Source organism: Pantherophis guttatus, chromosome 1, assembly GCF_059756535.1.
Source record: "Pantherophis guttatus breed Tessera chromosome 1, ASM5975653v1, whole genome shotgun sequence".
Lineage (NCBI taxonomy): Eukaryota > Metazoa > Chordata > Lepidosauria > Squamata > Colubridae > Pantherophis > Pantherophis guttatus.
Genome location: NC_142063.1, coordinates 137,456,107 through 137,699,899, shown reverse-complemented (window position 1 = coordinate 137,699,899; position 243,793 = coordinate 137,456,107). Strand labels below are relative to the sequence as shown.

The window sequence follows — 243,793 nt, the reverse complement described above, 5'->3', positions numbered from 1 at the left end:
GAGCCCCGCCCCTGCACATGCGTGCGCAACCCCCCTGCTCCCCCTGCTTCTGGCACATGATAGACCGGTAGGCCCGTTTTTCTCTCTCACCTGGCTCCAGAGCCTCTCTAGGAGTCTGGGGAGGGTGAAAATGGCCTCCCCCCCCCGGAGGCCCTCCAGAGGCCAGAAATGGCCCATTTGCCAATTTCCAGTGGGACCAGAAGGCCCATTTTTTGCTGTCCCCAGCCTCCAGAGCCTCTCTAGGAGTCTGGGGAAGGCGAAAAGAGCCTCCCCCCCAAGGCCCTCCAGAGGCCAGAAACAGCCTGTTTGCCAACTTCCGTTCCCACTGGAAGTGGGGAAGGCCCTTTTCGCCCTCCCCAGACTCCTAGAAAGGCTCTGGAGCAAGGTGAGAGAGAAAAACTGGCCTTCCTCACCACTGAGGCCCTTTGGAGGCAGGAAACAACCTGTTTTCCTACTTCTGGAGGGTCCAGAAAGCCCAAAAATCAGCTGGCCAGTGCGCACATGTGCGCTGGAGATGAGCTCGAGTGCCCACTGATATGGCTACACTTGCCACCTGTGGCATAGGTTAGCCATCACGGTCTTAGGCCGTCAGTTCCACCCCTATGGAAAGTCACAAACTCTCCTTTGTTCAGCAAAACCATTGAGAGATGCCAGTTTTGAAGGCTTCTGTGTATAGACAGCAATGCAAAATAAAAGTCACAAGTAGGCTGAGAGTTCAAGAACTGGAGAGCATCTATCTTAGTCCCCTCTCACTGCAAAAGCTGCAGAGCATTCTTGAACCAAAGCTGTCCAGACTATGCTCCAATTGTTACAATAAATGTTAACACCTATTGCAGTGTTGAACAAGAAACATTTTTGCTACTATTTCACTGACTTCTGCTTCCTTGTAATTTCCTTCCATTGGTTCTAATTTGCTCCGCCTACCGAAGGATGAAACCCACATCCTGACTGCAGTGTCCACAATGCAACAGAAAATATGCTATTATGACATTTGATTTTGGACTTGAGGGTGAAGTGGCGTGTACCTTTTATATTTGTTGTTTTAACATTTGATGAGAGAAGAATTTTTTCAGTTTAAGAACCCTTCCCTTTGGATTAGAAATTCTTGTGTTGTTGTGCTACCTTCATTTCTTGCTAATATGTGCTGAGGCTGTTTAAAAATAAATGTTTTAAAAAGAACAATAAGAAAAAGAGGAAGCCAGACATGGGAAAAGAAAACTGTTACCTCTTTCATGCAGCTGGTCCAGATGTTGATGGTATAAAAGCAGCTGAGAAGCCCAGGCAGGCCAGAATGGTTGCTCTACCCTCCACCCCGAACCTTCCAAAGTTCATCAACAAGTGTGCCTGATGCTTTTTCAGTGTTTTGCCCTGGCCTGTGCCCATACTGAAAAGGGTTAGGGTAATCTCATCCAGGATCCTTTGTAGCTCTGCACCACCTTCCCTAAAAATGGAAGACTGGAGAATGGACAAAAGTTGTCCTATACTGTGGGGCTCAAGAATGACCTCTTGGGAAGGGAGTGCAGTATTATTTACATCAGGGCAGATGCCCACTCCTGCAAAGAGACATTAATCACTGCTTGGATCCAACCACATGCCACCTCAGGAGGTCAGCCAGGCATGGAGCCAAAACATAGGTGCTCATCGCTCCAAAGATGCTGTCTATTTCTTCAAGAGCAACTGGTTCAAATTCCTCCCAGATAACAAGCCTCAGACATGTTTCGGTCACCCCCGAAGGGTCCACACAGCCACAGTAGATGAACAACTTTATCAGTGTCAGGGCATTTATTAATCCCATGTTTGGTTCTGGGACTAATTACCCTGGTTTAGAGGAGATGAATCGAGGCTTATTCCAAGTTGCAATATTCTGAAAAAGAAACGCGAGGAAAGGTTTCTAATAAAACTCATTTATTTGTTATAAAGAAAATAAAACACCTCACTAACTAAGAAAAGTTAATTGTTACATTTTGGCAAGCGAGGTCTCCTGCCGGTCCAAGCCGGACCTTGCTGGCAGGAGAACAAAGGAAGAGTGTGAAGCAAGGAATGTGGGTGGATGGACATGCGTAGTAGCTTACTGATAAGGAACTTGGCAAACTACAGTAAGTCTATTAGTCCAAAAATAATGAAGCTCAGCTGGGAAATAAAATAACGCAGTGACAATCAGATGCCAAGAATGTTCCTCATAGTGAGCAGCAAAGATCTCTTACCCAGAAGAGATCTGGTTATCCAAAACAAGGCTTCTGGACAGCTACCAGCATATTCAATAAGAACAGAGGGGTAATTGCACTGCACTGTACTGTACTGCCCTTATTGCTACAAGGTAAGTCATAATATGGGCTGTTACCAGTGCTCAGTTGGCCTTGATAATAAAGTGTGGAAGGGTGAGAACTAGGACAATAAGAACTGGTCACTCCTAACCTTCAAAGCTAGTCCAGAAAGACTTCATGATTGATACTATTGGAAGCTGCTGAAAATTCAAGGAAAGAATGGATGCACCTTCCCCATCCTGTTCTTGCCAGAGGTGATTTACAAGTGACATCAAATGTGTGCTCTTGCTGTATTTAAAACAAAGTGAACTTTTGATTTAGGCTAGATTGGAATCTCATATCAACAGGCTATAATTTCCCCTTGCTCTCCAAAAGTGAAGGGAGTGAGGCAGGATGGTTTTTCATATCACAGATTCTGTTCAGTTGTATTTCACTAGAAATGTCCTTGTGCTGGGTAAATATTTTGCATTTGGGGTTTTTATAAAAAATAAAAAACCCATGTTTTTTTTTTTAAAAAAACCAACCCTAATTACATAATGAATCAAATAGTTAAATGTTCCTTATCTGTGTCAGTTACTGGAATGTCGGTTAATGCATTTTTATGGTGGTAACCTATAAGCCTGTAATTTCTTTTAAAAAGAACTTTGTACCCCCCCATACCTAGATCAAGAATGACAAAAGAGTGGTCACATTAATGGCTATTCCTCTTTGATATCACTTCTTAGAAGATTAGTTGAGATATATACATGGTTTTGCCCAACTCACTGATTTTGCCATTTATATAGCAATAGCACTTAGACTTATATACCGCTTCATAGTGCTTTACAGCCCTCTCTAAGCGGTTTACAGAGTCAAGCATATTGCCCCCAACAATCTGGGTCCTCATTTTACCCACCTCAGAAGGATGGAAGGATGAGTCAACCTTGAACCTGGTGAAATTCGATCTGCCAAACTGCTGGCAGCGGTGATCAGCAGAAGTAGCCTGCAGTACTGCACTCTAACCACTGCGCCACTGCGGCTCTATATGGGTGTACTGTAATGAGTAAAATAAAATATGCTTTTTCCTCATTTAAGTGATTGTATGCATGTATTGTATCACTCAATCATATTACTTCGTTTAAACCTCTGAAACCCACATTCTGAATGCATGATCCACTGCTTAGGGTTGTTTTTTTTTTTTGTACATATTAAAAACTTTCATAATATTTGATTAATGGCTCAGAAATGAATACAGTGATAAAGGGGACTTTGAAATTCATACCTTGGAGTATTAAAATGTATTTTTGATTACATGTAAATGTCAGAGAGAAGAAAAATCTGATGAACTGTTTATTGGTAAAATAGAGCTCCACAGCTGTATTGAATTTAAAACATACTTTTTGAGTACATGCAGCATTCAATTTCAGCTTTAAAACAATCACTAAGATTTACTGACTATATGAATTTTCCTTTTCTATTTATAAGGTCTTGGCTTAAGATCTTTGCAAGTCTCTCTGAAAGTTGCAGAAACTGTTGTTCAGGAGACATTTATTAGATCCCACCAGAAAGGATTATAAATAGCCATCAAAACATTTTCCTTTCAGGGAAATTACAGCATCGCAAGATTTTGTTTTCCTAATGTCTTCTCTGCCATACTAATGGCTTCGGAATTTAAGTTATTTGCTTTTATTGTGACTTCAGCGCTTAAAAAATACAAATTGAATGAGGCAGTTCAACTGTCATTATTCAAATAAGAAGTAATTATGATGAAATAAAGATAAAATTCCATAGAGAAATGCCCCAATCAATTTTCACTTATATTTAACAGGCAACATAAAATGATGCATAGAAGAGTACATTAAAGTAATAAAAATGGTACCCAAACTGGAATTACTGATCCGTATCATGTTCAAATTATAAGTGTCGGAGGCATATAAATTTATTTCTCAACTCTTGAAATATATTCAAAAGTTTAGCCTTGTAGACAGCAATTCGCATTCACTTTGTTCATTTGTGTTCATTTCTTCAAAGTACTGCTGTGAAAGGCAGCTATTCTAGAAATCTCATCTCTAAATCACACAGTAGTTTTAAGATCTAAGTGGCAGATTCCTATGAATATTTGTTTAAAACAAATACTTTCCCTCTATTGTTATATAGGAAAATAGATATATTAAGATATGTATATCTCTGTTTAAAATGGCTGTCTTTTTAGAACAATGCAAACAAACATTTTAATAAACTTCAACTCCATATCATAACAAAACACATTAAACTTTTTGTTGTTGTTGGATCCCAATGGACCACAACACGCCAGGCCCCTCTGTCCTGCACTGTCTCCCAAAGCTTCTCCAAGTTCATCTTCATTGAGTCAATGACGCTATCTTACCATCTCATCCTCTGCCATCCCCTTCTCCTTTTGCCTTCAATCTTTCTCAACATGAGGGACTTTTCCAATGAATATTAAATTTTACCAAGCAGCAAATGTTATCTAGTTTCTGTCTTAGGCCCAGTACTATTCAACATTTTCATAAATGATCTTGAAGGGACAGATGGGGAACTCATCAGATTTGCAAGCATCAAGCTGGGGGAAATAGGAGAGACTTTAGATGATAGACCCAAGATTCAGAAAGACCTTGACAAATGTGAACACTGGGCCCTAACCAGCAAAATGCAATTCAGTAGTGAGAAAAGTAAGGTCTTACCCTTAGGCAATAAAATAAAAACCCAAAAGCACAGGTATAGAAATTCTATTCTATTCTATTCTGTTCTGTTTTCCATTCCATTCCATTCTTTAGAGAAAGTATATCAGGTGTACAAATTTCCTGACAATGAGAACAATTAATCAGTGGAACAGTTTGCCCCCAGAAATTGTGTGCGCTCCAAGTTTTTATGAAAAGATTGAACAACAATTTGACCAGAGTGGTATAAAATCATCTGCTCGAGTAGGGAATGGACTAAAGTCCTCCAAGGTCTCTTCCAACCCTGTTATTCTATATTCTAAGTAATTTTTCAAAGGCTGAAAAGAAATATGTGTTGAGCTATTTGCTAAATTGACTGTACTTCAAGATTCCACTTTGACCAGAATAGAATAGAATCTTTATTATAGTCAATGATCAGGAGATAGTAAAATTTAATACCATAAACATATTGGTTGAGTGTAGGAAAGTAGTAATCATAAATCTAATTAGATGTATCAATTAATGGGCTATGTGTTTTACACATATATAACACAGTAGACTACCGTGTTTCCCTGAAAATAAGACCTTATCTTATATTTTTTTGAACCCTGAAATAAGCGTTTGGTCTTATTGCTATGCGCTCAAAAGCCCGATTGGACTTATTATCAAGGGGTATCTTTGGGGAAAACAGGGTATACTTAAAGTAGTACAATCAAATGTAGGTAAAAACAAAGTTGTAAATGATCTTTGGATAACAGGAAATATTAAACATGGATTATAAATTCTAAGTACATATCAGCAGAAAATAGGCAATATAATAACAAGTGATTTAAGATTTTAGTGGTCCCACTCTGAAATGGCAAACAATGTAGCTTGCGTAGCAGAGGTGTAATATGCTGTTCTAGGACCACACCTGACTGCCTGCACTGCTATATTCTGTACCGGTTGAAGCTTCCATATACTTTTTCAAGGGCAACTCACGTAGAGCACATTGCGGTAGTGTGATCTGGAAGTGACTAGGGCATGGATGACCATAAGCAGGGCCTGCTGATCCAGGAATAGCTGGTTCTGCAAAGATTCACCTGGCCACAACTGCCACCTGCTTATTGAGCAGGAGTCTGTTGTGGCTCCGTTACCTGAGCCTGTGTCATCGGCAGGAGAGGACTCCGAGAGTGAAGGAGAGGAGTTGGCAAGGCCTCCCTCTCCAGAACCCTCCTCTTTGGCAATGCCTTCAGTGTCTGCCGAAGGGCAAGAGATAGGGCCGGGGCCAAGCACGTCTACGCAGCCACAGGTGGACAGTGATGAGAGTAATGAGTCTTGGCTGGATCCTCGACAGCGTCGCAGAGATAAGCGCGCACAACAGAAGAAAAGGTGTGCCAGAGATTAGGCTGAGTCACTGGACCACACCCCACAGGGTATAAAAGGGAGCGTGGTGGCCAGTCAAACCTTGTGACGAACAAAGCTGAAAGCTTCCACGCCATTCTGCATTGCCGGACTTTTGCTATAGACTTTGCTGGATTATATTTGGACTTAAGTTACTCTGTAATTATTGAACATTTTACTTTGATGTACCAGAAGCGGAGAGACATTATCTCTTCCCTTCGTGAATAATAAACTCTTGGCAGGCAGCCACTAGATTGGTGCCAAATTCCATTATCATAAGGATAAGGATTTTGTCGGCTGGTTTGGTTTTTAACTCTTGGACGTCTGTTGGTGTGTGTGCATGTGGGACGGGGACAGAACAGAATCATGAGTCTAGGAAGATCTTCAGGTTTCACACTGAGTCTGTCTAGGGTAGTGCTACTTCATTCAGCACCAAAAATCCTTGAATCCTCCCCTTCCGAAATCAAAGCTACTCAGTCTTGCCAGAATTCAGCTGAAGCTTGTTGTCTCCATTCAGGGCCCATCCTGCCCCCTCCAGGGGACAGAATAAGATGGTCATGACAACACTTAATTTCCCAGAAGTAGAAATGTACAATATCATGAACATACTGATGATATCCCACTCCATGGTGATGGAATACCTCACCCAGCAGTCTCCTGTTGATGTTAAAAAAGTAACCAAACATATTATTATTATTTTATTATTTATTAAACTTTTTATACCACCCTTCTCCCGAAGGACTCAGGGCGGTGCACAGCCAAAAAATAAAACCAACAAATATATAAAAGTTAAAAAACAGTTTAAAAAAACATATTAAATAATCTGGCCGCCATGTGTTAAAAACAGAAACAACCTGTTAACAGTTAGTATTGATGAAATAATAGGGTCTTGAGGGCCCGGCGAAAGGTGCATAGATCAGGGATCATAGGTATCTCTGGGGGCAATTCATTCCAGAGGGCAGGTGCCCCCACAGAGAAGGCTTTCCCCCTGGGGGTCGCCAGTCGGCATTGTTTGACCGAAGGCACCCTGAGGAGTCACTCTCTGTGGGAGCGTATTGGCCGGTGGGAGGCTATCGGTGGCAGAAGGTGATGTCGTAAGTACCCAGGTCCTAAGCCATGGAGCGCTTTAAAGATGGTAACCAGCACCTTGAATCGCACCGGGAAGACCACCGGGAGCCAGTGCAGCTCGCGCAGGAGAGGTGTTACATGGGTGCGCCATGTCACTCCCATAATCACCTGCGCGGCCGCATTCTGGACCAGCTGGAACCTCCGAGTGTTCTTCAAGGGGAGCCCCATGTAGAGAGCATTACAGTAGTCCAGACGGGAAATGACGAGGGCATGAGTGACCGTGCGCAAGGCTTCCCGGTCCAGAAAGGGACGCAACTGGTAAATCAGGCGAACCTGATAGAAAGCCCCCCTGGCCCCAGCCGTCACATGATCTTCTAAGGAAAGCTGCATATGGTTGGCAGTCCTTTCTACTACAATCCAGTAAGTCATTCATGACTAGCTTCTATTGAGTTTGGTTTAGACCAGAGCTGTCTAACTGCCAGTCCATGGGCTGGATGCATCATGCGCTGGCTGTGCCCACGTCCAGTTTAGCGAAGGGGAAAAAAGTCGTGATACATCACATAACAACGTAAATTTGACATCCCTGGTTTACACCAATAAGTACAAGTTTTATGTTGTTAGATGGTTCCATTGATGAGAGGGCCACTTTCCAATTCTCTCTTCACTTTGTTTGTACTTGGGTTTTTTATTACATTTATTATGGTTTTCGTATTTGTATTCCTTTTAAAATTTATTTTTATTTATTGTCAGTACCGCCACAATTGCTTTCAGTGAGGTGGGTAGCTATATATATAAGCAAGTAAGTTTCCTTTACTTGCAAAAATACTGAGCTCTGAAATGGGACCTTGCAAGAAAGGACATGGGATGTAGATTGTAACTGTGTAAAATAAACTCCAGTACTTCCACAACTGTCTGCATGGCCCACACCTCTAGCTGCAAATCTTTTCCAGCACTGTGATGAACGTAGCCTTGAATGAAAACAGAGCCTCACTCAAAGAAAGGTTTTTGGACAGAATGGATGAGGCCAAGCAATGCATCTTGGTCATCAGTCATTCTTTTTTTATTATTTCTACATTTCTGGCAGGCACAGCAGGCTTCCTTTACATATCTTTCTGTTGCTTTTCTCCTTTTTGCTCTTCATGTGTTGTGTTAGCCAAAAAAAGATCCTTCCAAAACATTACAAAATTAAGTACAATACGGATCTTTATTTAAAATGTTGATGTTACATTGTGTTTCGTATGGAAAGAGCTAAGCACTCGAGAAACATGGTGTGTTTTATTTTTATTTCAGAGATGTTAATTGACAGCTGTAGAAATGAAAGTTTGAAACTTTCATCGTTTTGCTGCAGCTTTCCGGTAGTTTAGTTCTCATGAAATAATATGTAAAATGCTGACACCTAATGTTAACTTTGAGTATTATCGTAAGATGCATTCTGTAAAAAAGTTAATCATAAAATCATTATGCTACAACTGTTAGAAAAATACCCAGAATAGCCCATTGCTAATATTACAATATCAAGGAAATTAATTGAAATAGGATATTATTTTGTCAAAACATCTTCTCAAAGCTAGCAATAGCTAAACAAGTCAGTAAACTATAACAGAATGTTTCATGTGTTAATCACCATTCAATGGTGCTTTGCAATCCAAGAACAGTTATGTTTCTTTATGCCCCACTACTGAAAAATGCTTTAATTTTAGAACCTGAGAACCACTACTATACATAAAACACTAGTTTCACTTGCTAATATTCAGCAGCATGATGAGACATGACAATAACATTGGCCAAAACCTAACATAGTCTGATATTCACCTCTCAGTTTTTGTCACACTGGGGAAAGCAGTTTCTAATATAGGTCCTAACAGATTTCTAATATAGGTCCTAACACAAGATAAAGCACAGAACAGCTTCCAGGTTAAACGAGGAAACCCAACACATGCTGAAGTATGCATTAAATCTCTCAAATATCAGTGCCCACCAAGTCCAGAAAAATGCTCTAGAAACTCTATTCATTAATAATGCCTCAACATGATCAGAAATGTGTAGAACAATCCAATGCAAAGTCTGTGTAGACAAGGACTAGTGAGTTGAACTTAAAAGAAAGGATAACAAGGCTTAATATTAAGAATAATGTTTTGATGAAGGAGTTTTTAAGCAGTGAAACAATCTCTCCAAAACAATGGTTGACTCTCCTCATTGGAGGTTTGCAATTGATTAGATACCAACGGGTTGATTCCTACATTGAAGGAATCCAGACTTGTCAGGCACAAGGAATCAGAACAATTCCATGCGTAGGCCAAAGCAGTTTATGTTGATCAGCCATTCATTTACAAGAATCTTACCAGACTGATTGCATTCCCTTGGGAAATAGCAGATAAAGGCATAAATAGTCTGACCTCTTTCATTTCCACCCATTGAGCGATTCCATGCTGGAATGCCTTTTGATTCCTCATTTTCCTTTAGTTGGTGATTCTAGCACAAGACCCTTCCAACTTATACATTCTATAAGTCTACAAATCCTTTGTGAATTCTTACATAGTGAAGAATATGAAACATTTAAGATATTAATTTATTCTGACAATTAATATTCTCTTTAAAATAAATCACAGATCAAACATAAAATACATCGTACCTAAAAGGTTATCAATAGCACTATTTGGATAACACCTTTAAAAACAGATCTCAGTCCTTGAAAAAGAGTTATGGTTCCTTTTGTATTTGAGTCAACAATATGAAGTCAATGAATTGCTAGCCATTCATGGTGACAGCACAAAGTGTCAAGAAGTTTCTACTCTTTATGTGCAGGCTATAAAGGTCCCTCCCAAGCAATGGAGAGAGAAAGGTGGCTGCTTGCCACTTAATGTGGAATGCAGTTTACACAGAAAAGTATCACACAAACAGGAATGATCGAAAGTCCTGTTCTGCATAATGATGTCACACAAAACTCTCAGTGTGTGAAACCATGAGTTTTAATAAAAAGCACATTACAATCCAATATGAAAGTGAATTAATCTTTGGAAGTAAAGCAGTAGAATATGGCCAAATCTGGAAGAAATCCCACCCACACTCCCAAACTTGTTCAAAATCTCCGATGCATTTGGTCAGGAGAAGAGGATAAAGATACAGTTATGTCATCAATAAGATCAGGAAACCAACTTTGAATTTGCTGTCTACTTCGCAGCTGCAATTGCAGATCCTAGGATTTCAACGAAGTTGTGCACATCCTGGAAAGTATTGTAGAGAGGAACTGGGGCAACCCGGAGAGCATCAGGTTCCCGCATGTCGCACTGCAAAACACCCAGATAAATATTCCACAAATTGAACACCTTTGTGTTGGCTTGTCAAAGTGAAAATACAAAAAAACCCACATGTGTAACATTTGTGTACTTTTGTTAGAATACTAATCAGCCCGCATACTTTCCTACAAACCTTTTGCCCTGTAATCTGGAAGAACAAAATGACAAATCATTCCCATACTGTTTTTAAGACAATTACATGAATTGCAATAGGACTTCAAAAAGTCTTCAAACCCCCCCCCCATTTTTAGAGTGTCTTTCCAATCATTACTTTGTTCTTGGGTGAAATGATAATCCCAATGACCATCTCATCTTTTTCTTTAGTCACAAAACTGGAAACATAATACTCTAACAAGTCTCATAATTTTAAGGTATTAGAACCAGACTTGTCTTTCATTGGTGGAAGGAACCAAAATCCACCAGACCATAATTTTCCTTTCATACAAGGTTCACAAAAGCTGCATTATAAAATTATACAGCGTAATTTTCCGGGGACATTTTCTTTGGGCAGTGGTTTGAAGGAATTGTTAAAAAAAGAAAGTATTTTTAAGAAGAAACAAAGGAAATCAACCAACCAACCTTTAGACCAGGAGTGTTCAATGTTGGCAACTTTGCAGACCTGTGGACTTCAACTCCCAGCATTGCTGGCTCCTGCTTTACACTATTTAATGCTATTGTATATCCACCTCCAACTTTATGCTATCCAGTTCCAATTTTCCAAAAATTGTTGCATATTTATTACAGGGTTCTGTAGCTTAGCCTTGGTCATAATTTTATGACTTGTGTATGAAAACTCTCAAGTGATTCTTGCGATGATCCAGAAATGCTACTGCATCTCACCTATCCTACTTCCTGTTCCCTGAAACCACGAGGCCAACACTCAATATTTATTAACTGTGGAAATGCTACTTTAAACTTTATTTTGTTTTGATTATTCTATCCTGCATATTATAATGCCAATGCTATTCTAGAATTAACATGGCACTCCCATAAAATAAAAGCATTTTGAAGTTTCCAACATAAACCTAGGTTACTTACACAGACTCCTCGTTTTTCTAGTTCTTTAAAAACATCTTTGATTGGAATAGAGAAAAGTAAGGTAAGCTGGCATCCTCTTTTTTCAGGGTGGGATGGTGTGATCATTTTTATAAGGGGCTTTTCAGGGTCATTTCTATCTTTGTCATAATAGTGCCTTATCAAATACTCCAAGTAACCAGTAAGAAGCATGGATTTCCTTCTCAGGCACTTCATTGTAGTTTGAGCAAAGATCTAATTAAAACAAACAAGCAAACAAAAACACAATCGCTGCATAAAAGAACATTCCTTTCTCTACAAAGACAGCCTAAAATGAACCATTTCAACCACACAATACTCTATTTTGATTTATTTGAGCACTAGCAATATCATGTTAGTAGGAAAACCCAAAAGTCAAAGTTTCCCAAATTTACAGCTAACCCATTTCTTTTATAGTGTCCCCATAATGTAATGACATTTCAGACATATTAAGCAATCATTTCCCTAAGATCCCTTCCATTCTCTGCAAACACCATGTATTGTAGCAAATACACTTGAAAATTATCTCTTGCTAGATTAATTACATGCGCGTTATCTTCTAAGTACTGTTCTTCTCTGCTTCTGTATGTTGTGTTTCAAGGATGATCAGACATTCCCAAGAAGGGAACAGCATAAAGTTACAACTGCTTCCCAGGGATAGTAGGTCTTGTAGGAAACATGTGGATTGAGAGCATGAGGCTCCCTTTGTTATCATGATGGCATTGGGAACAAATATTCCACAACTTTAATGAACTAGGACTTGGGGAGAGAAAGGGATTTAAAAAATACTACTTGACAGCATGAGGAAGGCCACAGAAGTCATCTCATATTGCAGAAACTTTTAGGAAATGACTTGCTGTAGATCCTTCCCAGCTGGAGTTACACTTATAAAGATTTTGTAGAGGAAATATACGAATGAAGAACAATGTTTCCATCACAAATGTTCTTTCCCTGTACAAGGAAAACTGCCTTTGTTGTGCGTTAACCCTTGCCTTGTTCAGCTGTTTCTTTATAAACTGTACCTTCTGCTTAATGTACCCCTGTGCAAGATGGCAGACCATTTCGTAAGTGTCATCTTTTGCCAGAGACTGTCTATTTCACTGTACTACAGCAATTAGCGCAAGGGAATCCTGACTGTGCCAAAAGTGAAATGCATACACAAAAAGGGAAGTTCGTAGAAACTGATGTGCTCTTCCTGCCTTTGACCCCCTGCAGTGGGCTAAATGACAGATCCCCCCACCCTCATTTGTAAGCACCATCTGGGTCAGAGCAGAGTATCATCTCTAAGGTCATATAAAGTTTACAAAATACAAAAGATGTTTTAAGGGTAAACCAAATTAATTGCTAAACAGAACGAATGAACGAATAAATAAATGAATAAATAAATGCACACTCTCACTCACACCCTCTCGCATACAATACACTGCCATATCCCCTTGGCATTTCTTAATGCAGAATTTTAAATCTTAATGTTTTCAAATAAAACTCTCTAGGTTATTAGTAATTCTGTGATTGATTTTGTTTTGTTTTGTTTTACTGGCAATGCAATTTAGGAGGGAAAAAAATAGCTTGGTTTTCACTTCCAAAATGTCCCCAAGTGAGACTTCGGCAGCCTGAGATGAATAAAAATATGTGTGAATATCAAAGGATATGGATGGCTGTCAAATAACATTTTTCAAAGATATACACACTACATTAGCTTCTGATAGAAATCAGTATGTAAGTAGCAAATTATGAATCAACACCCATTATATTAGGTTTCCCCAAAGATTGCTAATTGTTTTCTACAAAGCAACTAAGTGAAGACATGCGAGGTACATTAGATCTTCTGTTCACAGAAACAAGACTTGATATATTAAATTCTATGTTATTCTTTTCTTTGAAAAAATCACTGATGTGTAACTCAGAAATGAATAATATTCCAGGATATATTGCTTCCCAGTATTCGTATGAAATTTGGAGATTTTACTTGAGGTTAAAACTCTGGTTCCTTTATGTGATGCTTGCTTCAGCATTCTGTGCAACAATTCACAGGATTGACTGATAAAAACTTCATAACAATGAAGCCTTCTGCTGACAGACATTTAGTTTTCCCTAGCTTCAACTGATAAATTAAGAAAGAAATTAAAATTTGAAAACTTATAGTGGAATATATTTATTTACTCCTTTAATTTAGAATCCCTTGACTCCTATTGACTCCAGGAAACTTTCAGTTTAAAACAAATAATAAGAAGAAGAAACAAATCATGGAAGTGCAGATGAGAAAAAGCATACAAACCAACAAGAATATGCTCTTAGTCCAGAAAGTCTATCCATATTTTCCGAAGAAAAGATTCTGTCCCTATAATATTATACCACGATGTAGCTTTGTTCTAAGAAACAGAATTACCAATAAGAGCAATTTTTACATTTAAAATGGTGGTAAAATCTGGCTCTTCTGTAGAGTAGTTTCATAGCATAATCTTTTTTGGTATGTATGCTTTTTCTTATCTGGACATACATCCATGATTTCTTTCTTACGTTTTCTGATTACTTGCTTTTAAAGTGAAAGCCTCTTAAGAGTCAATAGGAGCCAGGGGGCTCTAGATTGAATAAAAGAACTAAATAAGTAAATACATTCCCATATAGGCTTGCAAATTTTAATTTCTTTCTTAATTTATCAATTGATGCTAGGGAAAAATAAATGTGGATAAGCAAAAGGCTTCATTGTTATAAAGTTTTTCTTAGTTAGTTTGATGGGTTGGCTCAGCTCAATGTTACACCGTGCCTATTCGGTCTTCTTGATTTTTGCACCAAAATATAAATTTAGAGGAACAATGTTCATATTTTAGTTACACAATTTATTAATTCAATTAATTAATTTATTGCACATTTCCAGCTTCAAAGCCTTCCTGTCTTCTGTCTGATTCAAGCACTTAGCTATGGATCTGTTCATGTCCCCGCTGAAAGGGCAACGTGGGACTGCAATGGAACCAATGCAGTGGGCAAAGAAAAGTGTGCAATGTCACGAGAGAAAGAAAGTACAGTGGTACCTTGGTACTCAACTGCTCTGAAACTCATCAAATTTGGTACTCAACTCATTTTGATGCAAAAATTTTGTCCTGGTACTCACTGTTTGTTTGGTTGGCAGTTCAGCAGTTCGAATCCCTAGTGCCATGTAACGGGGTGAGCTCCCATTACTTGTCCCAGCTTCTGCCAACCTAGCAGTTCGAAAGCACGTAAAAAATGCAAGTAGAAAAATAGGGACCACCTTTGGTGGGAAAGTAACAGTGTTCCGTGCTACTTTGGCGTTTAGTCATGATGGCCACATGACCACGGAGATGTCTTCGGACAGCGCTGGCTCTTTGGCTTTGAAACGGAGATGAGCACCATCCCCTAGAGTTGGGAACGACTAGCACATATGTACGAGGAGAACCTTTACTTTTACCGAGGTACCACTATAACAGATTATCCACAGCATTCATCTTTGGAGAGATTTTTCATTTTACTGCCATCAAGAAGGAATATTGTCTAATGAAACAATTTTTTTTCTTTGTTTGACTGTCTTCTGTTGGCAGAAAATAATTACTCACCTCTAAGCTAGCGTGAAGAGCACAGACCAATAAAATGGAAGGATTGGATAAACGAAATCCATTGATTCCAGGGGTGAGTTGCAATTCTGTAACAATAATAAGTTGTGTGAGGAATCTGGGTATATATAGTTGGAGAGGTATTAGGCTGCATTCAATATTATAGGAATGTCCTCTCTTGCAGAGAACTTCCTCCAGGCCCCCCAAATCCAGTTTGATGCTACTCTATCAGCTAATCAAAATAATTGGATGTCAACCATTTTCAATATTTTTAATGCAAAAAGTAGAAATTTAGTAATAAAATCATTTCAACATAATACCAAATAATCCCCATAAATTTGATTAAATACTATTAAAGTTGCACAAGCATTCACACTTTTATGAAAGAAGTAAACAGGCCTTTTTTTTTTTTAACTTTGATGCTAATCCCTGAAGAAATGGTCATTTTCAATAATAATCAAGGACTAAAAACTTAAAAAAAATTTTTTTTTCATATTATTTTGAGGACAGCACAATTGAATGGGAGCACTTATAAAAAGCAATAAAGCATCAGTAGTATTATTAGCTAGTGTACTGCCTCAAACCAACTCTTCTTATGTGGTATAGCAAATCCAAGACTCTCGAGTACATTTTAAATGCATAAAAAAAGAGCATAAACAAAATGTTAATGTTACAACACTAATCAAAATTAAACAGAAACAGGTTGCTAAATGACAGGGACATAATGATGCCAAATGAATAATATCAAAATTTGGAATTTCCACACAGCAACCAAAGTTTTCTTCCTGTTAAGGCTAGAATGGTAGAAGCCACTAATTTATTTTATCTTTGTATTAAAAATGCTGGGTTTTTTTTTTTTTTTGATATTTTGGTGTTTGTTTGCTTTTTAAATTCCCAGGCAATGTTCCCCTACATGCTTTCTCTCTCCTGCTCTCTTTCTTTTTCTATCTATTGTTGAGACATTAGACCAACAGAAGAAAGATGATGCCAAATGAGGCCTTTACAAATCGTCCGTATAAAGTTGGACATTTCTTTTTGTCTTCTGACTCTTTTGAGTCTTTAATTTCAGGTTGGAATGAAAACATTTCCCTGTACTGAAAGAATCTTTGCTATTCCTTTTGCAGGAATTTTATTACTTTTGATGCCGTTTATAAACCTTCAACACACACACACCAAATTTAAAACAGAAGGAGAAATATACATACTGTTTTCCATGAGAAACCTGGTTTTGTAGTCATGACCCCACCATCCTATTAAACTGGAGAGGTGGTGATGGTAAAGGACCAGGGAAAAAGAAATGGCAAGGATTAGTGACACAATTAAAAAAAAATTCACATTAATAAATAATTATGCCCACAACACAGAATAAAGTAAATAATCCCCAAATATGGTTTTTCATACAATTATCTTTCAATCTAGGTAAGTATCTCTCTCCTCATATTGACTTAGACCCTCACTTCATCTCAATCCTTTTATTCAACCACCGATACCAACTGTCCCAACTTTAAAAAAATTAAGAATCCTCTTTTTCTTTCAACCTATACGTCATTCTGTCCGCTTCAGCGCACTCTAATACTTTATTTATAATTTGGGCACTAGCCGGTATCTCTTTTTCTTTCCACTGTTGGGTGAACACTATTCTAGCTGTGACTAAAATGTGTAGAGTGAGATACCATTTTTTCTTAGTTAGCCCCTCTGGGCGAATACCTAGTAAATATATCTCAGGTTTCCATTTGAGGTCCACATTAGTAATTTCCTTAATCCAATTCCTAATCCTTCTCCAATACCTTTTTGCCATTATACAAGTCCACCATTGATGGAAATACATACCTCTGGTTTTCCCACATTTCCAACATAACTCTGATGCACCGGGAAACATTTTAGCAATTCTTGCTGGTGGGAGGTGCCACCTATACAACATTTTATATGCATTTTCCTTGAAAGACGTTGCCGTAGTCATTTTAATATTTCCCCCCCACATTTGTTGCCATTTTTCTAAAGGAATCGAGTACCCAAAATTCTTCCCCCAGGCAATCATAGTGTCTTTTACAACTTCTTCTCCTATCATTCGCTCAAGCAATTGTGCATACATTTTGGTTATGTATTTATGGTCCTCTCCCATTAATATTTTATCAAAACTCTGTTCCATCACATGTATCCCGTAATTATCTCTATCCTTCCTGTAACGAGATTGAACTGTAGCATAGGTCCACCAATCTAGCCTAATTCCTTTATCGGCCATTTATTAACGAGGGCAGGAATATTATCTGCCGGGATAGATGTGTTTGTATGTTTAGTGTTATGAATGGGGGAGGGAGGGAGGGGAATGTATGGTTTTGTTTTTATGTATAATCAATGTTTTTGTCTTATGTTGATTTTAACTTGGAAAATTTAATAAAATTTATTTTTTAAAAAAAAAAAATTCACAGACATTTTCGAGCAAGATGTATGAAGAATAAATGAATGGTATGAAAGGTCCATAGTGGAGTCTTTTTGATTTTGAGTACTCCTGTAGATGTCGAAGATAAAATAGTTTTTCAGAATATTTGCACAATATAAAATATAGACATATCATAAACTAATCACAAATCTATAAAGCATTGATTGGGAGGAACTGATGCTGCTTTTTTAGACTCTTGAGATTCATAGGCCTTAGTACTATGTCCATAATAATCAATGGATACAGGAAGTCCTTGACTTGCAACCACAATTGAGACTAGAATTCCAGTTGCTAAGTGATATGGTCATTAACCAAGTCATCACCCTATTTTAGAAACATTTTTACTGTGATTGTTAAACAAATCACCATGGTCATTAAGCAAATATGTCTTGTTAAGTTGGCTGGGAAAGTCACACACTGCAATCCAATGACCACAAGATGATGCAGTATTATAAATGTGAGCTGGTCGCCAAGCCCCTATATTGTGATCATGTGACTTCAGAGGTGGTGTGACAGTTATAATGTCACGGACAGGTCCTAAATCACTTTTTTCCAAGACCACAGTAATTTCTAACTATTGTTAAAAAAACAGGTGTACGTTGAGAACTACCTGTAATGCTACCTGAACTCATGGGATGTAGATCTTTTCTACAGAAGGATGACCATTCCACCAAATATTCAAATGGCAGCTTACTAAATCCAAGAGAAGCATTCCAAGCCAACGACTAAACCAGGGAAAGAAGAATAGGATAGGATAGGATAGGATAGGATAGGATAGGATAGGATAGGATAGGATAGGGTAGGATAGGATAGAATAGAACAGAACAGATCTTCTGTCCGCGGATGCAATCAAGAACAGAAAAATCCCACAAGAACCTTCAGCACTTGAAGAGGCTGGGAAGAAAGCAAGTTGTGTGGGTTTGGTTTCAACAAGATTTTTCTTACGTTAAAATATAAAATGCTAAGATTTCTGCAATTACGCTTTCAAAAAATTGTATATATAGGCAGTTTTGTCTGTACAAATGGGCTCCATTAGTGGTAGCAGAAAAACTAATACATGTTTAGTGACTGCAGTTGGTTCTGCTGAAAAGGTTGCTAAGCAAACCACATGAACAAGAGACGGAGCAAGATTGCTGGTTGTGAAGATTGCTAGTTATTACTATCACATTCAGGTAAAAGTCTGTGTACAGTGTCATATGTCTAACTTTCCACCACCCCCCATTTGTTTTTGCTGATGGTGATTTTTTTATGCTCAGTTTATGCTTTGTTTTCTTTATTTCATATTATGCATTTTATTTGTGTTTTAACCATTTTATTGTAAGGTGCACGGAACCACATACGTGAGCTGAACAGTCATATAAATCAAATAACTAAATGGATGCTGTTGACATTTCTACTGAAAACGCTAACAAAATAATTATATGTGGTTACCATAGTCAGAATAAATATATAAAAACAATAAATTAAATGTCTTTGAAATTTGGATTCTGATGCTCTGAATCACATGCAAAACTTTTAACAACTTCCATCCAATTTTAAGGTATGCTATATGTTGCAATTAAACATCAAGTAAAGGTTGTGACCCTGGCATTATTTTCCAAGGCTTTACTCTATAGCTGTAAGCTATAAATGGCTATTGTGGCCCGATGCTATACAGGTAGTCCTCAACTTACAACTGGTCACTTAGAAACAGATCAAAATTGTGACAGACCTCCCCAGGGCTACTTAAGACCCAGGTTTGAACTTTCCATGCCCCTCCACAGAATCACAAAAATACATTTTGGGCTCTCGACAACCACCCCGCATTTACGACTATTTACAGCATCCTTTAGTTAACAGGACCAGAATTTATGTCACTTTTTTGTTGGAAACTGGTATTTACTTCTGGTTTCCAGGAAAAAAAAAAAGCCCATTGTGGATAATGGATTTGCTTAACGATTGCAACATTTGCTTAATGACTGTTGCAAAAAGGTTGTAAAATTGGTCACGGTCACGTGATGACCTGCTTAACTACTGGTATGACTAACAACTATAATTATGGGCTCAGTTGCTATTGAGTATTAAGATGAGGATTAACTGTAGTAACAAACTGTGTTTTATGTTTTGGAATAAAAACACATCTCGAAGCATTTATATTGTGGACAGACAAGACAGTATTGATTCTAGGGCAAAGATAACATTAATTTTGCAGAGAGAACACTTTAGATAAATTTCACACTTTCCTGGGTTTACTTATGTGGATTCCCATTCGCTTTCATTATTTTTATAAACAACTCAAGGTGGTGAACATATTTAACACTCCTTCCTTTCCCTGTTTTCCCTGCAACAACAACTCTGTGAAGTGGGTTGGGCTGGCCCGAAGTCATCCTACTGGCAGTCCTACCTAAAGTGGGACTAGAACTCTAGTCTCTTGGCAATTGGCCAAAAGTCATCCTGGCAGTCATGCCTAAGGCAAAACTGTAACATTAAACAGGGATTAATGCACCAGGCTAGGGATAAGAAAACGGTGAGTTCTAATCCTGCCTTAGGCATGAGTAGAACTCAGAGTCTCCTGGTTCCTAGCCTGGTACATTAACCATTAGACTAAACTGGCTCAAACTAGTAGGAGGCTCAGTTTGGCTGATATCTTGGTCCCACTTCCTGGGAGAATAACTGAGAAGAGCTTTGCAAGCCTTGGCACTGTCAATCTAAGCTTCCTGTGCCCTGCTTGGAATGTTGGATTCTACCTCATTGTGTCTCTTGCCTTTACCTTTTCCTTTGTTGCTTGTTGCTTAGATTCCTGGTCTTGACCTGAATCAAGCCAGAGATTATGCTAACAGTTATTATTTTAAGATATTGATAAAAAGGGACTTCTTTCCTCTAAAGGTTTATGGAGATTCTCAGTCATCCAGGTCATGGTCATCCCAAATGTGTTTTTTCAAGGGGCAACTGGACTTTCTGGTTGTTCTTTTGAAGACGTTTCACTTCTCATCCAAGAAGATTCTGCAGCCAAGCAGCTGAAGAAGTTTCTTGGATGAGAAGCGAAACATTTTCAAAAGAAAAACCAGAAAGTTCAGTTGCCTCTTGAAAAAGCACCTTTGGAACTTTCCTCTAAAAATTCTGCCTGTGTTTGCATATCATTGGACTGAGACAGGTATCCAGCTTGCTATCCTTGTTGAAAGAAAAAAAAAAAAAGGCAGGTAATAGATCGTTTTTTTCACATTTTCTTCCATAAAGAGCATAGGGCATGAATACATTATCCTGGTGAGTTTTCTCAAAAACAATCTAGTAGCAGTCTTCAGGAAACTTGAAAACTAAACTATAAACAGCAAGTTTTAGGAGTTATATTTTATGGCAACCCTTATTATCCTTCATGGTAATTCTGTCCCTAATTTGGTCTAAATATGGAAAGTGCTGCATTTGATCTTCTTAGATATAACTTCCGATGTTATAGCCAGTTATGCTTAGTTGTTCACCTGGGGTCTATTTACCTCCATCCTAATGGCCTGTATAAATATTGATGACTTAGGAAAGGGCTGCAAAATTTGAACTCTTTTTAAAAGAGTATTGGTTTTGCATGGGGTAAGGGAAACATAAAATTAGCTTTGATACTGCTTCTCACAAATGACAAGCCTGTTAAGAATCAAAATAGCCGAGGTGTTAAAGACTACTTGCTATAGGGTTTTATAAATATATAAAACAAGAAGTATTAAAATTATACAGGACAATGCTACAGTAAAGTTTACTGGAAAATTTGTGAGCAACTGGTGTGGTGAGAATTCAACATCGGCTTGAATGGGGGGATATGACCAGGTACTTGTTGCTTTGGAAAAGAGATAAACCACCGAAGCTCTCACGTCTCTTATTGGACATTCAGAATTTACTCTGATTGTTACAAAATTCAACGATGTAATTTCCTAACAGAAAATAAACAAAGAACTAAAACTAGAGGGGTATAAGCCCTAAAGAAAATTAGGTGTATCTTTAAAAAAAGGGGGGGAAAGTCTTTCCCCAACCTGGAAATATGGTCCTGCCCATGAATGCAATAGTCTCACTCTTGTGTACTACAATTGGTAGGTGGCCCACATTAAATGTGCTCCTGGATACCAGATAATTTTCCACTCCTGAAATTCTGCATTTTCATAACTTCCTTTTATGCCAGACACAGCATGTGGGGCCTAATAGTTAGTAAACTGCATTATGCATACAGTACTTGCAAGTCTCAAAAAAAAAAAAGAAAAGAAAAGAAAAAAAGAGTAATGCACCAGGACATAGAAAAAAGGCTAAGAAGAAAGTTACTTTCCATTTTTTCTCTGTGTATCTACTTTTGCTATTATTTCATGCAAATATATAGATTCAGAAAGTTATGAAGGAATTTAGGGACTGCAGTGATGAGTTGAAGGAAAGCCAGGTTCATTTTTGGCTCAAGGTTGTAAAGCTGAACTTTCTTTTGAGTCAGGTCTGTATTCCTAAACATAAGTTTACAAATTTTGCCAGATTTATAATAGCCATTGATGTTGACTGATGAATTAACTCAGAGAGAGAGAGAAAGAGACAGACAGACAGACAGACAGACACAGAGAGAGAGACAGAGAGAGACATCTTAAATATAATTCTGATAGATAATTTCAATGGGGTTCTGAATTATGGCATTAAGGGCTTGCAGATTTTCAGATACTGGGTAATTTAAGACTGATAGATGACCTATGAGCAAGTAACTTGATGTACACAGTACATTAAATATTACTATCAAAACATCAAACTTCTAGCATCCTGCATTTCTTCCTCAGTCTTCTGTATAATTAGCTTGGTGTGGCTTTGTTTGTTCTTTCAACATACCAATTTTATATTATCTTTTATTCTAGGTAATTTAAATATGTTTGTTTTAATTTGACTAATTGTAATTTCAACTTTTAAGGAGCTGCCCTATTAAAATGCAAAGAGGTTTAAGGGCCATTATTATATAAGAAAAAAAGAAAGCCCTATCCTATACCTTTGCCAGAAAGGCAGGATATAAATAATAAAAATGAGATGATTATAGGTAGCCCCTGAGGATAGTTACACGATTCCTTGTCCAACATCAAGGCAGAGGAGACACAAACACAGAAATTGTGAAACATATTTCAGAGGCCCGGTTTTTACCTTCTGAGTATGCTCCCTTTTGCAAATCAAGAGATGAGCAAACGAAAGATTTTGAAGAATCTCAAGCTTATGCCCACAAGGGCAATCTCTCTCTCCCTTTGCTTTCAAGCAGAGTTACTCTAAGGAGTAACCCCATCCAGAAGTATTTTTATTTTTATACTTAGTTCAGTTTTCCCTTCACATCTGTGTGATTAGAATAAAACATCGGGTATTCAAAACTTGACTTGTTTCGTTTGTAGTTGCATTAATGATGCTGGAGCGTGGGATGCAATGATTGCTGTGTATAAGTGGTATAGACATCAAAGGAGATCCGGTTTAAAGAACAGAAAAGGAGACCCCCGCCCCCTGCATCCTTTGGCCCAGGCTGCTGAATAACAGATGAGCACACTGTGCATTTATAATTTATAACCTGAAAAATCATGGGGTAAAGTTATGTTCTACAGAGGGAAGAAGGCACATCCTTTCCACACTCAGTCCTCATTTATATCTCTTTTTTAAAAAAAAAAAAAAGTGAAAAGACAGAGGGATTTGCATGATATTTTCCAAGTCAGACAGATCTTCTGTAAAAGGTACCACCATAAGATTTTAAGTGGCTCGCCATTTCTTACCATCTTTCCATTTCAATTGTAGTGTATATATTTGGATTTTTTTTCCTCTTCTCCCTTTTAACACAATCTGTTTCCTAATTTTAATTCACACTGCACAACTATTCCAACAATATAAGGAGAAAAATATCCAGTGAAAATATCTGTGTCGTACATACCCTTTGAATGGAGTATTTAGTGTTAAAATATTAGATGCTGTTAGGCATCTTGTGGCTAATGATTAGTTATGTGGTTATAAGGACTATGTATCTGTAAGAATTTAAATGTCAAGTTTCATTTCATTTCTTATTGTAAGGTACAAAATCCACACTATATTCTTCCTTTGCCCTTTTCAGCTACGTGCAAATGTTGTCTAATTATCAATCCTATACTATTTAAGGATGGAATTGCTAGCAGATTTTTATCATAATACATATCAAACAGTCCTATGAAAAGTTCCAAGTTTATTATTTGTCTGATTTTGTGAAAAACTTAAAAAATAATGGAAATGCAAATAGAAAGACCTGCTATGGTCATTTTTTTTTAATGCTATTGAACATGGCTGGTAAAGTTAAGACTTCTTTTTGTAGGCTGTTTCATTTTGGCCAATCTATCCTATAAGCCAAAGAGCACAAGTTAAGGAGGAAGGAAGATACATAGAGTAACATTAAAACATTACATTACATTATAATGCAATGACAAGCATAACTAGGCTACCTTGGCTGTGTTATATGGAAATGTCACAATTTTGAGTAGGATTTTTTCCCCTTATCCTAGCTTTATTATTTTTATAAATAACTCAAGGCAGTGAATATATTTAATACTCCTTCCTCCTCCCATTTTCCCTACCACAACAAACCTGTGGCATGGTTTGGGCTAAGAGAGAGCTTCTGGCTCAAGGTTACCCGGCCGGCTTTCATGTCTGAAGTAGAACTCTCTCTAGCCTAGTGCCTTAACCATTAGACCAACCTTATCTTATATGAAAGTATCACAATTTAGGTAGTTATTTTCCCCCCACCAAATTCTCTTTTCCCTTCCATTTCATCTTTTTTATATATATTAATTGTTGTTCCCATTCAGTTAATTAAACAGTTTTGGTAACTCACATTGTAGTTATGAAACAAAAAGCAAAAAAACAAACTTAAGCCATTTTGCCGGCCAAGGTAATTTAGCACTGGTAGAGTTCTGAAGACAAGGCCTCTGCTCGTGTCTCCTTTAAAGATTGATTTTTTTTCCTTGTTAGTCTTTTATTTTTTATTCCATTCAGTTGGGAATTCACCAATCTCTGAACATGTCCCTCTGTATTACCCCTCCAGGTCAAAACAAAAGGAGATTGAGTTCACTTTTATAACAAGATACAAGTTTTTTGTGCTCAGAGTATGTGAAAGAAAAATGGCTATTATGCTGAGAATCCAATCAGGGCTTGTTGAATTCTTGGAAGCCTCTGGCATTTGTGAAGAGAGTGGTAATTTCATTCACCGAGAACCGGTGGAGGAAAAGCACGAGCTGCCCACAAAAAGAGTTGAAGTCTAAATTAAATCTGAAGAAGAGCTCTTACCAAAGCTCCTCCCGCAAGGCTAATGAAGTTGAATTAAGGCTGTTAAATCAACTTGTGATTGCCTATCATTGCAGAGGACCCATATATTATTTCTATCAGCTGGATTTATGAGGTTCATTTCCATTAGAAGGGACGAAAGAGGAAGACAGCCAAAAATACTTAGGAGTAAATAACAGTTCAATCTTTCTGTTTTCCTTGGGAAATTTAACTGGGAACCAATGTATGCATGTTTAGATGATATCCTTCATGCTTATTATTCTAAATATATTTGAACAGGGCCATCATGGTGAAAAATAGTAACATAATACCTTGCTGGTGGGTATTTGAACACTTTGAAAAGTGTTCAAATGGATTTAAGACAATGCATAGGCTCTTAATGTCCTTTCTAGGATACAGTTTCTGCTTTCAAGCAGATCTTAGCACTTCCTTATTTTATCTTCCTTCATTTGTTGAATGAGCCTTGAAGGAGTGTATCTTCTGGCAAACCCCTGGTGAAGGAACAATACTAAATAACCTTCAATTGCAGAAGCAACAAACCAACACATCTTTCTATCCAGGTAAGCAGCTAAAATTTCAGAAAACAAGACTGACTGGTTTACTTTCTTACAAATATCATCTTTGGGTTTAGAGCTTAGTAACTCTTGGAAAAAGATCCATACACATGCAACAGGAAGCAACAAAATGAGTTTCCAAATCATATTCAGCATTCAAATTATTTCTCATTGCGGAAAAATATGCTAAGTGGAAATAGTCCAATCAGTGAGTGTTTTTAAGAAGAGATTGGACAGCCATTTGTCTGGAATTGTATAGGGTCGCCTGCTTCGGCAGGGGGTTGGACTAGAAGTCCTCCAAGGTCCTTCCAACTCTGTTATTCTGTTATTTCCATTTGCAAGACCAAACCTTTCTGGCCCTCCATCAATCTACATAGTGCCAGATTTTCCATTGGATGAGGAAGAAGAGAAAACAACCACAGTTTATTTGCCTATCTGATCATTATAAGATAAGATTAGAATGGGTGTTGTATTTATTTATTTATTTTCCTTCAGTAAAAGATCTAGGGAATATGCTCCAATCCTAAAGTGCCTTTTTGTCTTTAACTCCAAAATACTTCTAGCAGTATTAAAATTGTTTCCAATCTTATTTGAAGGTTTCCTCTCAAATTATCAGTGAGGAAAGCACTCTGACTCTAAATATAATTATTTATGGTGCAAACCATTATAATTCCTTTATGTATGTATGGGGAGGTCCTAAATAAACAAACAAACCATTTCAATTGAAATACAAAACTTCCAACATAAAATCCACTTTCGTAACAGAAACCTAGAAAAACTGAATTTTATACAGACCCAATTGTAAAGTACTGTTATAGCACAAAAGGTGGTCACTTTTATGGAAACTTTAGAATGTGTTATGCATTAAGGAAAATGCAGTTGCCTGTTGGGACTAACCCAAGTGATTTATGGAGAATGATATATGGGGCAATTTATTTCTTTAGTACAAACTACTTTGAAAATTATGCTTTGTGCTATAGACATCACTCAATCTTGGGATTAATGAACTGGTTTCACAAAGTTCATGAAACTTACAAGTTTAAGAAATTATCCACAACACCCCATTTCCAAGTCAAATAGGTACAATTCTAAGAGCCTTTCCACACAGCTGAGTTATAATATTTCTATCCATCTTTAAGTCAAGATAAAATGACCAAATGTGAAGAACGTGATATTTTCTTGCCTCTATTTCCAGTCACTACTAGTCACCTGATTTCCCTTCAAGGTAATGGGTGACAAGTCTAAAATATTTTTATACACTGTCTTTGGTTGGTGTTGGAATGGGGAAGAAATATGGCTGAACAGTTAGGTGCACCTAGAAAAGCCTCAAAGGTTGTAGAAGGAAGAAAGCCTAAAACTCAGCAAGCACATCTCAGAAATTTGTGCACAATGATGCAGCAGTACGTCACTAATTGCTTATTAACAATTTGACTCTTACAGTTATTGTCTGCCGAATATGTAAATTTACCCATTTTGTCTTTGATATGTAATCACATAGCTAGCCATACTTTTTAAACTATCCTGAAAAAGACCACAACAGTTTAAAAATAGATGTTTTAAAACGATCTTGCCTTCCTGCTTTAGTGTGCTTTAGAGCGTTACACTAACCCATTCAATTCTCTAGATAATTTGCTGCTTCCTTTAAACACTTTCCCTGTCATACATTCTTACATATTCTGTAATAACTTCACAAAAGGGTTATGCGCTCTCAGAGTTATTGCCTATGCATTTAATAAAAAGAGGAGCTATTGCTCAGTGGTTATACTGAACAGAAGCGGATGGAAAATTTACACGTTGGGGACATAAAGAGGTTTATTCGCTTCTATTAGTGGTTAATTGTCTCCAGCATAAAAACGATTTGTTTGATGACTCATTGCATGATTAAACATCCTGTGTTAACCTTAGAGGAAAGCAGATAGGTACTTAAGAAAGGGCCCTTATAGAGAGTCTACTTTAACAAGTAAACAATCAACACTCTACTTTAAGGCATTTCTTCACTTTTTTCTTATCCTTCCCCAAAGAAAGCAGAAACATAAAATGACATTGAGGAAAAATACCCCAACGAGGAATCAATGTCCAAAGATATTTCAGCTCCACATGAAAGTAAGAGTATACTAATTTTTGGAAGTGTGGTATGTTATATCTCTTTTCTATAAGGAAAATGTTCAAACCTCTCAGAAAACAATCCCAAAGTTGTATAGATTCCATGTGCCATTTTAAAAAATCTTTAAATAGTATTTGATACGGCAAGATATGAAATATATAATCCACTACAACTATTCTCCTGATTAGTGTAACAGACTTTTAAGAAAACATCTTACCCAAACATTTGAAAAAAAAAAAAGCAAGAGGGTCAACCTTCACAAAGAAAGTCTATGTTATATGAAAAGAAATATGATGATGAAACTTGATGGTAATGGTGAAAATAGTGTGTTCGTGGTTTAATGTAACAAAAGGATGTATTTGTATTCCTTTCTCCCCATGTCTTCACTCAATATCTCAATCTCCTAAGTATGCTTCTCAGGTCCAAACCTTTACAGACCTGTGAGTGTAACGTGTAGTTTGTCCTTCATTCTCTTAATGATCCTTAATGATATATTCTAAAAACTGCTTGGACATTTGCCATTCAGTTAGAGAATGCACAAACTGAACCCTGCAGGCCTATTGTGTGCCTAGACTGGCCTAATAAATCACATCTCCCAAGACAATGTCCCATTAAACCTAATTAGCCAAAGGGTTTATTCCTAAACTGCCTCTTCTCAGGGGAAGTTTTAACTTTTGGTTTTGAAATGAGCTAGAGGCACTTAAAATGCTTTCCCTTCTTTATTTGGCAGCAAAAATTAGCTTATTCTGGAATGTAGTCAAGGGTGCTTTAAGAAGCTAGAGTAAAATGTGAAAAAAGAACAACTGATGAGCATTTTAACATTATTTTACCACAATGCATAAGAAATGGCTAGCCTATCAGCAGGCAAATTTGCTTTCTTTATGCAAAATCTTACTATAGCTGCAGTCCAAAATAAGCTCTGCCTCTTGTTAGCCGAGTTGTAAATGTGGTTAGAATTCGGTTGTCTATGCTAGCTTTATATCTGCCCCACCCCTCTAGAAATAATTGCTGTTTGCTAGTGATAAGAAGAAATCTGAAAAAAAGTTATTTTGCTATATACTCTGAAATAAAACTTTTCATCTCATTTTTGTTTACTTTACGGATGTTACATGCAGAATTCTTTGTTACAGTTTTGAAAAGAAGCCAGGCGTTTCAACTCTGGCTTGTCTTTTAAGTGGAGGCAAAAAGAGAAATTGTTGTATTTATCAAAAACGGTGTTAGGAATATGCTTCCTAATCCATATAAAAGTCAGCGATTCTATCCTGAATCAAATCCTCCTTCAATTTTCCTTAATGTACTGAAATGGTGGACTTGAGTGGTTTTGTTACTTGGGTATGTGGGAGAAATTACTGTACATAATTCATGATTGTGTTTGTGGGGAATAATATAAGAAGTTGCAATTTTCCGTTATGTAGATTAGCATTTAGTTTATGAACTATATAACTAAGGTACAGCCATGTTTAAATTTGCTTTTCAATTGTATTGCTGATAATTTCCCATAAGCCTTAACTTTCAAGAAAAGGCCTCTCTTTTGGAGACCAGGACTGGCAGGAGAGCATTTAATACATTGTAGCATTTTCAACTGTCCTCAAGCCTCCATGAACAAAGAAATTAGTCAATCCAATCTTGGGAAAGGCTGAGAATGTATCTAACCCAAACCTACGTTGATGTTTTTCTCTCTGAAATGTTTCTTTCACTTAATCAATGTTCTTTTCTATGGCTGTGTTGCAATTCTTGTGAAACAAGGGAATCGATAGGGCAGGGGTGTGAAATTATTTCATTGAGGGCCGCATCAGGGTTGTGTTTCACGCCAGGGGGCCAGGGGGGCGTGGCCAGGGTGGGTGTGGCCAGCTCGACGTCACTCGTGTCAGAGGTGCCTGTGGTGGCCCGAGCACTCTGCCAGTGAAAATGCTCTGTTTTCGCTGTCAGAGTCATCATGGGCCGGTCCTTCATTGTTTCCAGGGCAGCCCCACAGGCCAGATCTAAGCACCCCGCGGGCCAAATCTGGCCCATGGGCCTTGAGTTTGATACCCATGCAATAGGAGACTATCAAAGAAGTGAGACACAAGGGGGGTGAATGCTTAGCAAGTTTGGGTGACTATAAGGGCTTAACTAACTTTGTAGGTATGATATTAGATTTTATGCGGTCGGAAAGCATGTGACCAGACTGGGCCTATCAACTGGGCCTGGAAAGGAATGATGTGGCATGAACAGACGGGTGTAGAATAATTATAAAACTATGCTTTTATGTTATTTGGGTGTGGTCTGTGTGTGTATTGAGAGCCACCAGCCTTTGCAAATGCTTCAATAAAATTGTTTTGTATTCCAACAACTCTGAGTTGGAGTTTTACTCCTCACATGTTGATGAAAACTTCAGAGGCTTAGTCCCATGAAATGAACACAGAGGGCAAATATATATATTACTATAGATTTATTTGATTCACAGGTAGTCCTCAACTTAAAAACATTTAGTGACCATTCAAAGTTACAATGGCACTGAAAAAAGTGACTTATGACCGTTTTTCACTCAACCATTGCTGTATCCATGTGGTCATTGATCAAAATTTGTATACTTGGCAACTGGCATGCATTTATGATGGTTGCAGTGTCCCGGGATCTTGTGACCACTTTTTGCAACAATGTTACTAACTTATCAAAAGAGCAATTAAGAGCAGAAGGATATAGTTATAGGTAATGGTTTTCCCCATTTACAGTTATCAGAAAGATTCAAAATGGACAAAAAGATTTATGGTATGGTACAAACTTAGAAAGAATGTAATTTGCTCCGTATCAGTGTGCTGATAGTGAACACATGATTCTTAAAATGTATAAACATTTGTTGAAATTTGAAAAGGAGGAAGAACAGGTTAAAGAATATGCTATATAGTAGGCTAAGAATTTTGGTTATAATATACAGATGGACCAATGGATAAACAGATGGTTAGTTGAAATTTACATTGTGTTGATCATAAAGAGAATTTTTATAAAATGATAACTTGTTTATATGACATCAGAGAAATTCTATAGAATGTATAATGGTACTTCAAATGTATGTTGGAAATGCAAACAATATGAGTGAATATTTTATCATTCTTGGTGGACATGTAAAAAAAGCTAAAACATTTTGGATTCAAATACATATTTTGATACTAAGGATTTTAGACGTTAATATTCAACTGAAGCCAGCACTCGTTTTATTAGGGCTAATGGATAAAGAGATTAAAAAAAGCCATGGAATATTATTTCAATAAATTATTACTGCAGCAAGATTATTATGTGCACAGAGATGGAAAGATTCAAACTACTCACTATAGTTGATGGAATTGACAGATCTTGTTGAGATGGAGAATTCATCTCTTTGATTAGAGAAATTTTCTACACTTATTGGTGACTAGAAACCTCTAATGGATTTTTGCACGACATGAAAAAATGAACTTGTAATCTATGGTTTTGATGATTAGACAGGATGGATTATGGGACAAAGAGTACTATGAGGTAACTCTAGAGAGGGAAGTTAAAATATAATTGTAGTCATAAATTTGTGAAGAATTTTCGGAAATTATTATTTTTCTTCAATATTTTTCTTTTCTTGCACGTTTTGCTTTTTCTTTGTTTTCCTTCTTTTTCTTTACTTTATGTCAGTTTATTATCAGTCTTTATCTTTTTTTTACAAAAAATTCAGTAAGAAGCCTATAAGAACAATTTTTATTAGAAATTCTAGGTGAAAATATATTAAGAAAAATAATAGAAAACAAAAAAGAAGTGCAAGAGAAAAAGAAGAGAAAGATATATAAAGAAGTGACTTTTGATCTTCTTTATACCAATTTATATAAGAGCCTTGATAGTACAGTGGTTTAGTGCACCCTGTCATTAACATAGCTGCCTGCAATTTCTGCTGGTTTGAATCTCTCCAAGGCTCAAGGTTGACTCAGCCTTCCATCCTTTCTAAGGTAGGTGAAATGAGGACCCAGTTTGTGGGGGCAATAAGCTGACTTTGTATAAAATATACAAAAGAATGAAGGCTATTGCTTAACGCATTGTAAGCCGCCCTGAGTCTCCGGAGAAGGGCGGCATATAAATCAAATTTAAAAAAAAAAATTAAAAATTTATCATCCCTCCCTCCCTTTTAAGATTATATTACACAGTTCCCTTCTTCCCATAGTCAACCCTTTTCCATCAGCAAATCCATAAATCACCAATTCATTTTTTCCATTTTCAGCAAGGAGTCCACATGAGATTTCCAGTCTTTTATATAAAGTTACCTATTGTTTTGTTTATGATCGGGTACTATCCAATTTTCAAATATTCAAAGCAATGCAGGTATTTATGCTTTTTTCCCCCTTTACCTATTTGTTAAGTATGTACTTAATTGATGGGAAGCGATCTAAAATTAGACAGGAAGGAAGCCCAACTAATAATGAAGACACCGGGGTCTCAAAAGGTAATCAGCAACTTGTAACACTACTCGAGTTTTATCAGCTCATTAAATTCCCTGCTTAACAGAAGCTCTTCTGGGATGTCAGGACTAACACTACTTTGGGCTTCATTCATTTTCCCGCATTAAGCCCTTCAGAGTGGTCAGCCACAGGCCCGTTCTCTCTCTTATCCTAATGGCATGGGTGGATTCTCCTCACGCAATGTGTCAAGCTCCAAAAACCAAGGAAGACACTTTGGGATTCTTCTAAGTGGTTTCTTTTATGGTTCTTTGCCTATAATTGGAAATCCTGCCAAATTAAAACAGACTACTTGCACTATAAAATGTACGGTATCGGAACTACTACGGTAGGAAAGAGACATTGTCAGTCTGCAATGTGCTCCCTCCATTCCCTCACATTACAGGTAGTCCTTGACTTATGACAATTCCTTTAGTGACTGTTCGAAGTTACAGCGGCAGTGAAAAAAACGTGACTTGTGACTGTTTTTCACACTTACAACTGTTGCAGCATTCCCATGTGATCAAAACTCAGACACTTGGCAACTGACTCATATTTACTATGACGGTCGCAGTGTTCCGAGGTCAAGTAATTACCTTTTGCGACCTTCTGGCAAGAAAAGTCAATGGGGAAGGCAGATTCAATTAATTGTGTTACTCACTTAACAACTACAATGATTCACTTAAAAACTGTGGCAAGAAAGGTCGTAAAATGGGGCAAAACTCACTTAACAACTGTGGTGTTTTGGTTTTTTTTAAATTTGATTTATATGCCGCCCTTCTCCGGAGACTCAGGGTGGCTTACAATGTGCTCAGCAATAGCCTTCATCCTTTTGTATATTTATACAAAGTCAGCTTATAGCCCCCACAAACTGGGTCCTCAATTTACCTACCTTAGAAAGGATGGAAGGCTGAGTCAACCTTGAGCCTTGGCGAGATTCGAACCTGCAGTAATTGCAGGCAGCTGGTCTCAATAACCAGCTTAATAACAGGGTGCCTTAGACCACTGTACTACCAAGGCTCTTTTCCTGTTGCTTAGTGTTGCTTAGCAACAGAAATTTTGGGATCAATTATGGTCATTGGTCGAGGCGTACCTTTATGGGAGTTCAGCTCTCAGCACCCCAAATACGGATACAAGGCTTATTAATACAATAATATGCAGTCTGGAGTGAAAGCTTACTTTTGATCTCTGCATAATTATGACAAATAGAAGCCTCTTGACATATGGGCAAATTTGTCTTAATAATAGTTGGGTGGCAAAGTTTCAAATGCCACTTTCTCTATGCTGCCCTCTTTTTCCGTCAGCTTATCTTTATGACCCTGAATCCCACTGCACCAGGCTACTTCTCCTAACACAGTCAACTGTTAGAAAGCCAACACTCTCTACATCCATGTCCATAAGAGATAAGATTCACTTATACGCCTTGTCCAAGATTGATATTCTATCAAAGTTGGTTACAAATAGACATGGGGCTGCAATGATTAGAATGCAATATTACTGGCTAACTCTGCCCACAGCTAGGAGTTTGATCCTGCCCGGCTCAAGGTTGACTCAGCCTTCCATCCTTCCGAGGTTGGTAAAATGAGGACCCAGATTGTTGGGGGCAATATGCTGACTGTCAGCCCCTCAAGCTGCACTTCGTTCAGGGCTGACATAGAGAAGAAGGGGAAGCATCTGGCAAGAGACCGTTTGACACTTCACCCAGTTAATTCCCTGGAGAGATTATTCCCTAGGAGATGAGATGGGAGGGGGGGGGGAATTCCTGTGAGCTTAGTTAGTAGATAGGAGTAGAATGACTTGGAAGATGGCCAATCAGAACAGGAGAGCAAGCCAGGAAGGGAAGGGTTTTGGAGCAGGAACTCATTGCTGGCTGCAATGAGTTTTGGAACAGAATGTCGTGCTAATAAATGAATGGGTTTTCATAAAGAACTTGGCTGAAATGCGATTTATTTTGAGACGACTTCGAACCTTGACACTGACTCTATAAACCACTTAGAGAGGGCTGTAAAGCACTATGAAGTGGTATATAAGTCTAAGTGCTATTGCTTCACAGAAAAAGCTCAAGCTTGCCAATACTCCAAGTGTGACACAAGTGACTCAGTTGCAGCATAGCTACACAATTCCTCAAGGGAAAGTCAAGGGTACTTCTTCAAGTCTGCTGAGAGGGATCTAGGCTTTGCCAATGTGCTCTACCTGGCCTGGCATCCTAGTCAAGGGAGACAGGGGTGATCATCCTTGGGAAGGACCACCTTTGCCAAATAGTGTTGCCAGTGCTCTCGACACCCACCTGATCATGGCAACAAAGCTTTGTGTCCCCAAGGGTGAGTGAGTGACTATGTTTCAATGTCATGCCAAGTCTGTTTCCCAGAAAGGCAAATAGATAATTTAGGACTTTTAAAACTCTGAGAAATGTTTATTTTGAGGTTGGGATACAACAACTGGTTTAGCACATCTACACTGTTTTTTCCTCATCTCTGCTTGAAAAAAATGTATCTCAGTGAGAATTAACCAGATGAAACTTAGCAGGGTTAATGTCCTTTAAAACAATTATCTCTGCTGTTTTCATCCCATTCTGCCAAAAATGAAACAGCTGCAGGCTTTTGGATGCTTTCACATTATAGCCTATGGACATATTTTTAAAAACTGAGCTTGAATTAAATCAGATTGGTGTTGAATTTCAAACTCAACTCAACTCAAATCAAATCAGGACTGATTTGCAGAGGCCTCTTATCTAGAGCCACCCTACACATTACATCAATGTTGTCTCATCTATGCCTCTTCTTGATAAGCTAGAGCTAAGTTTCTATAATAAAATATTGCATGTTAAATTCTAAGATGAGTGTTACTTTGTTTTAATCTTCTACCAAAATAGTCCCAAAGGTACTTTTCCAAAAGGCAACTGGACTTGTTTGGGTTTTTTTTTTCCTTTGAAAACATTTTGCTTCTCATCCAAGAAGCTTCTTCAATTCTAACCGCTAAAGCACTTTTGGGACAGCCATGACTTGGATAATTGAGATTCTCTGTAGACATTCTACCAAAAAAGTTTGGTTAATGTTTTGGTGGCTTTACATATATTTATAATCCTTTCTTGGGACTCTGTAAAACTACCTTCCTGTAGGAGCATTGCCTTCTGGAATGAGTTTTCCTCCAAAATTTGAACAGCTCCTGCACTACTGAGATTTCAAAGGGTCTTAAAAACTTGTCTTTGTCCATACTTTTGAAGAGGATGATTGATACCCCTTGTTTCCTTTCTCTTCCTCTCTGTCATTCTTGTCCTTTTTAAAATATTTTAACAATTGTAAGTCCTCAGGAATCAGATAGCATAATTTTAATAAAATATTAACTTGATTGTTCATACAGTCAACCAGATGTTTAGACTGTATTTGGCACTTTTATCTACCTATTGAGTCTTTCCCAAGGACCTGTTGTTGTTGTTGTTGTTGTTGTTGTTAGTTTTGATATATCCTGATAAGTAGCCACTATACATAACAACATGTTCTAGATAGTACATGTGATACCACCATGCGTAAGCAATTCTTATCATTTTACATTTTGTTCCAAGTACTCTGGAAGGTCCGGAAAGACAGGGATTTGTAGCAAGATGCCCTAAAGATTTTCTTTGATCTTGGGAAAGAGAAGTGAATGTTAAAAGAACAAAACAAAACAAAACTCAGATTATTTGGACGGTTGTCCCTTAACTGGTAAATGATTAGCTACCTCTCCCAATCATCAAATGGTGGATACCAAGAGAATATAAAAAGCTTTATCTTAGAGAATGAGATAAACAAAGTTCTAAAAGTGAATGCATGGAATTGTTGAGATTGATAAAACACACTATCTTTTCCTCTCAACAATGAATGAAGAAACCCCTTTAAGAACCTTGCCATTGGGTTGCAATATGTTGTCATAAATGTGATGCCTTCACTACAACTGTTGTATTTCCCTCTGACTTGCATTTTCATTATTCTGACACTTCCTTCTCCATCCATGAGTATACTTATAACATTCCCTATATCCAATTGTGTGGACTGTAATCCACAAAAGTTCATACCAGTTTGCTAATCACCTAAACAGAGGCAACTTCCAAAAGACAAAGAACCATAATATTGTTGAAATCTCCAGGAATTTAACAAGTATATGTAAGAATATCTCTCTCTTTGTGTATGTGTATGTGTATGTGTATGTGTATGTGTATGTGTAGTGTGTGTGCGTTATGGATGTGCTTTCCCATCCAGGCTTTGTTTAAGATTGCATTATGGTGATCAGAGCCTTGCTGAGCCGAAGCTTACAATCACAATTATTTCAATAGCCTGCAGATTATAGAACTGTAGAATGTATCTGGTGTGTTATATTAGAATGGTGAAAGCAATATTGATCACAGATTTCTCTATTGCCTTACATTTCCTATCTTATGGCCTTTGTCTTGTCTCATGCTATTTACACCCACCAACTGAAATTCACATTCCTATGTAGAAGCACAATATCGCTCATTATCTCCAGAGATGTTGGATTCAAAGAGTTGTAAAACAAATTCAAAGTTTTAAATATATTAATTTTTAGAACATTAACATTCTTCTATCCTTCTGAGGTCGATAAAATGGGGACCCAGATTGTTGCGGGGCAATATGCTGATGTTATAAGCTGCTTAGAGAGGGCTGTAAAGCACTGTGAAGTGGTATCTAAGTCTACAGTAGTGGCCAAAATTGTGGAAACCTTTTGGGAAAAGTGTATTTTCTAAAACTAGCTAATAACACCATTAACTCCATTTTTTTTAGAGTAGTACCATAAAATTATATATCAATGGAAAGATAATTTAATCAAGGATGTAATGCAATAACTTTTATGAAGGATTTGCTATTAAAATAGCAGTTACAGTATAAAGAAGAAAACTGAAACACATAGAAAAAATGAGATATACAAAAATTATCACATCAGTTAATACTTAGTTGGGTAACCTTTAGCATAAATTACGGCCTTACAATGTCTTCCCATGGAGTGAACCAAGTTTTTTAGTTCTGCAGCTGTTATAATGTGAAACCAAGATTGAATGATTGCTTCTATTAACTGGATTTTATTGCTGGATCGCTTCTGACTAACAAGTTTCTTTAGTCGGCTCCATAGATTTTCAAATTGGGTTAAGATCTGGGCTATTCCCAGGTCATTCCAGCAGTGGAATATGATTATCTTGAAACTCCGCAAAAAAGTGGTGTTATTAGCTATCAAATCTTAAAAATACACTTTCCCCAAAAGGTTTCCACAATTTTGGGCACTACTGTAAGTGCTCTTGCTATTTATGGTTTTACCTTTTTAATGATGTGAAACTAGTGTAACAATTTTCAAAAGCACGACAAATGTTATTAGGGACTGATAATGCATCCTAATTTATCTTGATAAAATTTAGTAAGTTTTAGTGCCCTTTATTAGTGAGAAGAGTAGGGATTCATATGTCTACACTGATTGCACTTGTAATTTAATAAATTCCAGATGAATTACTTTTCTGAAATATCAATAATATGAAAGAGGGATTTTCAAAAAAAATCTCTATGGGCAATGGGAAATGTTACCCTCATGTGAGCCACAATGTAAAAAAAAAGTGATTAAACAATTTAAATGACAATAGAGAGTTCATGAGGAAGAGATATTTAATTATTTCTCGAAGAGATCACTAAAAGAAAAAGAAATGAAATCATGTTCCCCATTTATACATTGGAATGAACCTGTGTGGCCACTGGGTGTCATCCTTGATTCAAATGAGGATTAAAGACTTTCCAGAAGCAGCATATCACTAACAGCTTCCACAGCAGTTAAATTCTACTCTATTTGATTGTATGGCATAGAGCAAAATGTTCTGCATTTAAATCAGCTACAAAATGGAATACTATGACATAGACAAATTCAGTTTTGTCTCAATGCCTTACTGGGTGACCCGGTGATACTCAGTGGAAAATAAAAAGAAGCAGATGACAAAGATCTTGAACATTAGGAACTAATATGCCAAATCTCAAGACTAATCCATAAATAAACACTAAACAGGCTAATTTGGAAGACTGCAACTATAAACCATTTTAACTTCATTTGCTTCCCCCCACCCTTTTTTTTGTACTGTAATTCTCTGTGATATATTGAGACTGCCTAATGCAGGTTATAGAACGTTGATGGCACCATAACACTGTTCTGTATGTGAACAATCGTACTTTATTGGTTGAATTCTGTCTGCCATAAGAATGGATGAAAGGTTATTCCCCATTGTAAACTAGAACCAAAACAAAAAATTCTTTATGCTGAAAGAGCAGAGTATTGACTAATGCTGCAGATCCCAGGATTATATCTCTCCCGATTCTAAAGCATTCCTTCAATTTGCTATTAAACAGCATAAGGAACTTGGAATCTGCAAAAAAAAAAAAAAAGATCCTCACACTTCTTTCTCTACCATTCTCAGCATCCTACTGAGCATTAAATCTGGATTCAGCCCTTTGTATTTCATTACATTTTGTTTTCTCTATGGATGACCTAGTTTTGTTTGTTAAAGACTGCACATGCTATATCTGCAATCCCGTGACTGGCATTACTGTACTTTTAGAAAATATGAGGGGCGGGTGGGAGAACCTTGTTTCTCTAGCTGAAAGCTAGTTTCCTATATATAGCGACAAACTTTTACTTCTTCTGCCAAATTCTCTTGGGATTATACAACCAGAAGGACTACCTCTTACAACCTATTCTCCACGGAGTATTATAAGTATCATAACCGCAGGACTGAATAGCTGCTCTCATATTAAGGCTATGAGGAGAATTTATCATGCAAAATAATAGATTTCACAGGGAGAGGGAATGTGCAAATTTCAGAGGTTATCCTATAAATTATGTTTCAATATGATTCATGCCATGAAAGTTTAGACTACCATGTAAATAGTACAACCCTACATCACAAGTTGGTGAGCAAAAGAAATTCTGTTTTCCCCACCCACCCACCCCCCTTGATATCAGAGGATTATATTTCAGGTACAAGCAGGACAAATACTGGAACACTCTAACCCTTTCTGTCATTCTACTGTTTATCTCTGTCTCACTCCCAGTGACTTTGCTACCCTTTTTACTCTCTCACATTCACACAGACACTAGGAGTGAAGGAAAATAATAGGATATGTTATCTTGTAACAAGGCTTTAGAGAAGCAGGAAATGCTAGCACATCTTTTACTATAGCTATAATTTCCTTGTTGTGTGCAGATTTACCACATCAAGTGTGCGACTTTTTAAATTCCATTATACTAGATCACAACAACCCCAAGGCAGCAGGCCGTCTTTCTACCTTGTGTTCTACAAAACAAAGAATCACTGTGGCTTTTGCCCATTGTCTTTTCTTCCCATACCCATTTCACCACTTCAATTTGAAATATGAACCATATACCACACTTCTATCAGGCACATTTGGGAAATTATTCATTTATTTAGCGTATGGCACACGTTAGCCAGGAAATAAGCAATCCGGGGAGGTTTCTTTCCTGTCCCTACATGGTTTATTCGCTCACGGGAATCAAACACTGAGCTGCCGACCTCAGCGGAGCACAAGCTCAGCATCTTACCACGTGAGCCACCGTGGCCCCCACACATTTGGGAAAGGGGGGCTTCTGACTTTCAATTCCAGGAACACAAACATAATAGGGAAAAGCTAAAATTCTTGTTACATTGGAGTTTTGTTATCATAGCTGTAATCTTCACAAATCAGGTCCCATTAAACAAAGAGTTATTTAAAGAAAAAATGGAAGACAATATTAACTGGTAAATCTTCCTGCCTCCTCCACAAAGTCTATATAGAATAGAGGAAGTAGTCTTCTTGATCAAGTACTTCTGCAACAATTGGCATCTACTGCCCTTTTGTTCAAGCCAGATGAATAAAGAGCTTGATTCTTCATGGTAAGTAAGAAAACAACACACTGATTAGCAACGTACGGTACACAGGCAGTCCTCACTTAATGACCTCTCGTTCAGTGACTGTTCAATGTTGATGGTGCTAGGAACGAGTGGAACTTATGATTGGTCCTTGGAGATCCAGCCTTCGCAGCATACCCATGTGATCACAATTCAGGTACTTGGCAACCAGATCAAATTTACAATGGTTGCAGTGTCCTGCAGTTACATGATATTCTTTGCAACCTTCCCTGCTCACTTCCCAGGAAAAAAGTCAACTGGGAAGCGGGCAGGGAAAGTCACAAATCACTCTGGTTAAGTTTCCCACCCCCACCCCCCCTGTTCTTCCTGAGCACTGCCCTACACCCTCCTTTTCATAGCTTCCCTACACTCTCATGGATCCATGCCCTCCTTTCCTCAACCTTCCCATGCTGGCACTGATCCCTCCTTCCTTTGGCCTTCCTCTGCTAGTGCATGCCTATGCTCTTGCCTCCTTGGTTTTCCTGTGCTTGAGCTGCATGGCAGTAATTCACATGCTGCTTGCATCAGGCTTCCTCCATGTTCGTGTGGCAACGCCACACTCCTTACCTGAGACTCTTCACTGCTTTCCACTTAATGACCCACACGTATCTTGGGGTTACAATGGCAATCTGACTGCCTCGATTGCTGTTGTTAAGCAATGCGGTCAAGTGATGTTGTGCTTTACAATACCCTGAGCAATGGCAATCACTGTGATCCCAATTGCCATTCTAACCTGAAGATGTGCAAAAGAGAAGAGCTGAATTTATATTAAGCATATGGAGTTATGTGTCTCTGACTCTCTGTATTAAAATGCTCAAAATGGTATGATCTTCCTGCAACTGAAAAGTGATCTGAATTTATCTGAATGCTTGAGCATCACCTAATACTGTGTAATCACAGGATCATTCCCTTACAGTGATTTTGCAGGGTAGGAAGCTTAGATCTTCACTCAGATCTTTCTTCTCTGTGCAAATTTCTTAGAACAATACTGTACTTGTGTAATATTTCATGATTGCTTGACTATTTCACAAAATGCTTGTTTTCAACTTGTGCAAAGACAGTCTTTTACTACTGCGAACATGTGCAAGATATACTAAGTGTGTGTGTGTGTGTTTGTGTGTGTGTGAGAGAGAGACAGACAGACAGATCTTGGCACTTCATGACATACAAATTCTATTACAACTTTAAAAATGCAGTTTTTGAAGAAACAAAAAGTTGTGATTTGATGTTAATGCCTTATTTTACTGCAGTAGAGAGAGTCAGAAGTCAATGTTTCCTTTTCTTTTTTTCCCCTTACCCTTCCTCACTTCTCTTCCTCCCCACCGTTCTCCTATTTACTTTTGTAATTTGTATCTTATTTAATCTTATAAGTAAAAAAAAAAAAGTTAAACCTAAAAATGCAGTTTTTAAAGAAATGCTTCCATTCTTCATCCAAAAGGCAGAAAAATATGTCCCCTTCATAGGACCACATCATAACCCATGCAAACATGTGGTTTATATTTATCAACACTTTTATAAGTAGAGACCAATGAATTCAGCAAAGGTTAATATTACAACATATTGTCTAGAATGATACTTACGCTGGTTTCATAGTCTTGGAATGTTTCTCATGAATGTAAGCACCAGCTAGACCCCCAGCTCCAGAATTCAGGTACTGTAAGATGGAATTCCTCATTTAAACATCCTCTTGATTTCATCATGCACAGAAAGCAAAACAAGGTGTTTTTTTTCTTTTTTGGAGAGTACTGTCATACTGTGATGTAAATGTGATCCAAATAACTATGAACGGAGGACCCTTAAAAATAGGTTGTTGCTGTTCAGTTGCTATGTTGTGTCCGACTCCTTGCCACCCCATGGACCACAGCACACCAGGCTCCCACTGTCCTACACTGTCTCCTGGGGTCCACTCAAGTCCATGCCGACTGCGCTGATGATATTATCTAACCATCTCATCCTCTGGAGCTACTTATAATTGTCCTTCACTCTTTCCCAGTAGCATATTGGCACTTTCCGACCTGAGGTGTCCTATCTTTTAGTCTTTTGATACTGTCCATGGGTTTTTCTTGGCAAGGATACTAGAGAGGGTTGCCATTTCCTTCTCTAGTGGACCATGTCTTATCAGAGAGCTCACCACAATGACTGGTCTTGGCTGGTCCTGCATGGCATAGCTCATAGCTTCTTTGAGCTGCGCAAGCCCCTTCACCATGACAAGGCAGTGATCCATGAAGGGACTATCTATTCAGTTTCTAGCCTTTCTTTAGATTGAGAAAGAACATTTAAAATGTATCCTTCAAGTTCTGCTGTGCATCAGTAGAATTTTTGTTTCATACTAATTTATGGAAAGTTCTCTCACTCTCATTTTTGGACTCGTACTGCTATTTTTTATCCATGTTTACTGATAAATCATTTTATTTAAGTGCACTATTCATTATCCTACTCAACATGTAAAATATATCGAAAGTTGTGTGAAATAAATAAAGGGTTATCCTCTCTGACATTTAACCAACTGTTCCATATTGGCTCTGAGTTTGTGCAAGAGCAACCGAAATTAATTACTGCTAATTATTTTGACTGATAAATATATGCTCACCTTGTAAGAACACCAGCAAGCGAAGTCAACTCCCCACTCATGTAAATGTAGTTCTACGTTGCCAACAGCATGGGCCAGGTCAAATCCAACAAAGCAGCCCTTTTAGACAAATAGATGTCATCATGTTTCTTTACATTTTTACTGAACTTTTAAAAAATATACTTTTTTTTTTACAACTTTTACACAATTGTTAAGAACTTAAATATTTAAAAACAGACATATTAGCCTTGATGACTTGAACTTAGAAACAGATGAGGTAATGTTCCAAAAGTGCTTTTTCCAAATGGCAACAACATTTAGCTTCTCTGAAGCTAATGCATGTTATTTTATTGGCTTGGAAGTCCATGTTGAAAGAAAAATCTTTTTTTAGATAAAAGTCATATTTTCCCATCCAAAACTATACAGGTAACTTATCTTTACGTCTGCCTAATTTTCATGGATCCTAAGAACCCCCTTTTCATTTATTTTGAAATATTTCTAGCATTTCCATATTGTGAAAACATGTTCACCCCAAATTGGAAATAAATTAAGAGAAGTGTTTAAAAAGTGCTAAAAATTCAGCTTAATATGTTTTTTCCCCATGACTTCTATACACATTTCACTTCTGAAACTGAAAGACCGTGTAAAATACAAGCTATGGTTTATTTATACAAATTGCCACTTGATGGCAGTATGTTTAAATAAAAAAATAGCAGCAGAAAAATAAAATGTTGAAAAATACAGTACATTTTTTGTATGGACTGCACACTGAAGAATATTTTACATATTCTTTAAAAGCCTTTATAAGTATGGTGGGAGGATGAACAGCAAGGGCATAAATTCTGAAATCTTTTCTCAAATAAGAACACAAAGACTTAGGAAATGTTGGCTTCTGTCTTTTTCGCCATCTAAATTATTAAAGCCGTATTTCAATATATTAACTCTACTTGGCTGTATCTCCCTCTCTGAAAATAATTGCATTTATAAGTGCAACATGCTAATTCTAATGAAGCCACTAATGAGGCTGCCAGCACAGAAAAGTCCTTTCAGGGTGAAAGGACAAACTTGCAGACTGTGTAAGTTTCAAAATAAAGCTGAAAATGATAGATTAAAAAAAAAATAATACAAGTGGGAAAATTAAACACTGCTGTGTGCTATTAATGGATATTTTTTTAGCCAGAATTAATTGCCATCAAACTGGAATGGTGGTTTTTTTTCCAGGTTAGAGGTATCTCAAAGAGATGGATTCCAGTGGTTTTTCAACCTCTTTTTATTTTTTGGGGTGGGTCGGAACTTTGTGGCTATTAAAGGTAAAGAACATTGAGTGCTGAATGTCCCAAATGCTTAATATTGCTGTTGTCATCCTTATATTTACAAACCTTGATGCTGAAATGCCAGCAGCATTTTGGTTGCTTTAGTGATGGTGGTTGAACTTCTGTTGGTTCTATCCTTAAATTTGCCTTAGTATTAATTGAGACATTAACTACTGAAGTAAAAGACACTTAAATCTATCTATCTATCTATCTATCTATCTATCTATCTATCTATCTATCTATCTATCTATCTAACCTTGCATTAAAACAGAAGTCTTTAGAATGTATCACAAGAATGTTTAACAATAGAGGAAACCTCAGAATTAATAATAATATTTACCAATATACCAATAGCTCATATGGAATAGATTTGCTAGTCACTAGGCAAAGAAATTCATACAAAATTTAGCATACTTCACGTCAGGATTAAATTGAGCAGGGCTATTTGTTATATACTGTCAGGAAAGGGGAACAACCCAAAATTTCTATCCTATGATAATAAATCCATTTGGATTAAGTAAGTAAAGTAGTTCTGACAGAACAGAATATCTGTAGCTGTGGGTTGAACTAAATAAAGTAGTTGTTCATCTCTACATCTATAAATTGTTTACAATAACTATTCCTGAGAAATGAGGAAGGAAGGAAGGAAGGAAGGAAGGAAGGAAGGAAGGAAGGAAGGAAGGAAGGAAGGAAGGAAAGAAAGAAAATAAATGGTTATAAAGAATAAGAATAAATCAGAAAGAAGACAAGATCTGAATCTGTACTATAGCATGCCTCTTAAGCAGTACTACACAATTTACAGGGAAAACAGTACCCATAACAAAAGCCGGACAATTGGATGGTGATGGGATGTGTTTGGAATTAAACCAGCCGCATAGTAAATTCATGTCATGTCATGTCTAGAGAATAAGATCTGACTAGAAAATATTGACTGAGTTGTATAATAAAGATGGAGAAATAAGTTTGAGATGATTTTTCAAGCTTATTTAGTTCATTTAACATTTTACAATGAAATGTCTACATGTATGCATCATCACTCTGGAAAGAAACTCAAGAAATTGATTTGAAAAAAATAAAAATAAAATAACTTAATTAGCAAATATCTGTCAATGAGTGACAATGATATTCCTTAATTCCCTCAGTGTAAGAGAAGCCTCTATATATTACATGTCTTTGTTGATCTCCTCCTCTTCCTCCTCCCACCCCCCACTCCCAGGTTCAGAATCAGGGCTAATACAAAACAAAAATACTGCATATTCCAGCTCTCATTTGGAGGTATACGAGAGATGTTTATTTCTTCAAGGCTGGACACTTGATTTTCATAATGCTAGATGCTTCTAGAATATATAATGCACAGGGACATGCATAAAGCAAAAGGAAAATGAACAAAACACTGTGTTCCAAGCATGGGGTAGGCCAGCCTTAGCCAGAACATTCTGCAAAAACATTTTAAGTTGGTTGTGTTCTGACTGAAAATACAAACACGCCTATCATTCTATCCCTTGGTATTATGCAAAGCACAGAAAACAAATAAGAAATATTAAACCAAAGAGATTACAACCATGAAATACATAAATAGAAAACAATCTAGTCTGTATCGTCACTATCCATTCTTCTCCATGAGATACTATCTTTGCAAACCATCATATCTTCCACCAGGTCCATACACTTCTCATTTCTCTTTTTTGGTGATGTTATTAAACCACGATTTTCTTGGTTTTCCCCTACTCTTCATTCCTTCTTCCTTCATGTATTTCTTTTGAGATTTAATCTTTGTTTATCACATATTTTCTCTAAATCAAAACATTGGAATTCTCCTTAACAAAGTTAACAACCAATTCCTCTGTAGTAACAGTAACAAAGTTGGAAGGGACCTTGGAGGTCGTCTAGTCCTACTCCTTGCTCATGCAGGAGACCTATACTAGGGATTCGAACTACCGAACTGCCGACCTTTCTGATCGACAAGCTCAGTGTCTTAGCCACTGAGCCACCTTAGCATTCACTCTTGCTACATTTCCCTTTGCACAGAAGAACAATAATCATATTCTTCTGTTAAGGTGCTTGACCTTCTTTCAAATACCTTAAAACAAGTCACACAACCATTCAACAAGCAGACCACTTCCATATTTTAATAATTCTGACCTTGGCTATAATAAATGAGTTAATCATTCCTCAGTTATCTATCTCCAACTTCACCTTTTAATGTTTTTACATTTATGATATCCTTTTTATTATTATTTTTCTTCTTTTGTTGTTGTTGTTCAGTCATGTCTGACTCTTTGTGACCTCATGGACTAGAGCACACCAGCTCCTCCCCCATCCTCTACTGGAGTTTGCCTAAAATCTTGTTCATTGCCTCAATGACATTATCTAACCATCTCATCCAATCCCCTTCTCCTTTTGCCTTCAATCTTTCCTAACATCAGAGTCTTTTCCAATGAGTTCTCCCTTCTCATTAGGTGGCCAAAGTATTTGAGCTTCAGCTTCAGTATCTGTCCTTCCAAAGAACAGTTAGGGTTGATTTCTTTTACAATTGACTGATTTGATCTCCTTGCAGACCAAGAGATTCTCAAGAATCTTCTCCAGAACCACAATTCAAAAGCATCAATTCTTTGGCATTCAGCCTTTCTTATGGTCCAACTCTCACAGCCATGCATTACTACTGGGAAAAACATATAGTTTTGACTACACGGACCTTTGTTGGCAAGGTGATGTCTCTGTTTTTTAATATGCTGTCTGGGTTTGCCATAGCTTTCCTCCAAAGGAGCAAGCATCTTTTAATTTAAGGTTGTTTTTTTTTCTTCTACACTAACATTTATAGCATTTATTTCAATTCCACTCTTCAATATATCACTATTATTCTCATACAAATCTCTGTATGATATTCCTTCCAGTCCAATTTATTTCATCGTATTTACTTTCAGTTCTGTTCACTCAACTGGAGGCTCCTTGATCAGACCTCTTTATCTACTTTTAAAGTATTTTTTTAAAGTTTCCACCAAATACACTTTCAGTTTTCAATGCCTCTTTTAATCTTAACAATTTTCCTTGCTCTCTTTGACTTCGACTAACTTTCTTCCGCTCTACACATTATGAAATAACTCTCTTACCCTCTGTTTTGCATTTTATAGGCGTTTTGTCCAAGAATCTTTTGTTTGTTTCTTATTTCCTATTAGCATTAACTCCACATGCTTCTATTGCATAGTGGAACATGAGATTTTCATCTGTTCCAAGCAGCTTCCATATCCTCTTGCTTTGCATCTATTTTCCATTCATTCCACTGCAAGAGCAAGTAACCTTCTAATATATTTTCCTGCTGAAGAAATATTTTCTTATTGCTGTTATTCAAATTTCAACCTAATTTCTTTCATGGCTTTTGTTGGAAACGTAGCCAAACTAAAATAATAATGAAGTAGACTTTTTCAATGAAATCTTTTAAGTGTCCACATAACTGAGCCCAACAATGAACTGACAAAAAAGAACCTATTTCAATGCAGCTCATGAAAATATAAACAGTAAAAAACATATTTTTTCTGGCTACTGCTCAAGACTTTTTTTAAAAAAGATTGGACAACTATTTATCTGACATAGTACAGGGTCACTTGCTGAAGCCGGGGGTTGGACTGGAAGACCTCCAAGTTCCATTCCAACTCTATTATTCTATTCTAAAGAAAATTCACATTGAGAATGCACTCTTCTTTCACCTGGCAATCTGTCTGCAAAGCACAATAAGTAAAACAAAGCAACCTAGTTTTTGCATTTGGCAGCAGATAGCAACACTATCTGCAACACATATGTAGTACATACATATTTTTGTATTGTACTGCATTGAATGCCAACAAAGCAACAAAATGGCCAATTTCCAATGCCATTTTTGGCAAAATTAGAAGTGGGTATAGAAATAGAAGATCTGTCAGAAATAAACTGTTTCCATTCCTATCTTGGAAACAGAATCCTATCATCAGAAAACTATCAGAATTGTTCTTTCAAAATTCAGCATTTTGAGCATTGCGTACTTGGTATGATTTGTGCAGAGTTATCTGCAGGATCCCGAGATTGCATCCAAATGCACCATAATCTCCATTCTATCCATACAGACTGTTTGCATTGTCACAGCACACAAACAAAAAGGACAGAGCTTATGGTATGACACAACAGCTGGCCTTGACTTCCCTTTTTTTTTCATTTTAGAAAATTTAGGGATTCTAAAGATATAGAAGTGATATGCCTTTCAGAGGCCTACCACAGCCTTTTCCACTATTTAATCACCTAAACATTTGGAAAAAAAAAACATTCCAACGCTTCAGCCTTAACTCTTCCTATGATATCATTTGTTATTTATTTATTGGATTTATTTATTGTATAATAACTAAGCCTTTAAGCACTGGACAGCTCTCAAAACATAAAACAAGATAATACTAAGATCTAATTATGCAATTTAATAAGGATGAAATCATTCTGATGTCAATGGTTCCACAATAATAAATCTCCAAAGAACTTGGGGAAAATAATCCAGAAAGCCATGAGACTGCCACTTCAGGGGCCAAAGAAGCAATCTGCAGAAAACCAGAAGGCTAAGATGTGGCTCCCATCCCTTCAAATACGCTAGAACCCACATACTAGCTAATATTGTGTTGCAAAGTGTGAAATTGTTAAAGGTTTCTAAACTATTGGAGGATACTGTACACAAAGCTCAGAATTACAGTGAGAGGATTTTTATGTTCGTTCTGCTTGTTTTTCTTACAAGTGTTTTATTTTCTAATTAAGTAATGTTATCAGTGCAGTGAGAAGTTGGAGTGGGGTTTTCTGGCTTTTTAATGCAGCTCTATCCAAAGTGTCTTGATCAAGATTGTTGTAGATAATGTTTTTGATTGGCCTATCTGGCTTGCTTGGTTGTACTGTTTTATATTTGCTTCATTGTCCTCCTTTTTACTTTTAATGAGCTAAATCTTCAGTTCGTTCAAATAATGTCCTAGAACTTGATTGCTTTTCTTTTTCTTTTCTTTGTCCCTTCTCACAACATTTTTCAAAGCTTTAACAACCCTCTTTTTGTAAAGCCAGTCTAGGAAAGTTACTCAGGTCACCCTGTTTAGTTTGTTATATGCAAATCCTTTTTTCATCTTAATCAGACAGTCTCTTTTGCATACATAGTAATACAGCATCTTTTTTCCATGTTATTCTTATAGAAATCCACTTTCAACTGTCTCCTTACCAGATACAACCTGCTCCTCTTCCTTAGATACAGCAATCTACATATAGAGGCAGAGACTCTTAAAATTAACTTCTGCGTCAATTGTTCAAAAATATCCTTCAATATGTTGAATATTAAAATACTTTGCTCTATTCTGTTTCAATAAGTCAAATTTAAATGTTCTTTTCTTTTAATTACAGCCTTTAGTTCTTTCTGGTTCTCTCTCATCTCCAACTTTCAAAGTCTCATCCTACATTTTTTAAAAAGAGAATTAAAAACAAAAGCATTTTCTCATGGGATGGAGTCTTATAATTAAAATCTTATTTCAAATCCACCTGAACCCTTAGTTCATTTACAACTTACTAGAATCAAAGTTTTAACCAACCTTTTGCTGTTTATTCCAAAATTATTTTATGTCCTTAAACTTATAGTTAAAACTTCTTTTACAAAGGATTGAAGGAAACTCACCCAGTGCTGTAAAACATGTTGATCCAAAGGTTTTAAAAGCTAAAAAGCAGTTAACAAGCAATTTCTGAAAGCAATTAGAAAATGAAGGAGGCGAATACAATCGCTTTTTGAAAGACCCCAACCATGGTTTCAGCAAAGATAGTGTCAGGGTTCCAAGTAACACCCCCAACGAAAGAAGTCTCCGAGGCTTGAAGTTCCTCAAAATTCCATTTTATTAGAGATATCATATTGGCACATCTGGGAAAAGCCGAATCTGAAAGCTTCCAAGTTTTCCCCACCCAAAGAAAAGTCCAAGTCCCTGCCCAGCACCCATATGGCCAATCAAAGTAGTGTGCCAACTGGAGATGCCTCCCAACTCTAGCCCTCCAGGTGCAGGGCAAGTTATTCTTGAATCTCTGAGAAAGGAATATTATTATGACTATATATCACCCATACTCCATACAATCCCCCCTCCCAGTTTCCCACAATAGTAAATGTGGCAGGCCTGAAGGCCCAATGGAAAAAATGGCTTCCAGGCCTGACAGATAGCTTTCTTTCATCTCCCAGAGAAGGAAACGTGCCACTATCTTGTGGGTAAACCCTCAATGATATAGTCAAGAGAGAACAAATTATGGAAGAAGAGCTATGCTATGTGAAAAGCTGAGGACTCATCCTCCCACATTTTTATGGAGAACCAAAAATACAAAAACCAGGCATACCACTCTGTCTGATTGGTCTGCTATCAATGACCACACAACACGAAGAACCAGTGGTGAAATGTAAAATTTGTTACTACCGGTTCTGTGAGCGTGGCTTGGTGGTGGGAGTGGGGGTGGGGGTAATGTGACAGGGTGGGCATGGCCAACTTTTTTTTTTAATTTTTAAAACCATTTTTTCTACAACTTCTTCAGCTGAAAAGGTTATAAAAAATGATTTTAAAAGCCTCTGATGATCCCAGATGAGTTGCCTGATCATCAGAGGCTTTTTTTTTTACTTTTAAAAGCATTTTTTCGCCCGAAGAGGTTGTAAAAAAATGCTTTTAATTTTTTTTTTAAAAAAGCCTCTGACGATTGTGTGGCTAAACTGGGCATGGGGGGAGAGGGGGCAGGGATTTTTGCTACCGGTTCTCCAAACCACCCACCGCCATTGCTGCCAGATCGGGCGATCCGGTCCGAACCGGAAGCATTTCACCCCTGCAAAGAACCTACCAAAATCTCTTGAAATCTCATTGATGGGAGGGAACATGTTACTAATCCATCTTTACAGTGCCTTAAGAAAATCAAAGGCTTACTAACTAAGGAAGATATGCTTTCTAAATAAATTTGATGTAATTTTTAAAGTGTCTTTTTAATGAAAGGGACCAACCATCTATGTGCAAATTTTCCTAATCAATGCAACAATAGATTTGTCATTGTATTTAGAATGTGTCCTTCCCTTTCTCCACATGCTTTTTTTTTATAGTGTATGCACAGAGATAAAGCAAGTATTTACAGTACCTTCTGAAATTCTGCTGACCTCGTGATAAGGAAACTTAATTGACTATTGTTCTTTCTGATCCCTGAGGTTAAAACAAATCCCAGAAATGTGTCCACAGAGCCTGTCTTTTTAGTAAATTCCCCAAGGCTGGGTCACTGAAAATGAGTTACCTCATGGAGGTGATATAGTCAGTAATCTGCCTGCTTCCTGTTCAACTGCTGAGCTGAATACGGATGGTGTCAGCATCACCAGAAATTCACACATCAGTCTGGGCGAAGAAAAATGCAGCAAATTTTACCAAGCTGAGGAAAAAACAACTACTGGATCACTTGCTGAGGAAACATACCATGGTTCTTTTCTTACAGGGACAGTTAAAAGATTATTTCTAAAACATTAAAATAAATCCATGTCAATGGTTTAAATTATGCTGAGGAGGTTTTGCATCAATATGTATGCAGGTGGTCTCGACTTATAACCACAACTGAGCCCAAAATTTATGTTGCTAAGTGAGACAGTTGTTAAGTGAATTTTACCCCATTTTATGACCTTTCTTGCCACAGTTGTTAAACAGAATCACTGTACTTCCTAAATTAGTAAAATGGTTGTTAAGTGAATCTGACTTTCCCATTGATTTTGGGAAAGGTCGCAAAAGGTGATCATATGACCCTGGGACACTGCAACCATCATAAATATAAGTCAGTTCCCATCTGAATTTTGAACACACGACCATGGGGATTCTGCAAATGTGAAAAACAGTTTTAAGTCACTTTTTTTCACTGCCATTGTAACTTGGAATGGTCACTAAATAAACTGTTGTAACTTGAGGACTACATGTACTGGCTGCTCTGGTATGTACACTATCACCATTTTTAAAAAGCAACAGATCTGTTTTCATGTGAAATATTGTAGTGAACATCACCAAAGGATTTGTTGTGATATGGTTCCCAAAAAGTAACAGTTACTCCTAGCATCTGTATGCTCTGCTGAAATTTACAAAACTCAATCACCCTGAAAGATAAGGCTAAAAGGAAAGTGTGTTTCCAATAATTTCACAGAAAGCTTAAAAACAAAGAATTTACAGAAAGGAATTTGTGTAGGAAGAACAATATCATACAAATTAATTTTAAAAAGGACTTATTTGGAAGAAATTAAATTTAAACTGTATAAATCAGGGGACTAAAGAGTCTATTCTTTTGTAAAAATGGGGGTTTAAGTGGGGTGGCAGAAGTTATTTGTTATTGGATACCCTTCTGTGATTCTAGATTTATTTTTGAATCAAGGGCCAGAAATCAATATACATTCTCTTAGGAGCTATAGAATTGTAACTTTGGTGCACTTTGTATATGCCTACATTTCTAAGTACAGTGATGGCTAACCGTTTCTGGACTGAGTGCCGAAAGCGCCCCCCCCACATATGCGTACAGCCCCCATGCACGTGCCCCCCCATGCATGGCCCCCTGCATGCGCACATATCCCCCTGCACGCGCTCCACTCCCCACACATGCGCAGAAGAGACCTGAAGACCAGCTGGCCAGCGGGAGGCACACGCGCATACATGGTGGAGCTGAACTGGGGTGACAGCTTGCATGCCCACAGAGAGGGCGCTGTGTGCCACCTCTGGCACATGTGCCATAGATTCACCATCTCGGTCCTAGTACTTCCAGGAAGTGATGCAAAAGATTGTTGAGTGGAATCTTGTAGAATGGGTTTTGCATATCCCTAAGCCTAGCCAATGATATGAAATCACAGAAGGAAAACATACAGAAATATGTATTTGGAGCATGTGATTACTGAATGTATTTCTTGAATACATTCTACAAACCACTAGTTAGAATTGGTTCAGTACTGAAGAGCAATGTGGTGTATTTCCAAAATATAGTCCAAAATTTTATGTTAGAATTAGGAAAATAACATCTGCAGAGTGCAAAAGTTGGGCCTCTATCAAGTATGTAATTTTTAGAAATTAATTACAGAACTGAATTTAACAAATAGATAGGTAGTCCTTAATTTACAACCACAATTGAGCCCAGAATTTTGATCGTTAAATCGTTGTGATCATTAAGCAGGTTAATGACATTTTCATTTTTCACCTTGATTCTTTTCTATTTCTATTGCAAAGTTTGATATTGCCAAAACAACTAGAGATATGGGCAGTCCCCCCCACCCCCCGCCATGCTATCACTCTGCTAAACAACACTGTCTTATGCCCTGGGATGTCAAACCACCAAGTAGGGCTGTATTACTATTATCCTTCTCATCTTTCCTGTTACCTATTTCCTTTGCTTCTTATGATAATAACTTGGTTGTTTCTATGATTTATGCTTATTGCTTTTATTAGTATCCTATTATGATTTATGTTGATTGCTTATGTAGTATCTTATGGCTATCACTGAGTGTTGTATCTCATGATTTATCATGATTGTATTTTATTATGATCATGATTTATCACTTGCTGCTTGTATGTACACTGAGAGCTTATGCACCAGAGACAAATTCCTTCTCACACTTGGCCAATAAAGAATTCTATTATATTCTATTTGTAACTTAGTCTTTTCAGAGGATAGGGAAAAGGTTTATCCAGAGTTTTTAAACTGAAAATTTAGATATAGATCAAAATAATGGAGTACATAAAAAAATTAAATGTGGTTGCACAGTGATATATATTTTCAATTTATCTGCTTGTAACTAAAGACTTCTAGGTGTAATAGCTGAAAGACCACAGATAGGAAATGGAAAAGAATTAAAGAGACCAGATACTTTCCCATTCTACCTTACCTCCTGAGTTTGTACAGTATAAGAATACTGATTTTCTTATTATTTGCAAAATTTCCATTGTTCACATGAAAATATTGTAGCTATATTAATCTTACTGTTTACATTATAGTCTCTCTTCTAGGTAGAATAAATGCATTTTAACTTCATCACAAATGTAAACAGGCATTCCAATATTATGTAATACAAGGGTGTCAAACTTGCATCATCACAGCATCGTCACATGACATATCGCAACTTTTTCCCCCTTCGCTAAACTGGGCATGGCCAGCGCATGACACATCCGGCCTGCGGGCCATGAGGTGTAATATATAATGCACAGATTGTCTAGGCATTAAATAAGCCAATCAGTAGAAAGCACATCTAATCCACAGTGCAGTAAGTAGTTTTAAACAAACAAAAATGTTCAGGTTAGGGACCGGAAGTTGGCGTCGCGGCGAGACGCGTGGGGTTTTTGGACGCTCCAGAACCCCCACTGAAAACTCTGCCACTGGACGGTCCGAACTGGACCACACAGACTCAATTTGACTGTGGTAGTGGAGGGCACATCCTGAGAATCCCCGGGACATCGCCAAGTCCCTGGTTGAGTGAGGAAAGCCCTCTCTCCAGCGGCGGAGCAGCAGCCATTAGGCTGCGGAGGCTGTGACAACTTCAGGAAGGAAGATCGGAACGACAGTGATCAGAGCGGTAAGAAACTTTCACTTTTCTTTAAATATTACTAAGAACACCCTTATCGATGTATGAGATTGTGATGGAGAGTAAATGAAGAGAAGCAGCGAACCTACTTTGGACTAATTCTATTTTTCCCAAGTATACATTTTAAAAGACTTGAAACTGCTTAATTGTTTTATTTCTTTTTTGGAAAACCGGACTGGACTGAAAGTAGGAAAAACGACACAAACAATCTTACAAACACTTCAAAGAATGGAAAAACAACAACAAAGAATGGAACAGCAACAACAAAGGATGGAGCAACAGTTACTTAAAACAGACGAAAAGGTGGTCAGCATACAACAACAATGATGAAATATGAAGAGAGATTGGTTAAACTAGAGGAAAAAGATGGCCAAAAAGAAGAAAAAATGAAGGAAATCGAGAATAGACTTAGAGAGGTCGAACAAGGAACATATGGTTTAATTGGATGGGAAATAAACAAAGCAGAATTCTACCTAAGATTCCAGAATGTCGTAGAAGAAAAAGGGGAGGATCTAGCTGAGATTATGAATACGATTCTAGCTGAGGCTTTAGAAGTAACTAAAGGGAAATGATGGAAGGAATTGATGAAATTTATCGAGTTTATACTGGATATGCGATGCGTAATAAGCTTACAAGAGAACTACACATAAGATTTACTAAGAAATCAATTAAGACACAGATTCTTCTGGCTGCTTGTGACAAGGCTTTGGAATACAAAGGGAAAGAAGTTGCAGTTTTGAGACAAATTCCAAGGAAAGTGAGAGAGATAAGAAGAAAATACCAATTCTTGACCAAAGTTTTGTTGCAAAAAGGGATTAACTACAAATGGCTGTTTCCAGAAGGAGTAGGCTTAACATGGCAATTCCAAAGATATAGGCTTAATACAATTGATAAGGCAAGAGCCTTCTATGAGGAAGTTCTTAAGAAGAATGGAAAGGCACCAGGTCCAGATGGACTGCCAGCTGAATATTATAGGACGTTACAAGAATTGTTATCGATCCCAATGCTGGAGGTTATGAATGAAGTAATGATAAAAATAGAAATACCCAAAACATGGACTGAGGCATATATCACTTTGATTCATAAAGAAGAAACAGACTCACAACAAATCAAAAACTATAGGCCTATATCCCTGTTAAATGCAGACTATAAAATCTTTGCAACGATATTGGCAGAAAGACTTAAGAGATATTTGAATAACTTTATACATTCTGACCAAAATGGATTCCTGCCAAAAAGACAAATTCAAGACAATATAAGAATAATTTTAGATACTTTAGACTACTATGAAGCGCATCCTGAAAAGCAGATGGCTTTGATATTTTTATATGCACAAAAAGCCTTTGATAATGTCAACTGGCAGTTTATGATGTTACAAATGGAGGAGATGAGCTTTGGGAAAAAATTTCTTCAGGCAATTGAAGCTATATATACAAAACAAAAGGCCAAGGTAATGATAAATGGAGAACTGTCCGAATTTATTGAAATAGAAAAAGGCACTAGGTAAGGATGTCCACTGTCCCCACTATTGTTTATATTGACATTGGAAGTCTTAAATAGAAATATTAGAGAAGAAAAGGAGATAAAAGGTATGAAAATTCAAAAAGAAGAATATAAACTGCAAGCCTCTGCAGATGACCTGGTTTTTATTTTATAAGAACCATTAACATCAATAAATAAACTGTTAGAAAGCTTTGGAGAGTTTGGAGAAGTAGCTGGTTTAAAAATTAATAAAGAAAAGACAAAGATAATGACTAAAAATATGCTGAAAAAGCAAAAAGAAGAATTGATGGAGATTTCAAATATGCAGGTTACGAATAAGGTAAATATCTGGGAATACAATTGACAGCAAGGTGTAGTTCTCTCAAGGAAAATAATTACAATAAGCGACAGACAGGGCAAGATTTGGAAAAATGGGGAAATTTGCAACTATCTTTAATTGGGAGAATTGCAACTATTAAAATGAATATTTTGCCTAGAATTTTATATTTATTCCAAATGATTCCGATAAAGTTGGACAAGGATTTTTTTATAGATTTGAATAAAATGATATTGAAATATATTTGGCAGGGGAAAAAGGCAAAAATAAAAATGAAGTTGTTACAAGATGCTAAAATGAGGGATGGTTTTGGTTTACCTAACTTTAAACTTTATTATCAAGCAGCTAGTTTAATGTGGACTAAAGAATGGATATTATTAAAAAATACTAGATTGTTAAATTTGGAGGGACATGATTTGTTGTTGGGATGGCATGCTTTTCTGTGGTATAAAGGAACTAAAATACGGGGGTATTTTAGAAGACATAAAATATGTGAAGCCTTATGGTTGAATTGGGAGAAGACAAAAAAAAATCACTACTTGAAGATACCAGTCTGGGTATCTACAATTGAAGCATTTTCATATCCAGTGGCGTTTAAAGGGAAACAAATTATAAAATATAAGGAATTATTGGATGAAAAGGGTGAACTTAAATCAAAGCAAGATATAGAAGATCAAGGGTATAAAATAGATTGGTTTTCATACACGCAAATACTCTCTAGATATTGAGAAGATCTTAAACAAGAAGGTTTTTATAATGTATTGACTAACTTAGACAAGATTTTGATGGGTTCAGATGATCATGTAATTAAAAAGCTATATGGTTATTTACTAGAGGTTAAATTGGAAGAAGAACAAGTTAAAGAATCAATGATAGCATGGGGGAAGAATTTTGGCTATGGTATTGATTTAGAGAAAGGGCAAAAATTGTGGTCACATAATTATAAAATGACAATGTCTACAGCATATAAGGAGAATTTGTATAAGATGTTTTACAGGTGGCATCTATCCCTGTCGAGAATAGACAGAATGTCCCAGAATAAATCAGAAGAATGTTGGAAATGTCATCAGACCCTAGGATCCTATTACCACATGTGGTGGACATGCGCAGAAGGAGATATTGGACTAAGATACACACGTGGTTGGAAAAAATGATAAAGAGACATATTGACTTTAAACCAGAGATATTTTTATTAGGGATTATACCGGAGACATATAATAAAGAACTGCAATATTTAATTGTGAATCTCTTGACAGCAGCTAGAATTGTATTTGCTAAAAACTGGAAAGGAGAAAAGTTACCTAATGATGAAGAAATTATTAAGAAAATGATGGAATGTGCTGAAATTAGTAAATTGACATTTGAAATAAGAGAGCAGGAAGATAGACAATACTATTTGATACGGGATTTATTTTACCAATGGATAGAGAATAAGAATTGGAAATAATTATGATATAAATGGATGTTGAAATTTTTGGAAATAAGTTAGCATGTTTAGTGATAAATTGAAGAGAGGAGGAGCACAAAAATGCCACTGACTGATACACTGTCTATAATTGTATGGAATGATAATGTTTTTATGTTTTGTTTTGTTTGTGTTTTTGAAAAACAAAAAAAAAATTAAAAAAATGTTCAGGTTAGAACTGTATAACTTTAAGACTGTTGCATAATATATTCATGGTAATTGTTTAACTCTCTAGCTTAATGTCAGTAGAATTTTTTTTTCTTTAATTTAATTAAATTTACCTTCAGTGCTATGCCTTGGATTGTAATGTTGGAGAACTGGCATTTTAAAATGCTTTGCAGAAATATCAGTATTATTTATCAATTTCAATATATGTCAAAATCTGAGAAGGACTGACTGATCAACATTAGCAATACATGATTTGGTTTCTATTATCACCGTATTGAGTGATATTTTTCTTCAATTACTACTCCACGAAAAGAAGTCTAGTAAAGCATAGGGAAAATTCAAATCTAGAAGTACTAGTAACTTCAACTCCCAGACCTGGCCAACTAAATTATGGAACTGGCACTTCTGACTCATCTACACATTGTCAGGTTTTGGGAAGACTGATCTAAAGAACATGTTATTAACTATACCTTGGCTTGACCAGCTTTTGTTATCCTTGGTATGTCAAACAGCTGCCCAGTGTAGTACTGCACCCCACTGAAAAGAATTACAGCAATCGAGTCTCCTTCCTTCTCAATTATATCAAGGATATCTTCAGTCCTCAAGGTTTCTTCTCCCTGAAATAAAGTTAGAACATATTTTATATCAGCCCTGGAAGTAATGGAATTGTCATTATTTCATAATGTATATTTTTTTTTATGATATGACTTGCTGACTGCAGGAAGCCATCAGACAAATCCTTAAAATTGCAGTGAGATACAAAACTAGGAACCCTGGAGAAGCTTTTAAATACGTAAGTAATCATTATTTTAAGCTTTTGAATGGTGTTTTTTTTTTAATTAGTTCACTTTGCTTCCTTATATACTTCAGTTACCTGAATACTTCAAGGTGGAATTAATCGGTTGGATTTTTTAAAAAAAGATACAAAGGTGTGGACAAATCTATAGCTCCTAAAACTGTTCATGGAGGAGTTGTATCAGTGAGAATTATTCATGATAAGTATAAGGAATTTCTGCAATAGAGGAATAGTTGCAGAAGACAACTATATTTTTAAGTCTCTAATGGGAGCTCAATAGAGAGAAAGAGAAGGGGGAGGAGAAGGGGAAGGGGAGAGACGTTCCCTGCCCCCAAGGAAGATAGACTGGCCCACTGTATAACTTCAATAGCATAAATCAAAGAAATGTATATTACACACATTCCTAAGTTTCAACTTTATATTAAGGTTTTGCTTCTGATACACTGTATTTGGAATCATTTTTGAAGGCTGATCTTTTTTCTCTAATACGTGACTTTGCAAGAGGTTCCTGGACTTCTCTGTGCTTGTTTAATTAGTTTTCAAGTTAGCTTGTGGGGAAGTCAAGTTCAGCCCCCTTGATTCTTGTAACATTCATTTGGAGTCTTCCTTTCCATGCTTGAAATCCATTCCTCAATGCCCTGCTCTTTGGAGTGTTAAGGAACAGCTTTTGACTTTCTTCCATGTGAAATTCTTTCAGTGATTAAAATGTGCTCTCCTATGCCTCTTGAGTTTTCTGTCCTCAAGGTCCAGCTCCTTTGACTTCCTTCATAAAGATTATTCTCTGCATCTCTGAAACTTTTCTTAATTTTTTCCAGTTTCTCTGAATTGTTAAAATGTAATGCTCAGAAGTTGACCTAATAGTAAAGTTATGTCAGCCCAAAACTTAATCTTTAAACTTTTTGTAAGAACTTCCAAGAATCGGTGTAAAACATTTAGAGCACTTAAAAAGTGCTATAAAAATACCAAATATAATTTTACCAGAATATGAAGATAAATCATTGGGATTATTGGTGAATAGGATTTTGCAGAAAAACAACTATTGTTAGGGGATTGAAAAGAAGAAATGCTGAAATAGTTAATAAAAGAACCAAGGAGTAAATTGAATGAATGAATATATCTTATGCTTTTTTCAGTCACATAAAGGTTTTATTTGGCAACCTTAGGGTTTAAAATATTTTGCCAAATTCAGCATGCAAACAAGATTAAAAGATTATTAACTGCACTCCTTCTAAGACTGAAGCTAACTCATACATTCCTCTTGATACTTTCAGAAACAGCCCATATACCACAGAAAGCTATTAAATGTTTTACTCAATGGTATTTGTATTTCAGAACAATAAGATTCAAATAATCCAAAGATGAAAAAAAAAACTCTGAAGTTATTAACTAAAGAAAAACATTCAATGAAGAAAAAACCCCCCAAGATCTTTTGATGCTTTAAAGCCAAAATCATTCCATCCCTTCTTTAGTTCCTCACTGCAAGGGATGATATAAAACATATCACCACCAAGGGATCAATTAAGCAGTGCAAACTCCAAATTAAGTTAAATACATCACTGCAAAAAAAAATTGGCATAAGATTTACTAATTTGAAAGTAATTTCTATTATTATAATTCTCTTTGAACATCTATAAAAGAACTTGAGAGAATTTCTTTGCTGAAAAAGTTTTCTTCTGGAATCAAAAGGTCATCAGCCGTTCTACTGAAAAGTAATAAAAGTTCTTTATGTCAAAGAACTGGAATGCATTTTTTTAATATAAATTTGAAAATCACTTCTGTCCTAACCAGAAACTTTACTATGACTACTGCAATAATATGATGACAATATTTCAGTTATAACAAGTTTTAGTTAAGAACTGTAGCATGTGGATATACTGAGGTAGGGAATATGTTTATTCACTATTTTATTGTTTAGTGCTCTGGAATGTTCCAACCTATAGAATATGTGACCTTTACTAAAACTTATTTATATATAAAAATAAACCTCTTCTATATATTTGTTAAATAACTATCAGTTCCCAAACTAGGCCTCATTTTCTGGTAACTATGTAGACTAATGTTCAGCTTCTTGATCTATCTACCTAATAATTCAAATTTCTTTCCAAAACATTCCAGTAACTCTTTCATCCTTTCCATCAAGCTTATCTATTGTCTTCCCCTGCTTCTGTTTCCTTAACCATATCAAGCATGTACCCCCCCCCCGCCCCCAGTGCAGTTTTGTCGACCTTAGCCACTTTTAAGATGTGTGGACTTCAACTCCCAGAATTCCTCAACCAGCCATGCTAGCTGGGGAATTCTGGGCATTGAAGTCCACACATCTTAAAGTAGCCAAGGTTGAGAAACAGTGTCCAGTGCATGAATGTCTTATACCCAAAACACATGGTTTCTGCCTTCTGGTTATTGCCTCAAGTGAAACTATCCTGAGGCCATCTCTTAAGAAAAGCAGTTTAGGCAGAGAAAACTAGAGGAATAGTACTCTAACATTAACTTTTCTTTCAAAAAGAAGTTAATAGTAAATTTATTTACCATTGCTATAAAAGTATGTAAGCTACTGGTTAACAAGCTGCTGGGAGTCACAATCATCCTAATATCCATATTAAGGAATGAATGTGAAATATATTAATATAAAATACATTTATGTAAAACCCTGAAAAAAAGGAAATTTGGGAGCTGTTTTCCTAGGGTTTAAGGAAGAGGATGGGAACAATTATCCCCCAAGACTTCCTATTCCAATTTCTGATCACAATCTGAGAAAAACCAAAAAGGACCACAATTGGACTGAAAAACTGCAACCATGGGACATTGAGTAGGAGTTTCAGGAGGATCAACAATGGCTTTTTGTTGAAGAAAAATAGTCTCTGTGAAATTTGGCCACTTTGCTGCCAAAATATAATGGCACCATTTTTTATGTTTTAAGTGATGTGCTGAGGGCTTCATGCATGCTGAAGGCCGTGAGTTGTCTAGTATGATGCAAACCATGTTCCACAAACCTTTCGTGGTTGAATCATAAGCATACTCTTCTCCCTATCAAGCCCATGAAACTGGAGCTGAGACTCAACAGCATACTGTGAACAAAATATATAACTTTAAAAAAGCGAACAGATGTAAAAGCAAAACAAAAATCATTTTGTTACAAACAACAAAAATTAATTAATACATTAGGCTCAGGATATGCAAAAGTCTGCATGAAAGAGTTTTACAGTAGATTAAATGACTGGCATTTGTCAAAGGATGAAATAGTAGGCAGGGTGAAATGCCTGTCATTGTGAATCAGAGTAGATAATACTGAGTAAGACATATAATTTCTGCTGGTATCAACCAGTTCCTTAGGTTCTAAAGATAGGAATAGTGCTAAGTAATTGTCCTGATAAATTATTGTGTTATGACCTAGCATTGTTTACAATGACATATTTAAGGGCTACTAGACCCGGGCCAAAATATGCTCACTTTGGGATTATCTATATTTTTATAACACTGATTAGGGAGCCACCCCATATGTGAATCTAGATAACTTGATATATAATCCCAGCAAGTGACAGCACTTGTCCAACCATGCCTGTGGAGATTCTCAGTTATCCAGGTCATGGTTGTCCCAAAGGTGCCTTTTCAAAAGACAACTGGATTTTGTTTTTCCTTGAAGACGTTTCACTTCTCATCCAAGAAGCTTCTTCAATTCATAAAGAAGATTTAGTTGAAGGAAAAATAAAGTTCAGATGCCTTTTGAAAAAGCACCTTTGGGATGTCCAACCTTGCCTGTGGTTCTGCTATTGAGCAAGGTTAGGTTTCCTAGGACTTGGTTGGGAGACTATTGGGAAATATCAGACCATAAAGGAGACTGGACAAAAATCATTGGCCATCCTCTTGGACAATATGGAAAGTTTAGGCAATGTCAAAAATGGTGGATACTTCTGATGAGGAACAGCGTCAGTGACAGCATTGCGCAACCGTCTGGGTTGCTCATTTCTCTCTCATTATGATTGGGCTATGGAAGGTCAATTACTTCAGATGTAATCTGCTTGCCTATCTGCTTCATTCTCAAAGAGCCACTAGCAAAGCTGGGTCAAAGCACAGAAAAGGTTCAATGGGAAGGTCTCCTTTTTTCTTCTAATTTTTCCTACTTTGGGAAGAACAAAGCACTATTATGATTTCCTTTTGCAGACAGAGTTTCAAGGAAGAATTAGGACTGGATGTCTGCAGTTGGTAGCCCATGTTATCATCAGCAACTTTTTTTCAGCTTTACAACTGCATTCCATATAGCCCTTTCAATTTAATGGCGCTGTCACTGTTTGAATGCTGAGTATATGTAATAATATTTTCCCAAAACATATTACCTTGAAAAATGGAAGCTGTATTATATGCAACTTATGAGTGACAATTAAGGTATTGGTTTTTTTAAAAAAAAAATCCAATTGATGCAGTTGTATTATCCTGTATAATAAGTCTAAAGGAGGGAATGTTATAATGTTTAATTGAACAAATTTCTCATTGATTTCCAAGCATTTTGTTAAATTTGAGATATCAGTGGTGACTCACAAACGTGGAGATTAATGTGTTTAAATCTGTGATGCATTGGCTATTGTCCTACTTTGTATCACACAAATGATGTTTGACTTAGTAATCTAAAGCACCCTCGACAAGGATTTCTCTATCTGTCTAGAGATATAAAACTGTTAATGGTGTGAGCTTTGTATTGATTTGGTTTCATAAAGTAAAACAGCAACAAGAATTAATAAAACATTTACAACCTGTTTTTGATTTAGGTCAATAGCTTGCTCAGTATCTTTAAAAGACTAATCAATCAGTGTGGCAATTCAATTTTTTTACTCCCATACAATTTTTATTTGAACAGCAACAACAAAAGAGGCCAATCAGTATATGTGTATGTGTATGTGTGTATGTATGTATGTATGTATGTATATATGTATGTATGTATGTATGTATGTATGTATGTATGTATATATATATATATGTGTGTGTGTGTGTGTGTGTGTGTGTGTGTGTGTGTGTATATATATATGTGTGTGTGTGTGTGTGTGTGTGTGTGTGTGTGTGTGTGTATATTCGGGTCTTCTCCCACGTAAAATTGGAAGTGTCTTGGCGACGTTTCGACGAAGTCTCATTCGTCATCTTCAGGCTGGTGTTCTCGGCTTCGTGCTTCCAGGAGCAATGTGAGATCGCAGCTGTCTCTTCCTTTTAACTGCTAGTGGGGGTGTGAGCTGATTGGGTGGGAACTTGGCTGTGTTTTGATTGGGTGGAGGTGTGTTCTAATTGGTTAGGGGCTTGGCTGTGCTCTGATTGGATGGGGGGTTGGTTGTGCTCTGATTGGTTGGGGGGGTGTTCTGTTTGGGTGGGGGCTTGGTTGTGCTCAGCTTAGTCTGAGTTGCAGGGGGATTTGAGCTGGTGAGCTGCGTTGTTGTTGTTTGGCTTCGTGTTTGTGGCCGTGCGAGCTCTTCATGGTGGGTGTCAGTCTGCTTCATGTATGGATTGGAGGGGTTTAAAGTGGCTAATGATGCAGCTGCGGTTTGGCTTCTGGTCCTTGGTCGTGGCTCATTATCAGTGTGGGTTTGAGTCTGCTTTCTGCGTGGATGTGTGGTGGTGACATCCTGTGTGGCTCTCGTGAGTGTGGGTCTGGTGTCATTCGTCGTGTTAGGGACTCGTTTGTCAATAAGGGCGGGTTTCCAAATGGCTGGTAGGCGGGAGGTATCGTCTCGTTTGTTCATGCTGTGTGGGCGTTTTTCTATCTCGATGGCTTCTCTGATTATTCTGTTGTTAAAGTGTTCAGTTTTGGCGATAGTTCTGGTCTTTTTAAAGTCAATATCATGTCCTGTGGCTTTAAGGTGTTGGACCAGGGAAGAAGTTGGTTCCTCTTTTCTGACTGAGTTCTTGTGTTCTTCTATGCGTGCACTTATTCGTCTGTTGGTTTGTCCAATGTATGTGGTATATATATATATATAGTGTCAATCTCAAAAGTATTGTTTCTAACTGGGATTTTTAAGGTTTACTAAAAAAATAATAATAACAGCATCTAATAAATAATCAGGTAAGATTACCAAATTTTTTTGCAACATGCAAAATTGTATAGCATAAATATGTTGAAATATTAATTGCTTACATGATCAGAAGGAAACGCTTTGGCTTCTAAAAGGATTTTATGGCGATAGAACGTAGGCTTAAAAAATGTCAACTGTAAAAATAAAACAGATTTATATTATCTGAAATGAAACATTTCTTAACCCACTGAAAAGATAGCAACAGCAAATAGACTTATATACCGCTTCACAGTGCTTTTCAGCCCTCTCTAAGCAGTTTACAAAGTCAGAATATTGCCCCCAACAATCTGATTCCATATTTTATTGACATGGAGAGGATGGAAGGCTCAGTCAACCTTGAGCTGGTGAGAATCTAACTACTGCATTCTAAACCCTGCACCACCATGGCTCTTACAAAACAATTGATATATAGAAGTTTCTCTTTATATCACACAATCAGATATCCAGATGTTCTACATATTTTCTTATGGGCAGTGAAAACGAGTAGCATATTTGTTCATAAAGATTTTTTTTTACTGCAATAGGAAATCAAATGACTTAAAGATGTTATAGGAATTCAAATGCAAAACATCATTTTTCTCACTTTGCTTGCTCTATTGCAAATTTGTAAATTCTGTCCTAAAATGGGAATAGGCACCTGATGGCATCTCAAATGTTACAAAATTCCATCTACTTTAACTAGCATTAACAAAAAAAGAGAGTTTATGAGTATTACAGTATAACAACCTCTGTTTATATATTGCCTGATCTTTCTGTCTAATAAAAAAACTGTAAAAATAACCCTCTTACAAAATATAACATGGAATAAAATCTAGTATATTTCAGAATATTACTTGGGGAATACATTAGAACAAGCTATTCTAAGATATCACGTGCTATATATAAATACAGCTTATATAAAAAATTTCAGAAAGCTTTTATGAAAAGATGAGGTACAAATAGAAATGTCACTATATTATTCTGTTGTGATCAATTTCTATTCAAAGTCTACACAGAAAGTGCTATATAGTGTTCCACCGAAGGTGCAGAAAGGTAGTTCTACTCTTTGTATCCCTAAAGTTTTGTGTTCCTTTCACTTCTGGAAATTTGAAAGAAATAACTCCTATAATTTCCTGGCAAGAAACTATAGAAGTTTCTTTACAATGCAAGTTACTCTGCATTGTAATAGCTTCTGAAGAATTTCAGGGTAACAATCAAAATGTCACTTTGGAGAGGCACATGGAAGCAAGAGTTGTGCATACTTTTAAATTCTGCTTTTAAGCACCTGATAAGAATCTGTTGATGTTATTTAAAAACCAACATTTTCTATTGTATACCTTTAAAAAAATAAACATATGCACTATCCACAGATATCCATCTGGCCTGATCTAATGCCATGGTACACAGCCAGATTTAACTTCAATCATATCCAAGGCTGGGCACTGCACTTTGGACCAGAATCAAAAGATGGTTCTAGAAAAAATTAGTTTCCCATTTTTCTCTAAATAATATGAGAAACTGACATGCCAAAATATCAAACAGAAAACAATAAAACGTGTGGAGGGGAAATGCTGAGGGCTATAAATCACAGAGAAATAAGATTCCGTGAGTTTGGGCAAAATTTTCAAAAACAAAAAATGCATATAACCTATTTTTGAGCAGATGATTTTTAACATGATATTTAAGGTATACTTGCTCTTTCTGCAAAGTTTAAGCCTATCCTATTATAGATTTATATCAGCAGGAAGTCTACTAGTTTCCTCTATTATCTGATAATTAATATCTACCAAACCCTCAGACACTGTTTTCATGTTCTCTGATACCAAATATGCCTAGGAAGAGGATGTACATAGGAGTTGGGTAGCTATCTTCTATTTCTTCTTTGTAAGTACATGCTTGCATATCTTGTTTTAGGACAGCTTGCGTGACATTTGAAAGCTAAATGTTGATTAGCTCCATGTCAAAGTGCTGTCATTAGACAGCACAAAATATTATTGCTGTGATTTGAAGACAAGCAATGAGTCACTTCATTCCATCGCTACTGTACTATACTATCACTCATGTCAATTCTCACCTTTGTTTGTTTGTTTGTTTTGGCGTGTTTGTAAACCCAGGATAGTTATTTTAGTATACTATTCAGAATTCCTAAACCCAAATACCAAGGGACAAATTTTAATCCAACTAGATACCACATTGTATTGATGTCTCAACAGATGCACAAACAAATTCTGGACTATCTATTGCATAGTTTCATGTAGCTAGATACTATGTAGGTTATTATGACTTACCATTAGGAGATGTAGATTAACTGTCAAACCATTCATTAATGCTACCTCCTCATTACGAGCCCCTGAAAAGCAATTACACAGATGTTTCCTTATTTTTTTCCTTTTGTCCTACGCAAGGTCTGTTCCAATGATGTTCAAACCCCCATGATATTAGCTTGCTGTCAAAGCCTCTCTAATGACTGAAAGGTAAATATGTCTTTGATGTGTCACAATGGACCAATGAAATGAAAATGTTTCCCTGACCGGCTCAATACGCTACTTTAGCAGGAAAATATTTATTTTTTACCAGTCTAGTGTGGCAAATGAAGTAGATAATGAGGCAGCAACATTTCCTTCCTTAAAATCCATCTGTTGATTAGCTTTCATCATGAACACTTTGTTCAAATTCAGCAGGACTGTGCTTTGGTCTAAAAATATATATTTTCTATATAAATAATTAAACATAGCCCTCAACCTACAACCATTTAAAGATACAATGATGCTGAGTGAATGTCTGTTATGATCCGTCTTCAGAGTTCTGGCCATCCAAGAAACCTGCAGCCATAAAATCACAATCTGGGTCCTTGGCAATCAATTCACGCTTTTGACTGGTTGTTACACACTGTGATCATGTTATCACCATTTACAACTTTTCCTACCAGCTTCCCCAAAAATTCTATTGGGAAGCTGGCAAAAAAAGTAGCAACTCACTGGGGTCAATCTTCCCCCACCCATGGATCTTCCCACAACTCTTTTGCACTTGTATCACACTGGCCACTTGTATACTCCTGTGCACCCTCCCCAAATCTATGCTTCTAATGCAACCTCCCCAACCTATACCCCTTGCACATCCCCTTGCATACTCCCCAACCTATGCCATGCCTCTTGTGTACTCCATCACATCCTCCCTAACCAGGGGTGAAATGCTCCCGGTTCCGACCGGATTGCCCGATCTGGTAGCGGCGGGTGGTTCAGAGAACTGGTAGCAAAAATCCCCCCCCCATGCCCAGCTGAACAGCACGATTATCAGAGGCTTTTTTTTTTTTTTTAACTTTTAGAAGCATTTTTTCTACAACCTCTTCGGCCGAAAAAATGCTTTTAAAAGTTAAAAAAAATAGCCTCTGGTGATCCCAGCTGAGTTGCCTGATCGTCAAAGGCTTTTAAAAACATTTTTTTCTGCAACCTCTTAAGGTTGTAGAAAAAATGCTTTTAAAAGTAAAAAAAAAAAGTTGGCCATGCCCACCCAGTCACATTACCCCCACCACCACCACCAAGCCACACCCATAGAACCGGTAGTAACAAATTTTACATTTCATCACTGTCCCTAACTCACATCTCTTGTGCACCCTTCCCAACTCCCACATTTTTCACATACCCTCCCCACAAATCCTCGCATATATTTGTTGACCTTCTCCTGCACTTTTCTGGCAGCAGCCACTTGCCTGCCAGCCTGGGACTAAAACTTTCTGCTGGCTTTCTCACTGGCTTTGGTTGTGGGAAGCTGACAGAAAGTTGCCTTGCCTGTCAATATATGATTTGCTTAACAACAGGACCTGGAACTGCAGGAATTGTTGTTACTAAATGATGCAGTCACAATTTATGGCCACAGCACTTAGTGATGTCAATTCAGGCCTCAATTGCTGTCATAAGTTGAGGACTCTAAAATGTGCTAGAGCAATAATCTTTTACTGAAGTGATCACTGCAAAACACATGCCAATAAAAATGAAGACTTTGCTTAAAGCTTACTCAAAAGTTTATTACAGCATATATAACACTGATTTATAACTGGTTCTTAGCCTGGAATCCAGAATGTTGATGTTATTAAAAACACAGCTAAATGGACATTGCAGCCACTACTAATTTATTTTCCCAACACACTATGAACAGCAGCATCCATTCCAATTTCTATCAGTTGATCTGGTAAGAGAAAAGGACCAGTGAATTCATATTAAAAAAGAAAAGAGCAATTATCCCTCACAATCTAGATGAAAATATACTTGCTAATCAGAAAGCCCTTTTAAGAACCTTCTCATTTTAGTCTGACTTGTTAAACACATTTTTAAGGTGTGTCTGTCAAGAGAGAAAAGAGCAGGAAAACCTGAGGGCTGATGATAAAGGTGGGATGTTGAAAGGGAAGAAACCGCAGATACTTTTAATGGGAAAAAAAGTGGAGAATTTAAACAATACTATAGCTTCTCTAACATTCAGCAGTGGAGTTTCCACATAGCTCCCTCAAATGCAACAACTGCATACCATTCAAAAGAGACCCTTAAAAAGTTAAAAGACCACAACACCCCCTTGCCAGCAATCCACATAGAGATAAGCAGAGATTAACACCAAGATTAATACTCCACCAACAATCAAACAGTAACCAACAGCCCAATCAAGGAATGATCAAAGACCACTTCCACCAATATTGACAGAAGAAGCCACTAGTATATAAACAGAAAGCAAACCCCACCCCCTTCTAGCACTGATGACATTACCTATTTGGGTAATGAAACATCTGCAAGAAAACAACCAAGCTCAGAAAGTTCAATCCTGAGATATATAAAGTATTCTACTGAACATTTTAACAGCCTTGTTAAGAAATAAGAATGGCACCAATGGAGATATGTGATAAACTGTTATACAGGGCTAATCCAGACATATGTTCTGAAGCAAACCTGTAAACTTGTATTTCAGCCCGATTACAATGAATAACTGATATTATGCAACCTAGAGTTGCTCTGGGATCTTATGTGTGAACTTTGGACCCCATGGCAATGATTTCTCCCTCTGATTTGCGAAAGTAAAAATAACAATTACATGACCCTGGAACATCTTTATTAAGCCAATTTGAATTTAAGAAGCCAAGCAGTTTCAGAACTACATTCTGTATTGTATTGTCAATGAAATAACTCTTAGAGGGATTATAACTCTTTTGATTTCCCTTTTGTTCATTCCTAAATACTTTTCGTTGGCACTCTATTACCTAGCGATTGAACTTTTGCTGGTAAATAATGCTAGTTTCCGGGCTAGAAAGCAACTTGCTCTGCAATGTATTTGTTGTTCTCTTTACACATTGTCCTTCAGTATTTGTGTTCCATAAGACTATATTCTAATTCAATGCATGCACAGAACTAGTTTCAAGATATCTGCTTTATCCTTATCACAGTTTCTCTCCAGGTGACTTACAAAATAAAAATGATGTACAGCAAAGCGTAGCAAAACATTTTAAAAACCTAAGTTAAAATAATTACACAATCTTCCTCAAGCACTTTCAAAATAATAGAATTAATCTGGCTTCCAAATACAAAAAAACTTGGTCCAAGGAAATCATAAGCAAATAAATGGGTCTTCAGGGCTTTTTATAAAAGTAATAATTAGTAGTAATTAATGATACAGCATTCCATAAGATCTGCAAAAAAGACCTTGCAGAAATAATATCTCCTGTCAGTTTGGTAACAAATGTCATCTTCCTTTTTTGTTGTATGTTCTTGTTCCATCAAGGGTCGTGTTTAGTACATTCTACAAATGAAAGTCAAAAATCTTGAGATATTTGCTACAAATTTATGAACCCAGTATAGATAAATAGTAGAACAAGACCTGGTCCTTTTATAGCCTGATTTTCTTTCGAAGTGTGTCTGAAAAATAAATAGAACTACTTTCTGTCATTTACAGAATAAAGCACAGCTGAGAAAGAAATGGTTAATCTGAAGTTCACCTTCAGAAGTCCGCCAATATCCTATATTGAATATGACATCACATTTTTCATGTGGGCTTCTTTACAATGATATATTTATTAAAAGCTTTTTTTATCAGATTTCCATGACAACAAAACAGTTTATGTATGCCCTAGGAAAATGGTGATGCCTCACAGTCCGCACCACATTTTGGAAGTAATATTTCTATGATCCAATTAAGCTATTACAATATTCAATAACAAGTGTCCAGTAGACAAAATAAAGTTTGTTCCCTTGGTCTCATTATTCATCCACAAAAAAATTCATGGACAGCCTAAATACCCAGATGTCCTTCTTATAAATCTTCTTTGTGAAGGAAAACGCAGACACACAGATACACACCAGCCTTTGGTCATTACTTCTATGTAACTTTGGAAAGTATTCATTATAGTCACTGAATACAAGTGTAGGAAATGAGAAATGGGATAATTTCATCCCATCAGAAGATAATACTGGCGAGGTTATAGTACATTAATAAAATGCAGAAGGAAGAGGGGAGGGGGAGCCCCACAAAATGCTATTTCCTCCTTACATTGCTCAGCATATTAACTAGAGGTGGAAAATGGACTAAGAGGGCCCGGGCCTTCAACGACCTTGAGTTTGTATTTCACAATGCATTTAACAATTGCAGCCTTCGTTTAAAAGAAAATGTGTGCTCATTTAAAAAGCCAGGTACTACAGAGCCATAAACCTTTAAATGGCAAAAAGAAATGCTATTTACAGCCTTTATTCTGTTCCTGAATAAATCCCATGAGAGACAATATTCACTGTTTTGTGGAACCAGCCCCAGCCGTTCCTTCTCCTCCTCCTCTGTAAAATGTTAAGTATCAACAACAAAACTACTTAAATTAGTTTATTTTTATATGACAAGTGCATTAAAGAAACCAAACACCCTCCTTTCAGGTAAATATGTTGCATCCTATTAAATGAAAATGAACATTTATTGAAAAATACCACAGTGAGCAGAGAATATTCTAATCAAGTTTTATCCTGTGCTTGCTTTTTTTTTTTTTTTTAATTTTTGCCTAAAGGCAAAATATCTGGTAATTATCCAGTTGAGATGGTTGGTATAATGGCATCACAATTTGGAATTCTTGAAAAGATAATTTGTTCCCATTGTGAAAATGGGGAGAAATGAGAGAGAGTTTATTAATCTGCTGTAAAATCAGTAAAGTGAAATTTGCCACAATAAGTTTGGAAGATGAATGCCAAACCACTCTTTGGAATTTAGATGTAAAAAACCACTGGGGGCAGGATAATGGAAAATAACCACCCTGTGGAAGGGTGTGGGGAGATGGTACATGGTAGCACTAAGAGATCAGCAAATTTAATGGTATTGTGTCTGCAAATCTGGGTTAAGAAATAAAGCCCCAAATTAAAATATGATTCTCAAACCAAGAAATTACAAATGGTTGAAAAGACACTATTCAATTCACAATCTGTGCTGAGGCGGAAAATGGACTCAAGTGCTGTTTTGAAAACAAACACAATAAATAAAAATATAACCACCATCAATGATAATGATAACGATAAGAAATAGAATGACAGTGGCAAAAGAAAGCAAAGGTAGTACCAATAGTACTGGTTTTGGGTGCAATCCCAAAATATCTGAAACACCACTGGAAAACCAGCAGCATTGGGAAGGGCTTGATAGGTGGACAGAAACGCCAAATTCAGCCTGAACATATGGCTGATTGTGCCATAAACAATGAAATAATAAACTATTACAACAATAATATACATGCCACTCCAAATTATAGAAGTCCACTCATATTCAAAGAAATGTGCGCTGGAAAAATATATGAAAGCTGTATCTAGTATTGCATGAGGAAACTTTTTTTTACTCCTTTTGCTTCAGAAGTGACATTATGTTTCACTGCAAAACTCGGATAAAAAAAAACAGATTTCTTTTCTTTCTTTCTTTTTTTTTTTTTTTTTTGTCTGACCAAAGGAACAAGCAATGTGTAAAAAACAGATTTATTGGCTGTCTGGCAGATTTTACATTACATTTTCTCCTGCTACATTCACAGCCAGTAATTGCTTTGTTTGTTGCTATGCTGCTCTCTGTGCTTTGATTTCCTCCCAGGCAGCACTGCTGTTTTGTGGACCCTGATTTGTCCTTATTTGCAAAATGGACAGTGGCAACAAAAGCCTTTCTGAAGACCTTATTGTACTGCAGGAGTGAACTGTGTGCAGGACATAACTCCATAGAGATGGAGCAGATCTGATTCTCTAGGTAAAACCAGCAGCCCAAGAAAGGTTGGGACACTCAGCTATGCATAATACAGCAGCCATAAACATAAGACAAACTAGGTTATGTTGTGACTTGGACGATGAGGAGGTTCGGGAGGAACTTGGGCCAGTGCTTGAGTCTGGGGAAGGCTTTCATGGATGCTCTACGTCACAAGCAGAGATAGAGTCAGGGCCGTCCGACATTTCCCATTCACCGGAGAGGCAGCTGCCTTTGGAGGCTGATATGAGTGAGGAGGAAGAACAGCTGGTGCCTGTTCCAGATGCACGTATGCGCAGAACAGTTAGAAGAGGTGAGCAACGGAGAACAAGGAGTCGACTCGGGAAACAAAGCACACGTGGACACTGAATGGCCCCTCCCTGGCTGGGGAATAAATAGAAGGAAAGAGGAGTGGTTGTCGCAGGAGACAACAGTTCATATTTCTGAAGATTTTGCTCATTGTCTTTCATGCCACAGAACTCAATTTGCAGCCTTTTGGCTGAGAGTTCACGGCCTTGCAATTATCACAAGGAACTGATAAGGTCTGTAACTGCAGTTAACTCCTTGAAGGACTATTCCCTGGACTTTTCGGTGGGTAAATGCAATTAATTCACATGAGGTAAATTAAGAGGGTTTTTTCGTGACAAGGAGTCTGTCTCTTGCTTCTGCTAAGGCTGGGTCAGCACAGGTTAAATTAGATGTGATGTAAGAGACAGTACTACAATGACCGGGGATTCTCATGGTTATCCATTATTGTATAAGGGGATATGATGATAGGACTGGATGTAAGGATTGCCTTCCCTGTGACCATATCGTTTATTCAGAGCTTTACTTATGTATTCCATTTCTAGCCCATCACAATCTAAGACACTGTCAGTGGCTTACATGATATACTATAGGAATATAAAAAAAACATCCATAGGAAGTCTTAAAATACGGGGAACAATTTACTAAAACAAAATGACATAAAATATAAAGTCCAGCCAAACCAAGATAAAATAATAATAACGTAAAAATAAAGATAGAAACCTGTTTGATCTCTTCTGGGATTAAGTTATATATTTTAGCCAAACCAGATCTTCCAAAATAAAACTAACATGTCTTCAAAGTGCACAGCACCTTTCCTCTTGCCTTAAATGCCCAATGCTAAGTCATGATTCATAAGTCAGGGACCAACAAGCATTCAAAGAACCCTCTCTTTGTGAACCAGGTAGATCCTTGGTTAACTTGGGATCTCCAGGTGACAAAATGGTGGAAGCACTGCCTGGAGTGTGAGTGTAGAAAGACAAAAAGTAAATCTGACTAAGCACAGAGTACAAACTCATGTTCAGATCTATATTGTATCATATATAGGTAGTCCTCAACTTACAACCACAATTGAGCCCAAAATTTATGTTGCTAAGTGAGACAATTGTTAAGTGGGTTTTATTTATTTATTTATTTATTTGTTTGTTTATTTGTTTGTTTGTTTCCATTTCTATACCACCCTTCTCCAAATAGGACTCAGGGCGGTGAACAGCCAAAGTAAAAAATAGAACATACAAAATTTAAAAACAGTTTAAAATATTTTGGCCGTAAATTAAAACAACCCAATTTAAAATCAATTTAAAATGTAACTCAAGCCAACTTTTGGCCCATTTTATGACTTTTCTTGCCACATTTCTTAAGTGAATCATTGCAGTTGTTAAATTAGTAATGTTGTTAAGTAAATCTGGCTTCCCCATTGACTTTGCTTGTCAGAAGGTCACAAAAGATAATCAGATGACACCCAGACATTGCAACCGTCATAAATATGAAGCAGCTGCTAAGCATTTGAATTATGATCAAGAGGCCAAAAGGATGTTGCAATGGTCATAAATGTGAAAACGGTCATAAGTCACTTTTTTCAATGTCGTCGTAACTTTTAATGGTCACTAAATGAACTGTTGTAAGTCAAGGACTACTTGTATATTAAAATTTATATGAAGTATATTAAGATGCTTGTACTTCTTCAATCTTCGTGTACAGGCGGAATGTCATCCAAACACTTTGTTTAAAGTTTTCCATCTCCCCATTATGACAGGATGGACAGGAAGACCTTCTGCCTGACCACTATGATTTGTTTCATATTACATTGACAGAATCTGATAAAGTCCCTGAAATGTCTTCTTTTTAGGCCGTGGACTCCAATAGAGTGGAGAAGATACACTGTAGGAAGAACTCTATTATCTTGATCTATAACTCTCCTGGTGCCTTGAGAAATATGATGGGCTGGGGCTAGGAGACGGCCAACACTTCTGAGACAAAAATTACTGCATTCCAGTTTAAATGAGACAGTGATACTGTGCCTTCTCTCAAAAAGCCTTCCCTGGACCAACCACTGCTATTTTAAGAAATGATGAGAAGGTGGTGGAGCCCCATTTATAAATTATCCCCAAAATGAATTGTGAACCACTTTCAGTCAGAATGAGCATGGGATGTATATATAGTATTACGGGCTCAGAATCAGAGGTAGGTTGCTGCCAGTTTGGACTGGTTCGCCCAAACCGGTTGCTCTGATTTTGCGCTGTTCAGAGAACTGGCAGATTGGACCACCAGCTGGCCCTGCCCCGCCTGTTTTTTGGCCCGTTTTTCCAGCCAAAATCGGACTGAAAATCAACCTGAAAATGGCCTAAAAAAGGGGGTGGCGTTTCTGTATGCTTCTGTTTCTGTGTGGCATTCTCCTCTCAATGCTAGCAGCTACCGCTGACCCCTTCTCCCTCTCCCTCTCCGCTGCTGGGCAATCCCATGTGAAGAAGGGGGCTAGCAGAGAGGGAAGAGTGCAAGGTTGCTGCTTTTGGGATGAGGGGACCCGGGAAGTGTGTGGGTCCAGCTTACCCAGTCTAGCTTGATGCAGTCTCTCCCTCCCTCCCTCCCTCCCTCCCTCCCTCTCTCTCTCTCTCTCACACACACACACACACACACACACACACACACACACACACACGTTGGATCTTTCTTTCCTCTCACCCCCCTCACCAGAGCCTCCTGTATTCCCTCCCCAACCCTGCCTGTCCCATACAGGTACCACCCACACAAGTGACGTACAGTTGGCCATGCCCACTCAGTCACATGACCCACCCATCCAGCCACGCCCACCCAGCCAGTCATTAGAGCAGAGAACTAGTGGTTAAAAAAATTGGAGCCCACCATTGCTCAGGATGATTATTTTCATTGGGGCCTGGAGGAGGAATACATTCCTCCTGATCCCAACAGGCACCTCATTAATATTTGATACCATTGATCATGGTATCCTCTTGCACTTCCTGCAATCAATGGGAATTGGGACATTGGGCTTCAGTGGTTTCACTTCTTCCTGAATGGGCAGTTCCATCTAGTAGCATTATAGGAAGAGAAATCAGGCTGGCTGTGTGCTCACTTGATTTTTTAACATCTACACGAAACTACTGAGAGGTTATTCATTGGTTCAGAGTGAGATCTCATTTATTTCAAATTTCTACATAGGTTGGGCCAGAGATGCTGTGATAGTCCTGACTCAGTGCTTGAAGATGGTTGAGGTCTCTGAGACAAAATAGGCTGAAGCCTATTACTTTCTAATTCCAGTAAGGCCAAGTTGCTGTATGGGCAGGATTATCTGCCACTCTGGTGATAACTCTTCATGGAGTGGTATTCTAGTCCAGCTGTTCCTAGGTAGCCAGGTAAAGGCCTTGGCCAAGGGCATCTTTGCCCAAATCTGTCTAGTGGACTTGAAGAGAGTGGTCTAGCAACACTGCTCGTCTGGTGACTATTATATGTTTGGATCACGTCAGTGTGCTCTATCTAGGACAATCTTTCAAGAAAAATCAGATGTCGCAAAATTTAATACTTCATATGATAGAGAATGAGGGCTGCCACAAATATGTAACACCTGTTCTGTGTTATCTGCATCGATGCTAATAAATTTCTGGGTGGAATTAAAAATGCTAGTTTTAATATGGCTTGGTACTTAGCTAGTTATAGGACTAAAAAAATGACAAATCTGATTCACCCAGCATGTAATATTTACCAACATTTTCTGTCAGTTCCCTAATTATGTGAGATCAACAGAGAAAGGACTTATAAGCAAAGCTTTCCATAAACTTTGGAAGAGCCTCTTTTTTGGGTCTAATTAGCATGCCGATTAATGGTTTTGCAGAAATTAGTAAACAACTTTGTTCCAGAGGATATTCAAGGATTGAAAAGTGCCTGATATCTGTACCTTTTTTATTTTTCATTTGTTCTTGTTTTAATATTTTATTTTTGTTGCTGTATTTTTTTGTGCTGCTCTGTGTAACAAGCGAAAGGTCCAATGCAAATTACAATAATATATGAATACACAAAATAAATGCATCCATCCATTACATATATATTATTTGCTCTTTAGGAAAGGGTCTGAATTAATTAATTCTACAGCAATTATAATATATATGAATCTATTGATAAATGGAAAGCTTATTAGGAAGACTATTAATAGGTGCATATTAAATACAGATTGAAGGAATGTGGTAGGCAACCAAAATTAATCAAGGATGTTTCCATGATGCATTTGGAATTAGGTATTTTCTTCTGTTTCTTAACTCTCTAAATTATTGCTATATGACAGCCAGTGACTTCAAACGACTACCAAGAGAAAAAAAAAACCTAAAATAAAGAAAAGGACATGGTGCTCTTTCTTTTATTATAGGCATTTTTTCCAACACTCTTGAATAATTCTCTGTGTTACTATTTTACTGCAAATATGTAAATTATAGCTAAACCACACTCATGGTACTGCTTACAGTTTAACTGGCCAATCATGAAACAAAACGGAACCAGATTCTTTTTCTATTTGTTCAGGTATGTCCATTTTACAATGTGTATAAAAGCATACTTATGGAAAGGAATAGAAAAAACATTCAGCTGTTATTTTCGAAAATGTGCCCTTCAGTTTATCCATTTTATAACTAGGGCTTTCCCAGGTAAACCCAAAAAAGAAGATGAGTTTTGGAAGTTCAGCGCTTAACTCAGTAAAGCAGACATATTCTGCTGATACAGAGCAAGGATGATTTAAGAAATATCTCCGCATCTCTTGAAAGGAGAATATTTCCTTTAATTTAAATATGATAGACAACTAACACCTTCATACAAAATTTAATTGACAAAACAATAGACTTTACAATCAGTATAATTATTATCCACATTCACAATAATATACATTTGTAGAGATCATGCATTTTCATGTCACTCACAGTACAATAATTTATGCTAGAACTGTCCAGTGCAATTCCACATAGATACCTTGGAGAGGATATCTATTGCTTTTGTGACTAATGTTAAGAATTGATTGCGTATCTCCTAGAGAAATACTGACTTCTGCAAAAGGTCTATGAAGATTCTCAGTCATCCAGGCCGTGGTTGTCTCAAAGGTGCTTTTTTCAAGAGGCAAAAGACTTTCTGGTTTTTCCTTGAAGACATTTCACTTTTCATCCAAGAAGCTTCTTCAGCTCTGACTGGATGATGGGGAATGGAAGGATTTATACTCCTTGCAGACAGCTGGTCATTTGCATTCTTTAGCGAGTTATTAAGGTCGCCTCCAAGAAGGCTCTATTATATACTGAAGGTAGCCTCCAGGTGGTATAAATCCTTCCATTCCCCACCATCCAGTCAAAGCTGAAGAAGCTTCTTGGATGAGAAGCTAAATGTCTTTAAAGAAAATCAGAAAGTCCAGTTGCCTCTTGAAAAAGCACTTTGGGACTGACTTCTGCAAGTAACAATTTACACTGCCCAGATCCCTTCTTTGCCTCTAAGTGATCTCTGAATCATTTAAAGATCATATTCTGCCCTATTAAGCATTTGGTTCTCTTGAAGCAATGAAAGACATTATCATGTAACAGGCAACCATTGCTTTGTAAACAAAAGGAATGATAATTGATTCACTGTGACATGAATATATATTTGTAGGGATGCCAAGTTTCCTTTAGAGCAAGTACTTCATGGCGATTCCACCACCCAGACTCAATTAGTGTAGTGACATACATTTGCTCATATAGCGTTGCCTGCATTAAATCTTTGCACCTCACCATTTTAAAATACAGTGTTAACTTCACATGCTTAGTGAGAAGCAATCAGAGCAGAAAAAAAGGCCAGAAACATCTACAAAGAAAAGTTCTATAATATAAAGTTGGAGAAAAAGCATTTAAAGTGGTCTTTTCTTACCCAAAATCTCAGCCATAAGCTCAACAATGCACTCATCTCCCAAGGCCCAAGGACGTTTACCATTGAAATGACCATGGACACCTCTGTTAAGAAAAAGAAAACAGATGAAATATATACACAGTCTTTCGGCAAGGAGAATATAATACACATTGTACACATGGAAAGGTACATGGAAAGGTAATTCTCCAGATTACCTGAGAAACTGGAATTGCCTCGCCCCATCTGTGCCAACAGAAGGGGCATGTGGTGGACCCCGTTGATCAAGAAGGTTCAGCTGGTGGGGTCCAGAATATCCTTTTCTGCTGCAGCATGCCTTATGGGACATCATGCCCCTTGAGGTGCAATCCACACCCACCCTTTTCCATAAGGGCCTGAAGACTTGGCTCTGCCAAGTGGCCTGAGGCCCTGATAGAGTCATTTTATACTGGAGGTGGATGATGGAGTGAGATAAGACTCTATCTCTGTCCATGAGTATTTTGCTCTGCATCTTGCCATCTTTGTTCACCTTGGTTATAAACCATCTAGAGTTGCCTCTGATCAGATGGGTGGCAAGCAAACAAACAAACAAAATTCTTACTACTACTATTGTTGTTTGAAATGCAATAAGTACTGTATCAACTGTTATCTAATATTGTTTTGTGCTGCATTGTATGTGGATTGTTTAATGCCATCTTCCAGTGCTACAAACGGAGTAGAAGTAACCACGATAATGAAGAAGCAAGAGCAAATATAGAAATTAAGCCATAGAAAAAGGAAGGGAAGAGAATGGAAGGTGCCTTTTTAATTTCCAGGCATTCTTATGTCCCTCTTTGTCTCAAGCTCACATAAGGCTGTGAATGAAAGGGAGTTTTGTCTGTAAAATTATCAGCTGCCCATGTTACCTGGCCACAAGGTATAGCCCCAAAGTATAATAAAATTAGCATCATTTATTCTCTCCAACTCATGGGCAAAATGAACCATCTAAAGGGGTTTGGGACTCTGCCTATCAGTAGGGTACCTCTCCTCAAGAAAAGTTCAAATTTGCCAGGAGAAGCAAGCCAAATGAACACTAAATTTAAAAATGAGCCAATGAGAAAGCTCTTGGACTGCCACTCAGAATGCTGCCAACTGCTCCATTTTAAATCTTCCCTCCCTCGTCGATCATGTGACCGAAAGACCACCTGCTGGTTGTCCATCTTTCCCAGGATACACACAGAAACATGAGATGGAAGCAGAAATACACATGAATGGTAACATATTCACCCATCTGGTTACACTCTTTTTCACACATGCAGAAGCAACATATAAGTGCTTACACAACACACAGCAATATACATATAAACACACATAGACAAGATTAATGTATATTGGCACAGATGCAACACATTCCTTCATGAAACAGAGGAAAATACAGATGTCTCTTAGGACCACAACTAGTAAGGCAACTAGAAACAATTCCAAAAATCATACTTTCTCGACCATTGTGATTCAGAATGGTCAAAAGCTTCTCAGTTAGGAAACAAAATCTTTGAACAGCTCGTCTCCTGTAGAAATACTCAGAATCGGAGTAAATAGTAAATGTTTCAAAAAATATGGAATTCCTAATACTTAGCATGTTGGACCCTGGAACCTGGGCATATAAATTGAAATGTATATAGTGAAGTCTTACACTACAAACAGGACCAGGTTTGTTCAGGTAAAAATTGGAGAAGTCAACTTAATGAACCTTTTATTTTTGGTTTGGTGCTACCCCTTTTTCTGGTCTGAGAATAGTATTTGATTTTCAAAAAGTGAGCTGGATTCAAAAAAGAATAGTGTAGTGCATCATGACAAAACTGAGCATTATTTTATTTTCATTATATTTAATTTAATTAAAAATAATCATTGCCTTTCACTTTTATATATAGTATTTCAACCTTCAGGCCTTGAATTCAGGATACTAATTTTGTACAAAGCATTACAATGCCTCAAATCTCCACTGGCAAAATCCAGAGATTATTTATAAAACACAAAGGAATTGGGATATCTTTTTTCTTCACTTAGGGCAGCACTCTGGCAAGAATAATGGAAGAACAAGCACCCAAAAAGATGAATAAAATAATTTTTTATTAAGGTCCATTTGAGCCCTAAAGAATTCAGACTTTAAAACAGACAGTAGAAATCTCAGTCAGTCATATTCCCCCAACTTTTACATTGATTTTTTTTTCTTGATAAAACTACTGGTCTCAATGCCAGAAACATGCATAGAAGTCATACTTTCTCTGAAGTATCAGTGCAGGAGATTGACAGCCAAATCACACAGTACAATAGGCAATTTTGAGCTACGTTCCGCAATAGAATTAGCTACAGCTATTTCACACGAAGAACTCCGTAATTAAATCAACCTATACTTCAGAAAGAGAGTCCAATCCCTCTGTTAAAATGTCTAAATCTACGGAAATCAATAAGTTCACCCATGTGTAATTCTGCATAGGATTAAACAGCTATTAGTATTATCAATAGTTAGAAGAGCATCCTTTAGAACAGTGGTTCTCAACCTTCCTAATGCCGCGACCCTTTAATACAGTTCCTCATGTTGTGGTGACCCCCAACCAGGGGTGGGTTCTAATTTTTTTTACTACCGGTTCTGTGGGCGTGGCTTATTTTGTGGGTGTGGCTTGGAGGTCATGTGACCGGGTGGCCATGGCTATATGTATAGAGACTACTCAGAGGGCTGAAAAAAGTCATTTCTGACAGGTCCTCGCACTTTTGACTGGTCCTCACACTTATGACCATCCTCACATTTATGCCTGTGCAGCATTCTTAACAACCATGTCACTCATTTCACAACTGCTTCTCTTCAACATGGTATAAGATAGGGCAAAAAACGTAAAATGTGAGGACAGTCGTAAATTCGAGGACTGGTCAAAAGTGCGAGGACCAGTCAAAAATAACTTTTTCAGCCCTTTGAGTAGTCCATATGCATAAAAGGATACAGCAATAGAGAGGGATGAAGGAAGGGAAGGGAAATTAGAGTAGGAGTGAGGGTAAGAGAGGGAGGAAGAGAGGAGGAGAAGGAGAAAGGAAGAGGAAGTAGGGAGGAGAAGAAGAAGGGGAGGAAGAGAAAGTAAGAAGAAAAGAAAAGAGAGAGGTGGTAGGTTTGAGGAGAAAGATTGCTGTACAATAAAAAAGATGAAAGGGAAGAAAGCCAACCCCAAACAAATATTAAGATATTAAGATAAAGAATGAATTGTTAAACTTTAAAGAATAAAAGAGAACAAATAGCAATAAATAGCAATAATTAGAAACACACATACAAACATACAACGTATTTTCTTTGAACAGAGTATTTGGCCGGTTCACAAATTTAAACAGTTGTAGGAGGTTAGCATCCACCCCTTTCCTAGAAGAATGAAATATTTTGGGAAATATTAAAAAGGCAGAATATTATATTTCCCTACCTGGATGAGAAATGGAGAAGCATATTTTACAGACAAAGCAACTCCCACCTTCCTGCCCCCCACCCTTTGTTAATGGGCCAGAGGCAGAAAGTCAATCCTTTGTCAAAGGACATTTGCAACACAATAGCAACAGAAACTAACACACTGGGCCCCATCAAGCCATGTGATCCTGTCCACCATTAAACCATCTTTCCAAGCAGTCTCCATGTTTCCAGTGTCTTTTTCCCCACTTGGAGCAGAACCCAGAAGGATATTTCTTCCAACACAGTATTTAGTCATTTCAATTAAATTTACAATTTTTATATTTCCTTTTTATCATATTTATTCCTCATCTATTTTTTAAAAAACCAATATTACCCTTCATCCTCATCTCTAATCTTAATCAAATTCAATTTTTCCCTTCTAGTCTATATTATACCCCTTCCCATTGTCATCTATTTTTATATCCATCCTCACATTGGTTAATTATGTAATACAGTTGTTTAATACAAATTCAACATTTTAATATAAATCAATTAGTTATATAGCTACCTTTTTTGTATATTAATCAATATGAACATGAATATTCCAATTATTTCCATGCAATCCAATTTCTTACAAATCAATTAATTATATTTACCAATAATAATAAACCAAATAATTTCCCCATATATTCCTCCAAACCACAACTTAACCATTTCTGCTTTCAACACAATATACAATTAATAGTATCTCAATTATTACAATTCCCTAGTTAAACAGAACTTTTTTTCTTCTGTGTTTTAAAATCTTGAACCTCCTCTTGCCCTAAATTTCCCATTGTTTGCAGTTTGCATCTACCTTTTTTGGTGAGGAAAAAGAAATCTCTCTGCCTCATTTTGTCACGTTGCAACCAAGACCCTGCTTACTTTCAATTTCCCTTTCTCAGCATAGCTAGGGGGGGAAAAATCTGCTCCAGGAATTTACCTCTTTGCAGCTAGCTAGCAACAGAGCCCTCCGCAAAACAGCTGAGAGTAGGGCGGCTCTTTGAAGCCCCGCGGCAAGAATTTAAAGTTTTTTTCCCCTCTAGCCATTAGCTGGGACTCCGGAGGCAGCAATAGATTGGGAGTGGGCGGGGTAAACGAACGGCGACCAGGCGATCCAGCAAAGGGTGAGGGTGAGTGAAGGCGTGGGGGGGGGCGAGAGAGGGCTTTGGCGACCCCTGGGAAATGGCCGTTCGACCCCCAAAGGGGTCGCGACCCCCAGGTTGAGAACCGCTGCTTTAGAACATGATGAAATACCCTTGGTGTCAAAAATGTATCTGGTCAGATGGATAAGTATAGAAGTACCACCAAGAAAAAGCTAGCCTAAAAAAAGTTTGGGCAGTTGAGAGAACACAAAAGGCTAGAAATTCTGTGTGTGGGGGGGAAATGAAAATGATAAAATTATATGCAAAAGAGTAAACGGATTTGGGAGACATGGGCATACATGCTGCCCAATCCTTCTACGTAACAGTTTGTTACAAATATTTTTCAAAGTTTAGTATAAAGAGCTCAAAAGATAAGACAATGAGACTGGTTTCTGTTAGTGCAGACACCCTTACAACTGCCTTTCAAATCTCTGCAATAAACAATTTTTTTTGCAAAGTGTCATTAATTCGAAGACACCGGGTATAGGATGTCTAAATGTTTAGTTGGGATTGGTTAATATTGTGGAAATGATGTTAGAAATTATCTTTTCCCTAAAATATTGTCATATTAAGCTTTTCCATAAACCTACACATGGCCAAATGATTGTTTCAGGAAGAAAAGCATATATTGGGGGGGGAGGGGGGGAGATCCTGGAGTTTTCTTTTCTGGGTTGTTTTGTTTCCTTGAACATGCAAAATATTTTCCAGAAAAAGAAATATGCAAGTACCCAGATTTCTCACACATTTAACAAAAATAAGCACAGTTCTAAATAATTTCACAAATTTGTGTCTGGGAAGATATTGGATCAGAATTCCTCCCCCAAGTGTGGACAAGTAGTTGAAACAAATATATCCTAACCATCTATTAGTAGTCCCTATTTCTCCTTTACAAAATTCTGGGCATAGGTTCATTCCAAAATATTGTCAACAAGGTTGATCAATGCTTGAGGTAGCATTTTCTCCAGAAAATGACCAGAATTGAGTTTTCAGTGCCATCCCCAAAGTTGCTACAGAAGAGAGGGTGGGTGGGTGGACAGATAGATAAGATAGACAGAGAGATAGTGGTTGCTACCTGATTTTAATATTGCTATTAAGATAGTGGTTGTGACACAACTGCAATTTTCATGGCTTTTGATGGCTCATCATATATGCATGTAGCCATCAATGAAGAGACTCAAACCAAAGTTTGATGCTGATTTCTGTTAGCTTTTGCTGGTAGGAAAAACAGACACAAAATATAATTGTTAAGGTAAACAGTAGAGATACTTTAGTTTCCATAGCAGAAAAAGGAGGGGGCAGCAAATAGGGTTTTAAAGGTAGGGCCTTGGGAGAAAAATCATTAGAAAAGACTCTTGGAAGTAGATAGAAGGAGATTTGGAATAGAAGCAATAATTAGCAACTAAACTGTAATAAATAGGTAAAAATCTATGGTTTTAATAAGAATAGTACTGATTGGTAAAGGTGAATTAAATTGGAAAATGTTTATACTGCTGAAGAGATATTGGTTGGAGGTCAATAATGAGAGGTTTGCTGAAGAGTGGTGTTGGACATGATCCAGAGGAATATGCTAAAGGCAGAAGAGGAGAAGATACTTTAAAGATTTGTTTATCCAGCATGTAAAGTTCTTGGCGATGCTGAAGGTAGAAGATCAGGTGTTTAACTAGTCATCTGCTAGCCTGGCTGAGAAAAAAGAATGAAAATCCTTCAGTTTTTCAATTTCAAATTTAGAAAGTAAGTAGAGTTAGATATGGATCTGTGCACACACAAATTAAGGTCAAATTATTACCTAAAAATCTATATATCTACGGTTATACACTGAGTATAGAAGAAAAATGCTCTCACTTTGCAATCTAAATGGCCCAAAATGTGGTAGTGTTGAGGACAAACAAAACATCCCCCTTCTAATTACCTTCCCAGGGATTTAAGAAACAGTAATCCCTCGGTCATAAAATATTTAGAAATTCTAAATATTCAAAAATATTTAGAAATCTCGGAAAAGGTTCTAGAAGGCAAGCACAGACTTGCAAGGCCAATCCATAAATTTAATTTTGTAGAAAGAAAGCATACTCACAGAATAATCTCTTTGTTCTCTCAATAAGCCATTGTTTTCATAGTTCTACCCAATTGCCTCTTATAATTCACCCCACATCTGACCCCACTAATCATATGTGCTGCTATATCCAATGAATTACTTTGCTGCATCTAAGCATATCCATGGGGTGGAATTCAGATGGAGTGGAATGTAATCCATTCACTTGTTATTCAAGAAGTACTCCAGCTTTTCACTTTAATGCTTTTTAATATAAGGGAAAAATATGAAGCAGTGTCTTACAATGAATTTCTGTCAGATCTTTTAAAAACCCACAGGCCAATCCAGTCAGGGTAGTCAAGAAAAGAGAAAAGAGAATAGAAAACCATGGGAAAATACTCCTCCAAAAGAAGACAGGGAATTTTTTTATACTTAAAAGAGCGCTTGGACTGATTTTCTCAATTTGCTTGCCGGGAAAAGTTGGTAACGTGAGCAGGGAGTTAAATTGAGCCAGACTTTAAATTTTACAGAAAAAGCAACATTCTCTGACAGCAGTTAATACTTAATATTGGTGTGATTGCTCTTTAAGCTAATTTTAGTCCTCTTTTTTGCCACAGAAAATTTCCGCCTACATCCACTATTAAACTTTCCTGATATTTTGTGGTCTTCCCAACAAAATCCCCCTGCTTAGTTACAATGCTCTTTCCAGCACCATTCCCTAAATTTCAAACTTTTTTAAAAGAAGAAAACTGAATGTATTCTTAGCAAAGCTACTATAGATTCATTTTCCAAATGATCATCCTACACAGAAGTGGCGGGGGGGGGGGAGGTTATTTTACAGCACTTTTGCAAACTGTATCAAGTTATAATGTCACTGTAATAGAAATCAATCTAAAAATCAAAGGGAAGGAAGTTTGAGTTATTATACTTATTTGTATCCAGAATATGTAAAAGCATCTTTTCAGAGACCACATTCAAACAGTATTTGGGCCTGCAAAAATCAATATTATTGAGTTCAGTGGAATTTTAGTCAAAGCAGTGATTCTTAACCTTGGCAATTTTAAGACGTGTGGACTTCCCAAAACTGAAGTTGTAACATGGCTGGCTGGGAAATTCTGGGAGATGAAGTCCACAGATCTTAAAGTTGCAAGGTTGTGAAACACTGCTCTAGAAATTTTAAAAAGAATTAAATAAGCTGGTTGTAAAAACAGACCCTTCAGTTCAATGCAGGAGATCCTTCTCCATATTGCTTTGTGCAATTTTCTTCCAAATCTACATCACTGCTAATAACATCTAAAAATTCCCAGGGGTCAGACCAAATTGTATTAGTTTTTTATATCTGATGGTGGCAAATCATAGACCTGGATTTTCAGATGTTTTGGCTATGGCACAAAAAGAAGATCAAGGAAAGCATCTCTGTCAGGAATAGGCATATTTTGGGTAACTAAAAGCCATGTAAATGTTTTATGGATGTATAAAATAATATGTTTTTATGTGTTTTCAGCATCAAATGGCAGGAAGCTATATGATAGAAATGTTCCCCAGCTCTTCTCTATATCCAGTATGGCATTAATACACTGAGAATAACTTAAAAGACAGGGGGAACAAGATCTTTAGAATAACTTTTTATGTTAAATTCTTTGTTTTCTTGTTAGCTTGTATAGTTATCCTCAAATAAATGCAAATAACTGAAAGGAAACGTAAGGAATTTCTCAGTACCAAATACTTCAAACATTCTAAGAGAATTTATGAGTTAAAACAGTGGAAAAATAATAGAATGAAATGGCAATTAAAGGCTATTCTTCATATTTTCCCCTCCTTTTTGTATTTGCTTTGAATTTAGCTGGTGAAATCCATTTCCACCCACTTGAAATTGTACTTCACAATTTCAAAACTATTTTTTCCAAGTTATCATGACAATGTGGTATGAGCCAAGGACAACAGAATTTTCTATTTTTGAAAGAACAAAATATGAATATTCAAAGCATAACACAAAATGATAAAAAAGTATTAATTATTTATATATATATTTAAATGATGCAACCTTCAGTTTTCATTTGTATGTGTTTATGTGAGAGAGGGGGGAGGGAGGGGGGAGAGAGGGAGAGGAAAAGGAAGAGCAAGAGAATACTAATACATGGCATTTAAGGCATAATCTTGGAATCTTTTATTGAAATCACAAACTAGCTCAAGGTTTTTGCTGATAGCACAATGTATTTTACATTTTGACTGTAAAAACATGGTTTTGTGCAAAAGAGAATTTATATCTCCACATACTATGTCACCTAAGTCTTAATAAGCACTGGTGGTAATAATTTCTAAGGGTAATTTTCTTCTTGACATTCCACTTTTAGAATTTCAGAAAATAATATATAATTTTCTGATGTAATTACTACAATTATTCTGATTTAATTATAAGAGTGGACCATTAAATTAGTATTAGTTGCACCAAGGTACATTAAATAGAATTAATACAGTTGCTTGAATGGGAGATAAAGAAATGGAACAACTTGCCTCTAGAAGTTGTGAATGTTCCAACACTGGAAATTTTTAAGAAGATATTGGATAATCATTTGTCTGAAGTGGTGTAGGGTTTCTTGCCTGGGCAGGGGGTTGGGCTAGAAGACCTCCAAGGTCCCTTCCAACTCTGTTATTCTATTCTATTCTAAGTTCAAGTCCTCCAGCTGCTATTGAACTACAACTCCCAGCATTCCACTCCATTGGCCATGTTGGCTAGAGATGCTGGAAAATGTTTTAGCATCATCTGGAGGACCAAAGATTCCTGATCCCCAAATGTAGATTATTGGTCATTTGTGGTCAAATATCTTATTTCTATTTCTGAAGCATACCCATGTGGCTTATATTGAGTCATATGGAGACCCATAGCTCAATACTGGATTTCATAAGTCTCAGATTTATTTCATATCCATATTTATTCAGCTGTATAACCTTTATAACCAAAACTGAAATGAGGCTCCCCTGAAAACAAAGAGTCCTGAATAAATATGAATTTATTCATACTATTACAACTCATATATGCTTGCTTTTTTATCATTCGGTTGGGCAAAACTATACATCATAGAGAAACAATTTTTGAATCAATCTATCTCAGATGAACTAACTGGAAGAATTTATCCCAAATCCCATGACCTATAACTCCTGTGGGATTTGGCAAAGTTGTGGCTGTTTCAGTACTGCTGCCCTGCTACAGTCAGTCACAATTATGTGATTATCATTTCCAATGCTCCCTACAAGAAAAGTCAATGGAGAAGCCAGTAAGAAGGCAGAAGTCTCTCCCATTCCCACTGTTTTTATGCCCACCTGTGGTCATTTTCTTTCTCTGTTTAAGTAAGGAAATATCTCTAGAATGATGACCCAGTGGGTTATGGGTATGCTAGTATACTACTAAACATCTCTTTCCTGTAAGCTTTAACTGGTCAAAACAGTACACCATAGTACAAAACATTTTGAACCAAGGTACATCAAATAGGCTAACTTGCAGAATGCATCCAGAATCCAGGACCTATAGTTCTTGTAGAGTTAAAATTTGGCAAATCATATAAAGCATAACATAAAATTATCATAAACCAGTTTATGTCATAACAGAAATATCATAAAACATTTCCTATGCTGATGTTTGACAGTGGTACATGGGCTATTTTCAAGGAAGATACATCTCTGGAGGTATCCCAACTTTTCCGGTGAATGCAGTACTCTAGAAGGTGTTAAGGAATCTGGTAGAGAAATATCTCTGAAAGGATGACCCAAAGCTTCAAGGGTTGTCTGGTTTCCCATAAGAGACAGTCACAGATAGTAAAAAAAAGGCTGAATTTTCTGAGCCAACATGATGACTGGTGTTACAAAAGGACAATTTTGTTTTTATTAAATATTTATATTTATATATTAGGCTGTAATTATACTCAAAGTTATGGTTTTCCCAGTAGTAATGTATGGCTGTGAGAGTTGGACCATAAGGAAACCTGAGCACCAAAGAGTTGATGTTTTTGAACTGTGGTGCTGGAGAAAACTCTTGAAAGTCCCTTAGACTGCCAAGAGATACAAATCAGTCAATCCTAAGGATATTAAATATGACTGTTTTCTGGAAGGACAGATATTGAAGCTGAAGCTCAAATATCTTGGCCACCTAATGTGAAGAGAGGACTCATTGGAAAAGAACATGATGTTCCCTGTGCATGCACTAGATGGCGGACCTCCAAGGGGCTCGCTGGTGAGGCCGATGAGGGAACGAGGACTTTGGGAACATTGGAGGCCGATTTAACGATCTTGGGCCCCACGTTCAGCATGCCGAAGGTCTGGCGGTTCGGATGAGCCATCCCCTGGTGGGATTGGCTCATGGATGGCAGAGCTGCGATGAGGATTGCGATCGGAGCGCCATGAGGAGGGCGGCGGCGGCGGCGGCCTCCAGGATGACTCAGTAGCCGCGATGCCCCGGAGATCGGGCGATTACTCTGCGGCCCGGAGGCTTTCAGGCCGCATCAAACGGACATTTAGTCCAGACCTGAGGATTGGGGGGTGTATGGCACAGCTGCTGCTGAGGCTTAAAATCCCCCCCAAACGGACCTGGATCTGGGAAGGGCATGGCAGAGTCTGCCTGAGAAGACGGGTAGAACTTCCGGGGGGAAAAGCTAAAGGAGGTGAGGTGATAAAGGGAGATTGATGAATAGCCAGCTGGTTTCCCCCTTGGATTCACTCCTCCCCCCGTGTGAAACGACCTTCCCCTGTTACTGCCCTGACTCTGTTTGTGGTCGGGTCATTTTTTCCATCACCTCTGATTCTGGGACTTTACTACCACCCTCTTTGTCGTTTGATCTCTATCTCCTCGTTGCTGCTGTTTATTTCAGCCCTGCTTCCCGATTACCACCTTCTGGCCTGGGCGTGGGGGAAGGGAGATTGCAGGTTTGGAAGGGGAAACTGAGAGTCCTGGACAATGGCTGCTGCTCCATCTGCAGGAAAAGAGTTGCACTCTGCTGGCCTTATGTCATCCAGCCGCTGTGAGAGAACGGCTGTGGCCATTTGCTTGCATTGCAGCTATCTGACCTGGATGCCCCATCGCTGTGAGAGAGTGAGAGGCTCCAGTTTTGCCCAGATCCAACCATATTGCTATCTCGCACCTCTAGGACCATCGCTGACACCCAGAGTTACTCTCCCTTACCTCGTCATACTTATATGGCTTACACCTCGGCGGATCTGCTCACGCTGCGAGATGCCCCCCTCTCGCGGCGATGGCCTTCCACTTTATCGAAGGCCTACCTTAAGGACGGGCTTTGGAGCCCCAAGAGGTGGCATGTTTTAAAGCGGGGATTGAGGGGTTTTTTAATTAGGTCTTTTAATAATTTTTTATGGGGAACTGGGAGGGCGACCAAGGGGGATGGGGGGGTAATCCACCAAGGTTGGGGCCGAGCCCGGCACGGGGTACTGGTTTGGAGGGTGCAGGACGAGGGATTGGGGAGGGGAAGGCGGGCTATCTTAATGAGGGATGTACCATCAGCACGATGGATGGGAGGGGCAGATATGGTGGAAGTAGGGGACCATATCATGTGTCGGGGGTGCGCACTCGCTACTTGAGAGCAATTGTGCGCCCCGGTCCCCAAGGCTCCTCTCAGATACTAGGTGGCACAGTTACTCAGGACCTGGGCCTCCGGCTGATGCTGTGCAACGCCAGGTCCGGGGTAAATAAGCCCCCCCTCATTTACGATCTTATTCAAGAGGGGGAAGTGGACCTGGTGGGTATTACGGAGACCTGGTTGGGCCCGGAGGGGTCCCTCTGGTTGAGATGTGCCCACCAGGCTTCAGAGCATTCCATCAGCTGAGGGCCTAGGGGAGGGGCGGGGGGTGGCGGTTATTATTAAAGAAGGTCTTGGTCCGAGGGAGACCACTGTGTCACAGATTGGCGGATGTGAGTCCCTCTTTGTGAGATGGAGTCATGGGGTTCAGATAGGCTTGCTGCTTACATACCTGGCTCCCTGCTGCATGGCAATGGCCCTGCACGAGCTACTCGACGTGATAGCCACGGTGGCAGTTGATACACCCAGGCTTATGGTCATGGGTGATTTCAACTTGCCGTCCGTTGGTGAAACGTCGGAGATGGCTTGGGAGTTCATGGCTTCCATGACGTCCCTGGGCCTGACCCAGTTAGTTCATGGCCCCACTCACAGGGGGGGACACACTCTGGACTTGATTTTTGTCTCTGGCCAGTGGTTGAGTGGTCTTATTATAGGGGATATAGACATGAAACCCTTGTCATGGTCAGATCACTCACTCCTTCGTCTGGACCTTCAAACCTCTACACCCCACCGCAGGGAGGCAGAGCCAATTAGGTGGGTCCGCCCTAGGCGCCTGATGGATCCTGATAGGTTCCAGATGGAGCTTGGGCCATTTCCTGAAGATCTGGCACACGACTCGGCCGAGGACCTGGTGGCTGCCTGGGATCAGGCGGCTGGTGGGGCCTTGGATCGAGTTGTGCCTTTGCGGCCTCTGACCCGGTGTCGATCCCTTGCGGCTCCTTGGTTCACCGAGGAGCTGAGGGAGATGAAACACCAGAAAAGACGCCTAGAGAGCGGTTGGAGGGCCAGTCTCGCTGAATCTGACCGAACACTGGTAAGGTCGTATATTAAGACCTACTTAGTGGTGATAGAAGCAGCAAAGTTTAATTACTTTTCCGCTCTTATTGCGTCATCAAAGAATCGTCCGGCCGCCCTGTTCAGGGTGACTCGCTCCCTGCTCCACCCGGGAGCATGGGAGGACCCCTTGGAAGGCAGGGCCGAGGATTTCGGACAATATCTGTATGACAAATTCGCTCAGATCCGGGGGGGATTTGGACTCTGACTGGGTAGATTCGGGCAGGGTGGCGAGGAATAGTCTTGAGAACGTTATCTGGGAAAAGTTTGACTCTGTGACCCCTGATGACGTGGACAGGATTCTGGGGAGACTTAGTGCGGCCACATGTTTACTGGATCCGTGTCCCTCCTGGTTAGTACTGGCGTCGCGGGAGGTTACACGAGGCTGGCTCCAGGGAATTATTAACGCTTCATTGAGTGAGGGTTACTTCCCCACAGCCTTGAAAGAGGTGGTGGTGAGGCCTCTCATCAAGAAGCCTTCCCTGGACCTGGCAGTATTAGCCAACTATCGTCCTGTCTCCAACCTTCGCTTTGTGGCGAAGGTTGTCGAGAGTGTGGTCACATGACAGTTTCCACAGTACCTGGAGGAAATGTCTTATCTACATCCGTTCCAGTCGGGTTTCAGGCCCGGGTACAGCACGGAAACGGCATTGGTCACGTTGGTAGATGATCTCTGGAGGGCTCAGGACAGGGGTTGCTCCTCTGTTCTGGCCCTGTTAGACCTCTCAGCGGCTTTTGATACCATCGACCATGGTATCATGCTGCACCGGTTGGAAGAGTTGGGGATGGGGGGCACCGTGTTACGGTGGTTCTTCTCCTTTCTCTCAGACCGGTCGCAGTTCGTGTTGGCAGGGGGGCAGAGGTCGACCGCGAGGCCTCTTATATGTGGAGTCCCTCAGGGGTCAGTCCTCTTGCCCCTTCTGTTCAACATTTATGTGAAGCCGCTGGGTGAGATCATCCGTGGCTTTGGGGTGAAGTACCACCAGTACGCTGATGACACCCAGCTGTATATCTCCACCCCAGGCCACCCCAACAATGCCCTTGAAGTGATGTTCTAGTGTCTGGAGGCTGTGCGGATCTGGATGGGGAGGAACAGGCTCAAGCTCAACCTTTCCAAGACTGAGTGGCTGTGGTTCCCGGCATCCCGATATAGTCAGTTGACTCCATCACTGACTATCGGGGGCGAGTCTTTGGCCCCCGCAGAGAGGGCGCGCAATCTGGGAGTCCTCCTGGATACGCAGCTGTCCTTGGAGGAACATCTGACAGCTGTAGCCAGGGGGACCTTCTGTCAGGTTCGCCTGATTCGCCAGTTGCGGCCCTTTCTTGATCGGGATTCCCTGTGCACAGTCACTCATGCCCTCATCACCTCTCGCCTGGACTACTGCAACGCTCTCTACATGGGGCTCCCCTTGAAGAGCACCCGGAGGCTCCAACTGGTCCAGAATGCGGCTGCGCGGGTAGTCACGGGAGCCACATGGCGCTCCCATACAACACCTCTCCTGCGTGAGCTGCACTGGCTCCCAGGTGTTGGTTATCACCTTTAAAGCGCTCCATGGCATAGGACCTAGTTATCTTCGAGACCGTCTGCTACCGATGGCCTCCCATTGACCTGTGCGCTCCCACAGAGAGGGCCTCCTCGGGGTGCCATCAGCCAAACAATGTAGGCTGGTGACCCCCAGGAGGAGGGCCTTCTCTGTGGGGGCGCCTACCCTCTGGAATCAGCTGCCCCCAGAGATAAGGAGAATCCAAGACCTCGGTGCCTTCCGCCGTGCCCTTAAAACCTTCTTTTTCCAGCAAGCCGGGCTGGCCTAACACTTTTTAAAATGTTTTTAATTGTTTGTTATTGTTTTTAATCATGGGGCCAAATTTATATATATCTTTTTAATTGTATTTTAATGTTTGTAGTTTATGCTTTTACTTGGCTGTTCACCGCCCTGAGTCCTCAGGGAGAAGGGCGGTATACAAATTTAAAAATAAATAAATAAATAAATAAATAAATAAATAAATAAATAAATGCTGGGAAAGACGGAAGGCAAAAGAGAAGGGGGTAGCAGAGGATGAGATGGTTAGATAGATAGTTTAAACTGAGAACAAACCCCCAGTCCTCACAAGCACTGATGATATTACCTAGTTTGGGTAATAAAATATCTATGAGAAAACAACCAAGCTCAGACAGCACCAAGGACCCCTTTTTGGAAGATATGTTCCGATTATACTTTAGTCTGCTAAGAAAAACTAAATTCATCCTAATATTCAGCATCCCTGGGACACAATCCACCCAAAAAGTATTTTTGATGCTTGGCTCCTGTTTGGCTGAAGTCACAATCTATTAAAACGTGAAGCAAAGAGTTGTAAGAGTTCCTTCACTACAGTTCTCAGACAAGCATAACATGAATCAGTATTATTTTTGCCTACCTGCCTCTTGCTTGCTAATTCAGTTGTTTCTTTTCCTGGCTGGGCAAAGCTAACAATATGTCATGCAGTTAGAGCCTTGTGATAGAAATAAGCTGTGGCACTTCTGCCTCAAATAAATGGTTTTATGGCTGTTAGTTTTCTTCTAAGTTAGCACAGAATGCTGCGACTGGGGATAGCAAGCTAAGAAACAGGAAAGGGCACCAAGGGCACTTCAATAATAACACCTGGCAACTATTTTTTTGGGGGGGGGAGAACCACAGTGTTTTCTGTTTGTTTGTTTGTTTGTTTTCTTAACTTTGGCTATAGTTAATCAGTTGGATTCATACAAAGCAAGGCCGCCCTGTTAAAAAAGGAAGCTGAGGTGGATGCTCAAATGGCCCAAGTGGTAGCTTGGTGACCTTTAAGAAGCGTTTTTTCCGCCCTCTTGTCCTCCGGCCGAAGAGAGTCTTCTGTCGGGCCAGTGGGATGAGCCGAATCCGTTAAGGCCACTATGGGAGGAACCACCTTGGGGACCTGTAAGAGATCCACAAGAGGGGCGGCGGAATTGTAGAGACGCTTGTCCAACCCGTTTGGGCTGGGACCCGCCCCAGGAAGACTCCATTGACGTTGCAAGACGTCCGTGAATAGTTTGGGCGCCAGGATGGTCTCCGGATCAATGGTGGGTTCAGCAAACATGGCCGTTGTCGGATCGTCTGAAGCAGAAGTAGCAGCAGCGGAAGGAGGAACCCCCAAGCGGGTTATGGCAATAGCCTTATAAAGCAGGGAACGGAAGACCTGCGGTTTGAAAAGCTCAATAAACGAGGGTTGATCGGGCCCCAGACCCTCGTCATCAGACCAAGCCTGGTCCTGATAATCGTCAGCCTCCGAGACCGAAGCCTGATCAGTAGATTCATAAAGATACTCTCAAAATTAGAATGATGCCAAATGAAAACACTTTACACTGTGTCCAAATGTAAGGCCATTGCATCATCCCCCAGTCAAATGATGAAAATTGGGGCAATTAGCAGTCCGCTTATTCTTATGCCCATAGAGATATTGCAACTGTCCCCAGTTCTGAGCCTTTCCGGGCCCAATGGGCCAGGTAGCAGATGCAGGCCTCCTGGGCTACAGAAGGTTTGCACACACTGATGGGCAGTAGGCTGAGGTCTTCCAAGCCAATACCTCCTAGATCATAGCAGTTTTGCACCATACTGCAGCACATGCCCCCAACTCACATGAGACTGTGTCAGGCCTCTCAGAGCCTCCCCCATCCCTCTGAGGTACCCCCGCACTTCTGATGGGGTCACAGAGACAAGACCAAAAAAAAAAAAAAAGGAAAAAGAAAGGATAGTAAGGACAGATTATGTGAACCACTCACATAGTTCAAATTCAGTTGAAAAGTGAAAGTATCTCCATTTTTATGCACAAGTCATCCAATCCCCTCAAACTGACAATCTAAATCCTCATTTGTTCCTGAATCTCAAGCAGAGATTTTTAATGAATTCTGTTGAGTTTTTTTTTTTTAACTTTTTTGTTGCACTGTTTTTGTGTTTAATCTTGTATGCTGTCCAGAGTCATCTATGTGAGATGAGCAGCTACACTGATTAACCAAATTAATAAATCATATCAAAACTCAGCCTACATCATCATCACATATATAGGTTAGGGTTAGTCCCCACACACTCCATGCTCGCCAAATACAGCTGAAAGCTATGCCACATTCAGAATAATAGAGCCAGGGTGGCACAGTGGTTGGAGTGCAGTACTGAAGGCTACTTCAGCTGACTGGTAGCTGCAGTTCAGTAGATCGAATCTCAGCAGCTAAGGTTGACTCAGTCTTCCATCCTTCCGAGGTGGGTAAAATGAGGACCCAGATTGTTGGGGGCAATATGCTTACTCTGTAAACCTTAGAGAGGGCTGTAAAAGCACTATGAAGTGGTATATAAGTCTAAGTGGTATTGCTGTTGCTATAAACTGAGTTGCAAGAGATGTCAAAACAAAAATAAAGATTTGGGGAAAGTATTTTAAAATGAAAGGAAAGCTAAAGGAAAGTAGAGCTCTAGTAAGATAGCTCCGTCTATCTTTTCTCAGAGAGAAAATGGAACCCTGGTATAGCAAGCCATTCCTCACTGGGGGAATAAGATTTGTAGCTTAGGATAGATAAGGAAACACTAAGAGATAATTAAGCTAATTTAAATATATTCAAGGCTTCAGGGTCATATAAGCCAGGGCACTGAAGGAATTAGTGGACATAATTACAAAAACACTCTTGATAATCTTTGAGAGAGCCAGTTTGGTGTAGTGATTAAGGCATTAGGCTAGAAATCAGAAGACCATGAATTCTAGTCCTGCGTTTGGCACAAAGCTATCTGAGTGATTTTGGACCAATCATTTTATCTCAGCCTAGGAAGGAGGCAATGGCAAACAACTTCTGAAAAACCTTGGCAAGAACTTGGGCAGACAGTCTCTGAGAATCTGACATGATTGAATGCAAAGGGGGGGGGAGCTTTGGGGACCAGTAAGTCTCAGAAGACTGGAGGAGAGCAAATGTCACCATCATCAAAATGGGGAAGAAGGAGATCCCAGGAAAATACCAATCTGCCTACTTGATGTTTACACCGGGCAAAGTCTTCAGTCAGTTTATTGAATTGGAGCATACTGAGAGGAGAGCTTCTAGGATGTTGAAAGGTCTAAAAGCCAAATTCTATGAGAAAAGCTTAAAAGATCTGACTAGATTTAGCCTGTGGAAAAGAACAATGGAAGATACACTAGGAATCTTCAAATACCAGTATCTAAAGGGTTATCACACAGAAAACAGAATGGAGTTACTCTCCATTGCCTAGAAGGCATGATCACTGCCAATGAGTTAAAAATTACAAGGAAGCAAGTTCCGGCTGGATATCAGGAAGAATTTTTTGACTATACAAGCTGCCAGGAAGTGGAACACACTATCCCACAAAGTGGTAACTTCTCTTTTGTTAAAAGGCATTCAGACAAAGGCTGAATGGTCATGTCAGCAATAATTTAGTGGATCCTGAACTGATTTTTTTTTTTTTTAAAGAATTTTTTATTTTTTTTTCCAACATAAACATAAAAAATAAGTTTTTTTTCAAGAACGAAGTCTTGGTCCGGTCACAAATGGGTACAGTAATTTAACAAATGAAAAACAAACAATTTTAACATAAATTCCAACATCTTAATAAATTTTTCTATTATCTCATCATATATCCTAATCTCCTATGAAGGCAAAACTCCTTTTTATATTCAATTATAAATTCAATTATAAATCAAAATTCAATACCGCTTTATCTAAATTTTTTATCCCTTGCTCCTTTTAGCATCAACATTAAACACAAAGACAAAATCCTGAACTGATTTCTAAGGTCCTTTCCAAATCTATTATTCCACTTATAAAATTCCAGTTGTCTGTCAGAACATTCCCAGCATTAGAAAAAAAATGAAATAAATGAAATAAACAATATCATACAACAACATTCATTAAAGGTAGATACAATTTATAAAGAGATCCAAAATGTGATAAACATTTATTTGCTTCTGTGGCTTATCCTCACAACAGCAGTTTTTCTGCTTCAAATTGTAAAACAACAAACCACAATTTATTCAAAAGAAGATGAAGAACCAACAATTTTAAACTTTTATTACTGTTTGTTAGCTCAGAAGCAAAATATTCCCAATACATTTTTCTCTGGCCTTTAGGCCTCCACTTCTTGGATTTGTGCTGGATTTGTATGGTAACATTTCTAAATATAACTTGCTTTTCTCTAACTGTCCTCTTTTGGCTTGGCCTGATTTTGACATTTACTTTTCTTTAGGCTCTGTAAAATAATACTATCTGGCACACTCCTGTTATTTTCATACAAGGTTCTTCCTCTTTTCACACAACATTCTCCTTCTGAATTTGTACATTTGACAAGATATATTTGAAACGGAATTGTGCTTATATGACTTCAATGTTTATCTGCTATAGTATCTATAAGTGCAAATTTGGGATGGGTACAGATTTTGAAGTTGATTCAACCATTCAGAAAACTGTCCATCATCTCCAACTAATTTGGAGGCACAACTGGAGTCTGAATCTTCTAGCTCCTTCAGGCTGTAACTGGAAATCAACAAATGGGTGCTTTTCTGCTGGATCCATTTTTTTTTCCAGTGGATAGTACCACCTTTTAGACAAATAGCTGCCCATGTTTTTATAACTAGGTAAAAGTGCAATGTTTTCTTAAACAGAAATAAATTGCCACTAATTCTGGCTATTGCAAATAATTTTTATAGCCTTACATTCCTAAAAGAGTAAGACATAACCTGTAGGACTGGAGATCTGGCTGAATTTTTTTTTAACTTTCCATATATATTTTTTCTCCCAGACAATGAAAAAATGTAAAGGCTGGCACAACTTGACAGAGGGAAAGGGCCACATTGAGAAATTAAAAATTATTATGGGCTATAAGGAATTACTTAGATCAGTGAGGGTGAACCTTTTCGGCATTGAATGCCCAAACTGGAATGTGCGCATGCACACACCAGAAACACAAAGACCATACGCCTGGCCAGCTGGTCTTCGGGGCACTCCAGCACTCACGAAGACCAGCTGGCACGCTGGAAACCAGAAGAGCAGCTGGTGACGGTGCGTTTGCTCACAGAGAGGGCTCTGTGTATCACCTCTGGTATATGTACCATAGGTTCACCATCACGGACTTAAGATTGCTGAAGAGCTGTTCTGTGATTGGCAGAACAGCAAAAGTGCTAGAGATGGTGACAAGGCCTGAGATGCCTGACACTGTGTCTTTTGGGGCAATAGTGGTAGCAGCAATGGCTCTAAATTTACTTTAAAAAAAAAAGATTGCCAAGGGTGCTTGGCAAACTGCAAACAGTCCTTGGGTTATATTTTGTACTAGTTGTGTAGAGAGTAATCTTTTTTAAAGTGTAGAGGCATCGTTCTTTGTGTATTTGTTTTAATGATTTTCATTTTCTGAAGAAAAAAATGACTTATATTTCATACCTTCCTCCATTCTGAAGGGCCAAAGAGCAACAACAACACAGCAGTGCAGCTATATTCAAAGCAAACAAAAGATAGATGTAGAGTCCCAAAGGTGTTTTTCAAAAGGTAACTGGACTTTGTTTTTCCCTAAAGTTGTTTTGTTGCTCAACCAAGAAGCTTCTTCAGCAAAACGTTTTCAAGGAAAAACAAAGTCCAGTTGCTTTAAACAAACAAAAAAAAAACACCTTTGGGACAACCATGATGTAGATGACAGAGAATCTCTACAGATAGATAGAAGTAGAGTCTGGAATTCTAATAAATGAAGAAATGGATATGATGCTCATCATCCTGACTGCTAACACTGGAAGTTTTTAAGAAGAGATTGGACAGCCATTTGTCTGAAATGGTGTAGGGTTTCCTGCCTGAGCAGGGGATTGGACTAGAAGACCTCCAAGGTCCCTTTCAACTCTTGTTATTCTGTTCTGTTATATTTAACGGAGTACTATTGCTGAGAATGCCCATAAATTTAGGCATTAACAAGTTGTCATTTTTCTTCTTGTCATATTTTCTTATTAATCCACTGCTACCGGAAATGCAGGTATCAAGTTACTGGAGAAGAAAGAATTAAAAGTTTCACTTATCTCCAATGCAGGGGTGAAATCCAGCAGGTTCTAACAGGTTCTGGAGAACCGGTAGCGGAAATTTTGAGTAGTTCGGAGAACCGGTAAATACCACCTCTGGCTGGCCCCAGAGTGGGGTGGGAATGGAGATTTTGCAATATCCTTCCCCCAGGAGGGGAGGGAATGGAGATTTTGCAATATCCTTCCCCCAGGAGGGGAGGGAATGGGGATTTTGCAGTATCCTTCCCCTGGAGTGGGGTGGGAATGGAGATTTTGCAATATTCTTCCCCTCCCATGCCCCCAGAACCGGTAGGGAAAAAATTTGGATTTCACCCCTGCTCCAATGCCTAAAAATGCATGACTTTGCTTTCATTCTGAATCCTCCTGACTTTTGATATCTTAGCCTACTTTGAGTGTTTTTGTTCGGAATTCCATGTGTACAATACTGTTCTTCCCATCTGTTCTTCTTCTTCCTATTTCCTCTGTTTTCCAAATATACTCCTTTTTTATATCTTGTCAGATTTTGATATTCTTATTCAAAACCTCACAAGATTTCATAGAAGGATTTCAAAAGCTATGAGATTTGCCAATAAGAAACTAATATAGGGCGTTCAACAAAGGTACCTGGGCCTGCCATATGAATCATGCCAATGGTAAAGAACCCTTGATTATTTGATTTGTAAATTTTTGATTAACACCTTTCTTACAGGCAGAATTGCATGGTTACAAAATAGTCCTCCATATTCTACAAAGTATTCTACAAAGTCTTGAGCCACAGGTGATGGTTGCCACATCCTTCACTGCTTCTGACATAAATACCAAATGCGATTGTGAATCGCATTTGGACAACTGCTCTAAGATAGCTATCTCCAACAAAGGTTAAATATGTTTCTCTTCATCCTCACATCCTTTTGTTGTCACAACTCATGCATGGAAAAATCAACTAATGAAATAGCAAGTTATGGAAGATTAAATATTACTTCTGTGGGTCTCGTATGAATGGAGGAAAGAGCTATTTAACTTTTACCTCTTCGATGAAGTCAGCAATTGCTTTGATCTGCTATGATAATCATAGAAAAATAGATAAGACTGCATTTTTTAAGTGGCTGGCAAAGTGCAGTGTTACGCTAGATGAACACAGAGAAGAATATGACTTAAAAAGTTAAAATGTTCTCGTTTGCCCTTTCTTTGCCTCACAGTGATTTTAAATGGAGCCATGACACTTTTATTGACTTTGATTTTCTGTTTTTAAGAAAAACTGCATAAGCATTATTTTTCAGACTTATACTACTCAGTCAATCATTTTATTTCGGTCATTGACCAGCAAACTTCTACCAAAATAGTTGAGTTCCACTGAATTCAATAAGAATTATTTTCCTATGTGTACAGGATAGTAGCCTTAATATAATTTAATAATTAAGAGCTTGATTAATGGATTAAAAACTAAGCCAACAAAGTTCCTCTATTCAAAATAAAAGGCAGAAATAAAATCTCTGGAATTATGATGACTGAAGAAATGGATATGGATTATTTCCTCAGCATTATATTTACCAAGAACAATGTAAAATAACATATTTTGATATTAGTATATTCATCTTTTTTCCCTCTAACATTTATGTTTTTCAGCCCTAATTTGGCTTCTTCTGGTATGACCATGATTTTTTGTTCCTTTTCTTTTTAAGTATAGACAGAAATTATGACTTTAAACATGAACAGAAACGTGCTTATTTGTTTAGACATTTTTGGAACATATTCACTTTGCAAGAACTTTTCCTTATTTATTTATTTTTTTATTTCCACAATGTATAGATTTTTATATGCATTTTTAAACAGAGAACTCCATCTTCAAATTTAGAAATGTGTAAAGACTGAAGAATGTTTTCATGTATGTGAATTTCATAAAATGGTAATAAGAAAATCAAACCAAGCAAAAATAATTCTCATCTCTTTTTGTTCCCGTTTGATTTTGAACTGCTACACTTCTATATAGCACGTTTATAAATGGTTTCTTGAGAATCAACACATACATGATTTTTAAATTTAAATATATTCAACTTGAACATATTTTTATTTTAATGTTGAAGATACATTAACGTTCTGGTAATTTTACTGTCATGTGAAAACAGTCTTACAATTTTAAACGATCAAGAAAAGTGACTTTTAGAACATTGAAAAATGTAACGATATAATGCACTTGATGATAATGCAAAATAATTACTGCTGGTTTTGAGATGTTTCGTAAACATAGAATAAGCAAATTAAGTTGGGCAAGTCGGGACAGAAAAAAGATCTTACCAAATCATAGCAGCATTTCAAATATTAATATATACCGCAAAAATTCAGATCTAATCTGGTTCATGTTTTAAAACTTGAATTTTAAGATTTCAGAATCAGAAGTTACATGCCTTGGCAAAAGCCTGCAGCTGCAAAGATTTTGTCCTAGTCAAGTTGGTCTAGGATTAAGAAAGCAAATGCCAAGATACACAGTCCAGAAACAAACATCATACAGTTTGTATGGATAGCTCTTTCAAAAAGAAAACATTATTTGAAGAAAACATATGATAAAGACTGGAGACTTAAATACAGGTATATAACATGAGGATTTGAATCACACAACTAAGATAAAGGTTCAACAATGCAGTCCTAACTTCTATAATAAAACAGATTAAGGTCCTATACTCACTCACATAACTATAATTCCAATTGAACACTGTCAGAACTACTAGTGGGTAAAAATATATAGGACCTCATTATTTAAATTGCAGTCATTAAAATCTTGATTGTACTCTTCAAATAATCTAACCAAATGGAACTGTGTAAAAAAAACTTATTGTAATTGTTTCATTTTCCCATATTATAGTAGCGAAGGTACCAGGCTAGAAACTAGGAGGCAGTGGATTCTAGTCCCACCTCAGGCATGAAAAACCAGCTGGGTGACTTTGAACTAGTCAATCTCTCTCAGCCTAATTCACCTCACAGGGTTGTTGTTGTGGGGAAAATAGGAGGAGGAAGGAGTATTGTGTGTGCTCGCTGTCTTGTTATTTGGAATAATAAAAAGGGAGGGAGAAATAAATAAATAAATAAATAAATAAATAAATAAATAAATAAATAAATAAAATAAGTCAGATCTTTTAAAGTAATATTCTTTTAGAAGGATAAGTTCTAATGTGGTATTAAGTCTTCCTAGAAAAGGGGATATTCTCCTATTCATCTTCAACACATTGCTCTCAAACATACATATTCAGTGTATTGTACCTGAGAGAACTACTCACACTTTAGCCCACTTGTCAAGTTCTTCATCCAAGTAAGTTTTAATTTTCTTTGGTTGAAGACCAAGAGAGTGTCCAGCAAAGTAGATGCAGTTTTCATCCTCCTTCACTAAAGTTGGACTGGCTGAAGGGGAAACAATCCAAGAAAGCCATTAAAAGACTGACGCTGTTCTTATCTGTTTGAAATAAATATGAAAAATGACAGATTTATTTATAACCGAACACATTAACATATATTTACCAAAAGATTATTCTCCTGTTATGGGCCTTTGGTACGCAGAGCAAAAAGCATTTGTGAAATTGCCAAAATTCTCTTCATTAAAAGACGCAAAGATGTCCGTCAGTTCTAAGTTATATATTTACCAAAGATATATGCGTTAACGTTGATTATACTATAGTATCATGCTGCACAAATATTAAAACCATGCTACTTGTATCAAAGTATAGCAAAAGCATGTTAATCCACTTCTCTTTCAACCCAAAGAAGGTAAGCTGTATATATGATTAAGGAAGTTGTTTATAGTCTTGGGCTCATTCTAGATATGTTTGTACTATAACAATCCATAAAAAAGATTGGTGAGGAATCCTAGAGCCATAGTTCCAGGTTTTTTGAAGGAGAGTAGTAGCTTTTGATCAAAAAGGCTGATACCTACTGACAGAGGGCTACCAAGGATCAGAGGCTACCAAGAACACAAGAGACTAAAAACCAAGCCTAATGAAGAAAAGTTGAAGGAATGGCATATGAGCCACAGTGGTTAGAATCCAGTACTGCAGGCTATTTCTGCTGACTACCAGCTGCCTGCATCGAATCTCACCAGACTCAAGATTGACTCAGCCTTCCATCCTTCTGAGGTCGGTAAAATGAGGACCCAGATTGTTAGGGGCAATAGGCTGACTCTGTAAACTGCTTAGAGAGGGCTGCAAAGTCTAAATTCTATTGCTATATGTTTAGCTGGACAGACAAGAAGATTGAGGAGCAATGATAGCAGTCTTCAGATTTCTAAAGCTACCGGTATTTCAATTCTGTTGTCCAACAAGATAGGACCAGAATCAGCAGGCTAATATTATGGGGAATTAGATTCAAGATCTATATTAGAATTCTTGCAGATTGCCTCATAAAGTGTTATGTTCCCTTTTCTTAGCAGGTTCCACACCGAGTACAATATTGAATTGAATGAGTTCTGATGTCCTTTCCAATTCTATGATTCCATGAAGGAGTTCCATTTGTGAAACAGATTTCTTCTGTTACTAATCATTATGCAAGAATTTTCATCTCCATCAACAACATACTAGACATAAAGTATTGTCCATGCTTCAAAAATTATTTATAAGACATGCTTTGGAGATTGGAGAACAACTCCGTCCAATATTCATTTAAGTGTGTCTGTGTTTTTTCAGCCTTGAAGAACAGTTTTGTTGCCATAATGAACAATGATGTATTTCCTTTTCTTTTAAATAATTTTCAAAATATGAATAACATAGAAGATAAGGTCCCTAAATTTGAATACACAGCTATGTAAAACACGCTATACAATAGAGAAAACAAATATGTTAGAGATTCATATGAAAATGTCAAGAGTTTTGGATAAATGACATGTTATTTCATTTTTTATAATAACTACGTAGTCTTGGAAAATAATTCTAGCATCCCTCTTTTCTCTCTGATTCCCCTTTCATGCCAGCATGAATTTTCAACACCTATAAAATATAAACATCATGGACAATAGATACATAGAAGGCTTTTTAGGATCTAAGGTATAAGTATGACATTAAAAGTGCTGTAATATAGGCAACAGGATATATAGTTTTGTTACAAACTGCCTGATAAGCCATTCATGTTAGTGACAAATATAAAGCAATTAGCAATATGGCATGCCCATGAACTCCCCATGTCTGACTTTGTATTATTTATTTTATTTTATTTATTTATTTCCTGCTTTTATTTTTTTCACAAATAAATCAAGGCAGCAAATTTATCTTCTTCCTATTTTCCCCACAACAACCCTGTGAGTTGAATTGGGCTGAGAGCAGAGGTGGGTTTCAGCAGGTTCTGACCAGTTCGGGAGAACCGGTAGTGGAAATTTTGAGTAGTTCGAGAACCGGTAGTAAAAATTCTGACTGGCCCCGCCCCCATCTATTCTGTGCCTCCCAGTTGATCGGGAGGAAATGGGGATTTTGCAGTAAACTTCCCCTGTAGTGGGATGGGAATGGAGATTTTACAGTATCCTTCCCCTGCCACGCCCACCAAGTCACGCCCACCAAGCCATGCCACACCCACCAAGCCACACCCACAGAACCGGTAGTAAAAAATTTGAAAAAAAATGTTGAAAAAAAATTGAAACAAAGAGAGCAAGCCATGTTTCTATCTTCCTCTTAAGGATATGGGCAACAGAGCTAACCAATCAGGACACAGTGTGATGCAATACAGCAGTCTTAAAGCTATACAATATATTTTCACTACAAACATACATTGATGGTTTATATATTGCCAACCCAACCAGTTCGGTAATAATCATATTCCTATAATAACATGATGCTCTTTTCATCCTCAACAGTCTGTTATCTAAACAGTAGGGGTTTAATATTTTTCAGTCATTACTGTACAAACATCATTGTATCTAAAATATAATCTATTATGATTACAGCAACATTTACAAAACAATATAAAAAAGTTACATGATGCTCCATGTTCAGCCAACAGTGTCTTCCCATAAACAAGCTCCCCAAAATATGGATAACTAAGTCAGCTACCCTACCTACAATAAAATGTCAGCTCTGGTCTTTTATTCCTGAAAGGAGCTATGAGCAGCCATGTATTTTGGTTATTATAAATAGAAATATAATCTAATAAGCATTTTTTTTTAAAAAAAAAGAGAGATCCAATTTGGTCTAGTAGTGGTTAAGGCATCAGGCTAGAAACTGAGAGGAGACCTTGAATTCAGGTCCTACTTTAGCCATGAAAGCCTGGTGGGTGACTTTGTGCCAGTCACTCTCTCTCAGCCCAACCCACCTCACAGGGTTGCTGTTGTGAGGAAAATAGGAGGAGGAAGGAGTATTAGATATATTTGCCACCTTGTGTTGTTTATAAAAATAATAAAAGAGGGATATAAATTAAATAGATAAATAGATAAGATTCAGGTTTCCATAAATGTAACACAGTTTCTACAACTTTTGATGAGTTCTAGAAGATATCAGAACTCTCCTTACTAAAAAAAAATATTAAAATGAAATATATATGTTTACTTTCTTCTTCTTGCCATGATATTACATCAATAAGGTGATAGGCTGTAAAGAATTTTCACTCACTAGGAGGGAAAAAATGGTGGGGGCATAAAACTTATCTAACATGGGACTGGAATCCCATGTTAGATAAGTAGATTTCCATTCACACAAGTTTTTACTCCCTCATTCTCTTTGTATGCACTTTTCAAATCTATTCCAGAAGGTTTCTCAGGAATAAATTAGTTGAGAAGCTGTGAGGAAGGAGAAATGCAATTGCTAGCTCACTCCATTCTGCTATGGGAAGGAACGCCTGAAGCTATAACGTCATGTCCCTTAATTAAACATGAGAAGAGGCGATTAGCCTGTTTCATCTCATTTCATTCCTTACTCTACTATTTTCTATATCAGGGTCATGAGGAACAATACTCCATTTACTGGAAGCTCATGTTTTCGCATGTATCTGCTACTGATAGCTTGTATCCGAATATGTAGAAGTAGACAGCTTGAAAAAAAGTCTATTAAAATTTACATAAAAACCTTATTATATAAATACAACAGAATACTAAAGCAATTTCATTTTAGGGCTGTAGGAAAACAGATTAAATAATTGCAAAGCATTTCGAAGTACCGGTAGGTTTTTGCGATACTGCTTTTAACTCAACCGCTAATGCATCTGCCACATACAAGAGACTACTAAGTTCTTAATTAAAGCTTTAAAGGCTTTTAGAAAATTTAGAAGACATAAACATTTCAATCTAATCTATAATACCAGCTTTTTCTGTTGTTTTTTTAAAATCAACATCCTTGTAAAAATAAAAAAAATCATAGAGAGGTAAATATTATTCACACTTCTAAATTGGTTATGTCCACAGTCCTTTGTTATTTTAGAGGATAATAATGAAGTCTATAGAGATCATAAGTAGCAAATATTTTATTTGAGATTCAGAACAATAAATTTCATCAGGACTCTGTAAATCTCAGTCAAACATTAGAGTTGGTAGTGAGTTAAAAGCTGATTTTTTAAAAATTTGCTCAATCTCATAGCATAAAATACCAGTTGAGTATTAAAACATATACAATATAAAATACCAAGAATGTTTTTTCCTTTCTTATTTTTGAGTAAAAAAATTGACAGATCCAACTTGGAACAATATCTCTTCATATAAATCAACTTATTGCCCTTTTCTCAGAAACTTGAATAACTTATACTGAACCATCTTCATAACCTATGCCAATTCTCATTCCATTCATTTTTAATTAATTTGTTGTCTTCTGTTTCTCTACAACAAAGATGTTTAGAAGACATCACAGTGCATCAGTCACTGTTACAAACCATGAGTCACTTAAATTAACCAGCTCATTGTTTTCTAAGTATTTTTAAAAGATTCACAGGTAGAACAATACAATAGGCATCGTAGATTTAAGTCAAAATACAAACTTCAAATATTTTTTCCAGGCAATTGATGTCCAACTTCCCCAATTTTCAGAAAGAATATAAACATAAATATATCTACAAGTAGTCCTCAATTCACAACCACAAAGGAGCCCAAAATTTATGTTACTAAGCAAGACAGGTGTTAAGTGAGTTGTGCCCCATTTTATGACCTTTTTGCCACAGTTGTTAAGTAGCTCACTGCAGTTGTTAAGTGAATCATGTGCTTGTTAAATGAATCTGGCTTTCTCCGTTGACCTTTGCTTGTTGGAAGCCAACTGGAAAGGTTACAAATAACAGTCACATGACCCCTGTCAGATTTGGTTCACGTGACAGTGGGGTACTGCAACGGTTATAAGGGTGGAACCAATCATAAGTGCCTGTTTTCAGTGCTGTTACAACTTTGAACAGTTACTAAATGAATGTCTTTAAGTCAAGGACTACCTGCATTAGATAAGGATTTTTTTTAAATAAGAATCTAGAAATGTGGGTATCTGAGACATATCAATCTGCTAAATTAATACCCAGTTGGGCCACACAGATATCTGACAGAAATTTGATAAAATTGTTCAGTCATTCTCAGAAATTGACATTCACCGATCTATATGTGGTACAGAAGGGATATGTGTGCATGCATTCTGGCTACTGGTTTCTGTATTTTACCTTGGGCTACCAGAAGAATATCTTTGAATATTTAGCTTTACAATTTATCAGGATACTGTTCTGTATTCTGATGCCTGGCCCAACAGCAGTACTATCCTGATGCCTGGAGGCTTCAAGGGTCTGGATAGGAAGGAACAGATTAGGCTCAATCCTAAAAAGATTTAGTGGATTTGGTTCTAAGGATGCCTTAATGACAACCGGGTGGCACTCCTCTAGGTACAACTGATACATAGGCCCAGTAGTGGGTTCCACTTACCTTCACTACCGGTTTGGAACCGGGAGCATGTGCATGTGCAGAGCATCCGTGATGATGTCCAGGCGCGTAGGCGGAGCCTCCCGCCGCCGTCACTATTGGTTTGCTGGGGCGAAACCAGCAAACTGCATAGGCCCTCAGCTCCTGCTCAAATGACCACTTGGCAGCAATGGTCAGGACAATCTTTATAGAACTCCATCTTGCAAGTTAATTGCATCCTTATCTGGACCTGAATGCTCTTCTCACAGTAACACAATAAACACGTCCTATGATCTTCCATTTGGACCACTCCAAACTCCACACTATGTGTGACTGCATTGAAAACCACTTGGAAACTACAATCTGTCCAGGACACAACTTGCCAAATATCTAGGGTGCTTTTCATTTCACCCATATAACACCATTAATCCTTGAACTACATTGTTACCAGTCAGCTTCCAGATGCAATTCAAGGTGTTTGGTGTAGAAGAGTTTGGGTGAACATGCGTACAGCTACTGCTACCAACATCAACCGTAATCAAGGCTGAGCTTAAACTCAAATCTAATTAGCATTAAAACATTGTGTACGAATCAGAGTTCATTGCCCTGGCCATTGGGATAATTCTAAATAAAGCATCTTCAATAGATGTTTAACTACTGACCCACTGAAGCAGGAACAACACCCACCTGTTCGAATACCTGGTTCTACCATCAAACTGCTCTTGCTCTTGTGAAGTCCCCCCTAATATAGTGATGGATTCTTATAACTTAAAACATTAATTTGTGTTCACAACTCTGGAATGACAGAGAAAACATACCCTGACCTTATTCTGGGTAATATCACATTCATAATATTTCTGTCTCTTTCAACTGTTCCCCGGAACAATACAAAAAAAGAGTTTATAACTGAGTTTAAACTGTTCCTGGTCATGAATAGGGCTGTTAAAACGATTTCCCTTCAACTTCCAATTTGCATCTTCCAAACTGACATGGAAAAACCTTTTGCGGTTCGTGCACTGAGAGTGGTGCTTGTGTAAATGCATCTATCCCACAACCCTTGGATTCCTAGGTATAGGTAGCAAATGTTTCAATAAGGCTATTAGATTCTCACTTCCATAACACCACTGGCTTTTTCATTTTTTTATCCTGAAGAAGGGACCACAGATTTAATAATTGCATACAATTAAATTATGGAATCCATACGTTATAAAGGTTAGGACTCATTACTGCATAATCAGGATGCAGAATGATGTCATGACACATACTGTATGTCATCAATCTGACATTCTTGTAGTTTGTTTCAGACACTGCTAACCAGACCCAAAGCCCGTGGGTCATTTTCAGACAGCACTAATAACTATTAGAGCAATCAAGAAGTTCCTCTATTGAATTTGCGGAGATGATGAAACAGTATATAGAGCCATGAAGCCAACATGAGCCACATATGGAAAAGAGATAATTCCAATTAATAATTCCAGGTACACTGTGTAGATCAGGGGTGTCAAACTCGATTTCATTGAGGGCTGCATCAGGGTTGTGTTTGACCTCGAGGGGGGGCGCGGGCTGGGTGTGGCCAGGGGCGGCGTGGTCAGCTCAACATCACTCGTGTCACGGGTGCCTGTGGCAGCCCAAGCACTCTGTCAAAAAACAGTCTCCCAAGCTCCGTTTTCGGCTGCGACGGCCTCCTGCAGCTCTGTTTTTGCTGGCAGAGGCAATGTGGACCAATCTTTCACTGTTTCCAGGTTGGCCCCGTGGGCTAGATCTAAGCACAGATTCGGCCCATGGGCCTTGAGTTTGACACCCCTGGTGTAGATAATTGTTACTGGAAGTACAGAGAGGAAGTGGGAATTAGAGGAGGACTATTGTCTCTGGAACTTAATTTCGCAGTTTTCCTTAATTTGAGATTTAGGTTGTTATCCAGCTTTATCTTGCAGTTGGACTCTTTTGAATAACAAGGACCACAAATACAAGCCAACGGATGCATACATTAGTAATTGCAAGCTTTGGAAGCACCAATTGGAACCAGAGGTCTCAATCTCTTCCCCAACCCAATTTTAAAAATATGCTTCATTCCTTCTGCCTCCTACTTGTCTAGGTCAGCCTTACTCAGCCATTAGACAAAATAAAGCCATCTCCCTAGGCACTTAATCTATGGGAGGATGGTATCTTTACTTTCAGATAAAAGAAGAGACATTTATTTTCCCCAAGATTTAACTTGGCTATTACTTGTCAAAAGCGAAGTTTAGAACAAATATAATTTGCTCTCTACTTTAATCCCTTCTGCTACAAATAAATTTTGGGATGGGAGGGGCCTTGAGAAAGAAATCAACATATATATTATATATATGGAAAACACGAGACTCTTTGTAGAATGAATAACAATACGTATGTTGATTCAGTCTAAATTCCAAAGTATTTTTCATGGCATGGAATCTTGGAAGAGAATCATAAAATAAATAGTTTTGCAAATTTTAATAGTTAGATTAGTTAACCGGTTTATACTATGGCAAATCGACAAAGTTCACTTCTCTCTTCATTTCACCTCTGAAATCTTCACCGTTTCTTTCCTATCTTAAATATATTTCCTATTCCTTTAAGTATCTAAGCCTTATTAATTAGGTTTCTGGATAATGCATCTATTATCTTTCATTAATATACATTGTCCTTTCCTGTATTAATCTGAGCTTCATGAGAATAATAAATAACTGGGACCCTTACATTGGGATTTAGTTAAATGCCAAAAAGTAAACCAACACAAAACCATACTGTATGAGATTTTCAGTCAGTCAAATTGTGTAATTTCTTTTGGACTAATAGCAACTGTCTTGCCATTCTATTGGTTTCCTTTAAATGACTGACTCATTTTAATCACTTTAAAGATATAAGAATAATATAGAAATGGCTTGGTATTGCCTTTTTTGGAGATTTTTTTTTTAAAAGAATCAATCTAGCTTACAACCTTCTCGATTTACTGGTGCTCAGTTATTATTGTTAGCTATGGTGCTACTCATCTTAACAATGAGATTCTCATTTCTCAGTTCCACTTTAGAGAAGAGAGCAGAAGGACAAATCATAGAAAAAGAAAAAAAAGAGCAGACAGAAGTAGCAGGCATGCCTGGAAGAAGTCATCCATATCAATCAACTAGCAGAAACATCTTCTTTTGGCATAGTAGACCAGCGGCTCTAAAACTTTTGGGCACCAGGGACCGGTTCTGTGGAGAAAGGATTTTTCGTAGACTGCAGGGAGTGTGGCTTTGCATTCTGAGGATAGGGCTTCACTTGTTTGCGCGGACTGGTTACTAGCATGCTGCGGATCAGTGCCAGTCCATGGACCAGGGGTTGAGAACCCCTGCAGTAGACCATAAGAAAATAATGCAGGTGTGTTAGGTAGAATAATTTGCAATTATATGCAATGGCATTCTATGACACTCTTAATTTTTTCCTCATTAGATTCTTTTGTATTAACAAATTGCAAAGCTTCAGTATTATAGCCCTCAAGCTAATGAGCCAGGCTTATGGCACCTGCAAGTATATTTTTGAGACTCGCAATATAAGCAATCCCAGAACCACAGAAGAACTATGGCATTATCTACATTTTTTTAAAAAAATACTTTTTTTCTTACCATGCAAGTATTGTTAGTGCTCTATATCCATGTTACATATACTGTGTTCATGCAAGCAAATATGAGCAATTTCTGCAATTTTCCTTTGCTTGTGCAAAGTAATGCTGAATTTTAGGGAAAAATTTCATTCATTCATTCATTTATTCATTTATTATTTATTGATTTATATGCCGCCCTTCTCCGGAGACTCAGGGCAGCTTACAATGCGTTAAGCAATAGCCTTCATACTTTTGTATATACCTGCTTAGTAGGGCTTACGGCCCCCACTAAGCGGTGTTCTTTTTTATACAAAGTCAGCTTATTGCCCCCACAATCCGGGTCCTCATTTTACCTACCTCGGAAGGATGGAAGGCTGAGTCAACCTTGAGCCTGGTGAGATTTGAACTCGCAGTAATTGCAGGCAGCTGGCAGCTAAGTGCTACTTAACAGCACTTTAGTCCGCTGCACCACCAAGGCCTTTGCTCTGAAACTTTCACCATAACAGCACTATATGTATGCTGAGCAGAGAAGGGCTGTACATGCAACCCAGAAGCAACTATGTTTGCTCTTGCCATTTTCCAGAACGCTGCTACTACACTCCAGCACTGGGAAAATCCTCATCTCTCACAGCAACTGAGAGAACTTATATTTAAATTAACTCCCACTCTGTGCTCTTACCACGCCCCCTTTTGCACTCGAATCCCCAGTCTTTCTCTCAGTTGCTGACAGACTGGGAGGATTTTCTCTGTGCTCTAGTGTTTGCGTGAGGGTTTTTTACTTATTTCCTTTCTTTCGGAGGTGTTTGGAGTCCCTTTCACTGTTTTTTTGCTGTTACCATTTCGCACTGATCAGCTGCTCATCGGTTTCGTGCCCGGGGAGCAGGGCCGTGCCGACCCTAGCGCGAGGGGCGCTTACAGCCGCCGGCGTCTGTCCCTTCAGGGCGGTGCCGGCTGTGTTTCTCGGCCACAGGAGCATCTGGGGCAGGGCGGTTTTACTGTCGCTCCCCAAACGCGGCTAATTTGAGTGCGAGGAGACGGCGGATCGAGAGAGCAGCGCTTTTGGAAACGGTTGCAGCCGCGGCTCCTTTCCGGCGTCCGTCCCGTCAGCTTCTGCGGGTGGCGCCGCGTAGTTGGGCCTGCTAGTCGCCCGAAGCCTCCGGAGTAAGTGGCCATAAAGGGGGGGGCGCGGTGTGGTTTACAGTGGCTCGCCGCCCCTCCGAACTACAGCTGGAGCGTTAAGAGCCGTCCCCGCGTGGCACCCGGGGCAAAGGCATCAGGGGGAGGCTGCGGCGACGGTACTATCGGCCTGGTTGGGCGTTTATTATTGCACAATCATAGCGGGCCGCCATTTTGTTCCTTGGGCGGCCGCCATTTTGTTGGGCCTAGTCTGGGCCAACACCTCTTTCCCTTTGGTCTGAAAGCGGGATCAGACGAGGCTTCCCTCCAGTGGTACTGTGCCACTTTGGGCACCAAAGAAAGAAGGGGGGGGGCCTCCAGAGACTGTCATTGGCCATTTAATATCCCTCCAGGCAGGGCGTGGCCTAGGTGCCCTTGCGTGATACCTGCCTAGTCCTTGGGGCAGAGCGCAGAATTGTAATTCGTGGGCTACCAGTGGGTGTGGCCATTGCATATATATATCCTCGTTTTCTTCTGACGTTGAGCCGGAGGCCAGCCCAGTACGGCCCTCTAAGTCTCGCAAGAAAAAGTCGGGCAAAAAGTCTCGCTCAAGCAGTCATGGGGCACACTCATCTAAGAGCTCGTCCGCGGCTGACAGAGACGCTCTTAGACGCCACAACGCCTTGGAACGACAGTGGGAGAAGGCCAAACAGGCAACGGCTTTGTCACCCTGTCGGGAGGCGGGCCCAAGCCTTCAGTCTTCTTCTGCGGCAGGTGGGTCTGAGCCAGGAATGGTGGAGCCCGCTTCTTCGAACCTCTGTAGAGGTGTGTCACAATCCATGCCAGATGTGTCGATTGCGGGGCTCGACGTTTCAGCTCCTTCTAGGCGACGCCCATCTGCCACGTTCACACCCACGGCTGCGGGACTATGAGCAGTGGACCCCCCTCTGCCCTCTTCGCAGATGGACTTCCAAGCCATGCTCTCTACGGCCTTGGCCTCGATTATGGCGGCGAGTGCTCAGACTGCTGCCCAAACCTCTGCGGCCGGGACTTCTTCGGGGGTGCTGTCTTCCTCGCCCTCGCGTCAAACCCGGCCTTCTCCTCACAGAGAGTCCGGTTCGTCTGAGAGTTCTGACCACGAGGAGGAATGTGCTGATGACATGGAATTTTCTGAGGACGAGGGCTTGCTGCCCGACACTCCCGCCTTTACAGGCTTATTTCATCCGGCCTTGTTTAAATCTCTTCTGCACAAGGCTAGGTTGACCATGAACCTGGGATCAGTTGGGGCCCAGCCTCCTACAGCACAGTCAGAGACTAGTCCGCATGATGCATTGTTCAAACAAGTAAAGCAGGAAAAGGACTTTATCCCGTGACCTCAACTGTTCACGGAGGTGTTGCAGGCTCCTTGGGCCCAACCTGGGTCGTCCACCGCTCCCAGTAATTTGGATAAAAAGCTTTTTTGTCTGGCTCCTGAGTTGGAGAAGCTATTGGACTTGCCCACAGTGGATGCTCCAGTGGCAAGCCTTACCTCTCATTCGATGGTTTCGTCTGATCCTCTTGAAGGTCTTAAGTCTGAGGACAGACGTACGGAGTTTGCCTTCCGGAGGTCCCATCAAGCAGGGGCCTGGGCTATCAAGACTGCCACTGCCACTTCCTTCTTCAATCGCGCTTCGCTAATCTGGCTGCGTCAGCTTCAAGAGCGTCTGCCTCCGGAGGAAACCAGGCTACGCCACAATATTAATAAGATCATCGCAGCCACTGAATACTCGGCGGACGCCTCGTTGAATTCCGTCAAATTTGCATCGCGAGCGCTGGCGGCTACCATCACGTCAAGGCGCCTCTTCTGGCTGCGTCCATGGAAAACTGATGTTAAAGCGAAATGGAAGCTGGCGGCGGCTCCGTATAAAGCATCTAATTTGTTTGGTGATGCCCTGGATCCAGTTTTGGTGGAGGATAAAGATAAGAGGAAAGTCTTGCCTTCTTCCTTTCGCAAACAAGAGAGACGTTATGTGCCGTACACTCAACGCCAGCCCTTTCGATCCTATTCTGGGTCAGGAGGCAGCTCCTCCTACAGGCAATCGTTCCAGCCGTCTGACTGTTTCACGGACAGACAACGGTTCCAAGACCGTGGCAGACCTCAGACCACGTCGAAACGTTCCTTTCGCGGACCCAACCCCAAGCCCTTCCGGAGAGGCAAATGACTCACCGACGCCGAGTCCGGTGGGCGGCCGTCTTCAAGCGTTTCATCGCCGGTGGGAGATGTCCACGCCGGACATGTGGGTGCATTGCACGATTTCAGAGGGCCTTTCGATCGAGTTCACGGACCTTCCTCCTCGACGTTTCGTCAGGTGTCCAGTTCCGTTGGCTGCAGATCTTCGAGGCGATAGAACCGGTTCCGTTAAATCAACAGGGGACCGGATTCTACTCGGTCCTGTTTCTGGTGCCAAAAAGTTCGGGAGGTGTCAGGGGGATTCTCAACCTCAAGCAATTGAATCTGGTGGTGCGTTATCGTCGTTTCAAGATGCACTCCTTTCATTCGATTCTGGCTTCGGTCTGCAAAGGGGACTTCTTACAGTCGGTGGACTTACGAGAGGCCTACCTTCATGTTCCGGTTCTTCATTCTCATCGACAATTTCTACGCTTCAAATATGCGGGCAGGCATTACCAGTACTGTGCAATGCCGTTCGGACTTTCTTCAGCTCCCCGGACATTCACCAAGTTGGTGGCGGTGGTGGCGGCAACACTCAGTACGGTTCCGGTGAGAGTGTTATGTTACCTGGACGACATTCTAGTCCTCTCATCGTCCCAGGCATCTGCAGCACGCGACATGGTGCACATACTCTCTACCTTTCGAGAGCACGGCTTCACTGTCAATCTAGAAAAGAGCCAACTCGTCCCTTCTACTTCGATTCTGCACCTCGGCACCGTGATAGACTCTGTGAAAGGGCAGGTGTTCCTGTCTTCAGAGAGGGTGAGGAGCATCCGGATGTTGCTGAACCAGGTCCTGAGCAGGAGGTCGGTGTCCATGCTGGTTCTGTCGCAGTTGTTGGGAAAGATGGTCTCGTGTTTCCGGGTGGTGCCGTGGGCTCGCAGACACTCTCGCCAGTTGCAATGGCTGCTCCTCCCTTTCCAGCGGATGGGCTGTTCCAACTCTGCAAGGAAAGTACTTGTGTCTCCCCAGGTCAAGCTGTCTCTCCGATGGTGGAAGTCGTCAGCTCTACTGAAGGGCTGCAGCTTTTTGGAGCCGGACCGTACAGTGGTTACCACTGATGCCAGTCTCCATGGGTGGGGGGCCCATCTGGGGGCCCGAGTGACCCAGGGACAGTGGACCCCGGAGGAACGTGCGCTCAGCATCAATCTCCTCGAGCTTCGAGCGATCCATCTTGCCCTACTCCACTTTGGGCCGCTGATTCAGGGTCGACACGTCTTAGTCCTCACGGACAACACGTCCACCAAAGCACACATGAACCGAGAAGGGGGGACAAAGTCACGGGTGTTGATGCTGGAGTCAGGGAAGTTGTTCAACTGGGTGGAGCGCCACCTGTTGTCGTTACGAGCGGACCACATTTCGGGAGCGGCCAACACGCGTGCGGACTGGCTCAGCAGGACGGTGATCGATCAAGCAGAATGGCAGCTACTTCCAAGGCTGTTCCAGGAGGCCTCTCTTCGTTTCGGAAAGCCGGTGGTGGATCTTTTCGCCAGTCCCGCCAACGCACAACTGCCCCGGTTCATCTCCCGTTACCCGACTCCGTTGGCAGAAGACATAGACGCGCTGAGGTGTCGGTGGCCGGCCGGGCTGCTGTACGCCTTCCCGCCGATCCCGCTGATCCCGCGGGTGATCAGGAAGTTGATTGTGGAGAGGGCGGAAGTGTTGCTGGTGGCGCCCCATTGGCCACGCAGACCATGGTTCGCGGACTTAGTGGAGTTTTCAGTAACCGATCCTTGGGTGATTCCTCCTCACCGAGTTGTTCTCTGCCAAGGGGCCATCCGCCACCCAGAGCCCCAAAGGCTCCAGTTGGCCGTTTGGCATTTGAACGTGTCATCTTGAAGAAAGGCCGTCTTCCGGATACGGTGATCGGTACCGCCTCGTGGAGAGCCTTTTGTCGCTGGTGTGCGGGGACTCATGTTGACCCGACGTCTGCAACTATTCAGGAGGTTTTAGGCTTTCTCCAGTCGGGATTGGACAAGGGGCTGGCGTCGGCCACCCTGAGGCGTCAGGTGGTGGCTTTGGCCACGGTCCTATCCTTCCCTCCTTACACTTCCTTGTCTCATCACCCTTGGGTGAAGGATTTTCTTCATGGTGCTACGAACCTCAGACCTCCCACTGTTCATCGCTATCCTACTTGGGATTTGTCGCTGGTTCTGCAGGCTCTTACCGTTGCTCCATTTGAGCCTCTTGGTTCGATTTCTCTCAAGTTTCTGTCTTTCCAAGTTGCGTTTCTTGTGGCTATAACTTCGGCCAGGCGAATTTCCGAATTGGCTGCCTTGTCCGTCAGGGAGGATCTGTGCGTTTTTCGTCCCAACACTGTGGTGCTTCGTCTGGACCCGGCGTTTACGCCCAAAGTGAATTCATGGTTTCATCGCTCGCAGGAGCTGGTTCTACCGGATTTTTGTCCTTCGCCTAGTCATCATCGTGAAGTCCTTTGGCACATTCTGGACGTTCGCCGGGATTTGAGGCGTTATATCCGCAGAACGGCTTCCTTTCGGAGGTCGGAGGCACTTTTCGTATCCTTTCATCCTGCCACGATGGGTCAGAAGGTGTCTTCGGCCACGATTGGGCGTTGGATTAAGGCCTGCATCTCTTCTGCCTATGAGAGACAGTCTAGGACTGTTCCTGCGGGGATTCAGCCTCATTCGACTCGGAGTGCGGCCACCTCTGCGGCCTGGGCAACTCAGGCCTCTGTTCTGGATATTTGCAGGGTAGCCACTTGGACTTCTTTGTCGCCGTTTGTTAGACATTATCATATTGATGCTTATGCGTTGGCTGAGGCGTCCTTTGGGCGCAGGGTTCTGCAGGGTGTTGTTTCTGGGACCTCTGTGGGAGGTGATCATTTGCCCGACCCTGGTAATTAGCCTTGGGTATGTCCCAGTGCTGGAGTGTAGTAGCAGCGTTCTGGAAAATGGACATTGACTTACCTGAAGGTCCTTTTTCAGAACGCTGCAGATACACTCCATTTCCCCCCCTGTTTGTGGTTGTTTGTTGCCTTTGGTTGTGGTTAATAAAGTTTTTCTTTTGCAATTTATTTGCTGGTCCTTCGTTCAAGACTGGGGATTCGAGTGCAAAAGGGGGCGTGGTAAGAGCACAGAGTGGGAGTTAATTTAAATATAAGTTCTCTCAGTTGCTGTCAGAGATGAGGATTTTCCCAGTGCTGGAGTGTATCCGCAGTGTTCTGAAAAAGGACCTTCAGGTAAGTCAATGTCCATTCTCTTCTTCAATATTTACTATCATGATCCGTATTCTGTTAATAAGTAATTATCTCTTTGTAAAGTATACTAGGGTAGTTGTTGACAGGGAAAAGGGGAAAAAAACCAAGGAATGCCTCTCCTGACTTAGCGAAGGTGCTTGTTTAATTTTGAAACTGCCATGGTAAAGTGATTTTAAGGAATGCTTTATAGAAGTGTATTTAAGAGCTAGATGGATGGATGGATGGATGGATGGACAGATATGGATAGAGATTGATAGATAGATAGATAGATAGATAGATAGATAGACAGATAGATAGATGGATGGATAAAACAAAACTAAATATGAACCTTGAATTAGGATAGCAGAGAAATACCATGTGACTTCATTTATTATTTATTTATTTATTTATTTATTTATTTATTATTTATTTATTTAGATTTCTATACCGCCCTACTCCCGAAGGACTCAGGGCGGTGCACAGCCAAACAATAAAAACACATACATACAAAATTTAAAAATAGAATAAAATCAAATTAGATAATTTTGGCCCCGACAAATTTAAAACCCCAAACTTTTAAAACCAATTTAAAATTGAATATATAAAATACTAAAAGATATTTAAAATTTTAAAAATCTTTTATAAAAGAGGGGGAAAATTAGGCCAGGCCGGCCTGGTGAAATAGTAAGGTCTTTAAGACGCGGCGGAAGGTGCGCAGATCCGGGATCCTCCGTATTTCTGGGGGGAGCTCATTCCAGATAGTAGGTGCCCCCACAGAGAAGGCTCTCCTCCTGGAGATTTACATTTACATTTTATAGGTGCATTTTACATCTGCAACAATTATCCATTCCCAACTAAATTGCCAAAATCATTAATCAGAATTAGTTGAAGATTTTTCACAGCCAAAATGAAAATCTTTACCTCCAGTTACAACCAGGGGTGGGTTCTCCTTACCTTTACTACCGATTTGCAATGAGGCTGCGCGCGTGTGCGCTTGCTTCGCTCGTGCATGCACGCGCTCTTCTGTGCATGCACAGAAGCATTCTGATGACGTTGGGGTCGGTGGGCGGAGCCTCCCACCGGTTTTACTACCGGTTCTATAGAACTGGTGTGAACCGGGGCCACCCACCACTGGTTACAACTAAGAAAATGTTAATCTGAAAATTTTATAATTGGAAAAACTGTACGGCTGAATAAAAACAAGGAAGGGGCTACAGTGACAAATTCACTGGCAAAACTGAGCTTTTGCCCTGAAGAACATATATTTTAAAGTATTTGTCATGACTCTCCTATTTTTCTCTATAAGACTTGTCAAAATCAGACTTGTTAAAGCCTACCTCAAAAGAAGAAAGCCTGATTCCATTTCAAAAGATAGAGATAGACATATAGATATAGATATGGTAAATATAGGTATAGGTAAAGAGACAGATATATGTGAACTGACTTTGTCTCTCATTCACAAATGTATTTCAAGTCACATGAGATCTTTCTCCTCCATAAATTTTATTAGGATTTACACAGCTTCAGAGATACCAATAGCACCTAGACTTACAGTATATACCACTTCACAGTGCTTTACAGCCCTCCCTAAGCAGTTTACAGAGTCAGCATATTGCTCCCAAAAGCATATCCCTTGCTCAAAACTAAGGGACCATAACAGCCTGCATAGAGACATAGGTTGAAAAGAAGATAATCTATCTACAACTGCCACCACCATAAAATATGATCCAAAAGAGTGGGAAAGTTAACGATCTACATGTTTATGTGTCTACATATAGACTGCAAGCATAATGTGCATAATAAATTAGTATATTGTCAGCCTTGGAAGCCATATTAGGCCGGAAGCTTCAATGCTGCCATCTCCTCATGTGTGGGAAAGTAGGAGGGGGGATTTAGGAGAGGAGAATTAGTAGACATAATAGCATTCTTCCTATCGATCAAGGTCAGGGCGATCCAGCATCTGGAGGAGGAGTGGTCAGGGGCTGGGTCGAGGTGGAACGGAGTTTGATTGGAGCATGTGACCAACTGGGGAGAAAGGGGATGGTTTTGGGAGCTTTGAATTACTGAAGGAAAACCCAGGCTTTTCAGATTTGGGATTTCCCAGATGTGCGAGTTTACCTATTCTAGTAAAGAGAACTTTGGAAAATGCCTGCTTCCGCGTCTTTACTGGGAGTTGGGGGTTTTCTGGAACGCTGACATATATATTGTTAAAGTATAAATTAGGACGGTGGTTCTCAACCTGTGGGTCGGGACCCCTTTGGGGGTCGAATGACCCTTTCACAGGGGTCCCTAAGACCATCGGAAAACACATATTTTCAATGGTTTTAGGAATAATTTTATGGTTGGGGGTCACCACAACATGAGGAACTCTATTAAAGGGTCACAGCATTAGGAAGGTTCGGAACCACTGACTTAGGAAGCGTTCTTCATAATACTTTGCATTTCATAAAAAAGATATGAATGGTAGCAAATGTAAATTTTGCAGAAGTTTTTCTTTTCTTAAAAAACATTAATTACAAAGTGATGGAATGAAATAATATATAAAAAATACATTACTATGTTTAAAATAGAATACGTAATATAAAGCCATTTAATGGTAATCTTCATGCCTCTATTCAGATGTATCCCTGCATTCTCAAATAATGGAATGATATTTCTCCAATTACTGAATATTGATGAGAGGTGGTTCATTTTCTCGGCTTCAGATTGGTTTAGAGCAGTGTTTTTCAACCTTGGCAATGTTAAGACGTGTGGACTTAAAACTCCAAAGGCTGCTGGCTGGGTGATTCTGGAAGTTGAAGTTGACATATCTTAACTTTGCCAAGGTTGAGAAACATTGAATTAGAGAAATTATTTGAGAATCTTCTTCCCTGAATACCCCTTACCAGATATTTTTCAAATGAATAGAATGGAAGCCATTACAAATATTTAATTCCTAACAGTAACAAACAGGCCTGTCATCAATTTAAGAAATTTTATTCTTATTGATTGTATTGATTTTAAACAAATATTTTCCTATCAATATATTCTCTCTTTCTCTTTGCACTTTAATGCAATTACTCCTAAATTTTAGATATGAAACACAGTTACAGCAAACTTCATATTAGAAGAAACATTTTCAGCTGTACAACAGAATGGAGCTGTACAATATAAGTGTACTTTGAATATATACTTCTAAATACCATGGGGATCTTATAAAATTAATCAAGAACATTTTTTAAAATTGATCAATCTGTACAATTATTTAATTAACCATTAAGGCCAACTATCCTAGCGTAATTATTCCTCTTAGACTGCTCTCTCATTCTAGACATGTATATGGAAGATCTTGATGGATTCTAACAATTAACAAGAAGAAAGCAAAGCCTGTAGGCTTGAGGCTTCTATTTATTTATTTTTTTATGTGCAATAAGTACTAAACGCAAGCAGCAAAAACCTATTAAGATACGTTCTTGCCTACAATTTTCAATCAGGTACTATATTGTTCAGGGAGGCTGAGTGACAGCATAAGTACTACACAAGGGCTGCAATGTATTCATTCGTTTTCTTCAGGACAGGCATGAGAACATAAAGTATTCAACTTGAGGTCTTGATTTAGCAACGCAAGAAACACGCTGGGTTCAGAGAGGTGGTTGCCAGAGCTCCATTGCTCTGTGAAGCGGCAATGATTCCCGCGGATTTACAACAGAGGCATGCAAAAAAAAAAAAAAAAAAAAAACACAGCAAACCACCTTAATATAATTGCACTTCTTACTTGGAGGCAGATCCGTCACTTTGGGAATGTGGAAGCATTCGCGAAGGTGTTTTAGCCCATCTTCTTCATCTAACTGCAGAGCGACTTTCTTATCTACCGGACTGCACGCTAGTTGGAAAGCAATTGTTTCTATAATGCTTGCTGGTGAGACATGAGAAGGCAGATCCATTTTCAAGGAACACATTTCTCATTCTAAAGACGGAGAGACAAAGGGAGAGAGAAAGGAATCTCCATTTTAGAGATTATGCCATGCATATGGGCTAGCGTCTGATGTGAAGATTATAGTTATGTATGAGCAGCCAACTACAAGCTTTTAAAAATGAAAAGCTTGGCAGTGTGAGAGAAAAGTGAGAAATTCTCAATTCCAGCATTTTTCAAGGCAGCAGACTGCTGTAGCCCCGAAGCTATTAGTTTTAAATATAATCTTTCCCCCATAAAGCTCTATATCAGCAATTTCTCTGTTCTACCACTGCTTCAACAGCAGTAACAAATTCTATAGTGTCGTTCGCACTTGCAGATTCGGAAAGCTGCCGGCAGCATGATTGCTTCCACAATCTGTGCTCCTGAAAATAGCAGGTGTATCACCACATTTAAACTGACGTTTTTCAAGCCCAAGCCGCCTTTATGCTCCTTGGCATCTTCATTTACAGAAACTAAGAATATAGAAATGTATAGATTGGAAGGAATAACTAGAGACGGGCAATCTCAGACTTTCATAAATGACACTTAAGAGAAGCTTCACTTTTGAGATCGGGAGCATCACAAGCTTTCGGGGGCATCGATGCTCCTTCCCGATCCGGGAGAATCACTTTCCACTTTGAGACCACTTCTAGATTTTGTGTTTATAAAAACAGGGGGGAAAAAAACAAAAAACCAAAACTTTTGACTTTTGGTTTTGATGATCAGAATGTTGCTTAGAAACAACTAGTATTGTTGGCTGGTGTAGTTGCAGTCTCAATGTTACTTTTTACTTTTAATTTTTACTAATTAGTACAGGCAGTCTTCGACTTACAATAGTTCGTTTACTGACCGTTCAAAGTTACAATGGCACTGAAAAAAGTGACTTATGACTGTTTATGACAATTGCAGCATCCCCGTGATTAAGTGATCGGAATTCAGATGCTTGGCAACTAAATCATATTTATGACAGTTCCAGTATCCCAAGGTCACATGACCTTTTATGACCTTTTGACAAGCAAAGTCAACGGGGGAAGCCAGATTCACTTAACAGCCATTTTACTAACTTAACAACTGCAGTGATTCACTTAACAATTGTGGAAAGAAAGGTCGTAAAATGGGGCAAAACTCACTTAACAAATGTGTAACTTAGCAACAGAAATTTTGGGCTGTTATGATTGTAAGTCAAGGACTACCTGTAGTGTAGCTGCAACAGAAATTTTACTTTTTATTAACTACTAGTGATTTATCTAATCACTAAAGTAAAGAAGTTGAGATTGCAACTACATTAAAAATGTTGAAAATTACTGTTTTTATTTCACACTTCTTTCCCTTCTTTTCCCCATTGTCATATTATCTTTATTTCTGTTTGCATGTTATGTTAACATAAATTTTAATTTAATTTTAAAAATTATAAAATCAAACAAGAGAATGGCAACCTACTAGCAGTTTATGATATTTCTTCTCTACGATGAATGAACGATCTTGAGTATTATGCCTCTATTCACTCTGTCTCCCTGGCCTACGCACTGCACTGCCTGTCTTCGAAATTTATTCTGCATAGTGCAAAACCAGAACCAAGTCCTACATTAAGCTAACATTCGCTACCAGGGTGGATAAAAATCAATGATTTTTTTTAAAAAAAATCAAAAAAATCAGATTTTTTTTATTTAAATCAGATTTTTTTTATTTTTATTGAATTTATTTTAATAAAAAACTTTTGGGGTAAAAATCTATTTTTTTACCCCACTATTTAAGATACATAAATAATTTAGTTTATTCAGCATGAAATGGAGCTTAGTTATGTAGCCTGAGGCTTTATATTCTGCAACACTGGGACTATCTGTGAGTCAACAGTGGGTCAAAGGAGTAGCAGAGATGACAGTTGCTCTTTAAAAATTATGATTTAAATCAAGTTGATTTAAATCAAGCCTTTTTACTAGTGATTTAAATCATGATTTAAATTGCGATTTAAATCAACTTGATTTAAATCAAATCCACCCTGTTCGCTACCCACTGTACTTGCTAATCGATGATGGGAAGTAACAGCTTAATGCAAAAAGTAGCAGTAATGTTGTGTTTAAGGTATATACTTAATGCTTTTTGTATTGCTTCAAGTATTGAGATCACTAATTGCACTTCCAGCAAATTATCTACTGTTTCAACAGTTAGCTTCATTGATAAGACTTTCTACATTTCTTCTCCATCTCTCTAATCTTTTGATTCACTTTGCCTTTTAGCAGAATTCTGGCAACTGGAGGATTTTAAATGGAGCAAAATATTATGCCTTTATAGCATATTCAGTATCTTTCTCTCATGCTTTCTACTCATAACAAAATGAAATAATCAAAATGAGTAATAAGATTAAACATAGATTAAAACAATGAGAAACCTTATCACAGAGTGTCAAATACAGTAGACAAATTTAGCAGCAGTTATTTTTCTTAGCCACCAGCAAAATTACTGGTCTGTAGCAAAGCTACGAAGACCTAGATTTTCCCCTAGGCACTAGAGATAGGATGGATGATCTGGAATAGATATATCTAATGGTTTCATATTTTTTATTGAATCTCAAAGTAGTTTTAGTTGATTCTTTTTCTTTTAATGAATGTCTCTGTTTTTATGTTCACCATACAGAGTTTCTCAGATAGATGGGCAGCCAAAAAAAAAGTCTAAAGGAATAAACAAATGTGGACAGCCAAAATTCATGTCAGCTCAGTAAAATTACTCATGTAAAATGTAATTAAAATTATTTGCTGACAAATAGAAAAACAAAAAAAGAAGATACTAGGTGATAACTAGAACAAATTGAACCAACCAAAGTGTGTCAGGTTGCTTATTCAGATGATTGTGAAGATAAGCATGTTTCACAAAAACTGTAAAAATACCTGCCATCAAATGATTAATCAATTACCGGTAATCAATGTAGTCAAAGAACATGAAAAAAGGAAGAATAGATATACAGAAGACAGGACAGAAAGAATCTGAAGGACACAAGCTTCTGAAAATAGTTGTAATTAAGATTTATTTAGTCACTGCAGGAGGAAGATCAGATTATTGGAATGGCACACAAACTTTCCATAAGGGGGAAAAAAATAGAATGTATCAGTTTGGGTCAAAAAGGAGAATGTGCCATCAGAGTATTGATGACACTACTTTATTGATAGAGGATATGCAAGCTTCTGTAAGGAAATTTAAGAAACACCGTTAAAATATGGGTTTAAGATTAAGTGTAAAGAAAATTAAAATAATGACAACAGACATAGAAACATTAGAACTGACAATGAAGATCAATCATCACTGAGTTGAATAAAGTGCAAATGGGCTACTTAAGTATAGTGTATATGGTTAAATGAGAAGAAATAGGGTCAAGAATGAATGAATTCACAGTGAAAACGGTTTATATACAAAAATAAGTGGCCATCAATAAAGCAGTATATTGAGATGGTTTGATCACAGAGAATGAAAAACAAATTGCAAAACAAAAACTTCAAAGAGTGGGTCAAAAGGAAAAGAAAGGATAAAAAAAGTTGTAGTTGCATGGATTGGATGCAATTCTCAGAAAAAGAAGTTTAAAGAAGCAAAGTGGTATGTGGATAGTTTGTGAAGACTAAATTTCAGGCAGTCCTCAACCTAGGATCACAATTGACCCCAAAATTTCTGTTGCCAAGTGAGGCAGTTAAGTGAGTTTTGCCCCATTTTACGACCACAATTGTCAAGTGAATCACTGCAGTTGGTTAAGATGGTTGTAAGGTGAATCAGATTTCGTCACTGATTCTCATTGATTTTGTTTCTCAGAAGGTTGCACAAAGTGATCACATTACTCCAGGACGTTCCAACTGTCATAAATACATGCCAGTTGCCAAGCATCCGAATTATGATCATGCAGCACATGCGGATGCTGCAACAGTCGTAAGTGTGAAAAATAAGTCTCTTTTAACTTGGAAAAATTGTAAGTTGAGGACTACTTGTAAATAGAGAGAGAAGTACTGAATGGTATTGGTATACACTCTCACAGAGAGGGCCTCCTCAGGGTGCCGTCGGTCAAGCAATGTCAGCTGGCGGCCCCCAGGGGAAGGGCCTTCTCTGTGGGAGTACCTGCCCTCTGGAACGAGCTACCTCCCGGAATACGGTTGATTCCGGATTTCCGCACTTTCCGTAAGGCCCTGAAGACGTTTTTATTTCAGCAAGCCGGCCTGGCCAGAATAGGTTTTAGGGGTTTTTAATTGTATTGCTAGGGGTTTTAAATTGGGGCGGCCATTTAATTTAATTTATTTTTAATTATTTTAACTTTTATATTGCATGTTATTTTAATTCTCGGCTGTTCACCACCCTGAGTCCCTTCGGGGAGAAGGGCGGGATATAAATTTAATAAATAAATAAAGTTGTTTTAGCTAAACTTCCTTTTTTTTAATCTTACACCTTTGAATTTTTGGGCTGTCTATTTCTTTTTCTATACTCTGTATAACTCTACTAATCTTAGAAGGGAACATCCTGTTGGATATATATGTAAAAACTCTGGAATAATTTGTTGCAAATCACATTTAAATGACCAAATGATTGAGTACTGAATTTTCCCCCCCAAGCTGTTATTATGTAGAACCACAGACTCATTTCATTTGCTATCAGTATTGTATTTTATACAACTGAACAGTGAATTTCATTACATCTAAATTTGTAGTTATATTCATTTCTGAAATACAGTGTTAAAAGCACAAATCTTACAATTATGAGCGCTGAAATGGAAACCACTGAATAAAATGTACCCATACAAAATAATATCTAATGTAAAGATCAATCTAATTTTTAATACACACTTATTAAGAGTGGGGGTTTTTTTAAAAGAAAAAAATAGAGAATTAAAGAACTTTAACGTCTTACTTTGATTTGAACAAAATAAATATTTAATTCACTACATTCAGCAGTTTATAACGCTTTACTAGAATGGTAATAACAAAATAATTAGCTTTTAAAGAATTACCAAGTTTGTCCAATGAGTTTTATACCTTTTTGCTATTCTCAGATCAAGATGCAAACATTACAAATTGTGTCTCTAAATTTTACTCAGCCGCTTGTGACATTGCCAAATAAACAGTTCTTATGGATAAATAATTATAATAAACAAGATTTAGGCAATTTGCATTACTAGTAAAGTATTACTGTATATGATTATCAAGTAATAGAACAACTAGAGCCGAGGTGGTTCAGTGGTTAGAGTGCAACACTGCAGGCTACTTCAGTTGACTGCTAGCGGCAGTTCGGCAGTTCAAATCTCACCGGCTCAAGGTTGACTCAGCCTGCCATCCTTCCAAGGTCGGTAAAATGTGGACCCAGATTGTTGGGGGCCATATGCTGATTATGTAAACCGCACTATGAATCGGTATATAAGTCTAAGTGCTACTGCTATAACAGAATGACAAAATTGATAGGGACCTTGGAGCAGTGGTGAAATCCAAATTTTTTCAGTACCGGTTGTGTAGGCATGGCTTAGTGGGCGTGGTGTGGCTTGGTGGGCGTGGCTTGTGGGCATGGCAAGGGAAGGATATTGCAAAATCTCCATTCCCAGCCCACTCCAGGGGAAGGATACTACAAAATCCTCATTCCCTCCCCACTCCTGGGGGAAGGATATTGCAAAATCTCCATTGCCACCCCACTCTGGGTCCAGCCAGAGGTAGCATTTGCCGGTTCTCTGAACTATTCAAAATTTCCACTACCGGTTCTCCAGAACCTGTCAGAACCTGCTGGATTTCACTCCTGCCTTGGAGGTCTTCTAGTCCAACCCCCTGCTCAGGGAGGAAATGCTATACCATTTCAAACAAATGGTACAAAATAATAATTGAAATATGATTTTTTTTACTACTTTCTTTTCAATTTCCACTTAATTTTCTTAAATCTGAACACACGACTGTAAACCTGATGCATTTTTATTTTGCTTTTTTTTTTTTTTTTGTAAATGAATGGACTTAAATCTTATTGACCAACATTAAGGTCTCCCCTGTTCTTCCCCAATTAATTCCTCTAACAACGATTCAAATTTCTTGTCAAATATAAAGCATGCTTTTCCTAATTATTGATTCATCAAGTATTGTTAATTTAACTAAAAGCAATTGTGCATATGTCCCTGTGAAACCCAGATGCCAGTGCACTAAATCATATAAACATGGCTTAGGAAGATTGACATTGCTTATTGAAGAGTTATGTGGGACAAAGCATGTTATATTAATTTTGCTTTCCAATTGTAGGTTTTGCTTCTCCTCACCCTGCAGCCTTATTTCTAAGAAGAAAGGATTTTTTTTCCTCTTACCTTAACTTGCAGGAATTGCTGTTCCCGATTGATTCTTTCACTCCCTTATTATTTAAGTCCAGCTTATCCTTCCCCTTTTATGACGTCTTCTGTTTGTACATCATTTGTACTCTGATCTTCCTCCCCCAACTTTTTATTGCCTTAGTTTTTCACTAGCTTGCTTAACTTTTGTGTATATCCCTGTCAAGATACATCAGACTGGGAAATCAATGCCATGTAAGCCAGTATTACTTTTAGTACCGTACTTTTATAGGGTTTACTAATAATAATTTTTCAAGTCTCACTGTGCCTCCTTCCTTTCATTTTCATGTTAGTTAGGGAAGGCTGGTTCAGATGTTTTATTTTATTTATTAAACTTCATACAGGTAGTCCTCGACTTATGATCACAATTGAGCCCAACATTTCTGTTGTAAGCAAGTTAGTTGTTAAATGAGATTTGCCCCATTTTACGCCCTTTCTTGCTTAGCTATTATTGAAACACTGCAGCTGTTAAGTTCGTAACACAAGTTGTAAAGTGAATCTAGTTTCCCCACAGACTTTGCTTGTCAGAAGGTTGCAAAAGGGGATCACATGACCTGGGTCACTGCAATGACGGTCATAAATACATGCCAGTTGCCAAGCGTCCAAATTTTGTGACCATGGGGATGCTGCAACAGTCATTAAGCACCCAGATTTTGTGACCATGGGGATGCTGCAACAGTCATTAAGTCTGAAAAATTATCATAAGTCCCTTTATTCAGTGCTGTTACTTCAAACAGTCATTAAATGAAACGTTGTAAATTGAGAACCATGTGCAATTCCACTCATCTTGCCTAGAAGTGACTCAAGGTGGCTTATAATCAATACAAGCAACAATGTGAAACTTTAAAACATTTAATCAGTCAACAAAGTGATTTAAAAATTAATGAAGATGAGAAGGAGCAACATGCACATGGGAAGGAGGTAGGGTCTTTGTTATGTATGTAGATTTTGGGCAGGCAGTTTGAATTAACTGACCGTCAGCTGATTGGCTGACCACCACAGCTGCAAGGTATATAAAGGGAGCTGTTTCCCCTGGTCAGTCGCTGGGTTCTCACCCTACAATAAAGAGCTGTTGTCACTCACTGCCTGGCTTTCTGCGTCCTCATTCACCCAACTTAACATTGGCGATGAGGGTGGGATTTTGAGGCCAGAAGCCATGGAAAGAGCTGAAGCCACGAGCCGATGAGAGTGCTGCAAACCCAAATCCAGCCAGGCAAGCAAGCGGAGTATTTGGAGAATCTACCGACGATATCTGCCTACATACCTCCAGCGCCTTTCAACCCAACGGAAAAGAAGTGGGGATCCTACATGTCCCGCTTCGAATGCTTCCTGGTGGCCAGCGACCTAGAGGGGCTACCCGACGTACGGAAGAAAGCCCTGTTCCTGAGCCATTGCGGACCCAAGGTGTTCGATATGGCCGACGCCCTGTCAGAACCGAACTTGGTCCACACCATCTCATGGCAAACACTTCAGACCCTGCTGAAGGACCACTACGCCCCAACGCCATCGAAGTACGTGCAGCGGTTCGACTTCCAGCAATGGCTGCAGCGAGGGGGAGGTCGATCAGCGAGTACGTCACTGACCTGCGCAAGGCCGCAAACCAGTGCGAGTACCGAGACCTCAATGAGATCGAACATTGTCTTACCTGAATGTTCCTTTTCGGAGTACTGCGACTGCAGTCCATAGCTGGGTTTCTTCATCATCAGTTCCTTTTGACTGGGTGATATTTTTAGACATATCTCTCTTCGCCCTGTGGCCACGCCCCCTGCTCCCATAATGCACCAGTCTTTGAACGAAGGCGCGACCACCTAAGACAGTCCAAGGAAAGCCAACAGGTCGACAATCACAATAAGTCCAGAATGGCCCGGACACCAGTAGTCCATAAACAAAGGGCAGACAAAAAACAAGGGAGGGGATGGACTGCAGTCGCAGTACTCCGAAAAGGAACATTCAGGTAAGACAATGTTCGTTTTCCAGAGTACTGCTCCTGCAGTCCATAGCTGGGATATACCCAAGCTCAGAAATAAGGGTGGGAAACTAAAGGCCCCCAGAGTCCTGCGTCCCCAGAACACTCTGCAGGACACGGCGGCCAAAGGAAGCCTCAGCCGAGGCAAATGAATCCACCCTATAGTGCCTGATAAAAGGTGTCACCGAGGACCAAGTGGCAGCCCGGCAGATGTCAGCAACAGATGCCTGAGTGGCCCAAGCGGCTGACGTTGCTGCACTACGAGTAGAGTGAGGCAAGATCCCAGCTGGAACCTGCCTGGCCTGGTTCTCATAAGCAGTGGAGATGCATGCCTTAATCCACCTGCCCACGGTCGATGGAGATATTTTTTGGCCCAAGGATCTTGGATGGAAAGAAATCAAAAGGGCCTCCATTTTCCGGAACGACTCAGTCCTGCGAATATAACGCCGGAGGGCCCTGCGCCAGTCAAGGGTGTGCCAATCCTTCTCACGTTGGTGCTTGGGCGACGGACAGAAGTCAGGAAGGATTAATTCCTGAGCGTGATGAAAATATGAGTTCACCTTCGGCAAAAAGGCCGGGTCCAGTCGAAGAACAACAGTATTAGCGTGGAAAATACCTGAGAAGTGGAGACGTCACGTTTCGGGGCGAGCGCCATACCCCGGTCAGGAGCAGCTTCAGGGGCCAAAGGTGAGTGACCTTGAGGAGGCAGCTGCTGGCTGGATGCGAAAACAGAAGCAGAGGTGGCCTGCCTCATATTGCCTCTCAAGCGCTCTATGCCGGCGCTGGGCATCTTTCTCCGCCACTGATGAGAGTCTGTGCTGGTGAGACTCAGTAGAAGCGGCAGCAGACCGTCCTCGTGACTTTGATTTGTGCTTGGCCGGGGCCCTGGGTGAGCTGGGCTCCCGCTCCGAGTCAGAGGACAAAAAGGAGTCCGCCATAACAGGGAGAAAGTCAATATATATATGCAAAAAACTTGTGTCTTGTTTTTTTTTTATCTATTATTATTATCAATATTTATGTATTTTTTCTTTCTTTCTTTTTTTTTTTTGTAACAACAGTAAGAACTATATACAAGAGCTAACGCAGCCTCCTATGATGGGGGGGTGCAGCAGGTTACAAGGAGACGTGGTGGAGAAGAGACCTCAGAAGGCCCCAACTGCCCAGGCTCCGAATTAAGGAAGGCTGGCCTCTGATCCCAGCACACAGGGATAGCGATGAGGCAAGCTAGAAACCAGAAGTGCTCGAAGGACCACCCCCCCCAAAAAAAGGAGAAAACCATCCGGCACAGGAGGGATCGGAACGACTAGCTGGGGAAGGAGACAAAATGGCCGACGCAGCGCAGACGGTCTCAAAATGGCGCCCGCGGCGCTCCGACACGCACAGGCCAGCAGCGGTTAAATCGGGCGAGCTTGGAGCATTAATCAAAGCCAAAAAGCTCGTCCCTCTGCCCAGCTACACGCCCCAAGGGCGCCGCCCAAAGGTCGGATGCCCAGCACTCTCACCACCGGCTGCTCAGGACGGCGAATCTCCGCAATCTCTCTGCCGATCAAAGTGGCCGTCAATACAGGCAAGGCAAGCCGGCTGCGCTAATTAGGCCTGGCTTCAGCAGGCGCGATCACACACAGACGTCAGAGCCTGCAGGGCAAACCTTGCAAAGCTCCGGAGCCGCCCCTACGAGCCGAAGTCCAAATCGAAGGTGTGGGGGGTGCCTGCGGCGATCCGCAATGCCCGCACTCACACCGGCGGCTGTAATAGAGGCCAGGGGACCGCCCCAAAGGGTCGGAAACCCCAGCTGCGGTCTGACGGCCGTCAGAGACCTCGGGAAAAAAGCAGACTGGAGCCCCAGCGCCGATTTCAATTCCCAGTAGCTTTCTCCTCTATAGGCTCTTACCGAAGAAAAAAACTAGCAAAAAAATAAATAAAAAGCCTAACGCCAGAATCCTAAGCAAAAGGTTGAATACGAAGAGAGAAACACACACCAGTCTTCAGTGACTGAGTGAAAAGACTGGTGCATTATGGGAGCAGGGGGCGTGGCCACAGGGCGAAGAGAGATATGTCTAAAAATATCACCCAGTCAAAAGGAACTGATGATGAAGAAACCCAGCTATGGACTGCAGGAGCAGTACTCTGGAAAAGTTGCTAGAGCAACTAATCTGCGGAGTGAGAGATATTTGCTTGCAGAGAAGGTTGCTCGCAAAGACAAATCTCACACTACACATCGCACTGGATGAGGCGAGGGCTCACGAATCCTCCTCCAAGGCAGCCAAGAGACTACAGGGGACAACGCAGAGCAGAACAGCACAGAAGTCAGCCCCAGTGCACCAGGAAACCGTAGGCACGGGGAGCGAGGAAGAGTCGGATGAGGAGGTCTGCTGGACCAAACAGGACCAGCAAGACCAGCGAGGCCACTGAGATGCCTGTGCGAGTTGTGGGGGGGGGCCATCCGCGCCAGACCTGCGAGTTCCGAGACGCCATTTGCCGGCAATGCAAGCGGAAGGGACACATCCCAGTCATTCCCTTGACAACTTCAGAGGAGCCGAGAAAAGGCTTAGAGAGTTCACAATAGGGACGCCAGTGTTCGCTAGAAATTACGGGAACAGGCCCATCTGGGAAACCGGGACAATCACGGAAGTAACTGGGCCCAAGTCTTATAGGGTAGACATGGGAGATAGGAGGATTTGGCAGCGGCACATTGATCAGTTACGGAAGTGTTTAACCGCCGGCACAGAAGACATTTTCGACGAACCGCTCCCTAACTACCAACCGAACTCCAGACCTAACTCAAGTCCGAGTCAAGCGGAAGACTTAGCTGTCAGCCCCAAGATCCAGCGCCGCCCCATCGCAGAAGACCGGCCAGCCGAAGAAGTTGCCGCCCACAACAAATTCTCGGAGGTTCCATTGGCGGAGCAGGGAGAAACAGGAGTTCCTCCGACCTGCTCAACGCCACACCTCCAACTGAACCACGCAGGTCAACTAGGGTGCAGACACGCCCTGGTCACCTGAGGGACTACGTATGCTAATGTTCACCCCAAGGGACTTCTGGGAGAGGAGGAGTGTTATGTATGTAGATTTTGGGCGGGCAGTTTGAATTAATTGACCATCAGCTGATTGGCTGACCACCACAGCTGCAAGGTATATAAAGGGAGCTGTTTCCCCTGGTCAGTCGCTGGGTTCTCACCCTACAATAAAGAGCTGTTGTCACTCACTGCCTGGCTTGCTGCGTCCTCATTCACCCAACTTAACAGTCTTAGTCCAGGGGTCTCCAAATTGGCAGATTTAAGATTTGTGGACTTCAATTCTCAGAATTCCTCTGCCAGCTAATTGAGGAATTCTGGGAGTTGGAGTCCACAAGTCTTAAAGTTACTAAGTTTGGAGACCCCTGAATTGGTCTATTAACCCTCTCCAGAATGACACACCCCATTGGGGCCCTAGGCCAGTTGGCAGAGCCAGGTCTCCAGACCCTTTCAGAGAAGGCCAAGAGGGAGGAGGGCACACTTGTCCTGGCTTGAAAATCCCCCTTTTATCCCTCAAGGCCTATCCCTCTGTCCTCTACATTTCCAAAGGTTCTGGAATCTAGAATATTTGTTGGTCATCTTCTTTCTATTTACAAAGCACCACAGAAGTCTATCTTTAATGTAACAATTGCTTTTTCTCTCACTTTTGAGCTTGGGGAGGAGAAGCTAATGTTTTCACCCACTTACTGATCCCATTCAACTGTATCTTCCCTATGCACTGTTTTTTAATGTCATACTATTTTTTGTCATCCTCTGCTTTCCATATTCCACACTTTTACAGCCTTACTCCATTTTTAACACAACAGATGCAGTCTAAATTAAACAAGCCAAGAAACAAAATATTTCACGTATTCTATAAGTATGTGTGGGAGAGAAGGGAAGGGTGTTTAGGTTTAAATGTTTCTAAGCTGCCTTTAAGGGCAAAAATCCCCTCAAAGGATCTGTCATTCTATATAAAAATGCTGTTTTAGAAATAGGAAATAATTAAGTGGGAATGATATGACATTTGTCATACTGTTAATAAATGGTGACCTACATCACACTTCAAAATGACCCTATATATTTTTTAAAAAGCTTGATGGGTTCTACAATAAATATCCAGAGCCCAGACAGGTGAGAACTGCATATTCATGAAAGCCATTGTCTGAAGACACAGAGCTGTGCTTTCTAATATTTAAAAAAGAAGGAAGGGTGTTTCTCATGCATAGCTGCTCAGAAGTAAGATGCTAATCTGGACAGGACTAACATTTCCTAGCTATACATTTAAATAACCTTTTTGACAGGATGAAGTGCCTGGCAGAAAGAAAGTGTTTGGGTCTCTGCCAAGGTCATGGATATAAGGAAGCCAAGTGACTCAGCACAAGAGCACGAGCAAGCAGGCAGGCAGACAGAAAAGAGGGAAATGGTAGAGTGCACTTGTAAAAAAATATAAAGAGCCAGAACGGGGTGGCTGGGTATCTCAGATGTGTAGGACGTGCTACTGAAGAGGACCTCACCTGGCTATCCTCCCACTTTGACAGAGATGGTAGTTTCAAGATTGGATGGATAGATGGGAAGAGAGAGATGGAATGGAATGGAATGGAATGGAGTAGGACCTATCAAGATTCTAGCCCTAGGACAAGGAAAAAAATCCTGGCGCATTTGTGAAAATGTGGAAGAATAGAATAGAATGGAATGGAATGGGAATGGGAATGGGAATGGGAATGGGAATGGGAATAGGAATAGGAATAGGAATAGGAATAGGAATAGGAATAGGAATAGGAATAGGAATAGGAATAGGATTCTTTATTGGGCCAAGTGTGATTGGACACACAAGGAATTAGTCTTTGGTACATAAGCTCTCAGTACATAAAAGATATAAGTGGTAAATCATGATCATAGTCATCATAAATATATTCATCATGAATCATAAGATACAACACTTAGTGAAAGTCATAGGATACTAAATGAACAATCAACATAAATCATACTAGGAAACTAAATAAAACAATATAAATCGTAAAGATACAAGCAACAAAGTTATAGTTATATCTAGAAAAGGAAATTGGTAATAGGAAGGATGAGAAGAAAAATAGTAATACAATCTTAGTAAATAGTTTGACAGTGTTATGGGAATTAGTTGTTTAGCAAAGTGATGGTTTGGGTGAAAAACTGTCCTTGTGTCTAGTTGTTCTGGTGTGCAATTCCTATAACCGTGATGGCAAACCTGTGGCACGCGTGCCACAGGTGGCACATGGAGCCATATTAGTGGGCACGCAAGCTCAGCTCTGGGGCGCATGTGCGCGCTGGCCAGCTGATTTTCGGGCCTTCTGGGCCCACCAGAAGTAGGGAAACAGGCTGTTTCCTGCCTCTGGAAGGCCTGGGGGGGTGGGGAAGGCCCGTTTTTCTTTCTTACCTGGCTCCAGATCCTCTCTGTGTATCTGGGAAGAGAGAAAACAGCCTTTCCCACTCCCTTGGAGGCCCTACAGAGGCTGAAAGGGCCCATTTCCCGACTCCCGGTGGGACAGGAAGTGACGTTTTTTCCTGTCCCCAGCCTCCAGAGACTCCCAGAGAGGCTCCTACAGACTCCTAGAGAGGTTCTGGAAGCTGGGGACAGCAAAAAATGTCACTTCCTGTCCCACTGAGAGTTGGGAAATGGGCCCTTTCAGCCTCCGTAGGGCCTCCAAGGGAGTGGGAAAGGCTGTTTTCTCCCTTCCCACATACACAGAGAGGATCTGGAACCAGGTAAGAAAGAAAAACGGGCCTACCAGGCCATCATGTGCCAGGAGGGGGGGAGGGGGTTGCGCACGCATGCGCGTGGGAACGTGCGCGCGTGACCCTCCCCTGCCCCCCCTTCTCCTGGCACGCGATGGCAAAAAGGTTAGCCATCACTGCCCTATAACGTCACTTTGAGGATAGAAGTTGAAACAATTTATGGGGTATAGCCCATCTATGGGCCAACACAGATGGGCTATGTTAGGTACCGGTAAGGAGATTCAGATATTGGACAGTGGAATTAAAAAGCATATCTTATTAGATCCCACTATTTTTAAAAAATTAATTAACTTAGTGTGCGGAATAAAATCCCTCATTTGTTTAAGTACTGACAAAGTTAGCTAATCAGCAAGCAGTCAGTTATGCAAGTAAATATTTTTTGCAATATGGTGCCTGCATCTGGAATAACAGGCTGTGGCTCACTGGATTGAGAAACAGATATGTTATTGAGAATAATTTCTGCTTCCTAACTAACCTATTATTAAAATATAGAATTAAAAGTGGCATATTCAGTGCACATAACTATCCCATTTCAATTTGTTTAATAAACTAAATTACGTTCCTCTAGGCAAACAATTGGAGAGATACAAGGGCAGAGGATAGCAGATTTACAGATTTCTGATAACTGTAGTAAATCAATATATTCAGTTGCAATTAGGTTTGCCATTAATACTCACTGAGGACAAGTGATTGGCTTCATCCAACTGGTATGAATGTGTGGACTGCTTTTTCCTTATTCTTATTTACAAGATTATTACACAGCACATTTCTACACAGAAATATGTAAATAAATAAAAATAAGTGAAACCTCACTATGTTGCTGAAAAAGCATAGAATTTCCTTTAGCTGTTCTACTTTGTAAGTGGTGCTTTCCTTCTCCCAATATACAATTTTCCAAGCTGGGAACTTAAAAGAGTACCTTGGGGACAGTGCAGCCAGAAATAACAATCTGCAATACCCCTCTGTATCCAATCATTGGGGACCAAATACCCATGACACTTTCTCAATTAATTAATTAATTTGTTTGCCAGCCATCTCACCATGATTTTGATTTTGGCTTTGATTATGATAAGAGATCAGACTCTTGGGTCAAACTTTCTTAAGTCTGGAATACTGAATTCCTAAGAGACCAATAAATTTATTAGCCCAAAATCCTTCTACAGGTAATCCTTGATTTATGACAATTACGTCCAAACTTTCTGTTGTTAAGCGAGACCTTTGACCTTTTTATGACCATTTTATGACCTTTCCTACCACAGTTGTTAAGTGAACCACTGCAGTTTTTAAAGTAGTAACATGGTTCTTAAGTGAATTTGGCTTCCCCATTGCCTTTCTATGCCAGAAAATTACAAATGGGGATCACATGAACCAGGGATGTGCAACCATCATAAATACAGGCCAGTTGCCAAGCTTCTTAATTTGATCATGTGACCAAGGGGATGCTGCAATGGTCTAAGTGTGGAAATGGTCATAAACAGCACTTTTTCAGTGCTGTTGAAACTTTGAGCAATCATTAAACAAGCAGTTGTGAGTCAAGGACTACCTGTATTTACAACAAATGTTGTACAACAGCTTGAATGCTAGGGGGGCTCTACAGTAGGGAAACTGTATAGGTGAACATACATGCACACATATGTGATGTTGGGGATAGGAGAGAGAAGCAGCTTTTTGCTTGACCCAAACCAATTTGGGGAGGAAACTAGCTTCAGGAAAGAAAAATCCAGAGGCACAAAAATTCTGGTTCCGTTTTCTTTACTTTGCATTTCAAATCAGGTCCTTCAATCTCTCCGGCAGACTTTGTTAGCTATGAGTTATTTGATATAGGCTTATTGATCTTCCAATTTTCCTGAAAGATCAACAATCTTATCATGTAGAAGCATGCACAAATTAAGGCTAAATAAATAATAAAAATTAAAGCTTGAATCTCTGACCCCATCACATAGTCAGGAATGCAATTGGTGGTTAGTTTACCTGCCAAGAGGTGACACTAGGTAGGATGGGAAAGAATAGCAGGGATTCCACCAATTTTTGTCACAAAACTATGATAAAACAATTTGGGGAGGGGGGAGCAAATCTGCCTGGTCTCAATGCTAAGGGAAGCTTTGGGGTACAATTTATGTCAATATACCCTGTTTCCCTGAAAATAAGATATCCCCTAATAAGCCCAATCGGACTTTTGAGGGCATGTGCTAAAATAAGCCTCCTCCTGAAAATAAGCCCTCCCCGAAAATATTTAAATGCAGAGCTGGAAATCAGTTAAGATGTCAGGAGGAGCCCCATCTTGCTCCATGTGCCTCAAAATAATAAGACCTCCCTGAAAATAAGGCCAAGAACTTATTTCAGGGTTCAAAAAAATATAAGACAGGGTCTTATTTTCAAGGAAACACAGTACTTTTGTGCCAAATAAAGGCTGGGATATTATCCTGTTGATATTAAACTGAATTCTTTCACTCTTTCTGAATTTTGGTAAATGGTGTAATATAAACAAAGATTTCAAAAGAGGGATACCAATTTAATAAAGGTTGTGCAGATGCCAATAGATTGAGATATGGATGATCTGAAGTAGACTGGCAAGGGTTTCTAATTTCCATTTCTTAAAAATGGAGAAAAAAAGAGTAACATGACCCTCTCTACTGACTAGAATCAGAATAAGCAAGCTTTTCAGAAGGCTGCACATGCTACTACATCTGGATTTTGGAAGTTGGCCTACTAAATGCATGCACACACCCACCAACAGATATCTCACACAAGTAGACAACTAATCTCATTTTATACACATAGAACTAATTCCACCCCCCTCATTCAAGTGCCCATTCATTTTTAAACACCTGGACACAGTTACATGACTTCTCTTGGACATATTTAAGAATATCCCTCATTCCCACAAATACACATTCACACTTTCCTACCTTAGGTCATTTCACAAACTGAACTATGCAATAAATAATTTTGCTCAGTTTTAGTTTTGGTGTGTGCTGTCAATCCAGCCACTGTGCTCCGCCTAAAAAAAATGACAAATGCATGATTGTGTACCATGTGGAAACTAAGTGGCATCACATGATATGTAAGGGTCATAAACTATATTTACAAAACATGGAATACTTTAGTATGTAATAGCAACCCAGCCACTCGCAAGTAGGACATCTCATACTATTTTGGTATGAAAAGTGGAAGAATAGTGTGTACTATTTTGATCTAATTTTTTTTTTTAAAGTATGAATTACAGTTTCTGGTACTTACACTTATTTACACTGCAATTAGGAGTTTGGAACGAAGTCTGGTGAGATTAAGCCAGAGAAAGGAGCCGCTGCATGCAAAACGTGTGAATTATAAATTCTCAATACCCTCCTCCCGCCTGAGTCTACACCGCAACTTAGAGGAAGAGGTATCCCTTCTTAGCAAAAGAGGAGAGGTGCGTAGGAATAAATAAGAAGAAAAAAAACCCCAACCTTGAAAAACCAAACTTGGAAAAAAAGCTCGATTTGCCTGGTTCAAAAAAAAATGCCAGGTTTGAACATGCAATTCAGTGACGTGACAAAAACAAAGTTCTAAAGTCATAAAGTGGGCTGTACCACTTCAAAAGAGGGCGAAACTGTAACGTCATTTACTTCTTCTCCGCGATATGAAAAACCCCATTTGGGAAATCAGCACGAAAAAAAAAAATAAAGGGCTTGGATTCAAACCCTTCTGTCCCCTCCGGCTCTGCTGCTTTTCCTACTTGGAGATTTAAAAAAAGTTATTTAGAGAAGCAATCGAGAAAGCGGACCCTTATCTACCTTCTGAAATGGAACAGCCCATTTTGCTTACCGGAGGGCTTCTGATCTATCATGTGCGCGTAACTCTGTAAACAAGCAGGAGAAGTTAGTAAAGGCCACTGCAACTCTACAAAACGCGTGTCTGAGCTGCAGTTACAGAAGCCAGATTAAAGACCTGAGTTATTAATATTTTGAATTAAAGTTGCGAGGGATTTTGAAAATTATTCTTTTGTTAGCTTTGATTAGTGGGAAACCAATGGAATATTATGAAAAGAGACCATGGAGAGACTCAAGTCAGTTCCCATTAAAATTCCATTGGCCCAATTTCCACCTCTGCTTAAAACTGCCTCACAGAGTCGCTGTGAACTTAAATTGGAAGTTTAATTTAAGTTCAATTTAATTCAACTTCTGCCCTGCAAGAAAAGATGGCCTATAGATAGAACAAACAGATTTCTTGAACTCCTACAAGAGGAGTTTTGTAGGTTATAGTAACTGCAGAAATCTCATAAATTGCTTACAGTTGGGTGCCCAAAGAACAGCTATCCTGCGCGAAACTAAACTACATTTTCATTTTCTTCATTTTGAAATAGTATAGGTAGTCCTCACTTTATGACCACAACCAAGGCCAACATTTCTGTTGCGGAGCAAGATAATTGTTAAGGGAGGTTTGCCCTATTGTATGACCTTTCTTGACACAATTGTTATATGAATCACTGCAGTTGTTAAATTAGTAACATGGTTATTAAAGAAAATTTAGCTTCCCTGTTGACTTTGCTTGTCAGAAGGTCACAAAAGTTGACCCCATGATCTTGGGACACGGGAACGGTCATAGATATGAACCAGTTACCAAACATCTGAATTTTGATCACATGATCGAGGGCAGGGGTGGGTTCTACTTACCTTTACTACCGGTTCGCAACGGGGCCGCACACGCGCTCTTCTGCACATGCGCAGAAATGTTTTGATGACATCAAGCCTCCCGCCAGTTTTACTACCAGTTCTATAGAACTGGTGCAAACCAGGGGCAATCCACTACTGATCGTGGGGATGCTGCAAAGGTCGTAACTGTGAAAAATGGTCATAAGTCACCTTTTTCAGTGCTGTTGTAACTTTGAACAGTCACTAAATAAACTGTTGTAAGTCAAGGGCTATCTGTACAGGTAGTCTTCACCTTATGACCACAACTGAGCCCAAAATTTCCAAACCGTCTAAGCAAGACAGTTGTTATGGGAGCTTTGCCCCATTTTATGACTTTTCTTGCCACAATTGTTTTGTGAATCGCTGCAGTTGTTAAATTAGCAACAGTTATTAAAGAGAATCTAGCTTCCCCATTGATGTCAAAAGATCACAAAAGATAATCACATGACCCTGGGGCACTGCCATCGTCATAAATATAGGCCAGTTGCCAAGTGTCGGAATTTAAACCATGTGACCATGGGGGTACTGCAACAGTCATAAGTGTTAATAACTGACATGATCACATTTTTTAGTGCCATTGTAACTTGGAACGGTCACTAAACCAATGGTTGTAAACCCAGGACTTCCTGCATTGTTCTTGATAGGCTGTGCAAGCATTTCACCCACACTTTGTCCACATTCTGAATGCTTACGAGAAGTTTTGGACCAGAACATTCAGAATTGGCAGCCCACCTGATCAGTAGAAGCCAGAAGAGTTTTAGTCCAACATACAGGCAAGAAAATCATTTAGACAGAAGCTAGTTGTATTATGGATCAGTTGCTTTGCATTTGTTGTCCTTTGTATTTCTGGACACTTGTCTGAAATATCCAGATGGCCAGTTCTGAATTTTAACCCCGTTTCAAAAAACATTTAGCATATTAGAATTCCTGGTTTGTTGATAGTTATCTGTGATATTTTCTATAATGCAGAAAGCACTCTTAAAAACATCACAACTGCCTCACTCATTCTGATGCTAAACAATTTTATCAAATAGTAGTATTCACACGCTATTCTTTTTCCTCTGGAAAATTCCACCCACCCCCATAACAGTGGCACAAATTAAATTGTTGGTAAATGCACATATGCTTTAACTGGTACTCCTAAAGGAGAGTAGAAGAAAGAAACAATGTTAGAATGAAACATATGGGACTAACCTAGATTAACAATTTTCTGCATTTGACTTCATACATACAGCTAACAGTGCTTTGATATCTTCCCTATTTGAAGTATACTTGAATAATCTTTTAAAGGGCCCTTTATCAGTATTCCCTGAGGCTGTGCTAGCATATATTTAAGCCAATTGCAATTGTCTCTCTTGCAGAGAGAACAAAACTATTGGTTGCTGGTGAGTAGCTTCAAGAAAGGTTATAGGTCTCCACAGGGAGTGCCTGTGATCTTTATAAAGTGTATTTCCCTCCAGCAAGCCTAAATCCTCAAGATAATTTTTAAAATGTCACTCAACCTATTACTGAGCATACTCTTACTACTCTCCTCATTTTACATACATTATGGTACAATCTATTTTTAAGTATATTAAAATCTTCTCTAACTACAAAAAATTAGCTGTCTGGAATAGAAAGATATTTTATATAGTCTAGATCAGGGCTGTCAAACTCCCAGTCCATGGACTGAATGCGTCATGCGCTGGCCACATCCGGATTAGTGAAGGGGGGGAAAGTCCTGATACGTCACATGATGCCACTGTGATGACGTGAGTGTGACACCCCTGATCTAGATTAGTTCTACACAATTATCTATCTACACCAGATACACAGACACACAAATATATTCCTGTTTATGACCCTGTAATCCCTTAATTCGAGGTAGAGTTGGAGTGACTGGATGGAGCTGAGTGTTTACTGGCCGGATGCCCTTCCTGACGCCTCTGCAGAATTCATAGAATATATTTTTTTTCTTTGTGTTTTAGGAGAGAAACATCTGCTGCTACCTAGGAATGAACTCTCAGCCTGATGGGAGGTGAGTGTCTTCAACACTAGGCCCCCATGCCATATGTATATGTAGGTATAGATATATATGTAGGGGTGTGTGTGTGTGTGTGTGTGTGTATAGATGAAAGAGAGAGAGAGAGAGAGAGAGAGAGAGAGATTGTAGATTAGCTATAGGCACAATAACAAAATAGAGGAGAGAAAGGCCGTGTGGATTCCACTGATTAAAGGCCCTTGCAGCTTTTTTTAACTGACTAATTCTAAATATTTGCTGAACCTCTAATGCTTGACCAATACATTAATTAATGTAGTAAAACAGATATTTCTCCCTTTCCTTCCTTTATAACTGATGGCACTTTGGGAATGTGGATAGTCAAATCACCTGACACCAAACTGGGACACCTGTATATTATGCAGAAGAAAGAGAAGAATGAAGTAAATTCCCAGATCCATGTATAAAAGTTCCCTATGGCTCTGCCCGTGCAATTTGATTCAGAAATAAGTCCTACTGAGTCAGTGGAACCTATTACCAAATAATTGTGGTAAGATTGCAACCTAAAAGCAAGTTGTTTAAACCTACCTTGCCATTCTTTTTGGGTCACCTCAGTAGACCAGTAATGAGTTTGTCCTGGTTAACAACAGTTTGAGAATTATTATAGCTTTCCACTGTGGCATTCTGGCAAAAATGGAGCAAATTGATGGATTGCTAGTCATGCTGTGAGCAGTTTATTGTAGTTAAGGTCAATTTTTGAGACCTCTCTGCCCATTTTTCTCCATTATGCTTGAGGGGAAAGAACCCTTTTTATTTTTCCCGTAGTTTGCTTAAACTTTTCAATTCATTCGCAGCAGGAAGAAGAGAGTGGCGGCTTGTTTAAATGTTTCACCGACAGCATCATTTGGAAAGTACTGGGTGCTCAACACAGATAGCAACATAAGAAAGCTGTGTAAGATATTGTAGAAGTAACAAGAACAGTGACAAAGTCTTCCAAGGAAGAAATGGCAACTGAAGAAGATTCTGCTAAAAGTGAAACCAACAGCTATGGTGGAATAAAGAGCCAGTGAGTAGATCATCCCTTTCTAATTCCTCTCTGGACAAGGAGAGGATTTGAGTCACCCACAAGTACTCCATGCAGTTGCTGTTTATGAAAAGACGCAAGACAATGGTCCCCATCAAATTTACAGCTCTGGAAGACAAGGGAAAGCCATCTTCTCTCAGAGCATGGTTGTTGCTTTTCAAAAGGACACTGATTCACATTTTCTGCAGGATCCAATCTTGGTCAGTCACCGGGACCAGAGGTTTTGTCTTCCGAGCTTTTGGACTAGTGCTGGAGCCCATCTTCAGGGAACTTCTCTCTAGCAGAGTGTGTGCTGTTATCTGTGTGGTATTTATAGTGCCTGTTGAATGTAGTGTTTTAGATGTTGATTGGGGTGTGTTGGTGGCTGGCTTTTCAGCCATTGATGAGCTATCGACACACCCCAATCAACATCTAAACACCACATACAACAGGCACTATAAATACCACACAGGGAACATCACACACTCTGCTAGAGAGAAGTTCCCTGAAGAATTGGGTCCAGCATGAGTCTGAAAGCTCAGCAGACTAAGCCTCTGGTCCCAGTGACTGACCCAGATTGGACCTTGCAGTGTTATTCGGGGACATGTATATTCTCCTTCATTTGTGAGTTCCTTTTCTAAACACCTTTGGATATTTCTTGCTAATTGCTTTTCAGCTATTAGAAACCTTTGGATCCATCAGTATGGCAGAACAGGATGAGTTTCCTTCAATCTTGAGTGAAAGCAGTTTTAACTACGTTTAAGGACCTAAACCAAAATTGTTGTGGAATAAACAGCAAAGGGATGATTAGAACTTTGATTTTGGTATGTAGTAAATGGACTAAGGCTCCAGAGGATTTGAAAATTTTTTTGGAAATTATAAGAAACTGTCCCATGGGGAAATACTTTTGTTTTAAATTCTCTTTTTTAAAAAATCAAAAGTCAAGGTTCAGCACTAGAGGGAAACAGAAGGAACTAAAGATTACAGTTAAATGAAAACAATCCTTAAATTTGACATACTAATACAGAACAGAGCAAAATATTTTAACAAAGACTGTGACTTACGGTAGAGATTTTTAAAAAGGTATTTAAGAGCAGCCTGGTATTGGTGACATCGTGGATGCATCCATATTTTTATTTTTGCAACATTAGAAAGTGGTTTTAACATTGCCCCTTTTAGATGGTGGTCATTTTTATAAAATTCTTAAATCTCACCCTCAACTTGGAAGTTCCTGGTAATTTTACATCCAAGTATTAATTGGGTCTGCCCTACTTAGTCTTTTGGGATTTTTTAAAGATCAGTCTGCTGCAGTAGAGTGTGATGGATAAATAAGACTTTCTTGATCTAGCAAGAAGGTTTTTGTTTGGGTTGAAGAGTCAGGGTCTTAACTTCAAAGAAGAAAATCCAGCCTTCTTGCCAGTCTCTTTGATGGACAGTTACGATATTAGGAAATCTCAATATTAGGCCTGAAAAGAGAACAGGATGGCTTGGAGGAAGCTAGTGGGTAAATTTCATTCTATCACAGCAACTAATAATCTTTTTCTATCTAGAGTTTGGTGTTCCACCTCTCTTGAATTTAAATGAAGAGAGTATTAGGCAGAGGTTTTTCTGCCTAATACATTTTACATACATACATTTTGAAAAATCAATTGTAAAGGCTAATTGTGGAGTTCATTTATAGTTTACCGTCGTTTTATTCTGCTTCTTATTCCCACATACATTATAATACATTATATATAAACATGTAATGAGATTGTGGAAGATTTTACAAGCAGTTATTTGACTTTGTTGGCATCTTTCTTGAAATCTTTCAAGTAGAACACAAGCAGAACATCACCTTGAATTCTTGGGACAAACTTGCCATGGCCAACTTTCCACGGAACAACTCGTTATAGCCAACTCTCTGTGGACAACTCGCCATAGGACAAGAGTTACACTAATATCGAAGAAATGGTGGATTGAAAATAATTGAAAAAAGGATGCCAAAGGAAGGACAAAATAAAATGTGAATGACAAAAATTAAAATTATTTTATAAATTATTTTAAATAGTTGAATTGTCCCACAGTGAGTTGGCCTTGGCATGTTGGCCGTGGCAAGTTATCCTATTCCACTCTATAACTGCCGCATGATCCTTGGAAAAGACACTGCAGCTTTAGACTTGCAGGCAAGTACTACCTTCACACTGCTACATGTTCAAAACACTTTTTTTCTAAATTGTTTCCAAAATTCTGTACAGCTCTAATAATCAAGTGAAAAGTCAGGCTAAAAAAGTTAATGAACAAGAATTAATTGACCCAAGATTCCATTTTGTATTTTGATTTATTCAATACCAGGGCACTTAACATGACCATTAACTCAATCTCAATGTGAAAAAGAAATATGATATATTATGGGATCACAATAAGATTCCTGTTTCAGTCCATGACTTAATCAGTCTTTGTTCATCATGAAATGTTCTAGGTGAGTGTTAGACACAGCCAGAATATTGCAGTAACAGCAAACCCCTTCTAAAATAAATTTTATAAATTCTCCATGACAGATAGCAGAATGGAGATACAAAAATGAAACAAAAGAGCATCCAGTCATGTATGACCATTTCGATGTATATAGGTGTTATCCAACAAATACAGTCTTCTCTTTGTAGGTGTAATCACTTCATTAATTGATGGCAATTTTCTTTTAAAAAGTAGGATGCTAATGATATCATAGCAATTGACCTATGGAAGAAGGGACTAAGAAAATCCATTGCATGCTTTTATTTATTTATTTATACTTCTATTTCATACTTTTTAACCACCTTTCAAGTCGAAAGGTCAGATGTAGCACCTTTATTATGGTTTCAATGAAAATACCCACAAAGTCAGGTATTTTTTTATTTATTTTTATTTTTATTTTATTTTGAATTTGTATACCGCCCTTCTCCCTGAGGACTCAGGGCGGTGAACAGCCAAATAAAAACATCAAATACAAATATTAAAATACAGTTAAAAATATATATAGATTTGGCCCCATTAATTAAAACGATAAACAAAACAATTAAAAACACTTAAAAAGAATTAGGCCAGCCCGGCTTGTTGGAAAAAGAAGGTTTTAAGGGCACGGCAGAAGGCACTGAGGTCATGGATTCTCCTTATTTAAAGGAAAGTGTGATACAGCTTTAGATATAACAACTCTTGGTGGCTCACATAGAACTACACAATTCAGGATTTCTCCATGGCACATGTAGGGATGGAAAGATGTAGTGTTGATTTTTGTTAAAATATAGATACTTTGTCAGAGATCCATCTTATTTCTGGCAGAGAGTGAATCTGTTAAGCCAAGTATTTATTATGAAGCCCATCAATATGATTTGTGGCACACACTATGTAGACATTAAGATATAATGTTCTTATAAAGAGAGATTTTGTTGTATTCTTGTCTGGATTCAGTCCTCTCAGCAGTGCAATGCACAAGGTCGCATGGGAAAATGAAATGTATAAACCATAATGATGATAATGATGTTTGAGGAAACAGAGCCTAATCACCTCAGAAGCGTATGCCACAATAAATGTGCAATATAAAACTTCTGAGCAACAGTAAGAGAACAGCTGGATCTGAACCATTAAAACAAGCTGTCTCACTGCTCACACAATTTTGTTGACTGAGCTATAATTGACTGGGTTCACTCTGATACATCATTAATTAAGGCTGCAACCACAAATGCTGAGTTTTCATATAACCTGGCCAAAGCTAAGGAAACCACCATTATAAATTAGATGGATATTTGAAGCCGGTCAGTAAATCAGGCAAGTTCTTTGATAGAAAGTAGAAGAAATGTAGGGTTAAATACGTCCAAATTAAGGTAAGTTTGTACAGAATTTCAATACCTACTGCAAAATGTGCTCCTTGCTATAAACCTAGCAGGAAAATACTACTTTTCTCCATGTAGTTCCTGTCTGAGAGAACTAAGGAAAATTAATATGAAAAAGGCAATGAAACCTAATATACGGACATTTTACAGGTTTTTTTATTTTTGAAAAATAGGGAGGCATTTAATATGTGTATGAATCTGATCGGTCATTAACATTCTTATCATATGTTGAATGGGAAATAAGCTTATGTGTTAATGGGGGAAAGAGAGAAAATAACATAAGCCCCACGTTGACGTATAAACCAACATGTCCAACTTTAAAGAGAGAACTGTGCTGTTTCAACTATTCAGTAGACAATTGACTATATAACCATCTTTGCTTTTTCTCAGCTATGCTCCAGACAGGCTCCTGGAACCTCTACCTTGAAATCTGACCGAGGTGATTCACTCCAAAGGGACACCAGGAAGAAACAGTATGAAAGTAAGTGAATTGGGTAAGCAAAATGCAAATAATTTGGGCAAGGTTTTTTAATAGTATATAGCAGTAGTGAAATCCAAATTTTTTTACTACCAGTTCTGTGAGTGTGGCTTGGTGAGCGTGGTGTGGTTTGGTGGGCATGGCAGGGGAAGAATACTCCAAAATCTCCATTCCCATCCCACTCCAGGGGAAGGATACTGCAAAATCCCCATTCCATCCCCACTCCTGGGGGAAGGATATTGCAAAATCTCCATTCCCACTCCACTCTGGGGCCAGCCAGAGGTGGTATTTGCTGGTTCTCTGAACTACTCAAAATTTCTGCTACCGGTTCTCCAAACTGCTCAAAATTTCCGCTACCGGTTCTCCAGAACCTGTCAGAACCTACTGGATTTCACCCCGGTATATAGGATTATCAAAAATATTCATTTTTTCTACTTCCATTTATATGACATTAGATAGCTACTAGAAACATGAAATGGAAAAGGAAGTAAGCCAAGCTGTGTTGCACAACAAAAGCAAAAAACAGATGATGGAAAACTGGGTTGAGGCCTAAACTGTGGATTATAATATCAACCATCCTTTATAAAATGGAATCCACCAGCAGAATTAATATATCTTCCTCCTCCCTTTCTTTATGGTGCAGCCTCACTACATTTGAAAGATGATCAGCATCTATAACTCTGGAAGTTACTCCATGATAGGACATTACACTAGCTTCCCCTCTCCTATTTTTATTCCTTCTCTTGAATTATATGCAAGAAGTTAAACCTGCATCATCTTCAGGTTTCTCACTAAGCTGCTGTCAATGTTGATTTTGGTTTTTAAAATGCAGTTTCTTAGCTTACCTTAATTGATAATGGGATTTTTTAAAATAAAATTAATAGATGAAGTGGAAGAGAAATAAATTTTAAACCAATAAATGTTAATGAATGTTCTCATTTTTAGAAATTTGATCTTAAATACAAGTAATCTTTGCTTGCCAACCATATGTTCACTGACTATTTGAAATTATGAAAGTGCTGAAAAAGAGACTTATGGACAGTCCTTTAAGTTCTGGTCATCACAGCAGCCTCCCTAATCACATGATCTGGATGCTTGGCAACCAACTTGCAATCACCTTTTATCACTTTCCTTGCTGGCTACCCACAAGCAAAGTCAATGGGGAAACCATCAGGGAATGTCACATGTGTCAGGCGCAAAGAATTGGGACCACACATTAAGTTCCGGTTAAGGTGATTTATTGCTTTGGCCTATACACAAGAAACTAGTCAACTGTCAGTCCTAAATTGGCGCTAGTTACAAGTCAGCAAAATTCAAGGTGGGCTGAACTTGTGTCACTTCTGGGAATGTAATGTCTTCAGGCTGATTCCTTTCTTGACTCTACCCCCAGACTTTGCATGCTCTTCTCCAACCATATCACTTCAGTAAATCTCTCATGCCCTCCCCCACTCAGCAGCAGCAATCCTGACCATGCTGTTATCATGCCTTGTGAACCATTGCACAAGCTCCCCACCCACCAGCAGCCATTTCTGGCCCCATAGTGTACCAACACAACCAAACCTTACCTGACTGCCTACTTGTAATGCGCATGGCACTCAGTTAATTAACCATGAAGGTTGCTGAACAAGGGGGTTGCCTGAATCGCCACCACTAAATGACATGACAGCATTACTTAATGGAAATTCTGGTCCCAATTGCCATAGTTTAGCAAGGATTAACTATTGTGATAACCCACATGGAAATATACTTTTGAGGTGTTATTATATTTTATTTTATTTATTACAGGATGCATTTCTAATGAAGCATTCCAATAAATCTGTCATGTCCCAAAAGTAAGAAATCACTGGTGGATATGTTGATCTATTTCCTTTTTTTAATGTTGGGGAAAATATTTATTTCTGAGTTTGAACAAGAGACTGTTGAACATGATTAAGCCTGAGATTCTTTGCAGAGCCATTTAGAATGTACTGTATTGTTGCTTCCTTATTCCTCTACTAAAAGAAACTATGGGAGAATATTTCAAAAATGTATTACACTGAAACCCTTGAAGCTATCCAGCTGAATCTTGTCACCTTAATATTGCTTAATAGATCTACCATCTTTCCATTCCATTCCATTTTGCCAAAAGAAGAGGCAGCTGCGGGCATTTTTATGCTTTGCCTATCTTAAACTTTTTACTAAATCAGATCCTGAAGATAATCTTCCCTTTGATCTCAAATTTGAATGTAATCTTCTTACTTTTGAATCTCAGCTTTGACACAGTTAGTGTTGTCCCCAAAACTGGGCTCTGGCTTGGTGCCGAAGCCGATGTCATCGAACACAAGGTGTGATACAAAATTATACTTTTATTTTGGTACCAAGATATAAGGACCTGGGAAAGGTACCAAGGTCCTGATTACAATTTTACAGCAATTCTTATAGTCAAAGGGTGGTCCCATACAACCCTTTGCCCTTCCCCTAATAATGCATGCATAACAGATAATATGGATTGGTTATTTGAATTACAGTCCATAAAACCTTTACGCTTGCTATGCTAAATAGCTAAATGTCTCGTCACCTGTTTTTCACTCCAGGTCACAGATATCTTGCAAAGTGTCCTAGTTTCATGTGCCATCTATGTGGATTTTGGGATTTTTCTTATAAATGAGCTATTCTTGTTCCTAATATCCTAGCTAGTGGTTTTTTAACAGGTAAAGTGCTAGCTACGACTGTACAGCCATCCTCCCTGCAGAGAAGAATAAAAGCAGTTTTAATTCTTTGTCTAAGGCAGCACCCCCACTCCCCCACAGAGAGACAGAGAGAGAGAGACAGAGAGAGAGGAAGGAGCAAAGCTGTTTAATTGTCTGTTTTTAAGGCAAAAAAATGTTTTTATCAGAATTCATATTCCTCACTCTGATGTCTATTACATCCACACTTGGATCCTGTCGCACATATCTACGGGACCGCCTGCTACCACCAATAGCCTCCCACCGACCAGTACGCTCCCATAGAGAGGGGCTCCTCTGGGTGCCGTCGGCCAAACAATGTCGACTGGCGGTCCCCAGGGGGAGAGCCTTCTCTGTGGGGGCACCTACTATCTGGAACAAGCTCCCCCCGGAGATACGGAGGATCCCGGATCTGCGTACCTTTCGTCGCACGCTCAAGACTTTCTTATTTCATCAAGCTGGCCTGACCTAAGTCTTTCCCCTTTTTAAATGGAAATTTTAAATTTGTTTTTTAAATTATTGGGGTTTTAAATTTGTTCAGCCAAATTATTTAATTCGTTTTATTTTATTTTAGATTTTGTATTTATATGTTTTATTCTATGGCTGTTCACCGCCCTGAGTCCTTCGGGAGTAGGGCGGTATATAAATTCAATAAAATAGAAAATAAAATAAATATGACCCTTCCTCTGATCCCTGGGGCCCAGTGGTGAAATCTGAACTAGTTTATTACCGGTTTGCTGGCTGCACATATGCGCCATGCGCCAAATATGCGCTGCGCATGCACAGTGTACACCAAATGCGAGTTGCATTCACATGCGCACAGTGCGTGCCAAAAGGAGGCTTCAGAAGGTAAGTAGAAAGCGTGGGGGGGTGATAAGCTGTGGCGCACATGGGAACCTTTTTTTAAACTTTTTTAAAGCATTTTTTACTAGTGGTTCGGGCGGAATAGGTAGTAAAAAATGCTTTAAAAAAGTAAAAAAAAAAGATTAGGCAATCGCACGACACAGCTGTGATCGTCGGAGCCTTTTTTTACTTTTTAAAAGCATTTTTTTACTACCTATTCCGCCCGAACCGCTAGTAAAAAAAATGACTAAAAAGTAAAAAAACAAAAAAAAAGTTCCGACAATCAGCTGAGTGATGCGCAATCATCAGAACTTTTTTTTTTTTACTTTTTAAAGGATTTTTAATAACGGTTCGGGAATAAAAAAATGCTAAAAAAGTAAAAAAAAAATTTCCGATGATTGTGCGTCGCTCAGCTGATCGTCAGAACTTTTTTTTACATTTTTTACTACCAGTTCGCCTGAACTAGCCCGAACTGGTAGCATTTCACCCCTGCCGGGATCTCATCTGTACATACATTCCATCATCTGATCCTTCATTAGCATGTATGTTTGTGGGACTTTATGGTGAATCGTATTAAAACACGAGGCATTTAAAACGTGAGGCATTTTAAAAAGGGGGAAAATACCATAAATAGTAAGCAATAAGTAATAGTCAGCAATCTTGTAGGAATAATGTCTATTCTGTATTAAAAACCCATGTTCTGATTAGGGGTGGGTTCTAAATTTTTTTACTACCGGTTCTGTGGGCGTGGCTTATTTTGTGGGCATGGCTTGATGGTCATGTGACAATTCTTTAGGATTTAGCAGAAGTACTGGTCTACCAGGCTTTTAACTGCTTGCAGAGCTGTATTGGTCTACCTATTTGTTTTTGGAGGCATCAGTCTACTATTTGTTTTCTTTTAACACTGATCAGCTATAGGGCGGCCCTTGAAGCCCCGCAGCAAGAGTTTAAACAATTTTTTCCCCTCTAGCCGATCAGCTGGGACTCAGGAGGCAACAATAGATTGAGGGTGGGGCCAAATAAAAGGTAAGAATAATGCAGAGGGGCGGGTAGGGGGCAGAACCGGTTCAGTGACGTCATATCGTCATTGCTACTGGTTCGGCGGAACCAGGCCGAACCGGGAGGACCCCACCACTGGTTCTGATCTTGGCCATATTGTCCATACTGCAATAGAGAACAGGATCCTGGGAAAATTTTCCCTTTCTCTTTGTGAATAGCAAGCTTGTCGTGCAACCATTTTATGTGGCTTTGCATAGAATGCTCTTAAAAATTCTGAATGTGCCACCAGCTCAAGCAGATTTATTTAAATCAGTATGGATACCTTCTTAATAAATATTGCATAAACTCCATTGCTCATTTCTTAGAAATAACAGCTGCAGCGGCATTAGCCTTTCCCTGACACTCTGGTTGTCTTGCACAGGCATCATTTGTCACAGGAAAAGTTGATGTCACATCTTCCCACCTGCAGCCCCAAATGGTTAGGCCTAGAAGCCACTTTTTTTTTTCCTCCTTCTGTTGCTATTTTATACAATAGAACAACCAAATCTATCTGCAACAGGGATCAGAAGTGGCAGCTGGTTTGTGAAATCCAGGCAAGAGTCAAGAAAAGAAAAACAAGGGGCTCCTTTGCTAAAGGCTGTGGTAAATCTTTTGTCCAGCAACTAATTTGCAGCCATTTGGAACTTGTGTGCAGTAAGAACAACCCATCTGAAACAATAAAAGAGGAACGAATAAGCAAAGGGTACCTTTTTTTATTTTACTGACAAAAGGCCAAGTGAATTATACAATTGATCTGGAAAAGTACTGTGTGGTAGGCAACACTTTCACTAAACCAGAGGGGTGGAAAGTAGTCCGTAGATGTATTTGGACTGGGCTGGTCAGAAACTACTGCTTGCTATGGCATTCGTCCTTTAGGGTTCTCCAAATGTGGCCAATTTAAGACTTGTGGACTTCAATTCCCAGAATTCCTCAGTCAGCCATGCTGGCTGAGGAATTCTGGGAATTGAAGTCTACAAGTCTTAAAGTGGCCAAGTTTGGCTGTTTTGTTCAAAGAAACCTAATAAGCAGCCTTTAAGGAGGGTTGCAGTGGAAGGTAGCACCCACCCCTCTCCTAGAAGAATGAAATATTTTGAGAAACATTAAAAAAGGCAGGATAAATTTTTTCCCCTGAAAGAGAAATAAAAATTTTAAGAGAGACAGAAACTCAGAGCCGCATCTCCCTGCCCCCAAACTGAGGCCAGCTTTTAGAAATGCAGATTTGGTAATCCATTACTCCCTGCAGCAAGGTCTGAACAAAGGTAGGGTTAGCCCTCAGCCACAATAGGAGTTGCCCAACAAGCCCCTTCATTGCATCAGCCAAACTTCAACCAAGCTTAGCTCAGACAAACTCCTAGGATTTGTACATGGAATCATGGGAGTCTGACAACAGCCAATAGAATACATGTTCTTGCACAGGAACAGGAAGTTCAAGTTCAAAGCCCAAGAGAAGGTATAAAAAACCCTCACTCTCAACTTCATCTAGTCAGCTACCCAGAATCACACGTGCTTAGTGGTTCTGCTTCATCAATAAATGGACCCTCTTTCCAATCAGCTTCCAGCCTTCATTTTGTCTCCAGTGCCTTTCTCCCAGTTTGGAACTGAACCAGATGGATATTTCTTCCAACAGTATAAAAAAGCATGAAAGAAAGAGCTAAAACTTCAGGGCAGCATTGGTAAATTCTAGAGCCTGGGGAGGAAAAATATCTTCTTGAAGTCAAAGATATGCAATTAAAAGAATTGGGCTTGTGGGGTTGGCATCTTTCCCTTGTTGCTATAGAGCCGTGATGGCAAACCTATGGCACGCGTGCCAGAGGTGGCACGTAGTGCCTTCTCTGATGGCGCATGAGCCATCGCCCCAGCTCAGCTTCATTGTGCATGCACATGCGCCTCCTGCTGACCAGCTGATTTTCAGGTCTCTGCTGCACATACGCAGGGGGGGAGGGGAGCGCAAGGGGGGGAGCACGGGAAGGTCGTGTGCGCATGCATGGGCGGGTGGGGGGAGCACGGGGGTGTCACATGAGCATGTGCAAGGGGTGGGGGGAGCATGGCAGGTTTTGCATGCATGAGCGGGGGGATGGGGCACGCAAGGGGGGGGTCACGCATGCATTGCATTATGAGTGTCGGCCTGCTAATGCGCCATTGTGCATGGGGGAGGGCGCTTTTGGCACGCAATGACAAAAAGGTTAGCCATCACTGCTATAGAGTAAACATCCAGACAGCCCAGGAAAGTAAGACTGGGTGAATGTCAAGGTAATTTGCCGAAATCACAACTGTGGACATTATTTTGCTAAGAGAAAAGTGGGACTGAGCCTTTATTACCTTCACCTGCCTTAGGCATCCATAGCTGAATATTCAGAGATTTAATTCAGAAATGTGCATAGGGGTGGAGCGGAGCCAGCAACATCGACATGATTCTATTCCACAGGGCCTTGGATCTGTATTCTAAGGCAGTGGTTCTTAAAACCTGTTTTGCAGAAGTCCAATGCCCCATCAACAATCTACAGGTTTAATGCCAGTCTCTCACAACCTGCTTCAGCTGTACAGGTAGTCCTCAACTTACAACAGTTCATTTAGTGATCATTCAAAGTTACAAGGGCGCTGGGAAAAAAAGTGACTTATGACCACTTTGCCACTTACGATCATTGCATCATCTCCATGGTCACATGATCAAAATTCAGCCACTTGGCAATTGACTCATATTTATGACTGTGGCGGTGTCCCAGGGTCTCATGCTCACCTTTTGTGAACCTTCCAATGAGTAAATTTAATGGGGAAGCCAGATTCATTTAACAGTAATGTTACTAACAACTGCAGTGATTCACTTAAAGAACTGTGGCAAGAAAAGTCGTAGATTGTGTCAAAACTCACTTAACAACTGTCTCATTTAGCAATCAGAATTTTGAGCTCAATTGTGGCCGTACGTCGAGGACTACCTCTATTGCTGAAGTACTACTATGCTCCTGGAACTGTGCCAGCTTTTTCTGGTATGCAATATATCACCATGACTGCTGCTGAACCTTCCCTTTTTGATTTCACAAGTGAAAGAGATCTTTGTTTGCAATGGAAGCATCCAGTGATGGGATGCTACTGGTTTAACAACCGGTTCTGTGAGTATGTGCTTCACACTGAAAATGGAGCATTTAGAAGTTCAGCTGCTTACCTTCCAAGTCAGCAACGGTAAGTAGAACAGCAGAGGGGGGAATCAGCTGTGCCACGCAATTGAGATGAGCTAGAAAGCAGGAAATAAAGGACAGGATAGGGTGGGGCCAGCGGATTGTTGGTGCTACCGGTTCACGCGAACCGATCTGAACCAGCTGAATTCCACCTCTGGAAACATCCATGCATTCATAGAATCCTCATTCAAGACTCTACAAAGCAATAGGGCCACTGGCTCTGGATATGCTGTTGACTTTAAATTTTGCAGAGGATTATATTGATTATATGGCCAAAAGACAATATAATCTGTTCTATGATTTGTCTTGTGTTTTATGTAGAGAAGAGCAACTAAGATGATTAGGGGCCTGGAGACTAAAACATATAAATAACAGTTGCAGGAATTGGGTGTATCTAGCCTAGTGAAAGAAGGACTAAGGATGACATGATAGCAGTGTTCCAATATCTAAGGAGCTGCCGCAAAGAAGAGGGAGTCAACCTATTTTCCAAAGCATCTGAAGGCAAGACAAGAAACAATGGATAGAAGCTAATCAAGGGGAAAAGCAGCCTAAAACTAAGAGAAATTTCCTGACAGTGAGAACAACTAATCAATGGAATGATTTGCTTCCAGAAGTTGTGGGTGCTCAGTTACAGGGGGCTTTTAAGAAGACAACCACTTGTCTGGAATGGTATAGAGTTTCCTGCTTAAGCAGGAAACAGGGGGATTGGATTAGAAGACCTTCAAGTTCTCTTCCATCTCTATTAAGATGGGTGGGTATCCTTTTTACTATGATGTTTTTCCAGAACTGGGATGGATGCAGAAAAGAGGTCCAAAGCTACATGTGGTTATGATAAACTACGGACTGCCAACTTGTGTTTTAAATATGAATGGATAATAATTCATACATTATTCATACATTCATTCAATGCTGTTTCTCTTTCATTACCATGTGCAACTTTAACAGTATGGTTTGGCGGTTTTGGCCTAAAGCAGTTAGGAATTTAATACAAAAGAATTTAATACTATGTAATAGCTGTGCCTGGATTCTGAGAGAACTATTCATTTGCAGGAAAAGATCTAGGAAGACTTGATAGCTTGCATGAGAAAAATAGCAGTTTTGCATTTCAAATAGGTAAAGAAAGAGATGTAGCATTTAGAAATGTGATGGGACCTCTTTCTAGAGATTTGCATTGGGAAATGATCTATAGGCCTAAAGCTGCATTTGTTTGCCTCTTTGTGCTCTGCTTGCAGTTTTATAAAACACATTATACAGACCTCTGAATTTCCAGTGTTTTTTTGTTTAAATGAAACAACCATAAATCCAGATACCCATTGCTCTCTGATATTTCCTTTCTTGAGTTGAGAGAAACAGAAAGTTGCAATGCAACCAAAGTTGTCACAGCTGTATCAAACAGCTTTATTTTCCAAGATGATGCAGATTATATACTCTTCTTTTTTTCAGCATCAATATCTGTAGGCAAAGAACTTTTTCATTTTTCCATTATATGAATGGAAGCTTCCATAGCTATGTTAAGAGGGGGTAAAAGTGGGTCTGAGATTGTTTCAACTCTTTTTATATGTTGATTTCCCCCAAGTCAAAGGTTCTACCTTTCCCAATTGTGTTATTTACCTTACTTGTCATAGTTGCATACTGCCTTTGTTATCACTAGCTGCTACTTGGGAATATGACTTCCGGTCACTAAGGGGTCTCTTGATGTATTATCTGTTCCATAAAGCATTGTTTAAGTCTAGCTTAAAACAATACTGCTATTCTCCCAAACTGCCCATTCAGGGAGAGAAAAAGCTAAGAGCCCAGTGAAATTGTGAAATTTCCTCCAAACCTTTCCTTTAAGGTATCTGACAAGATCCGTATCTAATTATGAAACTTATTTGTGCAATTACATTTACAAGCAGAAAATAGCAGGATTGTTAAAGATGATAATATAATTATATTTCACTTTAATAAAAAACCTATCAACAGCCCCCAAGCAAAAACCTGCCTACTCAGATCCTTGTCTTAGGAATGAGTCAAGCAAATAAAACCAAAATAGCTGCAGTAATTGGGTAAAATTTACCACATTTAATGACACAAATTATTCTGGAGTGATGTTTAATGAAAGCTGCTGTTTTGAAGTCTAACAGCAAAACTCTACACTGTTTTAAATGGTGTCATTGACCTGTCTCATTTAATACCCTGTTAATCTTTAGAAATTGGAAACAAACGTGTCAATTAAATGTAATTATTCGGCAATTAATTTAACAATAAACAGATGGTTAAAAAATCCTACAATTGAATCATAGTTCATTGGTAGACCATCTTACTTTTATTACTGCATTTTTAAAATGGAAATCAAATAAGACAAAATGAAAACTATTTTTAAAAAATCCTAAAGACAATGGAATGTTTTTTTAAAAAAAAAATGAGTGGGATATATTAATCAAAAAGAGATTTACGTATTTTACAGATTAGTTGGGAAACTTAATTCCTTTCTGAACTCTTAGGTTTTCAGTTATATAAGAAGGAATGCTGGGTAATTTTATGGCAAGCTTAGTGAATAGTATTCCAAACACTAGCACATCCATTATAGAGACAATAAATGTTCCTGAATTATACAGAGGTACAGAATTTTAAAATCCCTGCTGGAATGCTGGAGGGATCATGTTGTTGTTCAGTCTCTAAGTAGTGTCTGATTCTTACCACAACCCCATGGACCATACCACCCCATCCCTCCATACTCTATTATCTCCCAGTTTGCTAAAATTCATGTTCATGGCATCTAACCATCTCATCTAACCATCTATCTAACCATCTCATCCTCTTCTGTCTCCTTCTCCATTTGCCTACCATCTTTTCCAGGGTCTTTTCTGTTCTTTTTTTCTTCTTTTCTCATTAAATGGCCAAAGTACCATATTTTTCAGACTATAAGACGTTCCGAAGTATAAGATGCACCTAGCTTTTGGGGAGGAAAACAAGAAAAAAAAATCTGCCTCTGCCTCCCAGCAATTTGCCTCCTTGCAGCAAACAGCAAACAGCGTGGTCAGCTTCAGCACAGCCTGATTTACCATGAGCAGCTGATTGGCGGTTGGATCTGCCTCCTGGAATACCTCCTATCAGCTGTTCCAGGCTGCGGGGATCACCGCCGCCCATCGGCGCCATCACCACCCATTGCCACTGTCACCTATCGCCTCCTCTGCACACCCATTTTCGGCCTCCACACATCCCATTTTTGGCCCGTTCCAGGCAGCATATTCTAGTCCAACTTTAGGCATGAAAACAGGCTGGATGACTTTGGGCCAATCATTCTCTCTCAACCCAACTATCTCATAGGGTTGTTACTGTGGGGAAAATAGGAGGAGGAAGAATCTGTGCATGTTCACTGCCTTGAGTTATTTATAAAAATAATAACAGGGATAGAAATGAATGAATAAATAAATAAATCAGCCCTGTTGAAAAGGTCAACTCTGTCAGATCCCTGTTTCCTCTCAATTGCATCCAGTTGATCATTGTTTAAGTACTGGTATTTGATTTTAAAAATTAGTAACTTGCTTTTTCTATTCTCCTCCTTTTCTTCTGCATCATTCGATTTAGATAATAAGTCTATTGTCAGGGACTGGGTATGTTTCCCTCCATGAATTATGTGGCAGATGCTCTGAAAGCCATAGGGGCTGAAGAATGAGATTTAAACATGCTATAAATAAACGATGATGTTTTTAAGACATTAAAGTAAAACCTGGAGACAGAACATCACAATACGCACTTGATATGTTCTCTTGTTAAGCCTTTTGTTGTTATTCTTTCCATACACAAGTTACCATATGCATCGTATCTGGAGTGAAACGTGCTATAAAACAGTTAAATCCAGAATTGCAAAGAAGGATCAGATATGTTACAAGGAGCCCTGGTGGTGCAGTGGTTAGAATGCAATGTTGCAGGCTAATTCTGCCCACTGCCTAGAGTTCAATCCTGATGGGGCTGAACGTTGATTCAGCCTTCCATACTTCTGTGATTGGTAAAACGAAGACCCAGATTGTTGGGGGCAGTATGCTGACTCTGTAAACTTCCCAGAGAGTGCTGTAAAGCACTATGGGGCAGTATAGAAGTTTAAGTGCTAATGTTATTGCTAAAATCTGAAGCATAAGAAGCCATCCTATCAAACCATCCTATGATTCACCTCTCACAGTATTCTAAATACTGCCTACCAGTAGGCTTCTGGGCTTTTTTTGTTTTTAATAAACATGCTGGAGACTAAACATACAGCTTATGTCTTACTCAAGTCTGGTCACTGTCAGACTGGATTCAAAATCCAATGTAACAGGAATTCAGGCAAAAGTACCAGTTCTGAAGCCAAAATTTGGGGGAAGTTGATATGCAGGAATTGGGCTATGGGGGATCAACTAATCTGTCTAAAATGGCAATCTTGAAGATCAAAGTTTACTCTGTAGTCTCACAGAACATCAAAAGCAAGGCACAATAACTCTTTTGAACAATCCCTCTTTCCCGTAGATTTGTTTCATTAAAATTAGATTACTGTCGAGATATACCTTGGGTTTCTTAAATTTGGGAGAATACAAAGATGGCAAGCAAATAATAATAAAATGAGAAATAGAGGTTTCCAGAAGAAGATGAAAAGTAGAGCCTGCCATGAAGAAGAAAGAGCTAAGAAATAAACCTGCTCCCCAATAATTCTTCTTTAGACAAGAAGATGAATGTGAGCACCCACAAGTGCTCAAGACAACTGCTCCTTGTGCAGAAACTGCAAGACGAGAACTCTGGTGAGTTTAGAGTAAAAAGGTAAAGGTAAAGGTTCCCCTCGCACATATGTGCTAGTCCTTTCCAGCTCTAGGGGGCAGTGCTCATCTCCATTTCAAAGCTGAAGAGCCAACACTATCCAAAGACATCTCTGTGGTTATGTGGCCGGCATGACTAAACATCAAAGGCACACGGAACACTGTTACTTTCCCACCAAAAGTGTTCCCTATTTTTCTACTTGCATTTTTTATGTGGTTTCGAACTGCTAGGTTTGCAGAAGTTAGGACAAGTAATGGGAGCTCACCTCGATACATGGCACTAGGGATTCGAACCGCTGAACTGCCGACCTTTCGATCAACAAGCTCAGCGTCTTAGCCACTGAGCCACTGCATCCCTCTAGTTTAGAGTACTTTAGTATTTTAGTAGTTTAGTTTAGAGTTTAGAGTACTAGAAGACAAAGGCATAGTTATCTTACCTAAACTGCAGTTAGCACCTCTAGAAGGACACCAAGTTCCTTTTGTAATCACATTCAGAAAATGCTTGTCAACAACTTTTCTGTTATTAGAAATCTTTAGGTCAACCACTTTGAAAACAGTGGGTGAGTCTGCCTTCAATCATTAACAAAAGAAATAATTAACTACAATTTAAGATTTTTTTTTTTTAAAAAGTGTGAAATAAACAGCAAAAAGATAATTAACAGTTTGAGTTTAGAAAGTTATAAATGGATTAAGGACCCTGGTAAGTTTGAAATAAGAATTAATTATAAAGAGTCCTTCCCTTGGGAAGGTGGGAATGAATTTTTTATAAGATAAAATACAGTTAAGCAGTTTTAAAAATGAGACACAACAAGAAAGCAAAGATTTTAAAGAAGAAAAATACCTAAAACTCATTAACAGTTACAGAATAACATTAAAAATTATATCATTGGAAATTCACATTGGAAAGTACATTTTCAAAAAAAAAATTAATCTGAAGTTAATATCAACAATGTCAACAACAATATTTGCATTTATGAATAGACTGTGTCCAAATGTTGTTGTGGAAGAAATGGCAGAAGAACAAGCTTTATTTGACAAGACAAGGGCACAATTGATACTGAAATTAAATCTATAAGTGATGGGGTATAAGAATGACATGGAAAAAGCTTTCTCATTGAACATACAAAAGAAATCAGTTGATACTTTAAAAAAGAAAAAGAATTAATAATTCAAAAGAGTGATTTGCATGTTTTTATATATTAGATTTGCAAAAGTGGTTTGTTAAAGTTTGGATGAATCTTGTGAGAAGGGACAAAAAAGTGAAAGAAGACCAAGTTCTATGACATTAATTGAATGAAGTAAAGACTAACATTGTTAGAAGTAAAAGGAAGGAATATAAACTTAATTTATTTGATCAAGATTGAAATAGATATGTATCTATACTTGGCACCCTTTCATTGACTTTTGCTGACACTAAGACAATTATGGGTTTTTTTAATAGATAAGAGATGAATTACTAAAGGTGATACTAAAATTTATACGTGATAAAGATGGGAAGCCACTTCTTTATAGATTTCTTTCTTTCTTTTTTTTTCTTTCCTTCCTTCCTTCCTTCCTTCCTTCCTTCCTTCCTTCCTTCCTTCCTTCCTTTCTTTCTTTCCATTGTTTTATTTCCTTTGCATTTTTGACTTTCTCTTTTTAGTTTGTGTTGGTTTTTATTTTGCAATGATAATGTTTAATAAATATATATATTTTCCTGTCTTAGAGTGCTTATTATAGTATTGGTAAAAATGCTGTATGGTTTCCAAGTTACGAGATGAATGTAATACTATAAGGAAGCTCTAATGATGTGGAAGGGAAATTGCATTCTTTCTGTCAGCAAAAACCAATGCTAAGCTATTATCACCATGTAAATTGATCATGTATATCATCTAGTGGGTATTTCTCAGGAATGTTAATAGCGATAGATAAACCAACTGTTATCCCTGTATATGCATCTCATCCTTATTTATCACCATCCATTATACAATCCATTCCATACACACACAAACATGCCTAGAAAATCATGGCAGAATAAATGTGCTCAAAGTGAAGATACCTAACATCCCTTTTGCTTCACACGTTATATTTCCCAAACCTAATAAAGGCAGGAAGGGACATGGTGGCTCAGTGGCTGAGCTTGTGGAGCGAAAGGTTGGCAGTTCAGCAGTTCGAATCCCTAATGCTGCATAATGGGGTGAGCTCCCGTTATTTGTCCCAGCTTCTGCCAACCTAGCAATTCGAAAGCACATAAAAATGCAAGTAGAAAAATAGAGACCACCTTTGGTGGGAAGGTAACAGCATTCTGTGCACCTTTGGCATTTAGTCATGCCGGCCCCATGACCATAGAGACACCTTTGGACAGCTCTGGCTCTTCGGCTTTGAAACGGAGATGAGCACTGCCCCCTAGAGTTGGGAACGACTAGCACATATGTTTAATAAAGGCAATGTCCTGGCTTGGGGAAATAGACATGTGATGAGCAGCTGATGGAATAACCAACTATTACCAATGAAGTAGCAACTCAGGCCCTTTACTCCAATCAGGCACAGAAAATTCATTCAAATTATGAATGAGAGTCCAGGACCTGGAGAACAAAGATGATTGCCACAACACCAGAGTGGTGGTGGGAAAACAGTGGAAGTGCTCTTTGTTCGGACTGATTGCAATACCATTTCCCCCAAAATCCTTTCCAAATTTTGTTAGAGTTTGTGAAGATATCAATTCAGCATGATATTTTCGGCCAGACTTCCCAATTTGTACACCCTCATCCCACCTGCAGATGAGACTCTAACTTTGTTCCGAAAATTGTACTGTGGTGCTCAGAATGATAAGCTGCAATAACTAAGTTAAAAAAGAAACATGTGTTAAAGAATGAGACACATACCCAATAAAGTATACTGTATACTGTATGAGAGGAAATGGATATAAAAATACAAAGATATTCATATAGGTATCTTAACTCTAAATGTCTTATTCATTCCTCCCTTTTTTCCTTGCTATATTTGAGACTGATTCAGAAATGGAAGTTTAGTATCTGCAAAACACATCTCAAATGGTTAGATTCCTGTTCTGTTGTTGTTGTTGTTGTTAATTGTGAATTTGTGTCCGACCCATCGCGACCCCATGGACAACGTTCCTCCAGGTCTTCCTGTCCTCTACCATCCTCATTTAAGCTCATGTCTACTGCTTCAGTGACTCCATCCAGCCATCTCATTCTCTGTCGTCCCCTTCTTCTTTTGCCCTCAATCGTTCCCAGAATTAGGCTCTTCTCCAGTGAGTCCTTCCTTCTCATTAGGTGGCCAAAGTATTTTGAGTTTCATCTTCAGGATCTGGCCTTCTAAAGAGCAGTCAGGGTTGATCTCCTCTAGGACTGAACAGTTTGATGAGCTTGCAGTCCAAGGGACTTGCAGTAGATTCCTGTTCTACTGGTTGCTTAAGGAGTGCTGAATCTCAAAAGGGACAGGCCAGGAATCCAGAAATGGATCTGGTATCTAGTTTGTAAATTACTATATTAAAGTCAGTCTGTGTATCTAGTCTTTTTCTCTCTATCTGCCTCTCTCACACACTCTGTTCCTGGTGCTTATTCCTGGGTTTGGGAGATGACAATTCTTTGAGTTTTCAGACTTGGGAGAAATTGTTTAGAGAATTGAAGAAATCAAGTTTGGAATTCAAGTTCAGGGATCAAGTTTTCTTCCTGTGATTCTGATTTGGTGAGCTCCTCCTTCAGTGCTGTGTTTGGGTTATTATTTAAAGCTATGCTTATATCTATCAAAATATAAACCTGACAAATGTTCCCAACCTAACTTTTTTCATCTAATAAATCATGTTATCCATGAGTTTGCCCTGAGGCAAAGATAGGCAAGATTGTTTTTAGCAAATTCTATTGTTATTTGAGGTTTTCAATATCAAACAGGCCCAGTTTATAAAATGTGGCTGTCAAGAAAAAAAATGTATGAACAAATGAGCAAATTTTTCAGAAAGATTTCAGAATCTAACTTCATGTATAAAAATTTGATAGAGCAGCTGGAGTAGGATTCTGAGTTATGTCAAGATATAGATGGAAGCTGTAAAAACTTCTCTATTTCTCCTTGAGAACTGTAGGAATAGCTCCCTAAATATTCTAACTCTGTTCAAAATATATTTGTTTTGTTTTAATGGTGAATTGAAATTAAGAAGTAGGCCAAGGGCAAAGTACCAAACAGGGTGAAAAGGCAAGGCTACTCATGTCAATAGAGGGTAATGAAGGTAATAGAGTAGAACAGCAGAGCTGGAGAAGTAGGGAAAAAGCATAGGAATGAACTGAAGGTTTTAAAGAGTCAAAGACCTAATAGCGCACAATAATTAAAGCAAAATTAGAGTGTTTAAGTGGGATGAGAAAAGAAAAGTGTTCATTTGACTTACTAAATGGCAACCTTTTAAACTAATTGGACATTTTTAGTATCATTAATTTCCAGTAAATAGAGTCAGGGGCCTGGCATACATTGTGTAAAAGAGAACACTCAGGATCTATGCAAACTCAACAGACCATTTCATGGTTGGAAACCCAACCAGGCTTTGCATCCTTTTTCTAATAGCCATGGAGTATATTTAGGATTACGCATTAATGAAACAGCAATAACAAATCAATATCAGGGAAAATAAAACTTATAGAGGCATATTTTTTTTGAAGAAGGGGAACAGATGTGTGTGTGTATGTGTGTATGTGTGTGTGTGTTCTATCATCTGTTCATAATATTTGATCATCCTTGTCACAGTTTTGGTTGTTTTGGTTTTACGATGGCAGACATTATTACTTGAATGTTAATTTATCTTGCCCTTTGTAAACTCCAACCGGTAATGCAAAGCCTGACTTTTCAGATTGGTGAATGGTCCATGTTGATTCTATGCTACATTAGCACAGCACAGACTTGCAATTTCATCCCTCAGTGCCAACCCCATCTAATTTTATCCTTTAATTTCATTGTCTATAGCCTTGAGGGACTATAATTTGTACTCTGTTCTCCTGGCTGCTGTGTGCTATTATCTTTGGCATGAATATATACACACAGTCACAAAATAGCAGTTGCTTACAAAGGACACACATGTGCTAGATTGCAAGCCATTCTAGAATCAGATTTTTTGTCTATATGAACACCACGTTCTGGTTCTTTACCAACAAGAAGGAGGGAGTTGTCAACCAAAGGATATTTTCTAAGATGCTGTCTGTTTCCTTTGAATCGATGGTTAATAAATTATTAAAATTCTTGCCTGTGTAAATTTCATAGATACGTTATTATATATACAGTAATTGTCATTTGGTCCTTTCACCCTTCCATTTGTAAATAAGCATTTGTATGTGTGGTTAATTTAATCCAGGAATGTTTGGATCGATACAGTTCTGTTTTATATGGCAAAGTAGCAGTGTCAAGGATTTATTGGCTTTTTAAAAAGAATTTTTAGAGTTGTTTTTTTGCTTTTCAATTTTCTCTGTAGTATACTGTTTTCCTCTAAGTTCCCTGAGAAATCTTTTTTAGAGATTTAGATTTTTTATTAGACTGTATATTTTACTCCAGCTTTTAGTTGCATTTCTTTTCCCAGAGAAGATAGTTTTAAAGTATGTATTAGGATTTTTTTCTTTTTCATAAGTAACAGGTTTTGGTGTTTTGTTTTGTTTTGTTTTTTTGGTTTGTGTGTAGCTTTTGGAAGTGCACAATCTTTCGTGGATGCATCTCTTCCAACAAATCCTGTGTGTACAGATTTTTTATTAGATAAGGGTGGTTGCTACTAGGCTGTATTAAGTGCTGATATTTGTGCCATATGAGTTTGCTTTGGCAGTTTTAAAAATCCAAGCCCTAATATGGCATATGGCATCAGTGTCGAAACTAATTAAAACAAGCTCACATGAATCCAAGATTTTCTGATGGGTGTTTTTTTTTAAATAAAGCTAGTAAGCCATAACCAATAAATTATAGAAAGTATTGTGTTTCAAGAGTAAATCCTATATATTGAAACAATATTTAATTATTGATTCAAACGATTGATATATTTACACTGTGAGCAAACTCTGAACTAAACAAGCATTCACTCATGATCCAGTTTATTCTTGTAATGTATCAAACCAATTATCCCCATCCACTTCTTGTATGCACTTGGGAAGACTTTACATTAAACTCTAGTTATGCCATCAGACCATTAGACAACATGTTGGAAAACAGCGGATGAAATTTCTCTCCTCAGCTTCTCACTCCTTAAAAAACAAACAACTGAAATCTACAGCAACCATTTGGTGTTTGCACTGCAAAATATGAAAAAGAATGCATTCGACCAGGTTCAATAGGAAAGGTCAAATAAGAAACTTTATCCATTTAACAACTTTTGAAAGGTGAAGAAGTATTCAAATGGTGAAATTAAATTTGCAAAATACTACACTGGAAAGTTGTCTTTTCAGCAATAATGTAGTCACTTCTACTGCTAGATTTTATATTTCTGCATGCCATATATCTAAGACAACCCCGTGATGGATCAGCAGAGTGGCTTCATTACTGAAGTAGCTCATAAATTAGAAATCTGGTCCCTAATGTAGTATACTTGAGATATCACATGACAAATAACGATACAGCAATGTAGCTAATTCTGAAGGAAAGAATAAACCATCAAATTAGTAAAAGTACTAGACTAAGACGTCAAAATGGCGTGCATTGCAAAAAAAAAATAAAAACCAGTTTTTACTTTAATTAATGTACAGAATAAACTTGCAAACAAAATGTGGGATATGTTGCTCTCTCTCTCTCTCTCTCTCTCTCTCTCTCTCTCTCTCTCTCTCTCTGTGTGTGTGTGTGTGTGTGTGTGTACACATGTAGAGAGAGAGAGAGACAGACAGACATGTGTGTGTATATGTATGTACACATATACATATATATATGTATATATATTTGTCTGTCTGTCTGTCTGTCTGTCTGTCTGTCTGTCTGTCTGTCTATCTATCTATCTATCTATCTATCTATCTATCTATCTATCTATCTAAACAGGATTTCCAGTTCATCATCTTTTTTTGACATTGGCAAAGGGCCTTCCTCCACTGCTGACTTGAAGTGCTCTCCACCCATCCTAGAATCAGCATGAAATGTATGCAGGCATGAAATTTCTCCTGCCACTATTGGCTCTATTTCAAGTTCCTGCAATCATTTGATTTTCTTCCAAACTAATGTAAAGACAATGCCCAACTGAATTTTTATAGCCTGAGGCTGCCTTTGAACAGGGTTGGAAAAAAGGACTAAAAGACTACATTAACCAACATGCATTTTTCCTAGCTGCCTCCTTTTGAGCTGTCCCAACTTATGCTATCTTCTTACACATATTCCCTGATCTCCACACATCTTCTCTCACCCACATAGCACCACTTGCATACCTCCCACACCAGCCCCTATGGACCTTCCTCAACTCACACACCTTTTAGGTACCCCATGCAGTCTTCCCAACCTACACCATAGCTCTACACATTCCCTGACCTGTATGACACATCTTGTGTATCTCCACATAACTTCCCTAGCCCACACCTTTCCTGAATGCCTTCTCCAATCCATGTGGTACTTCTTGGGCACCTCCACACCCCTTTCCTGATCCATGCTGCCTATTGCCATCACAATACCTTTCACACAATTCCAAATACCAGGCACCCTTCCCAATATATGCCACCCACCTCTGTGCCCTTTCTGACCCAGGCAGCACCTCTGCTTTGCACCCACATACCCTTCTCAGCTCCCACAGCACCTGTTGCATACACCAACATACCATTCCTGAACCGCACTTCAATCTTTCCCCTTGCTGCCTTTCCACCCAGCAGCAGCTACTTAATTGTCTGCTGGCCTTTGACTTACGACTTCATAGTGGCTTCTCCAGTGACTCTCACTGCAAGTTTCTGACAAGCAAAGTAAGTGGAGAAGTTAGCAAAAATTTGAGGGAGGGAGGGAGGGAGGGAGGGAGGAAGGAAGGAAGGAAGGAAAATGCTTCCTATTACTTCCCTCAAGGAAACTCAATGGAGAAACTGGCAGAAAGTCAGAAGTTATTTCCACTCTCACTGTGTTTGCCACTCATTATGTTTCCCTGCTTAGGTAAGAAATACGTTTGAAACAACCCAACAGGGCCAGTGTCATCTAGTTTTTACTTAAAAATAATAATGTTAATGCTTTTATCACTCAGATTGCTGCATCAAGTAGAGTTCATAGTTCTTTTTTTTTTTTAATTTGATTTATATGCCGCCCTTCTCCGAAGACTCAGGGCGGCTTACAATGTGCTCAGCAATAGTCTTCATCCTTTTGTATATTTATACAAAGTCAGCTTATTGCCCCCACAAACTGGGTCCTCATTTCACCTACCTTAGAAAGGATGGAAGGCTGAGTCAACCTTGAGCCTTGGCGAGATTCGAACCCTGCAGTAATTGCAGGCAGCTGGTCTTAATAACAGCTTAATAACAGGGTGCCTTAAACCCCTGTACTACCAAAGTTCAAACTTTGATGTCAAAAGAAAAAAGGCTATCCAGGTGAGAAGTGTTGATTCATATGAAAAAAGAAAGAAAAAAAATCGTTCAACTCATCCTGTCACAACCTTGCATCCTTGACCTCTTTCCTTTAGCTCAAAGATTGACTTTGTGATCCAACTATCGTGCCTGAAAGAACTAGACTTAAGGGATTCAAAGGATCCTATCCTTGCAGGGTAATCTTCCCTTCCTTCTATAGGGAGGAATGATAAAAAATAAGAGCCATGCTATTTTACTGGGTGCATGAGCTTCTACCCAAGGGACTGAAAAATTAGAAAGTTGGGACAGGACTTATGTAATGATTTCTCTAAGCAGTAGTTAATTCCTTATATTTCTGATTTTTTTTAAGAAAAGAAAATTCTACTTCAGAGTCAGGCATCAAGCACTTGTATGCATACCTTGAGAGGTAAGTCATGTCACAGCAAGTAAGGTGGAACTTTGGTGCACCCCCTCCCCCCCCCCAATGCAGGTGATGTTACTGACTCTTTTATGTATACTTTAATGTGACTTAGAGAAACGAAGGAAAATTACAAAGGATAACATCAAAAAAAGAAACAATCTGACCCTGTCAGATTGAAATGGAACCACGCATTAAATTCTACTTAAGTTGATTAGGCCCAAACCTGTAGACAAGAATCTACAGTCAGCACCAAATTGGCACTAGATAAGAGTTAATAGAATTCAAGGGAGGCTGGACTTGGGTTGCTTTTGGCAATGTAATGACTCCAAACTGATTCCTCTCTTGACTCTACACCCAGGCTCTGCCTCATCATCTTCTACAGTAGGGCTGTCAAACTCCTAGCCTGCAGGCCGGATGCATCATGTGCTGGCCATGCCCATGCCCGGTTTAGCGAAGGGGAAAAAGTCCCGATACGTCACGTGATACCACTGTGACAAGGTGAGTTTAACACCTCTGTTCTACAGGTTCATTGCCATCTTAAAGGACTGGAAAACTATATTACAACTATACAGATTTCAGCAGGGTAAGTTTTACCTTCTTGGCTGGCCCCAGTCAGAGGCCTACCTGTTTAGCCTAAGGCTGTTTAGCCAACCTCCAGATAAATGAAGTATTTTTCCCATTGTTGCTAGAGAATTTAGTGATGATCTTTCATCAGCCTCTCCTCCTTTTTTTGCAATGTCTAGTATATTCAATTTCTTCTTTCAAAGGAATTTTGAAATATATCTTATGTTGCCCCGAACATTCGGATCCTAAAGGTTTCCTTATGAAAATTTACTGCCGTCTTTTATATGCCACAGAAACATTTCTAGGAAATTATTTTCATCTGTTTTAAGATATATTATTTATCTCCATCCTTGGCATGCAGCACAAACGGCATCTTTTATGTACTTGCATCTGATGTTGCGACACAAATTCGGAAGGATGGAGCTTTCATCATAACATCACAGCACACATCTCATCATTTCCATTTTTATCTTATTTATTAAATTTCTATGCTGCCCATCTCACTAATACGGTGACTCTGGGTGGCTTACAATATAATAAAAAGTTTAAAAGTGATTTTTTTAAAAAAGAAAAAACTACAACAAAAAGATTAAAAGTTAAAAACCAAAACGATAGGCAACCTTGGCAGCAGGGCTCCAGGCCAAATGGCAGAGCCAAGTTTTTAGGCTCTTATACATTTTAAAAATAAGACTTCATTGTTGAGTTGTGGGTGGTAGGTAAAGGACACAGGACATGTGCAGCAAGATGACAGGTTTATTCAGCTCTAGTAACCGCAATGCCAAACCGAGCCGTGGCAACTCTTTTTAAATGGGAGCTGTCCGCGGCTTCAGCCACTGACGCGCACTTGATTTTCCCGCTCTGGCTATGGCTCCTGATTGGTTCCCATGCCAGTCTATCCGATATCTAACATTCATAGTCTATAATGTAAAAGATAAAGGCTTTCTCTGTCCAATCATGTCTGATTCTAGGGCACAGTCTTCATCTTCCGTTTCAGCCAAAGGAAGCAGCATTCTGTGGTCACGTGGCTATGACTAGCTACACATTTTTTTTAAAAAAAATTGAATATTAACCATATTGTGGTTAGGAACGATCACCTATAGTTGCACATTTCAAATTATAAAAAAAAACATGTTTTGCACCATTGTGGTGCTGCTGTTATATTTCATCTACTAAATATTTTTAGCCTCCCATGGTTACTTGAAAGAACATAATCTGTATTTAATCTTCCATTGGCAGTTATTCTCAGAGAATATGCCTCAGCTTCTAGTCTAATCACAAATCTCACCACGGATATGGTTCTATGGTATTTCTAAAGTCTTACCAGCTCACTTTGGACATGATGGGATATTGTGATGAGCCTGTTTTATGCGGTGTATATTGGAGGTGGTGACCCTTTGAGAACTGTATGCAATGAAATTTCATTTTAATGTATGCTTATTAGTGTACATTCAAAGTGACAATAACATTATTCTAAGAATAGGCCATTGCATTATTCCCTACTTAAAAAAAAACAAAAAAAAAAACACCTCTGTTACCAGTAGTAAACTGAATGTGAGGGGGAATTACTCTTAGCACATTTGATACCTCTATCATTTCAGGTTAGATTTGAGGTGGGAACAAGGAGTTTTGCTTCTGGTGGATCCAAAATTCCCATTGTTCTGATGGAATATCCTATGTTTTCTTCAGATGCTGATAGATTTAGGACACTGCTTTCCTCCAAGATATATATCCACTAGTACTCCACTGGCAGAGCTTTGCTGGCAGGGCTACCAGAAGAGCATTTCCATGCCCTTTTAAACCTCTTTCAGCCAATCTCCATTAGAAATTAAGACTACTCTCGAAGGATCACTTTGCTGTTAATGACTCTACAAAGACGAAGTCCAAAATTACTCAATGACTGCATCGCATTCAATTTGATGCAATGATTTAATACTTTTTTTTAAACCCAATTTCCCATGAACTATTAATTATATAAATTATGTATGCATCTAGATCTCCCTTCCAGCTTTCCTTCAGTGTAAAACTTACCTTTGCAGCAACAAACAACATTCTTGTGCTTTATTTATGCTAATGAGCTCTTTGGAGTAAGCGTTCCCCAGCAGGACCAAGAAAAGGAATGATTATACAAGAGTCTTTAATCCTCCCACACAAATTTCTTGGAGAAAGCTCATAGCTATTATGACACAAAGCCTGTCAAAAATCTGCAGTTTTGACTGAAAACATCCTGCAGAGTTCTATTCTTGCTGTTGAGGAAGAAGAAATCAGTGCACAGAGTTGGACATCATACAATTTGTGGCCATGACAATAATGGGGCTAGTTTTTTTTAAAAAAAAAATTAGACCATTGTGAAGTGTTTCTGCATTGGTGTCCTCCTCTTTATAGGTAAAGAATGAAATGTCTTTGAAAGTTTGAAGAAGGTACAAGATAGAATAGAATAGAATAGAATAGAGTAGAGTAGAGTAGAGTAGAGTAGAGTAGAGTAGAGTAGAGTAGAGTAGAGTAGAGTAGAATAGAATAGAATAGAATAGAATAGAATAGAATAGAATAGAATAGAATAGAATAGAACAGAACAGAATTCTTTATTGGCCAAGAGTGATTGGACACACTAGGAATTTGTCTTGGTACATATGCTCTCAGTATACATAAAAGAAAAGATACGTTCATCAAGAATCATAAGGTACAACACTTAATAATAGTCATACGGTTTGATTAACCCAGATTTCTGCATGAGAATGAAAGAAGTCTTTTGCATGGGATCCTTTCTTTTGGTGAACAATGTGTCCAGTATTAACCACATCTTTTGTAAAGTATGTTTATAAGAGAATATGAAGTTTCATTGTGAGAATGTGTTCAGCTTCTCTAAGAAGGCACAATAATAGCTAGTCAAGGACAATGTGTACGCATGGGGACAAATGCAATCAAGAGATTTCACACATATTTGTGCAGCCTGAGAAACATCCTTAATGCGGAGGGACACAGTCAAGGGGAAGAGCATGAAAGATAAATCATCTGACTCCCAGCTTCAGCCCACCTGTGGATAGTAGCAGATTGGCTCAGCTGAATACAACAGCATCAGGAACGAGAGACGGCAAATGTGGTCGACCACAGTGAAGGCAACAGCAATCGGATTTTTATTTAAATCTGTCCCCATATCACTGATGGGTTTTGCTTAGTCTTAGATGGATAATTCCATCATCTTTTCAAGAAACATGAAAAGGGAAAACCCAGTGGCTTTTCTAGAAAGGTTGTGTAAATCCATAGCATCTACCCAGGTTAATCACATCTGTTAGGAAATTGTTATTACCCAGCTGGTTGGTCAGGAAATATATAAACCAACATTGTGTGTTTGTAGCTAAAAGTATTATGTAGCTTTAAAAACTGTGTTGCATCATCCTGCATCCTGATTGGCTGAGCTCCGTAGCCAATGTAATTAAGGAGAGCTGAATTATGGTTTGTGTGGACACTACACCATTTTACCTGCTGATATGCTGTAACTCTATATTTGATCTCTCTGCATGATCATTGCTATTCATTGCTTTTCTAATATTTATTGACTGTTTTTATATTGAACTGTGTTCCTGAATGAAACTAAAGAAGATCTGTTTTATTGTATTTTTCTACAACTGGTCAGAAGACTTTATATTGGAAAATATCCCTGGAATGATCTTTATCTCACTTTATATGTGTATGACTTGGAATGTTTTTGGACTATGATTTTGCTTTTTCCCTAAAAGTAAATTATTATCAAAACCCAGTTTGTTTGTATGTGAACTGTTATTATCCATGATTATTCTCAGTCACTTTCGTGCATAAACTCAAAGGGTACTCTGCTCAATAACCCACAACATCGATTATTAGCCAAGGATATCCTTAACAACATCTAAGTAATAGCTGGCTGAAAAATACAAGCAACTGGTTACTCTCATTTATTTATTTATTTATTTTTAGTTTAGAATGGGTTTGAAATGTACAGGGAAATGCATTGTACAAAGGAAAGCTCATCACTTATTCACCACAGCCTCTGAAGAAGAGACAATAACCTTTACCAAGATCTAAACAAAGAGAAGAAAAGGTTGTGTTCTCTGAGTGCCATGTTTATCAAATAGATTAAATGAAGTTGGCCCCAACCCTCCTATCCTTTTCTAAGGGCCTAAAAATATGGCTCTGCCAGTTGGCCTGGGGCCCCAGTGAAGGAACAGCACAGTGGAGATGGTTGATTGAGTAAGAACAGATCCCACCTCCCCCCACTCTTCCCCCACCCTCCTTATGTGTCCTTAGATTTTGTCTGATTTTAATTATTTATGTTTTTATTGTATATGTATAGACCAGGGGTGGGTTCTACTTACTTTACTACCGGTTCACATCACGCATGTGCAGAAGCTTCTGCGCATGCGCAGATGACCTATGATGACATCCGGGTCAGTGGGCGGAGCCTCCCACTGGTTTTACTACCGGTTCTTGTGAACCGGTCCAAACATCACCAGTATAGACATATTTTTATTATGAGTGTAAGCTGCTCAGAGTTACCCCATGATATGAAGGGCAGCTAATAAATTTTAGAAATAAATAAATAAATAAATGCATACATACATGCATAGCAATACCACTTAGACTTATATATCACTTCACAGTGCTTTACAGCCCTCTCTAAGCAGTTTTCAGAGTCAGCATATATACATATTGATTTTATGGCCCCACGATTAAGCTTTTTTGTTATTCCTAACTTTTGGTCTTGTTGCCTAAGGCTGATGGGAATGGTATGCCAAAATGTCTCAAAGGCCAAACCTAGTGTGGTTTAGGGACCAAGCCTATGTGCTGTTTTCCCCTGTTCCACTCTGGAGGAGACCACTTCAAATTGTAGATGGTAGGAAATTCTGAATTGGGATGCTACACCTTCTCTTGAGGAAATATCCTAATAGGGTGAAGTAGAAAGGCCAGCTCTGGTGAGACAAGTACCATTCCCTCTACCTTGTCCTTGTATTGCCAATGCTGTACTGAAATTCTTCAACAATATGGGTCTGAGGAGGAAAACATAAACAGCACTACATAAAAAAAAATGGCAGGAACACCACTATCTCAGAGCAACGCAGCCTTAAATGAACAGTGGGATGAAGGCCAGTGCCATAGGCCTCCAGCATAACCCAGCTTGTTGACTGTCCACTCATCTTTTACTCTGTCCTTCTTTGCCTGTAGATCAAGTAGGAGATCTAGGCAAGGAAGGATTAGGCAAGAAATAACAATGTCTAGTGGTAGCTGTAGCAGCACTTTCTAGTGCAGTTCATCTTGCCCCTTTTTTCTTAGTTTCAGAAAAAAGCATTGCCAAGACATGACAGGCAACCACATGTGGCTTCCTGGATGTGGCAGGGGCTTTTGCTGAAGGGAGAGTACAAATTCCCCTGCCAAAGATGACTAGATGCTTGTTGGTGTGGTCCTACACATCGGTCAATGCCAACTGAGCGAGAAATATTTGTCCTTCATTTGGGGAGAAGTGACAATTTTTTAAAAAAATTCTGCTAATTCTTCTTGAGGATTGCTCATGAGTATGGGGAAGAATTTTTACACACACATACACACCCTGGTGGATTTAGTAATGACATATAGATTGTTTTTGACTGTATGCAGTGTCCAGAATGAAGTGAAGGCAGGAGTTGCTAAGATTTGTGGCTTCTGTTCCATGATGTTTCCCTGCTTTTTGAACATGGGAACCACTTCACATAACACAGGGGTGAAATGCTACCGGTTCGCACCGGTTCGGGTGAACCAGTAGTAATAAAAGCTACCAGTTCAGATGAACCAGTAGTAAAAAAATGCTACCGGTTCAGGTGAACCAGTAGTAAAAAAAAGCTACCGGTTCAGGTGAACCAGTAGTAAAAAAATGCTACTAGTTCGTCCGAACTGGTATTTATAATGATCAGCTGTGCCACGTGATTTATATTTGCTAGAAAGCAGGAAATCCTGCTTTCTAGCTAATCTAAATCACACAACACAGCTGTTCCCCCGCTCGCTGTTCTACTTACCTTCTTAAGCCTCCTTTTTCTGCGTGAAGTGCGTGTGTTTAGTGCATACTGCTCATGCACGCATGCCCAGTGTGCACTCACACAGCATGTGTTTGGCACGCATTGTGCATGTGTGCACATGCAGCGTGCATTTGGCGCACTCCGCACATGCGCGGGCAGAAAACCGGTGGCAAACCATGGAGGATTTCACCACTGACATAACACCTCTTTGTCTTCCATCAAGTTCCATCAGTGGAATTCTTGATGCTCTCTTTGAGCTGGGTTGCTTGCTTGCAGACATTTCATTAGCCATCTAGATATAATCATTAGCGAAATGACCATTACCTAGTCAAAGAATAAAATATCTGTAAGCAAACAATCCTGCTCAGAGCAGTCCATAGTTCAATCCTGAGCTACAGATATTCTCGTCTATTGGTAGATGTCTAGTGTTTCCCAGTGCTGAGATGAAGGTGTGTTGCCCTCCATTTCTCCAACATGTGTTATATATTTCCTTGGTTTCATCAATTGTACTTGCTGGAACACCACAGGAGAGACAAAATAGCAATTGTCAGTAATGGTAAGAGAGACATAAGGGAAAGAACCATGGGAGGCTCTTTGTAACATTAGCACTCCTGTTTCCTTGGACAAGATGCCCTTTTCTGTGTGCTTTTCTTATGTGCGAATGAAAGAGCTGCGCAGGGTGGCATTTTAATATTCCTCCCGAAGAATGCTTCCATGTGTTCAGTTGCAAGCGTGTAGAACACACTGTCCTTTATATCTCTTACATTGCCGATTGTACAAGGACCCAAGGGAGAACTTTGGGTTTGTTATTTTAAGGCAGCCTCGTGATAAATCATTGAGAGTTTTAACTGTGGAACTTTTAAATGTTATTTGTCCATACGTAACTTCTATGGGTTATGCAAGTCTGCCCAAGCTACAAGAATATGTTAAAGCTGGGTTTTTAAAAATCCATTTTTAAAGCACTAGCTGTTCAATTTTTAATTATTGTTTAGTTTCATGTGCACTAACTACAGTGGACTTTGGCTAAATGCAGATAAAAGACAACTTACTTATTAACACTATTGATGTGGCCATGACTGAGCTTGAAACAGAAGTTTGGATGGTATGTCTATCATACCTTACCCTATTTCTGCCAGATAATGCTCTATATTCAACAACAAGACAATTTCATTGGGAGGATTTTTTGTTTAGACGGAGAGTCCTGTTGTTTGCTGCAACTTTATATCTGCAATTTTACTTTCTTTTAAGGCCCCTTTGTGAGCCACTCTTTAATTTAGGATTATACATTGTATGTGTGTTAGGATCCTGCAAGCGATGCCCAGGTGTGTCAGGTTGTATATGAACACTACAACTGTGAGACCTTACTGTTTGATACTGCCAATTTTTAACACGAACCTGTAGAATAAAATGCCATTGTGACATCTGAAGTCCTGTTTCATACTGCTGATTAAATGCTTTAATAAAGCACACTTCACGGCTGTTATGTACAAAGAATCCACTGAGTGTGCTTCTTTGAATGGGCTCTTTTGCGATCAAAAACTCATCATGGGTCCCTAATGTAAGTCCCTCATAATTGCCACAAGTCGTATTTCAACCATGCGGCCCAGCTTGATGGAGCTCAGAAAATTTTTAAATCCAAAATGTCAACATTCTTGAAAAGTTCAACTCCAATTTAATATAAAACTTCATTCGACTTGTAATAAGCAGGCCTGAAAGTTGACCCGTAAAGGCCAGCATGAGGTCGTGCTGAAAATAATTTTCTTTCACTATCAAGTGACAAGTCAACTCCAATGCACAACTCTAACAGCCTGTCTGTAAATGTGAGGCGAGCAGATCGAATGGATATTGTCAGAAAAAGTCACCTCTATCCTGTGCTTTAAACTCACTTGGAGTTTGATTGTGGTGTTAGATAGTTCTCATTCCCCCAGTACACAACCTTTTGCGGCATGCCAATATCTACTCAAAGCTCTACATGAAGCAGGTTCTGTGTTTATTTCTTGAAAAGGAAAGAAGTGAAATCTTTCTCATCTTCCCCCAAAGGGAAGACTTTGCAGGTAGCAGGAAGAATTGCTGTCTCTCAGATGGATCAGCAACTGAGCTGTGACTCATTGAAAATGTATTAATTCCTCCTTGAGAAACAGACTGGTACTTTCCTCTTAGAAACAGCCAGCAAACAGGACAATTTTGAAGGACAATAGCACCAATAGTGTTGAAAAATGTGGAGAAAACTACGGTGAATAAGAAACCAAAGCAATTGGAGATGCACAAGCTATGCTTTTATTGGAATGTGCTATAATGATAACTGAGCTTCTCACCAATGGACTGCAGGGGAGAGAGAGCCCCAGATAAAACAGCCACTAATATATACAGAATATAGTTTACTACACTTCAGGGGGGGAAAAAGATGAACTTGTAAAAAAAGCAAAAAAAAAAAAAAATACTGGAGACAAATATACGCAATATTGTTGGAAGAAATATCCATCTGGTTCAGTTCCAAGCCAGGAGAAAGACACTGGAAACATGGAGGCTGATTAGAAAGAAGGTTTAATGATGAAATGTCTTTAGGAGATTGTGCAATGTAGTGAGCTCTGTGTCTTAGTGGGATAATCCTATTATGTTCTGAAGGCAGAGGTGGGTTTCAGCAGGTTCTGACCAATTCTGGAGAACTATTAGTAGAAATTTTGAGTAATTTGGAGAACCGGTAGTAAAAATTCTGACTGGCCCCGCCCCCATCTATTCTCTGCCTCCCAGGTCCCAGCTGGAAATGAAGATTTTGCAATAACCTCCCCCTAGATTGTGGAGGGAATGGAGACTTTACAGTATCCTTCCCCTGGAGTGGGGTGGGAGATTTTACAGTATCCTTCCCTTGCCATGCCCACCAAGCCATGCCATGTCCACCAAGCCACACCCACAGAACCAGTAGTAAAATTTTTTGAAACCCACCACTGCCTAAAGGGTTATGTCTTAATTCCTTCACCCTGGAGCTGAAGGTCTTTTGTTTTGTAGATAGGCTGGTCTAGTCTTTCTTAATGGGCACAAAATATCTGCTGGGGACAGGGAGCTGGGGCTCTGAGTTTCTGTCTCCCTTAAGATTTTTTTCTTTTTCTTTTAGGGGAAATATTTTATCCTGCCTTTTTAAAATATTCATCAAAATATTTTATTCTTCTAGGGAGGGGGGTATCTTCCCACAATATATTTCCAAATTATAGAATTTAAAAATTTACATTTTAGAATTTTAAATGGAATATTCCATTGAAACCAGAACCTTTTAAAAACTAGAACATGTGGGTAGCTAATTAAAAAAAACTTCATGGACAATTGGTTTTACATATGGTATAAAATTATGTATGGTAACTGCAGCGAGGCTATTATATACACAAAGTGGAAAAGCACAGAATACAAGATTGGATTGTGAAGACAGTAGAGCTTTCTGAAATGGCTAAATTGATCTGTTAGATTGGGGAAAGAGTAATGACTACTCTCTATAAAAGACTGGAAACCCTTTATGGTCTCCTTGCTGAAAATGGACAAAAATATTTGGGAGATTTACTGATAAAAGTGGGGTTCTTTATGAGAAGCAGAGAATCATGCTATGTAATTTGGAAGGGCAGAAATAGTGTTAACCATGTTGGTAAAGGCTACAAAGAAGATTGGAAGTCACTTCTTTAAATATTTTTTTCTTTTTTCCTTTATTTTATTTTATTTTATTTTTTACTTCTACTGTTTTTTGTTTTCTTTCACACCATTCCATCCAGACTCAGAAGGATGGAGCATTGTTTGCTTTCTGTCTCCATTTCAGGGTCACAGCACTGAGCTACATGCTTTTTAATACTTAAACTAATCTATTTCTAAGATATAAAAGTAACTTAATAATTAAACTTCCACATGAAGCATTTGGGCCATCTTGTTGAACCCTGTGCAGGGATTCAGATTAAAGTATTTCAGACAGATGGTTGTCTTGGTTTCACTTGTACACATCCAACACATAGGAAACCCTCCCTGGGTTTGGTTCCACAGTAAAATTGTTCTTGCTCTTAGGATGTTAGAAATAACATTAATTCAAAATCTGCCTTCCTTTAACTTAAATCCTTTGTTTCATGTCCTGGAATGAAAAAGAGCAGTTTCTTTTTTTATGTGATGTTTTTTTTCAAGGATTTGAAATACGATACTGTATTTACCTCAATTGTATCTTCTCGGCCTTAAATGTTCCTGACTCCTTCAATCTCTCTTCTTGCGATGTGTTGCTTTTAATCCTCTAATCATCCCTTCTGCCCTTCTTCTCTTTGGATCCTTCTATAAAATATAGCATTCAGAATTGGACACAGTACTTGGAATGGATCAAAACAGAATCAAATGGAGCAATTAACATCCCCTGGTTTGTATATCAAATTTCTCCTGACAGACCCTAAATGTACATTTGTCTTCTCTATGTGCTACCTCACACTGCTGGCTCATTCTCAGTTTGCGATCAACTGCTATTCCAAGATACTTTTTTCAGGAGGAAATAGTAATTGCTATTAATATTTTAGCATCACTCAGTTCCATTGACCACAATTATCCTTCTGAGCCAGCTAAATTGAAGTTGAAACTCTATTCTTCTTTGGCTGTTATTTTCTGAAGGTAACCCTGGTGCCTTATCATTCAATGCACTGGCAATTATACTGCAGTGTTCCTCAAGTTTAATTTTCTCCCTCAGGTAATTTAACATCCACATGATTCTAATAGGATGATTCCAAAGATGCATGATCCTCAATATGCAGGTGACATTCAGTCTTACCTCTCCTTTTCATCCCATGCTTGGGAGGCAGAAGATACTCTGAATCAGTGCCAGAACTCAATAAAGGACTGGATAAAGGCCAACGCATTAACATTCAATCCAGATTTCAGTTGCTGTAAGGCTTACCCAAACGTTATGCATGATAAGTGTTTTTCAGCATAAAATGCCAGACGTCTATCTATATGTGAAATAGGATTACAGCTTTGATCCTCAGGGGTCTGGTGGAAAGGATGCTTGTAATTTTTGCGCTGGGGAATGTATCTCTGAGAAAGGATTTGGAGAAAGAACTTGAATACCTGATCCTCTGTTCCCAAACCCAGATTTAAGCTGAGAGAGAATGCAATTCAGTGTTGCTGAAATGTCCAGCGATCAGGTGACTTTTTGTGAAGCTGTTGAAGTCTGATTTTATTTATAAGCAAAGGGAACCTAAGGTCAGTCTTAGAAATATATTAGATCTCCCCAAAGTAGCGACATACATTAATCTAAGGCCTCAGGATGCAAGTCCCTCCCCAAAGCCTAGGACAGGTGTCAGCAACCTGCGGCTCCAGAGACACATGCGGCTCTTTGGGCCCTCTGCTGTAGCTCCCTGTTGGGTGATCCCATCACTGGCTGGTTCTGCCCCTCGTCCTCCCCTCCCAGTCACTCCTTGTCTGTCCTGAGAATGTAAGGGCAATGGCAGGGGATGGAGAAGCAGCCGGGGCAGAGTCAGAGAGATACAGAGAGAGTGGGAGAGAGAGAGAGACATAGATACAGGGAAAGAGAGAGAGATGTCAAAAGGGTTTTGTGGTTCCCAGTGTATTTTAACAACCGGTTCTCTGCCCTAATGACTGGCTGGATAGGCGTGGCTAGGAGGTCATGTGACTGGTGGAAGTGAGTGACATTGAGTTGGCCATGCCCACCCAGGTTTTGTGGCTCCCGGTGTTTTCTTTTCTGTGGGAAACAGGTCCAAATGGCTCTTTGGGTGTTTAAGGTTACAGACCCCTAGCCTAGGATGTGAACTCACATGAACTCCAAAGCCTTCCAAAAATTGGTCACAGATTGTTTCTTCTAATACTGAAAAGGAAAATAATTACATTACTTGTGGGCAATCATATTCCTGATGTTTCATTTTGAAACAAATGAAAGCAAAATTATTTTTTTGTTTCCTGAAGTGGTTCGGGAATAACGAGAGGCACAACCAAGCAAGTGACAACAGCTCTTTAATTTACAGTGAGACTTCAGTGAAAACTCAGAGGCTGCAGCCCTCCTTATATACAATCCTGGAGGGACTGTCAGCCAATCAGAAACGTAGGCAGGTTTGAAACTCCCGCTCAAAAGTATCAATACATAACACCCCTCCCTTCCCAGAAGGCACTGTCATTCAAAAATTTACATAAGTACACACAAAATCTCGCAGGTGCCCGGGGCGAGTTCTCGTCCTAGTTGACCTGCGCAGTTCAGTGTTTGGTGGGGCGTCGAGCTGGTCGGAGGGACTTTCTGTCTCTCCCGGCTCCGCCAATGGAACCTCCTGGATTTTGTCCGGGGCGTGGTTATCCCCGGTTGGGAGTGGCGACTCGCTGGGGCGGCGCTGGAGCCAGGGCTTGTCAGCTAAGTATTCTCGCGAACCCGGGCTTGAGTTAGCTGTTTTGGGAAGGTTGTTATAGTTAGGCTCGGATATGTCTAAATTTATGTTTGCTTCGCCGACTACCCTTTTTCTCAGCTGGTCTATGTGGCGCTTCCAGAGTCTGTCTACCCCAACGTCTACCGTATAAGATTTCGGGCCCGTTATGCCCACTATGGTTCCTGCAACCCATAGAGGTCCGCTGGCATAGTTGCGAGTGAACACCGGGGACCCAACCTGAAACTGTCTTAGTCCGGAGGTCTCTCCCTTGAAATTTTCATGCGAATAGTTGGGGTGAAGCCTATCTAACACGCATCGGAGCTTCCTGCCCATGAGGAGCTCTGCTGGGCTTCTCCCTGTGGCTGTGCATGGTGTGGCATGCTGGACAGCTAAGAATTGATCTATCCTGGCCTGCCAGTCCCCATTATCTAGTCTGGATAGGGCCTCTTTGGCCGTCCTTACAAAACGTTCGGCCAATCCGTTAGAAGCCGGGTGGAACGGGGCCGATAGGGCATGGCGGATGCCCAGTCCGGCCAAGTATCCCTCGAACAGGGTTGCTGTGAACTGAGGGCCGTTGTCAGATACTAGGGTATCCGGTAGGCCATGTGTGGCGAACAGCTTGCGAAAGGCCTTAATAACAGCCTCGGCTGTGGTAGAGGGCATTAGAATGATTTCGAGCCATTTCGAAAAGGCATCTACTACAATTAAAAATGTTTGCCCGTGGAAGGGGCCAGCAAAATCAATATGGATCCTCCCCCATGGCCCTTTTGGTTTCTCCCACTCTCGGATGGGCGCTACCGGGGGATCGGGGCGAGACTCCTGGCAGGGTCTGCACTTCCCCACCCACTCAGAGATAACTTGGTCCATGTTGGGCCACCAAACGTAACTGCGGGCTAAACTTTTCATTCGGACAATGCCCGGATGCCCTTCGTGCAACAATTCTAAAACCCTCGTTCGTAGTTTTGTTGGCACTACCACCCGATCACCCCACAACAAACAACCCCCTTGCGTAAACAGTTCGTTTTGTTTGTTTACAAAACCTTGATAGTCCCCCCTGTCCACCTTGACCGGCCACCCTTTTAGCACCCACCCCATCACAGTACGAATGATCGGGTCCCTGGCTGAGGCTTTAGCCACTTCGGCAGAGGAAATAGGTCCCAAAGTTAATGTGTCCAGTAGAAGGACGGAGGCCTCTGGTGTTGGATTGGTCAGTAAGTCAGGTAGGGGACAGCGGCTGAGGGCATCCGCGTGACCCAGGGTCCGTCCAGGTCGATGCACAAGCTGGTATGAATAGGCCGAAAGAAAAATAGCCCATCTAGTCAAACGTGGGGACAGAGCAGCGGGGGTGGGCCTGTCGCCTGCCAAAAGTCCTAGCAAGGGCCGGTGATCAGTCACAAGTTCGAATTGCCGGCCAAAGAGATATTCGTGGAACTTTTTAACCCCCGCAATTGCAGCCAGAGCCTCTCTGTCCAATTGGCTATAGTTTTGCTCTGCGCTTGACAGGGTGCGAGAGTAAAACGCAATGGGCGCCTCTAGGCCGTTCGGCAGTCTATGGCCCAGGACGGCACCAACTCCTACGGGGGAGGCGTCACAAACCAATACAAGCGGTAGCGCTGCGTTGTATTGGATTAGGAAACTGTCTTCTGATAGAAGTCTCTTAACTGCCTCAAAAGCGGTTGCTTGTGGTTTCCCCCAGACCCATGGTACATTCTTCCCCAATAGTTTGTGTAGGGAATCTGCGACGGTAGCTTTGTCTTTCAGGAACATTGAGTAAAAATTGAGCAGTCCAAGGAAGGCTTGGAGCTCAGCTTTGGTCTTGGGGGCAGGTGCGCTCTTAATTGCTCTCACCTTGCTTTCGGTAGGGTGGATGCCTGTGCCGTCCACCCTGTACCCCAAAAATTCAACGGAGGGGACAGCGATCATACATTTATTTTTCTTTAACCTTAGTCCCGCTTCCCTAAATCTAGAAAGGACGTTCCTTACTCTGTCCCCTAACTGACGTTCGTCCTGAGCGCTGACTAGAACGTCATCAAAATAGGGCAAAACACCGGGAAGCCCTTGCAGAAGGCGCTCCATGGTGCTTTGAAACAGGCCGGGTGCGACGCTCACCCCAAACTGGAGCCTGGTGCATTTGAATGCACCCCTATGAGTAACAATCGTTTGTGCCTCTGCCGTGGCATCATCAACTGGTAATTGTTGATAGGCCTGAGCCAGGTCTAATTTGGCAAAAAATTTTCCGGGCCCCAGGGAGTGTAGTAGATGATGCACGATCGGCACCGGATAGGCACTCGGCTGCAAAGCCTTGTTGATCGTGCACTTGTAGTCGGCGCAGATTCTAATTGAGCCGTCAGACTTTACTGGGGTCACTATAGGGGTTTCCCACTTTGCATGGTCAACGGGAACCAACACCCCTTGTTTAATCAGTTTGTCCAGTTCCGCATCGATCTTTGGTTTCAATGCGAAAGGCACCCGTCTGGCCTTGAGTCTTATTTGGGCTACGTTGGGGTCTAAATTAAGGGAGATAGGGGTCCCCACATACTTGCCCAACGTGTCCCCGAAAACGTCCTGGAACTCGGTCAGGAGACTGTCTTTTAACGATGACTTGAGCATCTGGTGGACGCCGGTGAAGCCCATGCCGAGAGCTCGGAACCACCCCATGCCAAGAAGGCTGGGAAGCTGCTTCGTGACGATGGTCAGTGGCAGGTCTCTTTCGTAGTCTCCGTAGGTGACTCGGAACGTGCCCACGCCTTCGAGGGGGACTCGGTTCCCCTGGTAGTCTAGGATGCGCAGTCTCTGTTTGGAGAGCTGGTCCTTCCAGAACAACGGCAGGAGGGTCTTTAGGGTCGCCCAAGACATTATGGAGAGAGCCGATCCGGTGTCGATCTCCATTGAGCATGGGTTGCCGTTGATTTCGACCACCGTGCTGACTTTGTCCTCGATTTCCGCGCTGGCCTGGTCTATGTGAATGCTGCAGCCATCTCAAGGTTCAAATTCGCGCCGTTTTTTCGCGCCGCCTTCTCTCGTTGGTTGTTTCTGGCGCGTTGATTCTGGTTGGCTGCAGCGCTCACGTGGTTGGTGTTTTCTGGGCAGAATGGCTCTACAGACTCGCGCCAAGTGCCCTTTTTTCTCGCAACGCCTGCAAATAGCCTCCCTATATTTGCAGGACAGTCTGTCATGGTGCCCTCCACAGCTGGGACAGCTTCGCCGGGGGCTGCCAGTGTCCTTTCTCTGGTGCTTCGTTCGGAAGACGTCTTCATCCGACTCGGACTCCGAGCTGGATCCGGCGTCTTCTCTGTGCACCGGGGCAGACTTGGGGTTGTCTTTGCTGGTCAGCGGACGCTGCAGCGTTTCTGCGGCTTTTGTGGAGGCTTCATGAGCCCTGGCCTCGTCTAGGGCTCCAGCAAGCGTTAAATCAGGCTTGGCGAGCAGGCGCCGTTGCAGCCTAATGTCCCGGACACCACAGATGAGTTGCTCAAGCAACGCATCGTCCAAGTCTCTATAGTCGCAATGGGTTGCGGCTTTTCTCAGGCTGGCCATGTATGCGCTGACCGGTTCTCCCTCTCGCTGTATGCGCTGTCTGAGTTGGTATCATTGCACGAACTTGGAGGGCACGGGAGCGTAGTGAGCCCGGAGCGTGGCCATCAGGGTGTCCCAGGAAACGGTCTGGACCGGCGTTGGCTCACACAGTGACTCTGCCATCTCGAACACGTCCGGTCTGCAGTGGCTTAGGAAGAGGGCCCTCTTCCGATTAGCGGAGAGCCCTTGCATGTCGCTGGCTTCGAGCGAGCATTCGAACCTCGTCAGGTACGAGACCCATTTTTCGCGGGTCGGATCAAAAGGCTTGGGCGGAACGTAGGCAGACATGTTCGGTATGCCTCCTGTAGTTCGCCTCGTCGCCTAGCTGAAGCTCGTGGTCTCACTGGTTCGCTTGTTGTGACCTCTATCCCACCTTCGTCGCCAATGAAGTGGTTCGGGAATAACGAGAGGCACAACCAAGCAAGTGACAACAGCTCTTTAATTTACAGTGAGACTTCAGCGAAAACTCAGAGGCTGCAGCCCTCCTTATATACAATCCTGGAGGGACTGTCAGCCAATCAGAAACGTAGGCAGGTTTGAAACTCCCGCTCAAAAGTATCAATACATAACATTTCCAAACTACACTTTTAGTGGGAAGCCTTTTGTACAGTATATATAAGTCCAAAACCATTGCCTGGCCTTAGTTGTTTTCTTGCAGATGTTTTATTACCAATCTAGGTAACATCATCAGTGCATCAAGTACATTACCTAGTTTGATAATAAAACGTCTGCAAGAAAACAACCAAATTTAGAGAGCATCAAGGATCTCACGGTCTTGGAAAAATTCTGAAGTTGTCACATTGAGTTTTAAAACCCGGGATGCTACACTTTGGGGGCAAGCTCTTCCTGTCTGCATGAATACAAGTAATCCTTGACTTACAAGATTTCATTTACTGACCATTCAAAGGTTCAAGAGAACTGAAAAAAGTGACTTATGATCATTTTTCAGTTACAGCATCCCACATGATCATGTGATCAAAATTCAGATGCTTGGCAACTGGCTCACATTTATGACGGTTGCAGTGTCCAAAGGTCATGTGATCCCCTTTTGCGACCTTCTGACAAACAAAGTCCATGAGGAAGCCAGATTCAGTTAATAAATAGGTTACTAACTTATCAGCTGCAGTGATTCACTTAACAACTGAGGCAAGAAAGGTCGTAAAATGGGGCAAAATTCGCTTAACAAATGTTAATATTGTTCAATATCTGAACAAGAGATATTGTGAGTTCAGTTGTGGTTGTAAGTTGAGGACTACCTGTAAAACGTTACAATGCCTGTGTCAGGGTTCCAAGTAACACCCCCAACGAAAGAAGACTCCAAGGCTAGAAATTCCTCAAACTTCCATTTTATTAGAGATATCATTTTGACACATCTGAGAAAACCGGAATCTGAGAGCTTCCAGGTTTTCCCCACCCATAGGAAAGTTAAAGTCCCTGCCCAGTACCCACATGTCTATCACATGGCCCAATCAATGTACTGTCCCAACTGGAGATGCATCCCAGTCACACCACCACCAGGTGTGGGGCAAGATGTCCTTGACTCTCAGAGAAACGAATGTCATTATGACTATATAGCTCCCCTGCTCCATACAATCCCCCCTCCCAGTTTCCCACAGCACTAAACGTGGCAGGCCTGAAGATCCAATTCAAAAGATGGCTTCCAGGCCTGTCAGACTGGGCTCAGTCTCATACTAAGCCATATTTTACTGAAGGAATAGCAAATGATTGCTTCACCATTAAGCTAGGCTAGGGTAAGAAATCTTTTAAATTGGAGAATGCTTTTATCTTTTTTTGGGGTGGGGTGGGGTGAGAAATGAAGGAACAAAAGCTGTCATGGGAAGTGCTGGTGTTTAAGGAACATAGCTATCATTTCTTCTAGCTGTGCCACATAAAGGTGAGACTGACTCATCAGTATCTTATTTTATGATTGAGAAATCCCAGCATTACAAAGCTTCAGTTAGATTAAAAGCTGATGCATGGCTATGGGGAAAAAAAATCTTTGTCCCTTGAGTAGAAACTAAAAATGTTAACCAGCAACCTTTTCTTTCCCATTTGTGAAATTCCATTTCTGTTCCAGTGTTATTTTATTTTTATAGAATCTCTTCTCACTGTCTTTTCTCTCAGTTTTGCCATCACTTTTGGTAACATTGCTCTCAAAAAGATGCATGAGAGTTTATTACTTCATTAGAGGGTTCTGAAGATGTTCAAAGGTTTAAGTTATATTCAAGAATTATTCTCCTTATAAGTAGCAGTGTTGCGTTTAATGTTATTCAAACCAAGCAATGATTTTACACTTCATTAATCACTATTTATGGCATAAAATAATCAATGACATAAAAATATGTTGTCTACTTTAAGAGAGTAGTTTTGTAAAGCCATTATTCTTATAACTGTGTTTTATTAAATGCCAGATAGCAACAAATCATCTGTTTTATTGTTATTTTTAAATATTAAGCCAGGCGGCTTAATTGATGATTGTACTTAATTTTTAAAACATTTTGTCCCACAGAAATTTGTCAACTGTCAGCGCTCCTAATGTACACATGGTCTAGAGACACAGTGTTCAGCATAAGAACATAGAATTAAGGTTTAATTTTGCAGTTTTGGATAGACTTGTAGAAGATCACCAGATTGAGTCTGAGGGTGGGATTAAACACATCAGTTTGGAGTCATTACACCCCCACCAGAGACCTAAATATCTGGTTTTTTGAATTGAAGAAGTTTCTTGGCTGAGAAGCAAACCATTTTCAGACACATTACCAAGAAAGTCCAGTTGCCTTTTGGAAAAAGCACTGTAAGGACATTGAATTCAGTGTTTGTAAGCTGCCTAGAGTTGTCTTTGGCAAGACGGGTGGTATACAAGATTGATAAACAAACAAACAAACAAACATGGCTGGAAGAAATGTGTGAAAAACCAATTCTTCATAATCATATAGCTTCTAGTGTATTTTCAGGTCTATAACTAGTGTGTATACCTTTGTGTGTATGTACATGTGTTGTGTATAAAGAGAGAGATTTGCTGAATGTTTTTGTTGAGGGGGCAGAATTCTTCAATAGTGGGATCAGGCAGAGCGTATTCTGCAGTGGCATAAAAATGTCAAGATGACAACTCAATCAATCAATCAGAATAGAGCTGGAAGGTACCTTGGAGGTCTTTTAGTCCAACCCCCTGCTCAAGCAGGAGACCATATACCATTTCAGATAGATGGCTGTCCAGTCTCTTCTTAAAAACCTCCAGTGATGCAGCACTCACAATTTCTGAAGACAAGTTGTTCCACTGGTTAATTGTCCTCACTATTAAGAAGTTTCTCCTTAATTCCAGGTTGCTTCTCTCCTTGATTCCATCCATTGTTTCTTGTCCTGCCTGTGCCAGCATGATGAAAAATGTGCAGGCTTTGAGATACAGAGGCATGACTACCACATTGATGGAACTCTGGCTGTGTTGATATGCTAGTAATGAGATCTGTAGGAACCTTGATCCAAGTTGGTTTAATAGAATTTGAAGTTTTGGTTTATGTTTTCATTTCTTTGTACTGAGTAGGGCTACTTTGGCTATCTACAATTATTTAATAAAGTATTAAATGGATATTGTCTTTTTTATCCCTGAAGGTCAGATTTCAAAGAAAAAAAATGGAGGGAGAATTTCTCCAACAATCCTCTTGTGTAATGTTCTCTTTTTGGGGCCAATTTTAAATAAAACTAATGTCTATCGATAGTTCATACTGGTGGGGGAAAGAATTTATGGCTAGGAAAAGCGAGCAGGAAGAATTAAGTAGAGAAAATACATTATCATTTTCAACGGTATTAAATCATGTTGGGTTAAATCCACAGCTGTGCTCAAAAATCTCCTTAATATATCAGCAGAATATTTCTTATGTTCATTCCACTAAAACAAGAGTATATAGTACCCAATAGCTTCAAGGTTGCTTGTTCTCTCCCACCCCCCACCCCCCAAACAAGATGTTTGTTTATTCCTGCTCTTGTTTGAATTAACTCAATAGTGTTAGTTTCTGGGGTAATTGTTTCACAAATTTAGGATAGATTTCTTTTATGTATAACTTGATCCTGTTCCCTGCCTCGCCATTTCAATAATACCTAAATGGTGGTATCAACCCCTGACCGTGGAACGATGTACATGCAAATTATATGATCTCTTTTCATAAGTGATTAAAAAGAATAGCAAATGAATCAGTCACTTTCTTCCCATTAATTATTTTCAATAAACCAACTTTCACCACATTTAAATCCTATGCTATGTTTTTCACCTTTCTAATTTCTGTCTTCTTACAACAGAGGGTGATATGTTGGTGAAACATTTTGGCAGTTCTGAGCCATTATTTTTAAGGGGTTAGTCCTTAATTTGATTTGATTGGAATGGAGGAAGCATTTGATGAAAATATGCTTAAAGCTGCATATACTGACTCTGTCATTTTGTGCTTTATAGGATTCTAGTTATGCTTCCTTTTACTAACAATCTGCTTTCTTGGAGTAGAAATGTTTCACAAGGCAGAAAATGCCACTTCTTTGTAAGTCAATGTAGCTTATAAAATGTCCTAATAATGATTAGAAATTTGTTGGAAGCACAGTGTCACAGAAAGGCATAGTATATCTTTCTAACCGATGCCCTCCAGAAATGTTGGATTGACAATAATCTTTAAATTAAACTCTAAAAGCTGTTCCTCGGGCCAAAAGATATTCATTATACTTTTCTTTGCTTTCCTCAGACTGGGTCATTATTTTATTTCCAGGGAGATAACAGAATTCTACTGAATATAGTAATTTGGGAAACGGTTCAACAACTTTTATCATTTCTATAACTGTTCGTACTGATTTATATTTCTTGTCACTAGTTACAGTAAAGGGCATTGACTTAAACACAGATATTTTAATGTGTGAGCAGAGAATGAATGTGTGTGTGTTTTTTTTAAGAGATGAAGTGAGACTATGATGATAATTCTCAAGAACAAGGCTGAGTCTATAGATATTGATATAAAGCAGAGATTAACCAGGATGATGAAGGATTGAGAGTTGAATTAGAGACACCCAGGTTCAAGTCTACTTCCACTCTAGCATCTCATTTGGGGACTTCGGGCTAATTGTTATCTGTTAGAACAATCTATCCCACAGGGCTGATATTGTGAAAGGAGGTTCCCTATTAAAGCATCTTGAACTCTTGGACATCATGCATTAGATTAGTGATCAATGTAACCAACAATAATCACAAGGGCATTTATAAAAGCTGAAGGATAAAGAGAATGCTAGGAGAGATAACTGAAATAGCAACAAAACCCTATCTCAGAATGCTATGAGAAAGAGTTTTCATAGTAAAAAGATTATAAGAGTAGGGTGATCAAGTTTCAGGAGTACCAAAACAAAACCAGGTTACTGAAAATCTGGAGTCCAGTTTGTATTTAAGCAAAAGAAGTCAGTCAGGAATAGGGGTATGTGTGAATACAGCATAGACATTACACAGAGTTTGAGAAAGTTCTAGAAGATTGCAAGGTAGTAGTCAATAAACAGGTTAGAGGGGAGGGAGAGAGGGATGGAGGGAAGGAACAAAGGAGAAGGGAAGAGAAGGAGGGATGAAGGGAGAGAGAGGGAGAGAAGGATAGAAAGAGAGTACCCCATATTTCTTTGTAGAACAATTTGTGCCCAGACAAATCTTTTCTACCCTATCACCCATTCAGTTTGTGCTGACCACTCAAAAAAGTAGTGCTGTTAACTATGAAAGATTGGATAAATGACTGAACAAATAAACCACTTTGTCTCTAAGCCAGGGAAGCAGATGTACTAGTCATAATGTCCTCTGATGAACAGTTGGGTTGCCCCAGGCAACTGTGAGCCAGGAGACAGTGATTTCTAAAGAAGTGCACCACTTACTTCATATTTGTAAGATTCCCACATTATTTTTAAAAAATTGAGTGGTTAATGGTTTTATTCAACTGGAAGTGTAATTATACATATCAAAACACTTCTAAAAACTCACTAAACATAGGACTATCTGAACAGCCTCCCTTCCTGTTTTCTCTCCTTAGCTGTCCTGCTTGCTTTTCCTTTCCCATTGCCCCATTCCTCCTGGCCTGCAGTCTGGCAGAAGGTCCCAGGACTGACTTGTAGTTCCCAGATGATAAGTCATTTTTCCTTTTCCCTTTCCTCCTGTCAAGCATGGGATCATCAGGAAATCTGTTCAGTTCAAATGAACATAAATGCTTATTGCAAGCATATGCTGTTTAAAAGAATCTGAACTATTATTGGTCAAAGCAAATTGGTGGTAAATAAAACTCAATGGAATTAAATGGAATTGGCTGAACTTGGATCTCCTGTGAGTGCAAAGTGGTTCAAGACTTTGATGATGTGCTTGACCCTTCCTTTGGACTCAGCCTGATCATCTCCTACACCTTTTCTCTCCTCCTTCATTGTCTCCTTCCTTTGCTTACTCCTTTCATTAGGATGCTGTCTTTGACAGCGAATAGGAGACTGAGTTTCCTACCAGTATGCAGGTCTGCATTGCATCTGTGCAACCACACACGTGCACAATTTTGTTGGAGAGCAATTGTCCTAGGCATGAAAACCAGCTGAGTGACTTTGGGCCAATCAGTCTCTCTCAGTCCAACTCACCTGATAGAGTTGTTGTTATGGGGAAAAAGGGAAGAGGGAGGAGTATTATGTATGTTTCTGTATGTTATTTTACATATAAAAATAATAAAAATGGGATTTTATAAAATCTAAAAAGAAAGGTTTCATGAAAGTTAAATAAGTATACAACAGCCTTTTTGGGTAAGAATTACCCAATATCTCTTTCTATTGATGTTGTTGTGCAGACTTCATCATATTGATTTGTTTGGAGAATAAAACAGAATAAGTTATAATTGCATGTAATAGGATGACCTGTTAGTGTAGGCTGAAAGCTTATGACACAATATTAATTGAGCTCTTACTATGAATAAAGAAATGTTTATGTTGAACTTGTCATGATTCTGAGAAGTAAAAGAGATTTGAAATGCAATTAAACCCAGACCTATTTTCTCACCCGTTTTTAGATTGTAGTCATATGATATGATATGCAATCATAGCTGCACTAAGTGCTTTTTAAATAGAAAAACTGGATAAAAATAATTTAAACTCAGTATATATATATATATATATATATATATATATATATATATATATATATATATATATATATTCTCTTCTGTGCTATTCTTTGCCTCTTTATATTTTTTCCCCGATCTAATGATTTTAATGGTTCAGAAACATCTTTTCCTGTACACTCAAGAAGCAATATATTGACTCAACAGAAGGAAAATAAGATGATACTATTATTATTATTATTATTATTATTATTATTATTATTATTATTATTATTATTTAATCTTTAGTGAGATTCACAGCCTTTGAGGCTGGTTAATAGCTCAGCAGCTCGAGTCCTAACCAAGGACCTAGGAACTGTTAAGGTATCGTCAGAGGATGTAAGCTGTTCCGAGTAAGGTGGTTTTTTTGTAGAGTCAAAATGTTCAAGTCTGGCAAATTTAGAATTTCTAAATAGCGGGATAGCCCTTTGGGTATTGCTCCAAGGGCTCCAATTACAATCGGGACAACACACAATTTCTTTTTCCACAATCGCTCAACTTCAATTTGCAAGTCCCGGTACTTGTGATTTTTCTTGCTGCTTATCTTCAATCTGTGCATCACCAGGTATTGCAAAATCAATGAACCATACTTTTTTCTTTTCAACTATTGTTATGTCAGGTGTGTTGTGGACAAGTGCCTGTTAGTCTGAATCCTAAAGTCCCACAAGATCTTGAGTTTCTCATTCTCTAAAACTTTCTCAACCTGATGTTCCCAGTGGTTTTTGCTGTACTCAAATCCAAACTTCTGGCACAATTTCCAGTGAATGATCTTAGCAACACGGTCATGGCATTGTAGGTAGTCAGTTTGTGAAATTTTGCAGCACCCACTGATCAGGTGGTTGACTGTCTCATCTTTCTCATTGCATAGGTGGCATTTGCTGTTGGTGGTAACATGTTGAATTTTTGCCTTCATGCAGTTTGTGGCTAGGGCTTGTTCTTGAGCTGCCAAAATAAAGCTTTCTGTTTCTTTTTTCAGTACTCCTGATCTTAACCAGTTCCAAGTTAGTTTCTGGTCAGCTTTGCCTTCAATACTTTTCAAGTATTGGGCATGCAGAGCTTTGCTTTTCCAATTTTCAGCTTGCTGCTCAATTACTTCTTTCTTATATTCTGCTTTTGTTTTAGTTGTCTTTAAACGGCCTCCTTTATTTACTTCCTTAATCATTGGTTCTTCACTTTTCTGGATCATTCAAGCTGCGTTTTTCTTCTTCCACAGTCTGGTTTACTTGTAGGAGTCCTCGACCACCCTCTATATTATTATTATTATTATTATTATTATTATTATTATTATTATTATTATTATTATTATTTAGATACAATCCGTTTGGTGATAAGATTTGTGGACACCACTGTTTATAAGTAAGAGATAATAACCATTTAAAGTGTGTGCCACTTAAAACAACATATATTTCTGTAATATACATGCTATACACAATACTTTTATTTATTTATTTTATTTATTTATATCCTGCTTTTATTATTTTTATAAATAACTCGAGGTGGCTAACATAACAAATACTCCTTTCTCGTATTTTTTTGCCCTGTGAGGTGGGTTGGGTTGAGAAAGAGTGGCCGGCTCAAAGTCACCCAGCCAGTTTTCAAGCCCAAAGCAGGACTTGAAGACTCACAGACTCACAATTTCTGTCCTGATGCCTTAACCAGTAGATCACACCAGCTTTCTTCCATTCCAACTCTGGAGAAATTCTAGAGTCCCCAAATCCCAAATCATGTTTTCAACTTCAGCCAATCAAAACTTCCATTGTCCAAGAAGGAGAGGGCAAATCAATGGAAGTTTCTAATGCCTGGTATTTATTGGTCACTATTATTTCTTAGTTTTTGCTGTAAAGACTTTTTTTAAACTCCACAAATGGTTCTTTAATCCTTCAGAAAATTATTTTCCTCCAGCAGTTTACCAAGTGCCTTGTCCTCAATTGCCAAGATTTCTCTCTTCTCCATTGATTGCCTTCTTCTGCCTTCCATCACCAGCTTCCTACACACAAAAGAGATGATATCAAAACCAAAAGACCAGCCATTTGTCTGAAGATAATTTTTACTCTCTCCCTTGAATAAAGCTCATTAAATTGAGTGGGGTGCACCCTTAGATAACTGCACAGGGATGCAATCTTTACAAAAATCTGATTAAGTACATTATAAATTGAGGATTCCAAGTTCATGGTGGGCATTCATAATATTCATAGTATTTTGTGTGAACTTTTTTTTTTTTTTTTTACTCCTAAATGCATTTTTGGAACATCTTGTGCACAGCCTCTTCAAAAATAGATGTGTTAAAATGTTTGCAGTATTACAATGTCTATAAATTAAGCCATGATTTTACAGGAACTAGAATCTGGTTAAAAAAAAAACCAAACTAAATATAATTTACAATGTTTAAGTACATAAATAACTCTATGTTTTATTGTAGACAGTTAATTGGACTGGAGGAATTTGTAAGCTGCTTGATTCAAAGGAAAATGTTTGTAATGCTTGATGGGGCTCTACCAGTTAATTTAAATAATGAGTCACCAGGCGACGATCAAATCCAGGTCAGACATAGAGCAGATTGAAAATAATGAATATAAATTCAATGAAGCTATCAAAACAATGACAGCCCTGAGTGACAGTTCCAACATAATCAGTTTGTAAATGCAATAAATATACAGAGAGCCAACATGCATATGGACACAAAGCATGATTTTCAGGGTGATGGTATATAAAATCATAAGGTTTTTTAAAAAGTGCAATCAAGAAATCTATCATATAATATTTGTTCAACCTCATGGCTGACCACAATAATGTTAAGACCACATTACAAAGTAATTCTTGTATTCTAAAAGATCTCTGATAGGCTGAGAGTTTATTGAGATGTTAGCTACTATGCTAGAAATGTGATAAATTAAATTAATTAGTCCTTTCTGTCACAGTGTCCATCACAATGTCCATCGCACCACTAGGCATTCTCAATGCTGGAAATAAAATTAGAATAATGTACATTCCCTGCAGTAATCACAAAATACAAGAGTACCCTTATGGCAGGACGGAAGGGGGGGGGCAAATAAATTTAATAAATAAGTATGTTGGAAGAAATATCCAATTCCAGTTCCAATCCAATCCGGGAGAGAGGCTCTGGAAACAAAATGGAGGCTGGAAGCTGATTGGAAAGAAGGCCCATTTATTGGGGAAGAGAACCAGCAGTGTTTGTGGTTCTGGGACAGCTGACAAAATGGAGTTGAGAGTGGGTGTGTTTTTATACCTTCTGGATTCCTATGTGGTCATGTAGGGGTCATGGCTGGTTCTATAGGCAAAAGGGAAAATGCAAATCCTAGATGTTTGTCTGAGCTAATTTTGTCAACTTTTTGTTTGCTGCCTATCTGAGTTTCTGTCTTGACCCAGTCTTTCTGAATGGATTACCAAATCTGCATTTCTAAAAGCTGGCTTCCTCAGTTTCTACTTTGGGCAGGAAAACTGGGCCTGGTTTCTGCCTCCCTTAAGATTTTTTTCATTTCTCCTTTAGAGGAAATATTGTATCCTGCCTTTTTAAATATTTCCCAAAATATTTCATACTTCGGGGGGGGGGGGCTTCCCACAAATAACTGTACATAGACAAACAATCCCAGAAGCATCAGGAAAGCCATCAAATTGCAAAGTGCTTTGCGACCCCGTGAAGTGCCTTGCAAAGGTTGTAAAGTGTGTTAGTACCACCTGATTAGATCAGCTACATCAAAACGAGCCCCGCTTCCGTTTGTGGATTTGATTGGGTGAGGTAGGCTAGCAAATCTTTCTTAAATCAGGACCCTCTTCAAAATTTTTGATGCTCCTGGAGCCCATGACATGGAAAAGATAAACTGAGAAAGGGAAAAGGTCAAACAAAACGGGGGGTGGGGATGGGTGGGGAATGGATTCCTTTAAAGATAGTGTTGCAACAGGTTAGGCTTCCACAGAGTGGAAATTCAGCATTAGCCGTTATGTTTTTAAGATGTCAGGGTGTGATTTTAAAAAATAAATATATAAATAAATAACACCCCAGTAGTCTTGCAGTTGAGCTGTTCATTGCTACATCTTGTGTAGGACCTGTAGTTGTAACAGCATTTCTTCTAGGTTTTTTTTTTTGCCCTGGGAGCAAAGAAATAACGATGAGAGTCTGTTCATGGATTTACAAGTGATAAAGCTAATGTCAAACTGATTTGAAAGATATGATTCATCATCGTTATAGAATGGGAAATGGCAAGGAGAGGCTTCAGAGCTTTTTTTTTTTTTTTGAAAAATGTTCTCTCTTTCTCTATTACACCCAATTGGAAATGAAAAACCCTCAGCTTCAAAGGCACTTATAAATGAGCTGCAGACAAGCTGCATGCCCCTTTTCTCTGGCTAATAGACTTCCCCCCTCCCCCCCTTTTTTTCTCTGCTTTGCTTTCAGTTTGGCCTGCAGGACCAGCTGCGTTCACCTGCATTTGCCTGTTTCCAAAGCAGGGTCTCATTTAAAGAGAAAAGGCCAGGTTGTCAGCTGTTTTTTTCGGGAGGCAGAGCTTTATCATGCCATGTTGATTTGCACCTTCTGACAACCTGGCCCGAGGTGCTCTACTCTGGGCCCAAAAGTAGGCCAGGCACACCTGCGTATCCCAAGAGACTAGATGACTAATTTGTATAGACAAAATGTGCAACAGCAGCAAGGTGTTATCTGTTACCTGTCATCTCACAAGCCAGCAGCCCTATCATGCTCCAGGCATTCTCCTCATTACAGTTGCTTCATTTGGCTGGGCTTAAACTGAATTCAGTTTATATGTCTCAACCCTGAATAAAGAAAAGTATCTCATGGCGACTCAGAGTGGCCCAAAGTGTGAGAGATCACATGGCTGAAGATGTGAAGGAAAGTTGAAAGGACTTCATTCCTTTGTCTCAGAAGACATCACTTGCTTGGCAGAGTTTGTCCCATCAGATTCTAGGAAAATAACAATTTTTTTCTCATTTATTGTTGCATTCAGAGCCTGAATGTATCAGAGCTGATGTTTCACAAGGAGTTCTTTGCCCTTCAGAAGATCCTCATGTGGAAACATCTTCTCAAAATGCCTGAGGAAAGTTGGAAGCAGCGGATGAACAAGTGACTACTTCCTGAAGACTCTGCTCATCTTTTCTTTCTCGGCCAGTGTCAGCCCTGTAGGGTAGAGAAGACTAAGAACCAATGTCATTTAGATCTAAAACTACTTTGACTGTAAGAATTATAAGAACAGAATTTTGCAAGTCTGAAAGTCTTTTCCACTTTACCTTCATGTAAATTAGGGGGAGCTTGTCTCAAATTTGTTTTTTTTTTAATTAAGTTTTGCTTCTCTGATTGTTGCCTTGGTAACAGATCTTCCCACATCCTTCAAGGCCACTGGACCAGATTTAGTTTCCTTTGTTGAGTCTTAGTGCAAAAAACAACATCCAGCCTGAATTTGCATGACAAAGAAAGAACTAAGAGCTTCATTCAACAGGTTGATTGGAAGTTGTATTATTTTTCTAGAATCATTTCAGATACTTGTACAATTAGCACAGCCCCCCCCCCAAGGCTGTGTGTTCTCCCCACTTCTCTTCTTTCTATATACCAATGACTGCATCTCTAACGATCCATCTGTTAAATTATTGAAGTTCGCAGATGACACAACAGTCTCATTCAAGACGATGATGAATCCGCATACAGACGGGAGGTTGAACAACTATCCTCGTGGTGCAACTGGAACAATCTGGAACTGAACACACTCAAAACTGTAGAAATGGTGGTAGATTTTAGGAGAAACCCTTCCATACTTACACCTCTTACAATACTAGACAACACAGTATCAACAGTAGAGACCTTCAAATTTCTAAGTTCCACCATATCACAAGATCTAAAATGGACAGCTAACATCAAAAACATCATCAAAAAAGCACAACAAAGAATGTTCTTTCTGTGCCAACTCAGAAAGCTCAAACTGCCCAAGGAGCTTCTAATACAGCTCTACAGAGGAATTATTGAGTCTCTCATCTGCACCTCTATGACTGTCTGGTTTGGTTCTGCAACCCAACAAGACAGACACAAACTTCAGAGGATAATTAGAACTGCAGAAAAAACAATTGCTACCAACCTGCCTTCCACTGAGGACCTGTATACTGGACGAGTCAAAAAGAGGGCTGTGGAAATATTTACAGACCCTTCACATCCTGTTTCAACTCCTACCCTCAAAATGACGCTATGGAGCACTGCACACCAGAACAACTAGACACAAGAACAGTTTCTTCCTGAACACCATCCCTCTGCTAAACAAATAATTCCCTCAACACTGTCAAACTATTTACTACGCCTGCACTACTATTAATCTTCTCATCGTTCCCATCACCCATCTCCTCCCACTTATGATTGTATGACTGTAACTTTGTTGCTTGTATCCTTACGATTTATATTGTCTGTTTCCTAATATGATTTGATTGTTTATTTGTACATTATGACTATCATTAAGTGTTGTACCTTATGATTCTTGATGAACGTAACTTTTCTTTTATGTACACCAAGAGCATATGCACCAAGACAAATTCCATGTGTGTCTAATCACACTTGGCCAATAAAAAATTCTATTCTATTCTATTCTATTCTATTCTATTCTATTCTATTCTATTCTATTCTATTCTATTCTATTCTATTCTATTCTATTCCATTCCATTCCATTCCATTCCATTCCATTCCATTCCATTCCATTTTATACTATTTATATATTTTTGTGTTAGATTGTTCTGAAGTTATATTGTATGCCAGGATTATAATATAAAAGTTATATATCCCATCATTACAAAAACAAATACATATCGCATGGTCAAATTGTTTAGCATTATCAGGTTTTGCTTTGAAGTTGTTTGAATCAAACCTTGGCTAATTTGCTCTGGTATTGTGTGTAAACCTGAAAAGTAGATGGCTTCAACACATTTTAAAGAACATTCATGGTTTCCTATGATACAATAAAGTTAAGGTTAATGTAGATTTTAAAAATCACTATATTAGAAGTGCCATATTGAGAATATGGAATAGATATTAACCCAGACTATGCCTAAAAATGCATTTTTGGGGTCTCTACACAAGAAGCATTTTAGAAGAAAGAAACAACAGGTAAAGAGATAGTTAAGTTCTTAGAACAAGAGTTCTTAGAACAAGAACATGGATTATATAATTTGAAGCCAAGAGAGCAACTGGCTGTGGAGGGTTTTAGTTTTCCATGAGTTTTGTATGCACATTTAAAAGAAAGGTTTAAGATAGTAAGTAACCTCCCACATTTCCTGAAATATGAGAATTTGAAAGTTTTTGAGGTAGTTCAAGAAGTCCGGGTCGGCTTTTTTGGACGCCCACCCTGCGATGTTCCAACTCATGATGGACCAAGGAAGAGTTGGAGAGTGGATCTTTGACTGTCATTTAGAAGCAACAGGGGGCTGGTGGAAAGACCGGGGGACAGTTAGACTGAAAAAAATCTGTTATCTTGCCTTGTTTTTCTTGCTTAGTTTTGGGGTCATTATTAGTTCTTGGAGAATTCTGGTGGGAAGCCAGATTTGGACTGAAGTTATCGTCCTGGTCTCGGTAGTGGCTTGAATGTCGTACAGGTAGAACTGTCGGGGGAGACAATTGTATGGTGTTGTTGTCATCAAAAAAATGCAGCCGTTATGTGGTTTGGTGATGATGATAGATGGGGAAAGAGGGGGAGGCCGAGGAGTCCGAAAGGTCAAACCAGCCAGTTGTGGGGACTGAGAGTGTGGCATTTCGGGAGGCAAGATTCTCGGAGCAGAAGGGGAACAAGTGATCAGAGATAAGGGGCCGAGTCCTGATAAGCCTTCAGAATCAGAGGTAGAGAGGGGTTGATCTGGGAGTGCAACATTTCTAGTCTGGAGGTCGTCCTCCTGTTGTAGCTGGGTCGCCAGCGGATTCGTGGAACTGGTAGTTGAGGCCCTCAAAGGGCTACCAGCTTCCGTGTGAAGGTCCTTGCACTCCGTCCCTGTTCAACGACAAGTGTCCACATTGATCGGCTTCCTCCCAAGAGAGGATAGGTGAGTATTTATAAAGCATCTCTGAGGGAAGACTCCAAAGTGGGTCAGATGGTTGTGAAGACCACATAAAAGCGAGGGGGTCTTGGATGAGCTGAACTTGAGAATCAGGCGTTTGTGGTGGGATGTGCTAGGAAGCCATTCCACAGAAAGCAGCTCATTGTTCAGGATGTGAGAATTGGATAAGAGCCTCAATGTGTCTAATATGGTTTTACGATTGGTCCAGTCATGCTTGTTAAAGTGAGAATGGGCCAGGTTCAGACATAGGTTGGCTGAGAGCAATTGGAGATTCACTAACGGTGTCGGTCGTGGAGGGAGATGGCTATCCATTCGGGACAGGCCCAGTGCATGTCTGATGGTTCTACATGAATGTGATGCTGAGACCGACTTACTAAGGGATTCCACTTTGCCCTCCAGCACTCCAACAGAGGATGTCAAAAGGGTAATAGAGTCGGCCAGACGGAGACAGAACTGTTGCAAAAGCCGGATATCCAAGGGCTGAACTGTGTCAGTAGGGGACGGCAAAGTGGTGAAACAGGGCAAGACAGAACTAGCATCTGATGGTGTCGGACAGTCCAGCAAGGAAGGTGTGTTGCAGAGTGAGGCAGCCGGGGATTCCGATTCTTCCAAAGGAGAGCTGGGCAGTGACTCCAGAGATATTAAATTTTGGAAGAATTCATCCAAAGAAGTAATTGATATGTTCGGATCTTGGTTCAATTTCATGGTGTCAGTCTTTTTGATCTTAGGCAAAGGGCCCATTGTGTTTTCAAGGGAGATCTCTGGACAAGGGTCCCTCGGGGACAAGGAACGACGACGTTTGTGTGGACTCATATCAGGGCAGCCAGTTGATCTCTTGGTGGAGGATGTTGGGTAGTAATAAGGCCCAAAACAGGTTAACGTTCTGATAGTCGATTAAAGCAGTCCCTGGCTTATAGAGTCCCCCGGTTAGAAACCAAGGTTTAAGATAGATAATTGGACATTAAGCAGCACATGACAGAATCTGAAGTTGAGCTATACATAAATGATGAACATGTAATTGCTAAAATGTATAAATTCTTGCTGAAATTTGAAATGAAAGAAGAACAAATGAAAGTATGTGATAAAATGGGCTAAAAACTTTGATCATAGCACATTGTTAGAACAGTGGAAAAACATGTGGTTGAAAGGAATGAAATTCACACCTTGTTATAATTGAAAAGAGATTTTTTTTAATAAAATGACATACCCTTGGCATATAATTCCAGAAAAAAAATCTAGAATGTATAAAGGTACTTAAAATTTATATTGTAAATATGGGCAACCTGCAGGTCATGCCTGGTGGACCTATTAAAAAAACCCAGAAAAACATGAATTTAAATACATACAATGCTACAAAGAATTTTAAAGATTAATATTGAACTGAAGCAAGAACTTTTTTTCTTTTTTGCTGTGACTAATGGACCATTAGAAAAGAGCCCAGTGTAAGACTACTCTATACATAAAAAATGGAAAGACTTTGAAATATCCCAAATGCAGGAGTGGTTGGTGAAAATGATGGAACTAGCAGAGGTAGACAAATTAACTTGTTTGCTTACAGAAAAACCAACAACTTTATTAGTGACTGGAAACCGCTTATGGATTTTTTGCAGAAAGTAGGGGAAAAAATGAACTGGTGATTTATGGATTTCATGATTAGAAAGGATAGGTTATGGAGAGAAGAAAATTATGATGTATCCTTAGAGAGAGGAGGCAAAATATAAATGTACTTATATAGCTGCTGTTAACAATATTGGAAGCCACTTCTTTATTACTTTTTTTCTTCATTTCTTTTTCACTTTCTGCTTACCTTTCCATATTCTTCCATTCTAAATTTATATTGCTTATTAGTATCTACTTAAACCTGTTGCCAGAAGACTCAAGCACTGTGAAAACAAGCAAAATGATCTTTGTTTTTCAGAGATGGCATTTCTTCCACTTGATATTTGACTGAGAAGAGAAAGATTCCAGAAGATTTTATTTGAGGCTAGTATTCACCCAGCTGCAGAGTCCAGTGGGAACCGAAGACAAAAGCCAGATTAAATTGTTTTGCATTCCTATAAGAGGCAGCTTTCTGATCAGGAAAAAAGTATCAATGACAAGTTGATTGCATTTTATGATCATGACTTATCACTTGTTGCTCGTACTGAGAGCTTATGTACTGGAGACAAATTCCTCGTGTGTCCAATCACACTTGGCCAATAAAAAAATTCTACTCTATTCTGGCCCTACTCTAGATGTTTTGTTTCTAGATTTACAATAATGTTATACAGATAGTCCTTGACTTAAGACCTCCATAAAGCCCAAAATTTCTGTTGCTAAGTAAGACAGTTGTTAAGTAAGATTTGCTCCATTTTATGACTTGTCTTGCCACAGTTGTTCAGTAAATCTTTGCAGTTGTTAAGTTAGTAACATGGTTGTTAAGTGAATTTGGCTTACCCCATTGTTGTTAGAAGGACACAAAAGGGGATCACATGACCTCAGGACACTGCACCCGCATAAAGATATGCCAGTTGCCAAGTGTCCAAATTGTGATCATGTGACTAGGGGAACGCTGCAACGGTTGTAGGTGTGAAGTCCTAAGTCATTTTTTTTCAGTGCTGTTGTAACTTTGAACGGTCACTAAACAAATGGCTGTAATTCTAGGACTACCTGTACTTTTTTCCACCGCAAGACCCAGAATTCCTCTTAGTGCCATATTATCAAATTCTTCCCACAATTCCCTTTCTTAAAATTGAGGTTTCAAGGATGAGAACGCATGATGTCACCCGCCAGTCTGGAGACCTCTTGATTTTCTACAGTTTAGGTTCATATTACTATACAGATGATTGAAATCTGCAGTGATGGAAATAATTCTCTTCCCAGCCAGATCAAGCCACAGCACTCATTCAAAAGTAATAAGCACAATATTTTACTTAATCAGGACTCTCTGGAATAAAACTTGGGGGGGGGATATTTCTGGCAGCTGATGTGATTACTTGTGGATGTCGTCATTGTAAAGCTCAACTGACAACCTTAGAAAGAAGTGTCTTTTAATATTACCACTGAGTTGCTTTTACACATTTTTTTTAATCTCTATTCTCAGCAGGTTTAAATGTACAGATAATTGCCTAATATGCAGTTCATATAATTTCAAAGTGAAATAGAAGATCCATCAACTTATTTTAAGTGTTTTTAGTGATTGAAACTGCTTTTTTTAAATATAATTTGCATGTCAGGTTGCTTTGCAGAAGCAGGAGATGGGTCCATTGTGGGAGAGAGAGTTTTACCTGGAAACTTTCCTATGAATCATATTTTTAAAATGCATAGATGCGTAAAGCACTCTGAAAGCTTAAAAGATAAAAATGCATTTATTGAAGAAGTGGATAAAGATATGGGAAGAAAATATAGAGACTCTTAAGTGTTTCTAAAACCTTGTGCCATTTTAGTCTATTAGTAATGGACTGAGCAGTGTAGATCTTGGAAAAAAGCCTTTTTAGGTTTTACGTTTCAAGCCCTTAATTTCAAATACTCATTTCTTTTTCATTTAGAAAGCTGTGATTTAATATTGTCTCATGTGATTCGCTCAAAGTGATGCTACAAAAGTTTCAAGACAGTCCTACACCTTGTGACATGCAAACAGCCTCCCTTCATTTAACTGCATTCAGAATAAGGGAGCAATCTATAAAATACATTCTAACAGAAGACAATATTTATAGCTCAGGGTTGAATGTGGAGTTCTTGGTGATCTCTGAGCTTGGTTGTTTTCCTGCAGACATTTCATTCCCCAACAAGGTAACATCATCAGTGCTCAAAGGGAGCACGTTGTGCTCTGTTTATATACAAGTAACTTGTCCTTCAGTGTTGATGGGAGTCTTCTTGGTGGTTCCTTCACTGGGCTGTTGTCTACTGTTTGATTGTTTGTCTGAGTTGGTAGTTCCTGGGTCATGAACACTGACACGGCAAGCCACTTGTATATAAACAGAAAGCAAGTGATACTCCCTTCTAGCACTGATGTTGTTACTTAGCTGGGTGATGAAACGTCTGCCAGAAAGCAATCAAATTCAGAGAGCACTAAGAATCCTACAGAATGCATTCAGCAGATTGAGTGTGATCAGTGTTGATTGCACAAGTCTCTACTTTCAGGTGTGGTATGGTTCAGGAAGAACAGGATGATTGACTGACACAAAAACCATCTGATTAAACTGCCTTCCTTATGTTTTAGTCACTTTTGCTGGATGTTAAAGTAGGGGTCCCCAACTTCCGGTCCACAGACTACTGGAAACAGGCTGTGCAAGTGATGGGCGAGTGCACAAAGCTCCATTTGTGCATGAGCAGGATTGTGTTGCGCACATGAAATCATCCCCGCCACCCACCAGCGCTGCTGCTGGTCTGTGGAGCCAGAAAAGTTGGGGAATGCTGCAAGGGTAAAATCTACTTACCTTCCCTACTGGTTCGGAAGTGCACACTCCACTCGCACACGTGTGTCACATGTGATTTCGGACCCTCTGTGCATGCACAAAGCCTTCTGCACATCTGCAGAAGGTAAAAAAAAAAGGTTAACGATGTCCGGGCGGGTGGGCGGAGCCTCATGCTGCCACTGCTACTGGTTCTCCGAACCACCCACCGCCGCCAGTACCGGTTAGCTGAACCGGTCTGAACCGGTAGCATTTCACTCCTGAAATGCTGGTTTGAAGACTTGATATTGCTATTGCCATTGCTAGTACTGTTGTTACTATTTGTACTTGTTACTGTTATTATCGCTGATTGTGTATACATTTTGAGAAAGATGCTGGAAACCATCTTGGATACTGTACTTTGCGAATTAGCTAAAAATATTTTAGGTACATATGTATGTGAGGGTAAAGGTAGGAGTTCTTCATATTAAATCAAAACAACATACTGCAATAATTTTTAAAAATACAGAATGAGAAATAAACCAAGGGCAAGGGTCTATGTTTCTTATGGTGCACACTTGTTTTCTGCTTTCAGATATTGTTCTCTAAAAATAATTGTTAAAAAGAAAAGTCTTGGAAGCATTGCTTGGATTATTTTTTTCTTGGGCCCTGGGTTTCTGCTTGATGTCTTCAAGAATGAGCTGTCTGTTAGAACATGAAGGCCATTTAAGCCTGTAGATGTTTTCTGTCTAGCAGCAAGGGAAAAGTAGCAGAATAACTGACTATAATTATAAGTGACAAGATTGGTTGCAAAATCAGCTTGTTCCACTTGACTTACACAGTATGTCACAGTGGACTTGTTACAGAAAACCTTGTCTTTATTATCGATTACCCCGATCTGAAACTGTATTAAAAGTAAAAATAATTAAAAAAGACTTATTTGCTTTTTCACAACACGGATAATTAAGTATTTTTTAAAAGCTCTTATTTCTCAAAACTTCAACATAATGAGACTTGTCTAATCATTAGGATTTTGAACAAGCTACAGCAAAAGAAACAAAGGCCTTTCACTCTTAGAAATGAAACTTCAATAGTGAAAATGTACCATCAATAAAACAGTAAAATAGTTACAATGTACCAACAATAAAATTGTCATCCTTATCCTTGCTTCCTACTTAGCAAATCCCCTAAATATTTCTGAGAAAAAAAAAATCTATAGGATTCGACTATGTATATCTTATTACTTACATGCTGAACAAGCGAAACATGTTAATAAATGATCTTGTGAAGGAAGCGTTTATCAGATTATTCCAAAAACTATACTCTATCGATATGCACCTAGGATATTTTTCCTGTTAAAAAGAAAAACAACGACAAAGAATTTAAGATAAAACACACATTTTTAAAAGCATCTCCAGTCTCTCTTCCCTGATAAATTAGCAGTCCTCTCCCCTAAGGTTTTTTTTTTGTTGTTGTTGTTATTTAAATCAGGATAATAAAACACAGTGGAAGCAAAGCATCTTCCTGGACTGATAAAGCTGTTCAGGAAATGATCTATGGCTAGGTTCATTCACCAGTGTTGGCTTTCTTTAGTGAGATGATGATTCCTTTGGTCTTGAAAAAGTGTGTGATGCAGGGGTGGGAATCAGCCGGTTCAGACCGGTTTGGAAAAACCGGTAGTTGTGCCCCGGCTCTATGCTGTCCTATTTAAGCTGCGTTAAAGCTGTGTGAATGCGTGCAAATGCCCATGTGAGCAAAGTGCAGGAGCAGAAGGCCACACAGAGGACCATGCGTGCGCGTACATTTTCGATGCTGGGGTGAACCGGTTGTTAAATTATGTGAAGCCCACCTCTGCTGTGATGCACCAGTGGTGAAATCCACATTTTTTACTACTGGTTCGGTGGGCATGGCTTGATGGGTGTGGCATGGCTTGGTGGGCGTGGCAGGGGAAGGATACTGCAAAATCTCCATTCCCACCCCACTCCAGGGGAAGGATATTGCAAAATCTCCATTCCCACCCTACTCTGGGGCCAGCCAGAGGTTGTATTTGCCGGTTCTCCAAACTGCTCAAAATTTCCGCTACCGGTTCTTCAGAACCTGTCAGAACCTGCTGGATTTCACCCCTGTCATGTTCCCTTTCTTCAAGAAACCATTTCTGGACTCAACTGTCATGAGCAATTATAATCCAATCTCCCAATCTTCTTAGTACAGATGGTCAGAGTTCAACTTTCAGAGAGCCTGAAGGAATCTGAACCCATTATGATCCAGTTTCAAGCTGGGAGATAGCTTTGGTCTTGCATATTGATTTACCTGTTCAGAGCCAGGATAGGGGTGATATATCTATCTCGGTGCTCTTTCATCTCTCAATGGCTTTCATTAATGTTGACTACAACATTTTTTGGACCAAAAAATATGGTGATTCTGTTCCCATCTCTGTAGCTGATTTCAATTGATATGAACAGGTGGGGAGAAATCATTGCCTGAGACCTTTACTCATAAGGTATTACAGGGTTTGATGCCCTGTCTCCTTTTGTTTAACCTCTACAGGAAACCAATGAATGAGATCATCTCCAAAATTAGCAATAGCACTTAGACTTATATACCGCTTCACAGTGCTTTTACAGCCCTCTCTAAGTGGTTTACAGAGTCAGCATATTGTCCCCAACAATCTGGCTCCTCATTTTACCACCTCGGAAGGATGGAAGGCTGAGTCAACCTTGAGCCTGGTGAGATTCGATCTGCTGAACTGCAGCTAGCAGTCAGCTGAAGTAGCCTGCAGTACTGCACTCTAACCACTGCGCCATCTCGGCTCTCAAAATTGTTACTAAATAAGGACTACCCATACTTTGCAGAAAAGTGAAAGCTTCTGAGATTCTTTCTCCATTGCTGTTCCTTGTGTGGGCTAAGGAATGACTGTCGGAACATTACCTGGGCTGCAAATTTTACAAATTTTCTTGTAACAGTTGTTAAGTGATTCGTTGCAGTTGTTAAGTCAGTAACAAGGTTGTGAAGTGAATCTGGCTTCCCCATTGATTTTGCTTGTCAGAAGGCCGCAAAAGGGGATCGATCACATGACTCTGAGACATTGCAACTGTCATAAATATGAAGCAGTTCCCAAGAATCTGAATTTTGATCACGTGACCATGGGGATCCTGCAACAGTTGTAAGTGTGAAAAACAGTCATAAGTCACTTTTTTCAGTGCTGTTGTAACTTTGAATGATCCCTAAACAAACTGTTGTAAATCAAGGACTACCTGTATACTCGTTTGTCTCCTTGTCTCTTCCAAATCTGCAGCAAAATGTGGAGCACTTCATGGTTCATGGTGTCTCCTTAGTTATTTCTTCTCATTTCAGCAAATCATGTTTCCATGATTCATTCTTACAGCAAATGGATAAGACAAATCTAATCAGCCTACAGGTGCAGAAAGTCTCCTGAACAGAATTTCATGTCATTGCCAGATACTGCCCCACTTCTAGTCATGTAGCATAATTACTTTACAATTTGAGCTCATACTCCTATCAGCTTTAAAAAGCATTAATCTGAGCATCAGGAACAGATCATCCAATTCCACCTATAGGGAGAACTTTATATGTGAAGCTAATGATGTAACCTATCCTGGATATTAACTATCATTGAAGCTGCAGCATGATATCACAGAGTTTGATGTGGAATGATAAAAAGTTTAATGATGGAAAAAATCCCTGTATGTCATTTCCCTCATTTGTAAAATCAAGGCCGCTACAGAAGATTTTCCCTGCCAGAATGACTATCTATGGGCAGCACAAAAAATATAATATTTTAGATTAAATAGGCAAACTGAAGTCGTATAACTTCACTAGCCCTCTGGCACTTTCAGATATGTTAGAACCACAATCACAGATTTTGGATGATAAAATCTGTAGCTAAGAACTCACACAGATTAGCATGAACACCTTCTTGCTGTAAAACCGGGCTTTGGCTGGGCTGGCAAATTAAATATGCCCAAACTGACATACTGTCCTTACTTTTAGCAGAAAATGCTCCATTTGTGATTAAGGCTGGTAGCCTAGTTTATATCTTCTCTATTTAATAAAATTTTCTGAATAACTTGATTGATCAAAACTGTGATGACTGATGGAAATCAATATTTTGGACCATCTAGAGATAATTGTGGCATATGAAAGAGAGTGACTTGAAACGGGAGGGAGGGAGGAAGGGAGGGAGGGAGGGAGGGAGGGAGGGAGGGAAGGAAGGAAGGAAGGAAGGAAGGAAGGAAGGAAGGAAGGAAGGAAGGAAGGAATTTGTGTAAGTAAAAGAAGGAATTTTTTTAAAAGTCCTGATAGAGTGGAGTTGTTGAATACATGCAGGAAAGTGAACATACTATACATGTATAATTATATATATTCAGAAAGTGTGAATTGGAGTCATCTAGATTGAATGCAATTTAGGAATCAATAGATTAGCAATAGTTGAATACTATTCACTAGACTATTGAATGATGATGGGTCTACTAGAGTTTCAGGGAAATTTTTCTGTGACACTGTGGATGAATGCAATCCCAGTGAAAAAATTAATCTGTCAAGTGTCTTAAATGGATGAATGTCTGTTAGCATTTGTTGAGAGCTGGACTAAGCCCCTACTCTGCATGCAATGCAATAATATTATTGATGAGATGGGTTTTTAAAGGGATATTTGATGTTTAATTGCTTAGTATTCTTTCTACTTTCTGTTCATTTTCAGAATCATATTCTCTAATAAGGCCTCCTACTGACATCAGATATTCGCAGAGTCATAGGCTCTGACTAGCTTCCAAGCTGCAAGGTGTCAGATAACATGAAATTAAAAATTGCAAACTAACTGCAGAATTCCCAATATTGGCAGAGTAAATGTAGAGAGGGCAAGATATTAGCCAGCATGGCTTACGACAAAGGAGAAAGAGAATTATAATTTAAGCATTCTGAACTGCACCAGGTAGAATTTTTAGTTCTGCACTGAAAAATTCTCCCTCTGTGAGGAAGAAGACTTTGCTTGTTAGAAGGTCACAAAAGAGATGAAATGACCTTGGGACACAGCAAAAGTCATAAATATGAACCCGTTGCCAAGCGTCTGAATTTTGATCACATGATCATGGGGATGCCGCATAGGTCATAACTGTGAAAAATGGTCAAAGGTCACTTTTTTCTGTGCCAAATAAGGAAGAATTTAAACAGATAAGAAATTCTGTCACTTCAGTCATTCAAAATATGACAAAGTTTGATTTTATGTTTTTTCGTTACTGAGACTGACATATATATTTAGGTAGAATTTATACACATAGGCATTTTAGTCAACTTTATTTCTCAAGTTAAGTGGGAAAGAAAGTCAATTGATCTGCTTTTAAACAAAAACTACCCAGTCTGCATTTCTCGGATTACTTAAAGGACGAGAAGGAAGTTTTCCTTTGAATGGCATCTTTCTCTGAATTTTGTTTGGCAGTTATATGTCTATATTGTGTGCTACAAAGTTTATATTAAGGAAAGTTGCAGACAAACATATACGAATTAGGATAAAATTATTAACAAGAGTAACAAAAACAGCATTTAAGAAGAAAATCCAGGTTTCCAAAAATAAAGCAAACAAACCAGGAAGTAAAAAACAAAACAAAAAACAGCATCCTCATTATTATTATTTCTAAAATGACAAGAAGTGTCCTTTGCGGTGATCAGAAGTTAAGCTCTATTTAAGGTAACAGAATAACAGAGTTGGAGATCTTCTAGTCCAATGCCCTGCTCAGGCAGGAAACCCTATATCATTTCAGACAAAATAGAGAATGAATCAGCTTGTGATTGAGTCAGCTTTCAGACTGATCAATAGATAAATAAGTAGGATGTTGCCTCTTATCAAGATATATCAATTGATGGTACCCCTATACTTTTGCTTTTAATTATTTTGTGTGGTTGATAGGCTAGAAAATATGATTTGCTTGAGTTTTTAACAGCACAACTACAGAACAGAAACAGAAATAAACCTCCCATGGCACCTCCAATGCTAGCAGAGGCAAAACTGTTGGCCTCTTTTATGGGTAGAGGGAAGTGTTTGAGTATTTCATCTCTTAAACTCCCTTAGTTTTAAAATATTCACCAACAAATAAAAATTAGCTAAATGCTGGAGTAGATGCACTTGAATAGCTCTCAAGGAGAACTCCACAAAAAAGCGCACAAAAAAGAGCAATTAAGACTACATACTATATACAGGCATATGGGTTGCTAGATGTTCCTTGCCTTGCATCCTTTGTCACTGCATTTTTCTACTTACTAGAATCAGGATATGCAAATTGGAGAAAAGGATGAGTTAGAGTCAGTTTAATAAGACAAGAAGCACAAGAGCATTGCGCCTCAAAGCAATGAAGTGTATATGAACTTGGCATCTCTACCTATGAAATGTCATGAGCTCTACTGAAATAGTCCTCATTACCCAATTTTCTCCTTGGGAAAAAACCTCACTTGACACATTCATGCCAATCAATGAATGTGGCTATTTATCTCTACATTTATCTCTACATTCAGAATTTAGATTTTCCATAACAAGATTTTATATAATTAAAAATGAACTGCTTACATTTATTCCACTACTTTTTACATTAACATTTCCTAATATTTTGTATTTAGTTAGGATATATAATTCATTCTATACCTATCATCCACCCACCCACCCACCCACCCACCCACCCATCCATCCATCCACCTACCTACCTACCTTTCTTCTGAAAAGAAGTGACAGTAGACAAAGTAAGGCATCTCTTATTTTATTCTTACAACTTCTTTACACTGTAGATTGGAATGAGATCAGTGATTCACCAAAAGGTATCCTCTGTGCTAACTAGCCGAGTTGAATTTGGGTTTTCCAAGACTTAACCCTAACACTCTAACCTTAGCAACCAACTTATAAAGTCACATTGTTGTCTTTGTAAATTACGGTGGGTGGAGTATTTGGTACAATTTTTTTAAATCTGAAATCAAAACTTTGTTCCAAGTGTTTCCAATTTATTAGCCAAAGCAAACTAACTCTGAATATAAAATAAATCCTTTAAACAAGGCTCATGGAGAAGTCAAAAAGAAGTCATGGTAGTCATTCATTAACTGTTAGTAGATGTCTCTATGTCTTGAGATACATCCTGAAATGATGACTTTCTATATAAGTGTCAAATAAGGACGAGACTAATTCTGCTTAGTTAAATTATACTGTATTGCACTCTCATAGAAAATTGAAGAATGTCTTAATTTGTTATCAATTAAAACATTAATCAGTGGTTAATTGTAATTACTTAGCCTGTAGAAAATGTCTGAATAGAATTAGATTGTAACTACAAGTCAAATAAACTTTGCTTTTTTCAATTGATTTAAACACTTTTGAGACAGATGTTCAATATATTTTGCTTAGCGATTTTTCCCCTTGTAACGTGTGATCAATCTGTTGAATAACAATTGAAGTAAGGCTTTACCATTTTTTTTCATTTTACATACAAGTTACTTTTCAATTAACAACTTGCCAAATAATAGAAGACAGCAGTTTCCAATGTTTCTGCTGATATGCTCAGCAAATGTCTTAGATTAAAATTATATTTTGTTGTCCAAATTACATACTTTAGTGTGCCTTTCCATAATGAGAATGTAAGAAAAATTCCTGAATGTTTATTGTAATCGAGCAACTCAAATACATAATAATTTTATGTTTTTGTTGGAACATACTTTAAACTGAATTTTGGGGGGGAAAGTTTTAAAAAATGGCTGAATGATGGTAGCACAATCTATTTTAAATCATATTTATGTAGAGATTATGTAATTCAAAGCATTGTAAACAATGGATGAAAATGTACAGAAAGACAATATGCAAAACCAGAAATTCAGGTATGTATTTGGACAGTATCTGAGAACATGTTAAATTGTAAAAACAAATATGTAAAACATGTACAAATAAATGTCTTCATATGGAAGGCTGAAAGAGCAAAGCTAGACTTCTCCTTTTACTCAGTAGCTTTTTAAACTCTGAACTTCTTTTTAAGGCAGCCAATAATGTCATGCATAGAATAGTCTGCTTTTGTAAACTATTTCTGTAAGATACTAATGAACATTTTCTATTCATCATGGCTTTGTATCTGGGGAAAATGGACATGGATTAGGGCTGAAGGAAGCATGACTAAGCACACTATGTAAAAGAAACTCTGGCTTTGGTTTACAATTTAATGGCTCAGAAGAAATGATCTAAATATGAGTTGTTGAAACAACATGTACAAGTGAACCTTGTAAATAGGTCAGCAAAGAAAAACTAGAACTAGACCTGTAAATTTCTAAGAGTAGCATTTAGATGTCCTTGCAAATCTTATTAGGCCATGTCAGTCAAGCAGAAGGGAAGAAAAACTCTAAAAGGATCTACTGGGATCTGACCAATCAACAAGCATGGTTTTGGATAGTAGGCTAGGTAATACAGTTGACCAACCAATCAGCTCCTGGATAGGAAGTGTAGCCTAAAGCCCCCAAAGGTATAAAAAGCTTACCTGTGGCACAGTGAATATCTAAAGGAATTTGACCACCAATGCTGTTGAACTCAAGATCACCTTTTTACCACAATCTTTTCTTCGGGATCTAGTTAGTCTGGCCAATGGTGGTACAATCTCCACCATTGGATGCAGATTATTATTTTTTTAAATATAAGACCGATTTCTGATTTTGATTTTTACCATGCATTTTGTAATGCTTCCTTTGTTTCCTATTTGAAGGAAAACATTGAAGCTTACCTTATATCAAGCTTCTCTCTCTCTTCAGAGAGTCAAGGTAAGTTAGTAAAAGTCACTGAGGGTAAGTGGCTGTACAGAGAGGATAAGATAGACAAAGTGATGTTTTCTTTCAAACTTTTGCTAGCTAAGAGGCAAGATGAATAAACAATCAGGGCTTAATTAAAAGTACTACCCTGTTTCCCTGAAAATAAGATATCCCCTGATAATAAGCCCAATCGGGCTTTTGAGAGCATGCCCTAAAATAACCCCTCCCTGAAAATAAGACCTCCCCAAAAATATTTAAACGCATGCGCAGCCGGTCCCCACCATTTCCTCTGTTTTCCTCCACGTGCCCCAAAATAATAAGACCTCCCCGAAAATAAGGCCAAATGTTTATTTTTCAAAATAAACTATAAAAAATATAAGACAGAGTCTTATTTTCAGGGAAACATGGTAGTAATTGTAATATAGTGTTAGACACATCACAAAATAGCCACATGCACACCTGTACATTGTCAAACCACATTATGTTACAAATGTAATGTAATTTGTATATATTAGACTCAGTGGTGTGGTCCAAGAAGGGTTATGCTACATGCTGCTCTACATGTTTGACACTAGACTTTCCCTTGTGGAACTCTCATTATGGAGCTCAGTCTCTCCAGTATATGTGCTGTTGCAGGTTTGGAGAGGACAAAAACTTGTGGGATCAAGTTTTGGAGTTTAAAGGTTTCCCCTGTCCAGTGATGACCAACTCAAGGGGGCAGTGCTCATCGCCAATTCTCAGTTGAGGGAGCCTGTGCTGTCTGAGAGATGCTTCCATCATCATGTGGCCAGTATGAAATTAATGGAATGCAGTAACCTTTCCTGTCAAAGTGGTACCTATTTATTAGACAACATCTGTGTTAAAACTATAGCCATTGAAGGTAAGCATCTTTGAGGCAGGCCTTGGATGATTCATGACCTCTGGTCTAAAAATGATAAAAGCTCTATGCCACATTAGGAAATTATGAAATGATATACTGTAGAAAATAGAAATTATTGGATGTTCTCAGTCCAACAAGTATCTTAGCACAAACTTATTTTGCTTCTTAGAAACTATAATTGTACTAGAAAAACCAAAACTAATATTAGAGCATCTGCTAAAGCCACTTTTTAAAATTATTCTATGAAACCACACACCATTCAGATAAATAATGTTGTATCTTTAGTAGCACATAGTGCATTTTGTCAGGAAAATGTGAAAAGTAAACATATGGAGAATGTTTTGAATTTGAAACATTTGAAGCTCAAATTCCTCTATTTCCAATTCAAAACCAGCTGTTGAGTGTTCAACACAGAGTAGCCCTGACTACTCCAGATTTATCTCTAGCTGGTCAAAGCTTAATTTGAAACCAAAAGTATACTTTTGAATACAAAAGAGTCTATTCTGGGTTTGAAGCAGTTGCAGAACAGTCTAAGTAGTCCATCTTGAGCATGCAAACTAGGAGAGTAACCCAAAGAGTGGTGAAATCCAAATTTTTTTACTACTGGTTCTATGGGCATGGCTTGGTGGGCATGGCTTGGTGGGCATGGCAGGGGAAGGATACTGCAAAATCTCCATTCCCACCCCACTCTGGGGCCAGCCAGAGGTGGTATTTGTCGGTTCTCCGAACTACTCAAAATTTCCGCTACCAGTTCTCCAGAACCTGTCAGAACCTGCTGGATTTCATCCCTGGATTTCATCTCTTGACTTTTTAAAATAAAATGATCCAGAATGGCCTTTCCTTAAAGAAAGAACAGAGCAGCATAATACTATCCATTCTCATTTTTTAAAGAAAAAAATCAGTATGTGGAAAGCAACTTTCTTCCACATCTCTCTCTACAAGCGATTTTAATATATAAGTTGGTTTTTTTTGGCAGAAATGAAACCTGAAGCAATTCATCATTATATATTTGTCTTCATCTTGAAAGTCCTCTCCCTCCACCATCATTTGTTCATTACATTTGACTCATTTAAAAGGACTGACTTCGGCAGGATCTATTATTTATTAGAGTTCTTTTGTATGCTAATGTTTGCCTGCAGCTTCCAGTGGAATCATTCATGGACAAACCAAGGAGGAGAAATCCTCCATTTTTCAAGAGATGATTCTCAAAACATATTTAGAAACAGGGATGAAGAAACTTCCTGAATTCATAGGGATATGTATAAAACTGTTCCAAGGAAAGTCTCTTTATTATACCTGAATTTGGGCTATCTATTATCTGCATTTTAGGGTTTTAGCTTTTACCCCAAATTATATTCATTCTAAAATAAAATGTCTGCTGTTTCTGTTGTCTGCCTTTGCAAGCCTGAGGAGGCTTGCTCTGGAGTGAGGCTAGTAGAGTCCAGTCAGGTTACCTTTCAGTAACTTGGAACTTCAGCTTAAAGCCTGTGAAGGAATTACATTTGGTGGGACCAAGAGAAGTGACTTTACTGCCATGGTGCACACCCGGTGGAACATCAGCTATTTCAGGTGGGACTGGCTCCATTTTTTATTTCTTTCTGAAGGTCTCTTAAAGCTTGGTTGTGCAATCAGGCTTTGGAATGGAAGGAAGTAGTGAATCAATGGAATGGCTGTATTGCTACCCTGTCACTAGGAAGTCAGATTGGTGTTTTTAATTGTAGAATATTTTAAAACTGTTTTTATGATGTGGATATGCTTTTTTTTTTTTCATTTTATGATGTGTTTTCATTGTACACCAGGGTAAAATCTACTTACCTTCCTTACGGGTTTGGAAGCGCATGTGCAGCGTGCACGCATTCGCTTCATGTACACACATGCGCACATCACAGGAGTGCACAGTTCTTCTGCGCATTCACAAAACCTTCTGCGTATGCGCAGAAGGTAAAAAACACATTACTTCCTGGCTACAACCAGGAAGTAATGACACCCGGACGGGTGGGCGGAGCTATGTTCCACTGTCACTACCGGATTGCCGAACCACCGGCCAAGATCCCTACCGGATTGGGCGATCCAGTCCGATCTGGGAGCATTTCACCCCTGTTGTACACCACCTAAAGTTACATTCTCACAACACAGGTTGAGGGGCTATATAATTGGGAGGGATGGATGGATGGATGGATGGATGGATGGATATGGATAGAGATGGATGAATGATAGGGTTTTGCTGCATGTTATAGGTAGCCTTAGTATAAAGCAAGTCTTAATAAGTGCAGGGAGGTTTAAAAATTATTACTTTCAAGTCCTTTGCAGGACATAATGCATCTATCAGAGGCAGTGTCTCTTCATTTGCATTCCATCATGATATCCACATTTAATTCATGTGCAGTGTATTATTTATGAATGGTGTGCCATTCTTCAATCTGATGATGGTTTCACAACCAGAAACTAGAAGATAAAATATGTTCCCTTACAAAAGGAGAAGAAAATTAAATGCATCAAAGGGTAAATGCTTTCTACCTAGGACAAATGAGGTTACTGTGCTAGCAGAAAGTTGTAGAAGTGAATATGTCTCATGGAGCCAATGAAATAGAAGTTCAATAATGCTGGAATGAGACATAGCTTTCTGTCATCCAACATGGAGAAATGACCTTCTTTCTGGGGTACTTGATGGCCATTGATGACAGGCAATTGACCCCCCCCATTGGAACATATGATAGACTGCATCTCCTCCCTTGCCACTACACCAAGGGGGGGGGCAATTAATTTTCCCAAGGAGCCACATGAGAAACTGGGACTGTTGTGGAGGGCCAAACCTTCTGGCTGTGCATCACCTTCTTGCCCACAAGGCTGTGCTTTGACCGAGGTGGCAGTGGGTGGCCAAGCCTGGGTCCCCGTATGTGATTACTGTCACTGCCACCTCCTCTGGGCACTCCAGGTGAGTGCTGCACAGATGCACAAAAGTGCTTTCAATCCTTGCCAGTGGTGAAATCAAGCTGGATCTATCCAGCTCACACGAACCGGTAGTGCTGGTGGCAGGAGGCTCTGCCCACCTGCCAGGATATTATTACGTCCCATTTTTGACCCTCTATGCATGCACAGAAGAGGCACGCATGCTCCCATTCCTGAACCGGTAGCAAAGGTAAGTGGATTTCACAGCTGATCCTCACCCTCTCATGGATGCCAGCCAACTGAAGGAGTGCATGGTGAATGTACAGAATGGACCTGATTTGGCTTCTTCTTCTTCCACCCCCTGAAAGACACTTAGTTACATTTGATTTCTACTTTCTGATTGACCTCACATGGACTGGACAGGGACAACCAAAGTGCTGGATATGACTTGGGAGCCATAAAATGCCCAGGTCTACTCTATAGCTACAATGCAAGCTGAAAGCCACAATCTAATAGTTCAGATTTGATCACGGAGAAATTCCTGTAAAGTAATGAAAGAAAAAATAAATAAATATAAAAGAAGACTAATCTTTCTTCTCTTGCCAATCTAGACTACCACATTTCTTCTCCAATTGATTGAGTCATAAACTAATGGAAGCAAATGGATAGGAACCACACTGAGGAAGGAAAAAAATAAGCACCATTTTTATCTGGCTATCAATATTCTCACTTTCCCTTCCATTAAGTCAGCAAGTGCAAGATTGGGATGTTCCAAATGCAAGCATGACAGCTAATTTTCTTCTAGAAATTTCTTCATTTGGGAAAAGACCAGCTTCTGCAAAAGCTGTTTCTGCAAAGTTCTTGGGGGGAAAATAGATTTCTCAGTAAAATTGTCCTACAGAATAGTAAAATTGCTACGAACTTTAAGCATTGTGCTGCATCCGACTTTAATTGCTTGCTTTTAAATCATCCTTCTCAAAACCAAGAGTTTCTCTGAATGTCTCTGAGTGCCTTTTTAAAATGTAAGTGATCGAAAAAGAATCAGTGTCCTCATTAATTTAAACTAGAAGAAAAGAAGTGGGTGAAAATGTTGCTCATTGTCTTAATGCATATAATTGATTCAGAGTACTTAACTTTTAAAATGCATGCTCATTTTGACCTCATTATTGTTATGACTGACCCACCTTATATAACACAAAAAATGGGGAGATCTCTTAGCCCAAAATTATACCATTCTGGTGTAAAAAAAAGTGGCCAAATACTGTAGCATTTGTGCTAGCCATTTTTGAAGCCAAGGTCTGAAATGGAATATGGAACCCCATCCCCCCAAAACCCCTGGTTCCCCAGAAGATCACACCCCACATAGTGAAGTACTGCTTTTGAATTTGATAGATGTATGATAATGTGGATAATGTGAGTTTTATGCAGCCTGCTGTTGCCAGTCTCCACGTACTACATAAACAACTGTGGGACGTAAAATTAATGTTGGGAATCAATCCTAGAAGTATAGATTAAATGCAACATCCCTAAGCAAATAGAGAACGCAATGCCTCGAGGCAAAAAAATCCTGTAGGAATGGGGTTCAGACAAGATGGAGTTCCAGCAATGAGTTATTAGTTGTAAATCACATGTATAAATATTCTCCAAACCCCTCCCCCCCAGATTTGCCCAAGTCCTCCATTCCCCACCCCCATTAACAGATTAACAGAGTTGGAGGGGACCTTACAGGTCATCTAGTCCAACCCCTCGCTCAAGCAGGGGACCCTATACCATTTCTGACAAATGGCAGTCCAATCTTTTCTTGAAAGTCTCAAGTGATGAAGCTCCCACAACTTCCGAAGGCAAGCTGTACCATTGGTTGATTGTTCTCACTGTCAGAAAGTTCCTCCCCATTTCTAGGTTAAATCTCTCCTTGGTCAGTTTCCATCCATTATTCCTTGTCTGGCCTTCAGATGCTTTGGAAAATAGCTTGACCCCCTCCTCTCTGTGGCAGCCCCTCAAATATTGGAACACTGCTATCATGTCTCCCCTGGTGCTTCTCTTCACTAGACTAGCCATGCCCAGTTCATGTAACTGTTCTTCATATGTTTTAGTCTCTAGTCCCCTAATCATTGTAGAATGACCAATGTGTTTGGATAACATGCAGAAAACACAGCAAGTGGAAATATCCCAAAGTGAAGTTAGTCTCAAATAATGCTGAATCTTGATGTGTAGATGTTCTCCTATAGTTGATTACAGTTGGAGAAGGGGCATCAACAGTAGAGCCCAAGTGTTCAAGGTTTTAGATTTGGGCCAAGAATTACAACTCCACAGCTTCTTTCAGTATACAGGCTTCAAATTCACACATCCCACTTTTTGGATTAGATGCCCTTTCTTTATTAAAGAAGCATAGGAGTAGAAAAAGTGCCATATAACATTTCGGTTAGCTTCCAGAACTGCCAACCCATCATGTAAATGACTTATGAGAAACCACATTTTAAATTCTGCCTTTGAAGTGGCTTGCTCCTTTTGTTCATAACTGTTCAAATTTCAGACAACATGCTCAATATGGATTATTGAGATATTCATTCCATTCCTGTTTTTCAAAGTATACCTACATTATATTTTCATCTCCTGAATTGTTAGAAGAAGCAGAAAGCACACTTTAAAGACTATTATAAATAGTTCATAGCTCAAAAAACAGAAAGCATTTTGACGTATAAGAAGCAGTGTACATAAAACAGGTTGCATAAGAGGAAAATGGCTTTAAAAGTAGGACATGAAGGAAAAAGAACCTGCATATTTGGGGTGGGGGGAAATCGCACAAAATGCATACTTTTTTTCCCTGATGGATATAGCAAGTGCTGTAAATGAGAAACGAAGCAAATGGATAGAAAAATCTATTTCCTTACTTATGCGATAGCTCTACAACTCCCTTCCTCCTTCAATATATTAACCTTTCTTGCCCACAGAAGGATAAGTGGCTTGACCTAAGTTAGCAAGTTAGCCAGACATCCAGGTTTAGAGGGGAAATAGGGAAAAGGGTATGTGGAAGTTATATTAGGAAAGTTGTTTGATAAATTGGCTGACAATTGAGGAAACAGAGTGCTGAATCCCAGTTGTAATTAACACATGGTAAAGAAGACAGCGTTTAAAAGCATCTAAGTAACTCAGAGATGGAAAAGGATAACCTTAAAAGCAGCTAATTAACCCATATATAGGGAAAAGCAAGGAGCTTTGAAGCATAGCCCTTACTGATAGAAGAACTAAGCAATTAGCAGACTGTAAATGTAGTGTGTTGCTTCGCAAGTTGCTGCCATCCTCACCCCCTCACCAAAATGTGTTCAGAAACTTATTCGACTGAGTTCCAGTATTTAAAGTATTTAACTTCTGTAAAGATAAACTTTAAAAGGCTCAGTGAGTTGCAGAGTGCACTCTTTGAAGCCTTTTGGCCTCCTTCAGGGGCAGCCACGGGGGGAGTGTCAAAAAGTCAAGATGGTGGCTATGAACGTGTGACATCCCTTTTTCTACATCCATCTTATGCGTGACATGTACAAAAAAGTGACAGAAACTCAATTTTACAGTAATGTCACATCCACCTTGGGTTTTTTTTAATCGTCCCCCTCATAGTTGTCCTACTTAGATCTGATTTTATTTGCATATATTTCTTCTTCTTCTTCTTCTTCTTCTTCTTCTTCTTCTTCTTCTTCTTCTTCTTCTTCTTCTTCTTCTTCTTCTTCTTCTTCTTCTTCTTCTTCTTCTCCTCCTCCTCCTCCTCCTCCTCCTCCTCCTCCTCCTCCTCCTCCTCCTCCTCCTCCTCCTCCTCCCTAACCTTCCCCCTCTCCCCATCTACTGACCACTAATAGCCTGAAATATAAGTCCCTCCTAAAATATTTCTGATGTTCCTATTTCCCATTTATATTTGGGAATTAAGAATTACTTGATCTTGTTTCCAATATGAAGCTGCAGTTTAGGGATGAATTGCCCATTGTTCCATTCTTTTTTTCATTTCCAAAGTTTTGATACATCCATGTGGCATTGTAGATGCTTGTCTCATTTCCACGCTCCTGACTTCACTCTTGGCATTGTGTTCCATGCTGACCCCTATCCCACAGTGCCCCCATGTCATGAACAGGTTGCCTTCCTTCAAAATTCATAATTCTGTGCCATCAAGCAACTAGGCTTCCAGTGTGGAAGATAAAATAATCTGAACCAGTTCAAGTACATTTTTTCCTTTGTCCCACTATTATCACATAAAGTATGATTGCTTAAGGCAGAACTCATTTTAGTATGGCTTTGTTACCATGACAAAGCGACTTAATACATTTTTCAAATTCATGGTGGGTAGAATACACAGAAGAAGTAAACAAGCCAGCTGTGCAATCGTTACATGAAACAGCAAAACTGTACTCAACTTAATGCTCTGAATTCTTGGAGACTTTTCTTATCAAGTCAGAGAGGGTGAAAGGAAGTTCTTAAATTACTAGCGGCTGTGAATACTTTGCAAAGAAGGCATTAGTACAACTAGGTATATATTTGCAATTAGGTTGATTTTGCAGTCTTGCCTGTTTTCCCATCTACATAAGAACATGCTCTCAGAGGAAAAATTACCAATTTAACATTATGGCTTTTGTGAGTAGGAATGCCACGAGCAAAACAGGAACAATCAATGGCAGCATATTTAACTTGTTCAATGACTTCCATAATTGCAAAGCTGTTACAGGCACTTTGTCCTATGCATAAACGAAGTCCTCTCTTCTTTCCATTCTCTCCCTTTCTCTCTAATCTTACCTACAGTATATTATATAGGAAATGGATTTGTTGCCGGTTCCTGTATAATGTACTGTAGGTATGATTTTTTTTAAAAATGAAATACCATATTTTTCGGAGTATAAGAAACACCTTAGTTTTTGGAGAGGAAAATAGGGGGAAAAAAATCTGTCTCTGCCTACCAGGTATTCATCTGGCTAGCGTCCTTAGCCTGATCAGCTTCAGCACATTAGTTCACTGGTTGTGAGCATGTGCCCTCATTGGGGCTGATAAGCAACTTCAAAAGCACAGCTGATCATTGGAGGGAGGTCCACTGAGTCAAGCAGGCGAAGCGCAGAAGCAGTAAGACAAGGCTGACATTAGCAGCTGTTCTGGGTTGCCATTTTTGGGCTGTATGCCTCGTGTTTTCAGCCTCCAAACCAGTGGTGGGTTGCCCCTGGTTCAGACCATTCGCAAGGTACTAAAACCGGTGGGAGGCTCCGCCCACTGACCTGCACAGATGAGTGTGTGGGCGCAATGCAAACTGGTAGTAAAGGTAAGTAGAACCCACCCCTGCTCCAAATGCTCCCTTTGAAAGCCATTCAAGGCTGCGGGGATCACCAAAGCACATTGCCACCGATTGCTGCCCGAAAATGCGATGTGCAGAGGCCAAAAATGGGGTGTGCAGAGGCCTAAAATGTGATGTGCAGAGGCTGAAAATGCAATGTGCTCTCGATATGTAGAATTGGTTTATAGAGAGTGATGTGAAAGGACATTAAAATGGCTCACCCATCTGGGATTAATTGCATGCTTTAACAATGGGCCTCTTGCTGTCTCGTCCCAAGATATGACAAGGGCAAATGGATATCGGTGGAACGACTGAGGCTCAATCTCAGGATGTCTGTGCTCAACCTGGACCAGTACATATTTGTGAGAGGCATATATAAAAAAAACCCCACAATTCTGATTAACCTTTTCTCTCATTCTATTTCACATGTTGAAGTTGGCTCGAGGGTAACATTTTTCTGTAATTAAGCTGTACATTGATCACACAAAGTACATTGACGTGACAAGTGATCACAATAGTTATAGTTTTGTGAGAATTATATTAACAATGTGTTGCGTAGCCTTGTAGGGGGAGAATGCTGGTTTCTAAAGTGTGGTTGTATTTCCAGATTAGATGTATTTTATGGAAACGGTCTTGGGATTTGCACTAGAAATAAGAGAACAAAAATACATTGTATAATAGCTTTCAATATTTCAGAGGGTTGAAATATAATCCTTAGGCTCTGACAACATTTAAGATGTATCCTTTAATTGGGGGAAGGTAGGATTGTATGGGTTTCATACTTCGGCTTTTTTTTTTTTTTTTTTTTTTACTGTTGTAAACTGCTTGGAGTCACTGTGAGTTGGAGACTGATATAAATGTGTTAAGTTAATTTTCCTCATTTGGCAGATGATGGAATATAATGGAGAGGAAGAAATATTTGCCTACGGTCACCAGAAGGTCATCATTTGGTTCAGAACTAGATAGGAAATAATCTCTTACATTTTGGTTGCATTTGTGATATGCTTAACTGGAACATGGGACTATTTTTTTTTATTATTATTTTTTGTTTGATTTATATGCCGCCCTTCTCCAAAGACTCAGGGCGGCTTACAATGCGTTAAGTAATAGCCTTCATACTTTTGTATATTTTATACAAAGTCATCTTATTGCCCCCACAATCTAGGGTCCTCATTTTACCTATCTTAGAAAGGATGGAAGGCTGAGTCAATGTTGAGCCTGGTGAGATTTGAACTTGCAGTAATTGCAGGCAGCTGATATTAATAACAGTGCTTTAGTCTGCTGCGCTATCAGAGCAGTATTATTACAATAGTATTAGTGCCACTATAGGGCATTGCATGCCAAAACAACAAGACACAAAGACAGTTTTTTCCCCATCATATTATCACTCTGCTGAACACCTAATTACCACTGTACTGTCTTATGTCTAAGGATATTTACCCATGTAGTATGGCTGTATTACTATTATCTTTCTCATCTTTTCTATTACCGTCTCCTATTGGTATCTTATGATTATATTACTTTGCATGTATACTGAGAACTTCTGCACTGGAGAGAAATTCCTTATATGATCAAACAACTGGGCCAATAAAGTATTGTATTGTATTGTATTGTATTGTATTGTATTGTATTGTATTGTATTGTATTGTATTGTATCCTATCCTATCCTATCCTATCCTATCCTATCCTATCCTATCCTATCCTATCCTATCCTATCCTAGTGTCATAGTACAAATTAAGCCAGTCAGGGGTTAGTTAACACTTAATTAAATTTCCTAGAATCATTTGGGCTTAATGACTGTTTCCTTTTCCCATCAACCATCTTAAATGAGCAAGAATGAAGAGTTTAACCCAAGAGTTAATGTTCCCTTGAATTGTGATACAGGGATCTGGTCTGAAATGCTCATGTTGTGCAGAAACCAGTTTGTGGTCAGTCTTAAAACCTGAAGTAGATTCAGTCCTGCAGAATATTTGAAGGGGAGGTCACTATGGCACATAGGGTGGGAGGCTTGACTGGTAAGTCAAGAAGCTAGCTCAGAAGGCAGCTGGGGCAAATATTCTACCAAGTTATATGGTTTGTCCATGTAACCTTTCTGAGCTGAGCTCCACTAGAGTTAATCTTCACTTTTGTCTTCATATGGTTCTGTTGCATTGAAACATGTTCTTTTTTTTCTATTGCAAGTAATTATCACAAAAGGTTGTGCGGACTATATCTCTACATTTGTATTTTATGCCTATACATAAATCCCTTAAGTACCTATATGGATTGTTGAGCTATCTAATAGAAATGGTAATATTTAACAGCATATTCATTTTTTATTTGCTTTGAATGTACTTTTCAGAAATATCTTTTCTGCCCATCAGTGTGCTTTAGCGCATCTTTTTATATGTTCATTATTACTGCTCCATTAATAAAACTATTTGCACTCTTTGCATAAAGGAAAGTACAAATTATCTTCCCATGGCCTCTTTACAAGGAGCGTTAATAAATATGGGAGAAATGATGTTGATTATTAGTACATTTAGCATGCACTTTCCCATTTCTTGTCTTGGCCTATAATCTTCTCTTGATTAATAATGTCTGAGCATTCACATGCTTTAAAGTGTATTATACACCCTTTGGTTTCACTCATCTTAGGTAAAGGTGAAGGTTCCCCTTGCAAATATGTGCTAGATGTTCCCAACTCTAGGGGGCAGTGCTCATCTCCGTTTCAAAGACGTCTCCGTGGTCATGTGGCTGGCATGACTAAATGCCAAAGGCACACGGAACACTGTTACCTTCCCATCAAAGGTGGCCCCTATTTTTCTACTTGCATTTTTACATGCTTTTGAACTGCTAGGTTGGCAGAAGGTGGGACAAGTAACTGGAGCTCACCCCGTTATGCGGCACTACGGATTCGAACCTCTGAACTGCCACCTTTCGATCGACAAGCTCAGCGTCTTAGCCACTGAGCCACTGTGTCCCACTTATCTTACTTTATTTAATATTAAATGAAGACTTGATCCTAGCTTTGGGCCAGCAAGCCTCTTCTTGTTCAGTGAGACTTCTCCTTCATTTCATAAAACAAACAAACATGCACACAAATATACACACAAAAATGCACACAATCACAGACCCTGGATAAATTTTCATGGGTTGTTAGGTGTTTTTCAGCATGGTTCTTACTTCCTTGGCCCCAGTGGCCAACTGCATGCCGAATTTGGTGTTGAAAGCTGTGAAATGTGATTTTAATCATGATTAAGAAAATTCAGTTAGTTCGGTGGATGTACTTTAAATATATCAAAGTTTGGATTCAACCTTTGCTGGTTTTTTTTTTTTCTTTACAACAAGAATAATAACTATATAAATAGCAGAGTCCTTGCAAATAATATTTATCATTTTAAATGACCAGAATAAAGAGGGGTGACATAAATAAAAACAAAACAGACAAATTAGGGGGCATGTATGTATTTGGAAATAAAAGTTCAGATAAAGGGAATCTGTATAAAGATCATATAAAATACAATATATTTTATTTTATGTTAAAAATTAACATAAAAAAGCAGAAACAGATAAGAAAATGGAAACATTTTTTAAAGGTGTGGATAGAACACATGGAGATAGTTTGGTTATGCCGGTAAGCCTTGCATGTATTTTGAACTGCAGTTATTATAACTTTTTTAAAAAAATGTACTTTGGTTACTTTTGGAAAATAAGTCCTCTTTTAGAAAACAAATGGCTTTCATTGTTCTGAGGAAAAGGGCCATAATGGGCCCAGTAGGCCCGTTTTTCACCCTCCCCAGGCTCCAGAGGCTTTCTTGGAGCCTGGGGAGGGGGAAAACATCGATGGTCTGTGGCAATCCCTGCAGCCTAGAACATCTGATTGGGGGTATTCTGGGAGGCCGATCCACCGGCTAGTTCATGCTGAATCAGGCTGCGATAATGTGCTGAAGCTGACCAGGCTGTTTGCTGTTTGCTGCAAGGACGCTAGCTAGATGAATACTGATAGATGCTGGTAGGCAGAGGCAGATTTTTTTTTTCTTGTTTTCCTCCCCAAAAACTAATGTTATATGAGCATCTTATACTCCAAAAAATACAGCATGTTTTTGGATACCAATAAAATAGTGCACAAAGCATCCTATCTTAATAGGCTTTCAAAAATCTGAAGAATTGTGTAACCTGTCTGACGTACACTAATCCACTTGTCAATAAGCAAAACACCATAAGATTATGCAATCACATGAACAATCCCAGCTAGAGTGGTTTTTAAAAAATACTTGTCATTTCTAAATCAATGCAGAAGTGCTTACTTGAAATGCAAAGAGGAGAAACAGAAAAAAGAAATGGATTTATACAAATGAAAGCTGATGAAAAATATAGATGTAAGCGAACAGCACAAAATGCAGGATAAAAAAATGTAAAACAATGGAGAATTATAAATGTAATGTTGAATTCAAGAACTCAAGGAGAAAATAAGGCATTTCTAGCCTTTCTATAAAATGGGAAAAAGTTTATGATTAAAAGGAAATGGTAAACCAAGGGGAAAAGTCTTGAAAAGCCTTCAATTTTATATAATCTACTGGTGACAGGGATAAGGCTGTAATAAATATTTACAAAGGTGCAGGTTATAAATTAATCTGAGACAACATGCTTTCACTGCATATTCATGACCTATAAATTCATAATCATTCATTCAATTTGCCAGGATCGTTTTCTAAAAATGTTGATATGGTAGAACACACAAACAATTAAAATGAAGCTGGAATGACCATTAACGCTTTTATTCACAGAGGTTATGATAGTCTGGACAATTTTTGCAATCTCTTCTTTCTGAAAAGTGGATATAGAATAGATATGTGGATTTTTTTATAAGATTCTAGGTCACTCTCTTTTTTTGTCATTTTTTTTCAGTGGGCATGTTCTGGGAGTTTATCTGGGTGGCATGTTCTTAGAGACACAGATTGAAACTGTTTTGATAATGACATCATTTCCTTCTGAGACATTCCTTACTTCCTCTATTCTTCCTATTAGACCCCCGCCCCACCCACACAGATAGGGAAGACACCAGAATATAAACTGACAGCTGTTTGCTCCTTACTACCCTGTTTCCCCAAAAATAAGACATCCCCTGATAATAAGCCCAATCGGGCTTTTGAGCGCATGCACTAAAATAAGCCTCCCCCCCCGAAAATAAGCCCTCCCCGAAAATATTTAAATGCAGAGCTGGAAATCAGGTAAGACAACAAGAGGAGCCCCATCTTGCTCCACGCGCCCCAAAATAATAAGAACTCCCCAAAAATAAGGCCAAGCGCTTATTTCAGAGTTAAAAAAATATAAGACAGGGTCTTATTTTTGGGGAAACATGCTAGCACTGATGATATTACCTAGTAAGGGTAATGAAATGTCTGCAAGAAAACAAGGGAGCTCAAGACACCACCAGCAGTGGTGAAATCCAATTTTTTTTACTACTGGTTCTGTGGGCGTGGCTTGGTGGGCATGACTTGGTGGGCGTGGCAGGGGAAGGATACTGCAAAATCTCCATTCCCACCCCATTCCAGGGGAAGGATACTGCAAAATCCCCATTCCCTCCCCACTTTGGGGCCAGCCAGGGATGGTATTTGCCAGTTCTCCAAACTACTCAAAATTTCTGCTACTGATTCTCCAGAACCTGTCAGAACCTGTTGGATTTCATCCCTGGCATCCAGGAACCCTCAGTAGACCACATTATATTGTACTGGTTGAGGTGTAGGGCTGGACCCAATTTCAAAACCACTTTCAGCCATCAAAAGTTACTGGATGATTTTTGGGGCAGTCACTTTCCTTCAGCCTGTTGTTATGGTGACAAAAAACAAATCAAAGAAAAAAAGAAGGAAAAAATGGATATACTTCTTTCTGCTCCTGGAGAAAAGATGAGTTATAAGTTTTATACAAATAAATAAATGACAATGAGGATGCCATGCAACCTCTACGGTAATAATGACCTGCTTTATTTGATGTTTTTCACAGCAAACTAATGATCCTTTGTAATTCCATAAAGCCCATCATTTGCATAAGATTTAAGAGGAGCTATACTAAATGGCAACTCCTGGTTTTTTTTCCTTTTTGACTTGTGGTTCAATTATATACCTGGCTCTATGCCCAAAGCTAAATAATTTTGGAAACTTTCTCCTCTCTAGAGTAATTCTGGACACATGGGAGAGCTGAATTGGAATGATTAGTGTTCATAAAAAGCGAAGCGTCTTGGATTTTGCCAATTCCTAACAATTGGCTTGAATGTTAATTTAATCCATGGATGTATGAATTATCCTCATCTACAATCCCTATTCTTTGTTGGGAGAATGAATAGGCTGGGGAAAATGTCACCTTACGAATTTCTCTAGAGGCTTTTTCAAAACGATTATTTATTTTTTGACATGCATTTTTTTTTTTTTTTTGCTTATGTAGCTTTCCTGACTCTGCATGATATATCAAACTATTCAAACTGCTCTACATCTCCCTAGAGATTTTCGGAGAATGCTACCGCAATTACTCTTCAACATGGTTGGCTATGTGCCTGTATCAAATATAGCAGGACTTTCATAGCTTTGGTTGTTCTATTTAGATTTATTTATTTATAGCTTTCATCAGGCACAACTTGTATTTTTAACAATGTCCTTGGAATCACTTGGGAGAAAAAAAAATTCATGCTTTCTCAATGGTGGCCATATGTATCAAGGTCTTTCTGGTATCCAAGAATTTTCACAACTCTATCAATCATCTGAGTAGTAATTCTCTTGAAGGATCATGTATTAAGGTGACAGATATCAGACCAGGATATCCTAGGCTGTACGACAACTCGTGTCATCTTGGGTACTACTTCAATTGTCTTCTAAATGTCACCAAGATGTAATTTTTAATGATATAAAGGTAATCCTTGACTTATGACAGAAATTGAGTCTGTCCATTTATGTTGGAAATCGAGCACTATGTTAAATGAAGCACCTAACTAATGATCTCCCTGTCCGTGCTTTTCCCAATGCATTCATTAAATGAATGTGTGGGTCATTAGGTAGAGCATAGGGTGACTTACAGATGGGAGAAACTGAGGGAGTCCTAGTGCAGATACAGGCACTCCCAGGAGGCCCTCCCCACCATGTAAGATATCCCATGCTATGCCTCCTGTCCCTTGGTTTCCCCAAAGCCCTATGGACCTCCTCCATACCCCACCCCATCAACATTCGCTTACTTACCTTTTAATGAGCTCAGGAAGGCTGCTTTCTCATTGGCCTATGTGGAAGAAATCCGGTCATTTTTGCTTCCATTGCAATCCTTGCCTCTCCAGCCACCATAAACTACTATGATTTCTTCTTAGCTCTGCCAGTGCTAATTTTACATTAGTGGCGCTAAGAAGAAATTGCACCTATTTTGGTTCCTTGCAAATCTTTCCTCCCCAACCAGCATAAATAGGTAATGATTTACCCTGACTGGGGAAGAAAGGATTGCCAAAAGAAATGGGATTTCTTCTTTCCTGTACCAGCATAAGATTAGTGTAAAACTAGCACTGGAGGCGCTAAGAAGAAACTATGCCTATTTTGATTCTTGCAAGCCTTTCCTTTTGCTAATATTTAAATTTTAATTTTTAATTAGAAATAAGTGAACAGAACAGCACAACACAGAACAGAACAGAAAAACAGAGTTGGAAGGATGATATTCTTCTCAAGTCTGTTTCACAATGTCTAGAAGCGTGTTTTGTCTTGCTTCATGATATTTAGAAGCAACATTATTTAGAGCTTTCCTCATATGCCTGAACCCATATTCCAAATTTATGAAAAAATATGGAGCAAGGAAACATCTCCAGGAGTTAAAATTGAATTTATTTAGGATCAGCTGCCATTCTGGATTTTTGCTGCATATGTGAATTTGAGGAAGGGTGTTTGTTTGTTTGCTTGCTTGCTTTAAATGGTTCATTTCACTGACCTTCAAACATTAAACATACAGACTGAGAGAGAGAAAACCAGGAATTACCAAACACCACATAGAATATAGTTCTTTTCAGAAATCACTCTAGAGATTGAAAAGATCCAGGGTTCTCTACTAGACCAGTGATGGCTAACCTTTTCTGGACCGAGTGCCCAAAGTGCGCACGTGAATCCCCAAAATGCAATGCGCGTGTGGCCCCTGCGCATACACCCCCACATGCACCCTTCCACATGCATATGTGGCCCCCCACATGTGCCCCAGCCCCTGCGCATGTGCGTGCCCTCTGCATGCCCCCCAGCCCCCCACGCATGTGTGGTAGAGACCTGAAGACCAGCTGGCTGGTGGGAGGTACGCACGCATGCAGGGTGGAGCTGAGCTGGGGTGCATGCCCACAGAGAGGGCACTGTGTGCCACCTCTGGCACGTGTGCCATATGTTCACCATCACGGTACTAGACCCATTTTCCTGAGTCAAACTTTGCTGTTTTTATTATTAATAAGCTTCTGGTGGATATGAAAACTCAAATCCCATTTATTTCCTTGCTCTCACAATCAACCTCCTGCAAAGAAACAAAAAAAAAAAAATGATTTCTTTTACACTGCGGAAGAATAACAGAAAGCACAAAGACTTGTCTAATTTGTTTGCTTTAAATAATTTTAATTTTTCCTCTGCTGAACATGGCTGAATACGGTTATGGAAACTTTGTTTTCATTTCAACTGTGGAGAGAACATGATCTGGCTAGAGATAAGATAGCAGCACTTGAACTGAGATCTTCCAATAACTTGATCTGCAGCAGCTTGTATGCAAATGTTATCAGTGAGTTATTGTTATGAGCATAAAGCTCCTTCAATTTCATAAGGAACTTCACTGGTATGCAATAATAAAGCCAGTGTCTGTTAACACCTGCAGTACAAGTTAGATAAGACAAAGAAATTGATTTTTAAAAAAGCATTACATATTCAGGGGCAAGGATATATATATATATATATATATATATATATATATATATATATATATATATATATATATATTTCTCATCATCTACATACGTACTACTAAAGGCCATTTTCATAAGCTTTGACTGAGTGAAACGGTGCATCATAAGGCAACAATTTGTGGCTTCTTCACTACTACTGACTGTTTCTGGCCTGCTATTGCAGTCGTGTGATATTCATTTTCAATGTTTAATGATCAGTTTCCCAGCCAGTCTCATAGTTCCATCCCCCATCCAGCAGCAGCCACTTACCTGACTGCTGGAAAGGGGGAAGAGGGAGGGAAGGAAGAGGGAGAGAGGGAGGGAAAGAAGGAAAGGAGAAAAGGGGAAAGGAAAAGGAGGATGAAAAAGAAGAAGGAAGGAGGAAAGAGAGGGAGCAAGAGGGAGGGAGGGATATAGGGTGGGAGAAAGATTTCTTATGTTCCCTGAAGTGGTGAAATTCAAATTTTTTTACTACCGATTCTGTGGGTGTGGCTTGATGGGAGTGGCTTGGTGGGAGTGGTGTGGCATGGCAATCTCCATTCCCACCTCACTCCAGGGGAAGGATACTGCAAAATCTCCATTCCCATCCCACTCTGGGGCCAGCCAGAGGTGGTATTTGCTGGTTCTCAGAACTACTCAAAATTTCCGCTACCAATTCTCCAGAACCTGTCAGAACCTGCTGGATTTCACCCCTGGTTCCATGCACTTTCCAAAAGGAAACTTAACGGGGAAGCTGGCAAGAAGTCTTAAGTCACTCCCCCTCCTGCTGCTTTTTGCCCATGCAAGATTATTCTATTTCTTTCTTTAGGTAAGGAAATATCTTTGACATGATCCAATCGGGCATGGGCTGTCTTGTAGCACTTAAAGGTCTAATTCATGCTCACCTACCACTTCTTCTGGCTGGTTTTAAGCAAATATCTCCCCTTTAAACTTCCTATGTTTTCTCATAGGAATTGTTCAAAAACTAGAATAATTTGAAATGTTGTTTGTATTTGTAGCGGGATTAATAGCTATATGTTTGCCTGCCTGCCTGCCTACCTATTTTATATTTATTCACTAAGCTGAACAGGACAGTATGAGTTTCATAGATTTTGTCTGAATCTGTTTGCCAATGAGTTGATTTTATTCAAATCATGAAACCAAAGTGATTTATATTGTTGATTTTTAAAAAAAATAAAGATGCACTAAACCAGCGGTCCCCAACCTTTCCAGTTTGGTGGCCCCGCTTGGCACAGGGAGGTAAGACATGTGCGCCCACCGCTCCATTTGTGGAGTGGTAGGCATGTGCATCCTCCACTGGTGCGAATAGAGGTTTTCACATGAGCAGATGGTGCTTGCAATTGTGCACAAAACCTGACTTGCATGAGCGCTAGGTGCTTGTGCTTGTGCATGAAGCTCCACTGGTATGAGCAGAGGGTGCTTGAATGGCGGGCACTTGTGGTGCTTCGTACATACCAGGGGTGAAATCCAGCAGGTTCTAACAGGTTCTGGAGAACTGGTAGTGAAAATTTTGATAGTAAAAAAATTTGAATTCCATCACTGGTACATACATGAGCGCAAGCGCCTGTGCTGTCCAACTTACTCACACACATACACATGTAACAAGTGTTTTAGTGAGTTTATTAATATTTGCCAGCAATTCCCTTCACCAAAAACCCAGAACTGTCCCAATGAAATCCAGCCACAAGCAGACCAATGATAATCCACAGAGCAATGGTCAAAGAGTCCACCAGGCACTTGAAATTTTCTTAACCAAAATAAAAACAGGCAAACTTAAATCCACAACACAAGAGAGTTAGGAATCACAATGACCAGGAAACACATAGCTAGGAAACAAGCACATTGTTCCCAGCATTACCTCCATCGGTCTGCTGTGCTAAATAGCCAGCTTCTGGTGCACCCCATCAAGAAGGGTGAGGCTTTCTCCTCATGAGTAATCTGGATGGCCTTCTCTGCTCTTATCTTTTCTCTGCCCAACATGTTTTTGGATCAGTACAGAAGGCAGTTCCTCTTCCCCATCACTGACCAGCTGAAGGTGCATGTTTTCCTACCTGGAGCCTCAGAACTGTCTTGCTGCAGCTGTGTTTCAGCCAGAGAGAGCTGCTCAGAGCCATCAATCAACTCAGCTCCTGTCATGCCAAGGAACTGGTTCATCATCTCCTCAGATGACATCCAGAGAGCTATCTGGCGAAGCATCCGGGGAAGTCATCACAGTGCCCTCTGCTCATGCACGAGTGGAGCTTCACGCATGAGTGCAAATGCCCATTGCTTACACGCTTGCCCATCTCTCCCGTGTTCCAGTTTCAAAAAGACTGTAGCCCAGGGGTTAGGAACCCCTGCACTAAACCATTGAAGCCATCCCAAAGCCCTGATTTCACAATTTGATTAGATAACCAGATAATTCAGAAGGAGGAATTTGACTGAATCATCTTTGAACTCAATATTCGGAATGGATCTTTATGCAAACTCATGAATCTGTATTAGTTGATCTTTAATGCACTTTCCTGAAAATTAGGAACTGATGCATACATCCATTATGGAATAGTAGCAGAGGTGGGTTTCAGCAGGTTCTGACCAGTTCTGGAGAACCAGTAGCAGAAATTTTGAGTAGTTCGGAGAACCAGTTGTAAAAATTCTGACTGGCTCCGCCCCCATCTATCCTCTGCCTCCCGAGTCCCAGCTGATCGGGAGGAAATGGGGATTTTGCAGTAACCTTCCCCTGGATTGGGGAGGAAATGGAGATTTTACAGTATCCTTCCCCTGGAGTGGGGTGGGAATGGAGATTTTACGGTATCCTTCCCCTGCCATGCCCACCAAGCCATGCCACGCCCACCAAGCCACACCCACAGAACCGGTAATAAAAAATTTTGAAATCCACCACTGGATAGTAGAAATGCAATCTGTATTGTTTTCTAGAAGTAAAGTGATTACAAAACAAGAACAGGAAAATTCCAAGTACTCCTATCCTGCTTTTAGGCATAGATAGATTTAGGACTGCCAAATGCCAGGACAGACTGTTGGCCTAAAGAATGATTTGACCTGGTTCATTGATCTCTTCTTAAAAGTGTTGAGCTTTAATGCTTAGAAAAAGCAAAACCAATCAAGAACTGCTGTGGTGATTTGAGGTATAGAAGGGTCGGTACCTAGATATCATTCAAAAGTTTTTCATTACAACTTCTTTGCCACTGGATATGATGACCAGGGCCAAATGAGAATTGAATTCCACAATTTCTGGAGGCTATGAAGTTGCCCATGCTTCATCGGATTTACATTCTGATTGGCCCCAAGGTACCTTTCAAATATTCCATTTGCTTCCCTTCATCTGCTTCAAATTCCTTTTCCCTAGTAACAATGAAATTTGTTGCTCATTCCCTGCTCAATCTTCTGTTAAAAATGTGATTTTTACTCATACTTTCATTCAATTTGATTTTAGAGAATTTGTTTTAGAAAGTCTTTTAAGAGAGAAAACATTTTTTTTTTGGAGAAATTCCAATGAGTGCTTCCGTATATTTAGTTCCGAGATGGCCAAGGAATTTGTATGAATATATAATAATTGTACAATAATCTTTCCAACATTTGGAGCCTCTTTGGCTCCCTGTGCTTTTATTCTTAAGATAACTCATCTCATGGAGCTTTTCAATAGTGATGCTACGGTTACCATTAAGAGGAGTTCTGCCTCAGGGAAACTGTAGGATAATTTCTTCTGCCTATGGAAAAATTCAAAGAATGAAGTTAGTGCATCCTATAGGTTGGATCTTAATTTTCTACTGAAAACTTGCCTACTTGGATATTTAGCTGTATTCCCTCTCCCTCCTTTTAAATGATTAATAAATGGGAATTTAATGAACATTTAATTAGCAGAGACTGGTGGAAATTTTAGGTGGATGCAATTTAGAGTTTAATAAAATATATGCTGTATTCATAACTATTTGGTTAATTATTCCATTATAAATTGCTGTAATCTGTATATTCACATTGAACTGTCTGTCCCAGATTAATATTCTGTTGTTTTTCTATTTACAGTTTATTTCACATTTTCCAGCCAAGAGTTATGACCATGTCATACAGTACAGTACAATTCCCCCCTTATGTTTTTATTTGTGCTGAGTATGCATATTCCCGTCATTTGTCAATGACCTTTTCTGTATTTTTTTTTAAAAAATATTATTATTACTAGCTAGTTACAAAGAGCAAAACTCGACCTTCTTTTCAGAAGCTTTTTACAAGTACATCTTTCCTGGATCTTCTTTTCTATTACATGTAAACCAGTGGTGGGATTCAAATATTTTTACTACCGGTTCTGTGGGCGTGGCATGGCATGGCTTGGTGGATGTGGCAGGGGAAGGATACTGTAAAATCTCCATTCCCTTCCCACTCCAGGGAAAGATTACTGCAAAATCCCCATTTCTTCCCGATCAGCTGGGACTTGGGAGGCAGAGAATAGATGGGGGCAGGGTCAGTCAGAGGTGGTATTTACTGGTTCTCCAAACTATTCAAAATTTCCACTACCGGTTCTCCAGAACTAGTCAGAACCTGCTGAAAACCATCTCTGAGGTAAACCTCTCCTCCTCAACCCCAATCTCCTCATTGCCATAAAAAGGCACCCATCATACCTCATTCTTTTGTAACTTGGAAATGAATAGTCCCATCTTCTGAAAGCTTCAGCTTAATGTGAAGTTCTAGGATTAATTCTGTCTTCAATTTTAGATGGTTTGGGGAAAGTGCCAGGTTGCGGGTGACCACAAATAATGGTGGATGACTCAGAACAAAGTTTCAACCCAGAAACATTGCCAAGTGGCCTTTTATCTTGTAGTGCTTGTAATTTATTATTTTTACCCTGCATTTCAGATGGGCACCACCAGTCCGTTAACTGAAACAAAGCTTGCGTTTTTAATTAGTGTAATTATTTGATGCATTTGGAATAAAGGAAAAAAGTAATGACCTTGAAAATGTTAACAGACATTTCCAATACTTAATGCCATTAAGTTTTATTTGAATGGCATGATTGCAGTTGGAGGTTATAAAGTCAAATCTATTCATCCTCACAGAATGGGAATTACACTTAGCTTAAGTATAGTTGTACAAGTTTAAGATATCTGTTCAAGGAAGCCAAAATATCCTTGCAAGAAATATAAAGAACGGCAATGAGCTGTCTTGGATGAATTAACAGTACAAACAATATGGACCATATTATTCTAAGCATGGCCTGTATTGGGAAAAAAAACATTAAAAACTCCAGTTCACATTTTAAAACCCACATTTGATCTGGAGTTTACTATTAATTAAATCCTAATTATGTCAGAGGAAGAAAGACCTAAAAGTATAGATCAATCTTCCAAAAGTTGAGAGCCTAACAGATGTATTGGACTTTAGTTCCAATAGTTCACAGCCAGAATGCCTGGAATAGACTATGTAAAAAGCAAGTTGCCTGAATAACAAGATACAGTTCCCCAGCATCTCCTTTAGCAGATGGGAATGGACAGCGGTGAAATCCACTTACCTTTGCTACTGGTTTGGGAATGGGAACATACAGGAATGTGTGCATGCTATGCACACACGCACCACTTCTGCGCATGCACAGATGGTTAAAAAAAGGTGGGTGGGCGGAGCCTCCTGTTGCTGGCGCTACCGGTTCGGTGAGCCAAATAGAACCGGGGGGATTTCACCACTGGGACTGGACACTATGGAGTATCAGTGGAGTACCAACTACATCTTAGAAGGTTGAAGAGTGAAGAGGAGCATGGAACCATTGTCTTAGGGAACTTAGGGAACTTGCAAGGTTCTCACCAACAAGAAGCTGATGAGAATAAAGGCTAAAGATCTGGATTACTAATTCCACTGCATCCAATGACAATTTACCCAGTTCTAATTCTTATTAGTTACCTGGAGCAAGGAGAAGTCTCCAAGCTAGCAGATGGAAGAGTTATTTTCCATTGGTTATTTTAGTTGCCATTATTTTATTCATTTATTTATCCTGAGCCTGGAGAACTTGTGAAAGGAAGCCTATGATGTCTTCTCCCAATCTGGCACATTGCACTGCACATGTTAAGAACAGATCCTTATTTCACTTCTTACATATCAATCATCAATCCCATAAATACTAAAACCAAAGAGATGGAAAACAAGACACAAAACTACATTTTTGAGGCAACAGTCACACAAGAAGTTAAATTTTCCCAGAAGTCTGAAATGATGAGCAACACACTGAAAAGGATTTCAAGGCAATTTTTTGTTTCTGCTTTACTTGGGCTAACAGGATGGTGAGGTGCTAATTTTCTCACATATAACAAATGAACAAATATAAGGAGAAAGGCAATTTGTTAATAATTAGAATATGTTTTTTTAAATGGAGCAAAAAAAAAGTGACATGGGGAACTTGGAATTGGGAAGGAGGTAGGACTACGGCAACAGTAACTTAAGCTTAAATATAAGGGGGAAATGTGGAAATTCTCAGAGAATAGAGAAATACAGCAAGTCTGGAACATTATCCTCATAAATATGGATAAAGGTTTCCCTCGGACATATGTGCTAATCGTTCTCAACTCTAGGGGGTAGTGCTCATCTCTGTTTCAAGCTGAAGAAGTGCTGTCTGAAGACATCTCTGTGGTCATGTGGCTAAACTAAACGCCAAAGGCGCACGGAATGCTGTTACCTTCCCACCAAAGGTGGTCCCTATTTTTCTACATGCATTTTTTACATGCTTTAGAACTGCTAGGTTGGCAGAAGCTGGGACAAGTAACGGGAGCTCACCCCGTTAGGCAGCACTAGGGATTCGAACTGCTGAACTGCCGATGTTTCAATCGACAAGCTCAGTGTCTTGGCCCTAAATATGGATAGGAACCTAATTTTTTCCTTCATTGTCCTTATTCTGTAAATGATCTGATAATTCTAATGAAGTTCCCCACTGTAAGGCAGTCCATTCAATGTAGGGGTGCAGGTGTCTTTGACAGAACAGTAAAGCCATTTGTTACTTGGAACTGCCAAGAATTCAGCATGGTAATACCTTTCAGAGCTTCAAGGTGATGGAACCAGAGACTCCACAATCATCAAGTGGATGATATCCCTGAATGGTGCAAGGTACTATTATCAGCCAGAGAAGCTCTCTCTACTCAGTTCAATAGCTTCTCTGAATTGTCTTTGTGCACAAGATCAACTAGCAAATGCCTATCCTTTGGCATAGTATTTCCTCTAGCAGAATTTTGGACTGCCTTCATTTGCAGATTTTCTCTTTCCTTTGGTGGAGTGGACTGTTTTCCCTCCTTTGAATGGAACAAGGAAGTTATTATGAGAGATTTGTTCAGTCACTGAATTGCCATTGTCAGAGGAATACCTGTACCTGTCTCACATTTTGCAGAATGTGTCTGTAAAGAGGCAAAGATGTCAGTGGGACTTAAGTGGGCCTAATGCACATAATTTGTGATGTACGCATTCTCCAAAATGCCAATATAACAACAGTGACATTTTTTTCCATAGAATTATTAGTATTTGTTCCTGGATAATACAAAAAATATATATATTCCCCAATTGTCCTTCAGAGGAGCCGTAGTGGTATAGTGGTTAGAATGCACTACTACAGGGCTAATTCACTGCTCAATCCAGGAGTTCGATTCTGAGCACCTCAAGGTTGACTCAGCCTTCCGTTCTCCCGAGGTGAGTAAAATGAGGACTCAGATGGTTGGGGGCAATAGGCTGACTCTGTAAACTGCTTAGAGAGGGCTGTAAAACACTGTGAAGCAGTATATAAGTCTAAGTGCTATTGCTATTCATTGCATCAGGTCTAAAAATCATTTTGACTTCACGAACAACAGGAAATGAAGAATAGCAAAATAACAGAGTTGGATGGAACCTTGGAGGTCTTGTAGACCACCCCCCTGCTCAAGCAGAAGATCCCATACCATTTTAGGCAAATGGTTGTCCAGTCCTTTCTTAAAAGCCTCCAACGATGGAGCACCCAGAACTTCTGAAAGCAAACCATTCCACTGGTTGATTGTTCTCACTGTCAGGAAATTTCTCCTTAGTTCTGGGTTGCTTCTCTCTTTGTTCAGTTTCCAGCCATTGTTTCTTGTCTTGCCTTTTGGTGTTTTGGAAAATAGCTTGACCTCCTCTTCTTTGTGGCAGCTCTTAAATAATGGAATACTGCTACCATGTCACCTCTAGTCTTTCTTTTCTCTAGACTGGCCATACCCAGTTCCTGCAAACCTTCTTCATATGTTTTTGTCTCCAGGCCTTTAATCTTCTTAGTTGATCTTCTTTGCACTTTTTCCAAAGTCTCAACATCCTTTTGTGTAATGCGGGGGCACAGTTACAGTTTTTGAGCCAGGTTTCAGTTAATCTGTACTTATACCAGGGGTGAAATGCTCCCGGTTCGGACTGGATCAGGCAATCCGGTAGCGATTGTGGCAGGTGGTTTGGAGAACCGGTAGCAATGGTGGTGCGAGGCTCCGCCCACCCACCCGGGTGTCATTACTTCCTGATTTTAACCAGGAAGTAATGTGTTTTTTACCCTCTGTGCATACACAGAAGGTTTTGCGCATGCACAGAGGGTCTGCATGTGCAACTGACGCATGTGTGCATGTGAGAGAAGCTAGCATCTGACGTGCGCAGTGTGTGCACTTCCAAACCGGTAAAGAAGGTAAGTAGATTTCACCCCTGACTTATACCATTGGATTTTCCTGCCTAGGTGTAAAACCTTGCTTTTCTCCACATTAAATTTCATGTTTCCTTTGTTCTAGGTTGCTTCTTTCTTTGTTCAGTTTCCATCCATTGTTTTTTGTCTTGCCTTCTGGTGCTTTGGAAAATAGGTTGACTCCTTCTTCTTTGTGGCAGCCACTCAAATATTGGAATGCTGCTATCATGTCATCCCTAGTTTTTCTTTTCACTAAACTAGACATGTACTAGACATAGTAGACTAGACACAGAAGTAACTAGCAGTTCAATTCAGACTCCTAGTAGAATGGGATTCCCCTTCCCACCCACCTTTAATGTCAGAATGTTTTTAGGAAATAATTAAGAAGTAGGTAGGTTTTTCTAAAGGCATTCAAGAATCTCTTGTTCTTTTTTTTCCCCTCTCCTACTTTAGTTCTTATTTTGGATTGTATGTTGTTTTAATGTTACTGTTGACATTTTTAATGTAAGATTGCAAATACAGAGAGTCATACGATTGTGGTAAGATTAAAAAAAAAATCCAAGTAAGTAAGTAAGTAAATAAGTGAGTGAGTGAGTAAGTGAATGAATGAATGAATGAATGATTGCATCAGCCTCTTTCTCAGAATAATGACTTTCCATATGCTCCAGGATGTGGTCTTCTGGGGTCAAAGACAATACCAAACCATAATGTCTCAATTAAGTCACTACAGAACCTGGTGGGTAGTCTGCTCCACAAATGAAATCTGTTTTGTCCACGACTGGGATGTACTTGTTGAGTTCCCTGCTCACATACTATCACTTTTCTCTTTTATATACTTGCAGTATTGATGTGCTGCCAATATATTAACAAGAGATGCCTGCAAAGTGCCTAAAGAACACTTAACTCTACGGTATCAAAAGGAGCATTTGCACTTCAACGGGAGTTTACGGAGTCTGTTCTGCTACGCTTTTTGTAAGCAAGCTAACAAGCAAACAAACAATGCTTTGCTCTGCTGTGTGCAAAGCAGAAAACAGTCCCTCTACCAGATATATTTACCTTAAAATTGACTATGCCTTGAAGAGAACGTGCCTTGGATTTGTAAAATGGAAAACTTGACAGAACTTTATTTATATGGAGATAGTGAATTGTGATTTGGATACTATGTTAGAAATAACTTTAAAACCTGTGGCATGTTTTTTAAAAAAGTCTTGGGAATAGGGAAAATTGCACTTTGTTTTTAGAGGCAATGTTATTTTTTCCAAATTTTAACCTCAATTCAGTATTGCAAGACTGCTCATTTGCATTGGTTTATTTTTTTTTATAATAGGAAGGAAGGAAAGGAAAGAAAGAGAGAGAGAGAGAGAGACAGACAGAGAGAGACAGGGATAATTCCTATCCATAAAAATTTCAGAATATATTTTCTCTTCAGCATAGTTCCTTCCTGTAATAATCAGAGAATATGAGCAGTCCTATATTATCCTTCTTTGTCCTCACCAACTGCAATTTGCCAGCTGCTT

General features: G+C 39.2%; 1 protein-coding gene across 6 annotated transcripts; it reads right to left on the bottom strand.

The window, feature by feature from the left end:
- Positions 1–10,323: 10,323 nt before the first annotated feature.
- On the bottom strand, positions 10,324–140,922 carry KYNU (kynureninase). 6 transcript variants are annotated; one of them, XM_034424566.3, is made up of 16 exons: positions 140,581–140,896; positions 140,250–140,341; positions 138,018–138,109; positions 123,105–123,296; positions 103,683–103,803; positions 79,165–79,247; positions 67,038–67,099; positions 64,833–64,904; positions 61,711–61,785; positions 58,395–58,541; positions 42,599–42,697; positions 41,589–41,662; positions 16,496–16,548; positions 15,294–15,379; positions 11,707–11,937; positions 10,324–10,659 (listed from the first exon to the last, which is right to left on the bottom strand). In XM_034424566.3, the coding sequence occupies exons 4-16, from the start codon at positions 123,286–123,288 to the stop codon at positions 10,543–10,545; spliced, it is 1,404 nt and encodes a 467-aa protein (XP_034280457.1). In that variant the 5' UTR covers positions 123,289–123,296; positions 138,018–138,109; positions 140,250–140,341; positions 140,581–140,896; the 3' UTR covers positions 10,324–10,542. The 6 variants fall into 6 exon arrangements, with proteins under 6 accessions (XP_034280457.1, XP_087737943.1, XP_034280439.1 ...); XM_087881817.1 differs by having other exon boundaries at positions 140,790–140,872; XM_034424548.3 differs by lacking the exon at positions 138,018–138,109.
- Between the last annotated feature and the right edge of the window lie 102,871 nt (positions 140,923–243,793).

Coding starts and splice junctions, on each gene's coding strand:
- KYNU (XM_034424575.3), bottom strand. CDS start 123,288: ATGTGTTCCTTGAAAATGGATCTGCCTTCTCATGTCTCACCAGCAAGC. Junction 15,380..16,495: donor CAGGTTTCTCATGGAAAACA/GTATGTATATTT, acceptor TTATTGTTACAG/AATTGCAACTCACCCCTGGA. Junction 11,938..15,293: donor CTCTTCACGCTAGCTTAGAG/GTGAGTAATTAT, acceptor TGTTTTAATTAG/ATCTTTGCTCAAACTACAAT.